The sequence below is a fragment of the Electrona antarctica genome (assembly GCF_951216825.1).
Source record: "Electrona antarctica genome assembly, chromosome: 2".
In the NCBI taxonomy this organism is placed as follows: domain Eukaryota; kingdom Metazoa; phylum Chordata; class Actinopteri; order Myctophiformes; family Myctophidae; genus Electrona; species Electrona antarctica.
The window spans coordinates 44,209,866-44,498,223 of NC_136807.1; the positions used below are offsets into that span (position 1 = coordinate 44,209,866).

General features: G+C 42.6%; 3 protein-coding genes across 6 annotated transcripts; 1 reads left to right on the forward strand and 2 right to left on the reverse strand.

Annotated features, from left to right (window-relative positions):
• Positions 1-40,059: 40,059 nt before the first annotated feature.
• Positions 40,060-152,898, forward strand: cntn3a.1 (contactin 3a, tandem duplicate 1; the record flags this gene model as incomplete). The annotated part of the gene is made up of 22 exons (XM_079515628.1): positions 40,060-40,115; positions 40,201-40,395; positions 44,298-44,473; positions 55,614-55,709; positions 74,851-75,054; positions 76,640-76,742; positions 77,584-77,768; positions 81,346-81,485; positions 100,221-100,350; positions 104,406-104,556; positions 128,011-128,138; positions 130,705-130,880; positions 136,728-136,845; positions 137,440-137,598; positions 138,646-138,795; positions 139,356-139,426; positions 140,370-140,604; positions 142,371-142,486; positions 143,227-143,413; positions 144,762-144,874; positions 150,257-150,425; positions 151,996-152,898. 22 exons carry the CDS (start codon positions 40,060-40,062, stop codon positions 152,085-152,087), a joined length of 3,150 nt encoding a protein of 1,049 aa, XP_079371754.1. The 3' UTR covers positions 152,088-152,898.
• A 1,988-nt stretch (positions 152,899-154,886) lies between these two features.
• On the reverse strand, positions 154,887-219,255 carry LOC306915690 (band 4.1-like protein 1). 3 transcript variants are annotated; one of them, XM_079493208.1, is made up of 21 exons: positions 218,922-219,252; positions 194,373-194,461; positions 192,927-193,082; positions 184,731-184,835; positions 183,791-183,833; positions 183,188-183,263; positions 182,271-182,489; positions 181,872-181,959; positions 180,351-180,503; positions 177,785-177,882; positions 176,874-177,049; positions 175,194-175,441; positions 170,087-170,242; positions 166,502-166,552; positions 165,600-166,022; positions 163,326-163,631; positions 162,812-162,871; positions 162,256-162,345; positions 160,737-160,817; positions 158,644-158,760; positions 154,887-157,938 (listed from the first exon to the last, which is right to left on the reverse strand). In XM_079493208.1, exons 2-21 carry the CDS (start codon positions 194,442-194,444, stop codon positions 157,933-157,935), a joined length of 2,724 nt encoding a protein of 907 aa, XP_079349334.1. In that variant the 5' UTR covers positions 194,445-194,461; positions 218,922-219,252; the 3' UTR covers positions 154,887-157,932. The 3 variants fall into 3 exon arrangements, with proteins under 3 accessions (XP_079349334.1, XP_079349333.1, XP_079349332.1); XM_079493207.1 differs by lacking the exon at positions 154,887-157,938 and adding an exon at positions 158,043-158,104 and having other exon boundaries at positions 177,785-177,873; positions 218,922-219,255; XM_079493206.1 differs by lacking the exon at positions 154,887-157,938 and adding an exon at positions 158,043-158,104 and having other exon boundaries at positions 218,922-219,254.
• Positions 219,256-235,781: 16,526 nt separating this feature from the next.
• LOC306938607 (uncharacterized protein) lies at positions 235,782-247,001 on the reverse strand. 2 transcript variants are annotated; one of them, XM_079522868.1, is made up of 6 exons: positions 242,226-242,311; positions 240,441-240,632; positions 239,637-239,744; positions 237,948-238,019; positions 236,619-236,679; positions 235,782-236,054 (listed from the first exon to the last, which is right to left on the reverse strand). In XM_079522868.1, the coding sequence occupies exons 1-6, from the start codon at positions 242,283-242,285 to the stop codon at positions 236,005-236,007; spliced, it is 543 nt and encodes a 180-aa protein (XP_079378994.1). In that variant the 5' UTR covers positions 242,286-242,311; the 3' UTR covers positions 235,782-236,004. The 2 variants fall into 2 exon arrangements, 1 of the variants encoding a protein (XP_079378994.1); XR_013791756.1 differs by lacking the exons at positions 239,637-239,744; positions 240,441-240,632; positions 242,226-242,311 and adding an exon at positions 246,876-247,001.
• Between the last annotated feature and the right edge of the window lie 41,357 nt (positions 247,002-288,358).

Below are 288,358 nucleotides of genomic sequence, written 5' to 3' on the forward strand. Positions count from 1 at the left end.
AATGCATACTAGTCCTTAACTCCACCCTAAACGTACTCTCCAATGCATACTAGTCCTTAACTCCGACCCTAAACGTACTCTCCAATGCATACTAGTCCTTAACTCCACCCTAAAACGTACTCTCCAATGCATACTAGTCCTTAACTCCACCCTAAACGTACTCTCCAATGCATACTAGTCCTTAACTCCACCCTAAACATACTCTCCAATGCATACTAGTCCTTAACTCCACCCTAAACATACTCTCCAATGCATACTAGTCCTTAACTCCACCCTAAACGTACTCTCCAATGCATACTAGTCCTTAACTCCACCCTAAACGTACTCTCCAATGCATACTAGTCCTTAACTCCACCCTAAACGTACTCTCCAATGCATACTAGTCCTTAACTCCACCCTAAACGTACTCTCCAATGCATACTAGTCCTTAACTCCACCCTAAACGTACTCTCCAATGCATACTAGTCCTTAACTCCACCCTAAACGTACTCTCCAATGCATACTAGTCCTTAACTCCACCCTAAACGTACTCTCCAATGCATACTAGTCCTTAACTCCACCCTAAACGTACTCTCCAATGCATAATAGTCCTTAACTCCACCCTAAACGTACTCTCCAATGCATACTAGTCCTTAACTCCGACCCTAAACGTACTCTCCAATGATGAAACTCCACCCTAAACGTACTCTCCAATGCATACTAGTCCTTAACTCCACCCTAAACATACTCTCCAATGCATACTAGTCCTTAACTCCGACCCTAAACGTACTCTCCAATGATGAAACTCCACCCTAAACGTACTCTCCAATGCATACTAGTCCTTAACTCCACCCTAAACGTACTCTCCAATGCATACTAGTCCTTAACTCCACCCTAAACATACTCTCCAATGCATACTAGTCCTTAACTCCGACCCTAAACATACTCTCCAATGCATACTAGTCCTTAACTCCGACCCTAAACGTACTCTCCAATGCATACTAGTCCTTAACTCCACCCTAAACGTACTCTCCAATGCATACTAGTCCTTAACTCCACCCTAAACGTACTCTCCAATGCATACTAGTCCTTAACTCCACCCTAAACGTACTCTCCAATGATGAAACTCCACCCTAAACGTACTCTCCAATGCATACTAGTCCTTAACTCCACCCTAAACGTACTCTCCAATGATGAAACTCCACCCTAAACGTACTCTCCAATGCATACTAGTCCTTAACTCCACCCTAAACGTACTCTCCAATGCATACTAGTCCTTAACTCCACCCTAAACGTACTCTCCAATGCATACTAGTCCTTAACTCCACCCTAAACGTACTCTCCAATGATGAAACTCCACCCTAAACGTACTCTCCAATGATGAAACTCCACCCTAAACGTACTCTCCAATGATGAAACTCCACCCTAAACGTACTCTCCAATGCATACTAGTCCTTAAAGCAATCAAGGATGAGGAGAAAATAGACAATTTCCAAGAGAGTATCTGAGTATTTGCTGATTTCACGACGCTTATGCAAATAGCCTTGCTCCTTATCAAATTGGATTGGTTTATTTGAATGGGAGTGAAGTCCCTTTTGGTCACTGCAGGTTTAATATTGATTTAATCTGAAATTGTTAAATATTGGAGAGATGGGCTGCAGCTTGTTGGAACTTGAATTTCGAAACAACAAACTATAATTATATACTGTGTATATAATTTATATACATATGCGTGCGCAGGCACACACGCACACACACTCTGCATACCGTATATATACAGTATGTATCTAACATATACAGTACACTATATACTGTATACATATACTCGTTCTTTGTTTCTGTGTATTGACAAAACGTACAGTTTTGTAGAGGGCTGAAGAAAATTACCATGACAGGCTTTTCAAGCCATTTGTACCCATTTGGTCTCACTGTATTACGTCTTTAGCTCCTGTGTTTGCTGCAACAGCACAACTTTGAAGATACCGGTAAACAAAAGTGTAAGAATTAATTTTAAGCTATTACCACAAGTGACAGCCACTGAAAATTAATTCAAATAATGGTTCAAAGTTTAAAAATAAAATGTATCCCCCAGGGGATAAGTCTGGTAATGTAACATTTGTTTGGAATTCATGTTTGAGTAAATAAAATGCTGTTTCTCATTTTACAAGGTGCTGATAACTGGCAAATTAATAAACCACAGCTGCACTCTCTAAAGTCAGTAATATGACGGGTCTATGATTAAAATAGATGTTGCATATAATTAATTCTCTTGGGTGAGTGATGTTACCGATTGTGATAAATGTGAATTGGTTTCATGTGTATAATAGAGGCTTGTTTTTGCCTATTTGTCTGCATCTTCAATAGAAAGGACTGTCTCTGTGCAGGGAGTTAATTACATACTGTATAGGGTACGGTCCAACCTTCTCTCTCAATTGAAATAAATAAAGCCCCGCCTGGGGCCGAATGTCAGTCAGTTACACAGCTCTTACACCTGGTGTTTTGAAGAACACCACAAAAAAGGTTACTTATTTGACATTAGAATTATTAATATTGCACACAAATCATGATGAAGTGCACTTCCCAGCTTTTCATCTCAGTGCTAGTTAGTAAAAGCAAGCCCACAAGTGCACTCCTAGGGTTGGTGCTTTTGCTTTAATGTTGTTGTTTTAAGATCCACCTAACCCCATAGAATAGATACAGTACAAGCAGCCTTTGAGCCTCTGCGGATGCTGGCGTGAGCCAGGAAATCAATGCACTCAAACAGGGATGAGAGCAGCTTGGTCTTGGATAACTCAGGGATGTCTTCATGTGCATTATTCATTAGACAGGAGAGACAGTGTCGCTATTGCTGCCGCTGTCGAGGTGTACTGGAGACAAGGGATATGAAAGCCTAACCTTATCTGTCCCCTAAATCTCAGAGCAGTAGTAATACAATTCCTAGACTTTAGCCCGCTCATGCTCTCTCTCTCTTTCTTCATGTATCAGGGCTGGGCAGTTAAAATACAACATCTGAAGACACTGAATCATTTGATGAAAACGGTATCAGTGTGTGTTCTCCACAGAAGAGAGACAAGTGGATTGTCCACTGCGAGAGAGAAGAGTTTCATAAATGGTGCATTTATATACAGTAGCGCGTTTATCCAAAGCACTGTACATATATATTGTGCATTACTTTCACCCATTCACAGACACACATTCATACACCGAAGGTGGAGGAAACCATGAAAGGCACCAACCTGCACATCCGGAGCAATTAGGGAATCAGTGTCTTGCTCAAGGACACTTAAACACTAACTCTGGGATCGAACTGGGAACCTCGCACAGTGCCGAATCAACCCCTCCGAGGGCCCTGGTGATACACCAAATCACTTTTTGCAAGAAACTGTTGGACAACCAAAACCACTAGCTGAGGTTCCTGTGTTGCGTTACATTGAAATCGGTGACCTATGAATACGGTTTTGACGGAAGCAACAGCTGTACCTATTTGAAATAGTCTCACACGCCCTGCAAGCTGTGGGCCCCTGGCGCATAAGCTCCAGTAAGTTCTATTGTTAATCCGGGCCTGACCTCGTAGTTGCCATCCGGCCGCTCTACCGGCCACTCTACCCCGGAGCCACTGCTGTGTTGTCTGGCTTGATGTTGCTCTCTAAGAGGAGTTAACCGCTAGAGTTCGGGCCGGCTGTCGCCGAGCTCCATTATGGAGCTGACTGTTGTTTGGGCGTATATCTACAATGCGAACGCCATTTATGGTTATGGTTAATTCATCCCGATTTTAATGTAGGATGAAAAATGTAAAATAGCTGGCTGATTTCCAAGTTGACACAAGTGAGAAGACTTTCGCGATTTTTGCTATCTAAAAAGAAGTAGAGGTTCAGGGCTTCAGGTTTACGCGGCTTTTGCAAATTGCATTCAACCACATCTGAGCTACACTGTGGAAGAAGGTTACCATGACATGAGGGTCTTCTTTCAACGTATTATCACCTTTATGGGTGGTGTAAATGTCCATCTTTATGTATTATAATATCATGACACCTTCAGTTGGAAACCGAACTGAACTTGGTTTACAGCTTGGTTTGTAAGCCGAGATGAGAGGGAAACATAATTAGAGGTACATATAACTGTTGCAAATTAAATACTGGTCATCATGACAGGAGTTGAAGAGTGTTGTGACATTTCATTTTCAAAGCCCATTACAGTACGTGCAGAATAAATATACATAGCAATCACCCTGCAGCACAAAGGTGTTCTCACAAGTGTGTGGTGATTCACGGCACGTGTACATAAGATGAGACAAAAATGTCTCTCACTATACAACATGTTCACAGCTGCATTGCATAATAAAGTTGATTCTGATTCTGATGAATGGTGTTGTTAGTTAGATGATTAACTAGTTAGTACATTTTGTCATTTTGTTTACAAAAACTACTGTACATAGAAATCAATCAAAGTTATTTTCCCAAAAGGTGAAACAGTAAAGAAAGAGTGTGTGTGTGCGTGCGTGCGTGCATGCTTACTTTATATTACTTGTATGTTCAGTGGATCATTCTCCCCCCCCCCAATTTTTGAGGGGCGCTAGTCCCTCTTATACACAGATTTACATATTTAATGTTTGTCTTTAGTTCATTGTTTGTCTTTAGTTCATATTGTCTCTTTATTGTTAATGGCATTTAATGTTTGTGTTTGCACCGTTTGTTTTACATCACCATTACATCACCTAATCAACATGAGTTAGAGTTTAATATATTAGCGCCCCTCACTTCACACAGGTGTGATTTTTCCATACTGTACACGTTTTTCCCCTTTTTGAGTGGTGCAGCCGGTCCAATGCACAGCTTTGTGCACGGAATGTTCGTAACATCATGTTGTTGACATCATCAGACATCATCATTATGATGAAAGGCACCGCTCACTTCACACAAGTGTGATTTTTGTAACTTTCTTTAACTGTAAATATGATTTCCTATGCATGTATGTCCGTTTGAACACGGAATGTGTTTGTATAGCACGGAATGTGATGATTTGATTGGCTGAGCAGGGAATGAGATGTATGATGATGTATGTTTATAAGTGTATATTTGTACGGCTTGAAGCACTGAGAAAACTGTTGCGCCTTTCTTCGTCCTTTTTTTCTTTCCACACTTGACTACGGTAGCGGTGGTCTCAAAAACATAAGGGAAACTTTGACAGGAAAAGACTCGCTCACCGTATGGAAAATAGAAGTAAAACTTTTCCATACGGTGAGCGAGTCTTTTCCTGTCAAAGTTCCCCTATTTGTACGGCTTTAAATGTTCTGATGAATTGAAAATGGAGGACCCTGATGTAAACAAGTCTTGCAGAGAATTGGATGTTACTCAACATTTGGAATGAATCACTTTGGATCAGGTTATGTTCTGAAATTATTTTAGCAATATGATTGACAGGGCGAAAAACGTCCACAGTGGGTCAAATGTCACCAAATGTTATGATTTTGTCTTCTAATTGTCTTCGTTAATTCAAAATCTGTGAATATAATTGCAATATGATGCTAATTGAGATAGCAAAGGTCTCAGAGTGATTCCAAGTCAGTGACTTCGTGACATTTGGAATGGCAATAATTGTTTAATCCTGAAAGACCCTGGGTTGTAACCTCCTTTTAAGAGGGACCGCTACCTCTATTTCATGGTTCAAGAACTCAGCTTTTTTTTAAAGAGAGAAGACAGATTGGCTCAAGGTTAAATGCTTCGGCAAGATGGGTCATTAGTGTGCAGCAAGTGAACGCTAGTCTGGTAAAACGGTGAACCTCTCCAGATTTCTTCTGAGATATTTCCCTCACAGACAATTGGGCCTGTGGGGGCCGATATCAAAAGCTTCATGTTGCAGGGCTTTACAGTACCACAATTAATTACATGCGACAAAAGTACGCTCCTCTGAGCGAAGATCCCCTCCAGGGTGGCTTGCCTACAAAACGTTATGCCAGTCGTGGGTTTCAGTCATCAGGACACAAAGAAGCTGCGGGGGGGGAAAGAGTGTGTGCAACTGTTTGTGTCTGTGGCGGAAGTGAAAGTGGTTTTGGAGTTGCGTTCTAGAGAGGCCTCTCAACATGCAATTCAAATTTGGCTATGATTTGATATTCATGATATGATATATGGTTTTCCTGTCAAAGGCGTTTTGTTCACACTATAATGTTTTCATCATTTTATAAATCAATACAGTAGCAGGTGGAGTAGAGCAAAATTGATCTACCATTTGGAATGTTTGGCTAAAAGAAAGCACGCGCACGCACGCACGCACGCACGCACGCACGCACGCACGCACGCACGCACGCACGCACACACGCACACACACACACACACACACACACACACGATCACAATGGGGGATTATTGGTTTTATATTGTAAAATTATACTTATTACAAAAATGCATGGGACGACGAAACCAGGGCTGACGGTGCTATAGCCCTGGATACATAGATAGGCTGGTCGGGAGATGAACTGGGGAAGGTATTTAGTGCCCAATATGCGCCCTAACCTTTCTGCTTGAAATAATAAAGATAATTTCACCCACCCTTTGTGAAAACATGTGATGTCACAATAAACTTCAGTTGAAGTCGTAAAGCCACCAGTGAGCAGGTTTAACGCTTGCATTTTACAGTTAAACCGAGAAATAACTGAAAAAATGGTGCCTAAATGCTACAGCTGTAGTGTGAAAGAGTTCAATGGCTAACTGTATAATTGTATAGCGTACTGAGTAAGCACAAAAGTGTGTTAACAAGGGTTATAGCTGTCAGTAGCACAGGCCATGTGTGAAATGACTTAATTGATCAATAAAAGATGAAGTACTGTACAGTACACATACCTACATTTTGTCCATGAAGAGCTGGACCCTCTTGTCTCATAATATTACAGGCCCAGTAACGATCATCCTCCCGGAAGAGCCCCATGGCAAAACTACCCTTGCTGTATGTCTCCTCCACAATCAGTGGGTGGATATCAGACTTCTTGGCAGATAGAAGGTAGTTTCCATGGTTTACAGGTTTAGACCTGTCATACTTGTCAGACCCTCTTGCTGTGAGCACATTTGCACCACAGGGATCGCTCTCTCTCTCACTATCCCTCTCCCCCAACTCTACTGAAATAACTGTGCCACTGTATACTTCGACGACTGCCTCTCGTTACACCAACAGTACATTATACTGGGCCTGTTCAACAACAATGTCCATGTATAGGAGAGAGGTGGACAGCCTCTTATCAGCTTCATACCAGCATGTGCCACAAGTGAACACACTCAGAACTGGGGAGAGTTGGACTGACATCCAAACAAACTCTTCTGGTTCAACTGTGGAGCTCGGCTGGCTTGTTGAAGTTTCAAATGGTCACCTAGGGGATGTTGCTGCTGCTGACTTTTAAATTGGCTCATATCAGATCAGCTGACCAGCTACTTAAAGCAATGCCAAAAAAACATACCTTTGTATAATGATCAACATGTAGAATTATGCGACAGGGGAATATGGTGGAGCATTCGCTTTATACCGCCCGACAGGAGGTGTCTGTCCTCTGCAGGGAGTCAGCTACACACAGTGAGCTAGAGTACTGGGTTTAAAACACCAAACAATTTGAGTGCCAACCAAATGCAATTATAGACAAATCCACAGAGGGGTGCCCTGGGTGTGGCCTCTTCTCCCTTCTGGCTCCAAAACTGTGGAATGCACTTCCTGTTGCAGTCAGAACTGCAGCATCACTCCCAATCTTCCGCCGCAGTCTGAAAACCCACCTTTTCAGACTCCATCATGGCCCATAGCACTTACCCTACCCCCTTAGATAGCATCTTTGTAGACTTAGATAGCATTTGATACAGACTTTTAGCATGTTATGTAGACAGCACTATAATTGCATTGTAGTCATAGCACGTCATAGTACATATGTATAGCTTAGTATAGCATATATATAGTTTATATGTATAGTTTCATTATATAGATATTCCACTGTTACGTTCTTAGCTTACGCATGTTTCATGATAAATGCTTTTTATATATGTGATGTATTCCCATGCTTTTTGTTCTTGCTTAATGTAAATCGCTCTGGATTAAGAGCGTCTGCTAAATGCCTAAATTGTAAATTGTAATTGTAAATTGCCATTACTGAGGTGCAGAGCCATAGAGTAAGACAGAGTTACACAAACTCCGTTCACTTCATGGGGCCAGTCCAATGGTGGCTCTCCTACATAGACTTCTATTGAGAATGGGGACAACAAATAGGGTCAAGTCCTGGACCGGAAGTAGGCAGAAATGCATTGGACCCAGGCAACAGCCCAGCTTTAATGATCTTAAATCCCTTTATTTTAGATTGTTTTGTAGTAATCATACAACAAAAACATTACAGAGACTTTAGTTGTTACTGTACAACACTTTAAAACAGTTTTAGGCATGTTACACACATGCCTAAAATTGCTCTTATTTGCGCCGCCCTCGTTGAAAACAATGTCCCAGTTCAGGCTGCATGAACAGCGCTCGAGTGCTCGGTTTCTGACCCCTCAATATCGTAACTCTTCTATTAGATGGCTCTGCTGAGGTGTAACATTAACTGATTAGCTACACCTGGCCTACAGGGCACTAATCCATGGAGCAGTGCCCTGTAGGCCAGGTGTAGCTATTCAGTTAATGGTACACTTCAGTAATGGCCGTGCCCATGCAGGACGCGTGATTATGAATCCCTCCAACGTTCTAGGGTAGACCCGCCTCACCATGTGTCTGATTGGCTCCCGGGAAGGCATCGTTTTACTGAGGTTAGGCCGTTCGGGTTAGGTTTAGGGGGGTGCATACTTAGTTTAGACTAGTCATTGGTTAGACATGGGTTAAGGTTAGGTTTAGGTGTGCTGCCCCGTGGGAGGTTAGGTTTAGGGTGAGGGTTTGAGATAGGTTGTAGTTGTAGGACTAGTGACTGGTCGCAAAAACGAGAACTGTCAATCACAACGACTACTGGCCAATCACAGCAGGGCTTTCCTAGAACTGCGGTGGGATAAATAATAACGCATGCAGGACACCCACCCCTCTGTGGATTCCTCTATAATCTATATGAACCAGGCCAAGGGAGTGGCGCTGGCCGTGGTGCTGAACCCTAGCCTCACTGTGGCTGCCTGCCCTATATAATAAGGACACACACATAACGGCGCACGCACACACACACACACACACACACACACACACACACACACACACACACACACACACACACACACACACACACACACACACACACACACACACACACACACACACACACACACACACACACACACACACACACAGCCTCTGTTGGATGATGGAAAAACACAGATGACACAAATTACCATACATATTTTAGCAGATTTATACATATTATTCCCAGCAATATGTAGATCCCTTTGCCCTTCGTGAGCATAATTATACCACAGAAGATTGAACTGAGGGATGGGGAAAACTACTCATATATTGGTTGTTTTTGACATTTTTGACATGTTGCCGATTGTGGCATCATCTTATATTTCAGGACATGCTATGCTTAAAAGTGACATCCTCAAAACAACAACACAATGATTAATGTGAGCCGCCAGAACACAGCATTTGTCTCTGTGGAAAGTTGAGGGAAATGAGTAACCTGTGTGAGATAAGTCAAAGAACGTGACAGAAACCATCATGACAAATGTGTCACGAGGACAGAAAAATGCCATCCAGCCTTGAACAATAAATTAGTCATGCAATATTCAGATGTGTTTTCAATGCCGTAATACATTACCAAGTGTCACATGCGTGCACACGCGCGCACACACAGAAACACACGCACACGCACACACACACACACACACACACACACACCACGCACACAGAAACACACGCACACAGAAACACACGCACACACACACACACACACAGAAACACACACACACACACACACACACACACACACACACACACACACACACACACACGCGCGACAATGACGGCAATGACGAGATGTTAAATGTTTAAATCTGTCTTGATGTTGTATATGTACAGGTATGCCGTGTATAATAAGTTAATAACACCCCAATTTGCCTACCGAACATATACCCACACTCACAGACAACACTGAAGATGTTCGGTACGGTATACCACAGACAGCATCCTGACCGGCTCCATCTGCACTGCTTTGTATAGGAAGGAACTTATACTGACCTCAACCGTAAAGCAATGCAGACACGGCATCACGAGATGAGAGCTTCCCTCTATCCTGGACATAGATATACGGCACTATACTAACCCCCCACATACGCACACTGCCTGTCTGGGTTCAGAAGCAGCCTGGGTTCTAAATGATGCAAGAGACACTGGCACTGACAGATGTTTTTAACTTAGCACCTTGCACACTCACAGCATCTTCAACCACTGTAGGACCAACACTTTTAATACTGCTATTTATTATCATTACTTTCTTATATGTACTAGTTGTTGTAAATGTGTGTTATTTGTATTGCTCCTACAATGTATGAGAAACCAAAATTAAATAATGTATAAAAATAAACAGAACCTTGGGGGGAAAAAACAAAACAAAAGAATCAAGGCTGTTGTGATCACCCAGTGCCAGACAATGTAAACCGCCATTGCTTTGATGTCTTATTATAGGCTGCTGCTTAGAATAATAGTAGAATAATTTAATAATGAAACAATAAACTATGTATTTGTTTTATCAACTCAAGTGATCGCCTCAACAGCTCACTCTGATCACCTTGTGGATCAAAAGGAGGCGGTTGCTCACCCATGCTCTAAGCCATAATGATGAAGAGATAATAGCCTAGTACAAGCTTGAGTGTTTGAACTTCACGCTTGGGCATACAGTGAGATCCCATGGAACCACCATCATGATGATCCTTCCCTTCACAAAATCACTAGCCCACAGGGGAGGTCCCTGGTGGGTATAGTAGTCGCATTCCCCTCAGAGGTAGGCTCATTATCTCCGCCAGGCTGGAAGGCCGGGAGGCAGAGAGCTTATGTTTGTTTGTGGGTGTGTGACTGTGTGTGACTGTGTGTGACTGTGCGTGTGTGACTGTGCGTCTGTGCGACTGTGTGACTGTGCGTGCGTGCGTGCGTGCGTGCGTGCGTGCGTGCGTGCGTGCGTGCGTGCGTGCGAAACCGCTATTAGCGAGCTTTTTTATATTCTGGACCATTTTGATTGGCTATAGGCTGTTTGCCTTCCAGAGTTTTGCGGGAGGGTCGTATATTTTACACAGAATGTCGACCCCAAACACATTGGGGTCATAGTGGGACATTAGTGGGAATTTCTTTAAAAGATATATAATAATAAAAAAACATCATGAACTCAACATCCAATCAACCCCAAATTGGAATAATTGGAGCACAAATACCTCCAAGCATTTTCACTTCTGCCTATAGCTACAATAGGAGATGACCGAACATGTGAAATGTTTCTCCATAATATGGAGAAAGTTTGGGAAGGAAATAGTATTTTAACAACACATTATGTCAAAACTATTTCCTTTGCAGCTTCCACAGGGTCCCAATGGCTATACAACCCCAAAGGCCTTCACATCTCTGGCTATAAGGGGTGTAACCATATACATTTTATCAGCGATACGATATGTATCACAATAGACGATACATGGTTGACAATACGATACATGGACGATATTGGTTCATTATGGTGATACGATATATACAATGATTTTAAATCGATAGTAACTATTTAGCAAAGAAATTTAATCTGTGTGAAGCATGTAGATAGTGCATGTAGACATATACTTTACACACATGGACAAACCCGTACTTTAATTGATTATGACATGACAGAATACACACATTTATCAATAGACCAAGTGTAGTGATATTGAATGGAAATGTCTAAATACAACGCACAAGTACAATCGATTATTTGTAGCCTACTGCAAAACGATTCAATACCGATTATTTGCATTGCAAAACGATATGATACAAAGTATGTTGCTGTTTTCATTTCGATATACTTCGATTCTTGAAATGAAAATGCAGTTGATGCAGTTGATGCAGTTACATCGTTACACCCCAGCCTATTCCTACCCCTGCCCCCCCGCACTCATGTTGATGATGTCTTGTAGGCTATCGTAGGCTATATTATTGTTTGTCTATGTCTTGATGAATTACACAGGACCACAATGGAAACAAGCCCTTAATTTGTGTTGTGAATTCGTCTCAGTATCCTATTTGCAAACTGTAAAGTAATCAATCAATCAATCAATCAATCAATCAATCAATCAAAACATTTTAACTTGCGCGAATACTGACATTGACAGTATTGACAGTATAGCTTATTAGCAATAACACCAGATTTGGAGGCTATACTTTTCTAGTCTGTTGTCTGAAGTTTTACAGACCCATTTCACACCATCAGTATACCAGCAACAGCTGACTACATTTCTGAGTGATGTTTCATGGTTTAATTTAGGCTACTTTTAATGCTGTTAAAATGCGCTGCCTTGCATAAAAAATGACAGGACAGGCTACGATCGAGGACCAGCATCAGGAAGATAAGATTATATAAACTACTTGAACTATTAACTAGGTACAGGAACACCATGGTGTGTCGACCTGTCGGTCTGTGTATAGGCTAGGCTAGCCTGGGGTTGAACAGTTGCATAGAGAATTCAGTCACTCTGCGAACCCGCAGCGTGGGGAAAACAGCCACTTTAATTTTGTCCCATGTGCCACTGCCGCCTTGCGCGCCAGCCAGATTCATTCTCTCCTCGATCGTATAGTATCTACTTGGACGCCCAGCCTCAGCCTGGATGGAGACGTTTGGTCGGGCGACCACTTAACGCGTTTATAAAATGATACGAAATTTGCTATGAAAATCAGAAAAGCCAAAGACAGGTTAATAAGCCACTTAGCCACCGCGGATTTGGAGTGGTTTGTCGAAGTCTCGCTGCATAGGCTATGTGGTGCGAACAGCGCTGCTTTTGCCCTAAATTGATTTGTCGAGGAGGCGAGTAGAGATAGACGAGTCGACCCGCATGCTTGCAAGCGCTCTGGAGAAGTGGGCAACTGCAGGGCATAACGAAAGAGTAGCGTATTTAGACTAACTAAGAAGGTTAAGTTATCAGTATAAAGATGATGTAGTTTGCTATATTCTTCGTGGACGACTTCTAGACTTCTTAGGAGACAGAGTCAACTATTGTAGCTAGACTCGATGTTGGATGCTGGTGTGACTGACGAGTGAGAGATGCGCGGAGTAACATGGACATCCGAGAAGGGATAAACACAAACATATTTTTTTACAGAGGATACACTGAGGTAAGTAACGCGTACATTTGACTGTAAGAGGATAATTCTGTAACCCCTTTGTTATAATTCCCCCATAATGTTATTCTTATTTGCCTGATTCACCATGCAGGCTTATGGGTTGAAATCTTTAGGTTGCCAATAGGCGGTCGTATATATGGACACTGTCGTGACTGTTTCGATGTTTTGCCCCTCCACTGTTTTGGTTAATAAATAAATAAATACTTAAATAAATAAATACATACATACATAAATACATAAATACATTAAAAAAATATATAGGCCTATATATATATATAGATATAGATATAGATATAGATATAGATATAGATATAGATATATAGATATAGATATATAGAGATGCACACATGCTACTGAAGGCAAAGTGTCCAGCTGCTCTGAATGCATGAACATAGCTCTATTGCTGCCTTTGACAGTGCATTTAAAGCCATGTGTCTTGTTTCCCATTGGGCTATATGGATTTTTGTTTTATGAATAAATAAAAACAGAGGCTTACTGTATGCTCGATATTTTCCATTTCCCAACTGATATGTAAAATAGGTACACAACACAACTCTACAGGTTCCCATTTTAATAGCCTGCACTTTGTCCTCCAATTACCCATGGGGCATTATTTCACCTCAACAGGGACTGGAATTCATCAAACAGCTCCTACAGCTTGATTGTGGTTCTGATTGTCTTAAGTCCCTTTGTGTGTGTGTGTGTGTGTGTGTGTGTGTGTGTGTGTGTGTGTGTGTGTGTGTGTGTGTGTGTGTGTGTGTGTGTGTGTGCGTGTGTGTGTGCGCACGTGGTGTGCACGTGTACTCTCTGGAGCTTGTTAGTCCTGTGAAATCAAGTGCCAGAGAGTATACTTGTACCCTGCAAAAGCTACATAGATTGGAAATGTTTCAATATTCTTCCAATTTAATGTATACCCTCCCAGGATGTTGAGAATCTCCTGTTGATACTCATTTCACGAGACACATTTCAGCACTACCTTTTGAGTTATTAAGCCATTATGTTCACAAATTGGTGCCTGCAAATCTAGGCATAAAGGGAATCGTTACTACCCAAAGCAAAGATGGAATTCCCGTTGCCGATTCCTGTGGAATGCAGCCACTCGGTGTAGCCAAATTGTAATGCTACTACTACTCTTCTCCTCTGGGAAGTACGCTTATGGCTAAGCACGCCTCTGATGATGTCACAGTTGATCCAGACCACATCAGACAGAGAAGAACACGCATGAACTTCATTCCACCTCATTGGGCAATGGCACGTCACGTGTCGTGCACACTGGTGCCCTGCATGGGTCTGGGAAAGTCACAACATGGTATGTAGATAGAGGCATGAATATGCAGCTTGACAAAGCATTACATCAAACAATTTGACTTTGTCGTAAGACAAATAGCGAACGTATCCAATCTTTAAGCTCCTAGTATGAGTTCTCTCTCTTGATTGGATAAAGTTGGTACCCAGACCTGAAAATGCATTTTCTAACTAACTAAAGATCTGGAGAGACAGAGGAGACAGCTGTTGCTGAACAAACACTATCAATGATTAATATCAGAACATAGATCTATTTAGGACTTATATACTAAACAATAGCATGAGCACACAGGACCACAATGGAAACAAGTCCACAGGACTTGAGATGAGTGTGTTGAACAGTAATGTTTGCCACCTACAGATCTCACGCCCTTAATTGGTATATATTGTGGGGAAAGAGTGACTCATACACTGCTGAGTAGAACTTTTCAAATAGTTCATCTGAATCTTTAAGATGCACCTGTCACTCACTCACTGCTGCTATAGTAGCCCCATGTGACCTGCTTTCCATCTTCAACAGCATACTCTCTCTGAGTAGAAACATCACTGATCAGTCAGAAAACAAGAAACAGACTAGCAACGTCTGTACTGGTTCCAGGCATGACTTTATCGACAGAATTCTAATTACACCAGTCAAAGTTTCTGACATGCGGTATCTTTATCATAAGCCTATACAGTACGTAGGCAGCGAGTGAGGAAGCTTTCAGCGTATTCAGATGACTTACTCCTGTCACAGGGGACCCGAGGACGAGTGCATTCAGAAAGTGCCCCTGGTGAGGTCTGGAAAAATGAAGAAGCTGGCGTGTGTTATGTCATGCCTGCGGCTTGTGTGCTTAGATCAAAACACCATTAGTCTCTTTGTCTTGTGGCACTATATATTTGAGGCGGCTTCATGGCAAGGGAATATTGTTGGCGCATCCTCTCTCCCCGAGTTGTGTCATTTGCGAGAAAAGTAAAAAATAAAATACACAGTACTGTCCCACATTGAAAATGAGGATATCTTTCAGCATCACCGCCGTGGTTTGTGAATGTCATTTCTCGAAGAGCAAGATTTCTCAGAATTCTCACCCCAATCTTAATCTAGTATTTAGGTAAAACATATTTATTACATTATCCTAATGAGTATTTTTTCAGGAATTTATAAAATAATTATTTCATAATGATAATCATAATGAACTTTTCATGGTCACACAAATGGACTAAAAGACACCAATCCTAGCTACACGAGATCATCGTACAATCATCAGCCTGCCTTACCATCAAATAGCAAAATATTTATTCCCTTCCTACTTTAGTCATCTCTGCATTTACATTAAGGTGAAGGACTGGGTCTTTAAATGAGACTGTACAATTCTATCATCTAATTAGGACCATACTGTCAATTTTGCTACCACCGTTGCAGAGAGCTGCTTCGTAAATGTTTCATTCCTCTGCGAGTTGAATCAACGTAAACGGGATTCGAGGGAAATTTCACATTCCGTACCACCAATAGTCTCAACTCAAGGCAAGCCCCACCAGAAAATGAATTTTAATGACTCGATGCACTTAGAGGAGGAAGATGAGCTATACATGCAGGAAAACACCATGATTGAGTTGGTGTCTGCAGATCAAGTGAAGTTAAGGCTTATGGGCGATTAAAGATGCAGCATGATTTTTTTCCCCTTTTTTTTCTTGTTCCTGTGCAGAGTGGGAGTTTGGTCTCATTCATGATTCAGAGCTGGGGTGGGGGTGGAGTTGAAGGTGGGGATGCTCACACATTTTTGTGTGAATTTCATCCCCGCAACAGAAAGGACATGACATACTCTTTCATTAATAGTTTTTTTTTGTGGCCTGAAAAATTGATGGTGCCAGAGAGATTGGATGGAACGGAGAGGGTCAAATCAACTGCCATCGCCTGTCGGCTTCTGTGTCAGACTCAGCTGCTATCTATGGTTTATCTATTCCAGCTGGTGCGCTGTCAGAAGGGAGAAGGCAGAGGAGAAGGTGTCTCTTAACACTGTACCTTGGAATTATTTTTTACCATTACTCCACCCGCCATAACATTTTATGCAAGGATGCCTAATAATTTCCCTCAAACGCTGCATCAGTGCTTAATCTAAGCTAATTTCCCACATTCTTCAAGAGACACTGAAAACCTTCAGTAATAAAACAGGAACAACTATGGCGTCATGTTAGGACCATTGTGTTGGCTAGAGTTATTATTTATTTGTATTTATTTGTTTGTTCAATCAGTCTGTGATGTAAGTACACTAACTACAAGAACCCCAACGTCCCTATTATGGGAATGTCATAATAGGCAAACAGCAAATATAGGTACATTCATTGAAAATAGGAGATCTACTGTACAAGCTCAACAACTTATATAGATCAGCTTTTCTCTGCAAAGAGATTTGTTGTACAGGGCGGAAAAGGAGAGGACCAAGTATAGATCCCTTCGAGTCTCTTCAAGTTGATATTCCTGGAAAATCTAACAGTATAGTATGAATATCGGTAGTATTCTTTACAAAAAGGTTGGCAGTAATGTGAGTTGTAGTCCGTGTGTGGACTAAACATGCCAGGCAGTCTGGACCTGTAATGCATGTGCCTACTGTATCTTTTCAATTAATCCAGGATAGGAGTCTGCCTGCTTATTCTAATTTACAGTTCACCACAGTAGGGCCAGTGTGTCATATAGTGCATGGGCTGGGCACTATTCAATTTATAGCTATCACTTAGCTCCCATATATAGCCATCATATTGCAGACTCGATTAACCTAAATACATCTTCATCACTAGGAGATATATACTGCACGTAAATTTGGGCATGGTTAAACTGTTGTTTTCATCAGCAGGCAATACGTTGGAAAACATTCCACATGGTTCATAGAATGTCAGGAGACAACTCAGTGACACGTACAGCTGAGCATTAGAGCTATGGCTTGACAATGTAAGGAACTAGAATCTTACAGGCACGCTTGAGTCTTTGCTTCTCCGTGAATATCATTTGTCCGAGTGAGACACAAAAACAAAGTGTACATTTTGAACGAAGGCAGACAGCTGAGCGATGTGTGTTTGGCCACTGACTGCTGTAGTCGTAGTCTGGCTGTAGTCTGAAAATTCACCTCTTCAGACTCCATCTTAACCCGTAGCACTTTCCGTAGCACTTGCACTAGTCCCGACGACCTTACATGCGTATGCAAAAGCTAATCTTCTGTCATTTAGATAGCACTCTAGTGTATACTCATAGTTTCATTGTACAGATATTCTACTGCTAGACAGATGTTAGGTTCTTAGCTTGCTTATGATCCTTGATGACCTTGATGTATTTTTGCTCACTGTAAATCGCTCTAAGAGCGTCTGCTAAATTGTAAATAGTTTCCGTGTTGTTCCATGGTGTTTTTGAGGGGTGCTAGCTCCTCCTATATACAGGTTTAATGTTTGTGTTTAGGTCAATGTTTGTTTTAAAAACGCCATTGACAATGAAGAGAAATTAAAGTTTATTTAGTCACTAACACAAACATTAAATCCCATTAACAATAAATATAATTTAATGTTTGTTTTGACACCGTTTGTTTTACATCATCATTACATCCCCTAATCATAGAACTCCCTCCTCAATGATAAGAGCGCCCCTCACTTCACACAGGTGTGATTTTTTTCTCTGTAAATAAGAGATACAGACAGAGAGTCGGTAACAATGGAAGTTGAAGATCCATGCCCCACCCAGCTATGCAATACCCGTTGTACCCGTGTCAGAGTACCTGTTCCACCCATCTGTCCGTGTCCCTTTTATGCCCATATATAGATTTCTGTATCTGTTATTCCTATGGAGTTCTGTGTCAGGCATGCCCAAATATGGAGTGTTGTGATGTCAGAACTGGTTCTGGACAACCGTGGGTCTGAGCGACTCGACACCAGGCTCTGCACTCCCAGCGGGGGTGTGGATTGTGGAACGCGTGTGTTGAATTTGAAGTCGGTGGGTTAGGGTCATAGCAAGCGTTAATGTTTAACAATTTTAAGGGTTCAGTTTTGCTGGCTTGTACAAACAGTGAGGACCCAATGTCAGCCAACGAGGACGCGCATTAGGCACAGAACACTCTGTTTGATGCAGGACATAAGGCACCTTCCCCGGGTAATAGGAATAAGCCCATTAGAGTACATTAGCTTGCTCTAAGCCACCAGCAACAGCTTTTTCATGTCCACAGGTAGCCAGATCAAAAGGACCATCAACAAATACTGAGGGACACAGTTACTGCTGCGCTGTACAGGGGAGTAGGGAGTAGGCACTAACAGACAGATGTTTGCTGTCATCAGGAGAAAAAAAAGGGAAAAAAAGATGGCATTTTCATTAGTATTCAAGTCCTATGTAAGGATTTGAGATACCTGACAAGGATAATTCATTCACCACAGGTGGCGAGTACTAGATAATATATGAAGATATTTCATATTGTTTCATTGTTAACTTTCCAAAGAAAGTTTGGAGAGATTTAGGAAGGAAAATAACCGATCAGTATCAAGTATTTCACCCTGTTTCTGAGAGAGGAAAGAGGACAGACCTTGAAAGGTAAAAATTCCAAAAGTCTCTCCTACTATATTATTAACTTAACTCACTTGCAGCTAACAAATAAGTGAGTTCGTTTAGCCTGAAAATAATTCATAGGTCTTGTCGTCGGCTCGTCGCCACTTAGGTCACAAGGGTAATTCATTTGTAATGCGGAGACGGTCGGGCTGTACCATGGACACGCCACAACTCTCAGAGCCATCATCGGAGCACTCAAGCTTCTTTGGATCAAAAGGCTGTCTTTTATCCTCCTCGCTAACCCCTCTGTCAGATGTCTCATGTCTCTGGGCTTGCTCAGTAATAGAGATCAAGATATCCTTGTCATAGGTCTACTGACACTTGCATTTTAAAACGGGGGCAGCAACTGAACAATTCCCACCTCCTGGTCATCTTCGTTTTATACACTGTCATCATGGGTAAATGCTAATTACCCGCACCAGGCCGGCAGGCCGGAGCGGCTGTAGACAGGGATTACATTTTCGCACCTGTCTGTCCGTGTGTCTGTCCATTCGTCACCAGCTAATCTCCGGCACTGTTGGACTTATCAGCATGACACATTGCAAGGAAGAACTTCTGCCCCATTTTTTAAATGGTGCTATAACAGGGCACAACAGGGCACTTCACGTTTTGGCCTGTAACTCTTGAACCGTAGATCGCACAATCCCCCCAAACAAATGAGGCCCATTTCTGTCCGACAAGATTTCTGTCCGACAAGCAGACTGTCAGCCTGCTTCACATTTAGGTTTTGAACCCTGGTTTTGCAATCAAAATCAGACAAGATTTACTGCCATTTCGTCATTTCTTCAAAACACATTTTTTGAGTGGTGCTGCCACTCCAATGCAAAGCGTGTCCCTATGTCTGTCTGTTTAGGGTACCAACAGGTGACAAAGTGGCGCTGTTGAGCTTCACACTGTGCACAGGTGATGCATGACGGGAAGCTGAGTTTTTAACAGCCATTACGTCACACACACACACACACACACACACACACACACACACACACACACACACACACACACACACACACACACACACACACACACACACACACACACACACACACACACACACACACATAGAGAGAGATGGGCCAGGGAGGAGGGCTTGTACAGTACAGTACAGTACAGTACAGTACAGTACAGTACAGTACAGTACAGTACAGTACAGTACAGTACAGTACAGTACAGTACAGTACAGTACCACTCAGTTCAGGCGGATCTGTTTTTTTTTATACTACTCCAACAAATGTTGTCCAAAACTCACACAGATCGATACACATTATCTCTTAAGCCATGTGATGAAGATGTATCAGTGAGATTTGGCAGATTCCCCGAGGCTGGTGGGGGTCTGCATTCAGAGGAGCGTACTTTTCTAGTTTTGTATGTTCTTGTGCAACAAATGCCGAAACACTTCCTGGAAACAGTTTTGTGGCTCTGCCAGTGGTACTGTGCAAAAAAATATTGAATATTGGAATATGTATTGGCGATGCCTGTATTGTATGGTACAGTGTAAATATGATAGGTCCATATTGCAATAGTTTGATTGTTTTGTGTTTGTTTGTTTATGATAAAATGTCTGAATTTGTATTGCACTGAGCCATACATACAAATCCCTCTGCAATGTAGAGGGAGAAATAAGTGAAAGGAGAGCAGAGAAGACATGCAAAATGACAGTAAAACTACATCTAGTCTCTATTAAAGATCTACGTATATCACATGTAGGCCTAAATATTTTATAATGTATTATAAGGTTTTGGGGGCTTCTTCATCTTTTATTTTTTTATTTTTTGGATAGTAATAGTGGAGAGTGAGAAGAAACAGGGAGAGAGAGACAGGGAGTGACAGCAAAGGTCACCAGGCTCGGGAATCGAACCTGTGACATGCCGGACCAGAGCCCATATGTGGTTGCGCCTCAACCGCTAGGCCATCAGTGCCCCTTGGGGGCTTTACCCTGTAGAGACAGGTATTATTGGCAATCATATTGTGACTCCTGTGAAACGACATACGTATCCTATCGTGAGTTACCTGCCGATACACACAGCCCTATATGTATACCAGAGTTGCAGTAGTGCAAATGTATTCATTGGGACTGGTAGGCTAAAACATGTTAAACTAATTTCACTGCCATTTGATTCAAGCTCCATCTTCTGTAACCAAACAAGTAATGATGTTTTCAAAGTTTTCACTATGAAAAAGGTAAAGTTAAAAAGGTAAAGTTATTTTGTTGTTGAATTTCCTCGGCTCCCCTTTTCCCTGTGTCAGAGGCATAATCTGATGTAATTTATTCCGCGCTTTTCTCACAATTATTCTCACAAAGGAGGAGCACTCCAAAAATATCTCGGTGAGAGGAACATGAGAAAGGATTCAAAGTCTTTCTGTTTTGTTATATAAAAAGCCAACATTTTCTCATGACATTAACATTAATAACTGCAAGATGAATTAGAACTAAGTTGACACTCCATGAGATTTACTGTGTGTGTGCGTGCGTGTGTGTGCGTGTGTGCGTGCGTACGTGCGTGCGTGCGTGCGTGCGTGCGTGCGTGCGTGCGTGCGTGCGTGCGTGCGTGCGTGCGTGCGTGATGTTTTTAGTACATGTATGCTGTGAGGCTGTGCGGGCGAGCATGTCAGGCAATGGAGCTGATGTATTTAAATAAGGATCAGTATGATTTGTCATGCCTTACAGTGGCACAGAGATAAAAGGCGTGTTGATAACTAAGAAACTGTGAAACCCATGTGTTGTGGCTGCCTTTTTGCCCCTTGTGTCATAAAGGTACTAATTCTTTCATATTCTCATTTATCTAAGCGTGCTGATTGTGTCCAGTCAAAGGAACGGGCTGACTATAAACAAGACTAATTTAATTCCTTCTTTTCGTCTGTCCACACTCCGAATCAAATTGCATGCCAGTCTAATTGATGTAGAAACTTTGATCTGTTGATTTGCCAGAAAAGATTGTATCGACATATTAGGTAGCGGGTGATATAGTATGCAAAAATAAATGTGTCTCATTATCATATCACAACTTTATTCGAGACTTCAAATGGAGTCTAAGCAAGGATGAATTACGCTTTGGTCCTTGAGAAAAATCAATTGTGTAGGCTAAGTCTCCCCTGGGGAACTGAAATGGTTTTCGCGCAGCATACTAGTATAGTCAGCTCTTTATGTCAGAAATGCAAAATCCTACCAGCTCTGAAGAATTTAAGGTGCCAGGACAGAGCTTTATTACATGCTAGGGTAGAGGCTGACAACCAGCCTGCCTTTTGTTTTGTCTCAGCATGTTTCACTACAATCCCTTTATGTTTCACTTGCAGCCATGATCCCTATTATGCAATGTTAAGCACACTTAAGCAAACTCTTCTTACAAGTCTTTAGTAAGAGCTTTGCTAGGACAAATCAGTGTCTGTTTGCACAAGGAGCCATGGTTTAGTGCGCCCTCTCTACTGTATGTTCATTCATATCAAATATCTGGTTTTATACAGTACCTGCACATAGATAAACCATTGTTGCTAGCACAGACACTGTGTACTAGTTAAAAGCTTGCCTAGTACTGTACATGTACATGCATGTTTTGTCAAAGAGTACTGTTGGGGTGCAACAGGTAATCAAACTAATCAATTTACTCCGTTATAAAAAAAATAATATTCAATTTTAATAAAATATAGATTTTCAAAAAATGATTTTCAAAAAACACATCGTTGTGCGATGCCTTGAGCTATTTTTACGCTACATTGTTGTACCACAAAGTACTGTATAAGATAGGGCTTAAGTGGTTTAATCTCAGAATATCGATTCAGTCGATTATAGAATTGATATTGTTATTATTGTTATGTGTATTGGAGCTAACTAATGTTAGTGACACGTGATCTCATGATTGTCCGTGTGAAATGGTGACTCATATAAGTGAAGAGCACCATCTAGCGTAAACACTGCGTGATCGTGAAATCTCACTCCCGATTAATTTCCTTTTTTATTCCATTTGAAAAAACTGGATTTCCTCTGCATTTTTAGCGAGATATGCTTTTTTCAACGGACCCTAACTAGGGAACGCATTTTGTTGCGATGACGTAATGTATTTCTTTCGCCAAAGCACATAGAAAGCCTCCGTCTTTAGCAACGGCCGCTGGCAGTGAGTGGGTGGATTATTTATGTATTTACTCTGGTAGTAAATGAGTTAATGGTTAATGATGGTTATCTAATTGTGCTGAGCAGGGAAAAAAATGGAGCAGAGCCTGAACGCCAAGATAAAATATATCCACACTTGTATTCACATTCTATAATAAAATATTGGTTCATTCTATTCGTGAGTTATCTGACTAAACTTAAACATACTGTTTTGTTACACGCCATTGGCGCTGTGGGCCTTGGAAAAAACATGACAGGTGTTACACGTCATTGGCAGTGTTTATGTTTATTCTTATGTTTATTAAAGGATCCCCACTATAGACACATGGAAGAGCCTCTAGTCTACCTGGGGTCCTGAACAAAGCAAATACAATACAGACTAAAAATCACACCCGTGTGAACTGAGTGGTGCAACTCCCCTCTCCCCCTGCCCCCCCCCCTCTCTCTCTCATTAGCAGGCAACAGTGCAGCACTCTCTCTCTCTGTTTCTGGCACAACAGCACCACTTTTGCCCCTACTGGTACTCATAGTCACATAGTCACATAGGTAGGTTAACACAGACATTGCTGTTCCTTGGAGTGGTTGCACCACTCAAAAATACAAATTAAAGTAAAAAACAACAATAAAACAAAATAACAAAATAATACAAAAAACTAATTGACATTATAAACTCTAAATTAGCAATCCAGACAAATTAAACAAAAACAAAAATCATTCCAGAGTATTATTGACCTATATATACCAGTGAGTAGTGAATGAGTTAAGAGCAGGGAGATAGAAATACAATAACAACCCCCCATGGGAAACAGAACTAAGAGCCCACAGCATATAACAACCAACCAGGACCAGGAGCGCATACGCAGAAGGAATGCAGAAAGAACACAGACTTAGGTGAGCTTAAATAACCCCCCCAATTGGTCAGCGCATGACGTATGGGACTTGCAGAACACTGTATACACCCACATGGTAATGCACAAGCATGTTAACCTCTCGAGTGTGTGCTGCCTGAACTAACTCAGGCTACGTACTGTATCATTAGTTGTAGGGCTATATGCTCCTTTAAGGGTTTTACCCGGCATGCATTGCGGCCGGTTGTGGTTATAACAGTCTGGGGACCAGTTGTTTTAGTGTGTGTTATTGTTATCAGCCGTCAGTTCAAGTGCTATAATATATAAGGAAAACCAGTGATGTGATTTTATCTGCTGCGAATAATACAAAGTAAGCCATTCTGTTCAAAAAGAGGAAGAATACAATAAAGCTGTTAACACAATCAGCGCCGGGATTTCTTTCAAAATAACAGCTCGGGGTGCCACGCAGATATGGCCGCTTTTACTTTGTAAGCCCTTCCGTTCCGGACAAAAAACGGGAGAAATATTTTTGCTTGCTTATACCTCGCTATATCATTACGATAAATCATCCCTTGCGTTCATATTTTGAACGAGAGGCATGTTGGAGTCAGAAATGCAGAGTTTAGTATATCCATCTGGTCAAAACCACGGAGAGCTCCCTAGATTAGGAGATACGAGGCATTCTTTCTGAGCCGTATACAGGGAAGTGAACGGCAACGCGCATGCGCGAAGAGCAAGGAGTATGGTGCAGAAGGAGAGGCCAACCCCCCCAAAAAAGATTAAAAAATCTGAATATTTTTCTCTCGTTTGATATCAATGAAAATGTGCCTAGAAATCCGTCGGTTGGATTAGTTATGACGTTTCCACACGTCCTATGGTCTAAATGGTATCTGTGCATAGTTCCCATCGTGATATTTTTTCCAAGAAACAAAAAAAGGGAAGAAGAGAGGGGGGCGGCGTTTGCGTGTGCACGCACACGCGCGCACACACACACACACACACACACAGGTTCACATAGGGTCTTTTAGCTAATTTACAAACGGCACAGCCGTAGGGTCCATCTTATCTTATTTGCAATACACGAATAAGTGGTTTCCAGATATATACATCTACATACATTATATATATATATATATATATATATATATATATATAATACAAAAGATTACGAGCTCGCAATGAGTTGCAAAGCGCTTGTAGACCGGCTATTTTCGCCGAATGGTTTCCTCCAGAATAATGGTGGGAATGTGGTTAAAAATCTAAATTACTTGTGGCTTTCAAGACAGGACATATTCTCATCATCCCCTGGACATTGCTTTTAGGGGGGTCAAAAAGTCAACAGTATGGATGATAGGTGCACCGTGCAAATGTAGCAAAAGGCCATGTGTAGAAGTGGGTTGCCTAGGAAACATGGACAATTACTATCCTTGTGATATAAAACAGTCAAACTGACTAGACCAGGGGTGGGCAACTTTGACGATGTAGAGGGCCACTATATTTCCACACTCACTCCAGAGGGCCACATTGCATATACTGTCTCAAAACGCGTCGTAACGTGACGCGTTTTGAGCTTGTAGATCAGCTATTTTTGCTATATTTGAATATATCCAGATTTTTTTTGTGCAATTTTTTAATTGGAATCCTGAAAAGTAACCTTTGTATTTAATTTCAAATGCATTTAGTTATAGTTATGTTAACTGTATTAACTAAATACAAATTACATTCGACATAAAAAAGACAATAACATTTTAATACTAATACTAATATAGACTGAAGCGGGAACATGTTTGCATGTTTGGAATTGTAACAGCTGAAATCAATAATATATCAGTATTCTGTGAAGGTGCATTAAGCATTAAGTGAAGGTGGGGGCCGCATGTGGCCCCCGGGCCGCCAGTTGCCCATGTATGGACTAGACCATGTGACCAATGACCACTGGTTCTGAATGCCTAATGGCCTATCTTCCTTCCCCTCTGCATGTCTCTCTCTTTCTTTATTTCTATTACACGCACTTACTCTGTTTTTCTTTTCCTTTGACAGAAGAACAGAAAAAGTGTCAGAAAGGACAAAGCCAAGATTCTGCACACCTGTGATTGGATGTGAGCTTGTATTGACCTGAGACCATTAAAATGGAGTTGCTATGGAAACTTATACCGCTACTATCATTGGTGGACTGCCTGGCAGGTAAGCTTCCTGACATTCACATTCTTTGGTCCGCTATTAAAATATTTAATTGAATTTATTGTATTAAATGGAGCATCACCTTTTGAACGGGCGTCAAGTGCAAGAAATTGGGATTTGCTTCAAGGGCTGAGGATTTACAGAAGTTTCTAAATCTCAAAATCTCCAAAACTTGTGTATAAATGGTATAAAGAATGCTCATGCTATATTCATTCTATTGGCAACTAAAGGCACCTATAACCAGCAGTCCTTCAAAAGATGAATAGGAACTATTCCCTTCATTACACTTTTGAATCATGTTTGGGAAGAATAAGTGAGGCTCTCACTCTTAAAGACAGCCGATATCTTATCGTAACGTACTATATGAATGTTGAAAAGCGTTCAGTTTAAAGTGCACCTCAATTGTTAACCTAATTGAAGTTCCATTCGTAGCACTAGAAATCTTGTCATTGATCTTGCTTTAAATGCAGGACCTAATTTCCTCCCCTTAACAAAATGTTCAGGGTCAAACGCAAAGCTGGGAGCGAGATGAATATACAGGACTTCATCATTACACGAGTATAAGGCATCCAGAGGAATCAGTAATCTTTCAGAGCCACCCCTTCTCTCAGCTGGGGACCTAAAATAATTGTGCGCGCGTGCGTTCGTGTGTAGATGTTTTTTTTGTTCATGCGGTGTCTCCATTTAAGAGCGAGACCGCACGTGACGCCGGTGCCTAAATTTGCCTACACGGCAATTAGCACCACTTATCACTAGATCCAGTACGCATCGGTGGTTGTCTAATGAGCCTTTCCTCGGGGAACTGTGATTCACTTTGGGATTAGTAATTTCAAGATTAAGTGTAGATCACATGTTATGCCCTATTATAGGCATCATTTTAAACACGCATGCGCGCGCACGCACGCGCACGCGCACGCGCACACGCACACGCACACACACACACACACGTCTGCCACATCAGTGGCAATCTTAGCATGAGCTTAGGCACAGATGCCACTGCCTGAAGGACCCCATCCAAGGTGTGTGAATAATGTACTACTGCTTAATTTATATCCCGTTGTATGATGGTGTTCTACTGTACACAACAAGTTCACAACACGCAATCTGTTATTTCAGGTGAGCGACGGCATTGTACATCGAATTAAAAATCTGCCTGTATTCCCCCGAGCCCTGCTTCGCAAACAGCTCTAGTTGTAATTAAGAGGCATGGGTACAACATTTAAAGTTACTCATTCAAAGCACATCAGTTCTTGACAAGGGGAGCAGGGGGCGAGACATTAAGATGAAGTGTATTGTGTTGCACAGCCCTTGCCTCACTTGCGGGGCTCACCCTCACAGTTGGGAGCTCAAGCTAACCAAGCATTAATATTCAGGACGGAGCTACATTACATATGCTCAGTTTCGAAGACAAGCATGGTGCAATAGCATAACGATAGACTTCCAAAGCCCCTCCGCGTTCTGAGAAAGACACGATAAGCATTTCAGTATGCAGGCGCATATGTGCCATAGCGGGTGGAGGGAAGCACAGCGTGAGGAAGGGAGATAGATAGGTAATATTATGTAGGTTATTTATCCCGACTCCGAGATTTTACTTCTGTGTGTGTGTGTGTGTGTGTGTGTGTGTGTGTGTGTGTGTGTGTGTGTGTGTGTGTGTGTGTGTGTGTGTGTGTGTGTGTGTGTGTGTGTGTGTGTGTGTGTGTGTGTGTGTGTGTGCGTGCGTGCGTGCGTGCGTGCGTGCGTGCGTGCGTGCGTGCGTGCGTGTGTCTGTGTGCGTGCGTGGGTGCGGGCGGGTGTGTGTGTTTGTTTGTTTTTACATTGCATGGAGTTGTGTGGGAGTGTGGACGGGCCAAGGGGAGGCATTCCCATTGTGAGTTCATCTGAAGTTAACCAGAGCTCCCCTAGCTCTCCCTCAGGGCTCGGAATGCCCAAGGCAAGGGTGTGTGTGTGTGTGTGTGTGTGGGTGTGTGTGTGTGTGTGTGTGTGTGTGTGTGTGAGAGTGAGAGTGAGAGTGTGAGTGTGTGTGTGTGTGTGTGTGTGTGTGTGTGTGTGTGTGTGTGTGTGTGTGTGTGTGTAGTATATGGTGGGGTAGTTAGAGAGAGAGAGAGAGAGAGAGAGAGAGAGAGACAGACAGGCAAATGATGGAAGTAGGAATCTTCATCCAGAAAGTACACATTCTACAATCTACACAGCTTACAAATTTGATTACAGAATTAGTATTGGATGTACTGTAGTGTTGTAAAAAAAAAAAAAGTAAAAAAAAAAGCACCTGCTATATTACATTCTCAGATGTGCACCGGCGTGTTCACTTTAGATACAGTAGTGTTGCCATGATGCAGTCCTGTTCTCTTTAGATACAGTAGTGTTGCCATGATGCAGTCCTGTTCTCTTTAGATACAGTAGTGTTGCCATGATGCAGTCCTGTTCTCTTTAGATACAGTAGTGTTGCCATGATGCAGTCCTGTTCTCTTTAGATACAGTAGTGTTGCCATGATGCAGTCCTGTTCTCTTTAGATACAGTAGTGTTGCCATGATGCAGTCCTGTTCTCTTTAGATACAGTAGTGTTGCCATGATGCAGTCCTGTTCTCTTTAGATACAGTAGTGTTGCCATGATGCAGTCCTGTTCTCTTTAGATACAGTAGTGTTGCCATGATGCAGTCCTGTTTTGTTATTCAATCTAACAAACACTCTTGGATTGTTATCACCATTGATTAATGGATGTGTTGAATGCTGGTGGTAGTAGATCTGTTCAGTACTGGGAAATCCTGAGTGTTAATTTAACTTTTGAGTCAAAGAATGGAGCTGTTAAGTGTCCACATAACACTCTGTATTTCAGTGTTCAGTTGTGTTCTTAGTGTGGGATACCTGTACTAATGTGAGTAATGTGTATTGTGTATGTAATGTGTATTGTATGACTGCATGGCCAGTCATACAATACTGCTCCTAAATCATACATGTTGTTTACCGACTCCACAATGAAACCGTACATGTTTATACCAACTACCCTATTAAAATAGCAGATCCACAAATCTTGCGATGCCAATGGAAAATTAAGGGCATATCTCTGGACTGCGCAGTATATCTTTTGCTAACTACCATGTAGCTGCTGGGTGAATTCTGGGGCACATTGCCTGCATAGTACAGTATGTACTGATTTAACTCATTGATTCATCAAAAAGTGGCAGTGACTGTATGACTCCTATTGCAAGGTTCTTCACTGTATCTTTGAAGTTTACTGAAGATGTACTGCAGAGTATTCTCCGGTGAAGGTTGCTCCTATAATTTATGTTACATTTGCTCCATCCAGCAATGAAAATAGCGTATATGCAAAAGTCTGAATTTACATACAGTACACAGCGAGATAACCTAGAAATGCTTCCAGTATGCAACATTGTCAAATGGATAGTTGCGTTATATCGTTTTGGTATGTCGTATGTTTGTTAACCTCTAATACAGTACCACATTTACCAGTCTATAAAATATATAAATGCAGTCATGTGAACATTCTACTAACTATACGTAAATTACTGATACTGTAATTATTATGCCATTTTAGGATTTCTTCTCACGAAGCAAAAAATATTAAAATAACACATCCACATCACACTAATCAGCTACTTACACATACAGTGCAAATACTGTAGGCAGTGATAAAGATGTTAAGCCTGCCATCAGTAAACATACAGCAATACGTAATGGTGTTTCGGACACTTAGGCCTACTGTTGACTTTGTCTCATACTGCATTGTTAGTATTTACCAAGCAAAAGGATCCATATAATCACACTCTGCCCACTGTCAACCAGCCATATCAAATCCCCAAATGGTCAAATCATGCATTCTGGAAGTTAGTATGTTTGGATTACATTACTTCACTGTTGTAAACCATGATGAATGTTCCCATTACTATAGACGACGGCAGCTGGTAAGTGACAAATAACCTACTGAGCAATGTTGGAGAGGAAAAGGTGGGGATATTACTCCAATTAGATGACAAATGGCATTCTCAACAGCAATATGTTCTTGGGTTTATGTAGCCATTCAATAGAGGGAACAGCCACAGAACAACCGCACAGGAAAAAAATCTTTAATTTGCTATTCCTTCACATGGAGTTGCGTTCAATCAATGCTCTTTGCCCAGTGAACATGATATTGAATGCGGGGAACACAGGGAATGGAACAGTGCTTGATATGTATACTAGTTTTGATTAAGTGTAAAAAAAAAAAAAAATTGGTATGACACAATTGGATGTACAGTATGCAGTACAATCCTCAGCTAACTCTGACAGTGAACAAATAGAACAATATAACCCTATAACCCTTACAACTGTAAATAATACCTTTATGAAAACCATTCAAGTTGGCCTCCTTTGTGCTGCTATTTATTATTCATATTTTTCCTTTCAATTACTTTGGTCCGAAACAACATACTGTAACTCGAAATCTACCATGGCTGGATTGATATGGAATTTGTTATGCACCTGCATTCTCCCTGGAGGATGGTCCCTAAGGATTCTACTGACCCCATGAACTATTCTCTGGGTCAAAATAGGCCAAAATGTCCACTTGCACATAGTTTTACTCTCAAACAAGGTGTCTTGTAAAATACTTGCTGGATTGCTAGAGAATTAGCTGTGCATCTTCATACTCCTTGGAGGATAAACCCTACTGCAGTTTGGTGACTATGGCATTTCCGCTAGTGTCACCCTTAGGGTCGATTCATACTCCTATTTTAGAGCCGAATAAAAGTCGACGCAGGAGGTCGTCAAAACGACTGGCTGACATCCTAAAAAAATCAAAGTGTCTCTCTTCGTCCATGTCCCGCATCTGCTGCACCAGCAGGTAGAACGTTCCTTCAGCCCGCCGAGACACGTTCAAAGGACGCACGTACCACCTACGTTGCGTTCTTTGCTGCTCCTCCTCGATTGCACTCTGCAAAAGTGCATCTTCCTCCTCCTCCTCCTCGACCATCGCTTTCTCCTCGACTTCCTCCTCCGCCATCAACTCCAAAACTGTCCGACTCCGACTACTACCACTACCACCCGCTGCCATTGTTGTTTGTTGTGTTGTTTCCAATCCACGTGCCTTCTCTCTCCCACAATGCGCCGCGTGCGCGCGCGTTAAAAATAGCCAGCTCAGACAGGTAGTGGGCGGAGATTCGCTTTGAGCCGACCCCCAGGACAGCAGGGACCAGGGTGTTTTACTGGCTGGAGGGCGCACCAGTCACCGAGGTTTACCAGTCAGATATTTACCCGCGATGTGAGGCTCATTTCCCGGCCAGAAACATATTCATGTCAACGACCTCCATTATTTACAAGCGAGTTCGGCGGTAGCCGTGAGGAGTATGATTTGACTTTGATAGAGCCTAACTAAATTCGGCCCTAACCGCTTCCCAGAACCGACTTCGTTTCGGATTTAAAATAGGAGTCTGAATCGGCCCTTAGGCTATTCACGATTGTGATTTAAGAATAAATAATGGTACTTTGATATTTTGCGAGAATTCCAGACTAGCCGTTTTCTTGCCTTAATCTGATGTTATTATATCCTAGAACTAGTGGTACAGGCAGTGTTGTCCATGAACACGTTCAATGAACGATCGTTCATATTTTGGGTGAACATGAGCTGAACATACTGTATTTCTGTTTGATGAACGTTATTGTGAACAAGTTCATTCTGGGCGTGTGTGAACGTCACTCTCTCGTAGTTAATTCACTTCGTTCAACAGTGTGTCAGATTTCCATAGAGCCTTCCAGGCGAAAACCCAGTTAAAATACACCCTAAACAGACCTTTATGTGTAGCGGAAAAAGCACCAATTTGGCAAAAAAGCATTATAAACCCACATCCAAATGAACATAATCTCTCTCTGGAGGGCGCAGCGCGCAGCATTAAGCATTCTCCTCGCGACGTGCTGATCCACCGTCCACGCAGACAGGCAGACAGAAACATGTCCCGACACAAACACTGAGGTAAACTTGTTGTGTTTGATTAAACATAATATGCCACTGAAAAATAGCTATTTTGCATCAAGTGGTGCTGTGAGCAGGCTACATATCGCCTCGGCCGACAGCCCGACACATCTCCCACAGTGAAGACCTGTGCCCCTCGGGGCCTCCTATATAATATATATAATAATATATAATAAGCCCATGTGAAAAGGGTGCCATTTCTTCTTACACCTTTGATGGCAATTGAATGATTTGAGATGAAAAATGTGTTTTACAAAAGTTGGCCTCCTGGTGGCGCTAAAAAAGGCTGTTCTGGAAAATGTTGGGCCGAGGTTCATCCTTGGCATCCAGGGAGTGTGTGTGCAAAATTTGACATTGACCGGATTAATGGTGCCGGAGATTAGCTGTACACAGACGGACGGACGCACACACAGACGCACGCACGCACGCACGCACGCACGCACGCACGCACGCACGCACGCACGCACGCACGCACGCACGCACGCACGCACACACGGACGGACGTACGGAGTACAAAACATACTCTGTCCCATGCCTTCGGCCTGGTGGAGACAATGAGACCTGCGTTTTGTTTCTGCACGCGTGAAGAAGTCGAAACCAAGCGTATTTACGTGAGCGCGGTCTTGTGAAATTGTCTCACGCATGCTCGTTTCGTGCACACGCCCGCGACTGACTAGACCTGGATTCTGTTGAGCTTTTTTTTTACGCTTGCGTTGTCGTGCCCCTCAAGAGCAGACCTGGATCAGACCTGTCGTTGATCCAGGCGACAACGTCTGCGTTAATCGATGTCTGTCTGAAAAGTACCTTTATTCTTCGCCGTACGACGTGTTGCGTGCTGAAAATAGTTTATCTACAAGCTCATAACGCGTCGCGTCCGTGACACGTTGTGAGCTTGTAGATCAGCTATTTTCAGCACGTGTAAATATGCAGGTTTTGCCTTCACAATAAAAGCATATCAGCTTTCACGAGTTGGGGCTTCATTTTCACATATAAAGACAGAAGAAGTGGAAAAGGGTTAAGGATTCGGTGGCATTTCACATTACTAATGTTACTAACCCTTTTAAATAAGGAATTCATTTGGATAATGTAATGGTAATGGACATATTGTAAAAGTTGTCATTTTATTAATCCCAATGTGATTTTTTAAAGGTCTGCAGGACTTTATTCCCAATAGGAATAAAGTCTGTGGTTCTACAGGTATATGGCTATGTGCTGTGGCAATCATTTTGACATAGCTCGCAGCAACGTACTGTCCAAAAAAAAATAAACTAGTTCATTTTTGGAACCATGAACTTTAGTTCAAATTTTTTAATGATGAACTGAACTAAATTTGTGAACTATGAACCCAACACTGGGTACAGGTGATCTTCCCAAAGTCTTTCATGAACTGTGTGTATGTATACTGTAATGTATAACGCTGTCTTTTGGTGCCCAAGACAAATTTCTCCTCGGAGACAATAAAGGCTAGTTGAATTGAATTGAATTTCAAAACGAGATTTCATCCAAAGTCCCATTTGGGACACAACACTGTGGAGAGTATTTAGTCATTATGATGAAAGACAGATATATACAAAAGCAATCAAAATAAGAGATTTACTGCAAAACCCCACCCTGCACGGAGTGCACGCTTAGTGCTGCGGTGGACTTGGGATGGAGTTATGACATTTTTCACCTGTACCACTCGTTCTAGGATATAATAACATTAGATGAAGGTAAGAATTCTGAATTCTCCTTGAAGCTTTTGCTGTTCCTTACAATAGTTAATCTTTTAGTGAATATACAGTATATACCTCCTTCAATTTTGGCATTATAATATCAGTCTTACAGTAAAATTTTGATGAGTGTCTGGCTCTAAGGATGACTGTCTCGGTCGTATCAAACCATTTTTTGTCCACTTGGGTACAGTTAGCTGTTTTTTAGGCACTTAGTTTAATTTCATTACATTTGCAACTGTTTTTTACAAGCCATTAGGACGGGCTATTGAGTATAGTATGAGACAATCTCACAGCGCTGACAGTCCTTATTGTTCTTCTTTCAAGACGTGTTTAACCCATTTTTACCTGAGATCAGATTCAAAAAATGTCTTCTACATCCTGACAGTTTCTATGTCAGTCGTTCTTCGATTTTTCAAAAATAGCAGACCTACAAGCTCGTAGTGCGCCACTCGGTGGCGCGCTATGAGCTTGTAGATCTGCTATTTTTCAATAGCTAAAGCATAACAATGCTAACACCAAAAGGGGTTCCCGCCCAAAATGAGTTAATACGGCATTTTCACAGTTCACTAACTTAATTTCATTACTTGACTGTTGAAGGCCCTTTAAATATTTCCCTATCGGTATTTGAAGCATTTAGACCAACCATGATCAAACCACGGTTCCACGATTCAGCTGCAGCCCTCCTTGAAGCCCCTGAATGAGAGACCTTTAAGGTGCACCTTATCAGCCTGGACAGAAGGAAAAGATGCTTTAAAAAGCAAGATTGGCTTTTTTTATTTGATGCATAAAACCCTGAGCTGGAGCGAATGGATTTGGGACCTCACAAACGACCGATACCTCCCCCACAGCTGGCTCCCCATGTGCCTGTTTATACATGCTGAGGTAAGCTGGAGGAATTCATTTGCTGTCAGCTAGTATTGAATTTGAGATTAGTTTTTATTTCAGCTTCCAAAACAGGCTCCTTTTGCGTTCCACTCCGCGCTGCGATGCTGAGTCCTGTGTTGTCTGAGAAGCCTTCGAAGCCAGCCACACACATATCACCATTTGGCAGCAGGTGACAGATATAAGTGGAGGTGGTCTCTCTTTTTTTCTCTTTTTCTTAAAAGAAAAAATTAAAATAAAGGCACTCTTATAATGACCTCCATCTCTGTCTGGCGGCATTGTGCAGTCAACTTCCCGTTAGCATTCTGAAGCAGTACCACCTCTCTCTGATAGAGAGCTTTTCCATTCAGCGTGCAGGCTGCCGGTCTGTTCCTATACAGTACACGGGATGCTCCGGTTTGAGGCTGTGTGGGGTTGTTATGTGGCCACGGCAGCAGAAACACCACTCTGAATCCAACATGACTTCTGACTCCTCGCTCATATCTCATTTCAGACACCAGCTATACTCTTTTAAGTGTCTGGAATTAGATATGAGCGAGGAGTCAGAAGTCATGTTGGATTCAGAGACCTTTAACCCATTTAGGTCTGACATCAAAATTAAAAAAAATGGTCTTCAAAATCCAGACACTGAAAAACCTTATGTTTCTGTATCTGTGGTGCTCAATATTTCACGTCAAGGAACCCAAAAATTATATGTAATATGCCTCCGCCCCCATCTGAAAATATGTAGTTCCAGGGACTTCCCCAAAAGCAAAGATTTGAGTTAAAATGTTCACTCTGTAATAATATATATTCAAAGATGTGAGGCACACGATTTTTCAAAAATAGTTTGTAGATCTGCTATTTTTCAATAGCTAAAGTATAACATAATGTTTTAAAACACCAAAAGGGGTTCCCGTCCAGAATGGGTTAAAGTCCGGAGTGCTGGCCTAGCGGTCCGGGCACCTATAGGCTCCAATGCGTTGCGGGTCCGAGTCCCGATCCCGACAGCTTTTGCTGCGTGTCACAAGTCCGCATATCTCTCCCTGTTTCCTGTCTACCTAAAAGGCATAAAAAAAGCCAAATTAAATATTTCTTTTTAAATAAAAGGAGCAAGACCCATTCTATTGACATTCAGTTGTAATGTTAATTTTTTTGTTTATTATGTTTGCTCAGAAGCATTTCCAACTCATAGAAGTTAAGCCTCAACTGTGGTTGGTTAAAAAAAAAAGTAATAATTCCAACAAAACAATACCGTTCCTCAAAATCCTCTCAAAGGCCTGGTGCATTTAAAACTGAATAATGCTGGAACCCTGTGTTGAATAGCAGAGAGTAGGCCTGTAAATTATTCCACCCCTTCCCTGCAACATGCTACAGAGTACATGCGTTCCCGTTTGGGCAACGGAGGAGTTTCACAGAGTTTGCATCAGTTTGAACTGATCCCTCAGGCACAGCCCCCAGAGCTCTCAATCCCTTCTCATTATTCTAACACTTATTCACCGTAATAACAACAGTTGCCATGGTGTTGCCAAAAGATCAGGTTGGTTCAGCCCTGCTGTAACTCGTGTGCTAGGGCCAAATATCAGTTACGCTGATTAATTCCCCATTAAATGAGTATTGAGTTAACTTTGCACTCCACAAGGCACTTTGAAATTCATTAAAAGCACAACAGCGCACGCACGCACGCACGCACGCACGCACGCACGCACGCACGCACGCACGCACGCACGCACGCACGCACACACGCACACACACACCGCCCCTGAGATTGGGAGGTCAGGGTTCAACCTATAGAGTTGAAAAGAACAAGAGTGCACGGTAACCGGAAAGCCCCGCCCATTCACTTCTATGGAATTGCACGCCCAGTGAGTAAACTCCATTTTCTCCCCCTACTTCCGCGCTTGGGACAATGACGTCACATGGCTATACTCCATGTCAGTCGAAAGACTCGAAACAGTTTAAATTGGTCGAAGCTCATTGATGTATTTGGGCCCTGGCTGCACTTCCAGAGCCTGCCACCAGGCCGCTCGAGCTTCACATTTACCTCTCTCTGTTCTGGGGGGGTTCAATCTCCTTGCCGGGTTACTAGCGTCATGTCCAGGGGGTGTACTTAAGCAATATTACACGAGAGGGGGTGGTTTAACTTCTGCGTTGCTTACGGAACTCGCCCTGCGGGCTCGTTCCTGCAGCATCGCAGGCGTGCATTAATGACGTTAAACCACCCCCTCTCGTGTAATATTGCAACTATACAACAGTTACCCTTAAAACTAAGAAAATCGCTGAAAAAACATATTTTTTTAATGACTAGCTAGCCTAGCCACCGAGTTTGCTGCGCTCTAGGAGAACAGAGCAGCTGAATTATTTGTTTTGATTAGGTGTGGAGTGGTGCTCGTTTGAACCACGGCTAGAAGGCTGTTTCAACCAATCAGATTGCTTCCTCGAAACGACCTGTTGTATAATTGTACATCATGTCCAGGGGGTGTACTTGTACATGTCCAGGGGGTGTACTTGTACATCATGTCCAGGGGGTGTACTTGTACATCATGTCCAGGGGGTGTACTTGTACATCATGTCCAGGGGGTGTACTTGTACATCATGTCCAGGGGGTGTACTTGTACTTAATCGCACCCCAGCCTCACGTTACATAAACAGGAGGATATAGGCTCCTGCCCTAGGTGCCACATAGCTCAGGCTACTTATAATGTGGTATAATTAGGTTTACACTAGTTATTTTATTTTCTATGTGTGGTAGTTAGGGTTCACATGGACGTAAAAAAAAAATCAGTACCATGACATTTTGTATTAACACGAGGCCTGCCAGGAACATAGACAATTAGACACGTAGAATAGCGTACGGTGCCACACCCGGAAAAGCCGTTTTAACAGCGATGTATTATTTAATGCATGTTTTAATGGTTTCATAGTAAAATGCGATTACGGATATTTGGCTCTTCAAAGTAAGTGTCACGCGCGATAAAACCCTGGCAGGACGTGGCGGAGGGATTGAATAATGGTAGCGGTCAAACGGTTAAAACGGTAGACTTCTCAAACAGTTTGGGACAATTACACAAGGCTTATTCTGACAAAAAGAAAGACACTTTTCTTACCAGAAACTTACAAGTGTAGTTATTAGAATTAATCCGAATTAAAGGGCTAATTCATAACTCAAGGGCCAGATTTGCAGTTGAGGCTGCCAAATGAATGAGCCATTTCAAAATATATTTGAATGTAGTCATGAGTCACTAATGCACACGTACTAAATGCACACGTATTGATTAGCGTCATTAATCAATGCACTCCAGGCTCACACTCATCTGTAGCGCAACATCAATTCATCACACATCATACCAGAGGCTTTACATGCTTGTAATGTTGGTGTACAGTGTGTGTGTATGTGTGTTTGTGTATAGCGACTACCCTACGAAAAGTGTCTTCTTCTGGTAATCATTCAACACTCACACACTGCTTCGAGGGACATGCTTCATCTAACAAAGACTATACTATAATTAGGCAGCCACTCATTTGTGTGTAACTTTCTGTGAGGTTTATCCTTGAGGAGAAGGGAACAATCAGTGAACAAGGTCCCTCGTCAAACAGCTCCACCCTTCTCACCAAGTTATTTCTGAGTCCTGAGGATAAACCTGTACTCTGAGAGAAAACTTGAATAGCATATCTCTCCTCCATACAAATGAGCTACCACACCTGTCTCCCTGCATCTCTGCCATTACAGGAGTGCAAAGGCATCCATTCCGGGAAGCTGAATGAATTCCCTGTTGGCTACCAAAATATGTTATTCAGAAGAAATGTCGACTACCCTGTGGGTCACTAGTTTCTTATTTGCTCAAATATTGCAGGCCATCTCTGTGCAACATGAATCTGCTATTTTATCTTTATAATTAACTGGAAAGGGAGTGTGACAGAAGATGTGCTGCTGCTCTCATTATTGTTTGAATTTTGTCTTATGTCTTAAGAGAGACAATCTATCAACAATTTGAATACCATAAAGTAAATATTTCGGTTCATTGTTGTAATTTATGCATTTATCATTAAAATACATTTCAGCATTGCAAATATGTGATGCAATACTTCATGTACATGTTATTTAGTGGTGGGGGGGGGAAAACAAATTACAATGAGCATTTTAGATTAATGTTTTAGTAATGTGTAAGCTTTGATTTCCCAACAACTCAGGGACTTTATTAAGAAACTAATTAATTGTATAAGGAGCACAATACTATGTTTGCTTCAGACTGATTTCAGAAAGGAAATATGCGAGAGGGAGGGAGAGAGAGAGAGAGAGAGAGAGAGAGAGAGAGAGATTGAATTATTTGGGTGCAGTACGTTAGTTAGACTAGTCATTGGTCCGACAAACGACAACCCACCTCAAACCCTAACCTAACCATAATCGCAAGCACGGGAGCAGGCACTAGTCTGACATGCGTCCGCATGTCGAACTAACACCAGGGCTCCACCGGGCACGTCAGCGTCGCGTCTCCGTCACCGTCAGGGAATGTTCCCTTTTTAATCAATGAAGGGTGGCTCCACTGCCCGCGTTGCGTTGACGGAGACGCGACGCGTGCATTAAAATTGAACCGGTGCGTTTTTTGACGCACGCGACGGAGACGCAACGCGTCCGGTGGAGCCCTGGCGTAATGCTCCACCGGGCACGTCAGCGTCGCGTCTCCGTCACCGTCAGGGAATGTTCCCTTTTTAATCAATGAAGGGTGGCTCCACTGCCCGCGTTGCGTTGACGGAGACGCGACGCGTGCATTAAAATTGAACCGGTGCGTTTTTTGACGCACGCGACGGAGACGCAACGCGTCCGGTGGAGCCCTGGCGTAATGCTCCGTCGGATTTACATGCGGTCCCCGAATTCTTTTCCCTTTTTTTGTTGTCCAACACCGAAAGGGCACCATTTTGACAACTGAAATGAGCCGGGGACCCATTACTGTTGATATGGTTTGCCACTTTTAAGACTTTTTATTGGGCGACATCCCATGGGAATGCAGTGATTAAAGACAGGCTTCCGATGAAAATGTGCAGAAAAAGATGATGGTGCTACTGCTGCTGTGCCTGTTGACAACTTTATACTTTCAGACAGTTTATATTAAAGTCTTATATAGGTTACCATCTGATTATGCAGAGACAAAATCAGGGATCTAAAAACTCTTATGAATAATACTCCTGCGCTATGTTACCATGCCCTATGGGTCCAAGCCAAACTGACACTTTAGACTGGTTCGCACTGCTTTTTGTGCCAGTCATGCTCCCTCTTCTTCTCTGCATCCTCCACACAGCTTTCAAGTCACCTAGCAGGCGGTGAATCATTTATTTTTTGTTTCCAGCCAAATGGAAACAAACATGTAGAAAACCTCACAAAGCCATATGCGTTCCTGGGTTGTAGGAGTGGAGTTGCGTCCTTATACCAGGACATCAAAGCTAACGTGTTGGTGTTTCTCCCCTCAGGAAGCGGAGTCTTACTGAAGCCCGTATTCACCAAACAGCCTGGCAGCGTGGTGTTTCCCCTCCACCCCAGCGAGAGCCGCAGGGAGGTGGTGTTCAGCTGCGAGGCCCAGGGACACCCACCACCTTTCTACAGGTACTGTGATCCCTGCTATAGCGTCGTTTCTATTCGTGTATTTATTTATTGTTTTGGTATCTTTGAACCCTAAGGGTAATATAACCCACAGCTGTCTAGTATAACATTTAGTATTATAGAAAGCAAGTGAGCCTTGATTTATTGCCATGGGAGAACTGGGGTGGGCCGGGGCCTTATTGCTCACTGCCCGCAGCACTTAGCTTCACTGTCAGGCGCAGTTAACTTGAGAATGATGAGTTAATTCTCCTCAATTGCCGTCCACTGTATATACGTTGGCAGGCGGACATTGATCTTCTGTTGGGTTCAGTGTGAGAGCTCTCTGTCACCATGCAGTGTCACTGACCAGTTGAAAGATCCAAAGAAACTCAACAACCACAATACACACACAAGAATCAGAGATCGAGTGACAAAACAGTAGTTCTTTTTTGGGACCAGTGCCAAACACAGTAGGCCACAGGGCTTTATGTCATAGTCGGTGACAATGCAATTGCACGCAAGGATGAGGTCACCTTTTTGGGTTGCATTTTGGATAGCAAACCTTCCCTTCGAAAACATTGCATCAAAAGTGATTGGGAAAGTCAACCAAAGAACAAAGCTATTTGGGCAGGATCTCCTCATTTGTCAACAAGGTTGCACTGAGGACGTACACTAGCCTCACTTTGCAAAGATGGAATTTCTCAAGGTGGAAGACTTGGTCTTTAAGATACTCGGAGGAACGGTGTCCATGTACCTAACTACTTCTCTAGAGTGAGAGATGCCCATGGGCACAACACTAGAGGGAGCTCCTGTGACCTAGTTCCCCCTACAGCTATTAAAGGTCTCGATTCCCTATCCTCACTGGGATAGGGAATCGAGACAAGCCTAACAAACTACCCTAAAAACACATCTGTCCTCAAATTACATCCCTTAGTTACCAGCTTGCTCACAGAGAGCCAAACAACACCCTCCCAGGGAAGGAGCCCCGTGGGAGTGGTATCCTCTGCCCCAACACCCTCCCATGGAAGGAGCCCCGTGGGAGTGGTATCCTCTGCCCCCAACCCCTTTTTTCTGGAAATATATATATAATATTTTGCTGCTATTGGTGTTGTACTGATTTGTTGTACTGAGCCGCCGAGGCTCTTTTGTGTTATCCTTTGTTGACCTTTTGGCATTCTTTTTTGACCTACAACCGTACTGATAACAAACTTGATAATAAAGTAATCAATCAATCAATCAATCAATCATTACCATGCCCTAAACAAGAAGCTTTCTTCTCTATCGCTGATCCAAGTCCAGTACAATAAACCTACTGTACACCTAGTGCTTCTGTTAAAGGCTGCACAGACATATCGCCGTACACAGGGCATATCGTTTATAGGGCTTATTGGCTTTTGATAAGCAAATCACTTGATGGATTGAGCTGAACTAAGGCATTTCCTGTTTGTTGATGTCCTTGTTTCGCGTTCAGGACCTCAACGTGAGTGTTCCCCTGGCGATCGCTTTGGAACCAAAGTGGTGCCCAGTAGTTCTGCTGCTTAAGTATTGACGAATGAAAACAAATGACAAACGATGATTTGCTTCAAAGCACATCGGGCGTCTCATCTATTAATTCACAATCTATCAAATGGGGCCACATAGCTGTTGTACTACTGTCAGTGTAATTAAATGCAAATTGCAAAGCCAAGCATTTAATGTGCAATAGGTTGAAACGATCCCTCATAACATCAGCATGTTCGAGTGTTAATGTAGCTTGAAGATCCTTGGTGTTATGCCTAATGGGCACAAATTGAAATGAATGTACAAGATCTTATCACTTGGATCGGCCAGAATACTTATTAAGCAATCAGTCGCTATTTCACTGGCTATATATGCCCCCAACCACACACGCGCACACACACACACACACACACACACACACACACGCACACACACACAGAACTTAAAATGAGAGGCTATTTATGAGTAAGAATCTGCAAGTATTCTGAGTTCAACTTCTGAGAGTGTACCCAGCTCCATATATAATAACATTTGGTTTTAATTAGCTCTTTAATTACAGCAAGTGCCGCCAACTGTGGCACTTACAGTACACACCATGCTACAAATGGTTTTCAGATTGATCGCAAGCTGTTACAATATCATATTTCCATGCATTGCTTATTAGTTCCTATAGTATTGCTTATTAGACATCATCGTGCTGCCAAAGCCAAACCAACATGTGCCACCTACTAAGGTCACCTGAACCAGTACCGGAAACAGGCTTGGAAAAGGTTTTGTGGTAATTTTGCAGCAGGGACAGACAGCAAGTGGCTCTTCTTCATTGCTGAGAGAGTGTGCAGCTCTATTTCAGGGGAGCCAAGGGCAAATTAATTTATCTAAGACTAGACTACCCAATGGCCGGCACCACAGAGAGCACTACAGAGAGCCCCCCCACCCCCCTCACCCCACCCCCGGAGTTGTCACTGTGGCCCCCTTGATTTGTCTCATCTGGAGTGCCTGGACCTGATCCAGCTGCAACAGCAAATCTCTAAATCAATCTAATCAGCCAATCTGCCGTTGAACACCGCTCCGCTGCATACTGTATGAACCCACCCACAACATGTTTCCTTCCCTCCCTCTCTCATTTTCTCTCCCTCCAAATATTCACCACTGATACCGTACTGTAGGAGGACAGAAATGGAAACCTCAAGCTTATGGTACTTTATCTCAAGCTGTTGTGAAAGTCCAATCAGTGCACAGGGGCTAATGTGTATTCATTCAACCAAATTGTACCTTTACCCTTGGTGCATGGAAAACTATTTCTCCTGTGCCATCCTCTCACAAATGTGTAATTTTTTTGTTTTTATACTAGTCTCTGTTCAGGGTTTCTTTCCCCTTTGATGATGAATAATGAGCCATTGGCACAATAACTTTGCCTATGCAGACATTTTCAAGGACGTATTGAAGTGATGACACGTACTGTATCTGAATTGAGAAAGTTTTTGAACTCAAGGATTTCGTGGTTCACAGCACATTGTAACTCAAGCGAGCAATGTTACAAAACAAACAAACAATCCTTTACGGTTGCGCTAGCTAGTATAAAGTCACTAGGTTCTGCCTGGATGCCTTAAAGAAGAGAGTAGAGTACACCACCCGAAAAGGCAGACAGACACATTGTGTTGTTGTAGTCATCCCTGATTGCTAGCACTTAAGTCCTTCTGGTCTCGCTCCGGATCCCATGTTCTCAAAAGCATGACCTTTAATCAAAACCACTGTTATTCCATGTCCTATGTGTAGCTATCTTGTTTGAGCAGACTGAGTGCCTGGTCCTTCTGTCTGATAATCACCATGATTGCGGGGAGGCTTATGATTCTTGTTGCAAGGGCCTCCCGCCACGCGGGATTTCGATTGAGCACGGCATGGATGGCTTCCTGCGAGGTGCTGCAGAATCGTCTTTGTTGAAAGCAACGGAGAGGACAGGGGATGAAAGATTTGACAAACACATAAGCACACATTCGTGCACAGTATATATATATTATATTCACTTATTTTGTCTCAACTTGTGTTTGAAATAAGAAATGAATGAAACATCATATGCAAGTGAACAATGCCTTGTTGATTATCTCCCTCTTAAATTATATTTGCTGTTTTGCTAGTACAAAGCACACGAGAATGCTTTAATTCTTTGGTCTGAATAATGTCCATGGGATTTCTATTGCAGTTTGATGTTGATGAAAGCCTGCTGTGACTATGCAGTCTGGCAGTACTCAGCAAAACCCTGAGTGTCAAATGAACTCGATGCATGCTCATATGCAGGTTTTTCCCCCAAACAAAAACCTTTTTACCTTGAAACATCTTATGCAGGCAACATCTTTTCAGACTGGCTGGCTTCTTGTGAAACCCCTCCTACACACTGGTTCAGCTGTGTCGTGTTCTTGCTTTCACAGGTGGAAGCTGAACGATTCTTTCATCGTGCCCAAACCAGGGTCACGCTATTCTCTCACCGGGGGCAACCTACACATCAGCCATCTGAACAAAGAGGAAGATGCCGGTATCTATCAGTGCCTGGCGTCCAATTCCTTTGGCACCATTGTCAGCAGAGAGGCCAGTCTGCACATTGCCCGTAAGTTCGGTTATTTAATATGAAGCTAGACATTGCTTGCTGTACACTATACTCACTTGAGAAGACATTTCTTCATGAAACATTTGTAAACCTTGTTTTGTATATTATATGCAAGGAAGCAAATGTGTTCTATTTTTATTTTACCTTACCTCAACTTTTTGCTTGTTAAAAGATTGATGATGAGCTCAATTTAGTTCCTTTCAGCATTGGTCTTTATAGTTTATGTCCAAGGGGAATTTCCCTAGAAAATTGGAAGATTTGATTCATTGAAAGTAAATTAACCGAGAAGGATTCTTTGGAAGTTGTTTGTTGACAGGGCTGATTTTCTGTAACGGAAAAGATTGAGGCAACGCAACGTTAAGTAACTGTTACAGTTAGCCGATACTGTTCGAGCCTTTAATGAGAAAACAGTAATTAACAGGCCATGCATATGTCACACCATGGATTTCATCCTTTTAAGCCATATCGAAGCTGCCAGTGTTGTTTACTCTGTGCGGTGATGCTGGAGCACTATCTCGCTGCATTCCTTCCTTATGATGAACACTGTGTGATTGCATGGGGGTGGGCCTTGACAGAGGCTGTGCAGCTGATGCTTTACAGCCTTCATCCATCACGTTTTATAAGACCCAAGTCTAAGGCATCCTCTGAAGCCAAGGTGAACTTGAGGCCTCCACTGTTGATGGGCAGCCCATCTCGAATGACAGTGCTGATATCTGTGAACAGATGGCGCCTCCAGATTGAATTCTGACGTCTGTTTCTCTGCCATGGCGGACCCAGAGATGATCCTTGGCGGGGTGAGTGCCAGGGGTATTCATCTGGCCACTATTTGGTGCTTCTGTGTCAAGAAGCGACAGTAAATCTTTGGCACATGGTACAAATCTCTGTCGGGAGCTGCCGGCAAGCACTGGATCATATTCACATTTGCTATCAATTTTCACGGCCCGACTTGAACTGTACGTCATTGTGATTGGTCTCATCTATTGCCCAGGCCTGACCCAGGGCCTACGGCTTTTGTCAACGGATGAGGACAAGCATCGGTGCCGATGTGTCATCCATCTTATTTATTGCTCTTGGTTTAACTTAATTAAGCGTGTTGCGTGATTGAGCGGGTCTTGGGTCAGGGGAATAATTCACAGTGGGGTTGTCTGTTATGAGAGTCTGTATCATGTCATTTGTAACAGACTGTGTGACCACTGTTGCTCAATATGGCTTCTCAGACATCACAAGGTTTAGCACCCTCTGAGGGTTGTAATAACGGCCAAAGACAAGATACTGTTCAGGCTATTAATGAAGAAGAGATCACAAGATTTCAAATTATGTGATCTTATCGAGTCAATGTGTATAAAGGATGTTGGCATAGCAGAAAATTACTACAGCACTTTGATCACAAATTCAATCAATATTGTCAATTCTGACAATTTCCAACTTCCTTTGAAAAAAACATCCATACTCAGTCTCTCTCAGTCTGTGTAACAAAGACCAAGGTGGTATACCCATGCTTATTAATGACAAGAACCCTAGCAAATAGTGAAAATAGGCAAACATTCGCAGACAATAGCAGATCTACAAGCGCTCAACACGTTGCGACCCGTTGAGCTTGTAGATCTGTTACATTCAATGAAGAGATTTGGTATAGAGAGGGAAGAAAGCAGGTACAGGCAAGTACAGAACCATGGGGGACCGCAGTCAACAAAAATATAATGTATAAGGTTTTTGACTTCCCAGTCAAAACTGATCATGACACTTCACAGGTAAAGCAACACTAGGAAATGATGTGGATCTCGGGATCACACTGATCATGACAGTGTGATGCTGCATACACAATTTCCCCACATTTCTTCATCCAAAACAATGCAGCCTGTAAAGATGTGTTGTTGAACAACTGATACCATGGCCATAAGCCTCTAAAGACACCCTGTCGACAATACAGATGACTGAAATGTTTAAATGGTCCCACTTGCCCGTTGCGAGCGCCGGACAAAATAATCTAGTCGTTATAGGGCCAGATTGAGTTGCCTAATCTCTAAGGATTTCTTTTATTATTTTTAATCTAAAGGCTTACCCATTGCAGGATATACCTGCAAGGGCTGCATTACAGGCTATATTGGTATATTTATATGCATATTATGAAAAATGTGCATGTCCCAACACAAATGCTGTGTTGTGTTTGGAGCCACAAGGGGAGCACGGTGTTCAATGAAGGGTGAAATAACTGTATTTATGAACGTAACACAGGATGCCACTCCCTTGCATTTTAGGTGCTTAGGATTCCTCCTTTCCAGTTTACTGCATGTACTTGAGCATAATTAGCATTTTATTTATTTATTATAATCCTGTCCCAACGTAACTGCCTTATTGAGGCAATTACTTTGCAAATATAGCCTATAGTTTTTTTGTTTTTGTTTTTTTATCTCATGGCTTGTTTGCCACAGGTGAACTGTCAACCTGGCATCTCTATCTTGTCATTATAGCTGAAACTTCTAAAATTTTAAATGATTAAAAAAGAAAAAAAAGAAAATCTACAAGATCACTTTGTAATTCGCTATTTTTGAAATAGAGCGTAAAGCAAAGTGACACTCTAGGTTTGGGTTGTGTGATATAGCCATGATATAATAACTCCAAATATTGGCCAGATATCTTTAATAGTTGCTCAACTTTCTTTTTTTATACATTATTTTTTTAATAAAAAATAAAAAAGCCAACTTCCTGTTGATTGTTCTATTGGAATTAGGAAAAAGATCTGGAAAGTATCTGCAGTTCTGGATTGGGATCTTTATTGGTAAAATAAACACAATGTTTTCTTTCTCTCATTGGCTTTGCGATGCTAAGTACCCAACCTAGATTTCACACTCTGGCAAAAGGAAACTGGCAGACGCTCTCTGAACGCAGCACTTTTACTGTACAACCGAGAATCATAATTGTCAGGAGGCACCATCAACAGCGCTCTGTGAGCATTAGCCTCCCTTTGATGTTTATCATACCTCAAATGCCATGTGTCACTCACTCTTACGGGCTTAATGCACAATGCCTCTCGTGTATAGGAATAGGGGAGAAGAGCGGAGGAGTCAAGAGACGAGATAACAACACAAGAGAAGAGTACACAGAGGACTGGTGAGAATGAGAGAAACGGAGAAATGCAAATAAGACGTAATGACGTATCCATGACATTATGGCTCCATATTTCGGCATGGTTTAACCACCACTGACTTACAGTACATCTAACTATAAATAACAGAAGCCCCTGCACGCGTGCGTGCATTTGAGTTAGTACCTGTCCTTCGCGTACCAAAATAAAATCACACCCGTGTGAACTGAGCGGTGCAGGCTGCTCAACAACACTGCTTGCTGGCTGCAGTTATAGTTATACTGCCCTTTAGGCTGCTCAACAGTGCCACTTTAGGTCACCCAGCGGTATAGACAGACAAACAGACAGACAGACAGATAGACATACAAACATACACACGCGGCCAGTCATTAGAGCTGTTAGGCACCTCTAAAAAACCGGACAGATCCATCTTGATCACATGACTATCATAGGCGGCGGGTGTGTAAGGCTAGGGAAGGCTTAGCCTTCCCAAAAATGTTGCTGGGTAGTTTTTTTAATATATATAATATATGTGCGCAGCATTATATAGAAGGCTATTGTGTGTGCGTGTGTTGTCGCTGCCCCCTGGTGATCGCTGATCGGGTCATATGATTGGCTACTTGGTAGCCTTTCTATTCTTTCTTGGTAGCCTTTCTTTTCTCTTCCTTCCAGTCGCTTTGTAGCAAACAGACTAGTAGCGCGCTGGTTTGTTTTGGAAAACAGCAAAACGCAAAATGGATATAGCCTACGCCCTACGGTCTTTTTCAAGGCAAAGATAAAGTAATTCAGAACTAAGAAGAAGCTGTGAGTCCGAGTCGGCTCGGCTGTCAGCACTCAGCAGCACCACCAGTGACCGCACGGTTCACAGTTCACAGTTCACACCACTGCAGCAACACTGACACGTTCAGCGGAGTGGCTGCTGTCTCTGTGCCGTCTGTGAAGAGCCATGCGCCGGGAGGGGCAGCAACACCGCCGGGTAATCTCCACACTGACTCGAAACTTAAGAATACCCATATCGGCCAAAATATCCCAAAACAATGCCCGGGGAACTTTAATTAAAAGCTAGATGCAGTGTCTATAATTGGGTCAAGGGTGTTGCTTTCGTGAGCAATGGTGTACGAGATTGGTAATAAATTGGTCAAAGTAACTAATTTTTAGACCATCTGGGGGAAATAAATAAATAAATTTGCGCGGCCTCGCTCCGCTCGGCCGCGAGAGTTGCCCCCCCCCCCATGCAATTCTAGCCTACCCAAAGGTAAAATCCACCCGCCGCCTATGATGACTATAGATAATGTGTACCGATTTGCATGATGTTTGGACAGAATTTGTAGAAGCAATAAGGTATTGCAGCTGTTCGTACTCTAAACAGACACACGCGGCCAGTCATTGGAGCGGTTAGGCACCGCTCAAATCACCTACTCTACCTTTAGTTAGTTAGTTGCTGCGAGAGTGAGGTCTAGCCAACACCAACTCGGGATTCCTGGATCGCTGCCCTCCACAAATTCCTATCCAACATCAGGTTCTTGAGCTCTGCAGTGTTGTCAGCCAAGCTGTCGCGCCGCAGCACGTCTACATATTGGTTCTTTCCCCTCCTGGCTTTGCCCTGGGTTGGCTCCCATAGGGTCAATTTACTTGCCTCAAGTTCTGGGTGCCTGACGCAGTGCCCTGTCAGCCTCATCCTTCTCTCTCTGACTTTGTCGGTGACGCGTGGTAGGTCCCCATAGAGGTCCACATTTCTGATGCAGACCGTCCATGTGACACCTAGTGCCATTCGTAGCATTCTTGTTTAGACTCCATCCAGGGCTTTTTCCTGTTGTACTGTGAGGGTCCATGTCTCGGCCCCATACAGCAGTATACTGACTCCACAGTAGCTATGAACAGCCTTCTCCCATGTTTGATTTCCACACTCTCCTCATCCCGTGCAAGGCTTTCCAGGCAAGTGCTCTCCGAACCTTCAGATCCTGTTCAGTTGAGGCAGTCCAGGCCCCGAGGTACTTGAAGTACTCTACCTTTAAAGTAATATAGTACAGTAACTAGTTACTTTTGTAATTAGTTACCCCCAACACTAGTAATACATCATAGACATCATAGAGTACACAGGCTGGTAACATGGTTTGTTATAAAATACACTTATTTTATCACATAATTCTATCAAAACGACATGAACAACCTGTCAACCACACAGCTGCAAATATTGAGTCTAAGCCAAAATAATCTTTTTTTTTCCTTCAAAAACCTCAAATGATGTTAGCTCAAGTAAGATTATACAGCTTACAGGCGCTGATCTGGTAGTTTTCAAGAGAGAATGAGATAGAACATGAAAATGTTAAATGTAACCACTTTGGAGCCAAGTCACGAGACTCACACTGGAGCCATGCCATTTCTGATTTCTATGTGGATCCCGAAATCCACATAATTTCCTAGTGTTGCTTTACCTGTGAAGTGTCAAGGCTGTGAAATATAATTTGCACCCATTCTTTTCATTATTCTGACCAAAACGCTCATTAACTAAAAAAGATCTAATTATGCTAAACAACACTCAATTTTGGAACTTCAAAGAAGAGCCCCGAAGTGATAGAAAATTACAAAAAAAAAAGTGTATTGTCTCATGGTTAGCTAATTCTGGGACCAGTGCCACCACGTCAAAATGTTCCTCTTGCTAACACTGCAACAGAATGGCTCCAATTTTCCTTCTCTATAATCTCCTCTCATTCATTGCAATGGGTCACACACTGGGGGTAGAAAGCCCAAAAATGCAAATTCACATCCAATTTCATGGATCTGAAAGCACACAGAATAGGCTGAACCCTGCCATGGAGAGGCACATGGACGTGCAGGACCGTGATAGGCTTGATAAGGGGATCCATGGGGTAGTAGAACAGCTTGCCTTGTCAGGCATTGCTGACTTTTAGTGCGTCTAGCTCGCTTACGCCCCACCATACACTAAAGGAATATTGATCACGGGAGATTCAGCCTCCAATGCGAGTTGAGCAAGTCTAAAATCTTCTACTGTGTTCATGTTAAGGCCTTTGGTACGCTAAGCCTGAACTGTGGTTATTATTCATGTTCCCATTACCCCCTGCACACTGGAGACCAAATGCAGTGTAAGGGAAACCTGCTTTGTTTTACTTGAGAGATCCTGTATGCAAAACTGTGGGTTCGTCCAATTATATTTATGCATATCAAAGAGGAAGACTGCCAGCAAAATGGCAAAGTCACTAATAAACCTTGTTGCCCCAGGGCGAGGTCGATGCATTACCACTACCAGTCACACACTTGTTCATGTTTGAGAATGAACCACAATAAAAAAAAATACACCAGGAATCCTAATTGAAGACATCACCTGCATTCCAAATACATCATTAGTAGTGTATGACTTTGCTTGTTATAATTGTACCAAATACACTTATTTTATCATATAATTCTATCAAAATGACATGGATAATGATGATGCAACCACACAGCTGCAAACATTGAGTCAAAGCTGAAATGATCGTTTGACCTTTTCTCAAAGACCACAAATAATTTTAACTCAATATTATAGCCTATAGCGTACAGGCGCTGATAGTTTACAAGAGAGAATGAGATAGAACATGAAAATGTTAAATGTAGCCAAATACCACATTAACTGCCAGGTATTCATTATTCCGGGACTTCCACTTTCTTTCGGTGAATACCCTTATTTTGAAGGCCCACGGGTCCCGAGGCGTGAACCAGAAGGAAACAAACGCTATGTATAGTAACGAACGATTGTCTTTTCTTTCACCCGGAAAATACATTTTGTAACCGCAATCATCGGTTCTTTAGTTATGGGCCGTTGAATAAAGTTGTTTTGACCATGAAACCTATTCTGGGAAAATAATCAGAGATAAATTGTAAATCTATTTACATTGAGGTGGATCATGGAGACACTTCCAGTTCATTTCCGGTTTTATCCGTCGCCTAGCAACCTATAACCATTCATACGTTGGCGAAGAGCACGACCTATCATAAGCTACTGAAAAGACCATTGGACGTCTTTGGTAGTGAAGCATTGGATTTGATAGGACGCTTATATAGACGTTAACATAAACAAAATCGGCCTAAGGGCCGATTCATACTCCTATTTTACCGCTGTTTCGGCGCTGTAGTGCCGAAATGATTTTGGCTCGTCAGAAATTTTCAGTAGCACCGAAGAGCCGACTTTAGGACGGTACCCGCCCCCCCGAACCTCAAATGACGTCACATTGTAGGCTCTACAGCGCCGAACCGACTTTTATTCGGCTCTAAAATAGGAGTATGAATCGGGCCTTAGGGTTTCATTCTCCTTTAAGCTGACAATTAAGACCATCAGAAAGCATTTCTATTAGGAAAAACAGTTCCCAGGCCTTGGAACAATCAAAGCCAATTCTTTTAAATAGAGTTAAAACTAATCGCCTAGAAGACCCTAGATAAGATATTCCCTGTATTTTCAATTTAAACAGCCTCCTGAAGCAGAACTAATCACATAGATATTAGACTGTGAAGAACTGATGCTCAGTCAGAGGAAGGTAACTTTTTCTTCCAAACACACTCGCATGAGCACACAAATATGCCCAGACATAAGCAGCACACACGTATGCAGACAGACGCACTCACTCCTAAATAAAACATTAAGGGTCCACAAAGTTTTGTGCAAATTGATGGGAGATGTCTGTTTCTTTGCAATGGGTTATGCCTGTAATCATGATGTTGAGAGGAGAAATGCGGATGAATTCAAAAGATTAGCATTGAGTGGCCCCGTCTGGGTCTTACAGAAATTGCATTGAAGCCTGTTGTATCAATGATGAATGTGTTCATAAAGTGTACGCCAAGTTCTGAAGCGAAGTAAGCCTAATTCTGACCTTTTAGGCGAACAGAAAACTTTTCCTTATTCACTCTAATTTCCCTGTTTTAACGCTGAAGCAAATAACTTGAACCATTATGACACTCATCTTTTAAATTGAGACAGAAAGCGCATTAAATAACTATCCTTGAATTAAAGGACATAAAGAACCTGTTGTGTTCTTATTTCCAGTATTTGGGTATGTGGATTTATTCATGTGCAGTATACCTTCCTGGATTCCATGCAAAGACTGGAAGAAAATACATTATTTCAGTGAAAATGGTACATCTATAATGCATCTTTGCTGAATAGAATAATTATTCACTTTCATGATACAGTCCAGGAAAATATAATAACAACAACAACAATAAGCATAGGATCTATTATAATGTCTTACATAACCTCTGGTAAAGTATTAGAAAAAGCTCATCTGGGGCCCCAAGTGTCTATTGAAATTGGATTAAAAAGAATTGTCACCCTCAACAGGGCTCTCTCTCTCTCTAATGGAAGCTATTTCTCCAGAGGAACAGTACACAATAAAACCCGGAGTGTTCATTCAACTCTGAGAGCGTACGAATGGAACCGAATGGTACCGGTATCTGTTCCCACTCCCGCAGAGAAAGATATTACCTGATAGTTTCCTGTGGATTAATCAACGGTTTAACAGAGGCCCCGGCAGCGTCCACACAAAACCTGAGTTAGTCAGATGTGGGAAGATGTTAATGATCTAGCTAATGAATGTTGTCGCTGTCTGACAAAAACCTTTTTATCTTCTCATTTCATCATTGTATGATTTTTTTTCTTTCTTTCATAAATTAATGCCCTATTTCATACTTCACCTTATGACAGTGTAATGCACAATTGAGTAAACTAGAGGTTCAGGCCTATATTGGCATGCCCATATGGGTAATATATTTTTTTAAAAGATTAAAAAAGATCAGTTGGATCACCAGTTCTGGACAACAGGATATCCATAAATGCCTAATTGCCTATGGACATATTGGTCTGTTCGTCGATTCCGGACACCCGTAATATCCGAACGACTCTACGACAGGTTCCATATATATGACCATATATGGGCATAGCGGTCGAATCTGTGGCCCTGGACAATCAGGTCTTCATACATGCCCAATATATGGGTGTATGGGGTCAGCCAATTTTAATATAGCCTACTAGAGTGGTGCTGGTTGGGCACTGGCCTAGTTGGAACGACGCAAGTTATGTCTGTGTCCCTTTTATGCCAATATATGGAGTTCTTTGTCAGGCATGCCCAAATATGGAGTCTATGCAGATGTCAGAACATAATTGTGATGTCAGAACAGGCCAACTCCATATATGGAGATTTAGGGGTGATCAGCTCCAATGGTTCTGGACAACCTGCACTCCCTGAGGGGGTGTGGAAGTTCTCGAGTTATGTGGATTACCAGACGTACACACGTACGTACAGAGACTAGATGCATTTATAGATAGATAAGGATTAGGCAATCTGTCCGCTTATACTGTAGATCTGCTATTTTTGCAACTTTTCTGAAATCTGAAACATTTAGAAATTGTTCGACTATAATGACATGACCAAAAGAAGGCTTATTACTGCCATCTCGGTGAGAAAAAAAAGAGAAAAAACGCCGGTGGGGGCTAACATTAATCTCTAACTAACATTAATCTCAGAAATTTCGGAGAAAAATGTCGCACATTTCTAATTTTATAATCTCACAGATTTTCCACATTAAACTCGGAAATTTCCGAGATTATTCTCAGAAATATCTGAGATTAATCTAGCAAATCTGTGCGCTTATAAAGTCAGAAAGGTGTGCGGTTAATGTCAGAAAATGTCCCCGCCTCCACCGGCGTTTTATTTTTCTCTCTCACCGAGATGGCAGTAATAAGCCTTCGTAGGGACACCAGGGAGAATGTGGTTAAGTCTGTCTGTGAGTTGTATAAATATTGAATCAATGAAAAGTATTAACAAGAGCTTATGACTAATAACTCAATTGGATCTGCTGGAACACAGGTTATCCCCCCCCCCCCCCCCCCCCCCCCATTTCCTGAAAAGTAACCAACCGTTTTGGGCATAAAAGGTTTCAGCTTGACAGCAACGAAATGATATGTGAAATCACACAGGGGCTCTCCAATGAATCATTTGGGAACAAAAAAAAGCTTTCAATTACGTTGTATGTAATTATGTATGGTCCTGCCGGACGCAATCTTACATTATCCCAGCAAAGGCGGCAAAGGAAGACGTATTTATCAAGCCGACACACACATCTCACCCAATTTGTACGCAGAGGATGTCAGTTTTGAAGCACCTTCTCCCTCCTCCCAATAGTCGAATTCGGTTGATTATGCTATTGTCTGACAGCCGCATATTCAGCCGCAGCCTCTCAGACAGCTCCCAGAGACACAGCAGGTGGGGGGCATAGTATTCAAGGATTGTTGCCTTGTTGTATTTTCTTTTTCCCAGCAGGTTGTCAACGAGTAATCGGCCTCCATACAAATGATGTTTCAATCTCAGAGTCATTTAACCCATTCAGGCCTGACGTCGAAATTTAAAAAAAAAAAGTTTTCTAAATCATGACAATTTTCGGAAAGATTTGAGGCACATTTTAACGATTTTTCAAAAATAGCAGACCTACAAGTTCATAGCGCGCCACTCGGTGGCGCGCTATGAGCTTGTAGATCTGCTATTTTTCAATAGCTAAATTATAACAATGTTTAAAACACCAAAAGGGGTTCCCGCCCCAAAATGGGTTAATGGTTAATGTGGTTAAACGCTAACGTGACATGGATGCGTTCCAGGTCTCAATGGATTAATTGTTGCCGGGCCGTGTGCAATGGATGAAACACAGAAAAGTGATAACAATACATAGCTCCAATTAAATTCACTCATGTGTGACTTATACTTCAGGAATTACTTTCTGCTCGCAGCCAGAGGTGCTCAGGATTTTACAGCATCACTACATTCATATATATGTGGACAGAAAATGATTGCTTTGTGAATTACAAAGGTGATGCATCACGTCCATTTCTTGAACTCACTACGTGATTCTATTCTTCACCTCAGATGTGAATTGACCAAGTAAGACGGAGACACTTTTCATAAATTATTTTAGCTCTGCTGTTAGACAAGTAGACAACATGACCGGCATGCTTATGACTTAGTGGAGCGTGAATTGACTGATTTGACTTTATTGCTTTTGTATTGCGGTAAACAGACCTGGATAACTTCAAGACACAGAGAAGGAGTCCAGTGAGGGTCCGTGAGGGTCAAGGAGTGGTCCTACTGTGTGGCCCACCGCCCCACTCTGGAGGTAAGAGCGTCTCTTATGAGCTTCTCTATTCATTTGCTTCTTGTCAAGCATGTAGGAACACAGAAGTACAATACATAAATAATGAGAAATAACACACTGATGAAGAGTGGGAACAGCTAGTGCTCTACCAAACGTGGTAAATTGAAACGTCGACACGGCACCCAATCATGCCTTTTCATTCTTCGCCTGCTCTGTATTTAGCTTCAACAAACAGGACACAACCTCAGCCCCCGTCCCCAGTCCTCCTCAGAACTCCTACAGCCACTTGTTTTTGTTTGTTAAGGTCAGTGGAGTGAGTCATTTTACATTGGGACGCCCGGGCCTGTCAGTCTGATTTTCAATCGGGGTACAAAGAGAGGCTTTGGCATGCAGACCGGAGAGCCTGGGGCCCTGCCAGGCTGAGTAATGGAGCCCCTCTCTGAAGGTGTATTGTTTGCTTTCACATCATCCCTCTGCATGCATGACATTATCGATGGAAGTTAGTGTCCGCTGCCATTAACTTCCTGCACAGGGGGTACGTCTGGAGATGGGTTTTTCACTCATCCATGCAGCAGCGCTGAATGTTGATTTTTAAATCTACTGTGGAAAGGGAACGAGTTTAAGTGAATGCACATATGCTTTATGAAATGGATTCACGTCAAATTGTTTTTTTTCCCCTGGATGCCTGGAAAGTAGGGGGTGATTAGTTTGCTATATTGAGTGATCAGATGTTGTAAACAGGAATAGACAATTTAGGCCTCTTAATCTAGAGCGATTTACAGTAAGCCAGGAAAATACGAGGTAATGCATCAAATGCATAGGGGCCAATAAACAGTGACTAACGTGGGCTAAATTTTAAATCGCCTGTTCATGTCTATTAATGAGAGGAAGGGAACATTGAGTTATATGTTCATTGCACATTAACCTTATAATAATAAGTAACCTTTATAACCTTATAAAATATAATGTAAAGGGTATTCATATTCATAGTGCTGCAGTACACGAGTTTACTAGGAGACATCTCACCTCATGCAGAAAAAATAAGTAGCTGGAATAATGGTCCTCATGCTTATCGTTGGCAGTTTAGTTTGGTATCATCCATCCCAGTGCAATGTCCAAATGCCAACACATACTCCAGCCAGTTAAAAATAAATGGCAGCAGTGTCACAATATGGAAGGAATGTCATGGCAGCAGTGAGCCCATCGTGCCCCCGAGTTCTGTCCAGATTCCTTCCTATTTCTGGATGCACTGCTCGGTTCTGGAACAGACCTGGGTGATGTGTATAATTTTTAGTTGGCTGGTAGGATTGCTTCCCTGGCTGAAGCAAGGGCACTTGACAAAGAGCAAGCCACCCTCCCTGGAGAGCAACTCTAGTTGTGCTACCCAGCACTGGAATATATGGGCACAGGAATGAGTCAGTATTGATTGGCTTCAACCTAGGATGGATTACATGTGCCACTCCCTCATTGGGCATCTTGCATCACTTCCCTCAAACGGACAATATGCAGCATGTTTGCCAGCCAGCCAGTCAGACAAGAATCCTCACTACAAGACTAGTATACATCATATTATATGTTGTAACGTACAACATTTCCTGAAAACATTTTGTGGTTCATATCACACCTTTGTGTAGTTTCTCTCCCCCTCTCTCTCCCTCTCTCTATCTCTCTCTCTCTCTCTCTCTCTCTCTCTCTGATGGACGCACACACGCCACATGGACGGACGCACACTCACTAGAGTTAACGTCCATAAGACACACACACACCTGTTCATTCTCAGACTCTCCTCTGTGGTCCACTTGCACGCCAAAAGTACATGAACTTGAGCCTAGGGAAGGGTATTCTGTATTGTACTGTACTTTGACGCACCAATGTCACTAGCGAAATAGTTTCTCAGACAAACGGGGGGAGGGTGATGCGTGAGTTTATATCGAGTTTAGGTGACTTAGGTTAGGTGTAGGCATAATATTGGTGAGGTTATGGTTAGGATTGGGCATATTGCAAAAGCATAAGGAAGAAGTTGAACACAAGGAAAAACAAGGAACAACTCTATCACAGTGACTACCAGTCAGCGGTCAAACACAATGACCTGTCAGAATGAGGGTGCAGAAAGGAATAACGCTTGCAAAAGGCCCCCCACTTTTTCTGTAGTGATGCCTTTTTGCCTCATACTGTATGTAGCAGTTAATCAGTATTCACTGTAACTTTGAAACTGTTTTGGTCCAAAACAAATCCATAATTTTGCGGGATTTCCTCAGTCAAGGTAACCGCAGCAAAAGGTGGCCAGTCTTGAAAAGTAAATGTGCACGATGTGCAGCTTCCCAGCATGCCTACTGAGATTCAACAGCAAGTGTCCTTACACAATTATACAGTATGCAGCGGTCCAATTCAAGCACCGTCTATAATAACATTCTTATGGCCTTGCATGCCAACATTAAGCACGTAATATAAGTGCTCTAAGCACTTAAGCATTTAAGTCATCAAACTGGCTTCCCTGGCTTCCCTTTCTCATTCATGAATTTGTCCAATTTCCGCACGTGGCCTAATTGAAAGAAAGGTTTTCTCCAGTACTCCAATGTTGATGGAGTAGGCCTCGGTTGGCCTTGGATTATATTATCAATTTGCCAATGGTCCAGTGCCTCTAATACAATTAACCATTGTGATTACAACACTGGCATTATCTATTTTCAAGCATAACGCCACGGCACCAGCTCTGCAAACTCCTCAATGACGATCAAAGATGAATCAACATCAGTCATGTCAGTAATAGATAAGGCAATAATATGACTTCATTTTGTTTGTGTTGTTGTAATTATCTCCTGCAGGCCCCAATGCAGTTTTAAGTGCATTGCTTACAGTACATGCAAGGGTGAGATGATGAAAATGGGGCTCTCGCACTACAGTAGGTGCTTATTAAGACACAGCAGGTGTTCACTTAATTGCCACCTTAATTGTTTTTGATGTACGGCAGTTTTCCGTGTTGTGTTGTGTTGTGTTGTGTAGTGGTGTCAGATTATATACATGTATACATGGGGGCATTACCTTTAATCATCCCGACACTAAAACATATCGTCCTTACGTCACCATTGAAAACCATCATTGAGAGCTAGTTATACCAGTTATACCCTGACGTCATATGCTGGCACGATACATACGCATCAAACGGGGCGCAAAGTAACCACAGTATACCGCTGATCAACTTACAAATTACATATACATATACATAGAGGCATTTCCTTGAATCCACCCGACACTGATCGACATATACGTCACCATCGAAAGCCGTCTCTTACCATACTTAACAGTTTGACTCCATAAAACATGCTACCCGCTATTTAATCAAATATTCTACGCTGCCGAAATTGTTTTATTACCTTTAGAGTATTTGCAGCTTTCAACGAAGAAAATCCGGCGAAAAATGGTCCGTCGGCATGTTTTGATCATCAGCAACAGCGGCCATTACAATGCGCTACAGGATCCGCCTCTATGAGGCATTGTAGTCAAACAAACCCCCCGTCCACTTACATTGAGCTCAATTTCCCAGAAGCCCTAGCAGCCTATGATGATGACTTAATTTCCGGTTTCGTCATCATAACGCGACGGCCTCGTCATCAGGTCCCGGATAAATCCGCTGTTTCTTTTTAATTATTTTAAAACGGCGAATTAAACGCATAAACAAATGTCGGGTATAGCGTTTTACGCACGGTGGAACACTGGATTAAACAATTAGCGCCCGTCAAACTGTTAACAATACTACTTTTTTACATGCAAAAACTAGGTACGTAGGTGACATTTAATCACATTGTCTCTGCTTTGTGTCTCCAGTATCATCAGATACTCTGCCTATCTTCTCTTTCCCCAAACCCAAATAATAGCCCAAGACAAGTCATGGGTGGAACTTCAAAATCAGAAAACATTGCCATGTGCAGGAAAACAGTAACAAAAGTAAGGTGAACACTGGCAAGGAATAGAGAGCGGTGTGCATGTGTGAGAGAGCTAGACAGAGGCAGACACAGACACAGAAACACAGCTTGGTATTGAGCTATGCTATTTGTATGGTACTACAACTAGGCCTACAAAGCCAGGAGAACCAGGAGATGATCAATCATATGATAGCATCAGATAGGGCAGATCAAAACTTTCCTCTTGCGTCAAAGTTTGCAGAGTGTTGCACCAGAGCTATAAGTGTCTATTTTGCTTCTGCTCCCTAAAAAAATGTGTCATCACGAAGCCTTTGAGAGTCACCTCACGTAATCATGTGAGTCAGAAATACATAGCACATCGCTGTCTTCCTCCCACTCGTGACATGTTTCTCTTACAATTGCACCATTGTCTTTTGTTCTTGCATGGGATGAGATGAGACATATATATTTTTAAATATATTGGCAGATGGGAAAAACAGCAGGGGTCTCTATTGTCTTTGTCTTCTGTCACGAAGTATTCAAATTTCAAATTTAGGATAAGGAATTAAGCATCTCTCTCTTTATACACTTTCAGGACATTTCCTTGATGTTGCTAAAGAGCTAAAGCTGTTTTTCTTGTGACTGAAAATTTATTCCTCAACCATTTTTGGCGTGTACAATGGATTGAATTATTGGGTATGTGATATCTCACGCTCAATGTACAGTATGTCTGTCTTCAGAGAGATGCAAAAAAGATCAATTGAAGAATTCATGTTCATCTGTACTTTGTTTATTTTGAGTCTCAGATCCCATTGTCATAATAGATCTCAGTGTGAGTGATCATTTGGGACAGTGCTACTGGAAGGATTGATGTCAGCAACTTAAAGAATTACAGTGCACCAAGCACTCATCTGTCAGATCAATTCTGAAACAAAAGAAGAGAAGTACCTCAGATTTAGTAATGAAAGGGAAAACACTGACTGGCTAAACCTGTGTTGTCAGATTCGTCATTGCCTGCAAATTATACTATCCTAAAAGGAATACATGGGAAATAATCAAATCTTAAACGTTTCTTCATCAGTTCCAGTGTTGATTTTGACAGCAACATTTATTTTTTTTTGTCTTTTGAATAGTTTTAATTTAGTTTTAGTCACATGTTAGTCACCTGGAATGTTGTCGACTAAATATCATAAGATTTTAGTCAACTAAATAATACAGTTGATTTAGTCGACTAAAACGTATTTTGGCGGGCCTTGATGCTGTAGTAATGGCTGATTTTACACATGCTGAAAATAGCTGATCTACAAGCTCACAACACGTTGCGATGCGCTTTGCACTCTGGATGTCTTGTCCACTGGTCCCATATCCTAACATTTTAGTCTAGTTTTTATTTGTTGACGAAATTGTCAATATATTTAGTCTTAGTTTTAGTCATCATAGCATAGTTTTTATTTAGTTTCCATTTGGTTTTCGTCAGTGAAAAAAAAGGTAGTCGACGAACATTTTTCGTCATAGTTTTAATCGACAAAATCAACACTGATCAGTTCCTGTGGAATAGCGGGGGCCGAACCAAACGTGGTACAGTTGGGTGCCACCGATATTGTCCCTTATCATTTGACCCATTTAGGCCTGACCTCAACATTTTTAAAAATCCTTCTAAATCCTCCAGTTTTCTGAAATAAATATTTTCACGATTTTTCAAAAATAGCAGACCTACAAGCTCGTAGCGCGCCACTCGGTGGCGCGCTATGAGCTTGTAGATCTGCTATTTTTCAATAGCTAAATTATAACATAATGTTTAAAACACCAAAAGGGGTTCCCGCCCAAAATGGGTTAACTGTCCTTTTGCGCAGATCACGCAAAACTCAGCAAAAAGAAAAGGACAATATCGATGGCCTCCAACTGTATGTGGAAGTAAAGCAATGTGGCTGAAATAAATGCCTTGAAATACTTTATAGAGCAACAAGCCAACAAAAAAAACTACAAAAATAAAAATAAATCCTGTGAAACGATGTTAAAGGGCTAACAAATATGTATTAGGATGATTTTGCAATGTCTTGGCAATGTCCAACTTAAAATACACTGTTTGACTGCTGTCCTTGATCATTTAAACAGACACGGTTTTCTTTCATGCCATTTTCCTCATATCAAAGCTATTACTACGGATGCAACCAGAGCCTATTTGTGTCGACCTCTAATGTACGGAATTGCTTTTATTTACCCAAACAGCCCATTCATCTCCATGTATTATTTACAATGGATCATTGCTGTTCTCTAGAGACTCTGCACAGGGCCTGTAATGATCCATTCTCTGGTCAGGTTTTCAGCAGCTGTCATCGTAGATTATGCCTATTGATGGGGATGCTGAGACGGCTCATATGTGCTAACGATGAATCATCTCCCATTTTCTGGAACCTTTGCTCAAAGGCAGGTCTGACCATGTCTGCCATGGTAATGATGCATCTCATTCCACTTTCAGTCACACATTCTCACACGTTTGCAATAGACACTACAACATACGTGCATGCATGCTACTACTCGGACATTGTGCACACACTACGCGCAAGCGCGCACGTGCGCACGCACGCACGCGCGCACACACACACACACACACACACACACACACACACACACACACACGCGCAGCAAATGTTTGTCTATTTTTGACAGAAGAGGGATGCTATAGTCTTTCATGTGTTACATCATATCGTTCAGGATATTACTGAACACTGAGTTGATATACCATGCTGGCCTGTTCAGAGACATATCCATCCACTGCACAGTGTGAAAATAACAATCTGAGGTACACCAAGGAGCCAGCGCAAGAGAAACGTCAGTAAAATCTTAAAATCAATTCCAAAACCTGTATAGCTAGTAGCCTCAGTGTGTGAAACAGGTAATATCATCCACTGATCCGGGTTTAGAATAAAAAAAAAAAACAGGATTCTGAGCGATGAGTTGCTGTGCTACGGCTTGTTGGGAAATAAGAACAGGGCATTAAAGGACAACACAACACTGATGTGATCTTAGAAATAAGTAGAAGAAGTGCACCTCGGGGCACAGGTCTCCACCAGGATTGATATTTGGATAAAATCTGAAGGACTAATGTAAAAAAGTGTTGCATATAAATGGGCCTCCTGGTGGCGCTCGAAGAGGCAGAATTGAAAAATGCAGTCCAGACGTTTTTCCTTGGGCTGTAGGGAGTGTGCAAACCAAGTTTTACACAGATCGGTGCAGTAAAGACGCGACTGAAAAAGGATTTGAAAAATGTCAAGTGGCATTTCTTCCTCAGCCTAGTGGGACAGTTTCACAGAATCGGACACTGCGTTGATGATCTGCGGCATTTTGTACAAAACGGGCCAATCCGGATTGAATATGAGAAATGAAACAAACCCGTCGTGATCACATGACCTTAGAGATCATATGTGTGAAATCAAGATTTGTGTGAAATTTGGATTAAAGCTGACGGAGTAATATAAAATAATGTGTTTTACACCAGCCTCCTGGTGGCGCTATAAAGAGCAGATGTGAAAAATTCGAGGCAAAGGTTTTTCCTTGGTCTCTAGGGAGTGTGCATACAAGGTTTTACACAGATCAGTGCAGTTATAGGTAATAGCTAATAGCGTGCGATCCTTTGGATCACTTTCAGAGCGATTTGTTGGATGATAGAAATATTGACAGCCAAGAAAAATCCATCTGAAGGACATCTGGAACACTTGCCCTCGGAAAGTTGACTTATTATTACGTATACGAGACGATTTAGCCATGGTTCACATGGCACTCGTCTGTCATGGCGGAACTTCAACCTGTTTTATGCACTTTTCCCATTTAGAACGTTAACGTCATTCAATTTCAAATATAAAGTGCTCGCCCCAGAGCCACGGATGTTACTCGGGTGGGTAAAAGTACATGTATCTTCCGCATTGTTCAATAAAAAGCATTTTAATCCGATCCGTGGTGGAGTTATATATTGCACCAACCGATAGGGGCGCATAGTTGAAAGCGCATGGCCAAAAACTGATTAAACATTGCTCTTTATTGAACAATACGGAATATACCGGTACTTATTCCCGCCCTAGCAGAATTGTAACATCCATGGCCCTGGGGTGAGCACTTTATATTTGTAATCTGAACATTTGTGTAGGCGTAAGCCGCCGTAAGGACTGTAAATGGAGAATGTGCGTAAAACAGCGCGTTGCAATGCGTTGTGAGTTTGTAGATTTTTGGTTTATGCTGGGGACCTGGGGTTCAAGTGGTTTATAGTCAGAGTATCCTTATCTCTTTATACTTTATTGCATGCGTCGTTGCACAAGCATAACCACCACTGAAATCGGACATGCCTCTCAATCTCCCCCTCCCCCCATGTTACAAAACATTGTGTTACTGCGGCGCAGTGTTTACTCGCCTGGTAGAGACACTCTATAGATATGATCAATTAAACTTAACGTCATATCAAAAACCAACAGCCATTAAGTCATCAATAATGTTTATAGAACACATTGTAGTGAATTTTAAGTAGTAGAGACAGTTGGAACTTGGCACGGAGCCATCGTTTGGCAAAGTGCGGTCGAAACGAATGGTGTCGGTAGCCTACTTGGAAATCACTAAAACATGTTCTATAAAATAAACATCATTGATGAATTAATGGAAAGTGTCTCTTACCATGCGAATATATCAGACCATTGTGTTGTGTTGGATCATGTTCATGCAGTCAAGGAAAACCAATCGGCCTCTAGCTTGTTTCATTTTCTAAAGTAGCGTTCCTTGTCGAGTGGCAACAAGGATCTGTGCCTGTGATCTGGCAAGCCATGACGCCTACTTTTAAATTAGTAGTATTTAAAGCATCTGCGTTTGAAAACCCACTGTTTATTCCGGTTGGGAGAACTCTGAACTTTCCCCCGGCTCCACCCCCCAGCTATATTGACGCCCCTGATGACAAAAGTCTGTGTGAATGTATGGCTAGAGAGATCAAGGCAACGGTGCCAGAGATTAGCTGTCCACGGACGGACGGACGGACGGACGGACGGATGGACATGGACGGAGGAACGGACAAAACATACTCTCTCCCCATGCCTTCGGCCTGGTGGAGACAAGAAATGCATTGAAGATAATTCATAACTTTTATATTTTAACGTAATTTTATTGAAGGAATGTCACAGGAAGCAGTATGAGAAAACAAAAACTCACAAGACAAACACAAACCCTCCCACCCAATGCCCTGATGTTATTTTATGTGAATATTATTCAGAGTTTTACTTTCTTGGCCTACTGGCAGTGTGCACAAGAAAGTTGGTGTTGATAGGCCCTGTAGTTCATGAGAATAACCGCGGACACAGACGGAGAACACACACATGCTCTTCTAGACGGCTCACCCCCTAGGTGCCACGCTGTAAAAATGCAATTAAAGACATGTTCTCTGACTCTTTCTGTCTTTCCACAAAGGACACAGAATCCCAAAAAACAAATACTCCACAACATTACATATTACTACTAGTGCCTGTTCAAAATGTGCCTGTTCGGAACGAGCCAATAGCTTGGCCTCTGATATTGCTGCTTGCAGCGTTCTTGAGAATTGCTCACTCGATCGACTTCACACTCAACACTGCGCTCCCTTGGGTCCTCAGCAAATATACAGACCAAGTCGATCGGATGAGCAGTTCTCGAGATATCTGATGGATAGACAGACGATATATACTGTACAGAAATTCCTTGAATTTAAAGATATACAACAACAACATGAAGTGTTTATGAATTAAAACATACGCGTATAGCTGGATTTTGATTTAAGCTAACTTACAGATTCAGCATAGCTGTGACCAGGCTGCAGTAAAAGCAGAATGCTCAAGAATGACAGGAAAAACGATCTTGAACAGCCTGTGCCCTGTACAGTAATGTATGCATTAGACCGCTGTGAGAAGGCTGTGAATATGGTGCTCAGACAAATTGCGACACACTCCACTATACTATGATGGTGTTTTTCCGCCCTTGTAAAGGTGAAAAAAATACCTGACTTACATTTGAATCGAGACTCACCTTGTGGGAATAGTGAGAAACATGGCATAATAAAATATGATAAGAGACGTGCATGGATTAAGAATAAACTGTGATGCAGCGTATGACATCACTCAGTCAACTACACAACACAACACAAGCACTACCTTACATAACATTACGCCTCGTCACCCCCTCAAAGGATGTCAATATCTAATACATAATGCAAGAGGCCATTATTTCATTTTAACGACGTCTCGCAGCCCTCAAGAAGGCAGCAGCAGGAAGTAGTTTGCTGTGGGGTAAAAATCGCAAACTTTCTAGAAGGATTCTTCATTATCAAGTATACAGAAGTTACAAAATAAAGCAGGATAATGAAACAAAATGAAATTGTGCAGACAAGATTATTTTCTTAAATGTTATACAAATATACTAAACATACCGAAGAAACGCAAGAGATAAGGTAAATGCATAAAAATACAAATGCAAATGCAATAAAATTAACTGCTCGTAACAATTTTGGCTTACGAACAATGTAATAAAACTAAAACTATTAAAGCTAAAATAAAGACAGCTGTGTGTGTGTGCTCGCAGATGACCGCAATGAGGTTGCAGATAACAGTATGACTTTTTTCTTTTTTTAAAGTCCATGAGGGAATCACAATGGCTTTCTTCCAGAGTGCTGTGCTGAATGTGCATTAGGTGCCTGTGTGTCATTCCTCACTCTGAGTGGGTCTCTATGACTATGTTCAGAACAGAATCTAATGCACATGACCTCTTTTGACTAATGGAAGCAGGCCTTTTAGATTTACTCAAGGCTGAAATCACTTGTTCTCTCTCCCTGAAGCAAATGCGGCCCAGACAGAGGCCGCACTAGCTCGCTGGTACGTAACTGCACACGTAGCTCGGAGGCCTATTCTCATTATTTTTGTAGAATGAACTTATATAGAATTTGCGGGTGCCTCCAGCACTCTCGAGTCTAACGCCACGCACTCTGTGTTGTTGCTGTTTCTCCGTCGTGTCATCGTCAGCCTATAAGCCGTGCAGGTGTTGTTGCTTTCCCTTGTTCGATGTGATGCAGAAAAGGACCTTGTTTCACTTTCAACACGGAGTTGATCTGCTGCTTGTAGTGAAGGCCCGCTGTGATTGGCCATGGCCCCACCATGGCCACATTTCTCTGTGTCCACAAAAATGTGCGCTCTACTGCCACAGAGGAATGTGGCATGGAATTCTCTCAATTGTCTATATACTGTAGATGAACACAGATACAAGGTAAGCCTGGTTAATGGCGATTATCTACCTACCAGCTCAGTGGCCTTGTGGTTAGAGTGTCTGCCCTGAAACTGGGAGGTCGGGGGTTCGATCCCCGGCCGGGTCATACCAAAGACTGTAAAAATGGGACCCAATGCCTCCCTGCTTGACACTCAGCATCAAAGGGTTGGATTGGGGGTCAAATCTACTAAACAAATGATTCCCGAGCGCGGCGCACGCTGCGGCTCACCGCTCCAAGAGATGGGTCAAATGCGGAGAACAAATTTCACTGCGGTAACGTGTGTGACAAAAATCGTATGACTTTGATGACTTTGAAGAAAGAAACTGCATCAACGATGCGGCCAGATTATATACTTTTCTCTGATACATACAGTGGTTCCCAAACATGCATATGCAAACTGATGTACCGTGTGACAATTAAGTCCAGGTGTTAACACTTTGATTGCTGGAAGATCTCAACAGGCCTATTTGGATGTTGCTGCCATTTAACATTGCACAAAGGCCTTGTTCGGGGGCCCACAGTAAAATGTTCTCTTATAGCGAGAATCACACGCCTACATCAAAAGAAAGCTGAACTTGTCCACTTCAATTAAAAAAATACATTTTGATTTTACCATGTTCCATTCTGGAGATATTGACCTTTTTGCAACACCTGCATTTGCCTGGAAGTGGTTATCTTGAACAGCGAGCAGAGTTATGGATGGTTTAAAGTCAGAGACATTGACAGGCAGATATAAAATTGAACCCAATAAATATCCTATACATCCTATACACCGAATGAAAGCCCTGAATGTGTACTTTTATGAGGAAAAGAGTAAACATTGATCCCATGTACAGTTAGACAGTAATTGGTTATTGAATGCAGCTTGTGCCCACCAGATAACTTCAGAGAAGACATGGACGTGAACTCCTCAATATTCACAAAATAAGGCCTATAGCGACATATAAATACTATATACCGTATGAAACAGAAGACTCTCTGCTTTCATAAGAAAAAAACTTCTACTGTAGTAATAATAAAAATCACACCCATGTGAAGATAGTGGTGCAACTCTGTCAGAGTTGCACCACTCACTTCACATGGGTGTGATTTTTATTATTACTACAGTAGAAGTTTTTTTCTTATGAAAGCAGAGAGTCTAATGTTTCATACGGTATATAGTATTTATATGTCGCTATAGGCCTTATTTTGTGAATATTGAGTTCGGGTCCATGTCTTCTCTGCAGTTATATCTGGTGGGCGCAATGTGCATCCACCCAGTATCCAATTTATGACAAACTGTACATGGGATCAATGTTTACTCTTTTCCTCGTAAAAGTACACATTCAGGGCTTTCATTCGATGTATAGGATGTATAGCATATTTATTGTGTTTATTGTTATATCTGCCTGTCAATGTCTGACTATAAACCTTCATAACTATGCTTTCTTTTTGATGATGATTGCCGCCTCGCCTAATCTATCTCACTGCTTTCATTGTTTTGATCGCAGTAACATTGGGGGGGGGGGGGGGGTCATGGGCACATTGGGCAGCAAAAGTCTTGATCCGTACGGCTATAAAAAGTCCCATTCCACCGTTCGGTTCAGAACTATAGTATAACGGTGAGACGCGTTGTCATCAGCTGATTTTGTTTTTCAAGCTAGTGTAGGGGAACATGCCTGGGCATGCTAGCCTGGCACGGCCAGACTCATAGCGAGGGTTCACTGATGTTTCCTCCGGGGAAGAATCTTCAGTGAATCCCCGCTATGAGGCTGGCCAAGCCAGGCTATGGGCATGCAGCTTGGGGGCGATGGAGGGGGAAAAAAGCGTCACCCGGCTGTGATGTCGACGAGAAGGAAAAAATGACTTCCACAGATGACAACACCACGGTTTAGGCCGCGGAAAAGTTCGTTATACATTACACCCGGGTCGATTACGTCCCCGACGCGTTCATTGCGGTCTTATCACTACAATTATAATGAATAAAAAAGCGTTACAATCACACGTCTGAGCGATCTCCGATTATGACGGCTCTGCATGGCGATACGTGATCCACCAACGGAACACTGTCTTGTCGTGGCGGCCCCTCGATACTGTGGTTAGTTCGTAGTATTGTAGGCTCGGGGATCGTTTGGTCGCTACAGTATGAAGAAGGAAACATGCATCTGTCCATGTGTGTTGCAGATGTTATGCATTTGCAATGCCGATCTGGCAGCGTTCCGTTCAGCGTTCATCATGTTTTTTTCCGAGAGACAGAGGAGAGCATGTACCCCCTCGCAAGATCCTCCTCCTGGAGAAACAGGAGGGGAGGGGGGAATCAAATGTCCGAGCCGAGGTGGAAAGCCTGGTGAGGCGAGGTTAGGTGAAATGTGATTCTTTTCACACATCGGCATGGGCGCCATTACACTGGCTTCTACACGTAAAGCGGCCCGCCCTCCTGTTTTCAGGAGGGGAGGGGGTTTTTTTTTTTTGGTTTTTTTTCTGATCACGTGAGCGGGACTAAGCAGCAATGATAGGCCGATGGTTCTTCATTGTCCGGGTGGGTAAAAAGATGAATGAAAGTATGCTATAAAAAAGTGATTGAAACGTATTGATACGTGATCCGCACCCGACGTTTGATTAATTGATAACGTATTGATACGCGATCCGCGTTGGGAGTGTTAAGTCCACTCCTTGAGATTTTGACTTACCCATTGGTGTACACAAAAAGACCACTGCATTACCCAATTGTATGAACTCACTTTTGGCTCAGTGTGTCCTTGGCCTGTTTGTCATGTTCTGTTTTTCCACCCTGCTCTCAAATCATTAGTGGGAAAATTGACGCTGCCTGTTCATTATGATGGCTAAGTGGAACCACAATGAAAACCTGCCAGTCACTGTCATTCCTGATTGCTTTATTCCATTATTATTCCGTCTGCAGAATGCTCTCGAGTCAAATCAACCAATCAAAGACCAGGCTAGGCCTTCCACTTCCTATTTCCTGCTTCCTGTTTTCGCACCATGAAACATTAACTAGTCAATTAGTAACCTCTTAGCTACTGTTGTTCCTGTGTGTCGTGCCCCTGCACCTTTGGAAGATATTGTTTCAAAAACAGACGTTAAATATTCATGGAGCTCGTCCGGATGAGATTCGGGATGTATTATTTATGGGACATGAAGATAATGCAGATGGTGTTTCTTCTCCCTCGCTCTGCATGGGATGGATGATGGCAATAACTTTAGGTTGATACCAAGTCAGACACCAGGATGGTAGCTCCTAGCAGGGGTACTAATAGAGCGTCGCAGTCCCGCCCCCTACCATGGCCCAGGAAATGAATCCCAATGCATTTTTCCCATAGACATTTCAAAAAGTATTTATTTAAAGACGGTTACACCGCGGACAAAGCCAACTCGAGTCGTGACAACTCATGACAACACAAACAATATTTTGGACCAAACAAATAATTACAAAGAAGAAAAACAACAAAAAAAGTGTTGTAACCTGCCGTTTTTTTCTTCTTTCTAATTATTTGTTCGGCCCAAAAAATTGTGTTTGTTGTCATGATTTGTCACGACTCGAGTTGGCTTTGTCCGCGGCGTAAACGTCTTTAAATAAATACTTTCTGAAATGTCTATGAGGAAAATGAACGGAGAATCATTTCCTGGGCCCTGGTAGGGGGCGGGACTGCGACGATCTAGCTATATGTATATAAGTATAGCTATGCATTTTGATTCACATGCACCTCCTCTGAGCCAGCCTATGAGTCATTAATACAGTCATCAACACACACTTCAATATCTGTCAATCTGTCAGTAGACATATGGAATCAACAGTGAGCCAGCAGTCGTTTTCGCAAGATTCAATGCATATTAATAGAGCTCTTGTTATGGCTGGTATATATACAGGTCCGTTCTACATTTTGTTGGAAAACAGTATACTGTAAAGTCAGTGAGACAGGAAACCAATAGGGATGGAGGGATGCGAGTGCCTGATTGTGTAGGCTACATTTCACATTTTAAAACCATGTGGCTAATCAAAACCCACTCAAACCACTTACCCATGGACTTGGAAACAATGAGTAGCCTATCCAATACAGTTTTTCAACATGCTCTTTCCCACTGTGATACTCAACCTCACTATCTGAGTCAAGATATAGATCCTCCTGGTCAAATATTACTCAAACTACAAGTTTCTCAGTCAAATTTGTACTTGAGTTAAAGTACTGAGGAGGCCAACTTGGTTTTAACTGTTACGCGGATGACACCCAGCTCTACATCTCCTCCAAACACTCTTCCACCTTCCCACCCTCCTCCCTCTGTACCTGTTTACAGGAAATCAAATCCTGGTTCACCTCAAATTTCCTCAAACTTAACAGTGACAAAACCGAGGTAGTCCTCATTGGTTCCAAATCCACACACCAAGCAACCCAGTTTCACTCTCACCAAGACAACTCCTCGGTTTCCCCCTCCCCTCAGGTTAAGAGTCTGGGTGTCGTCCTCGACAGTACCCTATCATTCCACACCCACATCAACAACACCATCCGGTCCGCCTACTTCCACCTCAGAAATATCAACCCAGAAATATCGCCCCTCACTCACCCCCCACAATGCCGCAATCCTGGTTCACTCTCTCGTCACCTCCCGCAATGGACTACTGTAATTCCCTTCTTTTTGGTCTCCCCCACAAACTTCTCCATAAACTCCAACTGGTCCAGAACGCTGCTGCCCGTATCATCACCAGAACCCCTGTCATCAGTCACATCACCCCTGTTTTACACCAACTCCACTGGCTCTCAATCAAATACCGTATCGACTACAAGATCCTCCTCCATACATTCAAGGCCATCCACAACCTCGCCCCCCATACCTGTCTGACCTTGTCCACGTCAACATTCACACCCGGTCTCTTAGGTCTGCCTCCTCCATCACTCTGAAAGTCCTCCCAGCCCGTCTGTCCACCATGGGGTCAAGAGCCTTCAGACGCTCTGCCCCTCACCTCTGGAACTCCCTCTCCCCTGATATTAGAAACATGGACTCTATCACCATATTCCAAACTCATCTCAAAACCCACCTGTTTAGGCAGGCATATGGCTGACCTCTGTTGTCTTCTGCTGCAAGCTGTACCTTAGTTATGATTTTGCTTTTAACTGTGTTTTGTATTAACTGTTTTTAACCTGTTGTACGGCGACCTTGAGTGCCCTGAAACGAAAGGCGCCTTATAAATAAAATGTATTATTATTATTATTAGTTAATGTACTTGCCTGCCAATGCCAATCATCGATGGAAAGTTACCATGCTTAAATTGAAGCCATTGCATTATTAAAACTCTTATGTTTTATTACCTGATATGTCACTGATAGGCAGGTTTCTGAACTGTCCCCAGCCCTCCACTGAGTACACAGAACGGGGCATACTGTATAACAGTAATTAAAGAAAGTTAAGTACAGATACTCAAAAATGTGTACAGTACTAGAAATGTAGCCTGGCTAATAAGCCAGACCGAAACAGCCGTTGGCAACAAAAGAAATTTGCCTGCCGGCGGATTACGGTCTGGAGAGGCTCAATTGTACGCCCATTTCCTACACCAGAGAACTGGTGTGGCCAATCGGGACACGGTATGCAATATGGGCGGGCTTTGGTACAGTGACGTTCAATGCTTGAGACCTTTGACTGACAGTAGCTCTGACCAATTGCGTCAAAGAGAAAATGTTTGAACCCGCCCCCCGGGAAACAAGATCCATACACAGCATCTCCAGACTCAAATACCACATAACAGTGTGATTTGAGTCTGGCTTATTAGCCAGGCTACTAGAAATGTAGGCCTACTTTGTTACTGTCCAGTGTGTCCACCGCTGGCAATACTGTATAGGTCAGAGCCCACACACATGCTTTTGCAAGACCAGGTTGTGAAGAACACTGACTCAGTAGACGAGTGTATGGCCCACGTCTCAATTATTCCCCATACTGTAGTGCAGAGTCATCGCTTAGACAACTTCTTACCCACGGCTAAGATTGCTTTTGGGACGGGGATGCAATACGGTCCAGAGCAATCTATCCTGTGTCAATGTGTCAAAACATCATCATTCCTTTTTATAATGCTGCAGATAGTTAGGGCAAATCCTCAGACTGCACTCCATTTGGGCTGATGCAGTGCTAGGAGTCTGTTTCCAGAAACTTGTTTTCGTGGATGATGAATAGTGTAGACTAGGTGGTACTGTACCCTACTGAATAGTGTGATGCTGTGAATACATTGATTTTATTGGGCATTACACTAGTTTTTCAGGCTACATCTGCAGTTTAGGGTTGATTTAAAGCCCTCCGCTACTGTGTGACAACCACAAACAGAGATGAACAGCACAATGTTGGTCCATATTTTTTATGTTCAACTGCTCTGCCTCTCCTTAACCCATTTTGGGCGGGGACCCCTTTTGGTGTTAGCATTATGCTTTAGCTATTGAAAATAGCAGATCTACAAGCTCATAGCGCGCCACCAAGTGGCGCGCTACGAGCTTGTAGGTCTGCTATTTTTGAAAAATCGAAGAACGACTGACATAGAAACATAGCTTTTTCAGAAAACTGTCAGGATGTAGAAGACATTTTTAGAATCTGATCTCAGGTCAAAATGAGTTAATAAATTCCAATAATAACCCCCTGGGGAAAGAAGAAAAAATAGACATGGGGGGAAAAAGGATGGGGAAACTAAACAATACCCAAAAACCTCCAAGGTTTCTGGGGTGAGACTGAACGCATCAAGCTTCATGACACCGTCATAAAACCCTCTGAGAATCACAGCCAGCTTTATCACTCCAATATAGTAAAGCTGCAGGACTTCAAAGCATCTTAATGACATTAATTTCAGCCCAGCAGCTACCAGGATAAATTACTTCAATTCATCAAGCATGTTTTCTTTTTTATATCTGGTACATTGATTGGGGGGGGGGGGGGGGGTCATAATGTAGGGACATGATGTAGGTACGATGTGATTCAAGGTATATGATGTGATTCTCTGTGAGAGGGATACCATCGACCATATGGGTCCCCCGACTTGTGTCCTTATTTCACCTGGCGTAGTGAAATAAAGAATACGTTTTTTCAATTCACTACGGTCATCACATACGGTCATCATATGGGCAATTGGGCATACCTAACAATGGATGCCAAAAAATGGGCAAAGTGTAGAGATACACATCGATAAAAGCCAATAAAAATGAAGCTCACCCGTTTAATTCCCCATATCTGCGCATCCGTCCAACACTGTCCAACACAGCTGCTACCGATTACAGAAACCCTCAGACAGTGTATTACTCCGTTTCAACTTAATCATCACACTAAAATATGTATCTGAAAACATTATAGGGTAGAAATAAGCCACGTACATAACAGTAAACTGGTACAGCTGGCCGACTATCTGACTTGTAAACAAACACACACCATGCCCTGCGTATAGCATAGCTACCGTCCCTAGCTACCGTCCCATCGCCTGAAGGGATGCGACTCTCTGATTGGTTCAGAAACTTCAGAGCAGTGTTTCAAGTTGAAACCGTCTGAAACTTCAAAATAAAATGCCCACCATTTCCGTTTCCCTACACCTTTAACCCAATCCAAGCCATCCATGAGATATCTCGAGGAAAGCTATTATTTCCATCTGGACCATCCACGAGATACACGAGATTTGATTAAAATATTTAAAAATATTATTGGTCCCTTTTTCGCTTCCATTAGCTTCCGTTGCTAGCCTCCACAGGCCAGAAACAGTTTACATGATAATCCACGGTACACGTGCACGCGCACAGGGTTATTAGTGTTTGTTCTGCTCAAAATGGGACAAAGTACCACGTTTGGAACCTTATAAAACAATAATCCGTGCTCACGCTGAGAAAATGAATCCACCGAGTTGGTACACAGCCTAGAGTGAGGCTAGAGTGGACTACTGGTATGGAGGGCTATCACTTCCGGGTCGGGCGGATGTGGTGCTTCTTCTTTGCTTACGTCGTGCATGGAATCGGTTAATCTATCTATTTGTGCATTTTGTTCACAGAACTCACCTTCACGTGGATCTTCAACACATACCCATCATTTGTGATTCAGGACACCCGTCGCTTCGTGTCTCAGAAGACCGGAAACCTGTACATCGCCATGGTGGAGCCGTCCGACGTGGGAAACTACACCTGTGTGGTCACCAACTCCGTCACCAAGACCAGCGTTCAAGGGCCCCCGACTCCTCTGGTCCTGCGGATTGACGGTACGATTGTGAATACTCCCAATACTCCCCCCACAGTGGTGGACTGTAATCCACGTAACTCGACACACACGTTCCACACCTCACACGGAGTGCAGTGCCCGATGTCGGACACATAGGCTACATAATAAACTGAGTGGTTAAAAAACTGTTGGACAACCAAAAACACTAGCTGAGGTTCCTGTGTTGCGTTACATTGAAATCGGTGACCTATGAATACGGTTTTGACGGAAGCAACAGCTGTACCTATTTGAAATAGTCTCACACACGTACGGCCCTGGAGTTTAAGCTCCACTAAATTCCATTGTTAATCCGGGCCTGCAAACATCTTACAACAACAACAAAAAATAAATGAACATGACATAGATGCAAAGGGACAAAATTAATTTGAATCTAATCTTGTCATGAATTTTATGCATAAATTGACAAGTAAAGGAAATAAATTGCAGATTGCTGATGCAGAAAATGAATGTAAATCTGTGCGCATTTCAGTCTATTGGTGCATGTGTATGCGAGTAATACAACTAGGATCCCTCTCTTTAACCATCAAGTACATGATCTAAATGTGTGTTTGTCTTTGGTGTCCAGTGACGGGAAAATCAAAGCTGGCACATTCAAATGTCAGGATTTGAGCGGAAAGATAGCTGATCAAACAACATTAGCATTAGTGATGTGTTTGACCCTGTAAGCCGATACATGATTGTATCTGATGATTCCGAGTATTTTGGTAGACTTTGTGATCACAAACAAAAATGTTTGTTTGTTTGATTGATTGATTGATTGATTGATTGATTGATTGATTGAAGTATTCATTAACAGTTTGCAGTACATTTCAAGTACAACTCAATACAAAAACTGTTAACTGTGAGTGGACGACACTATAAAGCATTACACTTGTTTACAATAGGGCCCACCATTTTCAATTCATCAAAACATTTAGAGACGTACGAATATACACTTCTATATAGCCAAAAACAGGAAATCATCATAGAGTAGGTAAAAAGGAAAAAAAAACATATACAGTGAGGGGGAAAAGGGGTGGGTGGGGGAGATTTCAGATTTTAGGGGGGCCAGTTTCGAATTGCAGCCGTCCATACTGTAGGTGCCCTTTGAGAGCAGTTTTGAAGGAGTCAAGGGATACGCATGTCTTAATGACTGTTGGTAGGGCGTTCCACATTTTGGTGGCATAGGAGCGAAATGAATTTAGTCCCTTGTTTGTGCCGAATCTGGGTTGCACATGGTTTGTTGAACTCCCTCTGGTGTTGTGGTGTGGACTTCGTTGACATTAAGGAAGTATTTAGACAGGTACATGGGTAATTGGGTATCTTGGTGGTGTATTTAATCTTGTGGACCAGACCCATTGCAAGATGCTGTACTATGTCGTCAACCCTAAGCCATTCCAGCCTGTCAAAGTGGGCAGGGGTGAGGTGGGTTCGGGGAGTGAGGCCAAGTAGTAGCCTGACCAGTTTGTTTACGCTTAAAATCCAATGATTTTCGCAACTAAGAACTTGAATTGTGTCAATCATTATTAATTGTGATATGACACGACTAATTACAAGCCTAAAGTAACTTTTAATTTAACTGCCAGGTGTGATGGGTGAATATGAGCCCAAGATTGAAGTGCAGCTCCCTGATGTTGTTCCTGTTGCGAAGGGCTCCACGGTCAAGCTGGAATGTTTTGCACTTGGAAAGTAAGTCCCTCCATGTATTATTACCCCTGCACTCTTAACCACATTCATCTTAGTGACCCTTTTTGGTCAAAATATGTCAACAATTTTCAAAATGTTTCCTTTTTTATTTTATTTTGTATTTATTTTTATTTTTTCACAATTACACAATGCGTAATAATGCACTATTAACCGCACCACCAGCTTTGAATTGTTGATTTAAGCTGCACAGTAACCCTTGAAGTCCTGGTGAAGTGATAACAAATCCACAAAGCTTCACACCATAATGAGCTCTCCTTGTACTGTACTGTAAATTAGCTTTAACCCATTCAGGACTGAGGCCAGATTCTACTAAATGTCTTCTAAATCATTCTAAATCATGACAGTTTTCAGAAAAACCTATGTTTCTATGTCAGTGTTTCTCAAGGTTTTTCATGTCAAGGACCCCAACAACTATATGTAATTGGCGGCCGATATCCTATTATAAAAATATGTTGTTCCAGGGACCCCCCAAGAAGCTTAGTTAAAAAGAATATATATTCAAATATTTGTGCCACATTTTCACGATTTTTCAAAAATAGCAGATCTGCGCGGCACCTAGTGCCACGCTATGAGCTTGTAGATCTGCTATTTTCCAATAGCTATAAAGTATAACATAATGCTTAAAACACCAAAAGGGGTTCCCGCCCATGGGTTAAATGCAACCTACTGTACAGTGACGACCGACGAGGCACTATTATTGAATGCTTTTCATTGAAACAAAAAATAATTGACTGGCCAAAATCGCTGACCATAAAACTGGTAGAGAAATTGTTATTCATATTGTACCGTGCAGTGAATGTGCATTATGTTTGCATTTCTTCAGCCCCGTGCCAAGCATCAGCTGGAGGAGAGCAGACGGAGCTACGTTTGGCAGGAAGGTGGACATGAACAAAGCCAGTGGAGTCCTAGAGATCCCATACTTTCAACAAGAGGACGCAGGGCTGTATGAATGTGTGGCTGAAAACTCTAGAGGAAGGAATTCCGTGAAAGGAAAGCTGTCTTTCTACGGTGGGTGGGAGGAGACTTTCAATGTGTTTGTTCTCCTGTGTAGAGCACATCACATCATCTGGCTGTATCTAGGGAGGAAAGGACCTGCCAGTCTTCTTGTTATCGTTCAGAAGGAAAACCACATCCTCCGCCCACTGCACTCATTTATTTCAGGAAATGAACCAAAAGACCTCAACGCTACCGCAGGCACACAGTGCAAACTTAAACTTCACCTTACTTGGACTAGTTGCCCCCCCCCCCACCCCCCCCCCCCCCCCCCGCCCCCACTGGCAGAAGTTATATTTGTTGTCATGCATTCTGTGGCTTTTATTTGGACCATATATAACTGCATCATACAGTTGAATGAGGTAGTGAATAAGGCCATTACCAATAGTTCATTCTTGACAAGCTCTTTATTGGGCCAGGGGCTAACCTGGGGCTGTACAATGTGAAGATTGATGCCCCCCTTCAGGGAGAGGTGATTTTTTTACCCCCACCAAGACTGGACTTATGGCCCATTTACTGAAAAAGCTTTTAATGGCCACCCGATGAAGGATTTTTACGGTTTCTCGGCCCCATTATTTGAATGTTTATGCATTGATGATGGCAGCCCATTGGGCCCTGTAGGGATGTGCCTGATTGAAATAGTCAAATCCACATTTTTCTTTCCTCCAAGGGAGATTCTTTGATATGATAATAAAGCCTTTTTTTCCCAGTACCTGTGGGTAGGATGAAACGCTCAAGATACCAGTAGGTAGGCTGATGATTAAGCATGCTCCATTTTAACGAGAAGCGCCCGTCCACAGGGAAATACGGCACTCACAGTAATGGGACTTCATGCCCTACAGGCCCCAAAACAAAACAAACGTGTGACATTTCTGGAGAACAAAATTATGCCTTATTAACTTTTCTTAAACTGCAACAAGCAATAACTATCACTGTCTTGTCACCCATTTGGCATGGCCTCAGTGCCTTCTCTTCCCCGTTGTCATGGGGAGTCGTGTCTGTCCTTGTACGCCTTAAGTCTCGTCTTTTCTCGAAGCCCAGCAGGCTGGCTGGACGCCAGGTGATAAAAATCTGTAATCTAATTTTAAACTCCCATAGACGAGAGGTTGTGGGACATCCATCATCTCCATAGAGGAATAGGGGAATCGATTTAGGGATCCAGTGTTCGCAACATATAACCAATGCTGGCACAAGAACAATAAGGTGGGCCTTCTCTTTCAATTTCCCACTTAATTGCCCTTTCCCTAGTTCCAAAGTGATTTATGAAATTTGATTGTGGCGCAGCAGTGCTTGAATGCATTTGAATAGGCCCACAGAAGATCGGATTGACTTGGAAAAAGTAGCCACTTGTGTCTCCATAATCTTATCTTTGGCGGTCTCATTCCTAATATCTTTGGCTGGGTGTCATATTGTATCCGTTTTTCTGTGGTAATGTATTTTCAATTCAGTATTGTTTACTCACTTCCTAGTACATTAATCGTACCATTTGTCAGCTAAAAGGGAATACAGAGAATTATACACAGATTTGTTTTATAGGGGATGGAGAACTTGTCTTTCTCTTGAAAGGCTTTTAATTGAACTAGAGCACGGCTAGGTCTCCGTCAGGCCGGATAAGCTGCTCACAGACACACGGCTAGGTCTCCGTCAGGCCGGATTAGCTGCTCACAGACACAATGATGGACACACTGAGAGACAGACATGTTGAAAACATCTCTCAGGTTGAAAACACGGACAGGTTGAATAAAATTAATATTTTATGTACTGTGTGGGCGTGCGTGCGTGCGTGCGTGCGTGTATATATGCACGCACGCACGCCCACACAGTACATACAATATTAATTTTCTGTTTTCAACCTGTCCGTGTTTTCAACCGGACGTTCATTTTTCAGGAAATTAAGAAAACCTTATATTTTTAAATCAAAGCAATACTGCCTCATCAAAATTGGTGTTGTGACTTTATATAATTTGTCAATTACTTGCATGAGAGGGGGAGAGGTGGTGGAGTTATTTGCTTTAGCAGACAGTTTGAGGGTCACACATAATGGGTGTTCAATAATAGGCTACTGATTTATGCAACAAAATAATAAAACTCAAAAATGGAGTTAGGTGGTTTCCTCCCGACAGCAACAATAGAGAGACGGAGAGAGCCTTCAGGAAGAGACAACACCAAAAATAATATCATTTCATAATGTTTAATAACATTTTCTACATTTTGGGATTCATGGTTCATTGTATCCAACCTAAACATGAAAGAATCCCTGTAAAGCCTAGCTACTATGGCTATTACATATTTTCTAATCACAGGCAACGCCAGACCCTCAGAACCACCCAGGTCTCCTTGACCCTGGGCAGGGCGGACGGTAGTTATATTGTGTCTCCAAAAGGCCATAAATCTCAGGCCCTTGTCGCCAGAGATAAGGCGCTAGTCATTTATGTGACGCCAGGACCACCATCATAAATACACAGGCATTTTCTCTCTGGGTTTTTTGGACTTTTTTTGAAAGACAAAAGGCCAGAATGTCCCTGCTATAAAATGTTGCATCAAGAAATACTACCCTTTGACACTAAATCGCCACCGGATGTATTTTATGCTCAAGTAAAACATGTTCCCATAAAATATGTGTCAATATGAATTTATCTGTCAGATATTAATTTTACAATAAAGAGAGATAAAGAGATGGCTTATTGAATCAAGCTCATTTTAAGCTTTACGGGCATTTGTGTGTATATTCTTTTATGCAGAGGTCAGGTTTCTGATGGAAGCAGACTGAGGAATGTTCTTCGTTAATGAACCAATTGCCTGCTTGGGTGGATCATTGATTTATTTGCAATAACTGCAACCTATTGATAATTCTTACCACTGGCCCAAACATCGGTATAATACTGAATTGTTGATTAATGGATATAGTCATTCTGCTCCTTAATGTGTGTTCGAATCGTTTGGTCCTTTCCCAAGAGGAATTGCTTAGAAAATCACGTTGTATTCATCTTTTCTTTCTTCTTTTCTTCCCTTCTTCATCTCCATCTGCCTAAAGTAGCAAGCAATGGTAACTAGTTGGCTGGCAATTCATTTTTCTTATTTTTCTTCTCGATAACAGCAGGTGGTTTTATGTAGGGCGGCTTATGAGGTACAAAGTCAGAGTATGTGCCAAGAACATTTATCAAACAACAAAGCCTAGAAAGTAGAAAGCCAAGAGAACATGGATATGCTACAAAGTAACTAGGGTAACAAGTAAGCGATATACTCGAGAATCTATCTTAACAGTCGACAAGAAGGATGTGCAGATGCAAATCAAGCATTGCAGGATAGTTCCATTATGGTCTACAAATCTTGGTGGTATTCCATAATGTACAAGTATTGCACACAGTGCTGATGTGGTATAGGGATGCATGATACTTGCAAGGAGCAGGTTATTTTAATCTTCATTTAACAAAATGGTTCGTTTATGGGGAACGATCGTGCCTGGGAGACGCCTCTCCCCATAAGCGAACCATTTTGCTCATTCGATTAAAGAACTGTAGTTATGGCTGTCACAATAACTGTGCTTATAATGGTACCACTTTAAGTGACTGCAGCCTTTTATACCCCACAGCTCCCCCACACCTGATGGAGAAGCCTCAGGATACCCAGAAGCCCATTGATGACACCTTAGTGTGGGAGTGCAAGGCCAGTGCCAAGCCCAAGTCTTCTTACCGCTGGCTGAAGAATGGAGAGCCCCTGGACCCCATGGAGGTGGGAAATGCTTTGAGATAAATAATAATAACTAGACAATGTTCGGAATTCTGTCATTATAAGTGAGTGGGATCTGTAGAAGTTGAGGGATTCATGTTGAAGTTATTGCCAAACAGGAGGAAATATTAAAGATCTGACAGATTTGTCTTGATCACATGACTATAGACATAATGTGTACCGATTTGCGTGGTGTTTGGACAAAATGTGTAAGAGGGAAAAAAAGGTTTCAGCCAAGGTGAAATGGGTAGCGCATTTCTTCCTCTGCATTTCACGGCAATTGGACACTGCCTTCATGATTTGAGGCATTTTGTTCAAAGCGACACATCCGTCTTGATCACATGACTATAGAGATGTGTAGCCTATACCGTTTAGCATGATGTTTGGACAAAATCTGTAGGAGTAATATAAATAATTCAGCCTGCTGGTGGCGCTATAATAGGGCAATTTGAAAAGGGTGGCAGTTCTTCCTCGGCCTACTGCTAGTGTGTGTAAAGATTCACAGCAATTGGATGTGTTCATGATTTGAGGCATTTTGTTCAAAGCGAACCACTCCGGCAAACTTGAGATGTCAATCTTAGCCAATCAGGATGGAATATGAAAAATCTGACATATCTCTTGTCTTGATCACATGACTATAGAGATACTGCTGTGTGTATTGAGTGATGTTTGGACAAAATCTGTAGATTAATATAAAAATCACACCCGTGTGAACTGAGTGGTGTAAGGTCTTATATAGACTGATCAGCTGTGGTCTGACGTAATGTCTGACGTAATGAAATCACACCCGTGTGAACTGGGTGACCATAGCAACCATGCTCATTTTTTGGTACGAACAGACAGACAGACAAACTAACAAAGCCAGTTGTAGGAGTGGTTTACACCACTCAAAAAATATATATTTTGCAAAAATTGGCCTCCTGGTGGACAACGGTGCCAGAGATTAGCTGTTCACAGACAGACGGACAAGAGGCAAACCATATAGTCTCGGTCACACCTTCGACCTGGCTGAGACAATAATAATCAAAATATTGACTCCTGTAGAGCCCTGTAGTAGGATGATCAATACTGACTACAGATGACATGCTTCCATATAAAATAAAATAGAATATATAAGTGAATACAATGGGGAAAGAAAACTGTTGAGGAGAGGCACATGTGATGCTGCTGGCTCACTTATAATACACAATAGCTTAGTTTTATTGCTTTTTGCTATTTTACAACAGCTCTGATATGGGCTCACCTATCTAGACCTTGCCTCAAAAAAATACAATATATGCACAGTGCAGGTTACTGTGAAACACATGCACCGGAGTCTGGTATAATACAGTACAATATTAAAGTTAAGTCAGTGTAGGTGAGACTCAAAAAAAAAAGAAGAAAAAAAAAACACACAAACATTTCCCATGATGAGTGGGTACTATAGCTGAACGGCTGGCTGCGTCGTTATTGTTATAGGGGGATTTGAAAAGGATTGCACGAAGAGCGTCTTTAAGCCTGATCTGATGAAGGCATGTCATGCTCAATCATGGATTGTTAGGCCTCTTCCTTTCCAATATAAAGAGCCCTGAGCTGGCTTTCGGCAGTGTACTGTATGTCTGGTCCTAGAGAGTAGCTGTGACTAAGGATTACATCCAAGATACAGTAGACGAGTAGAGCTTAACCCATTTAGGACTGAGACCAGATTCTATGTCTTCCGAATCCTGATAGTTTTCTGAAAAACCTATGTTTCTATATCAGTGGTTCTCAAACTATTTCATGTGAAGGACTCCAAAGATTATATGCAATTGGCCGCCGACCCCCATCTGAAAATATGTTTTTCCAGGGACCCCCCAGAAGCAAAGATTTTAGTTAAAAACGTTCGCTCTGAAAGAATATATATTCACAAGATTTTCACCACATTTTCAAGATTTTTCCAAAAATAGTAGATCTACTATCGCCATGAGCTTGTAGATCTGCTATTTCTCAATAGCTAAAGTATAAACATAATGCTTAAAACACCAAAAGCAAAAGGGGTTCCCGTTCTGAAGGGGTTAAAGAACGACCCATTTTCAACCTATCCTCGTATAATTGGTCCTCACTATTACTCAAGAAGTACAAAAACTGTACTCGGTCCGTCTCAGGAGGGCTGTGGACACTTCAGAAACCCGCCTACCAGTGACATCAACATTAGCCAGGTTTTCTTTTTCTCAAGCATTTTTTAGTAACGTTAGAACTAGTATAGTATATATGTGCTAACTTTACAGGAATATAAATCCTGCTGTTTCTATTAGCTTGGATTCCCAATCGATTATGTTACTGGTATGAGGAGTGAGCAGGCTGCTTCTTTTCTTATCACATGTAGCGTGTGGAAGGAACATGTTATTCCAACCAGTTCCTTTCCCCTCCATCAGACTGACCAGGGAGAGGCAGCATAATACTGCAGGTTTTTGTGAGGGTATACCTACCCTAGGGCAGGGGTTCTCAACGTTTTTGGCCGGGGACCCCGGAAATGCTTTGGCAATGTCTCGGGACCCCCGCCCCGCCCCCTCCCGACCCCCAATATAAATTGACTGCTACAATAACCTTAAACCATTTTGGGCGGGAACCCCTTTTGGTGTTTTAAGCATCGTTATAATTTAGCTATTGAAAAATAGCAGATCTACAAGCTCATAGCGCGCCACCGAGTGGCGCGCTACGAGCTTGTAGGTCTGCTATTTTAGAAAAATCGTGAAAATAAAATTTATTTTTATTTTTTATTTTTTTTAATAATTTGGGGACCCCCTAAAATAATTTGGCGACCCCCCGAGGGGTCGCGACCCACGGGTTGAGAACCCCTGCCCTAGGGGACATGGGGAGAGCATGCAAATTCCACACAGAAAGACCCTTTCGTCATAGCCACCTATAGGGTATTGGGCGCGCGCTGATGACGTGGAGGAGAGAACACGCCCCCAGCACACACAGCGTCCCCAACGGGAATAGAACCTGTGGCCGTGACATTCTAGCTGTGAGGTGACAGAGCTACCGACTGCGCCACGACGATAGGTTGTAATGGGCGACGTTGTATTTAACCACATAAGCACAACGAATAACTGAAATACATGTAGATGTGCGAGCGTTCAACACGTCGTATTGTGAGCTTGTAGATGGACGGAGCTGTGCTCACTGTCTCCAATGACCAGTTGTGAATGAACAGTATGTCTATATGTCCGAGTATGACCTATTGACCCCTGCAGCTGCTGCTGATTGGGGTCAGGTAAAACACACACACACACACACACACACACATACACACGGAAGGAGGGGTCATTACAACCCTCGCGCTAAAGTCAACAACTGTGCTTGACTTCTGTTTTTTTACATTTTAGATTTATTTTAAAGTGTTTACCTAAAATGACATTCCAGAAATAGGAATGCCGGGTTTAATGTGGTTAAACTTTAGTCTATCTGAATAGGAAATTGTGTAAAGTCCACCACAGACAGCATTTGTTGCACAGATTGAGCAGATTATGCAACACATATTGATACGAGTTTAATGAGATGCCCAACTTCTCATAATGCCCCAAACCTCTCATAATGCTGTCAGTCTCAAAATGCTGTCCAATTGGCCTGACTGTGATCTATGTGAGCAGATGGCATCTTGAAAACCAAGAGGTTGTTCCCAGTCATCATACTGTATTGACACGCAGAAAACATATTACATAGCTGGAGTCTATACATTTGGCTACACGGCTACTTGAGTGGTCATCCAAAAAATCCTAAAAACCATCTGCAGTGGGCTTACGAAGTGGCTTGGATTCAATGTACAAACATGCTGATTTCCTGAACTTTTACTTGAGATGTAGTGTTTGAGATTTATATCGCCCAGAGACGCCGTTATTCTCCCACTGTTAAAACGCCAGGATGCCAATTTTGGCCACAGGCAAGTGTAGCCAACTCAAAGTCCTATTTTCTTGCCAGAAGTATCTGAATTAGAACCACTGATTCTCGAAGCAAAATAAATCCAACAAACCGTGTGGTTAACACTTGCATGAAAATGTGACAGAAGCTTTGCTGTGCTTAAATTCATATTTAGAAAATGTTTCAGATGTCAAAAAAATCTGAGATGATGGAATGATGATGGAGGATGATGGTCATGGAAGGGGAACCTTCTGAAAGCTTCATGGGCAACGATAATCAACTTCAAAATCTAAAAAAAAAGGTCAAAATGACCTCTCAGTCAGACCAAAATTGGCATCCTGCGTTTTAACAGTGGGCGATAGACTCTGGGCGATAGAAATCTCCTAGTGGGCGTTCCTACTCTCATTACCCATGTCCTCGTATAGGTGGTATGGAGGGTAAACAAAGCAACACATGCATTTGATTGGCTATTGCCGGACGATGTTGTCCAAAGTTTATGTTTTCGGGCTCCGTTCCTCCTATCGCCGATAGTTGCCGGGTCCCATAGACAAATAACGCACTTCCGGAAAATACGCCAGGCTGTCGCCCGCTGTTAAAATGTACTGTGTGTGTGTGTGTGTGTGTGTGTGTGTGTGTGTGTGTGTGCGTGCGTGTGCGTGTGCAGGACTGGGAGTTGTTTTGCAAAAGAGCCAAAGCTATGACATTTTCTGCCAGCGATCATACAGGGGGTTGTATTGGTAATCTAGCGCTCGATCTATCCTATCTGCAGCTCTCAAATTTACCATTAAGTCTCTTCTCTCTGGGGGGGAAGGGGGAAACGTCTTATCATCCAAAATACATTTCACATCCATTCAATTTGCCTTGTTGTTGTGTTGTTATTCCACCGCTGGAGCCAGTGTGCTCTTAGCCCGAAGGAAATGGCTCTAGTGAATCATAGTCACTGATAGTGTCAGTGTTGGGATTGGGTAATGAGCCCTAAACTGGGCTTATGTTGCCGTTGTTGGTGTTGGACATGCCTTTAAACGGGGCAGGTTGTGTTGGTTTCCCCTAACTTGGATTGAGTGCTGAGATAATCCGCAATAATCTGGGGCACTGTGATTAAGAATGGGAACGAAACGCAGACCCCGAGCACAGAAGATAAACAAAAATGTGTCTCTCAAAATTGATGACACAAAATAACTGTTGATACACCAATACTGGCTATATTCGCAACGTTGTTGTGAACATTTTGATCAATTTCTCAGTTCTGAAGGATCGATTGACCACATTCACACCACGACCAATTTGCTATTATGTCATACTCCAGAGGGATGTAAAAACCCACCCACATCAGAGTGAATAATGGTCAATAGCCTCAATAGAGGTTACATCCTCAAGATGCCACTCATCCGTGACCACATGGAACCTTTATCCCTCCACCTGTGCATCGGCACCAATGGCTTGTAAATAACATTTTAAAAGGGATCCTTTGGTGGTGTGCCAAGGTAACATATTCTCTCTATATGTGGCTATATTAATGAGGCGGGGTGTTACCATTTTCAAAATGCCACCATCAACAGCGGCAACAGTAAATCAATTTCCAAACCCAAAGGTCAGCAGTGTAGCGAGAGAGAAGAGGGAAGAGAGTGAGGCCAAGGGTGCCATTTGTTATTCCTCATTAGAATGGATCAGTCCTCCTCCCTCTAGTTGCCTTTATTCCCATCCCTCTCTCTCCCTCTCTCTTTCTTCCTCTCTCTTTTATTCTCTTCCTCGTTTTGGGCCCCCTCCAAGGGAATTAAATGGCGTCGAGTAGGGCTGTCACTATAAAATGTCACCCTGGCGAAACAAGGACCCACTCGCACTTGTATTTTTCCAGTCCAGTGCCAAGACCCCCTTGTGTCTCACACACACACACACACACACACACACACACACACACACACACACACACACACACACACACACACACACACACACACACACACACACACACACACACACACACACACACACACACACACACACACACACACACACACACACACACACACACACACACACACACGCTTTTTTTCCCCCTTTTATTTTACAGGCGACCTTCTCCTCAGCCCCATGCTTGTGTCGACTCATTATTGTGTCAGGAGTTGGATGGTCACATAACCGGCATGCGACGGAAGCTGTAAAGCTAGGTGTCAATACTGTAGATGTAGTTTCATGGCAATCGGATGCTGCGTTCATGATGTTCAATCAGAATGAATCTGAATAATGTGACTGATACAGTACATCTTGATCACGTTACCACACAGAGATAATATATACCCATTTGTGTGAGTTTTGGACAAAATCTGTAGGAGTAGTAGTAATAAAAAGTGTGTTTTGTAGAGAACTGGATCAATATACCGGTATGGAATGTCAGAACAGGTCAGCTCCATATAAGGAGATCTAAGAGTTTGAGGTCAGGTGTAGTTGCTGGCCGGCTCCATATATGCAGATCTTATCATCATCATTTTTCGACCGCGGTCGAGATTGTGGATTTCACAATATCACGCCAGACTTCCCGGTCCTTCATTGCCACCCCCAGTTCCTGCTTACTGATGCCTGTGTCCCTATAGTGAGGCAGCTTAAGGCCATATTTTAGCAAAATGTGGACGCGGCGGACAAAAGCGCCAATTTTTTTCCACATGCTCTCCATAACCATACGTTTCATTTTGGAAGGGGGGCCACGTCATCAAGATGTCAGAAGGCGGCCATCTTGGCGTTCAAAGATGGCCACCATGTAATATCTATAAGTGCCACTATCTCGGCTTCTAAGCCACTTAGGTCAATCTTGGTGTCAAAATATACATTATCTAGGTCAAGGAATGCAATAAGGTCATTGAGAATATCAGTAGACGTTTATTTGTGCCAATATTGAATAAATACGGTCATTCTAGCAACATATTTACATCATCTTCAACTCTGTTAGCAGTCAGACACATTGAAAAAAGTGTGTGTGTGCGTGCAGTGAAAAGGGGAGGGGTCGGTGAATGTGGAAATTGTAATTGTAAATTGTAATTTGCGTCACAGCGAAATGTTGCGCAATAACAGTATGTCATACAAAAGCAATATTTGTACAGTAAATATGGCAGTTGAATGGATGCAATGTAGTGCAGATGGATTTCTGTGGCATGCATCCTTTTTTGTGCATAGAGAGATGTGTGCTAACGGAGTGATTTGGTAGGAGAAGTCGGACGGATAAACGGGCATATTGCTTTGCACCCCCTATAGTAGTAGGATGAGCATCAAAACTATATTTTAAATACTTTTCATTAGCACATGCATGCCTTTTACATTCCATAGGGCTGGACCACACATGAATCCCATTTGGTTGTTTTCTGCATCTTCCTCTGTGACCTGCCACCTTCATGTCATCTCTCACAGCATCCTTAAACCTCGTCTTTGGCCATCCTCTTACCTGGCAGCTACATCTTCAGCATCCTTCTCCCAATGTACCCTCATCCCTCCTTTTCACATGTCTAAACCATCTCAACCTCGATCACCTCTCTTGCTTTATCCCCAAACCTTCTAACCTGGGCTGATCCTCTAATTTAGTCATATCTAATAATGTCGTTCCTTTTCACTCCTAATGAGAACCATAGCACCCTTAATTTTGCCACATCCAGCGGTGCCTCCTTTTCATCAGTGCCACCAGCATGGCTGGTCTCACTACCATGTTATACATCTTCCCTCTCACTGGTAGCCTTTTGTCACAAATAACTTCTGAAAACATATGTCCCATTTTCTCAATACACTGGCTTCGCTTGCTAGAACATTTCCATCTCTATACTCACCTTAACCTGTTACACTACTGTCTAGCCAATTGGTACAAATCAATTTCTCCCTCCCTCACCATCTCTCTTTGCCTTACCTCTATACTTACTGTACCCTCTGAAACTCATGGCATTGCCCATTGACATATATATTAATTAATAATCTCTTTTAGAAGGGAGACCTGGGCTACAACAAGATGGCAACATCCTACTATAATGCACACAGTCTGTGTGTGTGTCTGTACATCTGTAATCCACGTAACTCGAGAACCGTTTGCCCCACCGACTTCAAATTCGACACACACGTTCCACACACCCACAGGGAGTGCAGTGCCCGGTGTCGAGTCGGTCGGACCCACGGTTGTCCAGAACCGCCCTTTTTCATTTGGCGGCCATCTTTGAACGCCAAGATGGCCGCCTTCTGACATCTTGATGACGTGGCCCCCCTTCCAAAATGAAACATATGGTTATGGAGAGCATGTGGAAAAATTTTGGCGCTTTTGTCCGCCGCGTCCACATCATTTCGCTAAGCTACCGGACTACTAGCGATGACATCAGGGAACGACAGTTTTCTACCTCTGGTCTGCTTTGAGGCAGGACTCCAGAGAATCCATGCAGATCTAGGTGATGATCCAGTCTTCTCCATGTATGTTTATCCAGGGTTAGATGAGGTCAGTGTCGTGATCTTCATATATGGAGATAGCCATAAAAATATGGTGGTGTCACGAGCTGTGCCCATATATGGAGGAGTGATGTCACGAGGGGTGACCATATATGGAGGCATGATGTCACGGTGATGTCACGAGGCATGACCAAATATGGAGGTGTGATGTCACGAGGGCCGAGGCGTGACCATATATGGAGGCGTAGGGTGACTGACGGACGGACGGACGGACTGACGGACGGGAGATGCAGGTTTTCATAGTAAATGTGACGTACAGTCGCAACAATTATAGCGGTATTTGGTCAAAAAGCATTGTGATATTTGATTTAGTCCATATCGCCTTGCCCTAAGAAGAAGAAGAGCCTGAAGTGTTTCTCCTTTCTCGACTTCAGATAATAATAATGCTGATGTCCTATGCGAGGCGAGCACAATTAATGAGCACCATAAAGCAGACGCATGCCGCCATTTGTCTCTGCTGCTGAAGAGATTATCACAGAGCTCCCACTGGGTCTCCGAGGCTAGCCGGCCACTGGGCACGGTGGAGCGTAGTGTGGGCACTAGCACTGCACTGCTCTCACATCACATCTCTTTTAACGTTTTCATCCCTCAGGGCCGTTGCACCGCGTAACCTAAGAAACGACCATCTATCATCTATTCAGTCGCTCTAATCCCCTCTCTCTCTCTCTCTCTCTGCATTTCTTCTGTGCTCTTGAGTTCTGTCCTTTTCTCAATTTCTGCCCGTCTCACCAATTCCTCTCTTCGTACAAAGACCTTCACTCATGCTGTCCTAGCCAAAACCCCGGGGACTTGCTCTTATTGAGCAAGTGTTTATTTTGATTTTATTTTAGCACATTTTGATTTTATGTTTAGTCGTCATAGTCTCTTGAATAGTTTTCATTTAGTTTGTCACATTTTAGTCACGTGGAATGTTTTAGTGTTATGCTAGTTTTAGTCTAGCCTAGGACTAAATATCATAAGATTTTAGTTGACTATATATACAGTTAATTTAGTCGACTAAAATGTATTTTGCCGGGCCTTGCTGCCGTTGTAATGCCTGATTTTACACTTGCTGAAAATAGCCAATCTACAGGCTCACACTAATCCCTTCATAATATTTTAGTCTTTATTACCAACTTTATTACCAACTCAAGGTACGGCCACGGAGCCGACTTGGGGACCCAACGCAGCTCCTCCAAGGACAACAAACAAATTAACGGAGCTGAACGTGAATCCCCCCCACCGCCCACCCCTTTTTTTTCCCCCTCACTGTATATGTTTCTTTTCCCTTTTTACCTCCTTTATGATGAATTCCTGTTCTGTCTATAGAAGTGTCTATTTGTACGTCTCTAAATGTTTTGATGATTTGAACATGGTGGACCCTATTGGAAACAAGTGTAATGCTTAATTGGGTCGTCCACTCACAGTTAACAGCCTTTGTATTGAGTTTGTGCTTGAAATGTACTGTAATTCTGCAAACTGTTAATAAATTCTTCAATCAATCAATCAATCAATCAATTTGTTGACGAAATTGTCAATATATTTAGTCATAGCTTAGTTTTCATTTAGTTTATCAGTGAAAAAAAGGTAGTCGACAAACATTATTTGTCATAGTATTAGTCGACGAAATCAACACTGCTTTGTGTGTCAGTTGCAAGATGCTGTATGCACACCAGCGTCCCCCTGACCCCCCCACCCCGTCCCCTCAGTGCCCTGGCTTTAGCGGTGGGTCAGCTGCTTGCCTGTCACATGACTGGCACTAAGAAAGGACCCCGTTTGAAGTGCCTGGACAGGGTCAATCAGTGATGTTAAGGGACAGTCGTTGTCTTTTCAAGAGGCAGTGCTGTAATGCTTTCAGACAACAGACAGGCTGGCGGCAGCACCCTCTGGACTACACTCTAGTCAATGACGTTAAAAGGACCAGCTGCACTGAATGGGGAAGGAGCAAGGGCAAGAACAATGAGCACTGCAGGCCCGCACTTTACATTGACACAACTATAAAAAGGGTACAGAAAGCAGTGCCATTCCACATGAATGCCAAATCCTGCAAAAAAAAGAGAGATGAAGATATTAGACGCAATTCAGTTTGTGCAATCGTTTTATGTGCATGTGTTCGAGACGAGACGTGCATTCTTTTCTCTTTTGAGACATCTGAAATGTTTTGTCCTCCATGGAGACTTCTGACAAGGTTGCAGTGCTTTGCTGAGCATAGGGGGAGTTACATCTAGTCACTACAGGCCTATTAAGACTCAGAAAATGTGGAGTGTTTCAATTATCAACAGCCACCCACCCCCACATGCGCACACACACACTCACACCATGTACTGTACACACACAAAAGCTTGAATTAGATTAGGCTCTTCATCAGAACCAGCACAGTTGACATATTTCTACTTAAAATGTCCACATGTAGCCCTAATTACCCATCTCAGAGGTGTTTTTAGCTTTAACCATTTGCCATTCGTACAAGGTGTTAATTGGGACGTCTGTAACCCTTCTATAACGGAAAAACATCAAAATGCTATCAGCATCTTATAAGATTTGAATCCAGTGGTCAGAGTTTCAGAAGGTTAGAGCAGGGGTTCTCAACCTGGGGGTCGCGACCCCTCGGGGTCACCAAATTATTTGGGGGGGGGGGGGGGGGGGGGTCCACAAAAAAAGCAATGCTTGATGCAGAGTTTGAATGAATATAGAAATTATGTCCAGGAGGAATTTTGCCTACAGATGTGAGGGAACATTGCCAATTGCCAATGTTTTTAAATATTTTATTTCAAAATAAAAATCCCTCTCTCTCATACTTATGCTAGTGCGCCAGTGATTACCCTCCCTTGTGCCAATGGTGGCACCCATGCCTAAGGTTGCCTACCCCCGGGTTAGAGGACGCACGCACGCACGCACGCACGCACGCACGCACGCACGCACGCACGCACGCGCACACGCACACGCACACACACACACACAATACCAATGGTTGTCAGTGACCCAGATTTTGGGTCACTGACCAGGGTTGTATTGGGTGTAAGTCCCTATGGCCTACTGTGACATACTAACAACATGTCCAGGGGGTGTACTTACAACACATACAATAAAGCAGCCTCACACTAGAGAAACAGGAGAGGCTCATGCCCTATGGGTCACATGGCTCAGCAAGGCTTACTTACGGTTTGGTTTCATAAAAGTACATTGCAATTTACAAAGCATTTAGCAGATACTCCTTATCCAGAGCAGAATAGTGGGAAGAGTGTATAGAGTAGTGGGAATAATGCCCTGACATTCTTGGCGCTGGCCTTTCAAAGGGTGCTAGGTTCATTACATCCTTGGTTGATAAAGCAGAATGAAAAATGACTCTTAACAATGGAAACTCCATGGGTACCGATATGCCACACGACAGCACGGTACCGGTCGAAAGAACAATATGGGGTCCAATAACGGCAGCGCTTCATGTTGGATCTCATACATCTTGTGGACAGTCTGTGACGTCAATTACCTATATCAGTGGTTTTCAACCAGTGGTCCGGGGACCACCAGTGGTCCTTGAGGGGGTTCCAGGTGGTCCCCGGCTAAATGGAGAGTTGGTAACCAAATGGACCCATATATATCTTTAACTCTTGAGCGTAAAATTAATCCAAATGGACCCTTACGGGTTCATTTGGTTTAATTTTACACTCTCAAGAGTTAAAGGTATATTCAGTCATTGTCATTTTGATCGTTTGCCTGTCATCTCCTACCTAGAGCATGGAATTGTGGACAAAATCATATCCAACGACAACAAAATATTCCCAATAAATTATCACAACCATGTGAAGTGAGGGGCGCTATATATCATCTTACGACATGATGATGTAAAACAAACATTGAGACAAAACAAAACATTAAATTCTCTTTATTGTCAATGGCGTTTTTAAAACAAACATTGAACTAAAAACAAACATTAAACCTGTATATAGGAGGCGCTAGCGCCCCTCAAAAACGACGCATACTATGGCATGTTTGAGCACGTTTTCGGGCCAATCTGATTGCCATTGACTTCCATCATAAAATTTAAATGTCTTTTGTTCCTCGCTCCCTGCGCTCCCCCTGTGGTTCGTCCGTTTGGCTGTCGGCGTGACTGTCGGCGTGACGCCCGTGCGGCCTCTGGCATCTCGCCACTACGCTCCGCCGTGTTTCGTCTGTTTAATTGTGGCTGTCCCTTGGAAGCCTCGTGTCCCTTACTGTCGTGGTTCATCCGGTTGACTGTCAGCATCCCTGCACAGACTCTAGTGTTTCTCAAAGCAGTGGTGGAAAGTACTTAAATATTGTACCATTTTGAGTTATTTTTTAGTTACTTTATTTGAGTATGTCCAATTCCTAATACTTATACCCGAGTACTCTTGTACTTGATTGTTATTACAAAACATACATTAACCACTTCAGCCCGATTATATACATTTTGGCCATTTGAAAATAGCCGATATACAAGCTCACAATGCGTTGCATCGCGACACATTGTGAGCTTGTATATCGGCTTGTATATCGTACTGTACTTGTAGATGGGCTATTTTCAAAATAACTTTATACATTTGAAAACTTGAAATGGGACATTCTGCATGATGAGTACTTTTACTTTTGGTACGTTAATTACATTTTGATACCAATACTTTTACCTGTAACAGAGTACTTCTACATTGCAGTATTGATACTTTTACTTAATAAGCAAAAATGTGAGTACTTTTCCCACCACTGTCTCAAATCCATATAGCTGAATGGCTAGGGAGGCCGACAGGGAATCAGAAGGTTCCTGGTTCCGCCCCTCGCTGGCCCCGCTGTGTCTTAGTGTTCCTGAGCACTTAACCCCTAACTGCTCCCCTGGCGCTGTAATAATAGCACCCACTGCGCTTAACTGTTAGGATGGGTTAAATGCAGAGGACGCATTTCACATACTGTATCTGCAAATGTACTACTGTGACAAGACCTTTCCGTACCTTTCACTCACTGACTGACTCGTGGTTTGACTGTTGCCATCTCTGTTGCTGGACAAGCTGTCCTGCTTTTCTACTTGTCATCTATAATATACGGACTAGATTAAGCTGTTTGTGGGCAGGCATGCATGCAGAGATTCCATGCATTTTCAGACCAATAAAGTTGAAGTCTGTCTGTATGTACTGTTTTTGCACACACCCGAAGTTGTGCTGAAATATTTACACATTTGCAATTGTTGCAGTGCTTAATTTTAAAGGGTTTTTTGTGTGGCTTTTCTGCCTTTATTGATAGTATCAAGTGAAGATGGACAGGAAAGAGGGAGAGAGAGAGAGGGGGAGAGACATGCAGCATAGGTCGTCATGAACGGGACTGGAACACACAACGTGCTGTCAGGCCAAAGCCTATATGTGGCATGCGCCTGGACCACTTGGCCAGCGGGTGCCCGCAGTGCTTAATTTGTATAGGGCAATACAGTTGCCATGTATATACCAGACAGCGATACAACTGACAGGATGCTCTAGGGTGCCTCAGTAGAAGACGGATTTAGGGACGCGTTGCTGTGCCTTCTTCACCACGTGGCCGGTGTGCTCATTCCAGGAGAGAGTAGTCCATGATCAGATCTTGGTCTTATCAACGCTGAGAGGCTATTCTCCTGGTTACGATTGTTGTCAGGTTTTCAACGTATTTCCTCATCCTCTAGGCTGTCTCGTCATTGTGTCATGACTACCACCAGGTTGGAGCTGTGTGTGGTCATGCAGTCATGAGCATAGAGGGAATAGTGGAGGGGGCTCAGTGTTGAGGGTCAGTGGGGCAAAGGTGTTGGAGCCCATGCTCACTACCGGCCAGTTGATCCATTGGTCATGCGCTGGAAGTATTTTGGTTATACTCTCCACACGCTCGGTTGAAATCCCCAACCACAATGAAAGCAGCCACTGGGTGTTTATTCTCTGCATTGCCAATAGCCTTGTGTAGCTCTTTGTTAGTCTGCTCGGTGTTTGCCTGTGGCAGAATATAAACAGTGAACAATGGTTGTGAACTCCCTTGGGAGCCGGAATGGCCTATACAGTAGTGAGATAACAGAAAGACTGGAGGGAATGCACATTTGTTTGATCACACCACGATTGTATAGATTATAACGCAAGCCACACACACACACACACATGACGTTGCAGTCCTTAGATTCCCGGCTCTCTGTTCTTGTCCAACGAATTCAAGGTTGGTCAATTTGATCTCCAACTTAATTGCACCAGTAACAATGGCTCTCCTTCTCCTTCAAGTCGTCTGTGGTTCATGCGAGTAGTGGATCCCAATCCAAATTCTGCAGGTTAGTGTTAAAGAAAGTAGGTCGGGAATGGCTTATTGTCGGTATCAGCCGGTAACACGCAGGAGTCTGTCCCCATTACAATGCGCTAGACCCCTGGGAGATGGAGTCTGTCCCCGTTACAATGCGCTAGACCCCTGGGAGATGGAGTCTGTCCCCGTTACAATGCGCTAGACCCCTGGGAGATGGAGTCTGTCCCCGTTACAATGCGCTAGACCCCTGGGAGATGGAGTCTGTCCCCGTTACAATGCGCTAGACCCCTGGGAGATGGAGTCTGTCCCCATTACAATGCGCTAGACCCCTGTGAGATGGATAGCTGAGGTGGAGCGCCACACCTACCATCAGCTCCCAGTACTCCCCGCACGATTTGCCGCACCACAGCCGTGCCGTGATCGAACCCATGCACTTATGGTCCAAAGGCGAGAGCTCTACCAACCGAGCTACCCGGACTACTGTAGGTGTACAAAATATACAAGAACAATCATAAGTAAAAAGCCATAATGACAGCGAGGAGATCAAAGTGAGACATGCACCTTATTGTGGTGTCATCTTGTTTTGGTGTGATAGTAAGAATATTATACAATGCACATTCTAACATTGTAACCTTAAACCTTGTGCATCAGTCACTGTGATTGATATACAACCCAATGTTATAATACAAACTATTTCTGCAATATCTGATTATACCTTGCATCGCCGGTCAATCGCGTGTAACAATTTAAAATGTGTTGTAGTTTCGGTGCCTACACTAGTGTGGTGCGACACTCGCTAGCAAGTCCATTAATTAATTAAGATCCTACACACGAGAGAGAGAGAGAACACGAGAGAGAGAGAGAGAGAGAGAGAGAGAACACGAGAGAGAGAGAGAGAGAGAGAGAGAGAGAGAGAGAGAAAGAGAGAGAGAGAGAGAGAGAGAGAGAACACGAGAGAGAGGGGGGACCAGGTGATTTATTGTTATTGCCCATCTTATTGAATTAAAATGTAATTTAATTAAATAGTACGGTAATTAATTAGGGGTTAAAACTGCAATATAAGAATTTAGCGACAGCGTTGCTGTCCGTGGTGCTGAAGGGCACATAGCTGTCTACTAGATCAAATGGTGCGTTCACACGGGCAGATGAAACCATGCAAAAATGCATCACAGCATATTTGCGTCAGCTTCACGCGTCATAGCTGCTTCGTAGCTTCACGTCGCTGGCTTCCATTGACAATGAATGGTAGACTGCATCTAGACGGACTGTTGAAAGAGGGTGCTGTTTTTCCTTTATTTGTTGACGATGTGTTCTCAGATTGACTAGATCTATACACTGCTATTTATTATAGTGTTTGTGGTCTGTGTCAAAAGAATGCATAGTGCTCCAAATGGCAAAGGCTGCCACTGTGTGTTTAGATAGATAGATAGATAGATAGATAGATAGATAGATAGATAGATAGATAGATAGATAGATAGATAGATAGATAGATAGATAGATAGATAGATAGATAGATAGATACCTTTATTATCCCACAGGGGAAATTAAGTCGTTTACAGTTTCAAGGTTCTTATTTTGCATTGAGCAATTTAGAAAATTCCATGTTGTGCACTTGTGCCGCCAAGTTGCATTGTGATCTGCCTTGCACATAATTATAGTTACAGTAAGTGAGAAAATACAAAGATTTATGTGGATACAAATATGCTATACGTAGAAGAGACCATCCCGGTATAGGATGCAAGACTTGGCCAGCATGGACATACCGGCAATAGAGCCCCGAAGTCCTGCATGGCGTCACTCGCTCATCCCCTGGTTCCAAGGGCTTCACGGAAGTTTTTCTCTATGGAGAATAACATGTGTCATCTAAAAATGGTCTCATATAAGGATTGTGGTCCAAAAATAAACAAACTGCCTCTGCGATATTGTCGGGGAGGTGTCTGTGTAGTTTACGACAGTCAGTCAGTCAGTGACAGTCATATTTGATTGATACAGTCTGTTTCTAGTGAAAATGTAACTTAATTCAGCAGCAGTAACATTTGCGTTTCCTCAGTCAGTTATCTTCATATCCACATGAAACGGCCGGGATGATTTGTTTATTTTTCAAACACAGTTCTTACTGTATGGGGATTACAATGCATATAAAAATGTACACAAACCCGTGGATTTATAGTCCTGTACCGATATTGACGTCAGACTTCGGTACTGTTTCAGCATCAAGGGTTGTTACTACTATATTTCATCTCGTAGTACTGTCAATTATATGTACTAGTAAAAAGCGTGTGTGCAGATTTTCTGTGTGGTTAACAGATGTCGTGTTTATTGGTCCAAAACAAAACGAGTAAGTCATTGTGTACATGTAGTGAACAATGAAGGTGCCGTTTTCAGTAGTGGGTATGATTGATGCGAGTTGAGCATTTGCTATATATGCAGAAGGGTATTTGGTGGATGGAAATGAGATAGCATTTGTTGTTAGATTAAACGGTTGATTACATGTTGTAATAGAGAACCGTAGAAGTACATTTGGCAGCAATCTGTAGCACGTAGCAGCATAGAAGCGGCGGTAAAAAGAGAAATGTTTGTAGCAACATATATACTAATTATAAGAAAGGTGTAAATAGTAAAATGAAATGGCTTACAGTATATGACGGTACTGTATATCTATTATGAACATTAACAGTGAAGTAGTCAGCAGCAGTAGGCCTAATTAGAAGCAATTCTATGTTGCATCAGGGGGACAATCTATTTCAAAGGCAATGATATGTTCAAGAATGAAGGTAATTTGTCACTATGCATCCAGGTACAGTATAGCAGCAAAAGCTAAAAAGTGTGTGAGGGAGGCAAAATACTGGCAACAATTAAAAAATAATATGTCTCAAGTGTTTCACATACACACTCACTGGTCGCACATGTGAAGATTTTATTCTGCTGTGGGCATAGAAGAAGTTTGTGCGCACGCATTGTCATTAAAATGCATTGAGCAGACGTCCCGCTGTGGCCACGTTTGGCAATAACAGTCGCACACACTAAAGTGCCTGTGCAAACGCTTATTTGGTGAGTGCGAAGCGAGACACGCACACACACACACCCTGCTTTATTACTGCCTGGCAGAACAGAGACATGGGGGAGGAGTAGTCACTTTGCAAGGCACACACACACACACACACACACACACACACACACACACACACACACACACACACACACACACACACACACACACACACACACACACACACACACACACACACACACACACACACACACACACACACACACACACACACACACACACACACACACACACACACACACACACACACACACACACACACACACACACACACACACACACACACACACACACTCCAAGCTGGAGTAATCAAATAAGCAGTGCAATTTCCAAATTAAATAATTTGCTGCTGCTGCTGCTTGAACCTAGTGCTGATTGATGTGATAATGATGAAGTGGTGTTTTTGTCCTTGGTCCCATGCCTTTATACAGTCCGTTTGGACAACAGACCATGGTCCCATGCCTTTACACAGTCCGTTTGGACAACAGACCATGGTCCCATGCCTTTATACAGTCCGTTTGGACAACAGACCATGGTCCCATGCCTTTATACAGTCCGTTTGGACAACAGACCATGGTCCCATACCTTTATACAGTCCGTTTGGACAACAGACCACGGTAAAAAAGTGAAGTTGTGTCTGTGACACCAGTATGTTTGCACAATAGAGCAAAAAGTTTTGTTTTTGCGGGGCTGTCTCCGCATATGCGCCGTGTATTTCAAAAAGTATAACGCTTATTGTATATGTGCACTTATGGCGCGCATGAGCAGCAGGGCGAACTACTGGTCAAAACTGTCACGCAGGAAAAAAAAACCTGTGGACAAATTTGAAAAATGGTTGTATAATATGATTGTGGATGTCCCTAAATAAAGAATAAAAAATAAATAAATAAACTGTCATGCCGTTTCATACAAACTGCACAACGTGTAACAATGTGTGTGTGTGTGTGTGTGTGTGTGTGTGTGTGTGTGTGTATATATATATATATATATTGTTTTTTTGTAGTGTGCACTATGTTGCTATATCTGTACTGTACCTTACTTTGGATATTATATCTTCATAACATATATTATTTGTGTGTTTTTTCCAGGACAGAGTTCAAGTAAATAATGGGGTGCTGACCATCAGTAGCCTAAAGCTGGCTGACATTGGTATGTACCAGTGTGTGGCGGAGAACAAGCATGGACGAGTCTTCACCAACACTGAGCTCAGAGTCATAGGTAAGACTGGCACTCATTTTTCCAAATAACTGAAACAGTTCTTAAATAATAACATTAACAATAATAATATATTAATATTAACAGTCTTGCGATAGTTGGCACGTTCAGAAACATACTTTTTGCTCTTTAGATACCTCTATAAAATTACACAGTGTACACATCGAAAAGCAACACATCAGACAATAATGCGTTACATGTCTTCTGTTATTTTCCAGACACGATTACTTTACAAAAGGTCTCAGTCATTCAGAAATAGTGTTTGTTTAGCGGATTCGACCGTTATCACCCGACAAGACCGCAGTTATCAGTTAGGATCAGCACGACTTTTTCGGACGAGTATGGGCATGCTCTGCCGACCCAACGGCTCAGTCGGTAGTTCTCCGTGAGTATTTCGCTTGATAATCACTGATGTCCTGGTCAAGGTTTCCCCCTGGTGGACATGTCATTTCCAACTATTGTCGGGGCATGGAAACTAGGAGCTACTAATATATACTATTCTCTGCCTATCGGGACGTAACTCGGACGGCGCTGAGTCGGGTCTGGTGGCCTTCGCAACGCTCGGCATGGCGACTCGCTCAGCTAGCGCCTCACGGAGAACTACCGACTGAGCCGTTGGGTCGGCAGAGCATGCCCATACTAGTCTGAAAAAGTCGTGCTGATCCTAACTGATAACTGCAGTCTTGTCCATTGATACCAGTCGAAACGGGTGGTTTGTTCATGAGCTGGTTACTGGGCTCTCATTGACTCCAATGCATTCCACCAAACTTCCGGCTGTAGTTTGGCTCCCATGGTGCGACAAATCTGCCGTCTGGAATTGCATGATAGCGAAAATGTAGTCTGTGACCTTACCTCCATTCCATCTACCTTGTGCCAAATGAGGCTTTTGTGATGGTTCTGGACAACCGGAAATGCAGAGGACCCGTTCCACCCATCTGTCTGTGTCCCTTTTATGCCCATATATGGAGATTTCTGTATGTGTCTCTCTGTGTCCCTTTATTCCTATATATGGAGTTCTGTGTCAGGCATGCTCAAATGTGGAGTGTTGTGATGTCAGAACAGGTCAGCGTGTGGAGTTCTGTGTCAGGCATGCCCAAATGGAGTGTTTTGATGTCAGAACAGGCCAGCTCCATATATGGACCCTGGGCAGGGGCCCTGTCCAGAGCCCTGGCAGAGGCCGTTTTGGGGCGGTTCTGGACAAACGTGGGTCCGACCGACTCGACACCGGGCACTGCACCCTGTGGAGGTGTGTCGAATTTGAAGTTGGTGGGGCAAACGGTTCCCCAGTTACGTGGAGTACAGGCGTACAGAGACTTGGTGCATTTATAGATAGATGTTGCAAGTTAGATGCTTAAGCCATTTTAAACAGTGTTTTGCATGAGCGCCTAGCCTACATGCAAGGATTTTGGGAGACGCGATGCCTGTGATTTCATGACATAGAGAGGCATTGGAGACTGCTGCAGCTTTAGTGAAGTCTCCCAACGTGGGTACTGTAATCTACAGTAGGCCAATGTCTTTCTGGAGTTATGTGCAATCTCCTCATCTTGTCTTCGTTTAAGGATAAACCCGACACAACACTCTTAATGTCAACTCTGCCGATCGGGAGACCGCAACGGGAGATATAGGTTACCAGCACACCAGTTTACTCATATAATACTCAGTCACTCCATAAACGTTCATATAATTGACAGCCATCATGCACTGGCTATCTATAATCTGTCTGTCATAAACCTTGTGTCACGGACAACAGTAACAGAGGACAGTGACAGAGGAGCTTGCAAAACAGCAGCTGTGCCAGGGCTGGGACAGGACAGGCAGCGAGGCGAGAGGTGTTTGGAAACTATTCTTATTGGCTTTCCATACGAACTTGGTCGTATTCCAGTTATTCATGTCGTAAAATCGAGGCGTTTCAAGGAATATTAAAGAGCGTGTTATTTAAATGATGGTCGATTTCAGCCATGACATTTATCAAAGCTCCGACCAAAAATACGCAAGGATCAGCTGTTTACGATCACTTCATAAATGCTGTGCCGACGGGAGCATACGCCAAAACCCACACTCAAATTTAAGGCAGACTTTACACTCCTAAGTGCTTGTTATCATGTGGGACACATGCTGTTGTTTTTACCAGCTTGCGCTAAGCTCAAGTCTGCAATGAGTCTGCAATGAGTCTGCAATGCCTTCCCATACAAGCGTAAGAGTTGTCACCCAGGGGCGTAACTAGCGTGGCGCAGACAACGCAATTGCGTTGGGGCCCAAAGGCATTTGGGGCCCACGGCCGCCCATCCGTACCGTCGGTAAAATAAAATTATAAATACATAAAATGACAGTTGACCAAAGTTTGGCGGAGCCCGGTGGTGGCTGCTGCTAACACACACGTGCCCGCCCCCCATCAGCTCTGGTGGAGTGTAGGGTAGGCTGATAACGTGGTTGTTCAAAAGACTAAGACTAAACCGGGCGGCTGTGGCTCAGAAGGTAGAGCAGGTCGTCCAATGATCCCTGGATCGGCGGTTCGTATCCCGGCTCCTCCTGTCCACATGTCGAAGTGTCCTTGGGCAAGACACTGAACCCTACATTGCCTCCAATGAGTTGGTCGGTGTGAGCACCATTGGTGTGTGAATGTGGGAAGTGAGGACGCTGGCGTTGACTGTTCGCCGCTTCACCTCCCAATGTATGAATGAATGAACCATTGTAAAGCGCTTTGAGCACTTGGAAAAGCGCTATAAAATGCAATTCATTATTAAACCAAAATCTGCTGAAAATGTAACACTGCTATGAGTATACTGTATGTACAGTTATGACAAAGCTACCCCCAGCAGACAGTGGTGAAACTGTACCACAATCCAGGAGTGGTGTTAGTAGGCCTATCCCTAGGCCTTTGATTGTTTAATGGAATACTTTATCAACATGTTTGTTAATAGAAACAGTAGAAACTAAATTATTCTTGGTTTGATTTTTGTAGCCAGGAGGATATCCCAGTCTGTCATCAATTTAAAACACCCTCTTATAAACTGCATGTTTTCATTACGCCACAAACAAAAACAACATCAATAGGTTCAGGGCATTGACAAGTAAGATTTTTTTTTCTCCGTCAATGATCGTAGTAAGAGTTTATTCCTCTGGTGGCCAGCTCGGGATGTTATGCCTGTACCTCAGGCTAGGGGTTTAAATGGCAATATCTGTTGTGCTGTTGGAATTAGAAAAAGATGTGGCACTTCACACTCTGTGTCAAGAAATAATTGTCAGGTGTGTGCGTGTGTTGTGTGTGCATGAGTGTGTGTCTGTGGCTATGGCTGTGCATAGAAAATGTGCATCTGCAGGTGCTCTGTGCTGTCACTAGCACCAGGGCGCCTCGTTGGCTTTGAAGAGTATTCTGCTGAGTCAATTCGCATACAAAACAGCTCCAGACGACGGTGTCTCAGTAATTAAGGCCTAAAGAAATGGCAACAAAGCCTCCCTTTTGTCTTACATCTACACAATGAAATCCTCAGTGTTAATTTAACTTATACGGGTCCATGTGCTACCAAATGTACAGTTAAAAACGGATAAATGAACACGGAGGACTCTACAGTGGGGTTTTTTTTTGCTGTGGAGAGCCCATCAAGGAAAATGGCAAGGAATTGGAAAAGTAACTCTGTGAATGAATGTTTTTAAAAGAAGATTGCTCTGTGTCTGCTGTCTCCAGCCATATGAATGTGCAATGTGAGTGTGTGTGGACATATGGATATATGACCTGACCTTCCTAATGGACAGTGAACTGCATGTCTTTCTGCATGTCTTTCTACTTTACTCCTGCGTGTGTTCTCTCTCTCTCTCTCTCTCTCTGTGTGCGCGTGTGCGCATGTGCGCACGTACGTGTGTGTGTGTGTGTGTGTGTGTGTGTGTGTGTGTGTGTGTGTGTGTGTGTGTGTGTGTGTGTGTGTGTGTGTGTGTGTGTGTGTGTCTCTCTCTCTCTCTCTCTCTCTCACTCTATGAGGAAATTGAGATTTATCTGTGCCCATCCCCCCCTGAATATAACACTGAATGCTTTGTATCCATCTTCTCTGCCTCTCTATTAGCCATTGCTCCAGATTTCTCCCAAAATCTGCTGAAGGCCCAAACTCTGGCCCGTCAGGGTGGTGATGTGCTGATCGAATGCAGGCCCAAGATGTCTCCTCGGGGCATGATTTCCTGGAGGAAGGGGAAGGAAGCCCTGAGAGAAAACCACAGGTATATGGTTTTACTTGCTTTGCAGGAAGCAGTGTGGAGCCATGGATTGCAGTTGAAAGTCACAGATTCCTGGCTCCATGATTGTTGAAGTCAGACTTTTTTTGTTTTACTGTGAGCTTGATGTACTACTGCTGTGCTTTCGTTCCATATCAAAGAGTTTTATGCCAAAGTTTTCCCTCAAACTGAAGCTCTGGAAACCGCAAAGAATGTTCTAGTAACTAACTGAGAGAAGACAATGTTGTGGCCTGGACCGCTGGCGTAGCACACTAGCGGTCCGGACACCTACAGGCTCCTGACAGCGCGTTGCAGGTTCGAGTCTCGTTCCTTTGGTGCGTGTCTCTCTCCGTCTCTTGAAGCTGACACAATGTGTAGCATCAAGAACTTGTACATCGGCTATTTTCAGCATAGGAGTCCTTCAAGCGAGAACGAATGAATATAGAAATGACGTGGTGGAACGCAGGAAAGAGGACTTCCACCATGGGTATAACTGTGAAAATGGATTTGGGCCTAACGCTTTATTTGCAGTTTGATATTTGACCAGCTTTTACCACTGTAAAAAACGGTTTAGGTCGAGTGCTTTATTTGCTTTATCTGCTATTTGAGCAGTTTGATATATTCCAGCATTCCACACTTGATATTCATAGTGACCCACTGTGAAGAACAGAACCACAGCACGACGCAATACAATTTGAATTGCATAATGCATTCGACACTCCACCACTCTTGCCCAGCCATGTACATTTCTCCCCCCGCTGCTATGCTGTTCCCTCCTCTCTCTTGGCTGCATGCAGAGCTGCTTTTCTCCACTGTTTACTTAACCCATTCTGGGCGGGAACCCCTTTTGGTGTTTTAAACATTGTTATAATTTAGCTATTGAAAAATAACAGATCGGTCTGCTATTTTAGAAAAATCATGAAAATATTTATTTCAGAAAACTGGAGGATTTAGAAGATTTTTGTTTAAATTTTGAGGTCAGTAAATGTCTTCTACATCCTGACAGTTTTCTGAAAAAGCTGTTTCTATGTCAATCGTTCTTCGAGTTTTCAAAATAGCTATTTTTCAATAGCTAAAGCATAACATAATGCTAACACCAAAAGGGGTTCCCGCCCAAAATGGGTTAAGGTAATTGGCCGTTCCTGGTCCAAGGCACATGGATCGATGCGCTGATCCGTCCGTTCATTAGCAGGGTGGTAAGGCCCAGAGGGTTGCTACAGCACTCTACAGGCTATGATCCAGGCTACCATTGAGACACGGAAGACACTGGCGAATACCTCCAAAAGCAAATAATCAATTCCTGGCTCCATGATTAGCATATCCTCCCCGAACCTCTTCTGCCTTAGTGGTGGTGGCAGTGCCACTAGGGAACCTAGACGAACATCGTGTTTCATTACAAACCAGGTTAATTGTGGAATAATACATTACTCTTTGTAACAGACTGAACAGGCAAAGGGACAGGGTCAGGCTGAACAAGAAAGGAGGAGGTGTAAAACCTTTTTAATGAAGCAGGGAAAATGCATTCTCCTGTGCAGGGGTGACGCTGGTCAAGACAGCAGTGGGTTTGTCATAGTTAAATGGTACAGTAAAAGGCCTAGACTACTGTTCTTAACTGTAGATGTGCTTTTAAGATATTCAGAAAAAAAAGAAAAATGGAAGCAATGTGTGATAAGAGATGACTCACACGCATCAAGTGTCGCACGCACGCGCACACACGCATCAAGTGACGCACACACGCACACACGCATCAAGTGACGCACGCACACACACACACGCATCAAGTGACGCGCACACACATCAAGTGACGCGCACACATCAAGTGACGCACACACACACATCAAGTGGCGCGCACACATCAAGTGACACGCACACACACACACACACATCAAGTGACACGCACACACATCAAGTGACACGCACACACACACACACACATCAAGTGACACGCACACACATCAAGTGACACACACACACACACACACACATCAAGTGACACACACACACACACACACACACACACACACACACACACACACACACACACACACACACACACACACACACACACACACACACACACACACACACACACACACACACACACACACACACACACACACACACACACACACACACACACACACACACACACACACACACACACTAATGATGCCAATTTTAGTCACAGGCAAGTGCAGCCATTTCAAAGTCCTATTTTCTTGCCAGACGCATCTGAACACACAATCAACTCAACTTCAGTTTATTGTCATCACACGTTTACAGATAAGTGGGTGAAATTATATTTTGTGCAAGCTAGCCACAGATTTTAAACAAAATGTGCAAAATCATCATTGAATTTTGTTTTCAAATCAGAAAAATGATTGCTTTTTTGAAAATGTTTTTTTTAATGTTTAAAAATAATAATGAAAAACAAAATGTAGGAAACAAAATATAAAGGGACCCACAAAAATTACTCTGTGACCCACAATTGGGTCCTGACCCACTGTTAGGGAGACCTTGCCTTAGTCTGTCCGATGGGCCTTGGATGCTGCTGCATTGGCTGCCTGATGGTAGCAGCATGAACAGATTGTGGCTGGGGTGGAAAGTGTCTTTGATGATGACGCCGTGCTGGGCCATCCACACCACCTCTGTAGTGCACTGCGGTCATTATAGGGCGGTGCTGTTCGCATACCAGGCAGGCAGCTTATCAGTTTCCAACAGTGGGTCGGGACCCATGTGTGGGTCGCGGATCCATTTCCGTGGGTCGCAAGTGAATGTATCCCCTTATTTTTTGGTTTCATAATATTGCCATTATTATTATGTAAAGAAATCGAAGGATTGTGCATGCGTGCGTGCGTGCGTGCACGTTTAACTCCAATGCGGCCCCAATTAGCTGACCCAGTGTGAATGACCCCAATGATCTGCAGGGGTCAATAGGTCAAAAGCCACTGCTCTAGAACTCTAGGTGCTACTGTAGAACGTATTGAAGATACGGTCGGGGGCTCACGCTAAACCTCTTCAGCCACCTGAAGCCGTACAGGCATTGTCGGGCTCTTTTCTCCACGTGCACGGTGTGCGCCCTTGGCCCATGTGATGTCCGACCTTGGAGATGTGTCTATGTACGCAGAGGAACTTGGAAGTCGCTGCATGGCCTCTCCACACTGTGACACCATTGATGGAGATGGGCAGAGCCACTGAGTTACGACAGAGTTACGACATCTCCGTTCACTTCATGGGGCCAGTCTAATGGTGGCCCCTGGCGGCTATGGGGAGCATAGACGGGGAGCCGAAGTGTGACAAAGCCCTGGACCGGAAATTGACGGAATGCATTGGAATCTATGGGAGTTGTGTTGACAAGGCATGAACAAACATCATTTTCTGATGACCGTTGTAAAAAAAGAATCTATGCAGATTATTATTTTCAGATACCTTGTTAATAGTTGTCATGTTGCATACATAGTACATACCTAATGGCTATTGCTCGATGAAAACTAGCGCTCGAGCATTCAGTTTCTGCCCCCTCAATGACGCAACTCTCTCATCTAAACGGCGCTGGAGATGGGCAGAGTGCGTGCGGTCTGCTCCGCATCCTGTGTAGTTGACGATCAGCTCCTGGGTCTTCTTGACATTCAGGGCAAGGTTGGGCAAGGTTGTTCTAATGATGCCACACTGTTTCAGCGCTCTGACCTTGTCCCTGCAGGCTGTCGTCTTCTTCTTCTGGTTGATGATTGGACCCATCACTATCTGTCATGCGGTCAGCACACTTGACTTGATGACGTCCTAACTGTGCATAACCACAAAGTCATGGTTGTGTTGGGGAGTGGAGGAGAGGGCTTGGCGTGCAGTCATTGGTTGTGTTGGGGAGTGGAGGAGAGGGCTTGGCGTGCAGTCATGGTTGTGTTGGGGAGTGGAGGAGAGGGCTTGGCGTGCAGTCATTGCAGTGGTGGAAAAAGTACTCACATTTGTTTGCTTGAGTAAAAGTATCAATACTGCAAAGTAGAAATACTCCGTTACAAGTAAAAGTCCTGAATTCAAATGTATTGGCATCAAAATGTTCTTGAAGTACCAAAAGTACCAAAAGTAAAATAAAATAGCCGGCTATTTTCAAATGGCCGAAATGTATATAGGACTTAAGTGGTTAAAGTATGTTTTGTAATAATAATCAAAATCTAAAAGTAACTAAAGTTTGCAGTTTGCACTTATACTTCAGTACAGTACATTATATTTCAGTAAGTAAATGTACTTTCAAGTTACTTTATTACCACCACTGTCGGCATGCAGCCCTGGGACTGCGAGGTTCCATGTGCTGAGGGTCCCCATTCCCATTCTCATCACCTGCCGACAGGTTCCATGTGCTGAGGGTCCCATTCCCATTCTCATCACCTGCCGACAGGTTCCATGTGCTGAGGGTCCCATTCCCATTCTCATCACCTGCCGACAGGTTCCATGTGCTGAGGGTCCCCATTCCCATTCTCATCACCTGCCGACAGGTTCCATGTGCTGAGGGTCCCCATTCCCATTCTCATCACCTGCCGACAGGTTCCATGTGCTGAGGGTCCCATTCCCATTCTCATCACCTGCCGACAGGTTCCATGTGCTGAGGGTCCCCATTCCCATTCTCATCACCTGCCGACAGGTTCCATGTGCTGAGGGTCCCCATTCCCATTCTCATCACCTGCCGACAGGTTCCATGTGCTGAGGGTCCCCATTCCCATTCTCATCACCTGCCGACAGGTTCCATGTGCTGAGGGTCCCCATTCCCATTCTCATCACCTGCCGACAGGTTCCATGTGCTGAGGGTCCCCATTCCCATTCTCATCACCTGCCGACAGGTTCCATGTGCTGAGGGTCCCCATTCCCATTCTCATCACCTGCCGACAGGTTCCATGTGCTGAGGGTCCCATTCCCATTCTCATCACCTGCCGACAGGTTCCATGTGCTGAGGGTCCCGTTCCCATTCTCATCACCTGCCGACAGGTTCCATGTGCTGAGGGTCCCGTTCCCATTCTCATCACCTGCCGACAGGTTCCATGTGCTGAGGGTCCCATTCCCATTCTCATCACCTGCCGACAGGTTCCATGTGCTGAGGGTCCCATTCCCATTCCCATCACCTGCCGACAGGCCAGGTGGTGGTGGAGGTCACTATCCAGCTGCATATGGGTCAGTTGTACATTGAATGCTGAGCCACAAACAGCATTCACACACACAGCAGTTAGGCTACTCCCCTCCCGGGGAGAAATAGGACCATGGCAATTGCAACACTCACTTACTTATCCCCATTACGCCGGCTGGCAGCAACAAAGTTCCTCCACTTGCCATCTTCTCTATGGTCCCCCAGCTCTGATGTTGTTGCTGGAGCTCTACGCCATGTCATTTTAGGCCTCCCTTTCTTCCTCTTGCCTTCTGGGGTCCAGTGTAAGGCCACTCTTGGGATCTTGTCCATTCTGAGGACATAGCCAATCCAGATCCACCTACGTTGATCGATTATACTGTGCATGTTTTCTTGTTGGGTGATGTTGAGGAGGTTATTGTTTGAGATGTCTTGGTCCAGAATATACCGTATGCAGGATTATGTGCAGGCATGATGTATGGAATTGGATGTCATTTTCTGTGGTTTTCCAGCATTCTGCACCGCATAGCAGTGTTAATCGTACGCAGCTTTGGTAGATCCGGAGTTTTGTTTTGGTGCTGTATTGATTTGATTTCCAGATTTGCTAAAGTCTTATGAAGGTTGTGTATGCTTTGTTGATCCGGTTTTGAATGTCATCACTAGAATTGTGAATTGCATCACTAGAGCTAAGATATGCGAATCGCCATGGGTCCAGCATGGCAGGTAAAATGGAACAAATTAAGTCCCAACTGTTAATTGAGGTGTAGGCGACAGGACTCTGTTTATATCTCGTTTTCTGGCGAGGTCGCTCATATGTCATAAGCCACCCACTGTTCAGGTTAAATGTTTTCTGTGATGCTATTTGCTATGGCACATTCCCATTTTTGTGTGTGGATGTTCAACAGACTCTTTGTCCAGCCTGCACTCATTCAAGTTGTCCCTGACATACTGTAACTAACACACTTGTAGTGTTGACGTGTGTCACTAACGCTCTGGAAGTCACAAGATAGCACAAGACAGCAGCACACAGAGAGACACGTGCAATACATGCCACCCTGGGGGAGTTGAAAAACAATCTTTAAGCCCACGGGAACAATACCCTGGGAGAGGCAGAGGTTGAAATGATCAGCAGCTCAGAACACTCCCACCAGCTGGTCTGGACATGCTCTGGGGACACGGCCCGCGATGCCATCATCAGGGCCTGCAGACTTATGGTCGTTCACGTGCTTAGGAAGCCTCTGTGCACGTCAGTCACTGAGAAAATGTAGTGGGCTGGCCTCCTCGGGCGGGGCCATCTCCGGCTGGTTGTGTCTGTTTACATCGAGCCGAGCAAAAAGGGTCGTCATCTAACAAGCGAGTGAGGTAGAGGGGCTTTCTATACACTGTTGGTTCTCCCTCTGAAGTCTGTTATTGTATTTAACCCCCAGCCACATACTGTGCACACCTTTCTTACGGTTCTCTGGAGGACATGCAGGGATATCAATACATCCATCTGCCATAATCCCAGAGCTGTAGGCAATATTGCGCACGTGAAGTGCTGCAACAAAAGTCACCGTTAATCCATGGTTTCTTTGGGATATATTAGAACTGACTTCATTCGAACAATGAAACCTATGTTCTTCCTGATAAATCCTGTGACTGTGTAGGCTACTTGTTGACATAACTCTCAGAGAACCATGTCATAACAGTTATTTGACCACAATGTCAGGCATCGAGTTAAAACCTAGAACTGCCGCTGAACAAAATAACATCTATACCTTTCTATAAAGCATGGTAGTGGTAGTATTAATATGGGTTCTGATTGCTCTACTGCTTCATAATCTGGTCATCTTGCTAGGAATCATCCATGAATTCTTCACTCCAACAGAGGATACTTGAGATAAATGTAGGGGCATTTGTCAAAACCCTGAAGCATACCTTGACCTTTCAATGTGACAATGCCCTAAACCTAAACCTTAACAAGAGAATCCACAAAGGATTGGCTGAAAAAGAAAGGAATGTAAGCTTATAGAATTGCCTGCAAGTAAAACCCTAGACCCTATAGGTTGAAGGAGTTCTGTACTGAAGAGTAAATCCCAACCAGTTGATATACAGTAAGAGACTTAATAATGTATAGGCTATCTGAGGCATTATAGGTGCGCTTTCATTTTCCATAATGTGTGGATACTGTATTTCTCTTCATTACATGATGGCAAAGTATAATAATATATTAATTTTTAACTTGAAATAGATGATGATTTATTTATTTTATTACAGTCAATAGTGTTGAAAATATAATTAGGTTACCCAAGTAACCCAACACACACACACACTAGGGCATTCACTAAAAAATCGATCGATTATCGATTTCATTAACACAAGTCGATTCAGGAGAAGTCGAAAGTTTCGAAAGTTATTTCCCTTTGCATATATGCACCGGAGCGCACTCGCCTATTAGTTTGCATTGCATTCAGAACACGCCCTTAATTAAAAACCAACTGCAGCTGTGTATGTGGCGCTCAGCGCTGTCCCACTATTGACTGGCTGAATTTGAAGTTTGAATTTGTGTCAGAGAAGTAACAGATAGAAGCGCGCAAACTTTATCCCCAAACGATATCCCCTCACCTCCGTGCTGGAAATAAAACGTCTGGGTTTCCGAGGCTACCTCCGTGCTAACGCAGTGACTGTCCTGTTTCTGGTTTAGCTTTACGCGTGGGGCACATGAACCTCTCCGTCTCCGGTCAGTGCGGGTTGTTGTTTATTTGCATTGCTCAGAAAATAAGTAACAAACTAACATGAGAACGTTATCGAGTTGTTGGAGGAGAAGGAGGAGGAGGTTCACGTGGAAGGTAATGCAGTGCCAAACTGCTGCTGGCTGCTGTGATGATAATACAGTATATATAGACCTATGTCTTCTATATTGTGTTCTGAAGGTCGGGCTGACTGCCACTAGTGTTAATGTTATATTTTGTATTGTGTTCTCGGGCCGCTGTGTGCCAATGATGCCCCCTCTCCTGTTGTGTTCTCTTTTCTGGTCTGTGTACCAGTGTGAGACGCACACACTGTTTAGTATTTACTATTATAGTTTTATGTTTTGATAATCAGCGCTTTGCCATATAGATGATACATACACTGTGCCATATTGGAGATGCCACTGTGCGCAGTGCTTTGTTTGACAGGCTCCGTATTTGAGCGGGCGCACCTCCACCCGCCCCTGTTAAGGCCCCCCCCCCCCCCCCTCATAAAACGATAAATCGACTGAACTTCGACTTTACTGTCTGACAAGTCGACTTGGAAAAATCTCAAGTCGTTAATGCCCTAACACACACACACACACACACACACATATATATATCACCATATCAGCTCTAATTGTAGCCAGAACTGTGCATAATAATGCTACACAGAAATTTACCTTATGCAACAGTTTCCACCATTCTGTTGGATAACATCTTTATTTGTGCAGGCGAAAATCTAAGCAGGAGGCAAGGCACACCTGCTGGTACATGCAGTGAGTTAGCGGGGTTCCAAATTCCTCATTTGATCTGGGATTAATTGTTCAACGTGCTCAGCAGCTTTTGCAGTGCCTTGCCTCACGGATATCCATCTTCACCACAGTGGGGGAGCAGGAGACTTAGACGACCCCCCCCCCACCGCACACGCACGCACACCTCCCTCCACCTATACATTAGAGAAGCTAAATAATAGTGAGGCCATGGTGGAGCAAAACTCATTCTTGATACAGCTGCACCAAGGCTGAGACATCATGGTTAACAGGAGGGGATATACATTCTGTGGTCCCAGCACAGAGAGTATTTGTTGCAAATGCAGGAGTAAATGTGAGATCTCGCTAGCAAATATAGGCTGAAACACTGGAAGAAAAATGCAATCCCACACCAATTTCACATGCTAAAATCATATAAATAAATAAAGTCTGGGAGTCGATCTCCAACCAAACAACCGTACAGTAATGTGCATCATCAATGGTACACGTGGGAGAGAGAGAGAGAGAAAAAAAAAGAAAAAAAACCTTGTTCGAGATTTGATTTAACAGCCCTGCCCCGAAGAGGCTGAGCTGAATATAAGATGTTGGGGGCTTAGCATTATTGCAGCATCTCTCACAAACCAATTCCCCTGTTCCTGGCTCTTTAGCATTACTTTTCCTCCTCATCGAGATGGGCGATGCTGCTACCCACTGCTATTACAGGAGTGGCACAGCACTAATCCATCCCACTGGTTCTACTGAAATACCCATAATTCCTTCTAATCTTCCTGGGATAATGTTTTCGAGGATCTGCAGGAGAGGAGAACAAATCAACTAAGTACAAGGCGGGATCTGATTACTTAATCAAATCATGTGGTGGTCCTAGTTACAGTGCAACAGTTCATATCCCAGGCATATATAACAGGCTAGCCATATAACAGGATTGCTGTGCACTTAAACTGGGAGTGGCAAGGTTAACAATAATATGCTTACCATAATTTAATTTTGGCACGGACCGCTGCCAGCTCCTAACAGATATAGGATGTGGCACAATATTGGCAATTACATTGAAATAGGAAGTGGCACAATGTTGGCAATTAGACTGAGATATAGTGACCAAGTTCAGTGTTGTACTCAAGTCCTTTGATACCAGGAGAAGACCAAGACTTTTGGTGGTTAAAGACAAAACAAAGAGCCTAACAAAATGGTATCCAGACTGAAAGGAGATCAGGACATATTTGTCTCAAGACCAGACCAGAACTACAACCCTGACTGTGTTTATTTATTTATGTATACATCTTCCATGTATACATGGGCGTAGCTTGAACTTGACCCCAGGGGGTGCGAAACATGCGTGCGCATTCTTTTTTTACCTTTATTTTATTATTTTTGCGTTTTTTACAATGCCCTAACCCCTAAAAATGAGTTATTTAGGTAGTACAGCAGCACACACACACACACACACATACACACACACACACACACACACACTACAGCCGTACAGCGAGTCATCATTTCATGATAAGAGAGATGATTACAAACTACAGTCAGAAGCCAGAAGTTACAACAACAACCGGCATTGACAGGACACTGCAATCCTGCAAGTTTGTTTATTTACCCGATTGCTGTCAGTGTTGCCTTATAGTTCACTTTAGAAAACTGCGGAAATAAGTAGGCTAGTTCATTGCAGAGGGGCGGGCTGGCGGGGGCATCTTTGTAATATGTCTCGAATGTCCACACAATGATTATAATCAAAATAGTAAAGTTTACTGAAAAGCTTCAGCAGGATAACAACACAGCGGCATGTACATAAGAGTCACAACAACTCACGTTAGTCACCCAGAGACGACCTGCTTTACGGCAGATTTGTAACCATAGTGATGCCGGTCTCTTAAAGCAGGGGTTCTCAACCCGTGGGGTACCACAATCAGTCAAATGTGGTATACATTCTTTTAACCGGTTCATTCAGAGAACATGCAACGCCAAACATGATCAGATGGATGAGCAATAAGACTGCATGCTTCAATCTGTATTCTTTTGAATATTGCAGTGCTTGTGAATATTTCCAAGTCTTTCTATTTTGCCTTTATTGCACAATCTATCCTCTTCATTTTACGGCCACTTAGTTCTTTGTTGTACCATGGAGAGACCAACCATGGTGTGAGATTACAGCCTGTAGCTCACTTTAACACCAGCCAATAAGGTCGGCAGGAAGGAAGTGCTTGTTTACTTTATCTCACTGCAAGGGTTTTATGTACCCCACAAATTTCTACCAACACCTTAATTGCCACAGAACACCCCCAGAGAGAGAGAGAGAGAGAGAGAGAGAGAGAGAGAGAGAGAGAGAGAGAGAGAGAGAGGGGAGAGAGAGAGAGAGAGAGAGAGAGAAAGAGAGAGAGAGAGAGAGAGAGAGAGAAAGAGAGAGAGAGAGAGAGAGATAGATAGAGAGAAAGAGAGAGATACAAGGCATTTCTAAAGAGGAAACAATCCCTCTATCTCCCTTCATCTCCCACCATTCCCTTCTACCTTTGATAAGGAGGAAGCCAGGCACTGGTGGCCGCATGGTTTAATGCCAAGTCTAATCCGTGTGACATCTCATATCCATAACTCTTTATTATGGTCCATTACAAAAGGAAGCCCTTGGCTCGGTTAGGAGAATATACTTCCTGCTCCCCTGGGGATGGCCGCTGTAGCAAAGGGCTAATGTATTTTAATTCTTTCAGCCTTGTAGGCTTTAGCAGACCATTCTGTTCGTCTTGGAAGGTCTAGGCTGCCTCCTAGGGATCTTTTTAGAGGAGGGGTGTTGTAAGATCTTTCTGAAAAGCGTGTTACTGTGTGTCTGAAACATTGGCTCAACCCCATCACACCCTCCTGAGCAGTTTAGATTAGAAGATGAGAGGGGAGCTTAGAGTCAGGATTTGCTGGTATATGCATTTTCAGTGGACTAATTAATTTCGAAGGATGTTAAGTAGAGTCAGGAAATTCTGATAAAAATACAGTTGATGGGCAATATCAGAGAATGAGGATATAATCGAGACATGCCCTTTGTAATTGGTGAATTTTACAGTGCATTCTTTCCCCGGGAGGAAAAAAACACTTGTGTGAAGTACTGTACGTTGTTATTACCGCCCTAAACAACCATTAAAGTCCATAGACTTGGATTGTGACCAGTAATTTGAATTAGGCTCCAAACAGTCATCACCGAACAGTTGCAGCAACAACTGTTCTCTACAAGATGCACACTCCCGGCTGTCCAGTGGCCCTCAAAGCACTCCAGAGGGTACTACCAAGCCACGCCCTGGAAACCCCCAAGTCAAACACCAAATGCCTTGATAGGAGCTTTCTCCACTCTGCTATAAGGATATGGAACAGCCTTCCCCCTGCGGTTGTTGGAGATATTACATCTAGCAGTGTTCACGCCTTCAAGAAAAGGCGTGAACACTGCGCACCAAACACTCCTCAGTATGTGACTGTAATCTCACAAAGCTCAAGGACTGTTATTCATCCAACATTCAGTTTACACATACGCCTGACTGAGTACTGTAGCTGCAGATCATTGATAGGCTCTTTGAATGTGTTTTTCTCATAGCCTGTATCTGCTTAAGCTTAATAAAACAAAAACAAAAAAACATTAAAAGTCCATAGAATTGTTTGCCACATGACGTAATTTCAGAAAGCCATGCATTGGAGGAGCTAGCGCCCCTCAAAAACCTGCTTCGGTTTTACCTCTGCTATTATTCAACATTTAGAGTCCATATTTTGAAAGTCTATCCTTTCCTTTCTTGAGGTAACCGTTAGTTCTTCGAGATGAAAGGAATCACAAGACATGTTCCCATGGCAACCATCATGAATACTGCATATAAATCTTCTTGTTTACACATACTGAATGCCAATGATTCTACGCCATTAGTATGCCTTTCTATCAATTATCTCACACCATCAATTGGTAAGGCACCATCTGTATTCATGAATAAGAAATGTTAGCGGTTATTGTTTGGCATGGGCCAAATTAATTAGTAGCACTTCAAATGTCCTAGTTAAGGGCTTGTAGGGTGGTTTATTGGCTGTTTTTAGGCAGTCACCCGAGTCAAACTAATTCAGAGCTGGGTGTGAATCAAGTTTTTGTGCGTTAGTTTTTTGTGAGTTAATTGATGCACGCATGATAAATCAGCCATCCCCAAACATACTCGAGGAGACCCTTGTTCCAGCTGCTCTGTCTTGTACCTCCTTATTTCTGGGGTGTTGTTGGTTTTATCCGATGCATGGCATGTTGTTGTTACTGTATCTTTATGCACTTATCATTATTATGGCTATAAACTGGTTTTACATCAGGAGGACCCGGATGTCGCTTTGGACAAATTCAGAATCAATATGATAATATTCCTCCATCATACTGCAATGTAAAACGTTTTTAAATGCTGAATCCTATTTGAGCGGGACAATTGAACATGTGTTGAGAGCTTGCTTCAAAGGCAATCTACACCAGCCTATGCAAAAAGACACATTTTGACACACAGAATCCATCGGGAAGTATTGTGTCAGATTCTATATCCTCCTCTGAATAATAGGATTCAGGGGGAGAAATCGGCAAAGTTTCACTATAGTTATTCTGTCTCTGTAGACTTTTTCCAGAATATGTCACATGTATCATCAAGATATATCCTCATCCCATATACAGCTCAGTGGCCTTGTGGTTAGAGTGTCCGCCCTGAGACTGGGAGGTCGGGGTTCAATCCCCGGCCGGGTCATACCAAAGACTCTAAAAATGGGACCCAGTGCCTCCCTGCTTGACACTCAGCATCAAGGTTTGGATTGGGGGTAAGTCCCTGCGACATACTAGCGTCATGTCCAGGGAGTGTACTTGTACATCAAGCTGCCTCACGCTACAGAAACAGGAGATAGGCTCCTGCCCTATATGGGCCTCATGGCTCGGCAAGGCTACTTACTACATATATGGTCATCAACTGAGTTCTAGTTTTATTTCTCCACTTTCATTGCATTTCGATAACTAACGTGCTCTGCACACAGAGCACGCTTTTCAGATTTTTAGCGGCGTTTCTCCATCGGTTTTCCGAAAAAACGCGCCCAGTAGTGAAGTACAGAAGTACAGAATTATAACATCAATTCATTGATTTGATCAAATCAAACAGATAACAGAAATTCTGTACCAAGCATGATCTTTAATGCTCCTTATATTATTCACCACACGAGACTACAAAGATTAAGGCAGATTGGAAATGGAAAATGTTTTCTGATGATAAGACATGAATACATGAGTGAATGGATCATATGAATCATATAGTTGCATGGCGTCTAGAGATGCCTGATGTTTTATCTATTAGACAGCATCTTTGAGCATTGCGTGTGCTCCATCAAACCATATAACATTAAACTAATTGCTTCAAACAACCTTCTGCAACAAGAGCCCAGATTTGTATCGTTACTGTACATCTCATCTCAAAATATATATATATTGTTTTTTAAAAACGAAATCTCCTTTTTTTCTTTTTCAACTTTCAACGTTTTTATTGTCATTGCCGGGGTAGACGATACTAATACATTTTATACACAAGCACAGCATAGCATCATTCGGTTCTCAGTACAAAATTCACATTGTCTCCCTAAGGAGACAGCAGCAACATTAAAAGTAACACATTTGAAAAATAATAATCATAAATAATAATACTAACAATAATAATAATAAAGTGAAGAAATGTAAACATGAAAGACAACATCTGATGGAGTAGTTCAGTCAACGGACATGAAAGAAAAAAAAGGAAAAAAAGGGAAAGGAAAGAGGGGAAGGGATATTCTATTTATCAACCAAAGAGAATGATAAATAGAATATGCGAGTTACAGAACGTACCATACATATTTCTATAAATACTGTCACATCTACCACGCATCTACCCAAATTATTGTACAATCATATCACATTAAACATTCATAATCTCTTTGTAGAAATACATCTTGGTAATGTTAAATCTCGATGCGTGCGAAGGGCGTCCATTTCTTAATAAATTGCTCATTTTGTAGCCTCACCAAATAAGTAATTTCTCTAATTTCTTTTACTTTATTCAGCCATTGTTCGTGGGTTGGAGGGTGTTTTCCTAGCCAATTTATTGTGATAGTCTATAGGCCGCTGTTAACAATATCTGGAGGAGGTACCGAAATCTCCTTTTGACGCCTGTTTTCCAAAGGCCCCGGGCACCGAGATCGCCTTTGGACGCCTATTTTAATATAAATTGATTACGGTGATCAACTGTGTCCTGTATGCACTCATAACACTCCGGTAGTGGTCCATTGAAACGGGAAAAAAATGGAAATTCCTGCTGGCTTATGCAGTCTATGGGGACGCAGTTTTTAGAACGCCAATATCTCGGATTCTTCTTTTTAGACCAAAAACAAGCTTTATTTGCGGCTCATTTCTCTAAACAATATGATCCTAGCTTATAAAAAGTATGTTTTGGGTGGATTAAATGACATTCGTGGCCATGGGACATGTCACATAGGAGATTTTTACTTCCCGACTCTCGGTTTCCGGCCAAATCGGCTTTCAGCGCTGTGGCGCCGAATGAGTTAACACTAGAGTGTCTGTGAGGTCTTTCTGACCCATTTTGAGATTTTGAAGTTGATTATCTTTGCCTGTGAAGCTCTCAGAAGGTTCCCCTTCCATGACTTTTCCTAAATATTCGATTCAAATCATCTCTTTTTTTCATCTGAAACATTTTCTAAATAGGATTTTAGGCATACTTTACTATCCCTGCCTACCGGTATTCGTTTTCGGTCATAATGACCCCTGCCACCCTTCCTCCCCCACTCCCGTGAGTGGACTTCACACCCACAGACAGCCCGTTGTTCAAGTTAAAAGACAATGGCTCTACCCCGGTGTGTGTGTGTGTGTGTAAACGTATGTTTTCTCATGCCAATAAAGCCCTTTGAATTGAATTGAATTGAATTGTGTGGCCTTTTTGACCTGAATTCAGCTTGTGTGGACTTAATTCAGTCATGCAAGTGTTAATAAAGAATAGTAAGAACTATTGCAAAGAATGTGCACACTCAGGTGCTTGAAGGTGCTGTGTGCATTGTTATGAGCATCGTGGCTGTCACAGACATGCGCAGAGATTGTACAGTCAGCGCTTGATCCGAGTACCTATAAAGCAGATCCAATTCATCGCCAAACCATAATAAATATATTGCTCATTTTATATTCAATAAATATATATTCCGTCCATTCTTGAGTTGTCTTGACTGAACCTACTTTGGAATATTCCCCATCTGTGTGTATACCATCTACTTTACATGTAGGCCTACATTAACACAGTGTGCACAATGTGTGTGTGTGTGTGTGTGTGTGTGTGGGGGGGGGGGGGGTCTTAACGTTTCCAAAGTTCTTTATTGTTATTCCTATTCTGGTCATTCATAAATCTTATTATCTGTTGGAAGTGGCCATGTCTCAGCCTACTGCCAGTGGCTTTGTGGCTGAGAAGCAATTTGACAACAAGCTGACTCTGAAAGAGGATCCGTGGTTGGGATACCCAGAGTCTTTGATAAGCCTGTCGGCTTTGTTGACATAATGTCTATACAGTACATCCTGGATGGATGGAAACTCACTTCCTCTTGATTGATTGAATACTATATTAGACAGTAATGCATCGTAAATTGAATTAAAGCTGCAAGCAGCGATGGTCGGGGGCCTTGCATCCCTGTCCACGTTAGGGGCAAATATCGACCAATCAGAGGAGAGAGCAGAGATAATTAATTCTAACGAGGGACGAGGGTTTTCAACCGAGTTCAGTGAGGCGACTCATGACTCTGTATGACAAACTGTTTTAGAAAAATCACACTTGTGTGAAGTGAGGGGCGCCTTTTGTTTGCTTTTGTATGTTACAGGGGGGGCTGCTTAACTCTTTGACTGGCAACATTGGACTCCGGCAAGCCGGAAGCAAAATCATCTAAAGATAATGTGGCGATCGTAACTTTAAGAGTCATCATATTTAATTATTGTAACCGCAAGGTAGCGACGATTTTTTAAATTTTAATGAGCTCTTAACAGCGATGTTCTGTTCTATGACCTCAATCTGAGCCTCAATTCCGAGAAAAATGTGGCCAAAGATCGCGCTTAAACATTTCATTGACAGACCAAAAAATAAAAACATAACACAGGGTTTAACTCCTTTAGCGCCATCTAGTGTTAGCATGCGCACACCTAAGGAATGCCGCCCGCATCCGTTCTCACTCTACGGAACTTGTTTCCCTTCCGGGTTATTCAAGAAGGTGGGGCCGGCCTTTGTTAGGATCACATCACCACTCGCATTAGCTCATAGCCCTTAGCATTACAACCAGTTACATTTGCTCAGCGATGCGGTACAAACTCACAAATGATTTACGATCGCCGGGTGCGCGGCGGCCCACCATACAGCGCTTTGAAAATCCTGTTATAATGGAGGCTCAACGGAGTTGGATTTAAAAATCCCATAGCCTGTGGGGGCGGAGGCTCTCCGGATACTAACCGGAGCAATGCTAAAAGGAAAACAGTCTGCGCTTTCATATATGGAGTATACGGTTGTCTACGAACATACGCATAGATAGCACCAGTAGGTACCGTTAGCCTCTGCGTACCGTTAGCCTCTGCGGGGGGCTGTGTCTGGGGGGAGGGGCTGCTCCAGTCGCCCCAGCACCCTTACTTCCCTCAGCCATGTCTCCACTGTGGTGCTGTCTGCGAAAATGGGGGTGTGCCCTCTATTTTATAGGTCCTCTTAAGTTGTAGTCCACGATCAGCTCTTTGGTCTTGTCGATGCTGAGAGACAGGACATTCTCGTGACACCATTGTGTGCGGTTCCTCATCTCTCCCCTGTAGTTGGTTTCATCGTCGTCAGTGATCAGTCGTGTCGTCTGGCAACTTGGCCCCTATGTAGGAGCTGTGCATGGGTGGTTTGGTCCAACGTACTAACAGTCATGAGTCCAACACCCTATACCCAAAACCCAACCCTAAACCTAACCTCACAGGAAGCCACGGGTTAGTTTTAACCTGCCAAGGGTTAGTTGTAACCTGCCATGCATGTCGGGAGCCACGGGTGAGTTTTAACCCGGCCATGGGTTAGTTGCGGGTCATACCAAAGAAAATGGGACCCAGTGCCTCCCTGCTTGACACTCAGCATCAAGGGTTGGATTGGGGGTAAGTCCCTGCGACATACTATAGCGTCATGTCCAGGGGGTGTACTTGTACATCAAGCTGCCTCACGCTACAGAAACAGGAGATAGGCTCCTGCCCTATGGGCCTCATGGCTCGGCAAGGCTACTACATACATACATGCATGTTGGGAGCCACGGGTGAGTTTTAACCTTCCACTGGTTAGTTTTAACCTACCGCGCATGTCGGGAGCCACGGGTGAGTTTTAACCCGGCCATAGGGTAGTTTTAACCTGCCGCGCATGTCGCGGCCATGGGGTAGTTGTAACTGTTAGTATGTCTAACAAACGTATGCACCCCCACTGTGCAAGTGTGCATGACCACACAGTTGCGGGTGTACAGAGGGTAGGAGATTTACTCAGAATTCAGGGGGGGGGGGGGGGGGGGGTACGTAAACATAGTGTCACTCCCTGTGAGAAAATCCGTAAACATTTCAACTCTGCCACTAGGCAGGAGTGTGCGTGAGACAAGCCCAATCTCCCCTGTGTATCACTACTAGGCCTCTGAGATTTCCTGCACCTCCTGCTTGCCTCTCATTGAAAATGAATTACTAGATGTGTCAGTCCCTTTCTGTGTAAGAAATCCCTTAATTGAAGCAACAATCTGTTGTTTAATCACTGTCTGATCAGCCTTTTAAGCTTGATGTTGATGTTGAAAGTACGTTGTGAAAAAGTGGTGGCAGATGCTTTACTTAAAGGACCACTTTCTTCACATAATTGGTCCTCACTAATGTGATAAAATACCACAATGTTTTCCTACTCTGTCTGCATGTCTCATAGGAGGGCTGTGGGCAGTTCAGAAACCTGTCCACCAGTGATTTGTTTTTAAATATATTTAGATTTGTATTATCGTGAGAACGATGCCTTCCATTTTTGCATTGCAACTTTTCAGGAATAGAAACCTTGCCATTTCTATTAACTTGGATTCAACATCGATGATCTCACTGATGGAGGCGTTTCTGAACTGCCCACAGCCCTCCTATGAGACACAGACAGACAGACATGATCATTAGTGAGGACCAATTACAGACAGGTTGAAAAGTGTTGAAGTGGTTCTTTAAGGAAAGGCGACCAGTAATAAAAATAGGCATGGTCTGTAAACTGTACTGAATTAGGCTAGATCACAATTATCTACATTTTATTCAATAATTAACTAATATTGGAATATAGAGCTATTTAACACTTATTTTAACAACAAATATCATACCACATCAGCTGGTTCTAATGAAACTCAGTTCTATAGAGTAGACTAAACGGGTCAAATGTAATCATTGGTTAATTCAATAACAGATATGTAACGGGGGGAGGCAATACAATTTCAATTTAGTATGGCATAATTTATGATTATTTCCCGTCAGTGTGTTGGGCACCATCAGTGTGTTGGTCGAGCACCTATGGTGCCCAGGTCTCGTGACATCATCAGGGATGGAGATGTGTAGACCCTGATGTCAGTAAATGCGACCTGCTGTCGCAGTTCAGCCCATATATGGAGATCCCTAATGTCATCAATATTGGCCGCAGCAACTCTACATCTGACTTCACACCATTAGATCTCCATATATATGTCAGAACCTGTTCTGACATTCCATATGTTGATCCTTCCCCATCCATCCTTCCTCTTCGATGTCTCCCTTTTGACTTAAACCTGTCCATTCAAATTTCAAACTCTAGACGGGCCTGCCCCAAAGTAAAAACTAGAGTTCTCAACAGGCCCGAAAATTAAGGCCCGGCCCTAATTCTCCATATGGGGCTGACCGGTTCTGACATTCCATATGTTGATCTGACCTCATCAAACCCTGTACACTCAAGACATGCTTCTTATATGGCCAGTACAGATTTCATTCCATGTTGATCTGACCCCCCCATGATAAAGCGCCATCGCTCGCCCAGCAGTCTGCCGTCAACGAGGCGGATGCGTGCACTTCTCGCTCTCAGGCGTCTTAATGTTTTATAATATTATAGTAAAGCAAAGTTAGACAAAGTATATTAAATTAGGCTATAACTCGCCCAAACTTTTTTAATTATTCTTATTTCACTTGTCAGGCTACTATAAAACGTGAACACCTGGTGACTATTAAAATCAAATTATATTGCGGTATAGCCTACTGTGCCTAAAATACAAATGTTTGGATGTTGAATAAAGAATAAAAATGGCAAATTAAATGAAGTGTACATTTTGTAGTGAGCATAGACTTTACAGTGTAACACATTGCACTGTAAATACCACGCACAGTATACAGTACATCAATCAGGTTGTTTTGGAAATGCAAGAAATTAGCATCTTGGCAATGTTGACATTATGGTACATATACTGCCACACAGCCAGGGTGGTGGAATTCATTTCAGTACAGAACTAGAAAAAGTGCCCTTTTGGGCACAGGTCTCCACCAGGAGGATAGGAGTGTGTGTGTGATGTTAGGCAAATTGTTTAGGAGTAATTTAAACATGTTTATTGGTTTGTTTGATTTTTCCAACAATTATCTTCATTTTGTTGAGGAAATGCAGAGCCAGATCACTCATAGCATCTCTGAGGATAAAATTCTGGATGAGCAGGACATGTGCAGAATTTTGTACAAAACGGGCCACTCCTGAAAACTTTGGAAGGCAAACTTAGCCAATCAGTGTAGAATCTGAGAAGTCTAACAGACTCGTCGTGATCACATGACTACAGAGAACATGTGTACCGATTTGCGTGAGATTTGGATGAAATCTGTACATACATAAACAATGTGTTTTGCAGAAATTGGCCTCATGGTGGCGCTATAACCGGCAGATGTGGAGGGATGCAGGGAAAATGTTTTTCCATGGCCTCTAGGGAGTGCGCATACATACGTTGTATACAAATCGATGCATTTATAGGTAAAAACAGGAATTGCCCTGTTATAGCGCCACCGTGAGGCTGATGTGGGAAAAAATGAGTGGCATGTCGTCCTCGGCCTAGTGGAAATGTGCGTGTATAATTTCACAGAAATTGCACACTGTGTTTGTGATTTGTGGCAATTTGTTCGAAACGGACCAATCATGTGAGCTTTGGAAGCCAATCTTAGCCAATCAGGATGGAAGATGGGAAATGGTGCAGATCCGTGTTGATCACATGACTATGGAGATAGTGTATACCGAATTGTGTGATGTATGGATAAAATGTGTACGAGTAATCTACAGAAATGTGTTTTGCCTAAATCGGCCTCATGGCGGCGCTATAACAGGCCGTTGAGGAATATTTGGGGTAGAGGTTCGTTGTTGGCATCCAGGGAGTGTGTGTGCAAAGTTTGGCATGGATTGGGCCAACGGTGCCGGAGATTAGCTGGTAACGGACGGACGGAAGGACGGAAGGAAGGGCACACGCGCACACACACACGGACGGAGTGCAACACATACTCTCTCCCCATGCCTTCGGCCTGGTGGAGACAATTACTCTGACATTGAAAATAGATAATTGTAACCACTTAGTGCACAGCACGTATTTGCCATGTTCAAATAAACTGAAGACCCCTGTCACATCATGCCTGCTCTTTGCCATAGCCGGTTCCCGTCATTTGACACATTAATAATAATGGTTTAAAAACAGAAATGCTTTTAAAAAATAAATTGTGAGCTCTATGCAGGGACCGTAATCAAAATGAATTGCCAAAGCCTGTTGTGCATGTGTGGTCTCCCTATGCAGTACTTAAGCAATAATGGCACTGTTAAGTCATAATGCATGAACATAATGCACTATAAATACAACAGTTTCAATATTGCCACATATTTATGAGTTCTCTCATTACGGTAAAGTATTCATACTTGTTACATTTCTACAGCTCTCAACAGCAGCATATAGGGATCTTATTCGAGGAATGAGATGTCAAAAACAACATACATTACTGCTTGCACTGAACTTTGAAGTGATCATATTAAAATGATTGTCTCTCTGTAGTCCATGCAGCTTAGCTTAGGAGACAGTCAACTCAGGCTAAATAATAAATAAATCATGTTCTTATTCCATTTTATCCTTCAATAGTTTCCATATTTCAACTCTAAAATTGGGACCCTATGAGGGAGTGCATAAGTCTCTTAAGAATACATTTTAGCAATAGCATCATCAAGTTCCAATCAAGGGGAAAAAACATTTTCAGTTTTAAATTTAACGCTTTACAGGCGTTGGACAGGCTTATAGTGAATTGAAAGAGGGAGAATATATCTTCCTACAGCCACATACATATACATCTGATCTGGATCCTCAAAGTATGGATACAGTGTTTATTGGTCAGGACCCAAAACTAGGATGTGAGATGGGTCACAGACAAAGAATCATTTCAGTGGCAGGGCTCAAAGGACAGCCGTCAGTCGGTCGGCCCATTCACCACTTTGAACCCAAACAATACTGTAGTACTGGATTGACTACTGGCGGGATTTAAATTGGCATTCTCTGTGCATCTTCGTGGATCCCAGGCGATGGCTTCTACTGATCTATAGTGCTACCATTATGCCATATGTTTGACATGCTCATGCTTTTTGAACAGAAAAAACGTTTTGAGCTATAAGCTGCTGTGCATACTTTTCCTGCTCCAGCGACAAATGGATGTGTAATTGTGTATAACTTTTTCTTTTACATTTTCAACTTGCACACAAATTATCTCAAAATCTAATGAAATGGGCAGATTATGAGGCTCACTGATTGCATCTGCATTCATGCCACCTGCCCTAGAAGATGGCCCCTACTGATTTGGTGACCCAATGGCAAGTTTTCCTAGTGCCACCCACAGGCCAACATTTCAAATTGCGTACATACACGATATCTCAAAATCTAAGCATCAGTTTACCATACAATTACACTTAATGCGGTCAGCAACCAGCAAGGATGCACCCTGCTGGTTTTGTGAACCTATGGGCCTTTCCACAGGCTAGCACCCTTTGGACAAAACTTTCCACCTGCACACGTTATCTCAAAATCTAAGGGTCAATTTGCCTTTTAACTTTTTGAGCACATTATTCTTGCTCCCAGGGAGATGGACCCTAAATATTTGAATGACTCTATCCTCTAGTGTTACCCTTAAGCAGATTCCATGTCCCTCTAGCACCATTTGGGTGTGAGCAGCACAGATTTTAGGGCCTAGGTAGGCTGCTTACAGGGTTTATTACTCATTGTATAGTTTAATTTATTGGTGCCTTGGCTAATGGTCAGGGTGGAACCACTTAGGAAGCACCAGTGGTAAATGGGCTGTGGTACAGTTTCTTGTGTCAGTGTGCTTTTATTAATATAAAAAATTCCCCCAACTTTCTGTGTAAAGGTGTGCATTCATTCCTATTGCTATATGCATCATTTAAACATGAGGTGCCCAAAAAGTGCTGAAGAAAGGAATCGGGAGAACACTCTCCCCCTCTGTAGCGTGATCTTGCAGTATAGCGCTATCAAGTGAAGTGCTGAGAAATCAAAATACAACTCTTCACACCAACACTCTACTCAAGTCTCACTGAAGCACAGGGAGCCACTGTTTTTCCACTGAGATAAACTTTGCGCTAAACTTTTTAATGCTTTAGCACATCAAGCTTGCTTTTTTAGTTATATGGGTGTCGATCCATTGGTAGCTGCTGGCCTTTATATGGTGGCTACCCTATATTGGGTTGTATTTTCCTTTCATTGTAATTCTTATGTGCACTGTCAACTAACTTAATATGGTGATACAGTACATTCATATTCTCTTTTTTAACTCCAGAGTTTCAGTCTTGGATAATGGAAGTCTACGGATTTCCAATGTTAGTAAAATGGATGCGGGCCTCTACACATGCGTGGCCAGAAACCAATTTGGAGTGGCGAGCAGTGCCGGCAGCCTGTTGGTTAAAGGTGAGCAGTTCTTCTGTTGGTTTATCTCCCAACTTAGGCACGGTTGCTTTCTATAGTATGTAGAAACTGCTTTTGATTCTGTATTATGGTTATTTCCGAAGGCTTTTCGTGTTAATCTGATGGATTAGTGATACCAGTGTAGGTTTAGCTATTCATTCTGCCTTTTTTTATAAACACAGAAATAACTGCTGCATTTTAAGTCAGACATAGAGCAGTATAAATGCTACTGTTCATTTACATGACATAGATACTACACACAATTAGTTGATTTGCCTTAGTTAACTATCTCTAACACTAGCTGTTAAACCCCAGTTCCCAGTGCCAGCATACACGTTCACTTTAAAAGACACACGCACGCACGCACGCACGCACGCACGCACGCACGCACGCACGCACGCACGCACGCACGCACGCACACGCACACGCACACGCGCACACGCACACGCACACACACACACACACACACACACACACACACACACACACACAACATTAGAACATTAGAACAAGCACACACTGTTTTCCTTTCGTCAGAGGCTTTTACATGGCGACAGCGTCGCGGTAACCTGACTCCGCCAGATGGGGCAGCAGAGAGTACACTGGGTTCCCCCCCCCTGCTCCCATCTGGGAACTCTCAGGCAGACTTGATGCCCGGCCACAAAACGGCCTGGCCAATCAGCAGCAGCTAGAGGCGGGATCAAGGCAGCACTGTGTATGTCTTGATCCCGCCTCTAGCTGCTGCTGATTGGCCAGGCCGTTTTGTGGCCGGGCATCAAGTCTGCCTGAGAGTTCCCAGAGGCACAAATTAAATCCGAAATGTGGATGGCAGAAAAGCCACCAAGGACAGCGATCCTGGAGTCGGACTTATGGAGGCTTGAAAATCCTCCTTTCAACTGGTTTGCACTATGATTATAATTGCAATCCCATAGTTGGAACGGTGGGGCGTTACGTTGCTATAGGAACCGGACCAATGTTAAAAGCTTCCGTAGGCCTCAACCATTATATAGACGGAGTATACGTTGGGGTACGTACGTATACGGACCTGGGATATGACGCCACCTAGCGTCGACGTCCGTATATATACGTACCTGGGAAAAAAAAGTTAAGAGTAGGCATGGCTTCAGACTCATTGCATTTATATGCGTTAATGTTTAATCCATACTTTTTGCCCATGTGGCTAAAAGTCATCCTCAGTTTGTTTAAGATTTGATTCCATTTAAATTACATGCTTCTGCAAGGTAATGAATTTCCAAGACCTTTCTAAAGAGCAGAGTCAACAACAGCGCTCTATTCATTAACAGAATGCCTTTTGCTAATTCCATCTCACAAATATTTTATTGCAAATTGGTTCGTATAGAAACCCATCTCCACTTTTTTCCCCAAGGCTCTTTTGCATGCAACAAGAGCCGTAGCTATACAGTACATAATGTGTACATTTATAGCCAATATTGGTCAACGATATTCAGGAAATTTCTCCAGTACCAAATCCAAGGTTCAAATACTGTATTAGCAGTCTGCAGTTCGACCCAGGGATGAAATACCAAGCATAACAGAAATACAAATGTAATCAATTTATTGAACAGTAGAAACCCAGAATTCTCATACATTGTCAACAATTCTTCTTCTTAAAAAAAGTCAAAACAGCAACATAATCTGACTTGTTATCACGCCACGAAAGAAAACACCATAGGGACCAAATTTGCTGTCAATCTTAACAATAAATTAGTGCAACAACTGTGAGATGAGATGGGCAAAACTTTAGCAAAAGCCCATCTCTTGTTTCACAGCATTGTGCCAAGCTTTCCTGTGGCTCACCTGAAATGTACCACTTCAACCACGTCAGTTCCCCTGAAGGGGGAAGCAGATATACAAGCCAGCTTGTTTTGACAGAGCCCAATATAGACCTTTACTCCCCCTGACATGCTGCGTTGGCTTGCCTGTCCATTAGATGCTTATGACATGCATGCATAATTCACAATGGGCCTGCCGTATGGGCTTCTCAGCCCATTCTATACTCTCTGCACCGTGCTGCTGCTAAATGAGACACCCAGTGGAGACAGACCAAAGATTATGTTGATGTTCTTTGTCTGGCCACACACGGAAGCAAATTATAGACTCTGCTCTGACCTGTGGAAATGGTAGATACCTCTTCTTTTTTTTCTTTTTGCTTCTCGCTTGCTCATTCTTATCTCTCTCCCTCTCTCTCTCTCTCTCTCTCTCTCTCTGTCTCTCCACCCCATGGGTCTTCAGTGACGCATCCAACCGTGCTTCAATTGATGAAAATTGCCTCGAGAGATGCAATTTAAATAACTGGCGGAAATGAAATTAATATATCCTGAGATCTGTCATTATGTTGTGCTTAGCATTCGGCACCAGACACTTTCACAAAAGCATGTTCATGGCAGTGGCGCTTTTTTTAAAGAAGTTGAAATAACAAGGAAACTATGTGTGGAACCATGGGCAGCCTGTGGAGGAACCTATATACAGTAATGCCTTCCTGGCCTGCTGTGTGCATTATGGCTGCCCTCCTCATAACCCTGTCCTGTTTATGACCATGTGTTCCTAGAGCCGACGGTGATCACCAGTCCAGCGGGGCACCTCGATGTCACAGTGGGCGAGAGCATCGTCCTGCCCTGCCAGGTGTCTCATGACCCCACGCTGGAGCTCAAGTTCACCTGGTTTTTCAACGAGCAGCTCATCCACTTCGGAGCTCACGGAGGCTATTTTGAGAAAGTCGGCGGCGTAAGTGCTTTACATGCAATCTCTGTAGTCGCTTTTTCTCTATGGTTATTCTCTCAGAGGGAATGAGAGGGGGATATATGTAACACAGCTCATGGATCATGATGACAGTGTCTGCGCCTACCTACAGTTGTAGTGCATCGATGCTTTAATATAATTGAAACGTCTCATCCAGTGCTCATTAGTTGACCATTTATTTTGTTGGCTGTTTAGACTATAGTAGAGCCTTATAAATGGATGGCCCTACCAGACCAGGTCTATCTTTGAATGTGTTCCAGATGAGCCATTTAAATGGTGATTAACACATGTGGCTTCCGTATCTTCCAGGAAGTACAGTATTGAATTGTTGTTCATTATGAATAATATCAAATTGGTTTTTATTTTAAGAATCAACAAGAGGGTCATTACGCTTGACAATACCTCCTCTATTGACAAAAGCACCAGCCAAGGGATCCATGATTCAATGCTCAGTCATGCGCTGGATTTGATCATCATAGCACCAAATACGTATATTTCTCTTTTAATTATGAAAGGCAATTATAAGGTCCTGGCTTCTCATCACCTCGGCTTGATTCTGCTTTCACTCAGGATCACGAGCAGCAGCAAGTGCTTCATAATTGTGTTTACCGCCACAGTTCAGTTGAGCACTTGACTAGTGCGCCATACACTTGACATGATGTTGACATGTTGTGGTTGGGAAGCTAGTTACTCATGACTTGTGATCAGAAAAACAGTTTAAATTGACTTTCATTATCTGTTTGGCAGAGGCTAAGACAGAGATAAAGAGCACCGTAATTATTTTGTTTGTGAGCAGTGACATTTTTCTTTTTAGTTTTTTGCCTCTTTCGTAGAGCAAACTTAGAGGAAGCTTTTCAGTGTACACCAATGAGCAGATGAATGCAGGGAATGCCGTTTCCAAGATACTGTAGTTAATTGTTACATGTCAAGATTGCAAAATCATTTTAATACGGTGGCACAGCACAGCCACAAGTCAAGTACTGCCCACACTCATATCAATTCTACACACTTGGGAATTTTAGTAATAACAAAACCTACTGTTAGATGCTTGCAATATTGCTAGCCCTTAATCTGCATGAGGGGTGGGTGGGCTTCACTCAGTCGAAAATCTTTGATGTATCAAAATAACACAGGCTTTAACAGCACCTGGAGAAGATAAGAAGTGACTGTATGATCTGGGTGGCCACGATGCTTAATATAGACAAGTATGTTCCTTGGGAGTATAACAAACAACACGCAATATAGGAAAAACTGAAACCGCGCCATTAATGTAAAGCTGCTGCGAATTACAGTAAGTCCCAGTTTGGTAGTATAAAGACAAGAGTCTTTCAGATCTGTCTTGCTAAATGAATCGTTCCCACTCTTACTTCCCACTTTGTTACAGTGAAATTAAAATTGCTGTGTTGGAGCCCCTTTATGAGAGTCACACTCTCATAGTGTGACAGTTTACATCTGGCTTCCTGAAGGACACAATGGCAAAGTCAAGTCCTTCACCCCACGTATTGATTAACTCTCTTAAACTGTCAATTTAGAATAAAAATAAACAAAATACAGATGTAAAAATGTGTAATTAATTTTCTATTTGTTGCCATTGTGTTGAGGTTCTCATAATAAATGTCATCGTAGTTTTGTGCAGCTGTACAATCTGATGGGGCCAAACCGTTATTTATAAAACCGGTATTTAAAAACTGATGTAGCATTTAAACATGTATTTTCGCCGAACAACAACATGAACAGCCCCTGCCCTCTGGAAATCTCTTCCCATGGAGATTGGACAGACGTCAAAACATTGGACTCTTTCATGTCCGCCCCGAAGACACACTTTCACAAACTAACCATTTGCTTTGGCAAATAGTTTTTTATTTTTGTCAATATAAAGCGTCCTTGGGTTTTTGAGCAAAAGCTTAAATGTCAGGTCATTGAAAATCATAACCTTGCATTTCGTCACTGTCGGGTGGAATGGATGTCCAATGGATCCACTGTAGTTATTATTTAGTTATTTAATCTCAAGCTCTTTAATTGGTGAAATATTTAAAAAATCCACACACACTTAAACACTAACTTTTTTCAAAAATAGCAAGCAAAAATCACAGATCTGGCCAACTAACAATGTGTGTCACATTGTCACTTTCGAGTGACGCTATACAGGATAGGATAAAGTAGGGCATTCATTTACTGAGGGGAAAAGATTGAGATAAAATGGTTTCTGCCTGATAGTAACGATATGCAGATACGGTACTGTACTTGAAGTGTTTTAGCCATCCACCCAGGGAGGCACCCATCCAGCCTTTCCCCCCATCACTTATCCACCTAAAGTTCCTTATTGATAAGACATCGTACTGCTTTGAGGGTCGACCCCACCTCCCTCTGCTGGTCCCCTGCGGTGGGTGGTTGGAGAATAAGAACTTGCTGAGGTGACAACCTCACCACTTATCATTCAGCGCTGCTCAATAACGTCATTTTGTAGTAATCCACCCACCGAGGTGGGTGGGTGGATAGCTAAAATTGGAGCATCGAGGGGCCTTTAGCGCTGAAAGGAAGTGCTTTAATGATTTATGGCTCTCGTCAGCTTTGGCCTCATCAGATACAGTAGTAGTACAGTATTTGATAGATGCATGAAGCCCTGATTCCAGCTTGTGAAACTTAACATTAAAGAGCCCTCCGACTGAGTCACTGAGTGATGGAACTACAGCAATTGCCTGAAACAACCTGAACCAACTTTAACCACATTTATATCTGGTATTGAGGAACATTCTCCCAGAGATACAGCTTAACACACAGAAAATAACTCCAACAATAAGACGTCTACTCTACATTGATCAAACACCTAAAACCAGTAAGACGCCTGAGGGCAAGAAGCGTGCACGCATCCGCCTGGGTGACAGCAGACTGCTGGGCGAGCTCTGGTGTTTTGGCATGGGGGGTAAGATCTTAATTTTCGGGACCGTTGAGAACTCTAGTTTTTGCCGGCTGCCGGGCGCGGCTGCACTAATAACTTTGGGGCGGGCCCGTTTAGAGTTTAAATGGACGAGTATCAGTCAAAAGGGAGACATCGAAGAGGAAGGATGGATGGGGAAGGATCAACATATGGAATGTCAGAACAGGTCAGCTCCATATATGGAGATCTAAGGGTTTGAGGTTTGAAATCAGATGTACAGTTGCTGGCCAATATTGGGATCTTCATAATGAGTACCACAGACGAAAAACAGTCTTAAGTCCAAATTTCATTCTGACCCCTCCACGAAAAGGCCTCGTTGTCCTGAACCCTTATCTATCATTTATACATTATGGATCAATAGTGTGGACTTACAGTAGACTGTTTTTCGTCTGTGGCATGGTCTTAATATTGATCTCCATCCCTGATGATGTCACATGATGTCACGTGCTCCATCCCTGATGTCACGTGAAGTCACGTGCCCGACCAACACACTGATGGAAAATGCATAAGTTGTGTGGAAATATAAGTGAAACTCCCCTCAATCATTTCTGAGGAGTATAGTTTATCATGTGTGGATGGAAATCACTAATGTCAAATCATTACAGTATTCTGGATGTTATCCTATGTCCGTCCACAGCTGGTTTTGCAACCATATCCGTTTAAGTTGCAGCTGGTTCATTGTGAGGTTTTGATACATTATATTTTCTTAGTCCATAATGGTATTGTTGCTTGTGGCATTTAAAGTTGTCAAAACGTAGTGCATTCCATTCATACAAAACTGTATCTACCAGGTGCTTGGTGCAATGCAGACAATATAGGCAAAGAAAAACATCTGCATCAGATGCCTGATGAAAACATGGCAAGTTAAATACAAGTGAAAATCTATCTACTGTGCCGGTATTTGGTAAATGGTAAATAAATATGTATATTATCAACACCTGATGTCTAGCATGTCAATATTTGAGAGAATTCATGTAACAGGTCAAAGCATTAGCTGATGGTCCAGGTGATTTGATTAATCCCTCTTATACCCTCCAGTGTCTTGATTTAGAATTAGAACACACACACGCGCACACAGTAAAATTTGTCTCAAATTGCTATAGGGTGAAAAAAAAAATCAGCATTGTAATAAAAAACGGCATAAGACCCAACTATGGGAAAAAAAAGTAGTTAAAAAAAGGCTGACAAGATGGAAACAATTAGGGACAATTAGCTCCCACGCTGGAAAAAAATCATCCTTTCTCAGTCCATTGTTTTTAAATTATACAATGCTCAAGGGGATATTTGCTACAATAGTGTCAATGTAGCCCATTCCTGTCAATCAGTCAAGTCAAAAAGTCAGCCAGTCAGTCCTGTCAAGCATTCCTCGCATTTTATCGCATGGATGCATTGCCGCACAGACTTTCACAGTGGTCTACACTACAGTATGCACAAACCTACTCTGTGCCTGTGCTGAACAGATAATGAAAACAGTATGTGCACTTGTAATGGAAAGGAAATTTTATTCTACATATCCAAGTGCCACACTCCTTATACTGCAAGGATGAGGATTTGTAAAACTTTTTCAGGTTGGTTTAAGAAACCATTAAATCTTTATGCCAGGAAATCATTCCATCCACCATTAAGACATTTTAAGGATGTCATACAATTCTGAAGATAATCTGTATCTCTCAAAAATCTCCCTGGCGTTACATCAAAGTAATTATTGAATCTTACAGCCTGTTTCACAGTAGCCAACTCCTCTAGATGAGACATATAAAATGTAACACCAGCTGTAGTCCAAGGATAATCATCACAATGGGATGAGATGGAATAAAAGGATCTGGCTGAAAGGAGCCTTTAAATTCTACACAAAGAAAGTCCTCGTAATTCAACCAGGAACACCTGCACTAAGTCATGTGTCGAGTCCTTGGGTCCTCTCGCCATAACCCTTTTCTTCGATTATTTAAATCAGACAAATGCCGAAAGAAATCACGATGTCATTGTGCTCATACTTGCTGTGTTTTTATTTCATTTGTGCAATTATTGAATAGCAATAGGTTGTGACAGGTTGTATATTTGAACCACCACACTATCCACCCTTATGTGGACTACTTTTCTTTTTTTTTATAATATTTATTTTATTTGGAAAAAGCAGTAGAATAACAGCATTTCTATGCATACATAGGACACAAGTGCAGTTCCCAGGATTTTTTTTTCACCCCTCTTCCCTCCCTCCCCCCTCCAAGTGACTCCATCTCCAGTGTCTCTGTGTCCTTGCTTTCTTCAGGACTACATATGGCATCAGGTCAACACTTAACAGGGGCAAAGGGCAATATCGCTTCAGAGTGTACATTTCAGAAGGAGAAAAAGTGGACTACTTTTCCTTTGTGGATCTACCATGTGGATTGTTGCCTCCGTTTTGGCCTTATGTGGACCTGCCGTTGTCTTGTTATGTTTTGCACCTTACTGTATGTCTAACCTCATGTCTGCCACTATGTGCACGACGTACCGATTCGTTGCCATTTTGACCTGAGATCAGATTCTAAAAATGTCTTCCACATCCTGACAGTTTTCTGAAAGAGCTATGTTTCTATGTCAGTCGTTCTTCGATTTTTCAAAAATAGCAGACCTACAAGCTCGTAGCGCGCCACTCGGTGGCGCGCTATGAGCTTGTAGATCTGCTATTTTTCAATAGCTAAAGCATGACATGATGCCAACACCAAAAGGGGTTCCCGCCCAAAATGGGTTAATATAAAACTTGTATTATGTCTAACCTAATGTATACCTGCTGCTTATTTATGCTACGCGCATACAGTATAATTATGTAGATATCTTAGATTGTCCTTTTCCACCCGTAAACATGTGATGTGACAATAAAACCGATTGGGATTCTTCTGATTCTGTGTTGACAGCGCTCAGCGGGTGACATCATGATCCGCAACATTCAGCTGAGGCATGCTGGGAAGTATACATGCGCCGTTCAGACCAAGGTGGACAGTGTCTCCATCGCTACTGATGTGGTGGTCAGAGGTATGTCAACTCGGCTAACTGAAGTAGACAGTAAACACCTTACAGATCTAATGTGTACATTAAGAGATGACATTGTTAATCAAATTAATCTGCACCGACTATGTGAAAAGTTGTCATTTAATTGATGTTTAATCTCACACACACACACACACACACACACACACACACACACACACACACACACACACACACACACACACACACACACACACACACACACACACACACACACACACACACACACACACACACACACACACACACACACACACACACACACACACACACACACAGTAGCAAACAGGTGGTGGTATTGTTTTCAATACAACAAAGTACCTTAAGAAAGTGTAGGCAGCTGTTACATCCTTGAGATATAGCCTAGCTAATCATTCTATTACAGCAGCTGTAAGCATGAGTAATTATACTCCCATTATGCGTCTCTTTATTACTCATCCGTGCATTTATACTGTATGTTGTGCATGCACCTTTTATCCTGAGGGATAAAACAATGAGGGCAAGAACAGTCACAGCAATATCGGTAATGTCAATTTAATTCTTAAAGTGTAAAAAAAAAACTGTTAATTATGGCCATAGGTCCCCCGGGCCCCCCTGTGGAGTTTCAGGTGACGGAGATGACAGAGTCCACTGCCTCTCTGTCCTGGGGACCTGGTCTGGACAACCACAGCCCCATCCTCAGTCACACTATCCAGGCCAGAACGCCATTCTCCCTGGGCTGGCAAGCTGTCACTACAGGTAAGAACTGCAGCCTTGAATGGTGTTTATCTACTGGACTACTGCAGTAGCCGACCAGCTCAGTGGCCTTGTGGTTAGAGTGGTGTCCGCCCTGGGACTGGGAGCTTGGGGTTTGATCCCCAGGCGGGTCATACCAAAGACTCTTGGGACCCAGTGCCTCCCTACTTGGCACTCAGCATAAAGGGTTCGATTGGGGGTAAGTCCCTGCGACATACTAGCGTCATGTCCAGGGGGTGTACTTGTACATCATGTCCAGGGAGTGTACCTGTACATCAAGCTGCCTCACGCTACAGAAACAGGAGATAGGCTCCTGCTTCATGGCTCGACAAGGCTTATTTACTTACTTACTGCAGTAGTGAAAATGCCATTGTGCACAGAGTACACACGCACGTGTATTCTACATCTATCTTGCAATACAACAGCAGAACAATATATTCTTGAAATCTAATTTGTGTATTGCAATTGTCTTCTAAATTATTGTGTAACTTTCAGCATCAGAATATAGTGAGGAAAAAGTTAATCCGGTCTATGCGGCAAAAACACATTAGCTCTTGAGGCATGTAGTGGGAAAAATGGGACTTCTTCAGTTGTTACAGGGGATGCCTGGGTGAGATGCCGCCGATGAAATAATATCCTGGCATATTTTTCATAACATAACATGAATTAGGTGAAAGAACACATCGCCTACTCGGTTGAATTACAGTGGCAGATCGAGCCATGCACAGTCAAATCCTCATTGTTCATTTATCCGCAGTTGCAACACTTGAGACTGTCCAAATAGATCAAATTTGATTCTGCTTGCACTCTTGAGTTAACCCATTTTGACCTGAGATCGATTTTTCAAAAATAGCAGATCTACAAGCTCGTAGCGCGCCACTCGGTGGCGCGCTATGAGCTTGTAGATCTGCTATTTTTCAATAGCTAAAGCATAACATAATGCTAACACCAAAAGGGGTTCCCGCCTAAAATGGGTTAAATGAATACACAGAGGATACTGTGCACTCTTTTGATGAGAGGTTATTTGTGTGTGGTGTGTGTGTGTCTCAGTGCCAGAGATGCTGGGGGGGAAGCAGCTGTCAGCCAGCGTCATTGACCTGAGTCCCTGGGTCGAGTACGAGTTCAGAGTCCTGGCCACCAACGCCATAGGGACAGGAGAGCCCAGCAAACCGTCCAAGAAAGCCAGAACCAAAGAAATGCGTACGTGTACAATTCTGCTTACATTTTTAGCCACTAAAGCCCTATTTTCAACGTATATAAGCCGATATACGGTCTCTCACAACACGTCCAAAACTAATACAAAATGCACATACTGGTACAATTTAACTTTGTATCATTTTTGAGTGGTGTAAACCACTCCTACAACTGGCTTTGTTAGTCTGTCTGCCTGTCTGTCTGTGCGTCAAAAAATGAGCATGGTGCATTGTGATTGGCCGGAATGAGACATTACGTCAGTGGCCACAGCTGATCAGGCTATATAAGACCTTTCACCACTCAGTTCACACGGGTGTGATTTTTTATTTGAGAATGACGATTGTGACGATATTGAGGCTGATTCTGATGATTTTGGTGATGATGGTATATACACAGGTATTGTGATTGACAATAACGAATGATAAATTAATTCATCACCATATCATCGTGATCGATATATCCATCAGAATCATACTCATAATCGGAATGATATGATTTTGATTATTGCGATTGTTATATTGATGAAGTAAAAACCATACCTCCCAAAACGATGCTTGATCTCTCAGCTCCAAGGGCGACTCCTGCCAGAGTGAATGGAGGTGGTGGAGGTCGATCTGAACTGGTCATCACTTGGGAGGTAAACTTGTCTTTCTGTGGAATAACAATAATAATGCATTTTATTTATAATGCACTTTATATTTGGACAAATGTCAAAGTGATACGATAAACATTTGCATAAAAACTAGCTCTGGTCCATAGCGTTCTCCTTAACGCGATTTGGCTTTTTCTATTAAATGGAATTGGAATGACATTTTTCTATTGACAAGATCTGCAGATGGAAGCACGGCAGTAACAATTATTATTTTCCGTCTGGTGCAATATTTCATTTTCTGTCCAAAAGGTGTATTTTAAAAGGTGGGGGTTGAGAGTCTTATTTTTTACTAAGTCGAGAAAAATATTCGGCGTAAAAATACCCAAAGAGTCGCATAGTGTTACGGAGAACTCCTAACACTAGGGACCAGAGCTACATAAAATTCACTACAACCCTGTAAAATGTAATATACATTTGCAAATATCGCCACACACAGCTGGGAGCTGAACTGGGAAGAATAGTGTGTTCCATGTGTTATGTCCTCCCGGTAAGGCTCCTCACTGTCAGGTGAGAAGAAGCGAACTGTTGGCGACACGTGAATCGGAGGAGACACATGCTTGCCTACACCCTCCCTAATGAACCAAATATGGGGCTGCTGTGAATCAGGCAGTAGAGCGGCCGTCTTGGAATCTCAGAAGGTTTCAGGTTCGATTCCCGGCTCCTCCTGACAAAGTGTTGAAATGTCCTTGAGTAAGACACAGCAAAACCCCTGAGCATTGTAATGTAAAGTGCTTTGGAGAAAAGCGCTATATAAATAGTCCATTTATTTACTATTTACCAACCCGTAACGGTCAGCAGCGACAAGGGACTACAGTGGGAATTGGCCTAATGACTACATTTGGATAGAAAAAAAATAAGAAAAAAAACTGTTTACACTAGATCCTAGGTCCTGAGTCATTGCTCTGAGTCATTTCACACCTTCCTATAGCCGGTTCCCGAGGAACAACAGAGTGGCCCTGGCTTTGGCTACGTGGTGGCCTTCCGCCCGCATGGAGCACAGGGCTGGATGCAGGCCGCCGTCACATCCCCGGAGGCATCCAGATACGTCTTCAAGAACGAGAGTATTCCTCCCTTCTCTCCGTACCAGGTCAAAGTAGGGGTGTACAACAACAAGGGAGAAGGTCCCTTTGGGCCCGTGACAACCATCTACTCAGCTGAGGAAGGTACAGTATCTCAGTATGCTTCAGTCAAAGTTTTTATTTTGCATAAGAAAATCTTCAAGGATTTTGCTGTGTGATGCTACTTCAATATTAGGTTAGTTGTGAATGAGTCATAAAATGTGTCGTGATTGTATTATAACCCCATTAAGCATATTATAGGCTGCACAGTTTCATCACAAATGCAATGCTTAAGGCTTTACAAAACATTACGAGTCCAGGATGACCATGAAGGCATTATAAGGACGCACTTCTACAGCATGCAGAGGGTTGGACGTTCCACTAGTTAAACTAATCTGTGTGACCCCCAGTGGTCCTTGAGAAAGTTCCAGGGGGTCCCCAGCTGAATGATAGATTAGGACCAAACGGGTCCATTTGGTTCCACTTGTACACACTCAAGAGTTAAATTAAGTTTGATTTTGCAATATACATTGGGGTCCCAGGGATAGGAATGCCATTACATGGGGGTCCATAGATGCATGTCAAACTGCAGGTCCTTGCAATTAAACGGGTTGAGCCGTAAAAATCTTCTTATGGGGGGTCCCTGGCATATCTTTTCAAATGGGGGTCCACGGGCTAATTAGTTTCATTTTGGGGGTCCTTGACATGAAAAGGTTTGAGAACCATTGATGTAGGCAATATGAAATATTGGTGCAATAACAGGTGCACGATAAAAAAATAACCTCAAAGTGAGGTTGAAATGTTGTACTGTACTATTAAATCATTTAGGCCCGACTTCGAAATAAAAAAAACGTTTGCTCTGAAAGAATATATATACCCATTCAAAGATTTGTGCCGCATTTTTATGATTTTTCAAAAATAGCAGACCTACAAGTTCATAGCGCGCCACTCGGTGGCGCGCTATGAGCTTGTAGATCTGCTATTTTTCAATAGCTAAAGTATAACAGAATGCTTGAAACACCAAAAGGGGTTCCCGCCCAAAATGGGTTAAATCATTTTGGGAGCAGAAAACAATTGCACAGATATAATAATCTCTTCTAGCTCGATATTCTAATTTGGTTCAAGTGTGAAACATTATGCAATTCTTCTAAACACATTTGCAGTGCAGTAAAATATCAAACACATTTTAAATTAGCAATCGCCTATTTGAGTTTGCCACTAGCTAAAACGATTTAAATGGTAAACCTGTGTCTATTGTAATTGTCTTAACTCAGTCATATTTAAATATTCAACTATGAAAATTAAAAAGCCAGATACAGTTCGTAGTGTACGAGTTTAACAGCATTCAGGCACATGCAGGTTTTACTAAAGTCATGCAAGTTGCAAACCCTTATCAGAGCCTTTAGCCATTACCAAAAAAATTAAACGTGTCACTTGTTATCAAAACATGGTAACTCAAACTCAAGTGTGCTTTTGGTCGGCATGCTAGCTTCAAGATATGATTAATTTACAATGTGATTTTCTGGTGTTGATGGCTAGTTATGTCTTGTGAAAATAAGACATAAGTATAAATTGTCTTAAAGTATTAAAGACATTTTATGATGCATGTGAAGCTTGCACTTATAACGCAGCCCTGAATCCTTGCCTTATGCACAGCTGTCGTTTTCCAAGTGTTTGATTTCTTGTTGTGTTCCTTGTATGTGTGGATGCACGTGGGCCAACAAACAGATTCAGAGAGTGTGAAACAAATGCTCTGCCAATATCCACACCTTCAGAATTAACTCAACACTGAAACCATTAGGCCAACAATCTGTGAAACCAACATAATTACACTGTACTCCGTTTCTACATCATTATCCTCTGCTTCTCAGAGCCCAGCAGAGCTCCAGTGCGACTGAAGGCGAAGAGTGTGTCAGCGTCCGAGGTGGAGGTCACCTGGAAGCCCCTCACCTGGAGCAACAACCGCAGACGTATCCTGGGATATGAGGTCAGGCCAGCATATGCCCACACACATGCCAACCGTTGTATTCACGCTACATGCAGCTTTAACTGAAGCAGGTCTAACGGTCCAAACGTTTCATCTCTAAATAAAGTGTATAATACGAGTTTGAGAACAGTGTGCGGGAGTTCTCTCTTTTTCGGCCTATCGATATTTCCTCCTACGCACCCGTCTATGCAGAACTGAAGGTGTGCATGAGCCTTTACAGTCAGGCAAAGGCAACATAGAAATGGACACAGCTAACATTTCTGCGATATTTAGACTTTTTCCTCCTCACTGCAATAGCAGTTGACCTTTTGAGACATTGTCTTCGTCTTGTATACGAGTATACATGGGAGCCACTAATCAATGCGAGCACTTTCAAGCCCCCACAGGACGCCCAATGCACAAGTCTAGAGTTGGTGTGATATGTGATAACAGTATGCTTCCAGTAATATTTACCGATGGAGCCAACCAGCCATTTCAGAATTACCATTTTATACTTGCCTCCAGGAGGCAAGCATCTCTCCCTTTTTAACTGCCAAAAGTCACAACATTGTTGTACTATTCGGCCATGACTCACTGGAGCTGCAATGCACTAATCTTGTAACGCTGCTGTATTACATTAAAGAAATAATTTTAAGTAGATATAGAGGCAGCATAAATGTTTAAAGGGTGGACATGTACAATGGCTGTCACTGTGTGCGTGCCAAGGAAGGATAATCTGTATTTTCGGTGCTGTATTACAGCTGCGGTACTCGAACGAAAGAGATAAGCAGGACACAGCCAGTGTGATCAGAACGGTGGGGAACAGGACGGTGGTGCTCGTCAGGGACCTGGAGGGGAGCACTACCTACTACTTGTCTCTGCGAGCCTATAACAGTGCCGGGGTGGGCCCACAGAGTGCCATCGTCAATGTCACAACCAAGAAACCACGTAAGCAGGGGTCACGTACCAACATGTCCATACACAGACAAATGTGTCCGTGGCTAAGACTTGGGGCTCCATCTTGCGCCACCCTTATCCCTTAACGTATTTCTCATTTTTTACTATTTTGAAAAACATTTTAAAACAGTTCAACTAGCCGATCTACATCGAGACATTGTGAGCTTGTAGATTGGCTATTTGAACTATTTTAAAAGGTTTTTTTAAATAGTAAAACATAGCAAATTAGTTCAGGGATAAGGGTTAAGGGCAAGATATAGCCCTTGGTCTTGTCCGTGGGAAATTTTTTGTTTTCTGTTTTACACACCATTTAAATTTTTCTCATAACACCCACTTACTGAATGTAGTCTCTCCAGGTTCTCCAGAATAAGTATGGCAATTTTTATTATTATGCCTCTATGGCACATTAGGAGTCCACTGGTACTAGTGGTTCTCAAATGTTTTATTTGCAAAGACCCTCTTTGTGTTCAAATGCTGTTGTTCCATTTGAACACAGAGTTCCAGATCTGTTATGGTCATTCAGGGCTATCAATTTGTGTTTCTGGTAATATTATTGTCCACTCATTTTGTATGTGCGTGGCAAAAATGTAATGTTGACAGAAATGTCCACCACAAGCCAACATGGTGATGGCCTCTGCACGTAAGGAAGGACTGCTGCTTAGACATTGTGATCACGAAGCAACGCGCACACACACTAGCCGTCTCCCTTATTTTGTACTTATTGAATAATAGAATAGATAGTCAGTCTTTGGATATAGTGGTTGCTGATGTATGAGAGGTGTCACAGGAGAGGCTGAAATGACATATCATGTCTCTTCCCGGTGAGCTATATGATTTTGCAGCACCACATAAATGAGTGCATGTTTTGCTTTTATACCATGATGCCCCTTACTTCGTGAAACAAAGAGACAGGGAAACGCACCATTAGTTCACCTGCAATTTGCACTTCTCACCACTCTAGTCTAAACATTCTGTGACATGAATATAATGGACTATATTGCCACTTTGCAGCCACTTTGCAGCCAATGAGGGCACCATTACGTGTATTATGACACCAAGGTAACTTTAGCTGTAAAAACAAATATGGACTATTAACAGGAATTGTTCCCCGTCTCGTCCTCTCCTGTACCCAGCACAAACAGAGTGCTAGGAACCCATCTCTTACGCCCACTCATTCAGTAACTTCAGACTGTTGCTGCCAACTCCCTACCGTGGGAATGATAAGCTGATAATGAGAAAGCTCCTTCACGCCGAGTCAGTTCTGGATGTTACTCCATATTGATCGTTGGTTGTTTTTCTGACTCGGCTCTATCCCCCCTCCCCCCCCCCCCCCCTGCAGCTCCCAGCCAGGCCCCAGTCAAGATCATGTGGAACACGTCCAATTCCAAGGTTATCCTGAAATGGGACCAAGTTCATGCCCTGGAGAATGAATCCGAGGTCACGGGATATAAGGTACAGTAAAGGAAGGGAGTTTTGCACAGCTTTAGAGGATTGCCTGCTGTGTGTGCTCCATTGAAGATATGGCTGCAGCTCTGTGACGAGTGAATGGGACTATGGATTAGACCGTAATGGGGAATGACCCATAAGAGCCTCGCAGCCATGGCAGCCTGTCAAGCGATCCACTGCCTTGACTGGGTCAAAACCTAGTATATGGTTAGACTGCTGGAGAGTTTTAACATGAAATGACATTGAACAAACGGTTGGCTAACTGGTAGCCCTCACCAACTTACTAGCAGTTGCCGGTAGTGTACGTCACGTGACTCGCCGGTCGGAGACAATGGAGGACGTCCTTGTGTTGTCATCATCATTTCATCATTTTTCGACCACGGTCGAGATCATGGATTTCACAATGCCACGCCAGACTTTCCGGTCCTTCATTGCCATCCCCAGTTCCTGCTTACTGATGCATGTGTCCCTAGCGATGACATCAGGGAACGACAAGTTTTCTTCCTCTGGTCTGCTTTGAGGCAGGATTCCAAAGAAGGGAAGCTATAACCTCATTGTCAGCTCTGTAGCAGTGGCCGGCATTTTTGTTTTGTAATGATGCAGGGTTTTTTTGCCCATAACTCTCAAAAAAGTGTTGTATGATCTCTGCAAGCAAAGAAAACCACCAATGAAAAATATGCACAGCAGTATAGCCAAAGGAAATAATCTCAGCAACAGTCAATGACTAATTATCACATGGATAAAAATAAATAAATAAAATAAAAACTTACTCCTGTTATCACACAGAGGCAAATAAACTAAATTATTATCATCTTCAAGCTATTACAATACCCCTCACTGGGGCAATGTGCTTGTAGGAAATGCTCAAGGCAATCAAACAATCACCTTGTTCTCTGTACAGCGCTACAGCACATTCCCAAATCAAATCAACCCAACACAGACACACAAACTTAGTAACACAAATTGAAATTGTTGCACAGGTTACTCACATTGTTATTCACGCTGCGCACAACACTTGAAATGACTCTGTTGGGTTGCAGGCCCTTTCGATCACAAAGGCACCAACTCATGCACCAGTGCCAATGAGCCGTTAGGCTGGCCAAGTTAGCTGCTGGAAAGGAGTACAAACATGGTACTGTGCAAACAAAAGGTGTGTTTAACTGTTTATTCACAAAGATGACAGAAAATGGTGCCAAAAAGACAGGCACTCCAAAACAAGTGACATGATTAGTGCTGTCCAACTCTTTTACCACTGGCAGCCTTTTATACTCAGCTGGAGGCAATGAGTCTGGACTCCACCATGTCAAGGGGTAGGCCCATATACACAAAAAACATACAATTACACAACACCTTTAACTCAAATAAGCCTATCTCACAGAATTTCCCCGCCCCCCTTAATACGCCCCCTTTCGGGGTTAGTGGTGATAGCGTGACGTCACTCCATAGACGATACATGTTAACAGAGGTAATTTAAGAAGTCTACAACTTTTGTTTTCTCAAGGTAAGGTTTGTTCTATCTGTTCGAGCTGATTTACCATCTTGTTTGCTTCATAATAATATTGGTCTGTCACATTTTTACATTAGAAAATGTACTTAGATTCTCCAGAGAAAAAAACGTGTAAATGCTAATGTTAAAGACACCACTATTTACCGGAAGTGGGCGTGGAAAGCGGGCTGTGAGATAGGCCTATTATATTGAACATCTCCATGAACTACACAGATATGGTATTCCTTCTTTAATGATTCCTTCTTCACACTAGTAAACAATAAACAACAACAACATACAACATAAACAATGAATGACAAAAGCACATTACGGTACATCAAAACCCCCCTCTGCCATTCTACTATGGTCCAGCCCAATCACACTGGAAGAGAGAGAGAGAGAGAGAGAGAGTGCAGGCACACTGTAGCGTCACAAAGATGCCAAAAGCCGTTTCTGGGAATCTGGCCAACGTGGCATTCTGCCGTGTGGGTGGAGCTTAATTTACATGTCTAAAAACCAGGAAGAGATGCCTGCCACGAGCGGCTTTTTGACGCGCCTTGACGCCCAAGTGTGCTTACACCCAGAGAGAGACTTGTTGTAACTAAGCTTTAGCACAGCTTAAAGCAGGGGTTCTAAACGTTTTTGGCTGGGGACCCCCGAAAATGCTTTGGCCATGTCTCGCGAAGCCCTCCCCGACCCCCTCCTCACCACCAATACAAATTGGCCGCTACAATAACCTTAATAATAGAGAAAATACATCATAAATAAATACTGAAACCAGATATAATCATTAAGGAAAGTGTATGCATGCACTGTGTACTATGACTAGGCACTTTGGATAATAACATCATATCCTGTGTTTGTAAAACTGTAAACTCTAAATTTCCATTTTCCAGCCATTCAGTTGCAAAAAAAACAAATAAAAACTTTTTTTTTTTTTTTTTTTTAATTTGGGGACCCCCCAAAATAATTTGGGGACCTCCCCCAAGGGGTCGCGACCCCCAGGTTGAGAACCCCTGGCTTAAAGGACCACTTCACCACTTTTCAACCTACCTTCATATAATCGGTCCTCCTCACTAATGTTCATGATAAATTTATCTACTCAGTCTGTGTCTTATGGAGGGCTGTGGGCAGTTCAGAAACCCGTCCACCAGTGACATCATCATTAGGCAGATTTTTGTTAAACAAGATTAGCTTGGATGGATGTTTGATGTTTGTTATGTATACTGTAACTTCATCACTCTCTAATTGAGTCTGGCATGGCCCTGCTGTTGCAGTCCACACTGGATGTGTTTGCCTGTTTTTGATTGATTGATTGATTGATTGATTGATTGATTGATTATAGAGGGTATGTATGTGTGTGACATCATCATCAAACCCGGAATTTATGCAGGAAGGCCTACTGAGTGACAAAAAATACTTTCTGGCCTTGACAGCCCATACAGTACATACAAACAAAAAATCTGATCTGATTGCATTAAACAACGTAAAACAATGTGCATACGCTCTATTCACAGTTTGTAGAATGGGTACAGTTCAACGAAAGTACAGGTTTATACAAAATCTGCTACGAGGATAAAACCAGAAAAAGCACAAAGACTTGTTTACATCAGGGTCCTCCATTTCAATTCATTAGAACATTTAAAGACATACAAATATACACTTCTGGGCAAAACAATAAATCATGGGTTGGGTTTTGGCTGCATTATCTTTGTATTGTAAATGCTATAAGACAGTGGAAGCAAGGGTTGATACCTTCACAACAATTGCATGTATAGTGTGCATCAATGTGGCTCTTGGCTTATACACACCAGACTACTACTAGTGTAATCTGGTGATGTCTCATGTATCATAATTGATGCAACAGTTCCCCTTTAGGTGTTTTACGTCACAAATTAGTGAGTCATGTATCATTAGTCATGTACTGTATGTAATTGGAAATTACATACATGAGTGAACACAGATGAAGCATTGGCAATACCCCATACCTTTGATCTACAGCATGATGAAACCACATCCAGTAATTCAAGTTACTACAAAAATTGACTACAGTACATACACAATGTAATCCTCAACTAACATTTTTGACTACTGGAGCAGTTATTTTCGCATTCTTCCAGTTGACTGTTTTTTTATCTGGGACTGAGTGACGTTCAGCAATCCCAGTAAATACAATTGCCGTCCCTTTCTAAGCAGATTATGTTAGATTGGACAAGACAGTGGATCAACAAAGTTGAATCACAAGACAGCCAAAAAGAAAAAAATTGGATTGATGCTAAATTGAATTGACATTTTCCTCCTCTGTCCTTCACCCTGTCCTCGGGAGATTTAACGCAATCATGTTAAAGCTGAGATTCAGCTTCGTCCGTTACAGAGAGCAGTACAGTACACGCAAGCCTCATCATGCATCACAGCCTTGTCTGAAGGTGACAGGACTTAGAGCTTTTCATGACGCATCAACAGGATCGCACTAGTTCTGCCCACACCACACAGACAGAGGCGTTATAGCAGTCACAGTGTTTACGATGTGCTTGCTGAATGAATGTTGGAGTGGAGCTGAGTATTATTAACCAGTGTTGCGGACTCCATTTCTTTCTCCCTGTATTACCGTTTGGCGTTTTACTCTGCCCCCAACTGGACTTTGTTTGGAGGATGGAGGATCATCTGAAATGACAAGTATTGTACTATTTGGTTAGAGTATTTGTGACCAGATTTGACTGAGAGACTGCCATCGCGCAAATTCCAGCTTTTCACCAGAGGAGAAAAACTTTTTTTTAATAGCACAGGCAGACTCTTCACATACTAGAGCATGTCTGAAATAAGTGTCAGAGCTGAAATCGACATGTAAATATGAAATAAATGCTTAAACATGTAGCTAGGTGTAATGTTAGAGACCACAGAAGTGAACCTTTCAAGCCTGTTTTCTCAACTCGCTGTTTTCTGCAAGACATTACTCTATAAGCCATATCTCCAAAACCGGTGGGTCAAACTTAACAACCAATATGTCAATTTGAATCTATGATTCCCTAAAAATCAAAAAAATCCAATGGCAGCCCCTCAGTCAAATTCGGTCACATTTGGTTAGAGTTATAAGATCTGGCACTGTTGGCGCCCGCTGGCCTAGTGGTCCAGGCGCATGCCAAATATAGACTCTGGCCTAACAGCGCGTCGAGTCCCGCGTTCAAGACCCGTTCATGACGACCTTTGCTGCATGTCTCCCGCATCTCTCTCTCCCTCTTTCCTGTCATTGTTCACTTGTATCTATCAATAAAGGCAGAAAAGCCAAAAACAAATCCAAAACAAATAAATAAGATCTGGCACTGTCAAAACATCTCGGAAATTACATCCAACCACATACTGTACACAGTACACACTGTACGTGTACACATTTTTTTTTAACCGTGTATGATGATTTATTTTTTGCATAGAAGTGTATATTTGTCTTTAAATGTTTTGATGAATTGACAATGAAGGACCCTTATTACTGTATGTAAACAAGTCTTAGTGCTTGTTCTGGTTTTATCCTCTTAGCAGATTTTGTACTGACCTGTACCTTCCTTGAACTGTACCCATTCTGCAAACTGCAAACTACAATCGATCAATCAATCAATCAATCAATCAGTCAGCAAGCATAGTGTTTGCTGTGTCTTCCTCCCACTGGTTCTCATAGTGTGTCTCTCTCTCTCTCTCTCTCTCTCTCTCTCTCTCTCTCTCTCTCTCTCTCTCTCTCTCTCTCTCTCTCTCTCTCTCTCTCTCTCTCTCTCTCTCCTCTCTCTCTCTCTCTCTCTCTCTCTCTCTCTCTCTCTCTCTCTCTCTCTCTCTCTCTCTCTCTCTCTCTCTCTCTCTCTCTCTCTCTCTCTCTCTCTCTCTCTCTCTCTCTCTCTCTCTCTCTCATACTGTAGGTGATGTACAGGAAAGACAAACACAGCCGTCCCAGCATAGTGGAGACCAACACCACCTCCCTGGAGTTGTCTCTGCCAGTCAACCAGGACTATGTAATCCAGATCAAGCCCTTCAGTGAGGGAGGGGAGGGCAGCAGCAGTCGCCAAATCACCATCCCTAGAGGTGCAGGTGGGTACTGGGTAGCACACCACGGAACATCGAAAGAAATAGTAATCTTGGGAGCTTAAATTGTTGTGAAACCCTGCAGGCACACTTCACCACACTGGCTTGGTCATTTTAGTGTCAAGAATAAGAAGCATTGAATTGTCAAGACAGCACAGTTGCTCTTTGTATTCCTATACAGCCTGAAAACGGTGCTCATTACAGAATACTCTCTCACTCTGAATGACTTCCAGTTTTCACATATTTTTGTCCTCTTCTTGCACTAATAATATCTGTTTAAAGTGCATAAAGTCTGTTTCTTGAAGTTTCTTGAAAGTTTTCTACTAGTCCACTATTCTATTTCTTGGCTTAACACATTTTTGTCGACCATGGTCAATTCATTGTCTATCAATTATTCAATATAATTTTACATAATTGTAAAAAATGATGTTCTTTAAAAAATGAACAAAAAACGAAATGAAAACAAACAAAACAGTGCAGGGTACTGTGTATTGCAGTAGCTTCAAGTTGAAATCCATGCAGGGTGAAAGTAGATTGCAGTAAGACAGTGCCACCTACTGATACATCTGTGTATCGCCAGATACCATTGTGAGCTTATTGGCCGAGCAATTTTTGACTCCCGATATGCATGGCCCCAAATAGGCCGGGCGCTGTCCTAATATTATTAACACAGCCCGTTTTCAACCTATTTTCACAAATTACAATCTTTAAAATGTACTTTAGGCAGAGGTGTACAATGTTCACTAGGTTGGTGGAAAGTAACTACCAAGTACCCATTTAAGTACGTTTAAGTACTGTACTTAAGTACAGTTTTGAGGTATCTTTACTTTACTTGAGTACTTCCAATTTCCAGTAGTTTTACTTCTACTCCACTACATCTCAGAGGCAAATATTTTGTAGATTTAATTACAAAACATACTGTACATTAACTACTTCAGCCCTATACATTTCGGCCATTTGAAAATAGGCAATTTACAGTACAAGCTCACAATGTGTCGCGATAGATCTGCTATTTTCAAAAGATGTCCTGTAAATGTCCCGTATCAAAATTTGAAATTTTGATACGGGACATTTTTGGTACTTTAATTACATTTCAATACCAATACATTTGTACTTTTACTCAAGTCAATTTTGAATAGTGGACTTTTACTTGTAAGGCCCGACTCACACCTTTACATCTAGCATACAACATTGATGCATGCTTGTTGTATGAGATGTATAGCTGATGCAAGCTCGCAATGCATTTCCAATGGGAGTCACATGGTTTGACACAACATTTGTGTTGTATGGCTTTCGGCTGTGTTTCGACTGCCCCCCTCCCCCTCATACAACACAAATGTTGTGTCAAACCATGTGACTCCCATTGGAAATGCATTGCGAGCTTGCATCAGCTATACATCTCATACAACAAGCATACATCAATCTGTTGTGCACGTGTGAGTCGCCCCTAACAAGTACAGTACTTCTACATTACCGTATTGATACTTTTACTTAAGTAAAAAAAAGATTCCACCATTGACATTCACACAGGGAAACTCTAATAAGTTGCGCTTCGATGTCTCAATGTCCATTCCAGGTGTCGTCGCCATAGCCGCAGCTGCAGGGCCGCCGGTCTCATCCCTGGTCCACCTTTTGCCCCTCATCCTCACAGCCAGGACTATACTATGACCGCCGCCTCTGGGGGCCAGTCAGTGCTAGAGCTGCACACGAAGAGGGAAAGACAAACTGTCCCACAAAGACAAGACCACCTGCTCCCTTCCTCTCTCTCCATCTCGCTCTCTCCCTCCTCTTCTGCCTACAAAAGCCTCTTTGTGTAGGAGATCTTTTCTTTTTCCCTTTATTTATAAAAAGGAAATATTGAAAAGAACCGCCTCTTTCAGAGGCTGCTTTTATGGAGCTGAAAAGACGTCGTGACTTGACTGCAGTCTCTTTGAAACAGCTCCCCCCCCACATACCACTACCACTCTCTTAGTACCAATGGATTTTCTTGCAAGGTTTTTTTTCCCCTCCCTTTGAGGCAAAGCGATGTTGTGACACAACAGGAGGTGTATGTTTCCTATCCTATGGGAGGATGTGTGAATTCTGTCAGATGGATATGTAACTATAATGACAATTCTTGGATGACTATCAACAGTGATGCTAACTGAGGAATAACGTTACATGGACTATAAACAGAGGACATACAGTACATACGAGTTAGATCACATTTCGATCTGAACTTCATTCCAGACGTCATTCCTTATTCTTCTTGGACATTGGGAGGCTTATACTGCACTGGGTTACTGTAGAAACCAGAGCTACCCTGACATGGGCCTCATCGCTGTATGACTAGAACATATTTTGGGACCTTCATACATTTACCTGGAATTCATCTCTTGCTTTTATGAGACACCCACAGGTCATATTAGAACGTCAACATTGTGGGGAAATGTGACTGGAACCAAATTACTTTCTTTTTTTCTTTGACATTATAAGAAACTCGCATCTAATGGCTTCCATCGAGAACAAAGAGTTGTGTTGATTGATTGATGTCTTTAATGTCTAATGATGTCTGACAAACCAATTGGAAGTCATGGTGGGTGACCAGTGCCACCTTACAGTATTAGTGTACACTGTATGTATGGAATCCTCAGGTCCCAAATGAGCCTTAAGTCTTTGATTATTTTCCATGTTATAATTTAATTTGCTTTTGTCTTCGAACATGTATTAAATATGGATCATTCTATAATTTAAGAATATATGGCCATGTGTTTGGATACATTTAGGGTTGGGGTTATTCATATTGGGGCCTTTTGGGCTCAGCAATGCCTTTTTCCTGTTCATCTCTCCCATGATCAGCATTGTATAACGGTACAGATGATGGATAGATTTTTGAGGTGGCGTTTTACTGTCAACTGCTGTTTGGCATGAGAATGGTCAATGTATCTACGTTGCTTAGGATGTCTGAATGGATCAACCTGCTTTTAATAAAACATAATGCCATTTTTCACATCTCCTTTGACGTGGACATAAGGCTGAGGCTTAATGCATTTCATAATGTCATAACTCTACACATGCCATAGCATAACGAAAGCTAACCATTTCCTTTTCCTTGTGAGCATTTTTGCTGGGATGTTCACCTGATTTTATGTGAATATCTGCTTTTAATCGGTAAATAAGTTGAACGTTCAAACCTGGTATAATTGAAATTGTCAGTGGTTTGTTTTCCCGCCAAAAGTTGATTTGTCATAATGGCATTTCTTTGGTTTGTCGATGAATGTTGCTTGAAAATACCATCATGCACATAGTTAGCCAACCCATTAAGACCTGGAACGCATCTGTGTTGCTTTAGCGTTTAACCACTTTAACCATTATTTTATACTTTAGCTATTGGAAAAATACAAGCTTGTAGATCTGCTATTTTTGAAAAATCGTGGAAATGTGTGCAAACCTTTGAATATACAGCTTTCACAGCAAACGTTTTTTAACTCATATCTTTGCTTCAGGGGGGTCCCTGGAACAACACATTTTCAGATGGCGGTCTGTGGCCAATTACATAGCATTTTGGGCGTCCTTGACATGAAAAGGTTTGAGCACCACTGACTGGTTTTTCAGAAAACTGTCATGATTTAGAAGACATTTGTAGAATCTGGTCTCAGGTCTTAATTAATCAATGGGGTAATTCAAGCAAAAGGTCAAGCTTCAAATAACCAATACAACAGATGATTCTGACCTTCAAGCTACTGACGGTACCGTTCCAGAAGTCCCTTTTGTCTTCTACTGTGACCTATGTTCTAAATTGGCATTGGTGGGAGACCAGTGACGATCAAGTCTTATGCTGCACCGTACACACCTGCAACAAAATGTATTCTACATTTTATCAAATATATTCCAGAAGCGTTCTGGTCCTGACTTCCTGTTACTCAGAGATCACCTTAAATAGACACTTTTACAGTTGCCATGTTGATCATGGGTAAAGATCTGCTCGATCTTACCCAAACACGGATTGGCAATTCCGTACATACACCTAGAAAAACCCCAAATCCGTAAAAATACAGCTGAAGCAGGTAATGATGTTAATTGTTTCATTTGGGTGTTTGTGTGCCAGTCGAGAAATTAATTCACAGTTAACATCTAAATGAAACCCACAACTAACATTACCTTCAGCCAGAGGTGTGGGATTGCTAATGTTTTTTAAATTAGGTATCTTGGCTGGTGTGAAAAGTGTCCATTAATATGCGAAACGAAAACCTTCACACTAGGTTTTGAAATCATTACCAACAAAATATTCAGTGTGAACTCACTGGAGTAAGAAAATAATAATAAAACAAATATCATCAGATATAAAAAACAAAACAGGCTTTGTTTGGGGATTCAGCCATTACAGGTTATCTATTTTACAAGGTACAACTATTCACTATACAGGGAGACAGGTGCACTGCCAAGGCAAAATGTTAGGCCTAGAGACAGTAGTAGGATACAGTTTTTTTTTTTTTAAGGAAGGAAGGAATTACAAGGCATCTTGAACTATCTAGGAATTTGTTCCTAATCCCTAACCCTAACCATGAAAAGGTAGCAGTGATTTCACATATTTTAACACAGTATGCCACTCCTTTCTTACGTTTAAGACAACGGTTAGTAGGGCCCGGGGATAGCAAAGAGGATTCCCCTCTCACCTCGTGTATTTTCACTTATTTATTCATGTAGAAGGAAGTACACTGTACAGCAAAGACACAGCACCAAGCAATGGGAGCATCGCACAGCTAAAGAGGAAGAGACTGCAGAGGAGAAAGCAGGTCTCTGTACAGACAAGAGCGGGCTAGGGGGTTCAGCTAGGTTCACGGGGGTCAGGCAGTGGTCATCCAAACAGGATTTGGCACCAAACATCTCTGCCACACAGCCAAGTGTCTATGATGTAATATCACAGTCTGGTTGATTAGTTGTCAGGCTTCTTCTGGCCAGACAACTGTAGATTTGCCCTTTAAATGTTGATCCAAGGTTAATTTTAGAATTCACCATTTCTTTTCCCTCCTCAGTGACAGATGGTAATGGAAGGAAGGACTTACACAGTTATGCATGTTGCTGAACACACTGGCTCTCTTCTCTTGGGTATCTGGCGCCCCCTAGTGTACATCAGTACCTTTGCCACTAATCGGAAACACATTATTCACAAGAATGCACCATACCATACAGCACCATTTTTGCACTCCAGTATGCTTGGCTACTGACCGGTTTCTGGTTGACACCCCAGTATCTTTTGAGTTAGTCACATTTGAAAGGATTTTAAAAAGAAAATATGGCTGTCCACACTCCACAGATAAGACAACATACACACACATCTGCACTTTGACTTTGAAAGGTTTGGTTAAGTGACTGAAAGCTAATGTTTTCATAAACCAGACAGCAGTTTCTTTAAACAGACACTTTTCTCCATAAATTAGCTGAAAATGAGAAAGGGTGGCAGATATTTGGCAAGTAATGTAATCCTAGGATCCTTGAATTAAAGGGTAACTTTACCATGTCATACTTATGCCAATAACTTAATAACCCATCAGTCATGAAAAGTATGTTCTTAATATAAAGTTGTTGGAAGGTTGATACAAAAAAACTGTACAATGTGACTGCTACTTACATTGGCACATTACAAAGTCTATGGCATCCTTCTAACAATCATGTACTGTACCAAAACACACCACAGTCTGAAGATAATGACATGTCCTGCTCCCAGATATTACTTGTAACAATTTTGGTTGGGGGAGAATTATTTAATGGGCTGTAATCATAATGTGCCAGACATGTTTAATTCATAGTGTGAAAGTTTTTGATATCAGAGCAAAGATGAATGAAAACAGGCACATAAGAGTCTAACCAATGTTATTTTATATATACTATGTGTGTGTTGTTTGGGAGGCTTAATTTCCTGAACACACTAGAGCTGAGTTTTCTCATTCTCCATGTTTTGTACCTTCTTCCCCTTTTTGTCATTTTTTTTTCATGTTTGCACTGGACGTTATCAGTCTACCATATTCATCCAAGAAGTTCCGATATCATTTCTTGTTCCACCATTGTTAGGAGTTAATATTAATATCACTCAAATCTAATAATGCAAGACATTATCATGCAAACATTATGTCAAATAGTAGTTTATGTGTGATGCAGAAGCACATTTGGCAACTTGAACAAGGGGCGTGAGCCTACTCTATGTGTTTGCTACACAAAGTTCCCATTATACAGTAGTACTGAATTCACCTGAATCTGAAAAGCATAACTTAATAATAGTAAGGGATAAGGGAGGAAACCTGGACTCATTCTGGAACAGCAACACGCACATAATGTAGAACTACATGGCCACCATTTGATTAAAGTGTATGAAGAACACAGCATGTGCCTGTATTGCCCTTTAACCACACACCATTTGTAGAAATACCTCAAAGTGGCATTCCCCACTCGCATCACATTAGATTTTCAAAAGGGAGGTGAAAGGGAAGTTTGGTCATAAATGGTAGACCTGGGCGTCATTCAGTTCACACTCACAGACGGTTGAACTGTTGTTCATGCTCCCCTCACTATAACATAACGTATAGTAATATCCCCAGGTAGTACTGCAATGGGTGAAACATGAAGCAAATGTATGGAGTTTGCTGGCTGCATAAGTATGAAAACTAAGGGTAGGTTTTGTTGTTCTACCATCACTAAAACCCTGCTTCACCGCATGCATTTCAACAGTACTGGAGCTAAAGTCTAACGGATACTAGTGTCTTTACAAAGAAAGGTCTTTATATGGAATCGAGCACAGACGGCTGCTGTGGTGTGAGGTGTTGGAGTTCTACGGTCGGGGCTGGCGGGGGTGAGTGAGGTCGACGTTACTCACAGCAGGACATGCTAGAGCCGTTGGATTTGAAGTTGCAGTTGAAGTAGTTTGGCCAATCGATTTTGTCTGACTGTTTGATCTTCCAGTTGGTATTGTCAACGTGGGACGGGTGCAAGCCGTAGTGTTTTACATTGACAAGAGCACAGATAATCTAAAAAAAAGAAAAAGAAAACCCAAAAAGGGTTCCCAACCATCTCCTCTCCAAGATAATTACACTGAGGCAAGTGGGTTTAAATAACGCCATACTGTATAGGTGTGGGGGAGTATTTAGTAGGCTTATCCCTTAAGCTGCTCCCGACATTAGGGATTCTTCTCGATCCACATTGTCAGCTAATCAAGGATCACGAAAGGTTGTTCAGGGTAATCCCTTCCACTGCAGCATGTCCATCATGCTGATCAGCATCCCATCATCTCTCGTCACTGGAGCGACGGGTAAATATAAATAAAGCACAATTTATATTGGTTTGACAATGGTGGTTTTGAAGGCGTCCAGTTACAGAGGTTGAGAGAAGACGAGGATTTTGAGGTGTGTGTGTGTGTGTGTGTGTGTGTGTGTGTGTGTGTGTGTGTGTGTGTGTGTGTGTGTGTGTGTGTGTGTGTGTGTCAGTCTCCATCACTTGGGCAGTTATCTGTTGATGCAATCTCACTCTTGACAGTAGAAAATCAGGACTGCAGAAAAAAAGGAAAAGAGAGAGAGAGAGAACATCAACCTTAATAATTATTTTGAAATTCAGTCAAGCTTCAACAATGGTTCTCAAACCTTTTCATGTCAAGGACCCCCATGAATTTAGTCACGGATCCCCATCTTTGTGGCAAGGACACCCATACAAGCATTCTATTGAAAAATTATTACAAATTATTCAATTTCTTTCAAGACTTTTTGAAAATAGAAGATCTACAAGCTAAGCTCACAATGCATTGCATCACGCACACTGTGAGCTTGTAGATATGGCTATTTTCAAATAGTCAATATTATATTTAAAGTGGTTAAACCGATTTTGACGCTGTATTAACCCATTTTGACCTGGGAACGATTCTATAAATGTCTTCTAAATCCTGACAGTTTTCTGAAAAAGCTATGTTTCTGTGTCAGTCGTTCTTCGATTTTTCAAAAATAGCAGACCTACAAGCTCATAGCGCGCCACTCGGTGGCGCGCTATGAGCTTGTAGATCTGCTATTTTTCAATAGCTAAAGCATAACATAATGCTTACACCAAAAGGGGTTCCCGCCCAAAATGGGTTAACACATTTTACCTGGAGACCCCCTGGAACCCTCTCAATGACCCCTGGGGGTCCCCCCGGAACCCACTTTGAGAACCACAGGGCTGCAACAGAGCCAGCTATTATTGTTTGAAGTTGAGCCAGCTCCTGTACCTCAGTTGTTCCATGTGGGTCCTCAGTGGATGATTCCGTTTCCCTGACAACCACAGCCTTGGTGACCAGCATGTCTGGATGCTGTTGCTTGGCTTCCTGTATTGCAATAGCCAGGGCCTGCAACGGAGTGAAATAGTTATTATTTTTTATGGTAGGAATCGATGTAGATTTTCTGTCGAATGACAAATGACATTTGCCTCCCTCTTGTGTTTCTGGAGAACATTTCTATTTCAATGTGTATATCTTCATCCAATTAGTCTTGCGTAGCTAGACGATCGGAGATCTATGCCTATGGATGCATCTTGTGACGTCTACATTCAATATAGTTGCTAAAACCGTGTGTAAACAATTTGGAGATTTAAACATAACACCCAGCGTGCAGTAAGCGGTGCCTTTGATCAGTTTACTCCATTGAGTTATAGTACAGTATATGAAGTAGAATTACAATGTTAAAGGACCACTTCACCACTTTTCAACCTATCTTCATATAAACTAATTTAAACAAGATTTCTTTGCAAAAATGTTTAGATTTTCATTATCGTGAGAACGATGGCTTCCATTTTCGCATTGCAACTTTTCAGGACTAGAAAGCCTGCAGTTTTTATTAGCTTGTATTCCCCATCGATGATGTCACTGGAAGATGGTTTCTGAACTGCCCACAGCCCTCCTATGACACAGACTGAGTAGAAAAAAAAATTGCGCCATTTTTTCATTTTTATTAGTGAGGACCTATTATATGAAGATAGGTTGAAAAGTGGTGAAGTGGTCCTTTAACATTGTAATTCTACTTCATATACTGTACTATAACTCAATGGAGTAAACTGATCAAAGGGGCAATTACTGCGCGCTGGGTGTGATGTTTAAATCTCCAAATTGTTGAGTAAATTGAGTAAAAATTGCGCCATTTTTTCATGATTATTAGTGAGGACCTATTATATGAAGATAGGTTGAAAAGTGGTGAAGTGGTCCTTTAAATGTCTATCTGTTCATTTCAATAGCACGACTTGAAGCAAATCACACCTTACTGCAGGTGTTGCAAATACTGCTAATTAAAGATCAACATGGCAGGTTATAGCATTAGACATAGAAGGGTAGACGCCTCCTTGGGCTCTGGGGCGTCTGTATCTCAGGTTATAGCATTAGACATAGAAGGGTAGACGCCTCCTTGGGCTCTGGGGCGTCTGTATCTCAGGTTATAGCATTAGACATAGAAGGGTAGACGCCTCCTTGGGCTCTGGGGCGTCTGTATCTCAGGTTATAGCATTAGACATAGAAGGGTAGACGCCTCCTTGGGCTCTGGGGCGTCTGTATCTCAGGTGCCATTTCAGGGAAGGCAAGCGTCTGCGTGCGTCACAGAAGGGTCAAGGGGACGTTTGATATAGGCCAATCAGAGGCAGGCTTTAACTCCAAACTCCTGGTACCGAATCCTGCTGCCACCACCATCTTTTCCAACATTATTATTTTTTTTTGACCGTGTCGGAGGCACGCCGTCTCAAGCGAACTTGAGCCACGAGAGGCACCTGGCGAGCGACCAAAAGGGAGCGAGTCGCCATGCCGAACGTCGAGAAGTTCGCTCTAGCCGACTCGAGTTATGTACCGATAGGCACAGTCGTAAATTATGTTTATGGGGAGTGACACGCAGCAAAGTTGGTCGGGATCGGGAGTCGAGGAGCCGCGACACACTGTCAGGCTTAAGGATAAGCAGCCTAGGTGCCCGGACTGCTAGGCCAGCCCGGGCCATAAATCATGTTTTGGGGTGAGCGTTTGCCCCAACTGTCACTCAAAGTGCACGTAACTACTGGCCAATCACAGCGTGTCTCTTCCGGGACTTCAGAAACCCGTTGTAGAATCACGCATCTCTCTGCGTGCCAGGTTTATTTCATATGGAAGTTGATCTCCTGTGACTACAGGTGTTCTGACGTAGGGTATGATCACACCAATGACATTTTACTCTGCAACATTCTACATCGGTTTGATCTCACCACGAATCCGTCATCTGAATCTGAACTGGCCTTTACAGAATGAAACAATTGATGGATATCATCTTGCAGCTGTCTTTATACTGTAGCAATCCCTCCTCCATCTGAACCCACCTGTTCCTGGTCCACGTCATCATCTCCTGTGATTATGATCCTCTTCTCAATCCTGGTTTCTGAATACCCCCCTTTCACCGTCTGCAACACACAACAGCATTTAGACTTAAAGGGACATTTCACCGCTGGAAGAAACTGCAGTCACTCAATGTGAATAGTATTTGTAGTAGATGTAGAACAGTTGAAATTTGCACCTTATGGCCAGAAAAATAATGAAGTCTGTGTGTTTGACTAGAGTTTGACTGGATTGCTGAATTCCTACAATGACCATAATGCTTTGGTGCACGCCCCCTCCTTGTGGAGAAGGGGGAGGCTGCATGGAGGTGTGACTTGTAGTCCAGGAAGGAAGTGAGACCACATTTTCATGACAAATCTTTGTCATGAACATGGCGCCATGACTAAAATATATTTAAAAAAATACATAACACATATAAAAACCCCATGTTTCCTAAACATCATTAAAATAATGCACCAGTCCTTCATTTAACAATGCACCAGTCCATTTAACACCAAATCTCCTCGCCAAAAATAGCAGCACTACTACGAGCTCACAATGCGTCGCGCCAGGACACTGAGCTTGCAGATTATTTTTTTTGGCGAATCAGATTATGCATTCAGGGGTGGTAAATGTACATTAGACATACTGAGGTTAATCAAAGCAACAGCAAATGCATCGCCTCTGTCGGGTGGAAACCTCATCAGTCCAAAACTGTTAACTTTCAGAAAACAGCAAAAGTAGCAGATCTATAAACTTGTTTATAGATCTGCTACTTTTGATGGTTTTGTGTGACGATGTAGTTATTGTAGTATGATCAAGTAGGGTGTTATAATACGAAAAAACTACAACAAAAATATGGACATAAGAGGTTTCTGCCCAACAGAGACGACAAACATAGTATCAATGTAGCTATATTATTTAGTGTAATTCTAGAATCCTTGAATTAATCTCTCTCTAGGTCGTCCTCAGACGAGCCCTCCATCGTTGCTACTCCATGGTTGGCTTTACTATGCTAATTAAGGACTGTGGGGCACAACTCCTCGCAGTCCTGGTTTTAGTTCGGAGTGTCCTTCTCCTAGATGGGTTGCCTTCTACGGCTATGAGCCCAATCTGCCCATGCTATTTGCCCATAACTGGGACAGTGGTTGGCAGGCGCCAGGGCGTGTCCACACACCGGTGGGCCTGCGCGCCTTGCCTCTGGGGCCCACTGCTGCTCCGAGATCCCCTACAGTTTGGCCTGGAACCAAGAGGTACGCAGTTACCGTGTGTGGCCACGAGGAGGCACTGCAGAAGTCTTTAATTAATAGCATAACTTTACCTCTTTATAATAGTTCATTATTAAAATATTTATATAACCTAAGGAAAGTGAAACAAGCTTACAACACGTAGCATTGCGATGCATTGTGAGCTTGTAGATTGTAGACTGGCTTGTAGCCAGTTTCACTACATAATTGTGTGACACACTGACACTCTACATGGTTTCTGCCCGACGATATGCAGTTTTTAATGAGGGGTTCCTACCTTTGTGACCTGAGTGGTTGCCGAGGTGACGTTTTCAGTGAGGAGAATAGGCGACCTGGTTGACTCTCTTCCCAGACTACCCATATGAATCTGAGCAGTTAAGACAAGTACATTAGATACAACACACATGCACGCACACTTGTATGCTAGTTATACTAGTACACTATATGGAGAAACACCACAGGAATACAAGTATTGTTTTAATGATGCAGGCAAATAAAATACCGGTATTTATTTGACAAAAGATCTTTAGAGACCGATTCCTAGTCTAATTGTTGCAACATTCAGTCAATCACTTTTGACTTCCAATGGCAATATTTTCGATAGCAGTGAAAATTACTTCTACAGATTTTTCACAATGTAAAAAGATAATACCCTGTTTTCCTGTTCCTTTGAAATGTTGCTATCTATCTACAACGAGGGGTGCCCCGTCAGCCATTCAGGTCTTTGGATAAGAGTCTTATATTATAACAATGCGGGAGAACAACTCTCCAGAACTAAAGAGTTAGTAACAGCTATACCGGGTCATTTTAAAGGTCAAGCAGTTTTCACTCACAGGAGAGACACTCTCTCTTGTAGAATAAGAAACTTCTCCTAAGCCACCGATTCCATGATCCTGAAACATACAGATTGTCATCAAGTGCCTTGTCCCATACAGTATAGTGGTTGTTCCAATCCGTATCAATGAACTTTGTATTCAAATATGAATTTATAAATAAATTATAATTATAAAGTTAAATATTTCATATTAACATTTTTGTACTACCTAGTAAGCAAAGCAAAGCAAAGTTCTTTGTTTACCCAGGGAAGTGGACTAAGCTCGAGATGCTTGTTTACAGCCACACCCTGCTCATAGAACATTTCATGGTAGGGGTTCAATGCCTTGCTCAAGGGCACTTCAGCGGTGGTAATTTTAACGTGCCGGTCCGGGGATTCAAACTGGCGACCTTCCGGTATCAAGACCGCTCCGCAAACCGTTCGGCCACCGCTGCTACCCTTTGTCCAGCGCATGTTATCCAACATCAAGATCAATAGTGTGATTTTTGAACACGATTGCGTTTTTCCATTACCTGATTTGTGAACTCCACGATGGTAGTGGTGACCTCGGAGCCATTGGGCTGCGTCTCGGTCCTCACGTCAGTCTTCCTCACCATTGGTACGGCCATGACATCGCCATCGGTCCTCCTGGCGGCTGGTGGGGCCATGACATCGCCATCGGTCCTCCTGGCGGCTGGCGGGGCCATGACATCGCTGGCCTCTCTGCTCAGTGCCGTGTAGGAGGTGACACGACTCGGTGTGTCTCTGTGTGACTGCTGATCTCTGTCCACCGACGACGACACGGGCACTGACCTCTTTGGTTTTTTCGGCACAACAGGCTTGAGGGAAGGAAGCAGAGCAAGCCATGTTTTAATGATTGCATCGAGGACTTTTGATAAGCACTTCCCTTTGAAATCGGCCGTTCAATTATTCACCTTCAACATCTAAGGGAAAGAGAGGGTGATTCAAGATCAGAAATGACCGGTAGACAGAACATTGACCATGATATATACGTGCCTGACTGTAAAAAGCAATAATCAGACACAACGGAAATGTGTAATAGAAAAATAGACGATATCCGAAGACAATGGGATTTGAATCCTCCGCCGGTACATCTGGCTTGGCCTAACTAAGGAACACAAGTGGCGATGTTCGAGAGTGGGAAGCTCAGTGGGACTGAACTAACAGTGTGTTCCTCCATATACATGTCACGTCAGTCATACCGGTATAACTTTGCGTGTGACATCTTCGTACCGGGAAGTTATGCGGGAACGCCTACTGAGTGGCCTTGACAGCCCATACATCCGGACAGAAATGTTGAATCTGGCGTTAAACTCACCAACGTTGCAGGTTTATGGAAAGCTTTAAATATATCCTCTTTCTATGTGCAAATTCCATGCAAGTGATTATTTTTGTCTCTCCCCATGCTTTTTGAAGGCATGGGGAGAGAGTATGTTTTGCACTCCGTCCGTCCGTCCGTCTATGAACAGCTAATCTCCGGCACCGTTAACCCGGCCGATGCCAAATTTTGCTCATACACTCCCTGGATGCCAACGATGAACCTCTGCCCCAAAATTTCCAGAACGGCCTGTTATAGCGCCACCAGGAGGCCGACCTTTGAAAAACATTTTTTTTTTATATTACTCCTCCAGATTCTGTCCAAAAATCGCGCAAATCGTTACACACTATCTCTATAGTCATGTGTTCAAGACGGATTTGTAAGCTAGTTCATATTCCATCCTAATTGGCTAACATAGGCTTTCAAAGTTTGCAGGATTGGCCCTTTTGAAACAAATGCCTCAAATTATGAATGCAGCGAGCAATTTACGTTTCACAGACTTTCCTACTAGGCTGAGGAATATATCCCACCCTTTTCACATTGGCCTGTTATAGCGCCACCAACAGGTGGATTTTTGCAAAACACATTTTTGGAACAAAATGCCTCAAATCATCCAATTGCCATTAATGGTGTATAAGAACAAATTGCACCCTTTTCACATTGACCTATTATAGCGCCACCAGGAGGCCACAACCTGACCTGGCCTGGTGGAGACCTGTGCCCCGAGGGCACTTTTTCTAGTTCAAATGTCAGTTTGGAAGCGGTCTTCTTCAATAACGCAACGTCCTGCTACCTCCTGCATTACGTGACATTTAGAAACAGGTGGTACACAGGACCGTTGCGTGATTTCCAACAAGCGTTTCCAAACTCCAATGCTCCATGCTGCTCAATGTTTTACCACTCAGTCTAGATGAGGGGGGGGGGGGGGGGGGGGGGCATTATGTGCAAATTCAAAACATGTGGTATGCAGGGCCGTTAGTGATATCCACTGAGCACTTCCAAACTCAAACACTTTGCAGATAGAAAGAGGATAATTCACGCTTTTCGTACACCTGCCATGTTGGTGAGTTTGACGACGACGTTGTTTAAACCATTCTAGACGGGAACCCCTTTTGGTGTTTTAACTAAGCATTATGTTATACTTTAGCTATTGAAAAATAGCAGATCTACAAGCTCATAGCGCGCCACCAAGTGGCACGCTACGAGCTTGTAGGTCTGCTATTTTTGAAAAATCGTGAAAATACAGCACAAATCTTTGAATATATATTCTTTCAGAAGACTTTTTTTTTTATTTCGACGTCAGGCCTAAATGGGTTAATACAATCAGATAGGACTTTTCTGTTTGGATGAATGGGCTGTCAATGGGAAATGGCACCTAGTTACCACCTTGCTGGCAAGATGGACGGCGCGGCCTGCATATGGTCAATAGACTAAAGAAAGAAAAGAAGACAATGTCGGTGTACAGTACCTGACCATCGTGCCGTTTGGCCTCTGGCCTCTGGCCCTCATCTGCGTGGACGAGCTTGGCTGGAGGGCTGCTACTTGCTCCTCTGGCGAGAGGTGCTGACACTAGGGGAGGCGGCAGCTCAGTGGGCAGCACCAGCTGCTGCTGCTGGTGCTGCTGGAGCAGGTCAATGCTGAAGCGAAGACCCCCGTCTGGTGACACATCCCTCCCGCCGAGCTCCGTCATGCCCTTGGAGAACTCCTCCATGCCCGTGTGGAGGTCCATGAGGACGGTGAAGTCCACCTCGGCCTCCAGGCTGGACGTGGAGCTGACCGTGATGCTGGAGCACTTGCGCTCGATGCCCAGGTGGGTCTCCTTCAGGTACAGCAGGTCGTGGTCCTGGTCGTCCTCCGAAACAGACCCCAAGCGTCTCTCCCACGGTTCCCTCTGCATGACAGATAATTAGGAGAAGGTTGTGCAATGAATGAGTCTTTTCCCACAATGCGCTGCTTTAAACAAAATAAATGCTTTGGACGTTTGAGAAAATTATAGGACTGATTTGGTCAGTCCTATAATGCAGAGTCAGGACAATGACAAAAATGTAAAAATGTCCATCCGACGAGTGGCTGCAATGGTGTGCTTCTCCCCACAAACCAGTTATGCAGTTGCCTCAAAACGGTTTTCAATCAAACCCAGGTCAATTCCTGTGTTTTTTAATACATTGAGAACAATATTTACTGTACAAGCTCAAGCTCACACCGTGTAAATCGTCTATTTCCACTATTTTAAATGTCTTTCAAAAGTATAAAAAAATGCCAAAAAAGATTATGCATAAGGCATTATGGCACTGCGGCCCAGAGTTTGCAAGGGCCTAAATCATCATACTAATAAGTAGAAAAAAATAGATGATATGAGAGCTGACTCACTGAGGCTTCGCTGAGAGACTCCTCGTGAATGGCAGGTGTAGAGGGTGTCTCCTATAGACAGCATAGAGAGAAAATAACAGTCTGCAATAAATCCATAATCAACCCGAGAGCCATTTTCGGCTTACTTTGCAGTGATAGACTGCTATAAACCATAATTCCTGTCTTTTTAGGAGTTCAAGAACAAGAGAATGAAATGGTTATCTCCGTCACTGTATTGACAAATACATTATGGTATGCTGTTTGCAGCACAACACAGGGTTGAAGAGTGCATTCATTTTATATTGCGTGAAAGCTCATTCATCTTGTGTGTGCGTGTGTGTGTGCGTGCGTGCGTGCGTGCGTGCGTGCGTGCGTGCGTGTGTGTGTGTGTGTGTGTGTGCGTGTGTGTGTGTGCATAAAGCTTTTAAGCTAATTGCATTTGCTAATGCGTACAGTACCTAACTTTACTGCATTGTCATTAATTTAAAAAAAATGAAAATACCTGACACGTCTGACAACTGCTGCGCTTATGCCAAACTTGAGATATGACCCGCCCACCTCCCCCCAGAGATTCTAAAAGCTTCAGGCTATTTTCAGTAGCATGCACATCGGATGTATTCTCAAGCTTGAATTGACATCATTAAAATGGCTGGAAGTGCAATGGTGATGCCATGCACAGTTGAGGTTATAAGTTCTAAAATATCCCAGGATTCAGATCATAATTACAGATACGGCACAGAGATATGTAGCCATTGTAAAAGTCTCACTTTTTTGGCAGCATTGTTGCTGGAAAAATCAAGTTCTGCTCTTTGTAGGTACTGAAACTAATTGGTTTTGAATTGTTAGACAGTCAAATAATGCTTTAAAATATATACAAATGAAGTGTTACTGTTTAGTACAGGGGTTCTCAACGTTTTTGGCCGGGGACCCCCGGAAATGCTTTGGCAATGTCTCGGGAGCCCCGCCCCGCCCCCTCCCGACCCCCAATATAAATTGACTGCTACAATAACCTTAAACCATTTTGGGCGGGAACCCCTTTTGGTGTTTTAAGCATTGTTATAATTTAGCTATTGAAAAATAGCAGATCTACAAGCTCATAGCGCGCCACCGAGTGGCGCGCTACGAGCTTGTAGGTCTGCTATTTTTTTTAAATCGTGAAAATATATATATATTTCTTTTTTCTTTTTTGAAAATAATTTGGGGACCCCCTAAAATAATTTGGCGACCCCCCGAGGGGTCGCGACCCACGGGTTGAGAACCCCTGGTTTAGTATACAGAAACAGGTGTTCTGTGGTGTGGGACTGAGGGAAGATGAACACAACGAAGAGGGACTTTTACAGTGGCAGCTGCTGTATGCGTGTGGATGCCGAAGCCCTGAAGCTTTTTGGCATCTCTGCAGCCCAACGGTTCCACCTAATCGGTTTTCCATTGATCACGACCGCTACAGAGGTGCCAAGTCTGAACATCTGACATAAATGTCCATCTCAGCCAGAAAAAAAGAACATTTACATTTAAGGAAAAAGCTTCAGACAAAGATGGTCGGAAGGTCTTGCGCTCCTTGCAACAGCAACCACCTTTAGTCGGGGAGGGAAAAGGGTGATGTTGGAAGGAGAGACCACCGGAGTGTTAACGTGACAAGTTAAGGCGGGGCTATACGAGGGCCATCAACTGTTTAAGCAATGAAGGCTTTGCTTAAAAGGCCTGTAGGGTTCTAGGATGGCCAAGCAGATGTTAAGCTTTGCGGAGGGAAACCAGAGAGAGTTTAATAAGCTCCTGGGGCCATGGACGTGAATTAAGTCGGGCAATGATGCGATGCGAGGGCCCCGTGAGCGTTTTTTACCCTCTCATACACAGCCACATGGTGTTCTGAAGTATGTGTACATTTTGTAAATGGTTAAAACAAGGTTTGAACGATATCGCCTGAAGCTGCATGCAATGTTTTAGTTTCCGATGATGGGCAAGCACGGGTAGCGGGACAGATGGTTTACCGCTTGCTTCCTCTTGGTTGCTTCTTGGCCGGAGTTCCTGTAGTGGATGTGGCTGGTGTCCACGTTGCTGTGCCTGTTGCGTATGCCAGTCTCTCTGGACCACTGGGTTTTCAGAGGGAGTGTTCGTGGGGGAGTTCCCGGAGTTGTGTGGCTGCCCGAAAACATGGTGCTACAGAGGAGGCTGTCTCTGAAGTCTGGGTAGTTTTGAAGATGTTCTTCGTGTATGAGCATGCCTCCACCTGCCCACTGACTCAGTCCTGTGATATCCCTCACGTCCATCAGGTCCAGCTGAGCTAGCAAGTCAATATTCTGCAATTGAAGAGGTTGGAACTGCTGCTGAAGTGACACTGCTGTGCCAGTTGTGTCCTGTTTGGTAGCTGGTGTGTCTTGCCTCACACTGTACGTGGTAGACTGCGCGGCAGTCGTTTCAGAAGGTCCCTCAATTGATTTCATCATTTGTGTATCACCAACTATGTTGGTTTGGGTTTGAGTCCGAGAGTTGTCAGCATCTTTGTTCCCCTTATTCAAAGACTTTTTTGATCTCCGTGGCTTGAGAGGAACTATTCTGGGCACCTCGGAGTGCGAGTCTTTTGCTCTCTCAGGATTTGGGTCTTTTGTTTTCCAAGTTTCGGATTGCTTGCTGTCAGTTTCAAGCGCGCCGCCGCCGCCGCCGCCGCCGCCGCCCTTTGGTATAGAATCCGCTGCTACCGGAACATCAAAGTGCTTTGGTCTGTCTTGAAAGTCGCACTGATACTGAGGCTTCCGCAACTCTGTGTTTTTCCCTTCAGTTCTTTGTTCGCTGCACATGTTTCCTGGAATGGCATATCCATTCTCTTGAACCCCGTTCTTTGTGTGAAGGCTGTCATGGCCATTAGTTGCTACAGCTACACTTTCCACGCAGCTTATATCCTTCAGTCTCGTGGCAGTCAGATCGGTTTCATAGTTTGGGGACACCGATCCACCTGTTCTGGATCTCATAGATTGCCAAGGTGCTAAATTGGCATTCACATCTGTTACTTTTCCATTCACAGCATCCACAGACTCCTTATGACTCCAAGGGCTGACCACAAACATGTCTCTACTAACGGTAGAGTGCTGAGGGTAAGGAGAAGTCTTATTTCTTTCCACCTTAGAGAAAACATCCATGGCTCCTTCATAAACATCTTGTTTGTCAATCAATTTGGCATCATCAGTGGCCTATGTTGACATAGAGTACAGTAACAGTTGCATTAGCCTAGCCTCAAACATTACGCTGCTCCTGCTACTACTACTACTACTATAATACCACACAAATCATTCATTCACAAGGTAACTCAAAAAGACAGTCTATAACCAATATCTGAAGGACAAATTGGCATGCAAACTTGCCAAAACCTTACATTTAGGGAATGTGTAAATAAAATAAAGTGACCGAGATCCAATCCAATATAACAATTACACAACATTTTGGTATGTAAATAGGAAAATAATAGGGTAATACGGTATTCACTATCAGCACTGAAGCACACCTAGACATAAATACTTTGCCAAAAATGCAACAAACGTTACAAACATGACTGGTTAGCTTCCTAGAGATGTGCTGTATATGTTACATGGTTTCTATGTCTCAAACTCTTACCGATTTCTTCTCGGGGGTGCCTCCAGGAGGGGTGGTGGAAGAAAGCCGTTTCTCCCTCTGGGCCAGTTTGCTGTTGGGCTGCCTTAGAGCCCTCTTCAGCTCATTGATGCTGGCCTGGTGCTTTTGCAGGACGTCGTCTGGCTTGTCCAAGAACTGCTACTCGTGTGGAGTGAGCAGAGCACAAATGTGGACACAGATAGATGCATAGAGTCAGTCTATATAAATGCAGACCATACGTAGATGCAGCCACTTTCGGTGGCATTGCACAGGACATATCCAGAATTAAACAACACAGGGATTCAACTAGAAAAAAAGGAACGTGTCTTTGTGGGTGAGTTTTTAAGAGGTTGTTTCATCATTTCATTTTGACCTGAGATCAGATTCTAAAAAATGTCTTCTACATCCTGACAGTTTTCTGAAAAAGCTATGATTCTATGTCAGTCGTTCTTTGATTTTTCAAAAATAGCAGACCTACAAGCTCGTAGCGCGCCACTCGGTGGCGCGCTATGAGCTTGTAGATCTGCTGTTTTTCAATAGCTAAAGCATAACATAATGCTAACACCAAAAGGGGTTCCCGCCCAAAATGTCAAATTACATTCTGGTATGGTGTGGTGGTGCATGTTACAAAACAAAATGTCCAAGCCTGTTTCTGTAGAACGAGACAAATAACTGCACTTCACACTGCACAGATGGAGGACGGAGGACTGGATGATGACCAGCTCCAGAGAGAAACCTCATTATGCTCCACTGAACATGTGAGCACTTTCAACTTTTCCTTCTGCCCTTGGCCCGAGATGTCTCTAATGAAAAGCAATCCAGACGAGGACCTCTCCGGCTGACGAAAGCCCATTGGCTATATAAGACAACGTCCACTTTAAACTGATGCTATCGTTGAAGATGAAAGATCCCACGATCATCACAGTGACAAAATGTTAATGGGGTCTTAATATTTTCCCCCTAAGAGCTTTGATGTCCCTACACGCTGTTTTACTTAACCCATTTAGGCCTGACCCTCAAACATTTAAAAAATTATTCTAAATCCTCCAGTTTTCTGAAATAAATATTTTCACGATTTTAAAAAAATAGCAGACCTACAAGCTCGTAGCGCGCCACTCGGTGGCGCGCTACGAGCTTGTAGATCTGATATTTTTCAATAGCTAAATTACAACAATGTTTAAAACACCAAAAGGGGTTCCCGCCCAAAATGTGTTAAGTGCTGTACAGCAGCCTGGCATTGTGATAAATTAGCTTTACACACTGCCATGGTTGTACGTGTCACAGCAGTCTGCTAATCTTTGCTGTTATGAAGACAGAACTCGATGCTCTATATTCTCATTTGCATTTGGCATTGTGTGCCGAGACAGAAGCCAACCTTAATCCCATTGATTCCAGAGATTTAAATATTCAGATAAAATGGCAGAGGGTGTGCATGCATGCACGCACAGCACACTACTACAGTCCCAGCTTTGCTTCAACGTGAATAATGTTCACAGTGATTTGTCCAAGTTGGAATAAGAAGACAACCTGAATGATTGAACGCGAGCTGTGGCAAGCAATCACTCTACGGGCCGTTTCTATTTATTCTAACAATACATCAGGGTCACAATGATAGATAGGACGACGGGACATGACGACACACACTGGTGGTGAGGGTCACATAAAGTACAGCACACGGCGAAGAGAGAGAGAGAGCAGGGGCGAGTAGTACCTCCTGTTTGGGCCGAGGGGTGGCTACTAGATCCTGGTCCGACAGATGGGGGAGGAGACCAAGGCGGGGTGGTTAAGATGAGGCGGGACGGGGAGGGTGGGGGGGGTGATGTGTAGTAAGCAAAGCAGGAAGTTGAGGATTGCAGTTAGGATTGGGGGGGGGGAGGGGGGGGGGGGTGCAGAGACAAAGAGGCAAAAGTGCTGCAGGTGAGTGGAGAAGGCAAGGCAGCCGGATGGACAGACAAACAAACAGACCAAACAGTTTACTGCATTGGAAACTTCATGTACGGTCCCTATACATACTGTAGTCGCTAGATTTTTCCAGTAATGCTGAGACAATGGCTGGACATACACGTTTGCTGGAGAAGATAATGACTTCTACATCCAAACCTTCCACGTGGAGCGATTACGAAGCCGTGAGTGATCAACCCTCTCAGTGACCTCAACAAAACACCCTCTGTAGTTCAATACTTCAGTCGATCAGTAGATAACACTCTGCCAGGTACTGTGGTAATAGTAGTACCAGGGCTTAAAGCCAAAAACAATCCCAAGACTGAAAATGTTTTTTTTTGCAAATCTGCACTGATCTCATTAAACGACCCCTATCCTCAGGACTGAAATCAGTCCCCAGGACTGAGAACTTTAAGCCCTGTAATAGTACACTGATGACAGCAATATACTGTACTGTACACTAGTAGTAGTAGTACATTGATGAACAATATATTTGTAGAATTTATGATATAATAATCAAATGATTGTTTAAGGTGTCTGATCTAGTGTGCTATAATATTCATCAGTGTGAAAACATTTCACTATTAATCAGCGTTTAAGCACAACGCACCTGCTTATCTCACTAATAACAGTTAATCCCCCTGATTACAACGTACAAACGGCACTGCTGTAATACATACAAGCTATTAAACAAGTGCTGACATTTCAGAAGGCGTATTCTACTCTTCCTGTTGTTCAGAGCCGAACGCCAGAATATAACCTTGAGAGAATGATTTCACGTTAGCTCCCGAAATACCACGACGATCAGAAAAGGCCCAAAAAGACTATTATTATGTACAAACAAAGGGAGTCTACCAACGCGCCTCAAGCCTGAACCGGCTGATCCGGTGCTTCACAGGTACAAGGACATGTTGCAGGAGGAGGAGGAGAGGACACTGGAGCAGCACGGGCATTTAGAGCCTTTTATTAGATGCTAAGTATACAGAACGACTAACGTTTCCACCTTGCAGTCTTCATCAGAGTCTGATGAAAATAGCAGACCTACAAGCTCGTAGCGCGCCACTCGGTGGCGCGCTATGAGCTTGTAGATCTGCTATTTTTCAATAGCTAAAGCATAACATAATGCTTACACCAAAAGGGGTTCCCGCCCAAAATGGGTTAATATGAAAAGGGTTGAAAACCACTGAACTAAGATGAGATCCATTAAAAAATGCTGGTGTGCTGTTCATCAAATAGAAATTCCCATAACCCATCATCCCATCATCAGAGTCTGATGAAGACCGCAAGGTCGAAACGTTAGTCGTGTATACTTGTATACTTAGTGACTATTATTATGTGTTTCATCGTTTATCCAACTACAGTAAGACAGTGGTTTTCAACAAGTGGTCCTTGAGGGGGTTCCAGGTGGTCCCCAGCTAAATGATGGAGAGTTGGAAACCAAATGGACCCTTATAGATCTTTAACTCTTCAGAGTGTAAAATGAAACCAAATGGACCCGTAAGGGTCCATATGGTTTGGATTTGGATTTTACGCTCTCAAGAGTTAAATTATTGTTAAACATCTGCATTACTTCATTTGTTTTCTAGAATTGTTATTTTGAGAAACATATGCCCGTTATCTCTCCTATGGTACCACCCGATACAGCTTGGAATTTTCTAGATTTGGGTCAAAGAGGCTAAATCTCATCAAATGGTGGACCGTGGCTCAAATGCCTAATAATGAATGGGCCTTAATATGAAAAGGGTTGAAAACCACTGAACTAAGATGAGATCCATTAAAAAATGCTGGTGTGCTGTTCATCAAATAGACATTCCCATAACCCTGCATACAATTGAATCTAACAGAACATGGCATACACGATGGCGGTTAACATTCCCTGAAGAGGCAAACTAATCAACCAAAAAACAGCGACAGGCCATGCTGAACAAATACAGTGTACCGTGCATGACCGACAGAGACACACACACACACACACACACACACACACACATACAGTTGAGTGCCACCGATATTGTCCCTTATCATTTGACCCATGTAGGCCTGACCTCAAAATTTTAAAAAAAATCCTTCTAAATCCTCCAGTTTTCTGAAATAAATATTTTCACGATTTTTCAAAAATAGCAGACCTACAAGCTCGTAGCGCGCCGCTCGTAGCGCGCCACTCGGTGGCGCGCTATGAGCTTGTAGATCTGCTATTTTTCAATAGCTAAATTATAACATAATGTTTAAAACACCAAAAGGGGTTCCCGCCCAAAATGGGTTAACTGTCCTTTTGCGCAGATCACGCAAACCTCAGCAAAAAGAAAAGGACAATATCGATGGCCTCCAACTGTACTAGCGTCCATAACTAAAATACCTCTGGCTTTGAGTCAACAGGTGAGCCTGCCTCCTCCCCCTGCAACACAGGAGGAGGTTGGTGAGGGAGATGGTGAAAACGGCAAGAGGGAGAGAGAGCGAGAGAGAGAGAGAGAGGAAAGGGAGAGAAGCAGAATTAGCCAGGCTTGTTAACGTCACAGCGGGGATAAGGAGAGAAGGACCGTTAAGAGGAGAGAACTACGCTTGTTAAAAAAACAAAAGGAGAAAAAGCAAGTCAGGAGGAAAGAGGTCATGTTAGATTTGAGCAGCAGATTAAAGGAACGGCGAGGAAAGGAGAGGGAGCCTTGAATTCCATACAGAGCCGTCTTACAGAGAGAGGGAGGAGACGACGACTGGGGGAGGACAGAAATCAGGCCGAGGAATGAGGAAGAGATAGTGGGGGGGATAGGGATTAGGTTAAAAAATTAAAAAATAAAGGACTGGAGAGAGGGATGTGGACTTGTGTTAGTTGGTTGTAGCAGTTTGTGAGGGACTCTGTGTGCCGCAGGGAAAAGCTAGCGCAAATGTTGGTTGCAGAATTGTTTACATTCAGCTCAGTATTGTGTTTTACAGTTGGTGGACATTTATTTTACTGTAAAGTGTGCAAGCTCAATAACTGCTCACGGATTGGCTCGGCTAGACACATGGTGTTATCTTGACTGACTTCATGTACAGTAGGCATTGCATGGACACATAACTATACACCTTTGAGGGCTCTTTCAGCCATGACAAATTAAGGAGATGCGAAAAGAGAAAGTGAGTACTTGTTGTGTGTGTTGACCTGGCTAATATCCTATAACCATCCGTCTTGTACCTTAATCTCCATGGTCCTGGTGGGAGTTGCCCTCTCTGTCTGGTCCTGGTCTTGATCCAGATCGTGACCGTAGTGACGATCCAGCTCCTGGTCTTCGTACTGGTCCTGGTCTTGGTCCTGGAAGTTGTACTGGTCGTGGTCCAGGTCCAGGCTGCCCTCTTGGTCCAGGTCTTCCCTGGACATGAACTGGGTGCGCGAGCTGGAGCTTCGCTGGGACAGTTGGTCTGTGCTGTCTCCTAAAGCCGAGGCTGCGGGAGGAGAACAGAGCAGTGCACCAGTCAACCATCAGAGTTCTAATGTCTACTCCTGCTGGCATACCTCCTTGATCTGATTCTGAAGCATGCAAGAACGTTGAGAGAGAGAGAGAGAGAGAGAGAGAGAGAGAGAGAGAGAATAATGGGAGGCACAACTCATCCTCACAAAACAAAAGTATACAGATTATACAGAAAACTCATCAAATGACAAGAAAAACAAAAACAAGGTGCACAAAACACAAAGTGGTCGTAATGGAAGTGGAGAGTCCGTTTGTTACAGCAGTGGTTCTCAAACATTTGTATGTCTAGGACCCCATGTATTTAGCGGTGGGATAAGATTCATACAAATGTGTTTCAGATGTTATCTCCGCATTTAATGTCCGTAATCAGCCGTTCCACATACTGACGTTGTTGCCAGCCATTGTCTGACTATTACTAACCGTAACGGTTTAAATCTAACCCTAATGCTAACCCTAACCCTAACCTCAGTCTTTTTTTTGTCAAATATATAAATTGTAGATAAAACATTTATTTTTCTTTCAAAAAAATGAAAGAAATAATACAAGGACAAAAAAGAGAAAGAAAACCCTCAACCCTCCCACCCATACTGCTCAGTGACACCGCATACTATAGAATAAAATAGTAATTTGAAAAATGGAAAACATCGGAAAGAAAATGTCGTACAGTCAACCACATCAGTGGTATCCCGTCTATGAATTGTTTCTACTCAAGTAATGGACACGGGGCAGCCAAACCTTATCAAATTGTTTCTCCCTGTTCCTCAGGAAATACCTTATTCTCTCAAGATGAAGCGTACTAGTCATTTCATTTAGCCAATGCTTAAATGCAGGAGCCTCCTCCTTTTTCCAGTGCGTCAAAATTAGTTTTTTTGCTGTAATCAGACCATATGAGAAGAGTTGTTTCTGTGCTCTCGTCAACCTAGGCACGGAGTCTGACAAACCCAGAATAATTAGTACAGGATCGGGGTCAATATGAATACTCAAAATATCAGAGAGTGTCTCAAATATCTTAATCCAATATCTTTGTATCCGAGAGCAAAGGGCGAAGCTGTGAAGATTTGCATCTATTGCATTATATTTGTCACAGTGCGAAGAAATATCTGGGAATATGTTATGTAATTTAAATTTGGAATAATGGAGTCTATGTATGACTCGAAACTGGATAAGGCAATGTCTGGAGTTGATAGAGCATGCATTAATTTACCCTAACCTCAGTCTTAACCAGCCACGTAATTCCCTTAACCTCATATCAGTCTTAATGCCACTCTGTCAGACGGATGCATGCACGTCTTACTGGTGATTATAGGTTGATAACATTCAAAGCGGGTGCAAATGGGTCAGACCAGTGTTTGGGAAACGGTGCGGCTTGGACCACACCTGTGAGAAGCAGTTCTCAGCGCACTCACCTCCATCCACACTGCGGGGCAGCAGGTACCTCTTGCTGACAGAGCGTTCAAACTGCGGGGCAGGCCTGTCGATCAGGGCACTGGCCTGTCGGGTCTGGGCCTGGGTCCGCCCACTGTAGCGGAACTTGGAGCCAATAACCAGGAAGCCCTTGGGAGGTGGTTCTGGGGAAACCAACCTATAGGGGATCATTCAGTTTGAGGTCAAATACAATAAAAGAACAGAGGTCAAATGTATATATTCGATATAATTGGCCTACAATAACTGATGAGGAATTTCAATTGGGGGGAGATTATTGATTCATCCCCATGGGACCGTTGCTTCATTGACAAATCTACTGTACCAAACAAGGTTTGCTGTGCAATGGAGCTGGAGCATGCAGTGTGCAAAACAAATCACCCTATGCATGAGTGTGTGCGTGTTTGTTTTTGTCAACATGTGTAGTGTGAATGCATAAAAAAAAAACACACACACACACACACACAACATTGGAGGATCTACTAATTCACAATCGAAACCAAAATTAAACTTTCTCTTTTCATATTCAGTCGAACACAGCAGAGGTAGAGGTGTGCATCGTCACTGCCCTCACAATTCAATTTGATTACGATTCACCAGGAAACAATTTGATTCGATTAAATTCTATGCGATGCATTGCAATGCATGATCACACTTTTCTATATTACTGCACAACAACATGGCAGTATTATTTATTTAGAATTATATATATATATATATATATATATATATATATATATACATACATACATACATACATACATACATACATACATACATACACTGCATATACACACTGCATTGCTGAATTTTTTAATACCACTACAAGTATGTGCGTACATGCGTGTGTGTGCACGTGTGTACGACTTCCATGTGCATGCCATGTCCTACGTACCTGAAGAAGGTGTGATGTTCAATGCAGACCTTCCACAGGCGCTTAGAGGCCCGGTGGTTGGGGAGCTTGAAGCCTATGGTGCTCTCAAACTGTTCATACTAGCAGGGGAGGTGCGTGGGGGGGGGGGGGGGGGCATGGTGGAGAGGAGTGCAGGTGATGAAGAGGGAGAAGAAGTGGGTGACGGAAAAAAAAGGAGAGTGAGAGGAGGTAGTGCGGACGGGGGGGGGGGGGGGGGGGGGACCAGTGGGGTGAATCGTGTTTACTCTCAGATGACGGGAAAAATCAATTTAGTTTTTCCCGCTCCCTGGCAGAAATACAGTATATTCTCGTGTTCCCCGCGGCCGTTTTATTGCCATGTCAGGTACATTTTAATTCCTGAGTGACCCTAAAAACGAACAATTCATGCTCTCAGGATTTCACTGTTCTGAATGGATTAGAGAAGGTTTCTCTAATCAATACGTTATTATCAAAGTGGTAAGTCTAGCAGTTTTCAAAGAGAAAAGTTTAAACTTTTGCCTCGTATGAAAATACAATTTCTTCGAAACACTACTTCCGGGCTGTTTAAAACTTACCACTGGCCTATGAAGACAAATACATCTTTGGTGGTCTCATGGCGGACACTCTAACCACAAGGCCACGAGCTGGCCTTGCAGTGGTGGATAGTAAGTACATTTACTTGAATACTGTACTAAATCTTTTGTTTAGTTTTTTGCAAGCACATTACTTTCACTCTGATGTTACAAACTACTAGAAATAAATGCCTATAGGGCATATATGTCAAACTCAAGGCCCGGGGGCCAAATCAGGCCTGTGAATGAATTATCTTTGGCCCACGGAATGATATTTAATTAGTATTAGAACTGGCCCACTGGTATATTGCACGGACCACCATAATACTATACAAGTCCGACAATGCACTGTGAGTGCATTGGCACATATCACATACTGTACTATGAAAGCAGTGCTTGGTGAGGATCATAGAACAGGAAACTGAGCTTAATAATAATGCATTTTCAGTTTTAAATGCATTGACTTTTTTGCTGTTTGCCTGGGACGTCCTCATGACCGCGGTGCCCGTGTGTTGAAACACAGTCCGGCCCTCGACTTGTACCAATTTCTTTATTTTGGCCCACTGTGTATTTGAGTTTGACATCCCTGCTATAGGGGGAGGGCATAGTGACGCGTTCAGTAGAATTTTGGCTTGTTTGGGCGCCATCTTTCTGCCTACATGTAGGCTAGTAGGATGCTAGGCTACTTGGCTGCCAGTCTGTAGTTCGTAAGTTTGCTTGTCAGTGACGCTGGAATGCACACTGTCACTGCAGTACACCATCTTTCATCTCTCTACTGTCACAACTCTTCTACTCTATGGCTCTGGATCGACGGTAATATTATTATTATTCGCGAAAATGTTCGGGTGTTCTGATCTGATAGCCGCCTCCCCTCCCCTCACGTCAAAACAGTTCTCAATGTTTACATCTTACTTGACGAGAAGACAAGTGGACGTATCCTTACGGAACCAGGGAGAGGGGGAAAAACACCACGAGAGTGACGAGTGATAAGTCAAACGTGTTCTCTCCGCAGTAAATAAATAATCTGTCTGTATGCGATCTGAGTCTGACCATTAATATTTTGATTACACTGTCATGCTCATTTGAGGACAGGTAGAGAGCAGAGCATACATGTGTTTGGGAATGTTGCTGAAGGATATGTTATTTTGTCAGCCGACACCCAAATCAAAGAAACCATACAGCGTGTATTTCATTATTTGATATCGCCGACAGTCAACGTACTGCAAGGCTACAATGGAAATCCCAGTGAGACTACAAATGTTATTTTCTCGTCTTTCTGAATAAATACGGCTATGGGTATGTGATAAAATAAAAAAGATCACTCAGCATTTGTAATTTCCCTTGTTACAGTATCAAACCTTGGGCACAAGCACAACTGCACAAGTTGGCTCGGTTGGATAATAAAGGCAATGACGGATGCCCGGGTGATAAACTATACTTAATCACTGCAGGAATAGAAACCCAGAGTGAGCATAATGAATACAAAACTACACACCTGCCCATGCTTTGAAGTTTACACAAAGGGAGACGGCCTATTTTCTCCAGAAGCACAAAAACACACTAAACTTTAAGAATAGTACAGCATGATCTCCAAAAGCCATATAAATCATGCTTGGGAAGACACTCTTGGATATTCTCTTATCTGTTAATATTCCGACTAGGCTTGTCTTACTCTTACCGTTTGCTACAGTTAAAGTAGACCAAGATGAAGCTCAGACATATTACTTTCATCTAACCATGAAATGAATCGTCATTGCTGCTTGGAACGGGTCATGACAGCCAATCGTCTAATGTGTATTCATGAAATCACGGAAACGTGAAGTTGGCTCTTATTAATAATGTCATGCTTTATTCCACCTCTCTCTGCTTTGTTGGGAAGGCTGTCGTGAGTAGTGTAGAAGTGCCACTGTGCTTACAAGAGATCTAAAGTGAGAGGTAAAGTGCTGCAGTACTAATTCCAGCACGACAACACTGAGACAGCGTACGGTAGCTCATACCTCTCCCGGTCGGATCTTGATGTAAAAGTTGCTCCTCTTGTAGGAGATCTTCAGGATCTTTGGCCAGGCAAATCGGTTGATCCTCAGCCGGTCTCGATAGATGAGAAGCCCATTGGCACTCACCCCCAGCATGATGTCAATGCCCTCTGAATCCTGACAAGGAAGACACAGAAAGACATAGAAAGAATAAAGGCTTGGTGGCGGGCTGGAGGTCACCGGAGCTTCTGTCTCCTCGGGGTGCGAGCAAGGGCTGGATGCAGGCCGGGCTTGTGACAATTAATGTTGGATATCTGCTGTATATTATGAGTCATGTCTCCTGCTGTTCCCTGCCTTCCCTTGTACTGTCTGAAAAATGCTGTATTTTTGAAGTTTGTCAAGCTGTTTTTCTGTTTTTCTTTGGATTTATTTTATTGTCTCTGTTTTTGTTTTCTTGCATTCACATTTATGTTTGATTTCTGTTTCATTGTTCATGTTTAATTTTTGGAAATAAAAACAAAGTTCAAAAAAAAAAAAGAAAGAATAAAGGCGCTCTAGAGTGCCAAGCATGAGGGAGATTTTACTCTGAAAACCCCCGTCTTTCATTTCCCCCCAAAACCGGGAGGTGAAATCTTCCTTTACTACATCGCCGTCGTAAAACGGATCTCTCTTTACAAATGTTAATATTCTAAACGAGATGCATGATGAAGTCAGAAATTAGGACAGAACATTGGCGACCAGTAAATAAATAAGGTAGATTGTCGGCCTGTAAACCAGGAAGTGAATGGCTGCGCGTGCAGCAGAACAGGTGGAGGAGCAAGGTGTTGCCTAGCAATGGTCGCTGTCAAAAAAATTATTTTAGCTATCCCGTTTTATATTGATGAAAAAGACCCTAAGACGTGTCCACACATCCGAAGCATAATATAATAATACAAATAATATTATATATATAGTATATTATTAATACATTAAATCTCTTCATCAAAAATAGCCGATCTACAAGCTTACAATACAACACGCTGCGATGAGTTGTGAGCTTGTAGATTAGCTATATATGTTCCCCCCAGAATAGGGATGCTATAGGGTTCTATAGGGTTCAAGCGGTTCAACAGGGTGACGGAGGGAATAATAGAGCGTCGCAGTCCCGCCCCCTACCAGGGCCCAGGAAATGATTCTCCGTTCATTTTCCGTTCAGACATTTCAAAAGGTATTTATTTAAAGACGTTTACGCCGCGGACAAAGCCAACTCGAGTCGTGACAACTCATGACAACAAACACCATTTTTTGGGCCGAACAAATAATTAGAAAGAAGAAAAAAACGGCAGGTTTTTTTTGTTGTTTTTCTTCTTTGTAATTATTTGTTTGGTCAAAAATATTGTGTTTGTTGTCATGAGTTGTCACGACTCGAGTTGGCTTTGTCCGCGGCGTAACCGTCTTTAAATAAATACTAATAGAGGGAATCATTTCCTGGGCCTGGCGTCGTCATGAAAGGGACTGCGACGCTCTATTGCAATGCACATTATCGTTAATTCCATTTCTACGCACCTTGGCATGATGCAGGTCCACGCCATACATGGAGAGCTTCTTGGCATTTTCTAGAAAGTTCACCTCTGCCTCCGCTGGAGTCATGCCCCTATATGGCACAAATGTCAGACCTCAGAATAGTCCCCACTCCTTTGGGGTATTTTTCTGTCACATTAAATATGCACATAGGTGAAATTCATCCTCTGCTTTTTACCCATCCTATAACAACTAGGAGCAGTGAGCAGGCATTCCGGCGCTCGGGGAGCAATTCCGGGTTAAGAGTCTGACACATTGATGACCTGGCCTGGAATCGTATCGTCCTCTTTGTCTGGCCCCAAAGACATTCAATTCAATTCAATTAATCGCCTCATTATTTTGAATGACATCAACAATCCTTCCAGTTAGCTCTGCACTGCTGACCTGTAGTTGTGGTGCAGTTCCATCACCCTCTCCTCCAGCTCACGGGTCTGGTTGGGAGAAAAGCGGAAGTCGGAGACGTAGTCAGGGCCGTGTTCCTCAGCCTCGTAGTCTCCCAGCTCCGCTTGGACAGTGTAAGAGCCCAGGAGAGCGTGGGTGACGAAGGAGCAGGGCAGACGGCCTGACAGCATGTCGTCCCTCAGCTGGAGGCACAAGTAGTATCTGGGAAAGGATTGGAGTCAGGGGTCATCAACATACACAGACAAATGTGTCCGACTGTCCGTGGCAAAGACTTGGTCTTGTCTGTGGCAAATTTGAGATTTTCTGCTTTAAACACCATTATAAAGTTTTTATTTTGGTCATAAGACCCAATTACTGAATGCCAAGACTCCAGGTTTTCTTCAGAATATACTGTACTGTATGACACTGATTTACTACAACACTATGGCACATTATGAGTCCAACTAGTACAAGTGGTTATTTGTAAGGACCCCCTTAACTCTGAGAGGGTACAAATGGAACCAAAAGATAGATAGCCTACTTTATTGATCTCCAAGGGGAAATTCAGATGATCCCACAGCTCATACAGGCATACATAGGACTTTGGCTTTGATATATGGCCCAAATACAGCACTTCCACTTGGGTCTTTTTTTTAAAAAAAAAGCAGATCTACAAGCTTGTAAAGTGCTGTGAGCTTTTATATCTGCTACCTTTGAATAGACAGCCAATGTAATTCTTAGAACTGCTTGCAATGGTGAGGGAAAATAAATACAAAATTGTACAGAAGTAAGTTGGCCTCGTATCGTATGTGAACAATTGGAATCCAACTGATGTGTGTGAAGTGCGAGTTAACGTTAAAAAGGAGGAGCATTGTATTCCCGGTAGGTGAACAACAGTATGTTGTTGATGAAAGGTTTACCTAGTGATGTCTTCGATGAGTATAGAGGGGTCTGGGGGATAGAACTTGACAGAAAATCCAAAGCTCCAGGAACCAACTGTGGAAAAATAACAAAAACTTTAATGGTGGTAATGCTTTGATGTGCCTTTGTTTATGGGACAGTTTATGAACGGCCTGGCTGCGTGTGTGTGTGTGTGCATGCACATGTGTGAGCCTTAAAGAGACAGAGAGAGAGACAGACAGACAGACAGACAAAGAGAGAGAGAGAGAGAGGGTATGTACTGTATTTTGCATACAGTATTTGTATGCAAAAATGTGTGTATTTGTATACACTACAGTATATTGGTGTAAATGGTAAATGGTGCATTTATATAGCGCCTTTACATAGATTGTGCATTACATTCACCCATTCATACACCGATGGCGGCGGAAACCATGCAAGGTACCAAACAGCACATCGGGAGCAATTAGGGGTTCAGTGTCTTGCTCAAGGACACTTCGACACCAACTCTGGGGGAGCCCGGGTTCGAACTGGCGACCTTGCGGTTTCCATCCGGAGGCTCTACCCCTGAGCCACCGCCGCCCCACGTGGTGTGTGCATATGGCTGCTATACACGCACTTACCTCGGATTTGCTTCTTAATCTCCTTGGAAGGATCCAACCAATTCTGATAAGAAGAAGAGAAAATCCCGCTTGAGAAAATATTCCCCATAAAAACCATCCCTTAGTCTCTTTCTCAAGCACCCCGGTCTAACCACACACACCCCGGTCTAACCACACACACCCCGGTCTAACCACACACAAAGTCAAATGTATTCACTGCAAAAATGCAATGCAAAGTAAATTCCTCTGCTAATTGACCCATTTGTTACTCAAAGGCTTTACAGAGAATGTTACAGTGACTGAAGATCATTCTATAAATGAGGATATAAATGTCAGTTAGAGGCAGATGGTCTGATGCCACAGAGGCCCTCTGAGGGGCACCGTCATGGTGCTCTGTACAATCCGCAATGCATGCCACTTTGAAAAGGACATCTAATGCTTGCCTGCTTCTTCTAATCACGCTGAAGGGGTAAAGGTCAACTCATGTTGTTACCCTGGGTCACACCACACAAGACTGTGAAAAGGTCAACCAGGGTCATAAAGCCTGATCGATTCTCACAGTAGCCTACAGGTTCTTAAACTAGCCTAATCTTATGTCTTAAATATGAGATACATTATTGTAAGCTATTGTTGCAATGTCAGTGATTTACTACTACTACTACTATTAGAGATTTTGTCTTTTTAGTCAAACTGAATAAATCAGTATGATAACAGTTTGACCTTGGAGTTTTGCACCTACATATAGTTGCAGAAACCTTTTACCTCCATATTCTAACTTGTTTTTCCTAAATGAACGCCATACTTGATCATACTACAGCGTCACACAAAAGCATCAAGAGCAGCGGATCTGCAAGCTCGAAACGTGGCGCGAACCAACTGGGTTGTAATAATATGTGTGACGTCTGTCTGTCTGTCTGTCTGTCTGTGTGTGTGTGTGTGTGTGTGTGTGTGTGTGTGTGACCTTGGTGTTGTCCGTGTCGTGGAAAGACAGGCCAAAGTAATCCCTCTCCAGCAGGTTCAGATGGCCGCACACCATGTCCAGAAGAGTTTGGCCCCTGGCAAATTTCTGTTTGCACACGCGTGCACACACACACACACACACACACACACACACACACACACAAACACACACGCACACACACACACACACACAATTACAATAGGCAGGTACACATGCACAGACACACCGTATGTGAATCTAGACAGTGCCAGTAAACAGAAAAGACCAAATATTGTACCAGTACCTTATGAGGAACATTGCATACGCATCTACTCCACAGTCATTGATTTCTCACTAAATATGGAATTGGGTGTTTGTTTGGTGATGAACTGATATGTCGACTCGTTATGTATGTTTCTCCTAATTAAAATTCCTGATTGTTTCCATTATGAAATGGAGAGGAAGGGATCTAAAAAGGGAGAAAGATACCAGCAACATTAGAGCCCAGTCCTGTTAGGATGAAAACCCTTTAGGGCTCAATGACTATCCACTCCTGTTGAGTGGGAGGAACCATGGGCTAGATTATGCCCATATAAGGGGAGGAATCGCATTTCACAGCCCCGGTGCTCCATAAGGCCACACCTATTTCCTATCTGGACCTGCAGGGCAGAAAACCAGGGCTCTGTGGGTTCCACATGCGGCCTTGGCAAATGTGTGTGTCTCTCCATGTGCGCGCGGACGCGCACGCACGTGCACGCACGCACGCACGCACACACACACACACACTCTCTCTCTCTCTCTCTCTCTCTCTCTCCTGGGGAAACCGGCTCCTATGGCGACAAAGCAACCAAGCAGCTGTTACCATGGAAACAGAAGTAATAGGTCCCTTCTGTCTTTGCATGCCCTCTCCGTCTCCCTCTCTTCTGCTCATTCTTACATCTCTCCCCCTTGCTGACTCTGTCGCTCTCTTTATCGCCCCCTCTCTCTGATGACAACCAACGAGGCCACATTATCTTTGTTCCTCCTCTGGAATAGAAATCCAGCCGTTTAATTGCCACAGATTTTAAACATTCATGAAAGGCTAATTATTTAACCATTAAAGCACAACCCATGCCCTAATCAAATAGATAGCAGTCTAGACACCACTGTCTTGTCTTGATGTTTCTCTGGGCGGGAGCACAATGCTGATTAATAAGCAGAGACAGCTGCCTGGGACATCTTGAGTAGGGTCGTCGAGAACATATATTCGATTTTCTAACAAAATTGCGACGCGCCGTTCAGGTGGTCCCCCAAGCGTGCCCGACCGAATCAGGGTGCTGTCGATGTGAGTCTGCCGTCACTCCAATTGGCCCCAATCACATTTCTACCCACTTGTTCTACGGGCTGATTTTATTAGCAGCCATTTGCCGTAATCCTACAGTAGAAATCCATTTTGCTGATTGCCCCTCAGCCATGCAAACCAGATGGAGAGACACAGCACTTGTGTGGACAGGTTGAAAGACAGACCAAGGAGGAAACAGATCTATCAACCAGAGCTACTTTAAGTAATGTAAGAGAGAGTGAGTACTGTACAGCAGCATGGAATCCAGCAGTTGGAACATTAGAGACACTAATGTAATGCAGCAGTGGTTCCCAAACGTTTTAACCCATTTTAACCTGGGAACGATTCTATAAATGTCTTCTAAATCAGTTTTCTGAAAAAGCTATGTTTCTATGTCAGTGGTTCTTTGATTTTTCAAAAATAGCAGACCTACAAGCTCGTAGCGCGCCAGTGGCACGCTATGAGCTTGTAGATCTGCTATTTTTCAATAGCTAAAGCATAACAAAATGCTAACACCAAAAGGGGTTCCCGCCCCAAAATGCGTTAACTCGTGACCCAAAGGAGAAAATGTCTCCCCGGGACCCAAACTAGTGACAATAGCAGATCTACAAGCTCACAAGCTTGTAGATCAAGTTCACAAGCTTGTGAGTGTGTAGATCAGCTATTTTCACTACTTCTTCATTATTGTTTTTATGTTATTTATGGAATTTCTTAGATCTGTTTGTTTGTTTTAAAATGTATACAATTACTTTACATTTATGTATTAAAAACTAATATATATATAAATGTATATAGATATATATAGATAACAAAAAAAAAACATTGCTAGGATGCAACTGGGACGTATCCTCAGTGATGTATCCCAAGGTCATCAGGGTTTCGGGTCTTCCAACATCATACACCTCACTCGGGTGACCCAGCCGGGGTGATCAAGTCCCGACTTACGTCCCAGTAGCTACCCTCAATCAGTCCCATTAGGGAAAAACCAGGGACACACAATCCGCTCCTCCTGAACTACTCTGCCGGTACTGGGCGGGCCATCCGGGCGGGTACCGGGCGGGCCATCCGGCGCGTGGAGGGACTAGGCACTGTGGGTTGACTCCTGGCCGAGCACCTCCTACGTCTCACCAGGTCCTCTCCTGCTCTCTGTGCGTTATATATATTGTGTATTATATATATATATATATATATATATATATATATATATATATATATATGCGTGCGTGCGTGCGTGCGTGCGTGCGTGCGTGCGTGCGTGCGCGTGCGTGCGTGCGTGCGTGCGTGCGCGTTAATGTAGGAAAAGACAATGTGATTTTTACTCGAGTCGTGACCCAAAAAAATTGGTCCGTGACCCACAAATGGGTCCCGACTTACTGTTTGGGAAACTGTGCTATATACAGTACACAGCACGTATGCCTGCAGGGGTCTGTAGGTGCTTCGATACAATTAAAATTGTGCAGGTTATCTAGTGCAGAATCTAGTGTACAGCAGTCAATTTTAAATGAAAGCAGATATACAGTAGCTCACACAGACATCAGAACAAGCCATGGTGGTGTAGCTACCAGGGAAATGTGAATGATAAAACGCCCCAGCATTGACTTGCACAGCAATCAAGACTTGGAGCAGCTCAAACTAATGAGAACCTGAAGTATGATTCAGAACAGAGACAAAGATGGTTTGATTATCTTTGCTTAAGAGGAGATAATATAGCTCGGTTCCGTTTCTGTGACATTACTTACAGTAATGACTATTTACTGTACGGCACGATGTGTTGACTACTTATCTTTAATGTTTTATCTCCAGTTTATTTTTATTGGTCAGGTATTAGGTGAGGATTGAAATTAGCATGGTGAACAATTATTTTGCTCAAAAAAGTATTAGTCTAATCTCTAATGAACCCGGAAATTAACCGTGAAACAAAATGTTTATTAGATCATGTGACTGAACCCAGGCTAAGACAATCGTGTAGACCAGGGGTGCGTGAGTGCGTCTACCTTAGACAGGCCCGAGTGCATGTCAAATATGAACACAAAAATTGGGGTCCCCAAGTTTTTATGCTTAGGGTTAGGTTTAACATTAGACATCTATCCATTAGGGCTTAGGTTAGATCAGTTATAGTGTGTGTGCGTGAGTGTGTGCATGCATGCATTAATTGCATTATGCACCCTCTTTGAATATGCCACTCACTTTGAATAAAGATTTGAATAACATATACGTTTGCAAGACTGGAATGCTGTGTTATTCTGAATGGTGCAGACAACACGACACCCATGTATTGAAATATTAATATTTGCATAGTTGGACTTCATGTGTCCTTCATTCCCTTCAATGCCGGTTTCTTGTTCTTCCATTTTGGATGACTGGCTTCCAACCACTTAAACCATGCATAATAGTGAAAATAGGTAGATGAATGTTGTTTTTTGCCGAATGTTCCCCTATTTTTAAAACATGCTGACAATAAAGATGCAAGGCTGCTGCAGTTAAACTAACAATCCAGATGTTGTGGTGGTGGTCAGGTGTACACTCAATTTCAGCACATGGCGTTCGTAATTTTCGTCGAAAACAAAGTATTGCATTGTGGGTTTGAGGCAGGCCCCTTTTGATGTAAATCAATCAAGTCACCTTAATTCAAGTGGCATATGCCAAAAATAATTTAAATTTAATTTAAATTTAATTTAAATTATTTATATTTTAGGCCAGGGGCATGTCATGTGGTCTACCTGCACAGCCTTTGTGATCTACTGGTAGATCACGATCTACCTTTTGGGCACCCCTGGCGTAGACGATATAGTAACTATCGAAATGTAAACAGTATCGTATCGTATCGTTTGACTTTGTATTGTATCGTGTCGTCAATGGAAATAATCAGTATCGAATCGTTTTGCAATTTAAATAATCAATTTAATCAATACTAAGTACTTGTGCATTGTATTTAGCAATTATAAGAAGAAAAAAGAAAAAGACGGGTTTAATCACTTTTCCATTCCATATAGCTATAATTGGTCAATTGAAACATGCGTGTGTTTTCTGTGTTCATGTCAAGGCGTGGCTTTGTCCAGGTGTTCAAATACAATGTCCATATTTGCCAGAGAATCACTGTGTTTACTTATTTATATCCACAATAATGAATCTTTCCCTTAAAAAGCCTGCACTATCCACAAGTTTCACACATATTTAATGTATTTGCTAAATAGTTACTGTATCCATTTCAAATCATTGAATAGTATCATATTGCCATAATGAACCAATATCGTCCATGTATCGTATCGTCAACCATGTATCGTGATACGTATCGCAACATTACATCATTTATATTTTAATTAATTCATTAATAAATACAATCTGTTATTTTTCTTGCAATGCCATTGGTATTTTTATATACAGTAAATACCCCCCAGAGGCAGAAATTCAGACAACTTCAAAATCTCTGGACAATTTTTAACCTTTAACCTTTAACCCTGAAAAAAAGTAAGTAAAATGCCTACAGGTAATATATATTTTTGTGATCATTAGAATGTCTAGAACACGTACATTTATTATTGTGAAAGATATCCCCCAAATGTAAATTATTAATTTATTATTATTTTAATAATTATTATAAATGTGCATAACATTTGCATAAAACTTTTTTTTAAACATATATTCCTCTGCAAAGTCCTAGTAAGGTTACTACAAAGTAGTAGTAAAGTAGAAATATATCCGGGTCTTAAAGGGTTAAAATGCATCGTTACACCCCTACATTAAAGGCATGTATGAAATAAATAATAGCCATGCGCTCTCTCTATTTCAGACAGCTTTCTTTTCAAAGATAATTACGTAATTAATTATGGATAAAAAACAATCAATATTCATAGTCTCTTAAAGCAAAGAGTCTTTGCTTTAACTTGACAGAGTGGCTCTCTCGATCTCTTAGGCTAGGGCATCGAATGAATAAGCTTCATGAGTGGTATTATCAATTTAACAACGCAATGTGTAATGTGTGTGTATGTGTGTGTGTGTGTGTGTGCGTGCGTGCGTGCGTGCGTGCGTGCGTGCGTGCGTGCGTGCGTGCGTGCATGCATGCAGGGGTGGTGGTGGCGCAGGGGTGGTGGTGGCTCAGGGGTAGAGTGCCTGGATGGGAACCGCAAGGTTGCCAGTTCGAACCCGGGCTCCCCCAGAGTTACTGTCGAAGTGTCCTTGAGCAAGACACTGAACCCCTAATTGCTCCCGATGTACTAGTTGGTGCCTTGCATGGTTTCCGCTGCCATCGGTGTATGAATGTGTGTGTGTGAATGGGTGAATGTAATGCACAATCTATGTAAAGCGCCTTGGATAAAGGCGCTATATAAATGCACCATTTACCATTTACCTTGCGTGCGCATGTGCTTGCGCGACTGTGTGTGTGCGTGTGTGTATATAATATATGCGTATGGGAGTGTACGTGACTGACCGTGTGCATGCATGCATGTGCGTGGTGAATGACAGAGCGCATGGACACGTAGCCTCAGGGTGAAGCAATGAGGTGAGCACGTGTGGGAGTTGTTCCATTAACGCCCATGCTGGAGGTTAAGGAGTGGGCCACCATGTAAATGCACTGTGCTCCGTCAATATCCAGAGCACTGTGTGTGAGCCACAGATCAATGTGGGAGAGGCTTCCCTCTGTTTAGATCATCACCGCTGGCCCAAGATGTTGTTCATCAACATCAGTGCTGTAATCACTATAATAGACGCTGGCTGGATTTCACCGTATTCATCAACGTGCCTATTTTCCACAGGACCATAATATGCTGAATGCACATACATACATACACAAATACATATACACACGCACACACAAACCCTCTGCCCCGCTGCTACTCCACTCTCTGCTAACGGTATACCTTCCTCTTCTCCATCTTTCTCCCATTCCCTCCCCCACTCACTCCATCTCTCTCTCTCTCTCTCTTCCTTCTGCTCTTTCCCTCTCTCATTCTATTTTCTCCCTGGACGCACATAAGAGCAGCCATACGTCAACCATATGGATTTCCCATCAAAGGCCAATACCTCTGAAGTCACTGCCTAGGTTGAAGGAGTTACTATGCGCGCTGTGTGTGTGTGTGTGTGTGTGTGTGTGTGTGTGTGTGTGTGTGTGTGTGTGTGTGTGTGTGTGCCAGCCAGCAACAACAAATACGATTGAGGGTTAGGTTAGAGGTGGTAGGTGATTGTAAACGTTGGCTGTGGGGGCGGCGGGGCGGCCCATGTATGCGTGGGGTTGCCTGGGTGACAGTCAGACCATAAAGAGCGTGCGGCTGACATGAATACGGCCCAGGCAGCCAACAACAAGAGCATTGACATCACACATCACACTCCATCATCAGCGGCAGCCAGTGGCGGTTACTGCGCTGACATAACGCCATGATCCACTACCGTGCCCGGAAGACCCGCCCGGCATCACCGTGGTGGAACTGTGGTCCACCTCAACATCCGCCCCGGAAATAACATCTGACCGAGAGGCTCGCGCCAATGGTCTGCAAACTGTTTGAGAAGGTGGTTGCTGTAAAAAATCCAAGTGACAAAGTATGGCTGTTGGTCCTCAAAAAGGCAGGGTGCACACATTGCGCTGTATTGTGACATGCGCTGCCGAATACAACTAATCCGTGGGCGGGTTAAAACTCACCCGTGGCTCCCGACATGCGTGGCATGTGGTAGGTTACAACTAACCTGTGGCTTCCTGTGAGGTTAGGTTTAGGGTTGGGTTTTGGGTAGGGTGTCGGACTCATGACTGTAGGACTGTTAGTACATCAGACTAAAGACATGCACCCCAAAAAAGGCAAAACGTTCAAAGGCTCGATCCACCCACCCTCACCCCAAAAAAATATTGTTGCTGATTCACAGATTCACAGTTACTGAGTGCTGTGCTGAGTCAAGGACTCTGTGGGAAGGATCTATAACACATGCTTCTGAAAATGGTTTCTCTCTTGTGAACAAGCATGCGTTTCTCCAAGGAAAAGAGAAAGCAGTCAAGATTTGATGACAGTGCAAAAGACAAAAGAAACACCTTTCTGCTTTCCACCCCAAATCAATTCCATCACCATTTTGCACATATCACTAATGAAGAAGAACACTTCCCATATAACCTTTCAGAAAGGGAACATTGTGCAGAATCTGACACTAATTGAATGCTTGCTAGACGATAATTGGCTCTTGAATTGACTGTCTGTAGATACAGACATAGGTCCATTAGTGTAGCATGGTTTAACCCATTTTGGGCGGGAACCCCTTTTGGTGTTAGCATTATGTTATGCTTTGGCCATTGAAAAATAGCAGATCTACAAGCTCATAGCGCGCCACCGAGTGGCGCGCTATGAACTTGTAGGTCTGCTATTTTTGAAAAATCGAAGAACGACGGACATAGAAACATAGCTTTTTCAGAAAACTGTCAGGATGTAGAAGACATTTTTAGAATCTGATCTCAGGTCAGAATGGTTTAATTGGTGGACCGCCGGTGAGGCACTTTCCTCCCATGTTCATGTCCAACGAATAAATGTGAGAATTAAATAACATACTGTACTGTACTGCAGTGGTTCCCAAACCTTTCAGCCCGTGACCAAAAACAGAAATTAGATATTCCCTTTCCGATATACCTGTATACCCAAAACTAGTGAAAATAGCAGATCAGTCATTTCACTACTTCTTAAATATTGGTTCTAATTTATGGGACTTCTTAGATTTCTCTTTCATTTCTTCATGACATTACTGAGAAAAAAAAAACATTGGTTTTGCTTTTTTGGGACTGTTTTTTGAAGATGTTCAAAGATGAAACAATAATAATTAAAAACTAAATGTAGGAAACAAAAACTAAGGGCACCCATAACAATGTGTCTGCGACCCACAAATGGGTTCCGACCCAGTGTCTGGGAAACGGTGCTATACTGTACCTCCACTCCGGTGTCATAGTCAGAGCCGTCCAGCAGAGTGACTTTGACAGGGACAGTCTTGGGCCGCTTGGAGCCGCTTTTCTGTGGGGACTTGGAGGCCTTACTGGGAGTCTTCTCCGAGCTATCATCCATGTCTCCTCCATTGTCCTCTGGCACCTGCAAGACGATAATACTAAACATAAGGCTAAAGGCTTTGTTTAGACGGCACTGTCAACAGCAGCAGTGGTGGAAAAAGTAAATAAAAGTCAGAAATAAAGAAATGACTCAAGTAAAAGTACCAAAGCATTGGCATCAAAATGTACTTGAAGTACCACAAGTAAAAGTAGTCATTGTGCAGAACATCTCAGAAGAAAGTTCAAAATGTATAAAAAAATCTTTTGAAAATATCTACAAGCTCACAGATCTGCTATTTTCAAATAGCCGAAATATATATTGTGCTGAAGTGGTTAGTGTGTTTTGTAATACCAATCAGAATCTACAAAATAACTAGTAACTATAGTCTACAAATAATTGTAGTGGAGTAAAAGTACAATATTTGCCTCTGAGATGTAGTGAAGTAGAAGTAAAATAATTGAAAATTGTAAATAGGCCTACTCAAGTAAAGTATAAATACCTCAAAATCATACTTAAGTACAGTACTTAAGTAAATGTACTTAGTTACTTCACAGTTCACACCACTGCCTGCAAGACAATAATACTAAATATAAGGCTAAAGGCAAATTTGTTTCTCAAATGTGATCTTCAGGACAGACCGTCTACACTGTAATTTTCAGGTAATCAGATGGCATCTGTGTAATCAGGCATCACTGACAATAGCAGATCTACAACCACGTTGTGAGCTTGTAGATCGGACTCTCTGCAGAATGACACTGTATGCACGGCAAAGTATATACTGTACATCAGGCCTACAGTAAGTGTCCAGACTGAGACGCAGCTCCAGAAATCAGAAAATCGAAACGCATTCAGACTGTCTGATTCCAATCTGGATAGGCTAAAAGTCCTAATTTGGGATGCAAGCCTGAACATAGCCTAAGGCAGCAGCTGCCCCTGTCTCTCCTCTGTCTTCAATGGAAATTGATTATTATTATTTTTTTATACCGAGCCTCAAGTGACATGTGTAATTGTGTCGGGCCATGAATTGAAAGCCAAAAATGATGTCTCTAATCATCTCATAGCGCCTATCAAAGGCACACACAGTGTGCGTGCGTGCGTGCGTGCGTGCGTGCGTGCGTGCGTGCGTGCGTGCGTGCGTGCGTGCGTGCGTGCGTGCGTGCGTGCGTGCGAGTGAGATGTGTTAAGATGTTAAGTTACTGGCATGGCCGGTGAGGTTTGCAGTCTTGCATATCAAACAGCGAAGCGGAAGGAACACCCCCACCCCCCCTCGAGTGATTGAGGGAGGCGGTGCAAAATGATCTACAGCTGCTGCCGGTTCGACATCGCTCCCACCTGATTGGTCTTCCTGGCGTCACCCTCCATCGCGCTCTTCATTTCCCCAGCCGGAGCCGCCTCCGTTGTCATAGAGATAGCTTGTGATCCTGCAACCGTACACAAACACACACAGTCAGTCGCAGTGTTGATTTTGACCACACATCATCCAAGTCAATTTTAGTCATCTGAAATATTTTAGTTTTCGTCTAGTTTTAGTCGACTATATGTCATAACATTTTAGTCGACTAAATCTACAGTTGATTTTGTCGACTAAAATGTGTTTTGGCAGGCCTTGATGGCGTCTAACTCTTAATGTAAATCTGAATTTACACTTGTTTGCACTCTGGAAATAGCAGATCTACAGGCTCACAACGCGCCTCAGCGCAATGCGTTGTGAGCTTGTAGATCGGCTATTTTCAGAGTGCAACCAAACATAAAATGTTCTCTTGTCCACTAGTCCCTCCCTAACATTTTACTCTAGTTTTTATTTGTTGACAAACATTTTTTGTCATAGTTTTAGTCGATGAAATCAACACTAGTCAGTCGCCATCGAAACATTCTCGAAATTCTGAACGCCACATCCTGTCCACCTTTTCTACCGACAGGCATGACGTGGTGCTTTCAGGTCGTTTATAGCTTCATTTACAGCAGTGATTCTCAAACCTTTTTTAATTCCAACGAACCCCAGTTTGATATGCCACAGGGACCCCCATTTCATACACATTTTCATCTTTGTGACCCCAATCTACACTGTAAAATCCTCCCTCTGTGTTAATTCAACTCAGAGTTATACAGTCCTGCAAGGGTCCTTTTGGACCCCTGGTGGACACCGAGTGAAACAGTGATTTACGCTATGGGCTATAATATATTTTATATTTGGCCGGGGTATTGTGCATATGGGACAAAGATAAAGTGAGGAGAGAGAGAGAGAGAGAGAGAGAGAGAGAGAGAGAGAGAGAGAGAGAGAGAGAGAGAGAGAGAGAGAGAGAATAAGCGAGGGAGAGACAGCCAGTCAGTTCTGGCTCACAGCCTCCCACAGGAGCACTCTGCATGAAGAGCGTTGGCTTCAGGAGCCTCTCTCACACTAGCAGAGGAGATAGCATGAATTACATCAGCCAGCGAGCCCTGCAGCAAAACACAACACAGCAGACACAGGGACAGAGAGAGAAAGAAAGACAGATGGGGAGACAGGGAAAAGGAGGAAAGATGGTGGACGAGGTTTTTTGGGGGGAAAAGAGAGGGCAGAGGGAAACAATATTCTGGATCAGACCGGAGCGAAGAGAGAGTGCCACATGGTTAGAGAGACAGAGGTCAGTGTGGGAAGTGACACGAGGATTGGGAGGAGAGGAGTCACGCAGGGGAGAGTGAGACAAAGGGCGATAGATACAGTACCACGCCTAGCTAAGACGAGCAAGCAAAGCGATGGAGACAGATGAGGCTTGTCGTTTGAAGGTGACCACAGCTCAGATAAGAGCCTAAGCTAACATTGTGGACTCTTGCGCAATGCGTTCTTCCGCTGGCGATAAACCGTAAAATATATCAGATATTCCGATTAGGCTGTACAGTCAAGAACTCCGTTTGTCCAAGATGATATGTTTATCATCAATAAAACAGAACATAAGAACAAAGGTGCAAGCTTCTCCCAGCAGCTTCTACTAATGCTGCATTTCCCAAGATAACTCTGAGAACTTGTTTTCTCGTGGTCCACAGGTGTATCAAGTCTTACATTATTCCTTTGAGCTGGCAAAATGCTGAAAATGGAATTATCAAAACTGATGCCACACATTCAACAAGACTATTATAAATACAAACCGTGAACGCAAACCACAAAGCAGAATGGCCTGTGGTCCACAACCTGTTCTTCAACCCGGCCTAATTCTAACATCTGTTAGCGCATACACACACACACAGTCACACACTCCACTCCCAATTCTGCAACAATACACTGTAGTAACTGCCTCACAGCAAGTATATCAGGTTCACACATTCATATAGTGGCACCTTTCAGAGTGTTCTCGACTATCTCTGGAGGAATCTGTGATGTGCTAAGTGCTATCATCACCATTTCCTCTCAGGACACAAACCATTCAACCAGAAGCATTCTCTGAAAACGGTTTCCTCTGTGTGAGATGGTTTTGTGTTTAAGCAAGGCTAAATGGAATTCCGACTACATTCAATCTTTTTTTCCTGCCTATAGTCTGTATGTCTGCACTATACAGCAGTATGTGTCTGCTTTTTTCCAGTTCATTAAACTGCCATCATAATAGTTAGCTGTCGAATGGAAACTTAAAAGCCTCTAATACTACATAAACATCACAAAATAAGGTATGCCGCTAATGAGAAGAAAGGGATTAGTACAAAAAACGGCTACGGGAAATGCAGAAAGAAAAGAGAAAAACTTTCACAGAAAGCCTTCATTAGGGAAGAGTGAAGCATTGCATTAATTTGGCCTAATGAATGGCAGGCTGTGCATTTATAAATAAGCGATGTGGATATTGTGGTATTAGACACCAAAGAAGAAGCCCTCATGATTCGCATGTTCTCCTCAGCGCACGCACGCACGCACGCGCGCACGCGCACACGCACACGCACACGCACACGCACACGCACACGCACACGCACACGCACACGCACACGCACACGCACACACACACACACACACACACACACACACACACACACACACACACACACACACACACACACACCTTTATTTATTTATTCCGTATAAACTTTTAAAGGTGTGACGTCATGTGGGTCAATACGGCATCATCATACTGTACTTTGCAATTTTCCCAGAATTGCATCTTTCTAGTTTACAATTCCTCATAATACAGCACAACTGTGATCTTCACTGAAAGTGACTAATAATTGTCAACCAAAAATGGTGACATTTATTTAACAGGAGAGTCGCTGTCACATGCATTCCACCAGGCATCATTCATTTTGTAATCACACATACAATAGTCAAAAAGAGAGACTTTACCACACCAGACTGAGCACGGTGTCTAAAATCCAACTTTTTGCCTAATTTAACTCATGTTTTATGCAATGACAAAATGTCAAACTCTGACAAGCGAAGCAGACCATTTACATGAACGCATACACAGACGGTTAAAAAAAAAAGAAGCTTTTACTGTCAAACATACTCAAAATGTGTGTTCTACCCGTGTAGGATGTATGCATACTGATAAGGCTGCCTATTTTGGTGCATAAATACCTCCTTAATAGCAGCTTCAACCCAGTCCTCCAAGGAACCCTCATAGAGACGCTCCTAGGAGCTCAAGTGATTTAGTATAGTGACAATCAAAGTTAATGTGCTCCCTGTTCAAGAACACAGGAGAGACCAATCATACCAAATCAGTTTTTGTAATCTTCTAATCAACCCCAATCTTGACTCATCCTGCTGATAAATAGCAAGCTTACTTGTTAATTGCTCTATAATGTGGCATAATTCCCTAAGAAAGCCTACTTTCTTTAGGGACATTTTTCTATTTGACATAATAATAACTGTTGAAATAGGATTCCTCCCCCCCCCCCCGTATATATCTTTCTTCCTTGCATACACACACATACCATCCTAAAGGTGGCCTTACACTAGCCGATAATCGGGCATTGTTGACGCTCGGGGGGTGCCCGACCGCTCAAAACGCGATCGGGATCGGCCCGATCCACATCAAGAATGTTTGATATTTGCTCTGCCCCGCTCCGATTATCCTGTAGTGTGTGGTGCTATCAGATTTCAGATTGAAAAAAATCGGCTAGTGTAAGGCCACCTTTAGAATATGCATGTATTCAAAGAGTTAAGATGATGAAGAATGACCTTTGGTGTAGCCCAACCACTTACCTTACCACAGCTCTTTTCTCACTCAGTTTGTTTCCTTGCTCAAAGTCACGTCTTTCCATGGCAGGATTTCACTCTACTGTGGAGTGTAGACGCAAAAAATATGTTTGAGTGGTGCAACCACTCCAAGGAACAGCAATGTCCGTGTTCACCCATGTGTTCACCCACCCACCCACCTATGTGACTACTATGTCACTATGAGCACGAGTACCAATGACTACCAAAAGTGGCGCTGTTCTGCCAGAAACAGAGAGAGAGAGATAGTGCTGCACTGCTGCCTGCTAATGAGAGACAGAGAGAGAGAGAGAGGGGAGGGGGGGAGTTGCACCACTCAGTTCACACGGGTGTGATTTTTTATAATCGATTAAATCTATTAAATCTAGTTTGATTAGCTGTTGCACCCCTCCCTCCAGGCCAACCTCTCACCTGTGAATGTCAAGCCCGAGCAGCTGTCATGATTACTATAGGAGCTTTAATGTTTTCATGTTATTTGATACACTGGATCTTGTCGCTTTTTCTTTTTACTCCCTTTTTCTCTCCAATTTTAGTAGTTACAGTATGTCAACTGATTCCTCCCCACGCACATTTCTGTGTCATCTCTGCTGTTGTATCCTACTGACTCACCTGCCAGTGAGTCAGTAGCCCCCCCCCCCCCCCCCCCCCCACACACACCAGGAGAACGTAGAAGAGCCTTCATCCTACGCCCTACGCCCCAACACTCCCTGCTGACTGGTTCCGGCCCAGCCCATAGGAACCCCGAGCAGTGACAAATATCACCCTCCCCGCCCAGCTTCCCTTCCCCGACCCGAACACGGGCCAATTGTGTTTGTGTGCAGACACTCGACCAAGCCGGCCGGATGCACCATGGTGGATTCTAACCCACAACCCCCACGGTGGTGGGCAGGCACTTTAACACTGCATGCGCCACATCGAGCACATCTTGTTGCTTTGAATGTTTGTTTTTAAAGTTATTTGAATTCTTTTGAAACTTTTTGTATTGCTGTGTTTGGGACAGGGTTCACTCTAAAAGTATACGATATAATACTTTATTGTGAAATTGGTCTTGTGACCCAGCACTGCAGCCCTATGCAAACACATACACACATTTGACATAACGCATACAGATAGGATTTGCCTGCATATAAATAACGGTCTAATAATAAATTAAATCTCTCCCTCCATGCCATCCTACATGTGAATATCAACCCTGAGCAGCTGCCATCAGAGAGTGCAGCAGTATATCCCCAGGCAACCTGAAGAAAATCCTAATATTAGGGTGTCAGATTCTTACATCATATACATCAAGACTGCCAGGAAATCAATTCTTTAACTCAGGTGCACGACTTCTCCAATCACTCCCATTTAACTTGTGTTCTGGTCACTGCCCACGAAATCATCTGTCTGCGAGATGAGGAGGAGTGAGGAGTGTGAGGTTCAGGACAGGTCTCCTCTGAGAGATGAGGAGGAGTGAGGTACAGATCTCCTCTGAGAGAATAAAGGTGTTGTTTACTGTCTCCTCTTCTCCTCTCCATCTTTTAAACCACTAGAGCAGGGGTGCTCAAAAGGTAGATTGCGATCTACCAGTAGATCACAACGGCTGTGCAGGTAGATCACATGACATGCCCCTAAAGAGTATTTCATTTAAATATATTGAAGGAAAAAAAAGCGATTAAAAAAAAAACATTTCTCCCCCTCTATTTCCCATTCCAAGTGCATTTGTCATATACTGTACAGAATGTAACACGAACTCTACTATTCCGAAGCCCCCTCAGGTACATATTTAAACTATTTTCAGCAATGGTATAATCATTGATTTGGTGGGTAGATCTTGCCGAGCTGGTCATTTTGAAAGTAGCTCTCAAGTCAAAAAGTGTGGGCACCCCTGCACTAGAGTGTACCCCTGGTACTTTACTTCAACAGGCAAATGTGTATCACTAGGAAGAAATATGGCTTTACCACGGTTAACGTTCGTTTATATGATTTGTACTTTTATTACATTTCATTAATCATTAGTATTAATGTCATCACCTGGGAGGATGAGCGGTGTGCTTTCCCTGACGGTTGACGTTAAGCTGTGTGCGTGCGTGCGTGCGTGCGTGCGTGCGTGCGTGGTGCGTGCGTGCGTGCAAATGACAACACAGCCACAGCCTGCATTTGTCAGTGCAATTTTGAGTTGGGTAAAGTAATGAACAATGCCCCCTCCAACCGCCCTGGACACCTGGAACCACTGTTGCAGGTCCACCAGCAGCAATGTTTCATAATAGTGTTCACTTCACATTGACTTCTGTTCTGTGCTATTAATGGGAGCATTGTCCGAGAGACTATGCTGAATCACAACGTTTGCCAAGCTCAAATTGGACAATCGCTATTGGGGGTGGGGCTTAGTGAACTGTCCATTATTCAATCAGCAGACTGACAGCTGATTAGAGCCAGGGTGTGGGACTCCTGTCCTGCATGAACTAACGCAATGCTTCATTTCTTCACAAGATTAAGACCCTTTTGGTGAGCATACACCAAGGAACATTAAGTGTGACACACACACAGTGAAAGCATGTGTGTGTGTGTGCGTGCGCGGATGGGTTGGTGGGTGTGGGAGGAGTTAGTGTTATGTCCCACAACAACTGAATCAATATACTGAATCTGATCCAGTCAGTGAAAAAGATTTCATCTCATTGTACCATTAACTGCCAGCCTGCCACTCTTTCATGGCAGAGTAATGTTTTCCAGTTGGAGAGGTGTTTGGGTGATGTGGAGCTAAAACACCGCTGCTGAAGCCAGGCTTTGCATCCCAGCAGCCGTGCTTCTGGCTGCGACAGGAGCTCCAACGAACACATTTGGCAGTGTTCATTTGGCAGGGGATTGTGTCCTTGTCGCTGCACTAAGCGACCGGTTGGGCAGGGTGCCTGTTCAGTGGGGAGGGAAACTGGGAGAGACAGACTGAACCTCTGCATGTGTTATGCTAGAGCCCACTGTCAGGTGGAAAGAAGCGGCCGAAGCATGCGGTGGTCTGCTCTACTCTATCCACAGACCAGCTGTAGGTGTTGGCAGCAACAGGGAACTGGGGGTAAAAATAGGAAAGAATAATAAAGATAAAAAGTTGGGGGCACCCCGGTGACTCACCGAGTAAGAGTGCATACCATATAAATATGAGGCTATCTCGCAGAATCTTAAAAAAATACGCACACCGCACACCGCACACACACACACACACACACACACACACACACACACACACACACACACACACACACACACACACACACACACACACACACACACACACACACACACACACACACACACACACACACACACACTTTGATAGCATAAGGGGCATACATAGCCTGTTCCATATATAATTAATTAATTCTTTCAGAGCAGAAACAGCTATTGAGGACTAATAAAACCATAGTTTGCAGCACAATAATTATGAAAGATTGATTTCAAACACTTTCAAACACATGTCTATATTATTCATTAAGAGCTCTAGAGAAAATAATTGTTTATAGATACGGAACATGCATCTAATTAAAATCAGACACTGACTGGTATGATACAACTTCTGATTTGGCAACTTCTCCATAATTCATAGCCAACCTGCCTGCAGGCAGCCTGGCAGTCTATGAATGGGTGGATTGTTCGGCATTTTATGATTATGAGTTTAAAATGAAAGCAGTTCATGTACAAAATCTTACCCAGACCCAAAAGATAGATATGTTTATGGAGATTTATATTGAACAACAGATATAGTTCCACTTCCACCCTTAAAGCCTATAGATGTTGTACACCACCCTACCACAGTGAATTTCAAATCACCAGTGATAGTATGACCCGTCTTCTTGGCGCTCTCTGATAATGAGAGGTGGTCTACATTGGTTCTGTATCAGTATACATTCTGGTACCTTCATAAAGCTAAAGCTAGCTCTGACCTGGGGTGTGCCTTTGCTATTGTGCATCACATGCAAGGCCATGTAATGAACTGCACACAACACTTACACATTGATTGTTGCTGAAGCACTTCACTTTAACAAATGTGTCTTCTGAATGCGTTTCTCTGGCCTGGTGACAGCGCGGTAAACAACTAAAAGGTGGCATTGAGCCCAAAGTCTATCAAATGACTAATTGTATTAGACAACAGAGACGGGGGTCAATGCAATATCGATGGATAAACTTCGGAGGCTCTGCAGAGCTCAGAGCTGCTCTCATTGTTTACACGTCCCCCGTTTAGTCTACTGATTGAATAGAATTTGAGTCAAGCTGCATTAAGTGAGCAACTGGTCCTGCACTGCAGCTTTTATATGCATGCACCAACACCAAGACATTCTAAATGCTCAATAATATTAGGAACTCTATACATCGGTGCATTCTCTACTCTTTATAATATACCTACCTACCTCATACACTCAAAGCTGGTGTAGGCTATTTAAACTCACTTTTAATTATAGAAGATTGCTTGTGAGAAAAAGATTTATGCCATATCACATTTGAGTAAAAAGATAATATTGCAAAGCCCATACTGTATTTATCCATAATTGCGTTGTGCCAGCAGGACCAGTTCTTTAAGGATGGATGGGAAAGGGCAGTGACTTTATGTTAGCGTCTGAACTGAGAGCAGGGCAGAGAGGACTGTTATTGAAAACTGAAAATCTAAAAATGTGTCCTTCACCCATGTTATTGCGACCGAAGGTTGCAGTTAACTATGGAATTGTGCATTTCCCGTCAGTGTGTTGGTCGGGCACGTGACATCACATGACATCAGGGATGGAGCACGTGACATCATCAGGGATGGAGATCCCTGATGTCATCAATATTAAGCCCATATATGGAGATCCCTGATGTCATCAAAATTGGCCAGCAACTCTACATCTGACCTCAAACCATTAGATCTCCATATGGAGCTGACCTGTTCTGACATTCCAATTATGTTGATCCTTCCTCTTCAATGTCTCCCTTTTGACTGATACCTGTCCATTTAAACTCTAGACAGGCCTGCCCCAAAGTTATTAGTGCAGCCACGACCAACAGGCCTCAAAAATAAGATCTTACGCTCCATGCCAAAGCACCAGTGCTCGCCCAGCAGTCTGCTGTCACCCAGGCGGATATGTTGATCTGACCCTCCATTCCAAAGTGCCAGCGCTCGCCCAGCTGTCCGCTGTCACAAGGGCAAGGTCGCTTCTCACCCTCGGGCGTCTTACTGGTAAGTGGAACAAAGTCAGACTGCAGAACATCAACTCATTCCCAAGCAAAACAGAGAGGGAAGAGGCAAACAGTACGCGTAACGCGTTGCACTTTGAAAAGCCTCATAAACAGCAGCAGCATGGGCTGCTTATAAGATATATTGCCAGATTACAACAGGAATGATGGGGAATCATTTTGAGGCAGAATGATGACTATGACGGACCATTTGTCTTCGTGCCATCCGTCCAAACATCAGACTCTGCCATTTTAAGGGGACAAAAAATGGCAGGCCAACATGTTGTTGGGGTGGCTCTCACTTGCCAACAGACCTATCCTTCATCAGCTGGACAGAGAGGCTGGAGGAATTCATCAAACGTGATTCATCTCCAAATCACGCCATAGTAGAGCAGAGCAGATGAAAGGACAACCGCCAGCATCTAATTCTGGACCCAGGTTGTCAGATTAGGTGCTAAACATCACATGCTTTAATATATTTTTGTTTTATCAGTATTTGATAAATACGGGAGCAGTATGGGTTGGCGCCCCAGCCTGTGTCTTCCGTGAGGAAGAAGCCCAACAAACCCATGGTGAGGCCTTTAGGAGGGCCATTCAAGCCTCAAGCGGAGCCTGCGGCACCACCAAGGGCAAGGTGGAGCCTGCGGAACTGTTGCGGCTCGAGAATCCACCATTCCTGAATAAAGTGCCTGGTGCTGGGAGTCTGGTGCAACGCACAGGGCCTGACCTGGTGAGAGCAGGAGTGGACCTGGTGAGACGTAGGAGGGGCCCGGACAGGAGTCAACCCACAGAGCCTAGTCCTTCCACGCGCCAGAATGGTACCTCCCAGTCCCGGCAGAGTAGTTCAGGGAGAACGGATTGTGTGGCCCTGGTTTTTCCCTAATGGGACTGATCGAGGGTAGCTACTGGGACGTAAGTCGGGACTTGATCACCCCGGCTGGGTCACCTGAGTGAGGGGTATGATGTTGCGAGACCCGAAACCCCGATGACCTTAGGATACATCACTGAGGATACGTCCCAGGTGCATCCATGTATGTATGTATTTTGTTTAGAAAGGTCCACAAAGTTTGTTATGTATTACTGCAATAAAACACATTGTATTAATAATATTATCTACATCTCTATGAGTAATCTCAGGTTTTAGCGATATTCACAGCTCTGAGTCTGGCCTCCACTTGAACCGTAGCATCCCTATTTTAGGAACATTAGTCAAAAACATCGATCTACAAGCTCAGGTACAATGCTATTTTCAGCAAAGAAATTGTGTAAAGAGCAGAACAAGTTGTTTGCTCCAGACTGTATGATGGAAGCATTTGCAAATTGGGAGAGACAACAGTCTGGCAACGCAGGACTACATTCTCCCCAACGTATCTATGCAGCTGGCCCTCCTATTTTCAACCTAACTTGATATCCATTCCCACATTCACCATTAAATCCATTGATACAGTCCGTCTGAAAAGAGAAGAATTCAAAGTTTATGAAAAAGGATCACAAGACCCAAGTTTAATTTAATCTCCCCCATCACTAGTTTGAGAGGCCAAAACTTGAGTGTGTGTGTGTGTGCGCACGTGCGTGCATACTGTATCGATTATGTAATCGATAACATGCCGCGCTGCTCCTCTTTTACGCCAAGGGTAAAACTATGAGAAAGTGTAAAAATGCGATACCTGTATGAGTCCATTTGGGTTGTACTTTAGGAGTTGAATCAATACTAAGGCTTTTTGGTGTGCTCTTATTTCACGCTATACACAAATCAATTCACCAAAAATAGCAGATCTACAAGATCAGTGTTGTGAGTGAACTTATCGCGATAATATCTTTAATCGCAATTATATTTGCCACAATTATCGCGACATTATGTCATTATCATATCGTCCTACTTATGACTAGCAGAAACAGAACTGGGTTCCCCACAGTATAGGGAAACTACAGAGATTTTCATGGCAACGTGCCAGCCTCTGATGACAGAAGCAATGTGGAGCAAATAGTGAAACTTTCATTTCACATTCTGTGCCCTTGGAAGTCAAATGTAATTATTAAAATTAGAAAACGCCAACGGAACAATGTTATGGCAGGTACAGTACTATAGGGTAATAAGTTAGAAAATTAGGTTTTGCTTCAACAGTGACATTTTCAGTGCTAAGTGGGCTCAGTGCTAAACGCAAAATCCAGTAAACTTACAGTAGGCCTATTTTATAACAGTGGTTCCCAAACTTTTTCATGTCAAGGACCCCCAAATTGACACTAATTAGCTCGCGGACCTCCATAAGAGAAGATTTTTACGGCTCTAGCAGTGATTCTCAACCCATTTAATTTCAAGGACCCCCAGTTTGACATGCATTAGTCTACGGAACCCTATTTAATGGCATTTTTATCTCTGGGACCCCCCAATTTATATTGTAAAATCAATGTTAATTTAACTAACCTATAAGGGTCCATTTGGTTCCAAACTATCATTTAGCTGGGGACCTCCTGGAACTCCATCAAGGACCCCTGGGGGTCCCTGGACCCCACTTTGGGAACCACTGTTTTATTATACTATAATAAAGGAATCACATCTCGAACTGCAAGTCAAAGAGGACAAAATACTCACATTTCCACAGACGTATTTGGCTCACAGCACAAAAACCGCTTAAGGGCAGAGTTAACATCAAGCTGAGATCAGGACCTAATCACCAGGGACCAATCCATTTTTGTATTACATGATATCACAACCACAGATATAATTAGATTAACGCCCCCATTACAAACTATATTAGGTTGCACACTCTGCATCACTGTTGACTACACATCCAAATGATACAGTAACAGTATACTGCACATCACGGACAGTCTTAAAAAGCATTTTGAAGTTCTAGCCATCAGTCTGTCCTTGTAGTGTGTGTACCTCAAATTCCTGGGTCAGTTTCTAGAACATTTCCTTTAATAAGAATCATGAATTTCACAATCCCACAGAATCTTAGTGAAGACTCAAGAGGGTCAAACATGATTTGCTTCACATCATCTATATTACCTGTGTGAATGACTGTGAGCCAAAAATAAGTGAAAATGTAAGTATTTTGTCCCCTTAAACTTGAAGTTTAAGAGGGGCTACCTCTTTCATAAGTATGATATAAATGACTTAGCAGTGTCTTCACATCTCCAGGGTCTATCCTGTTGGTATATTAGCCAGTCATTGAACATGCCTCGATGACCCTAAGCCTTATATAATATCATATCGCTCCATCCACGTCAGGGCAACTGTATATTAACTTTTATTCTAATCGAGTTAATAGCCAGTCCATCAATCTATGCCGCGGCAAGCCTGGCTCTCACCTCATTACTAACTGGTAGGACGGGGTGGGGGTTGGACGGGGTGGGGGTTGGGGGGGTAGGACGGGGTGGGGGTTGGGGGCTTGGCGGGCTGGAGAGAGAGCAGGGGGTGGGGTGGGGTTGTCTGTGAAGAAGCGGGCACGGCGGGATGTCCTTGTCGAGGGAAAACCGCATACATATATCCTGCAAACCTTTGGCACTCAGCAGTCTTGGACGCAGAGCCCCGTAGCACAACTGCTACGTCTGCTGCAGCGGGTGTCACGACACAACAGAGATAAATGATGTGACGGCCTAGCCAATGAGCCTGCAAGCTCATCCCCCTCCAGTGAGGGAGAGCAGGCCCGAAGGGGGATGCTGCACTAGGTTACATGGGCCCACTGAGTACAAGCGTGCTCCCATGGGATGGGTTTACACTGTAGAGGAGGGAAATGACAATGCTTACGTACAGTTGGAGCCTGACCGATGCCAGATTTCTGGACCTTGACCTATGCCGATCCCCGACTTTGCAGAGTCATAGGCCAAAGGTTAACGGGTTTTGACCGATTGCAAAACCTTGATCGATTTGAAAAATCACACCCATGTGAAGTGAGGGGCGCTAATATATAACTCATGTTGATTAGGTGATGTAATGGCGATGTAAAACAAACGGTGCCAACACAAACATTAAACGCCATTAACAATAAAGAGACAATATGACGTAATGAGGCACATTATGCCGTAAATTTTCATTTCATTGTCAATGGCGTTTACAAAACAAACAAGCATTAAACCTGTTTATAGGAGGGGCTAGCGCCCCTCAAAAACATTTGATTTGATTACATTTTCTATTTTCTATTACTTTATTTATTGATAGTGCAACATCACCCCACGGGGTCTCTGTCCACTTCACAACAAATCATATACGAGGGAAAACACAATGAGTAAAGAATAAACAGTGTACACTATATGTGCCTGCACATATGATCTAACAATCAATATGTGGCAGTGCACAAGCGTAAATAAATAAAATATACAAATCACAAAAGATTTACAACAAGGTAAGAAGAGATGGACACATTAAAATCAATAAAACTAGGGGGCCGTAGTGCGAGGAAAAAAGATGGGTTTTAACTAGGCCTATATTTAAAAATAAACACCTGTGAGGGGCGCTCTTATCATCATACATCATCATCTCATTCTGGCCAATCACAATTTGTGTCCTCACTTTTCTGTCTTCGCATTTCTGCCCTGTATATTATGCAAATAATTATAATAATATATTATAATATGCAAATATGTCTTCCTGGTGTATTCCCGGCTTCTTCCTGAAAGCTGAAAGCATTGGAGTCAAAAAGCCAAAATCAACCAATCCTCTTATTGAATGGCGCTAGCCCTCCTACAGTATATACAGGTTTAATGTTTGTTTTTAGTTCAATGTTTGTTTTAAAAACGCCATTGACAATGAAGGGATAATTTACGTCATATTGTCCCTCATTACGTCATATTGTCTCTTTATTGTTAATGGCATTTAATGTTTGGGTTGGCACTGTTTGTTTTACTGTACATCACCATTACATCGTCTAATCAACATGAGTTACACTTTAATATATTAGCGCCCCTCACTTCACAGAGGTGTGATTTTTATCATACAACAGCAGCCACGGACATAGCTTAAGAGGTCCAAGTATTGGATCTCTCGAGTATTGCACAATGTCTGACATCTCTCTACCAGCCACATAAACGGGTGCCCCCCTTGGCACAATCTTTATGCGATGCTCAACCACATCTCCCACCCAATCACGCCGGCCAGTCACAATTTGTGCCCTCACTTTTGTCTTCAATGTTTGTGTTTTACACAAACCCGGAAAGCTGAGCATAGGAGGGGCAATAGCGCTCCTCAAAAATCGGTTTCTATAACAGTTGAAAAGAAATGAGCATTCCAGAGACGGAGCACTGGCACGATACGTGCCCCGCGGCTCTGCACCCAACAGGGTTTTTTTCTTAACCCATTCTGGACTGAGGTCGATTCCAAAAAAGGCTTCTAAATCCTATTTTTTTTCTGAAAAACCCATGTTTCTATGTCAGTGGTGCTCAACCTTTTTCATGTCAAGGACCCCCAGAATTATCTCTATTGGGCCACGGACCCCCATCTCAAAATATGTAGTTCCAGGGATCCCCCAGAAGCAAATATTTTAGTTCAAAATGTTCGCTCTGAAATATACATTCAATGATTTGAGTCACATTTTAATGATTTATCAAAAATAGCAGACCTACAAGCTTGTAGCGCGCCACTCGGTGGCGCGCTATGAGCTTGTAGATCTGCTATTTTTCAATAGCTAAATTATAACATAATGTTTAAAACACCAAAAGGGGTTCCCGCCGAAAATGGTTTAAACCATGTAACTGTGAGGTAACCAGCACCTTGGGAGCGTACTGACCGTCCAGGAATGTATGTAATCTAATGTTATTAGAGACAGCGGGATGCTGCAAGTCCGTTCAAGGCTCTATAGGTCAGAAGCAGCACCTTGAAATTGCCTCTGGCCTGTATGGGCAGCCAGTGAAATGGGTGTGATGTGGTTAGTACTAAGCAACCATAACATGAATAAAATGCTAGATATATTTTATAATTATGTAGTTAAGTTTAGTTCATAATCACTTTATTTGTCATTTTCCTATGTACTTGCATACAAAAGAACATGAAATACCGTTTCCCCTCAGTTATTGGCAGTGCAACATAAAACATAGAGCCTATTAAAAAACACAAGCTAAAAACTAAAACAAAACATGGACAAACATTTAAAAAGAGCCCCAGTATGTATGATGACGTGCAATTCATATGGAAAAGTTAAGAGTTACCAACACCACGCACAACCTATAAATAAATAAAGTGGCATGGTGCCATCCTTAAAAACAAAACGTTACCAGCACCGTTTTTTAGTTTAGTTTAGTTAAGTATTATGTGATGGCAGACGGCGGACTGCTGGGCGAGTGCTGGCCCTTTGGGTAGATCATTATGGAATGAATTCTGTACTGGCCATATATGGAGCGTGTCTTGAGTGTACAAGGTTTGATGAGGTCAGAACAAGAGAGTTGCTGGCCGGCTCCATATATGCAGATCTAGGATCATCCAGTCTTCTCCATGTATGGTTATCCAGGGTTAGATGAGGTCAGTGTCGTGATCTTTATATATGAAGATGGCCATATAATATATGGCCATCTTCATATATAAAGATCACAGCACTGACCTCATGGTCACGCCTCATGACATCACGCCTCGTGACACCATTATATATGGCATATATGATGGCGTGACGTGTCACGAGGCGTGATGTCACTCATGAGGCGTGACCATATATGGAGGCGTTAAGGGTCTCCATGATGTCACATGATGTCATGAGGTCAGATACATATATGGAGATCTAAGGGTCTCCATGACGTCACGTGATGTCACAAGGCATGATGGATTGGCAACCATACTGTATATGGTGGTGCGACGGATGCAGGATTTCATAGTAAATGCAACCTTCGGTTGCAACACGCTTATAGACGCCTTATCAGACGACGTCACACTGATAAGAAACAGCATGCGCTCGCATAAAGGCAGCAGAAGAACACCACCTCTCATAAGATGCAATGGAAAAGTTCTAACTGCACTCACGTGTAAAAAATGCCCCATCAAACTTTCAGATGCTGTTATTCTCCCAGTCTGGAGGAAGAATGATTAGGATTTTTATTGTGATCTCTCGCCCTTGAAATATATAATCCTTGGTTTCTGTTGTGTTTGAACAATAATAGCAATTCAAAACAGTTGTCCTCAAAACCACACCTCCAGTCGCTGTCATAAGAACGGGAGGTGCGCTCATGATAACGGAAGCAGAGCCTATTTGTGCACGGCTGCACGTGCACCTGCAGTCCATCAAGTATAATTTATGCTTCGTCCCGCGATGGTGTCGCGCACGCAGATCCCTACGCTCACAACAGTCGCATCTGCGATGCGATGTGAGCTTGTATATCAGCTGTTCTCTGTGCGCAATACTGTTGGGCTTTGAAGTATAAATGTCTCCTAGGGTGCACCTAACTAGCCAACTCACAAGAGGAGGTTGAATGGACTGAAATCCAGCGCTCCCCAAAACAATAGGTTTGGAGATCTGTTGGGAATTGATTACATGAAACAGTCACCCGTGCACCCAGTCCCAATGTTTGTAAACAAATAATTGGCCTATAGATCAGCCTTTTTTTTAATATTCCAAAAATTGGGACAAATGGGTTCATACTGTGTGTATGTATGTATGTATATATATATATATATATATATATATATATATATATATATATATATACACATATATACATACACACATATACACACACACACACACACACACATACTGTAGCCTAGCTGATTGGTGCGTTTCCTAGCGGTTCTGTTTTGCTCTACATATTGTTTTCTGTTTTTATAAGCCACACTGTTGTTGTCAGTCGGTTTAGTCCAAAAGCTTCAATTGCAAACTGAGACCTGTTTGCAACTCATCACATTATGTGCTTTTCTTCTTTAGCTTAAAAGCACAAGGCGTACAAGCGTACACAGTTTCATGCAGTCCAGTGTCTGGCCCGTTATCACTTCTGGTCCACAAAGTTACCGTAGGAAATGTGCGTGTGCCAGACTGATAAGGGCATTGCCAGTGTCAAGCAAATCTGCAATCTGATCAAACAACCCAGATAATGGAATCTCCCAAAATGTGCAGTGAGTGTATCCGTGGTTTGATTTACGAGCTGAATCTCTAGATCATTCATCATTTTAACTAATGGTGGAATTAACCTTTGCCGTTTTACCCTGCCATATAACTTTCAATTTCCATCTAGCGAGGCAGTGACGTTAGGATGTGTAACTAAGCATTTGATTATGAAACTGAGGACAGTAGCCGCTCCAAGCTGGGAATTAGCTGAATTCAAGGACAAAATACAGAGGACAAGCCTACGCATTAAGTCTTTGCAACAAGTTCCGAATTACTTCAAAGTACTAGCCTGGTATCCAGCCTGCTTCGCTACGTTCGGCGGATTTTTTTTTCTCTCTTCGCTTATCAGTCTGGAAAGCCTCCCATTGGGAGGTTTTGCAGAACTACACTAGAACTACATATGTTACGTAGTCAACGTCGTTGCTGATTGGATGTTGTTCCAACGAATGAGAGTAGCGTTAGGCAACCTACGTCATCAGCCAGCGCCACCCTCCATGCTTTTCTGTCTGCAGTAGCTGCGCTTTGCTATGACGTCTCACTGGTGCTTTGTCCCGCCCCGCACCACAGACCAATCAGAAGCCACGTTAGGTTTCGAAGCTTTTGGCATGTCCCGCCTCCCTTGGAGATAGGAGGCTTTCCAGACTGATAAGCGAAGAGAGAAAAAAAAATCCGCCGAACGTAGCGAAGCAGGCTGGATACCAGGCTATCAAAGTACATCCTTTCTGAACCAATGTCGTTATGTGACATTGGTTCAGAAACACATTGACAATTGAAATTACATTCATACAGTACACCTTGTCCTCATACAGGCCTATATAGTGCATTGGCCGCAAAGAATAACATTGCGTTGTGCATTCAAGCAGTGTACAGTAGCATACAGAATGCTCACAGCTGTGCCAGGGTGAAGTGTAGTGGGTGAGCAATGCATTAGCCTGACACATTGGTCCAGTCAGTGTAGCACGATGAAATTAACTGAATACAATGAGATGTATTCCACCACAGTTCACCTTAACATTTACAGTAGGAATATTGATGTACTTTCTATGTGATAACTGATCATTAATGTGCCAATTTGTTAGATTAATTTGAAAAATAAATAAATTGAACAATTTGTACAGATCCATTTGGTTACATTTACTCTCTCAAGAGTTAAATTAACGCTGAAGATTTTACTGTGTAGGCCATACGATGGCATTACCACAGATGCCATCGCATTTAATTAACCCATTTTGGGCGGGAACCCCTTTTGGTGTTTGGTGTTTGGTGTTAGCTATTGAAAAATAGCAGATCTACAAGCTCGGTGGCGCGCTACGAGCTTGTAGGTCTGCTATTTAAAAAAAATGGTGAACATATTTATTTCAGAAAATTGGAGGATTTAGAAGATTTTTTTTTTATTTCGAGGTCAGGCCTAAATAGATTAAGCTGATGACAGGCTAACACCCTGCAACTGCAATACAGTCCATCCACTGTCATTCCCTTGATAAACAGATTCAACATGGAAAACGGCGTGGCTCCATTGTGGATTGTGGACTTCATGTGGTGCAGGCTAGTCAGCCTGTGATGTGATGTCAGTGGTCTATGATATATGCCTTCACATTTGGGCAAGGTTTCAGCTGATTAGAATAATGATGAAAGTTAAATAATTCAAAAAGCTGTTGTGGCACACTGGCCACATTAGGCGGTTTGCGATATTAGCTCTGGCCACACAGACAGGTGACACAAACACAAAGAGAGTTACCAGGCCTTCACTAGCCATAGTAGACACATGTTACAAACTAAACCAACCCAACTAAATTAAAAGGCATACATTTATACAGTACTCTTACAATAGTAACAAGAAAATGACAGACACTGCAATGGAACTTCAGAACAGTTCCTTTTGGGCCAATGGCGGAGGCGTCACCCAAAAAACGATAGTTAACACAAAGCCATCAGGCATGCCTTTTTAAGATACAGTTACTATGGGAACCACAGTACATCATCTGTCGAGTGCATTAAAAAATACCAAGCTTCTTGACAACTTGTCAGTGTGTCACCGTAGCCTCAAGTGTACTCTTCGATCAAACTTTCCATGTTGCCTTGCCAATTTGTAGCACTTAAAGGGACACTTCACCCCTTTTGCAACCAGATCTTATTTTAACCCTTGGACTGCCACCCCTAATAGCAGCTTCTCAGTGCCTTCTGCCAGCTCTATTCATGATTTTAATTCATCATTTGAATGCCAATAGAAAAATCTGTGATATACACAACATCTCTCATTTTAAGGCGGCAAGTATATAGTATTAGACACCCAGTCCTGATGGTGGCGGTAACTTCACCATTATGCCGGTTTTGACCAAATTCCGAATCTGACCGTCAATAATTTCCGGTTCAACGGGTGTCAACATCCGCTAGCTTTCTTCACTGTGTGTTAACAGTGATCTGTCCCTGATTCCGTGCGAATGTTGTTTTTGTCATATCTACAGTAAGTCAAATTAAGCTCTAATCAAGCCCTGAATATCGCATTTTGAGCAGCTATGCACATATAAGACATAAGAAGTGCTTTGCTGCGTGTCTCTCCCCCCCCCCCCCCCCCCCCCCCCCATCTCTCTTCTCATTTCCTGTCAATGTCAACCTACTGTACAGCTATCAATAAAGGCAAAAAGCCCCAAAAATATCTTAAAAACTTTGGTCCCAATTAACAAGATATCTCAAAAAGTATTAGATGATTTGTCATGGTATTTTCTGTGCATCGTCATGCTTCCCAGGGAATGAACCCAAGTGATTTTGGTGACCCCATGGCCTTTCCTCTAGCTAGCACAACCCAGAGAGTAGGCTACACTTCCTCCATGGTGTGGTGACCCACTGAGGCATGGTGTGGTGACCCACTGAGGTGATGCATCATTTCTTTGTTTGCCAAATCTGTCAAAGAAGAAAACAGCGGGGTCTACTACTGTATTTATGGAGCCTTCCACATTTGCTTTATACAGAAACATGACAGTACTATGATCAAGCGTCATAACCAAATTTGATTAATTAAAACACCGTCCTCACACTGATTTATCTGAGACTAGTGGTGTGCAGGAGGACGCACAATGCTTTTGATCATTTCATGAAATGAAATATAATTATAAAGAATGTGTGACCCTGGTGGTTGTGTGCCAGATGAGGAATGAGAATGCAATAGTCAGTACAAAAATAATGATGATAGAGTCTGCACAACGTTTTTAGCTCTCACTGTTTACTGTAGAGGTCAGATCAATGTTTCGATCAGGATCAATAGATGGCGCCTCGAGGATTTTATCATCAAGTATGCGGCCGACAGCCATAGCTTAATAGTGGGTAGAGAGGCAGTCTTGTAGTCAGAAGGTCAACAGTTTGCCTCCTTTCCCCTGTCTATGTGTCTGTATCCCTGAGCAACAATAGAATGCACTCATCATAACCATCTGAGTAGTCATCAACTGGGTGAAGCGGGATTATATGGTAGAAAGAAAGAAAGAAAGAAAGAATTAGGCTAGTACAAATTCTGTAATATGCACAATATACATTATTTCCCCACAAAAGGTCTGGCAAATGGATTTGAAGACGTCCTGAAACCCTGCCCACTTTCACATATACAGTAGCAAATCACTGTGGAATGAATTTCAGCTCAAACATTTTAGCGAAAAAAAAGTAAACCGCTCTGATTTGGCTATGTGAAAGAGAAAATTACTACAATTTACTAACACCTGTTTGGAGGAAGCATGCCTTGGCCTTCAGGCCAAACTATTTTTATCTTAATTTTACTGTATCTAAAAATCTAGATTGCCAAGCCATGAAACTTGCTCAGAGCCTTCATGTTCCCTGGAGAATGAACCTTAACCTTAAGTGGCATGGGAGTTATGGTACTTTATTTTCATTAACCTAGAGCTTTTAATGTTGTTTAATATGTGTTAGTATCCTTCAGTGTATACTGTGGGGCTCCAAGGATGGCGATGTCAGCATAGGGTTGTGCATACTTAGTTTAGACTAGTCATTGGTCACTTTGGTCCAGCTGGGTGTCTTGCTTATGCATGTTCTGACTTGTTTGGCAGTATTGGAGTGCATAAACTATAGGTCCAAACTGTATACTATAGATTTACCAATGTTGGCCATAAGTACAGTATCGTGTTGTTTAATATATCATGATTCATGACTGATTGAAAGTGTAACAGAAAAGATCACGACATTATGCAGATTATAAAGAGAAATACAATGTCAACACAAGTCTGATTTACTTACAGAAATTACTCGAAATAACGAATATCTTGCACTTGTGAATGGTACATTTTTCCAAAGCGGTGCATTTATCCAAAGCACTTTACATATTAGATTGTGAATTCTCACACACACACACACACACACACACACACACACACACACACACACACACACACACACACACACACACACACACACACACACACACACACACACACACACACACACACACACACACACACACACACACACACACACACACACACACACACACACACACACACACACACACACACACACACACACACACACACACACACACAAGGGGTTCAGTGCCTTGCTCCAACGACACTTCGACACTAACTCTGGGGGAGCCCAAAATCGAACTGGGAACCTCAGGGTTCCAATCTGGCATCTTTACCGGCCACTCTACCCCTCAGCTACAGCTGCCAAGCGTTTGCCAGAGAATGCAATGTCTTGCTGAGTTAGAAAGAAAGAAAGAAATTCTGTTGATAATGCAAAAACTGACTATTATATTCCCTGCCTTTCATAATGTAACTTTGAATGGCCTTACTTAAAAGTGTGTGAAGTTATATGGAAGAGAATCCAATTTGGCTGTGAACAGGCAACTGGCCAAAGTTCAATGAAGTATTACAAATCGATCATACTGTAGGATGACTTGGAATAGGACTCTAGCGGACTCTAGCATTAGGTGCATTACCCAGAGAGACATGGACGCAAATGTAGATGCATGTGTACTCACTTAGGTATTCACACGCATAAGGCAGAGGTACTAACATAACTATAACGTTCTACTGTAGTGTTTTTACAGTGTCACAGATACATACTGTAAGTAAGACACAAAGATACATTCAAGCACCCATATTCACAAGCAAGCAAGCATGCACGCACGCACGCAGACACACACAGACTATCAACAGTGAGTCTTGCGGTTGCACATGTGACCATTACCTTTACCCTTAGGTCAAGTCCTGTCTAGTGACAGATTGCACAGAGGTTACACATCGGCTGAAAGCTAATGGAGTTCGCTCTGGAAACACCACTTCAATGTCCACCATAACCCTTGCTAAGCCCTCTCCATTTTTAACAAAAGCACAGGTTGGATGTCTGAAACACCAACTGTCACCGATAAGGGGACATTGCTCTGTAGGAAATGTGGCATGTAATTCCATTATATTCAGTCTCACGGAGGAAAACCTTGAATCACCTTGAGAAGAGCCTATAGCCAATAACAGTAGATATTGCATAATAACCCTGTAGATGTTGCATTCACAACTTCAAGATGCAAAGAACGCAAACCGTATAGTTGCCCTTTAATGATAAAAGTGAGTGGGTGTAACAGAGGAGAGCAGACAGCTTTTGAGTGCAGTAATAGAACACTATTACAATGCACACACTAGGGAGTCTGAAATGGGAGCATAAGAAAGTGAGGAGAATAAGACAGGGATTGACTGAGTGATGGATGGATGGATGGATGGATGGATGGATGGATGGCAGGCTCGGCGGCTCCAGGATGAAATGACTGAGGGTGAAGTTGAAAATGGCGAGGCGACACACATCATTTTATATAGTAAAACAATATGTACATGAAACTTAAACTGAGGGGGCAGTTTTGCAACTGGAGGATGCCAGGCCCCCACTGGCACCCCCGTGGCGCCGGGCCAGATGGATGGACATCAGTTTAATTTGGAGATGTCACCTCTCCACCTTCATCCACACATTTAAGAACACATGCAAAAATACATATGCACACACTAATGCACACACTAATACACACACACTAATACACACACACACACACACACACACACACACACACACACACACACACACACACACACACACACACACACACACACACACACACACACACACACACACACACACACACACAGTGTAATGCCTATCTTTGGGTTATTGGCTCAGCTGGACTGGGTCTACCATGAGTGAAGGTGTGTGTGGATAGGAAGAAAGCTACTACAACAGATGGATGTATTACTGATGATAATGGAGAGATTTACAAATTGAAATTCACACATTCGGTCTGGGTGAGATTAAATTGATATGACAATTTGGCACATTTTCTGCAAGCACATTAGCATGGGATGGGAATCAAATAATATTCGTATGGCAGATGATCATAAAGTAGACGCAATTAACAACCCAACCATAACCTCCTCTTCCTAAACCCATAGCATTTCAAAATTGCAATAAACAATTCTAGCAATATCTTATCCTGTCTCTGAAACTGAGTTTTAGGTGGCTGTTGTGGTGGTAATTCCAATGTTCACTTCCATTTATCCATCATGGTTTTGAGTTAGGAGGATTCAAGGTTATGAAAAATGCTTAGACTAGGCTACTTTCTTGTAGACCTATTACATAAACATTTAGATTAGAATACTGTAAGTCAAAATGTAGGCTAGGTAAGCCTACAGGAAACTTATTTTAATCCACATGTCTATAGCTAGCCTACCGTAACTTAAAACTCATTGAACAAGAAGAGTCACTTTCGAAGTATGGCTGTCTATTCTATCAATGACCCTTGAAGTTAAATTCCATGAAATGTCAGTTAAAATATTTCACTTGACACAGCATGACACACACACACACACACACTTGGCGACTCTCCCCTTTGCCACACCCGCGACTTCAATTAGCTTTATTCTCCATCTGGTCTAGCCCTTGGTGTTGCCGCTGGGGAACATTCCTTACAGATCCTTATAATTATTATGTTCGACCAAACATGTAAACTGTTTCACAAGGTTTCTTCTTGGTCAGAATGAACAGAACGGAAATTGCTACTAGAAGACAGTCCTGTTCTCCCACATAGCCAAATAAGAGAATGCTGTGCACCTGCTCACTGTAACTGCCTACTGGGCCTAGACATGCATGAAAAAAACAGGATGCCCTGATTCCATGTAGTTTATTAAAACGGCTTATCGACCATATTGCTTGGATTAAAAAGCAAAAGGCAACACCCTCTCCGTCCGTCCATGACACTCGAGGCACAAAGCGGTATATGGGTATCGTCGCAGAGCAATGACGGTTTTGTTTATACAAATCATAATGGCAGCATTAAGATGCTTAAATAGTTCCTCGTCGGCTACAATGTCATTGTGTCGTACTGGGTTCTGCAAGAGCATTGTACTGTAGCCTACAGCAGCGACCGCCCGGCAAACACAGTTTACACCTGTGCCACTGACTGTCATTCACTAGACTAGACTATCGAGTGTCAAAATACAGGACGAATTGTTTGCGCCTTACCTGCTCTGACTGTCAGGTCCGGGTGTCAAGCTTTAAATCCGGATTCTGACCATTGAGATCACGGGCATTTACACACGGACGCCGCCACCGCCCCGGATCGAGCGCCGCTTCTCTCTCAGTCACGGGAGATAAAGCCAGATAAAGCCGGAGCATCAGAGAGCCACAACACCGGCAAGGATGGCTGTCCTGTCTGGAAGGGCGAGGATCGAGGAGGAGGAGAGTGGAGGGGCGTTTTCGCGGTGCAAGGGAACTCCTAAACGCCGTGCGTGATGCGTAGACAGCTCCCCTGCACATGACGCCCCAGCATGCCATGCACACTATAGTACTCGCTGAACGACATTTTTGTCATCTTTCTTTGGGGTATATAGGCCTACAGCAGCGGTAGCCCTGGTCCACGAGCGTCAGCGAGTCTAGCTGACGCACTGGACCAGAGCTACAGCAGTGGGTCACTAACTTTTTCATGATTTAGAGGACCCCCCCAAATATGTATTTGGCCGTGGACCCATCTGAAACTTTAGCGCTCTAAAAGTTTTAAAAAAAAAATATATATATATATATAACTTTAAACCTATATAATAGAGTTAAAGACAAAACGTGGTTAAACTGCAGTGATATGACTATTATGAGTTTATCATTATTACCAATACAGAATTCATTCCATATGTTGTTCATCAAACCCTGTACACTCAAGACACGCTCCATATATGGCCAGTACAGAATTCATTCTGTATGTTGATCTGACCTCATCAAACCATATATATGGAGCTGACCTGTTCTGACATTCCATATGTTGATCTATGATCTGACCTCATCAAACCCTGTACACTCAAGACACAAGCTCACAACACTGATCTCATCAAACCCTGGATGGATACATGGAGAAGACTGGATCACCTAGATCTGCATATATGGAGCCGGCCAGCAACTCTACATCTGACCTCACGGACACCAGATTAAAAGTTCAACTCCTGCTTCTTAACTGTGCCGTATTAATTAAGAAGCTCTGTTGTTTCAGCGTGACCTCGCCCTCAGCGCGTCTTACTGGTAGGCTAGTATAGAATAGATTATTGTCAACTATCCAAACTAATCGGGAGTAGCCTGGGATCAATACCATTTCCGGGTTTCTGATCCGGTCTGGAGCGGAAGTCTGGTGGTGACGCAAAAGGTTAAATGGGAATGTGGAATACAGGTGAAGAGGAGAGTGCAGATAGGGTGGAACGGATGGGGGAAAGTGTCACAAAGAGTTATTTGTGACAGAATCATAAAAGAGAGAGGGAAGATGTAATGATATTCACTGTACGATATAGTGAAAACCAGCCATTCTGTATATGGCTTAGAAACGGTGACACCAACGGAAAGACAGAAGGCGTAGATGGATGTGACAGAATTATGGTTGCTATGATTCTCCTTAGGAGTGACAAGGCAGGACATGATCAGAAATGACTACTGTACATTAGAGGATCAGCCCAGGCTAGAAGAAGGTTTAAGGATAAAGCGAGAGACATGTGAAAAGGAGGGAGACATTGGGAGAAGAATGCTGAAGATGGAACTGCCAGGAAAGAGGAGAAGAGGAGGGTCAAATAGGAGGTTTATGGATGAGGTGAAAGACGACATACAGGTGGCAGGAGTGCTTTTCACCTGATGTTGCCAAAATAGAGATGAAAGTGGTTAACAAACCATCAAACCAATCATGCACAATTCCTCCACTGTGCTGAGTGTGGGCCACCTAATGACTCGCTCTGCCTTAGTGGTTTATAAGCTTGGCCCGGGCATTCAATCAAGGCTGTATAAAGAACAATACTGTGGTCTACCATGTCAATGCCCTGTCCCTTTGTCAGTTATTGCAAATTCACATGCAGTTTTTATTTTATTTTTTATATAACTTTGTTTATTGGTTTTTTCACAGAAGCATTATTGAAATACTGGAGTTTGAAAAATAATAAATGGTGGCATTAACAGCTTCTCTTAATAAACCCCACAAGTATAACGTACAAGAATAAATACATTGAATTTTCACCCCAAAGAAAAAGGACAACAGAAAACAAGACAAACAAACCTTAAATACAGGATCAATAAAAATTGAAAAATAAAAGGCAGACAAAAACAGACAAAACAGTACACAACATCCTATAAACAATCATAAGTACACGATACATCCATAATCCCCATTACATCACAGCAATCCAATCACAGTATAGGCTACTTTTAAATCAAAAGTCCAGCAGACCTCACACATCCTCAAGCAGAGACGGATTCAAATTCTGAATGAATTGAAAGAATGGACCCCTCCCAAACTTATCAGAAGAACCATTTAAGGAGTGTCTAATCTTCTCCAGTTTTACACAGTACAAGGTGTCCCTAATCCAGTGAGTGTGCAGGGGAAGTGGGCTTCACATGCAGTTTTGATGCATGCATAGGCACCTGGCATCATTAATGGCAAATCGATATTCACTTGCTTTGCATAAATCTAATAGTTACTCTTTACTGACACTCGCTGAGGCTTGGATAGATTTGTTCTGCCAATAAGAAATGTGATGGATCAGGATGGAAGGTTTAAGGTTTTACAAGCTGCATATACTGTAGCCTAAGATTTAGACTCTCGTAGATGTATTTATCGATTCTGACGACATCCACTCTGTCTTGGAAGTTAGAAATCTGTCATCCATCTTGGATCTGTCCTCCATTGTAACTGCGCAACAGCGACCGTGGCGGGCAGGGTTGCGCAGCCAGTTGCACTCATTGGGGGAGACGAGGAGAGATCCAAGATGGATGACCGATTCCGAGACAGAGTGGATCAAAACACTTTTTTTTTATTGAAAACAACGCATCTACAGATTTTAAATGCAGATCGGAAGTCAACCTGAGAAGTGGGGCAGCAATGTAAGCACCTTAGATTTTGCATTTGTACATGTTAAGAGTAATTCTCTAGGTCCGCGGGCAAAAAATTGAACACCCATGGGTAATGAAGGCTTAGACTCTCGTAGATTGAAAATGTCAGAATCTGTCAATGGGGAAATAAATACATGGTAGAAAAGATTCTATTGCCATGTACAATTGAAGGTTATTCAACTCTTACATGATAGTACTTCATCCTGCTATGGAAATAAAATACATTACTGCCACAGTGCCACTATACAACCTATAATGACCTTGGACATTAAACATTTATGATCTTGATGATGATCATCTATGAATATGATTTACGACATATTCAGTACTGTATACTTAGTTTCATTTAATTACATGCCCTCCTGGACCTTTGCACTTTGTCTGAAATCAGCCATAATCATACCAGTGCCCAAACATTCAACCTCAGCTGTCTGACTCTGAATGACTATAGGCCAGTGGTGCTCACACCCATCATACTGTAGCAAAGACTGCTTTTAAATCACAATTCACTCTCCTCCACCAGCAACAGTATGCCAACAGAGCAAATACTGTAGATCCATGGATGCCATTGCCACAGCCCTCCACACAGCCTTGACCCACATTGAACAGAAGGGGACATGTGAAGATGTTTCTTATAGACTAACCCTAGCAGGTTAGTCGCTAAATGTCTTGACCTGGGTTTCAGGTCCTCCCTGTGCATGTGCATCAAGGGCTTCTGATCCAGTCATGCACAGACAGTCAGAAACAGTCACCTCTCCAAGCTTTACCTTCAGCACTGGGGAAACACAAGCCTGCAGTGCTTGCTGAGTTCTCTCTTCTGTTCTCTTTAAATGACTGTCCCCACACACCTCTCAAACATAACAATTCAATTTGCAGATGACACAACAGTGGTGGGGAATTATGTCAAACAGTGACAGCTTAGAGAGAGGAAGCAAGGATGATGTACAGAAAACAATTATCATTGGAAAATCCAGACTGGGTCAAACCGAGAGTTGCTTCCACATGGATCTCTGACATGAAGATATTGATTTTTGAATAACATTGTTGTTATAGACAGTGCTTAAATTGCACTGGTACTCACTGGTATCAGTTCCGCTGACTTTTGAGCTGACTTCTCTATATCTATCAATTTCTGTATACAGTATCTATTATTTCACAAAACCTGCGACACTCACCCGAAAGGCCTCAAACCTTGGGTGTGTGTTCTTATATTGCCTTAGTCATGTATTGCAATCTTGATTAATGTCAATCATATTTAGCATATATTAATCGAGGGCCATACTTTGGAGTTCTAGGGGCATTTTGTTTTTAGATATTAATCTAATGTGTTGTGTGCTGATTGCTGAATGTGCGTGTGCGTCCTCGCACATATGTGAGACTTCTTCAATACACAGTGGGACTAATAGGTCTTCTTCGTTTCAATAATATAGCCTAGAGAATTACAGACTTCAAAGTAGATTGTATTACAAATGAAATCAGATGCTACTCACCTGGTAGCACGACCAATTCATAATTCCTGTAATACAACCCTCAATCCACTTGTTTGTTTTTGTTTGTTCTCCATATCGGATGAACACCGATATGGGAATTATTACGTTGAAATTAATCCTCTCTCTCTCTCTCTCTCTCTCTCTCTCTCTCTCTCTCTAACAATCCTGTGACTCCTAATCCCATCGCAAACCCTGTCCATTGCAACTTCGGACAGAAACGGACACAACCTGTCCGTGGAGCTGCATGCTCATGTCCTTTGATCACTGACTCCATAGAGAGTGTATACTGACACTGCTGTACAGCATGGCATGTTAACTGCAATAGCACAGCAGACATAGGAGAGCATGCCAGAGATCAGTCATAAACACAGCCCAGAAAATAATTGGATTCTGCCCTCACTGTCTGGAACACACCTTCAGATATCATGCTACAGTGCCAGAAATATTCCGAAGGATGCAACTCACCCCTGTCATCATCTCTTTTCTCTGCTGCCATCTGGAAGGCCCTACGGGGCCAAGTATGTCCCAAACAAACATTTAGTGTCAGACCCTACTCAACAGGTCCCTGGCACCAACCTCCAAAAGAGACAGACACTGGTAAACACCCAATAGATTCAGGACCGGCCACGGCCCCTGCTTGGCCAGCCTCCACAACTGGGGCTGCAGCCCAAACCCACTGTGTGTTTGTAAAGAGGAGAAAACAATGAAACACATCACTGAACTTACCCTCACTCCATACATCTCACCATTATGTAACCGCTTTAGCTTGACTTTGCATTTGCTAGATGATGGCCTTAAATACTAGCACTACCACCAGGCTCACAATCAGCCCATGCAGAGCCAGCACTGAAATTGGTCTCTATAGAGACATTTATTGTACTACTTGCGGATGCATTACTTAAGGACTGCACCTGCTTTGTGTAGCCTTACACCCTCTTATGAGTTTAAAAAACTATATTGGCCTGGGCCGTGGCTCAGCGGTCCAGGCACCTTGGCTGGTAATCCAGTCTGGCAGTGTGCCGCGGGCTCGACTCCCGATCCCGACGGCCCTTACTGCATGTCTCTCCCCATTTCCTGTCAGCCTACTGTCTGTCCCTCCATAAAAAATATAAAATAAAGGCGAAAGCCTTTATAGTTATAGTTTTTTGTATGTTATGATCATGTACCCAGGATGTTCTTGAAAAAGAAAGCTTGCTGTCAATGGTCTTCCCTGAATAAAAAAGGGTCATTATAAGAATAGGAAAAACTGAACTCCATAAACCACTGCCGCCACCACCATCACCCAACATCATCATAATAACACTTCACACCACAAAACTAACAACTGGAATAGTATTGTTCCATACAATGACAGAATGAGCATAATATGCAATAATGGTGTGTGTGTGTATGTGTGTGTGTATGTGTGTGTGTGCGTGCGTGCGTGCGTGCGTGCGTGCGTGCGTGTGGAATGCTGGAAGAACCATTCTAGGGGCTGAACAGCAAATGTTGTACAATGATATGCATTTACAATAAAACAAATTGAATTGAATTGCAGAGGCAGCAATGTAATGAGTGGAATAAAGTGGGTGATGTATTAGGCTGGTGTATACAATTTTTTTACAAATGTAAATAGGGAAATTATTTCCATGCTTACCTCAGTGGCTTATAGAACCCGCAAAGCTGAGAGCTGCATCATCACTTAATTACCATATAGAGATAATAGCTTGCAGACTGCATGGCTGGTTTGAAATGATGTTGTGTGCAATATAAATCTCACAAATAACCGATGAAAGACTACAGTTACGTGGATACGATCTGCCATTATCCACTTCTCCTGTCAAATTGAGCTTGAGCAAGGCACAATGTCAGATGTAGATTAACCATTTATTGCAACAAATGGCATACAGTTAAACTTGGCTTTAAAGGAGGGAGATGATCCCTACATTTTGTCGAAGCAGGCATGCTAAGCAAAATCAATCAGGTAGCAAAACCACCATAGGCTGGGGTGGAGGAGGTGGAGGCTGGGGTGGAGGAGGTGGAGGCTGGGGTGGAGGAGGCGCTAAGCATCAGCAGATGCTGCGGATGCGAGGCGGCAGCAAGACAATTAAGCAGGTGTGAAGTGAATGCAAGCCGTATTTAACCTATTCTGGGCGGGAACCCCTTTTGGTGTTTTTTATGTTTTTTTTTTTTGTGGCTTTCGCCTTTATTTTATATTTTTTTATGGAGGGACAGACAGTAGGCTGACAGGAAATGGGGAGAGAGATGGGGGGAAGAGATGCAGTAAAGGCTGTCGGGATCGGGAGTCGAGCCCACGGCACACTGCCAGGCTGGATTACCAGCCAAGGTGCCTGGACCACTGAGCCATGGCTCAGGCCCCCTTTTGGTGTTTTAATGTTATACTTTAGCTATTGAAAAATAGAAGATCTACAAGCTCATAGCACGGCATCGACGTCAGGCCTAAATGGTTTAAAGGGACCGCTATGCTTGAGCGTTAATTCTGATGGGAGTATGAATGAGTGATGTAATGATCAGCTGAGATGTGAATGAAAATAGGAATGACTGATGATTACAGCTTAGTCATGCAACTCACGTGTCCCAGTATGAACTAACGCTGTGCTTCATTTGGAGCCCTATAGTGCACCTTAGCTCTCGAAGCACAAGGACACAAAGCTTTGTGTCTATTGTTCAACGTATCAGTCCTGAATGATGTTGAAGAGAAAGAAAGGACCACTTCACCACTTTTCAACCTATCTTCATATAATTGGTCCTCACTAATGTTCATGATAAAATGCCACCATTTCTTTCTACTCGGTCTCATAGGAGGGCTGTGGGCAGTTCAGAAACCCATCCACCAGTGACATCACTGTTAGGCAGATTTTCTTTTAACAAGATTATTTTAAATAGGCCTAGTATTATAATTATCGTGAGAACAATGCATGGCTTCCATTATTGCATTGCAACTTTTCAGGAATAGAAAGCCTGCAGATTCTATTAGCTTGGATTCCCCATCGATGATGTCACTGGTGGACAGGTTTCTGAACTGCCCACAGTCCTCACATGAGACACAGACTGAGTAGGAAAACATTATCATGAACATGATAGGACCAATTCTATGAAGGTAGGTTGAAATGTGGTGAAGTGGTCCTTTTTTAAGGCAGTGGTTAGCACCCTTATAGGTCTTTAACTCTTGAGAGCGTAAAATGAAACGGGTCCATTTGGTTTCATTTTACACTCTCAAGAGTTAGATTATTGTTAAAAATCTGCATTACTTAATTTACATGAAGTCTACACATTCAGAGAGAATCTAGAAGAATTGTTATTTTGATCAATATTTGCCTGTTATCTCTCCTATGGAATTCCAGCATGGAATTGTGGACAAAATCTTATCCAACTATAAGAAAATAGTCTTTATTTTTGGGTCTGAGAGGCTAAATATCATCAAATGGTGGTCTGTGGCTCAAATGGTGTGTGTGTGTGCGCGTGTGCGCGTGCGTGCGTGCGTGCGTGCGTGCGTGCGTGCGTGCGTGCGCGCGTGCGTGTGTGTGTGTGTACATGGGCCTACATGTGCACCTGCATCAACTTCAGTGTTAAGGTGTAACAGTCCAATCTTCATATGACCACCGCGCTCTGACTATAGGTGCGCCACCCGTTCAAAACATATCAAAACTAGAAAAAGTGCCCTTCCGGGCACAGGTCTCCACCAGTGTGTGTGATGTTTGGCAAAATGTGTAGGAGTAATATATAAACGTGTGTGTGTGTGTGTGTGTGTGTGTGTGTGTGTGTGTGTGTGTGTGTGTGAGACGCGGCTTGGCCTGTTGTAGCGCCACCATGAGGCTGATTCGAAAACTGTCAAGTGGCATTTCTTCCTCAGCCTAGTGGGAATATGCATGCACAGTTTCACCGCAATCGGACGCTGCGTTGAGTAGTTGTGGCGATTTGTACAAAACGGGTACAAAGCAGGCTACTCCTGAAAAGTTTAGAAGCCAATCGTAGCCACTGAGGGTGGATTATGATAAATCAAACAAACCCGTCTTGATCACATGACTATGGAGAACATGTGTACTGATTTGCGTGAAATTTGGATAAAATCTGAAGGAGTAATATTAGAAAATGTGTTTTACATATGTCGGCCTCCTGGTGGCGCTATAAAGAGCAGATGTGAAAAATTCCAGGCAAATGTTTTTCCTTGGCCTCTAGGGAGTTGGCATACAAAGTTATCCACAGATCCATGCAGTTAGAGGTAAAAACACTTTTCGGCCAGTTATAGCGCCACCATGAGGCTGAGTTGAAAATGTTCATGTGGCATTTCTTCCTCGGCCTAGTGGGAATGTGCGTGCACAATTTCACGGAAATCACATGATGTGTTCATGATTTGCAGCATTTTGTTTGAAACTGAGCACTCCTGCGAACTTTGGAAGCCAATCTTAGCCAATCAGGATGGAGTCTGAGAAATCTGAAAGACCTGTTTCGTTGAATGGCTCTAGAGAGACTGTGTACCAATTTGTGTGATGTTTGGACAAAATCTGTAGGTGTACTGTCCAAAAACTTGTTTTGCACAAAGCGGCCTCCTGGTGGCGCTATAACAGGCCGTTCTGGAAAATGTGGGGCAGAGGTTCATCGTTGGCATCCAGGGAGTGTGTGTGCAAAGTTTGGCATCGACCGGGTTAACGGTGCCGGAGATTAGCTGGTAACAGACGGACGGAAGGACACACACACGGACACACGGACACACACACACACACACACACGGACGGAGTGCAAAACATACTCTCTCCCCATGCCTTCGGCCTGGTGGAGACAACTAGGAAAAGTGCCCTTCTGGGCACAGGTCTCCACCAGGAGGATAGGACTGTGTGAGATGTTTGGCAAAATGTTTAGGAGTAATATAAACATGTTTTTTTGTTTGTTATTTTTTTGCAACAATTTTCTTCATTTTGTTGAGGAAATGCAGAGCCAGATCACTCATAGCATGAGGATAGAATTCTGGATGAGCAGGACATGTGCAGCATTTCGTACAAAACGGGCCACTCCTGAAAACTTTGGAAGGCAATGTTAGCCAATCAGTGTAGAATCTGAGAAATCCAACAGACTCGTCTTGATCACATGACTACAGAGATCATGTGTACCGATTTGCGTGACATTTGGATGAAATCTGTGCGACTAACATAAGCAATGTGTTTTGCAGAAATCGGCCTCATGGTGGCGCTATAACCGGCAGATGTGGAGGGAAGCAGGGAAAATGTGTACGAGTAATCTACAGAAATGTGTTTTGCCTAAATGGGCCTCATGGTGGCGCTATAACAGGCCGTTGAGGAATATTTGGGGCAGAGGTTCGTCGTTGGCATCCAGGGAGTGTGTGTGCAAAGTTTGGCATGGATCGGGCCAACGGTGGCAGAGATTAGCTGGTAACAGACGGACGGAAGGAAGGACGGAAGGAAGGACGGACGCACACACACACACACACACACACACGGACGGAGTGCAAAACATACTCTCTCCCCATGCCTTCGGCCTGGTGGAGACAATCAAGGAGATGGGTCGCACACACCAAGACTGTGGTTCAAAAGTTTTATTTCAAACCAAGGACAAACGTTTCGGCTATCCAGCCTTCATCAGTGTGGAGTCTAACTGAATGTACTGTACGTTCCTTTTAAAGGAGTGGTGACATGGTGCAGGTGCACGAAATCACCGCTGATCACCTCATATCACACCCGGTGGATAAACACAGGTGTAACAGTCCAAACTTCCAAAGTATGACCCCGGCCAAACTACACATGGGGTGAATGTGGGCTAGCCCCCTGTGTATTTAATTAATTACGTTTACATCATCATTATTTTAGTAAAGCATCATTAAGTAACCAAAAATTTCAAATTCCAGAAAGAGGTGCAGGTAGGGCAGGCACATATAAATGATATAAAAGCAGAATCTGAGGCTGGTTTGTGTAACTTGAATCAAGTACTACAGGCTAACATCATAACAAAGAGTAATTTCTTCCCCAAGGTGCTGTGGGAGTCCACAGGCATGCAGTAACAGTTCAAGTCAATAAAATAATTGGTTGTTTGGCCAATGTTTTGCATTAGTGAACATGTTGCACTCTGCCTATATAGGTCCCGCCTCCCTCTCTGGCTTTCTTCACCACATTCTACTCTGTCTTGTCTACCACAGAGCCCTTATCTTGGGTTTTTTCCTATGGTTTTTCAGACTTTTTCCCCCCATTATGTAGTCACTGGTTTTTGAGGTAGTCAGGGTTTTCCCCCCATTATGTAGTCACTGGTTTTTGAGGTAGTCACTGTCCATGGTGCTGATTGAGTAATTGTAAACTTTTCCGAGACATGAGACTAACTTCTACAGTATATGGACCTGGAAAAGCAGAATGGTTCTCGTGTTTTCCACAGATCCGGAGGAGTAGTGAGTGTTTGCTTTATATGACAGAAATAACTGCTGTAATCCACAGGAAACGGATGGTTCCCATGCATCCATGCTCAAACAATATGGAGTCCCGGAGTCCCTTTTGCTCTTATGCCATCCCCAGGAGTTTAATTCCTTTCAGCCCAAATGCTGAATGTATAGATTAATGCAAAATGTATTTCTGATAAAACATTACCCCCCCATTATAAGAATGACATTCCTCACTGCTGCTAAGGTTTCCTTTAGTTTTCTTGCTGAAAGTTTATTTTACTGAAGGATTAGCGTGTGTTTTTTCCCTGTGCTTTTTAACCTTTTCTTTCTAGCTTGTCGACCATTTTGCACTTAGGTGTGGAAAGGGCTTGTCCCTATGTCTACGTACGTACGTGTCTGTCTCTGTCTCTGTCTCTGTCTGTGTCTGTGTCTGTGTCTGTGTCTGTCTCTGTCTCTGTCTGTGTCTGTGTCTGTGTCTGTCTCTGTCTCTGTCTCTGTCTCTGTCTGTGTCTGTGTCTGTGTCTGTGTCTGTGTCTGTGTCTGTGTCTGTCTCTGTCTCTGTGTCAGTACAGTACAGTACAGTACAGTACAGTACAGTACAGTACAGTACAGTACAGTACAGTACAGTACAGTACAGTACACCACCAGCATCAGTTCAGACGTGTCTGATTTGTATTTCAACAAAATCCAGTATAATTTTGTTCATACTGTATTACGAACCAGTAAGACGCCCTGAGGGCGAGAAGCGTGGTCGCTGCACGAGGCTGCATGAGGTCGTGCACACATCCGCCTGGGTGACGGCAGACGGCAGACTGCTGCGTGAGCGCTGGCGCTTTGGCATGGAGGATAGATCAACATATGGAATGAATTCTGTACTGGCCATATATGGAGAATGTCTTGAGTGTACAGGGTTTGATGAGGTCAGATCAACATATGGAATGTCAGAACAGGAGGACGGGTGGGGAAGGATCAACATATGGAATGTCAGAACAGGTCAGCTCGATATACTGTATGGAGATCTAAGGGTTTGAGGTCAGATGTAGAGTTGCTGGCCGGCTCCATATATGCAGATCTAGGTGATGATCTAGTCTTCTCCATGTATGAGTAACCAGGGTTAGATGAGGGCAGTGTCGTGATCTTCATATATGGAGATGGCCATATATGGTTGTGTGACGTGTCACAAGGCGTGACCATATATAGAGAAATTATGTCACGAGGCGTGACCATATATGGAGGTGTGATGTCACAAGGCGTGACCATATATGGAGGTGTGATGTCACAAGGCGTGACCATAGAGGCGTGGGGTGACTGGTAACTGATGGTAACTGACGGATGGGAGAGGCAGGTTTCCATAGTAATACTGCACCAACATTTTGCTGCAAGTGACTGTATGATGAAATAAATCCCTCTTGATTCTCTTGATTACTGATTACTGATTCTTGATGCAGAATGGGGAGGGGAGGGTCCTTAGCACCAGAGCCATAGAGTATAGACATTTGCGACTCCAATGCATTCTGTAAACATCCGGTGTCCCTATTCGCCAATAGAAGTCTATGTAGAAGAGCCGCCATTGGACTGGCCCCATGAAGTGAACGGAGTTGTCGTAACGTTGTCTTACTCTATGGCGCTGCTTAGCACCAAATGATGCCCTGTACTCCACATTAGTCCTGTTTAAACCTGGCTACAATTACAAGAAACAATATGATACCAATGTTTCTGTCAATACTGTTTAATCACTCACACAGATCAAAAAGGTATTATGTTTTTGTTTTTATTATTATCAGCCTCACAGCTATATAGTTTCATGATAGTGAAGTAACCATAATACATGTGTACATGCAAGACTAATGTTTTTTATTATCAATGACAATAAGTTTTGCATTGATTGAGAATTAATGTAGTATTGTAGCCTTTATAAGGTACAGGTTAACTGTATTGTCCCATATAGATTTGTCTTGTCGCAGGGCTGCATGCAAGTTGCTTCACATAAAAAATATCATGAAAACGAAAACAAGTGTGTTTGAGACGGAGCTAGACAGCTAGACATGTTACATAAAAACACATTTGACTGTAGATTTAACATTAACATGGCAGCTTAAAAAGACACAGAATGAAAGTGTTATGTGCTTATTTATTGGACTCTCTATCCTATTACCTTCACAGTTGTACCTTTTCAATTGCAATGTTAGGTTGCCAAACCATGTTGTAATTCAGTATCTAACTAGAAGAAGTGCCCTTCTGGGCACAGGTCTCCACCAGGAGGATAGGAGTGTGTGTGATGTTTGGCAAAATGTTTAGGAGTAATATAATTGTGTGTGTGTGTGTGTGTGTGTGTGTGTGTGTGTGTGTGTGTGTGTGTGTGTGTGTGTGTGTGTGTGTGTGTGTGTGTGAGACACAGCTTGGCCTGTTGTAGCGCCACCATGAGGCTGATTTGAAAACTGTCAAGTGGCATTTCTTCCTCAGCCTAGTGGGAATATGCATGCACAGTTTCACCGCAATCGGACGCTGCGTTGAGTAGTTGCGGCGATTTGTACAAAACGGGTACAAAGCGGGCTACTCCTGAAAAGTTTAGAAGCCAATCGTAGGCAATGAAGGTGGATTATGAGAAATCAAACAAACCCGTCTTGATCACATGACTATGGAGAGCATGTGTACCGATTTGCGTGAAATTTGGATAACATCTGAAGGAGTAATATTAGACAATGTGTTTTACATATGTCGGCCTCCTGGTGGCGCTATAAAGAGCAGATGTGAAAAATTGCAGGCAAAGGTTTTTCCTTGGCCTCTAGGGAGTTGGCAAAAAAAGTTATCCACAAATCCGTGCAGTTGGAGGTAAAAACACTTTTTGGCCGGTTATAGCGCCACCATGAGGCTGAGTTGAAAATGTTCACGTGGCATTTCTTCCTCGGCCTAGTGGGAATGTACGTGCGCAATTTCACGGAAATCACATCATGTGTTCATGATTTGCAGCATTTTGTTTGAAACTGAGCACTCGTGCGAACTTTGGAAGCCAATCTTAGCCAATCAGGATGGAGTCTGAGAAATCTGAAAGACCCGTTTCGTTGAATGGCTCTAGAGAGACTGTGTACTAATTTGCTTGATGTTTGGACAAAATCTGTAGGTGTACTGTCCAAAAACTTGTTTTGCACAAAGCGGCCTCCTGGTGGCGCTATAACAGGCCGTTCTGGAAATTTTGGGGCAGAGGTTCATCGTTGGCATCCAGGGAGTGTGTGTGCACAATTTGGCATCGACCGGGTTAACGGTGCCGGAGATTAGCTGTTCACAGACGGACGGACGGACGGACACACGGACACACGGACACACACACGGACGGACGGACGGAGTGCAAAACATACTCTCTCCCCATGCCTTCGGCCTGGTGGAGACAATAACGACTGTATGTCTTATGTCTTTTAATCAGTTTTCGCTCATATGATTCAAAGAGGGTGCCTCTTACAGCCAAAGAAGACAACATAGTTGCTCCTGGACTGGTGAAAATATACAGTATGTACAGTACAATAATCCAGTAATGTTTTCCTTTCCCTTTCTTTTTTTAAGCACATACAGTTCAGATCTTTAGACACTATTGCATATTTCCATTCTCACATTTGGTCCATAGGGGCATGCATGTTTTCAAATACAAATTTCAATGCTCAATGATCAAGACATGCATCTCAAAAGCCTTGACCCAATTAGTCCTATGAACAAGGAGAACGTTTAATTTGAAAGTCATATTAGATATGATATATTTGCTTGTTTTGTGACTCTTAGAAAGCTGCTAAATACATGTAGCCTGTCTTGGTGGCTATACTCGTCGTCACAAAGGCACTTCCTGTGATGACACTGAGTGATCCATACACATGGCTGACACCGCTGGATCTCACTGCTGATCCTCGGCAGGGCCACTTTATGCCCTCTTCTAAGCCATTGCACCTTGCAACAGGCTCAATTAAATGGTCCAATGGATATAGGAGCTTAGAACAAGGTTCTTTATTCCACTCCCCCTTGCGTGATGGCTGATATCCATCACTCTGTTATCCTGTGTGCATCAATTGCACAACAAGTGTGTGTAGTGACTGTAGTCACACCCAGGCCAGGTGTGACTGATTTGGGTGGCGCTACAGGGGTAAAGCACCTGCCCCCCACTGCAAAGTCTGGGTTCAAATCCATTGCGGTACATTCGGTTTGGGCGAACATCTAAACACAATTCCCTCCCCCGTGTTCTGGGGAGGGAAGCCGGCCGGGCAGAGAGGGTGATCGACTTTGTCGCTGCAATGCCAAGCTGTCATTCTCTTGTGCTTGTATTATTTCCCACCACGGAGTAACCTCGCGTCTCGGAGGACAGTCTGGGGAGACCATGGGGGCAAGACGGGCAGTGTCGGTAGGCCAATCAGAGGCAGGCGGGGCTTTACCATGTCTGTCTATGCTCGGACGTAGAATAGATTTACGCTTGGCATAACCCTGTTATTACGAATAATCAGGTACCAGCTAATCTCCGGCACCGTTAACCCGGTCGATGCCAAACTTTGCACACACACTCCCTGGATGCCAACGATGAACCTCTGCCCCGCATTTTCCAGAACGGCCTGTTATAGCGCCACCATGAGGCAGCTTTTCACATGTTTTACCTAAAACTGCACCGATCTGTGTGAAACGTTGCATGCACACTCCCTAGAGGCCAAGGACAAACCTTTGACCTGCATTTTCCGCATCTGCCTTTTATAGCGCCACCAGGAGGCCGACTTTTGTAAAACACATTTTTTGATATTACTCCTCCAGATTCTGTCCAAAAATCTCACAAATCGTTACACAGTATCTCTATGGTCATGTGCTCAAGTCGGATCTGTCCGATATTTCATATTCCATCCTAATTGGCTATAATTGGCTTTCACAGTTTGCAAGATTGCCCCGTTTTGAACAAAAGCCTCAAATCATGAATGCAGCATGCAATTTACGTGAAATCTTTCACACATTTTCTTACTAGGCTGAGGAATATATCCCACCCTTTTCACATTGGCCTGTTATAGCGCCACCAACAGGTTGATTTTTGCAAAACAAATTTTTGGAACAAAATGCCTCAAATCATCCAATTGCCATCAAAGGCAAACATGTTTATATTACTCCTAAACATTTTGCCAAACATCTCACACAGTCCTATCCTCCTGGTGGAGACCTGTGCCCAGAAGGGCACTTTTTCTAGTTTCCTCTGTTATGTGACTCAAGATTCTTTCTCTTCCTCTGGTGAGCTACTGTAAATAGTGTTAAACACATGTTGTGGAACACAATTTCAATGCATATTTACTATTATCTTTGTAAATTGTAAATTGTCGAAATTAAAAAAAAAACATCTTCTGAAAGAATATATATTCAAAGATTTGTGCCGCATTTTCACGATTTTTCAAAAATAGCAGACCTACAAGCTCGTAGCACGCCACCGGCGTGCTATGAGCTTGTAGATCTGCTATTTTTCAATAGCTAAAGTATTACATAATGCTTAGTTAAAACACCAAAATGGGGTTCCCGCCCAGAATGGGTTAAAAAAAAATCTAATAATTCTATTAATGATTACAAAAGACATCAACAAATGAATACAACATTTTCTTTTTTAAATAATGGTCGTCAAGACGGTAGTACAAGAGAAGAATGTCTGGGGAGCTCTGTGATATTTCTTTTTACAAATATCTTGGAAGATGTTTTCTACTATAGATCAAGATAAACTTATATTGTGCATTAAATTTACATAAAATGGAAATTTGTCTTTTACATTTTGTCTCAGAACAAGTATAATTTATACACAACAAGTGCATGATTTAGTATTTTATTATTTGACATTTCAGGGGGGGAACAGTAAGTTCTTGGAATGACTCATGCATGGATGTGTGAGTCCACCAGGTCAAACAGCTCTCAGTTCAGTTCAACTATGGAATGACTCATGCATTGATGTGTGAGTCCACCAGGTCAAACAGCTCTCAGTTCAGTTCAACTATGGAATGACTCATGCATTGATGTGTGAGTCCACCAGGTCAAACAGCTCTCAGTTCAGTTCAACTATGGAATGACTCATGCATTGATGTGTGAGTCCACCAGGTCAAACAGCTCTCCGTTCAGTTCAGTTTTATTTTCAGAATGTTGGACATACAGTACAAACATAACAAACATCATTTTTAAAAAAAAATCTTTGTTTTTTTCCCTTATTTTGAGTGTCTGTTGCTTGTATCCTGTCCAAATATCCGAAAAGGAGCTGAGGAGAAGCCATAGGCTTGTCGGGCCCTACCCCTGGAGTCCATTTGCATATTTAGGTGCACATGTGTGGAGGGGAAGGCTAGTATTCTGGACGTGACCCGTTGCCTGGATGATCTGACGACACGTAGCCTGGAAGTAATCAAAATAGTAAAGTTTACTGAAAAGCTTCGGCAGGATAACAACACAGCAGCATACATAAGAGTCACAACTAACGTTAGTCACCCAGAGACGACCTGCTTTACGGCAGATTTGTAACCATAGTGATGCCGGTCTCTTAAAGCAGGGGTTCTCCCCTGCACCCCCATTAACTCCGCCCATGTCCGGGTTCACCTTTCTCTCTGGATTGACCTTTCGGTCCTGAATACTTTAGGGATGTCCCGATCACGTCTTTTTGCTCCCGATCCGTTTCCGATCATTTGATTTTGAGCGTCTGCCGATACAGATTTTTCCCGATCCGATATTTATATTTTATAGAAGTTTATGCCATATATCACAACAGTACAATATCCCAAATCACAGACAATTTCCAGTCTAATAACATGATATAATATTGATACTAGGGATGTCCCGATCACGTTTTTTGGCTCCCGATCCGATTCCGATCATTTGAAAATGACGTGATCGGGACAACCCTAGTCATAAATGTAAACAGAGGTACAGTCAGACATCAAGGCTAAAGCTCTGCCATCTCACCTGGACATGTTGGCGGTCCAGGAGGTGCAGGCTTACACATTTCATTCCACCGATCAAAACGCTGAAACACAACCAGATGACAACGTGTTATAGAGCAATACGCTGAAACACAATGCAGATGACAACGTGTTATAGAGCAAAACGCTGAAACACAACCAGATGACAACGTGTTATAGAGCAAAACGCTGAAACACAACCAGATGACAACGTGTTATAGAGAAAAACGCTGAAACACAACCAGATGACAACGTGTTATAGAGCAAAACGCTGAAACACAACCAGATGACAGCGTGTGGTTGCCGCAGTCGCTTACATAGGCCCCTCCCACTAATATTTGCTACAACCTCTGTCCAATTTTCCTTGACTCCTTGACTCTCTTGAAAAGTAATTTGAAATTTTCCATAACGCTTGAATAGTTTGGTCTTCTGCCCCTGCAAGGGAATTTATGTCTTTATAAACGATTCCGTCAGTCAGTCAGTCAGTCAGTCAGTCAGTCAGTCAGTCAGTCAGTCAGTCAGCCATTCAGTCAGTCAGTCAGCCAGTCAGTCAGTGTATCACTCAAAATCCCCATACAAGGGGAAAGCCCCCATGTATGGTGCCCAGGCCTGCAGGTCACGTGACATCAGGGATGATAGTAAATCAGGGATCATAGTAAATGTGACCTGTTGTCGCAATTAAGCCCATATATGGAGATCCCTGATGTCATCAATATTAGTATATGGAACCTGGCTGTTAACATATACAGAACCTGTTCTGACATTCCATATGTTGATCCTTCCCATCCATCCTTCCTCTTCGATGTCTCCCTTTTGACTGTTACCTGTTCATTTAAACTCTAGACGGGCCCGCCCCAAAGTTATTCGTGCAGCCGCGCCTGAAAATCAAACCCTGTACACTTACTGTAAGACACCAAGCCACCCTTAGATCTCCATATATGGAGCTGACCTGTTCTGACATTCCATATTATATGTTGATCTGATCTCATCAAACCCTGTACACTCAAGACACGCTCCATATATGGCCAGACCTCATCAAACCCTGTACACTCAAGACACGCTCCATATATGGCCAGTACACGCAACCTCGCCCTTTAGGCGTCTTACTGGTAATATCACACACACACACACACACACACACACACACACACACACACACACACACACACACACACACACACACACACACACACACACACACACACACACACACACACACACACACACACACACACACACACACACACACACACACACACACACACACACACACACACACACACACACACACACACACACACACACACACACAGTAATGTGAAAAGGTATTTACCCCATCCTCGGCTGATCTGTTAACACAGTCGATGGAAGGGCGGTCTGGACAGCCACACACCATGCACCGTACCTGGAGCAGACAGACAGACAGACAGACAGACAGACAGACAGACAGACAGACAGACAGACAGACAGACAGACAGACAGACAGACAGACAGACAGACAGACAGACAGACAGACAGACAGACAGACAGACAGACAGACAGACAGACAGACAGACCATCGTTTATTTTACAATTTTTCATGTACAAACTTCTCTTCAACTGGGATTTCAGATAATGGTCTATAGATGTAGATGTAGAACGTTTTACGCAAATTGCAAAAAAATCAAAAAAATCAAACTGCTTCACTGCAAAACAAACTAGTTTAATTTGATTGGTTCATTCATGACCGACACAACAACAGCACGTTCTCACGGTAAGCAACACAGCTATAGCAACCCATCCCTTTTTTGGCTTGTGTGCCTTCATTGATAGTTACAGTGAAGACGGACAGGAGAGACGGAGGGAAAGACATGCAGCAAAGGTCGTCTGGAACGCGTGACGCGCTGTCAGGCCAGAGCCCATATGTGGTATGCGCTGTCAGGCCAGAGCCTATATGTGGTATGGACCACTAGGCCAGAGTGACGCGCTGTCAGGCCAGAGCCTATGTGGTATGCGCTGTCAGGCCAGAGCCTATGGGCAATATTATGCGTGTCTTAAGTACCAGGTCTTATTACTTAACTTAAGACCTGGAGGCGTGGTCAATGCTGTTTGGCCACTCAGAATAGCCAAATGGCATTGATCACGCCTCCAGGTCTTAAGTTAAGTAACAAGACCTGGTACTTAGGACACGTATAATACTGCCCTCTATGTGGTATGTGCCTGGACCACTAGGCCAGAGTGACGCGCTGTCAGGCCAGAGCCTATATGTGGTATGGACCACTAGGCCAGAGTGACGCGCTGTCAGCAGAGCCTATATGTGGTATGTGCCTGGACCACTAGGCCAGCGGGTGCCCTACACACAGATTCAATTTGATGTACTATTTCAATTCAATTCAATTCAAAGGAGCTTTATTGGCATGAGAAAACAAACGTTTACATTGCCAAAGCAAGTACAATACAATAAAAACAGTTTAAAATGGGGAAAGTATATACAGTTGGAGGAGGTACAGCATTTTGTAAACAGAGCTATGTCACATTGCATCGTTATACACATGTTATAACAGGGTATAAAGGTTTTTTTTAAACAAATTCTTTGCAGTCACTTTGGGACAAATGGCAGCATTTCTTTTCTCAGGACTATTTCAATAGTATACAGGAAAAACTCAGATTTAAGATCTGTTTGAAGGTAGCAGCTCTGTTTACATGTGCAAGGTCCAGCGGTCTGCTTGGTACAGATAGTCAGAGATTAAAATAGGGTGCATTCTTTGCATCCCAAAACGCAGTTTATAGTTAAGGGACGCAATAAAACAACGACCTCTGCATCCACGGGATGCACTACTGTACTACTGAACTGTTTGTTTTAGTTATTTTGCTAGCTTTAGTTATAATAATAATTTCTTCTGTTTTCTACATGAATATAACCACATTATAACCATATAAAATGAAATGGGAGTTAAATGCTGCAATTTGTAAAAATGGCACAAAAAAAAGACTCTTAACGTCGTTGAAGTGGGACTCATAAAAATATATTTCACACACATACCCTTGTCCTTTTGAACGGACACTCAGAGCGATGTGTCTCAGATCCGCTAGCCTTGCCACAGGTCGTTGCCCGTAGACGCACGTCTATCCTCACTTGGTTGTACAAGATCTGCAAGAGAACAAGAAATGAACCAAAAAGCATCAATTTATCTTCTCAGGATGGACATGACATGAACAATGTATATGTGCTACAATGATGTCTAGAGACCATGAGCAGTTGAGACGAATAACGTCCATAGTAATTATAAATGATGGTCTGGACGAAAAGGCCTTTCCGGGGAGGGGTCAGAAAGAATACATTATGGACTTAGACCATGATGGATTCATCGAAAACACCTAAGCTTTTTTCTGTTGAATGATATCGTCCTTCTAAGTGAGGGGGCGTGGTTTGTCATTTACTGTTTTCATTTATTTTTAATTATTATTTTTGATTTTGTGGGGAGGAGGAGGAGAAGCTGGAGGAGGTTATTTTCCAAAAGAATTATTAAAAATAAATGAAAACAGTAAATGACAAACCACGCCCCTCACGTATTAGAATGACAATATCAGTCAACAGAAAAAAGCTTAGGTGTTTTCGATGAATCCGTCATGGTTAAAATGGAGTTTGAAGTTATGATGGGTTTGTATAGGAAGGGGGCGGGGCAGCTAAAATGAATATCAAATATCTAATTACTGAATCAAGCAACTTAAGAACTGCCCGGGGTGTTCACATAAGAACTGCCCGGGGTTTTTTTTTAAAAAGTGAAATACCCCTTTAAATTCAAGTCACTTCAATACAATATTATAGGACATAATGCAACATCACCTCCTTCATTGGACCCATTTTGTCGAAGTTCAGATGGCCGTAGTTCAGTTGGTCGTTCCCTGTCCTGATGGCCCGGTCCACATACGTCTTGAGTTCAGCGGATAGTTCATGATAGTTTGCTGTGTCTGTGACGCAGACCACAGCGCTCAGCAGGAACAACGTGGTCGCAACAAGTCTCCTCGTCATCCTCGTCTTCTCCCAACAAACACACACACACACACCTTCAGATGGAGGACGGTGGAGTGCATCTGGTCAGACCTTCTTAAAGGGCAGCAGGTCTCGCGGCGTCAGAACGTCAAACTGCAAAGAGCAGCGGATGTTTGGCGTGTTGTTTGGTCATCGCTTTCTCCACCAGCGTCTGGTCGTCACAGTCCAAACTCTGATGATTGATCTGTCACTGATTGATTGATTGATTTATCATCAATCACTCTATGAAGACATGTAGTAGGCCTACAGGCCGGGGGGTGGGGGGGGGGGGGGTGCTCAAACGTTGCGTTGTGATCTATCAGTAGATCACAAAGGCTGTGCAGGTAGACAATATATCATTTAAATAAAATATATATATAGGGGATGGATCTAGAAACTGTTGAAATGTATACGTTTAAAAATAACCTGCCGCGCTACGAGGTCTGCTATTTTTGAAAAATCGTGAAAATGTGGCGCAAAAAGAGAGAAGGTTTTTAACTCAAATCTTTGCTTCTGGGGGGGGGGGGGGGGGGTCCCTGGAACAACATATTTTCAGATGGGAGTCGGTGACCAATTACATATAATCTTGGGGGTCCTTGACATGAAAATGTTTGAGAACTACTGACATAGAAACATGGGGTTTTTCAGAAAACTGTGTGACTGAGCTTGCCACCATTGGTGCACGCTGGGCAAGACCGAAGCTGTAGAGGCTATCATTTGTTTTGGGCGGAAGTTGTGGGATTTTGGCGGAAGTACAGCTCACGGAAATGACGTTGATGCTTTACAAATCACTTGAATGAAACAAGTGTTGTGATTGGTCGGAATAATACCGTATCCGGGGGAAAATACATTTGTCGGATGTTCCGGACCGACACTTCCACCGATAGCGTCTCTGCCTTCGGTTGTAACCAGGCTTTTCTCTTCACAGATGAGTAAGCCTGGGACCCAGGCTACCATTGGTGTGGGAAGTGAGGATGCTGGTGTTGACTGTTCGCCGCTTCCTTCACCTCCCAATGTATGAATACATGAACCATTGTAAAGCGCTTTTTGAGTAGCCTATACTTTTAAGAATGCAATTCATTATGTTCTACTATGATAGTTAGTTGTCATTTCATTCTGTTCTAAAGCTGCTGCTCAATGCTATTTTGTGTGACATTCTATACTTCCTCAACATTAAAAACACCACGGAACACAGCTCTATTTTCGTCCGTGCTAAACCCCTTCTCCCTATACTTAATCCTTTTTTTTACTATTTTGAAAAACATTTTTGAATAGTTCAAATCGTGTCGACGATGTAGATCGGCTATTTTATTTTTGTAATTTATAATTGTATTGATTTTTTACATTTTGACAGCATACAGTACGTTGTACATTAATCATGTGTCTTCTATCCCAACATTGGGTCGTAGTACGCCAAAACAAATCTAGACAATATTTAAATCAGCGTCAGAAGGATAACTAAAAACATTAAAAATGAAATAATAAACAAACAGAAAAGAAAAGAAAATTGAAGAAGAAAAGTAAAAATAAAATAAAAAATAAAATAAAGGGGGGGGGGGGGTGAAAATGGAAATGAAATGAAATGATTACTATATTTACCCAGGGTATCTGGGCTAAGCTCAAGAACTTGTTTCCAGCCTGGCCCTGCTCATAGAACATTTCATCGTAGTGGTTCAATGCCTTGTTCAAGGGCACTTCAGCGGTGGTAGTTTTAACGTGTCGGACCGCTGATTCGAACTGGCGACCTTCCGGTATCAAGACCGCTCCGCAATCCGTTCGGCCACCGCTGCCACTCCTTCTGGACCTTCTTCCAGTATTGCTGAATTAGATCACACTTCCAGAAGACATGCATAATAGTACCTACTTCCTTATGACACTTGAAGCAAAGTTCTGAGGCGTTGGGAAACATATTATGAAGACGGAGAGGTGTGTAATACGTTTATATTTATAGAGGTACATTTAGGAAATATCTTGTTACAGATGAAGATCCATTCTTCTGGGTCAAACGTCACCCCAATATCCTCCTCCCATACTCGTCTCAGTGAGTCATAGGAGGAGGTACCAATATTAGTCAGTATATGATATATATCTGAAATATGACCCTTCCTGACATCAGGGCTAATAATTGTATTTATTTATAACTTTTCAATTTCTGTCATTTCAAAACGTAGTTTCCACTCTCTCCTCTGACTTTCCAAAAACTGTCTGATTTGGAGATACTTGAAGAAGTCCCTATTTGTAAGATTAAATTCTTCTTTTAGTTGTTGAAACGATTTCATAATACTCTGGGTATATAAGTGTGCAATGTGGGCAATGCCCTTTACGTTCCAATCAGAGAATCCAATGTTTTGCAATTGGGCGGGAAAGTCTGGATTGAGTCTGAGTGATGAGTAGATTGACATGAATTTGGGAATCTTCAAGTATTTCCTCACATCCTTCCAAACCATAAGTGTATTATAGGGAGCGTAGTAGTCAGCAAGATCTTGTATGTTATCTACATTGTGAGTAAACAGTAAGGAGTCTAATGTTCTTGGGTGACACAACATTGCCTCTGTCTCAATCCACATTGAGTTTTGTCTTTTTGAACACCAACTTATCAAGATCTTGTATGTTATCTACATTGTGAGTAAACAGTAAGGAGTCTAATGTTCTTGGGTGACACAACATTGCCTCTGTCTCATCCACATTGAGTTTTGTCTTTTTGAACACCAACTTATCATGTGTTTTATCTGTGCAGCCCAGTAATAAATCTGTAAATTTGGTAAAGAAATGCCTCCCATGTTTTTTGTCTTCATCAATTTGGAAAGTTTTAGTCTGGGCTTTTTCCTGTTCCACACGTATTTGGATATAAAAGAGTTAATCTTTTGGAAAAAATGTGTGTGGTAAATAGCAGGGAAGATTTTGGAATATAGATAGTTTAAACGAGGTAAAATGTTCATACGGATTACATCAATCCTGCCGAGCAGGGTATATTCGGGAGGGTTGACCAGTTAGTTAAATCTTGTTTAATCTTAGAAACCAGGGGTGTGTAATTTGAGTCAATCAGATCTTTCAGATTAGAGGTAATGTAGTGTTCTCATAACCTGACTCCGCCAGATGGGGCAGCAGAGAGTACACTGGGTTCCTCTGCTGCCCCATCTGGCGGAGTCAGGTTAGTGTTCTCAAGCAGTGTATGGAACTGTAAATTAACACCAAGCTAAACCATAGCCAATGAAGACAGAATCAAGGTTGGAATTGACCGTTTACTTGCATACTTCTTCGGTGACATGATGGTAAAAACTGTAAAATAATAAAACAATACAAACATTCAGTGTCTGTTGTAAATTGACAGCATTGCATACCCAGGCAATTAGCAAAATCACACTGTGGCTAAACCACATACACACATGCAGTGTAATTAGCAAGATGACATACACCTGCAGTCCTGCACTGCTCTGCAGACAGCAGCAAACATTGTTTAGAATTCCAAACTTCCAAATAAACATTCACAAAACATATCACAGAAAGTTACAATAACTGGATTCACCGGCACAACTTACGACTTGCGTCTAAAATGCTCCCAAGTGGGTAAGATGTGTTTCAAGCTCTGAGCAGGTCTACTTCTCTATGCTATGCTGCATGCAAAATGGTACTAACAGGAAGTGACTTATTAAATAGAGTTTCCACACCTTCACAATAAAGTATTCAAACTTTTCTACTGTAAACAGAAATACAACATGTTGAATAGAATTGCCTTAAAGGCAAGACAGGTAATGTTGATCCAAGTATTTAAAACCTGTCTTTGTCACCTGAAAGTGTGAGGATAACTCCAGATCAATTTCTTCAGGAACGTTTAGGGGCAGGGCCATTGATTTTAATTCCTAAATTAACCTTATATCCTGATAACTGGCCAAATTCTGATAGAGTGTTCAACACTGCATTAATTGATTGGCTATTTTAACTATTCAAAAATGTTTTTCAAAATAGTAAAAAAAAAAGTCAAAGAAGTTTATATGGATAAGGGGTTTAGCATGGACGGAAATATAGAGCCATTACAGCTCCGCCGACATTCTTAAAATGTTTTTTTTGTGGCTTTTGCCTTTATTTTCTTATATTTCTTTATGGAGGGACAGACAGTAGGCTGACAGGAAATGGGGAGAGAGATGGGGGGAAGACATGCCGTAAAGGCCATGGGGATCGGGAGTCGAACCCGCGGCACACTGGACACTAGACTGGATTATCAGCCAAGGTGTCTGGACCACTGAGCCATGGCCCAGGCCTCCGCCGACATTCTTTACCTTAATAAACCTTGAGAATATTGCTGGCTGGGAGCATTTTGAACGAAACAATCAGAGACACAGGCATGGGGATGGTATACCTATTATAATATGGGACATGTCATCTCCTGTCATCCAACGCAGGCACACATATAGACATCAAAGGGGGCTTCAGCCACTGCCCTTGTACCTGTATGTAAAACAACTGTCCTCTCCAGACCACAAATGCAGCATTTATTATGGTGAAAGAAATGCAAATGGCCCTCCTCTCCTTTCCATGCCATGCCGGAAGTCAGCATTCAGGAGAATTATTTTTCCCGAAGTCTCCTGAACACAGTATTTTGCGTTCAACAAATTTGTTTAGAAATCCAGGTCGTTACACCGCATCTCTATAGCTAAAGAGTGCTGGGTTGCGCCCTTAAAATAGCTGATCTACAAGCTCTCAACACGTCGCAGCGCGACGCGTTGTGAGCTTGTAGATCTGCTATTTTTGTCCAAAAGTGCCCTCTTACAGGATTTCAGCCCCTGCCTCTCTACCACTCTCTGCATGTCCCTGGTCCAACGTGCCTCGGTCATTCTCAATCGGTCAATTCTTTTACTTGTTTATGAAGCTCTCAATGTCCCAAACCGCCCCTCAGGTCCTCCACTGCTGGCCTGCTCGCTGTGCCTAAAAAAATGGCAACTAAAAAACACGGTGAAGCAGCTTTCTGCTTATACGGGCCGACGGCGTGGAACAAACTCCCACTGTACCTTCGACAGGCAGCCTCGACTATAGACATTTTTTCTTTGTTTTTATTTCAGTTTAGGCAACTTCACAGAATTATAAGCATACATATTTCTTACAACTGCTTTTTTTTCTCCACACAACCTCAGCTATTTCATACTTTCACAGAATATATACACTCATACACAAACAACTTCACATACATTTACAATTATTCACAATAAAACAAGGAAATAAAATACTACAATTATTCACCATAAAACAAGGAAATAAAATACAAGTAGCGAGACAAAAACAACAGAGCGTCGACAACAATGGGAAGTGAACAATATTGAGAACAGACATGACTGGAGACAGAGGAAAGCATATGAGCGCCAGAAGGTCTGGGGAGAAGTGTGTTTACACTCTTGCTTTTAATTGATCTTTTAATGTTTTATGCCTTGCTTTTCTTTTCTTTTTTTCTCCATTGTTCTGTAAATCACTTTGAGCTGCATTTCATGTCACGAAAGGTGCTATACAAATAAAGTTTTATTATTATTATCATTATTATTATTATTATTATTATCAGCCTTTACATCACCCTTGACCTTGATGTGGCCTATCAAGTAACATAAGACTATAGGAGTGCATGTATACTACTCCTACAGGCTGGGGTGATGACGCCTGTCTATGGGAAAGGTTGAACAGGAGCAATAGGGTGGAGGAGGCGCAACATCCTATATTGATTGATTGATTGAATGCAGAATGGGTACATTTCAAACGAAAGCCCAATACAAAGACTGTGGACGACACCATTTTCAATTAATCAGAACATTTAGAGACGTACAAATATATACATTTCTATAAAGACAGGAGATCATCATATAAACAAAGTAAAAAAAATAAAAGAAAGAAGGGAAAAACAAGTACAGTATGGCAAGAGCAGTGGCAACACAGAAATGTCTGGAATTCATTGCCATTAATGACAAAAATGAGGGTGGTGGTGGGGGGGGGGGGGGGGGAGATGGAGGAAACAATTTAGCCAATCTAAATTTAAAGAAAAGAAAAAAAACGTTCAAATCAGAAAATCAGCCACTGCTATATGGACAGTGTACTGGGTTACAGTATAACAGCATGGTATCATTTTATCCCTGCTCTACAGTGTACTGACATACTGTATACTGTGTACGTCATGGTATGCGGATGTTTGATACATTTGTAGAGCTTGTAGATATAGATATTTTCGGTAGGCAACACAGTTCATACGACGAAATATAAATCATGCTTAACTGTTCAGCAGCAGACAGGGTAGCTCTCCAGAGTGATAAACACAGCCCAGAAAATAATTGGATTCTCACTGGAAGACACCTTCAGATCTGCCTCTGCAGAGCTCACTCCTGTCACCATCACTTTCTCTCGTCTGGATTGGAAGGAAGTACAGGGCCTTAAACCACTGCATCGTGCTGCAGTGAGATGTCGTGAGCTTGTAGATCAGCTTCTTTTTTTTTTTGTCATACGACAAAATCAACTCAGTCAATTTTATTTATTATATAATTATATTATTCATGACATGTTGAGATATATGCTGTAAACATGGAAAACAGAAAATAGCATATAGCCTATACTGTACATGAGACCATGGTTCATGCTCATGCCTGTTTTCTTATAGTGCAATACCATTTGTTACATTGGGTATAACAGCCAATAATGTTTATAGGGTACAATTGCATTGGTTCGGTGTAGAATAATGGATTTTGATATGCCACTATTTGAGATGCCATGGCACTATTTTCATGTTTTAAAGTGTGTGTGTGTGTGTGTGTGTGTGTGTGTGTGTGTGTGTGTGTGTGTGTGTGTGTGTGTGTGTGTGTGTGTGTGTGTGTGTGTGTGTGTGTGTGTGTGTGTGTGTGCAAAAAAAGTGGGTGACGTATTGGGCTGGTGTATGTACAGTAACTATACTACTATATGCTTATGGAGTGCTTATGCTCTATCTATGGGTTGTAGAATCCACAGAACTGAGCTGCACGTTCATTTTATCACCATATGGAGATGATGGCTTGCAGACTGCAAGCCTAACGGCATAAGGATCTGTTTGAAATTATGTTGTGTGCAATATAAATCTGACTTAGAGCACAAATGACCAATGAAAGATTATAGGGTTGATCCTTACAACGGTTAAGTGTGTCTGTCATCAACCAATTGTCCTGTCAAGTTGATCTTGAGCAACAAATTTCAGATTAAATCAACTAAAAGCCAACAAAGTGCCTCGGAGTGCACAGTAAACAGCCTGTCTTTGCCTCTTAGCCCCCAAGGACACAAAGCTTGTCGTAAACTTTGTCTAGTGGTCAATTTATCAATTCTGATCCAAATTATGTTGAAGAGAGAAGGTTGTCCACATGATGGCAGTATCATCACAAGCCTGTGTCTGTCGATCAACTACACCTTATCCCTGCATGCGCCATCCACTCCACTCATAATGGTACATTGTCAGTGTTATAGAAGCAGGGAAGATTTCCCCATTTGGCTTTGTAGAGTCAGTTACTCTGAAAGTCACTAATTTGCTCTGAAGATGCATGTTAACTGTGTAATTACGTGATATTACTTAGTTATGCTGCAATTACACAAAAATTGCAATGTTTATTCTAAGGACAAATCACTGAGGAACAAGAGTGACCACAGCTTTACTGCTTGAAATGCTCTGATGAAAGCTGCAGTCTTACATAAATAAAATGTTACTTGGTACAGTTAATATTTCCATGTTTTGGGAGAGGGCTGTATATACATCTCTGCACTGTACTGTTAACAGGACTTATTTTTCCTTATTTAACATATACTCCCACGACACACAGACATATCCCCTGGAGGCAGGCAGAGAGCACAATGTTTCCCTGAGAATGAGAGGAATGTAATTACAGAGGAAACCGTGTTATCATCAGGTCCCTTTACAATTGATTTATGCTTGCAGCATTCTGTGAGAAAATGTGACACTAATGTTGAGGCTTTTTGGGTCTGGGCAAATTAGTAAACCTAAAAAATGTATGAACTTTTTTTTTCCCCCATGGGTGTATGACTACTCCAGAGAACTCGAAATGCCAATTTATACTTCATCGTCCATCGGTGTTGCGCGCAGAGGCATGCTTGACTGTTTTCCCTCTATCACGGCATACAGGGAGGGCACAAGAGGGGGGGATTTCCCCTCAGATATACGTATGGTATCCCCCCAACTTCTCTCTGATCTCAGGTTAATTTCTACTATTAATCATGATTCATGATATAATTGCATAATACATTTTGATGTTTCATCATGTGTTTACGTCTTTCATAAAGTAGCATAGAAATATGTTTGTGTGATATACAGTAAGTGTGGCAGCAAGGTTCAATTTGACCAAAAGGTGCTTCTTTTTACTACTTGTCAGGCTTGTCAGGCTTCAAAATTCAAATTAATTTTCAGATTAATTTTACCATCATGGGAGATAAGTGATTAGTGTTTGGGATCCAGTATGTCTGGGAGGATGTGTGCCTCTATGGGTTGGGGATTGACTCTCATGGGACCCCTCGCTTTTGTTAGAAAAGTAGAGCATGCATGTCCACTCTGGCAGTGGCATTGAAACTACAGTAGAACACCCCTAGCGGCGGAGGCTATGAGTATTATTTTAGATGCCCAAGCAATGCCAAAAATAAATAAAACAAATGTAGATACACAGTAAAGACATCAAGATGAAGATTTGACCAAAAGGGCCTCCCACTCTCATTTGCTGCCCAGACCATATTGTTCAGACATATCCGGGTTGTAGAGCTTGCATGCTTACTGTATCTGGTCATTTCTACGGCCACACACATGGATGCACATAGCATTTCTGTATCCGCTCTAGACTGGAATATGCAAACTGCAGAGCGAAATACTTGTGGCCTGATGGAGTGAACAGAGATGGCACAACAAGGGCTAGATTGCCAAAGGCATGGAACCACCTAAGCCACCTCTGGATAATAGTCGGCTAAATGCCTAAATTGTGACTCTCTCAATGTTGCAGCGAGCCAATGTTGTAAATTAGCAGGAGTGGGCGAAGTGTGGGGGGCGGGGACTCCGGGGAGCCCTATAGTGGCCAAAAAACGAATATTAATGTAAACAATTTAAAATAAAGGTTGTTTGGCAAAGGGCAGATGCCAAGGCCAAAGAGTTTAAGGGGTACCAGTTACTTTCTACCACTGGGTAGAGGCTGTCATCACTTACCGTACATCTTTCACTGGGTCAAATTGCTCACAGTGGTGAGGTTGAGTTATTCTAACCTTTGGCAATTCTTTGACCAGTGCCTGTTTTTCTACCTCTTCCAAGTCAGGGTGACACAGCAGGATGGGGGATATGGGATGGTAAGGACTCAGTGGACCATGAAACCTAAGACACAACACCTCTTCTACGAAATGCTTCATCTCACACGACCACATGAGAAACTCAAGGAGATGTATTACTTGAAGGGGTCAAGAATCACAATGGGTTGAGAATGTGACAGTTACTGATCAGGTTGAGGGTCGGAGGCCAACAGAGGTGGGGCATCTCATCTCCCTATAGGGTGGAGGTGATGAGTCTTGACAGGGTAAGTTAGGATTTCCTTAAATGCAAGTGACCACAATTCACAGCAATCGTTTGAGAAATAAGTAGAGGGTGTTGGCAAAATAGTGGCCATGTCGCAATGTATTGTGTTGTGATCTTGTAGATCTGCTATTTTGGCTCCTTTTGAATAATAAAAATACTAATAATGATTTGAACAATTAGGCCAAAATAGCATGCCAGGTTGAAAGTGGATAATGACGGTGTCTATATGTCTTATATCAAAGCATGGATTGAAAGCGAATAGCGCCAGTCTAAAATCAGATTCATCTGCAAAGTAAAACACACACACTAAAAAAACACCACAGTTGGGGAATATACAGTATGAACAAAAGACAATTAATTTGAGGTTAAATGCGAACACTAGGGTTTGCAATTTCCATCCCCTGGGACTCCAAATGATGCCCCTAAAGTGAAGCTGCAAGTGAAGCCGCATCAGTTCAGTGGAAACATAGCCGCAACATTTTTCACTGAAGCAGACAGGTAATTCAGCTGAAGGTAATCATGTTAATTGTGGGTGGAAGTGTTTGTGTGCCAGCATAAAGTTCACTGTACAGGAGCTTTCCATGCTGTCACAGTAACACCTACTGTATATGAAACGCCCCAAAATTATCACCAGCTATGTCAGTGTTTACCCCTCAAAATATATGCTGTCTTCAAAAAGGCTCTCTTGTCTATTCCCTCCAAACGATCTGTAGTGTTGCATGTCAGCCTTCCTCTCACTGTCCTGTGTTCCTCAATTTTACATAATAAAGAATGTCCACAGTCCACATAACTTCAAAATAATTAAATTATATTAAAAAGAACCGGTCCAGCGAAAGTATCGGGGATTTGGGTCTGTGAACAGCCTTAGCCTTAGGCAATGTTCCTGATGACAACTGAATTATTTTCTGTTTAGTCGCTGCAAGTTGATCTCTGTGAGTCTAAAAATCTGTGTTTTTAGTTTTGGATAAATGGATGTTTGAGTAAAAATGTCTGACAGAAATGGAAGGAATGCAAGTTTTATGAAATGTGACTGATCATCAGCTTCCATTAATTGTCTCCACCAGGCCAGGCATGGGGAGAGAGTATGTTTTGCACTCCGTCCGTGTGTCCGTGTGTGTGTGTGTGTCCGTCCGTGAACAGCTAATCTCCGGCACCGTTAACCCGGTCGATGCCAAATTTTGCACACACACTCCCTGGATGCCAACGATGAACCTCTGCCCCAAAATTTCCAGAAGGGCCTGTTATAGCACCACCAGGAGGCCACTTTGTGCAAAACAAGTTTTTGGACAGTACACCTACAGATTTTGTCCAAACATCATGCAAATTGGTACACAGTCTCTCTAGAGCCAGTCAACAAAACGTGTCTTTCAAATTTCTCAGACTCCATCCTGATTGGCTAAGATTGGCTTCCAAAGTTCGCAGGAGTGCTCAGTTTCAAACAAAATGCTGCAAATCATGAACACATTGTGTGATTTCCGTGAAATTGTGCACGCACATTCCCACTAGGCCGAGGAAGAAATGCCACACGAACATTTTCAACTCAGCCTCATGGTGGCGCTATAACTGGCCAAAAAGTGTTTTTACCTCTAACTGCACGGATCTGTGGATAACTCAATCTGTGGCATTGATTTAGGTGGATTCCGACTAGTTGAACTCAAACTAAACTTGCTTGTGGGTCATATACTGTGACCCCATTGTCTTTTTTCTTCTTTTTTCTTGCTTTTCACAAACAGTTAAGACAACAAATGGAGAAAAAAAAACTAGACAAGAAAAATAAAATATAATACATGACTACACTACCAAACCTTTACAGAAAAGATAATACAATACAGACAATACAATACAATACAATACAATACAATACAATACAATACAATACAATACAATACAATACAATACAATACAATACAAAATAAATAAATTAATAAAATAAAAAACATAAAAAAGGGAAAGAAAGAGAAAAAGAAATGAAGACAATGCCATTGAACCTGGGTAACATTCATTTACACTGTATCCAAGGAAAAATAAAAGGATGTTGCGCTCACACCACAATGGGATCTCTGACAGCAATATGCATTATGTATCCTCCCCATTTATCAATCAATGCCGTGAATTACCAATCATGATAGCCGTGAGGATGAAATCTACATAATCACAGTGAGCAACCTGCTTTGGGTCACCCAGTATATAAAGCCTAGGGCAGAAGGGAAAATCAACCTTTGTCATTTCTAAGATACAATTATGAATTTGCTTCCAATAACTCTCAATTACAGGACAGTCCCACAGAGCGTGAACCAGGGTGCCCACCGATGATGGATCCTTGCACTTCCAGCACTGTCCTTAAGACCCAGTGCAACCGAGAGGGTGTCCAATAGAAGCGGCTGAGAATTTTAAATTGAATCAATTTGATTCTGGTATCTTTAGACATTTTTGTTGAATTTCTGCAGATTTCATCCGACTCCTCCTCTTCAATATCTATATTCAAATCTCTCTCCCATAAAGTTTTTGACACACCAGGTACCCCGGCGTTTTCAATGAAGATGTTAGAATAGTAGAATGAGGCCTCGTGTCCTGGTGATGCCATGCAACAACTCAGAATGCTGAGGCGGAGTTCTGGGTGAACCAAATGTTCCACATATTAAGTGCCTTAATTGCAAGTATTGCCAGAATGTAGATCTGGGAAGGCCAAATTCTATAACAAGGTCGACCTTGCCTGATTTGACTAAAGATAGTCACAGCATCCAGTTAATTCCTGCTCTGTCCAGCCTATGGAAAATGCAGATATATTCATTATACCTTTTGTAATGCCTCCATTGAACTTGTGATTTCCAAATAAAGTAGGTGATGTTTTTAGCCTTTGAATCTCAAGCAGGTCTGCTGTCCCTCAATCTTTCCCTAAATACCATAGGTAGTGGAACATAATGGACCCTAAATCTACTGCTCCAAAATGCAATGAAGAGATGCAGCAACACAAAGGGAGGAAATCAATTTGTTTACCTAAATCTGCAGCAGGGGTCTGTCCTCAAACTAAAGCAAAATTGAGTGATCTCCATTGAGCAGATGGATTACAATCTGGCAAGGTGTGCTGAAGCAGTAATTCTCTGGAACATGATTTATTATCTTAATCATTGAAGAGGTTGCCAAACCTCTGACATACCCCAAGGCTGAGACGTATGTGTGATAGGATTATTTTGTGCTCATTATGGATTAAACAGTGTAATAATGTGGTTTGTTAGCTTAACTTCAGTCTATATATTTTCTCAAATATAGGCTATAATTTGTATGTGTCAGTATAATTATACTGTATGTATCTTTTCCCCACATCTATCACAAGCCTTGACAACATCTGAGTTTTGACAAGCTATTCAATAATTAAGAGAATTAATTAATCATGTTGTATACAGTGGAAGAAAAGCATGTGTCACGTTGCAATGTGGATGTTTTGTGATCTTGTAGGTTGGCTATTTTTGCCAAATGTTTGCCTCGGAATTGGAATGCCTGCGTTCAAGTGGTTAACTAAGTTACCTAAACTGACTCTCTGCTATTCAACTAGTTGCCCAATAGTCCAGCACGTCTAGCCTCTGATATTCAGAAGATCTAGTCCCGAAGTGTAATCATTACCCAATGAATAACTATTGCAATTAGTAATACAACTAATACTAATCCTAACATCCTATATATGCGCAACTTATAGTTGGATGTGTCCACTGTGGTTTTGGGTGTAGCACAGTAAAGCGTTCCAGGTATTATCTGAGGTATTATCTGAGCAGCATGCTTGTCAACTACCTGTCAAGTTTTTCCTTCAGGCATTTCAGACTGGAGGATTGACAATGAAGCATTCGCAACCATAACACCATGCAGAAGCAGTCTTCTAGGGCAAACAGAAGTTAAATTCACTTGGAATGCATGATGAAAAAATCTAATCAAGACTGCTATCCTGTTGCTTAGCAGAGATTGGCAATAACACAGGGCTCTAGTCTGTTCATGCCTTAACAGTGGCACACAATATTGCGTAAACCAGAATGTTTCCTCTTTCTCTCTTTCAAAATAAATAAGAAAGCATTCAACCGTGTATAGTTCCACATCCACAACTGTAGTATACTCATTTTGTATTTGTATTCATTTATTTATATTATTGTTTCATCTATAATTCAAAATACATTCTTTACAAACTAATAATGCATGTCAAGGCACTGATGGGATTTGATTTCCTCTACATGAAGTTGTTGACATTCAATCACAGCTCAAATGTAATGTCTTATCATGGAAGAGCAGTAGATGTCTGGATTCACAAAGTAATGGTACTCTTCAGAGTTGAACATCAGTTCAAATCATCACCAGGAGTTCCAGAACCCAATCAGTGTCCCTCACATACAGCAAAAACTCCTGGCCCACAACAATCTCACTAAAAGGTCACAGTACTCTAGGCTTCTATTACAGATGATAGCAAAACAAGATGTATTTTTCTCTCGAGGACATGCTACGTTCATCTGCTACATTTAACAGGATCCAAATATTTTTGGGACTTAAAGGGGCATTCCACTCATTTTCAACATTTTACTATGTCATTAATATACCTTAGAGCTGTTGTGTGGAAATAATAAAAAAAGTCCCCCCATTCTGTGTTTCCTAGAACTAGAGGTCTGAAAAAAATCATTAACATGGTGAAACACATCTTGATGACATCATCAAGATGTGTTTCACCATTTTAATGTTTTTTTTCATAATTACAGTTCTAGGAAACACAGAATGGGGGGACTTTTTATTATTTCCACACAACAGCTCTAAGGTATATTAATTACATAGTAAAATGTTGAAAATGGGTGGTTTTCCCCTTTAATTAAAGTAAGATGAAATTGTGGACTTAAAAATAATGAATGGTTCTGATTCAGAAATTAAAATGTATGAGTACTTTCTCAATGTGTACTCAAATATTGAGAAATTGTAATTATAATTGCACTGTCATAGCCAGGCAAGACTGTATTAAAGCCCAAAGGTTGAGTTATCTATATATACATTTCCTGAAGTGTGCTCAGTATCTCCACAAAATCATTCATCTCAGGCAAATTGTCACAAACTACAGTTCCAGCAAGCATCATGGTAGGGGCCTGGCAGGCTTATTCTGGACCAGGCTTTAACTGTCTCTGCTTTTGCTGACAGTAGAGAACGTCATCATTCACAGAAGCATATGAGTATTGTACATTTAGTAGGCAGCCTACCCATAGACCTTTGATTTGATTTGATTTGATTATCTTTATTTTGAACCTTCAGGTAAAACAGTAAAATAAAACAACATTTATTGTTTGAATGAAATAAGAAAATTATGACAACAATGTGATCATCTTCCACCTGAAGTTCAAAAATGAGTAGGAAGAAGTAAAGATTTTTTTACTCCTACCCCCTTCTTAAATATTCACCATCTCTATAAGTAATTACAATAATCATATAATCCAAGTGTTACTGCATCCATATACTCAATATACATATACTATATATACACCTACATACAGTACATACATATATACATGCATATATGAGAACAAGAATTAAGCAACAAATTAAATAAGCAAGTAATACATAGCCAGAGACAATCAATGTGCCTCATCCTCCACTCTGTAATAGTTAAGTATGTCATTTTTATACATCCTCTTAAACTGTACAATATTGGTGCTTTGTTTGAGTTCCAAAGCCAGACCATTCCACAAATTGACCCCACAGATTGTTATACATTGACTTTTCATGGTAGTGTTGACAAGAAGTTTCCTCAAATTTAGCTCACCTCTTAAATTATAAATTATAGACACCTCTTAAATTATAGACAAGAGACTCCTGAGGTCCATTGTCCACGGTTGATGTGCATTCTTCCCCCGTTCCGGAAAGAATGTCTGGGTTCATTCTTCGGAAGTGAATAAAGGCTGAAGTCTGTTGACACAATAATGATAGAAACCCAAATAAGAGTACAGATTACACTGACAGGAAGAGGAAATCGTTGGCGACCGCATGATCCAGGTCTGTCGGAATCATTACTGTGTGGTCACGAAAAACATGTTACAAAAAGTGATACTGACAGGTGTGAACTTTGTACCACTGCACTATATTCGCACAGCGGCCATTTTGCTCTCACGTCATATTTGCGGGTTGGAAAGAAACTTCTCCCAAACGCACAAAGATTTGTTGCATCCCCATACACAGACCCACGGCCAGACACATACAGATACAGATATGGTTTTTCGGTTCTCGGTATAAGCATTGATCCAATCGAATTGCAAGTTTTGCACACCCCAGCTCATATGGGACACACACCAGGTTTGAGGCCGTTCGCTGGGACGGAGCCTGAGTTATGCCCAGGACATACATACACATACTGTACACATACCTCCAGTAGTAACAGTACTACAGACAGAGTACATACACGTGCACGCACGCACGTACGTACACACGCACGCGCGCGCGCACGCACGCACGCACACACACACACACACACACACACACACACACACACACACACACACACACACACACACACACACACACACTGTGTGTTTCCCTTCAAATGTTTATGTCCTGTAGCCTATCTGACAGACAAACATAAAATAGGCTACACATTGAATTTCCTCACACCAGTTAGATTTCTATAAGATTATTATTTTTTCTTTTCTGTTTTACAATGTCCACACAATCTTAGCAATACAAGTTTCACTTTCAATGTGATTTGAGACGTCATTGCTGTCAAAGCTTACCTGCCTTATCTGTTGACCTCTACCTCACCCAATGTTGCTCATCTTTGGAAGGAAGCAGATGTCAGAGGTGCTTCAACTGATGCAAAGTATGGTTCACTGACTGACTGCAAATGAGACCTCATGCTGCATGGTATGGTAAGCAGTGATGATAGGGCAATGTGGAGTCAAAGGATACATCATCAGCCAACAACTGTCAATTAAAATACAGATGATGAACAAACAAACAAAAAACACTTAATGAGTTTGAGTGTTTCAATATTCATGTGAAAACATTTCATTTTGTGGTTCCTTCCCTATTTACTGTATATTAAGTAGCCTATGTAGTGTGTACTGTATAATATGTATATTATAATATAATACTGTATAATTCAATATATTTGAATACATCTCTTTGAATTCTTTGAACACAATTCCCTGCCTTCAAAGACTATAGGAGGCATGAGAAACCTTAGAATCAGATATACTCCGTGGACTCAGCCTATAATCCCTTTCACATTCCAAATGCCCCCACAACGTGGTGCCAATTTGTTCCAAAGCGCAAGTCTCGGTTTTCATTACAGTCCTCCCCAGTCCTCAAACGTGAGCACCAGCATGATAATAAAAAAGAAAGACAACGCACACATGTAAGATATTGAGCTGCATGCGCTGGCATCTCTGTGCCGGCCGCACAATTCAACATGCTGAACAGGTGGAGGATTTCCCTCACAAAGCATGCATGTGAAAGGTACTGTACAGTGATGTCCTGGAAAAAAACGGGGAAAAAAACATTCTCTGGATGTTGACTAATGTCCTGAGGTGATAACAAACTGTGAGCATCACTGGATTTGAGCTGGAATGCTGGCAGTGAAAGGGCAATATTCTCTGACAGGACAAATTCCAGCAATGACCTGGTAATACATTTACCCATAACCCACCATGTTTGAGAAGATGGCTTCATATTATTATTGTTCATTATTAAGTCATTCACAGTCCCTGAGGCCTGTATATCCCCACATGTGTCCTTGAGCAGGACGCTGAACGCCTAACTGACCTGACAGGTGCCTTGTATGGTTTCCTCTGCTGTCGGTGTGTGAATGGGTGAAGGCACATTGTTGTTGCTTTGTAGGGCAGAATACACAATATAGATATCTAGGTATTTGGTCAAAAATATTGTGACATAACATGGTCTATATTGCCCAGCCCTAATCCTACCACATCCTGGTTATTTAGAAGAACAAGAAAGGAATACTATCCCATATATGAACCTGTGTGGACGCAAATGAACGTGGGCCACAGCAATTATGTCTCTTCTTCAATCGCCAATAATACCTTCAAGGGTCGTTCACAGAGCACACAAAAGGCCACGAACATAATGGGCTTTCTGGTTGTGAACCTGAGAATAAACAACAAACTGTAAGCCCCAGTGGGGGACCTGAACCTACATACTCATCAGCTGGGAGGTCCACGGCAGATTTCTTTCCCAGGGCACACTGTGGGAATGGGGCCCTGTTTACTGAGCAACTTTATTGGTGCTTCAATTGAAAAAGTTCATACAGGGGCCCCGGGGAGCATTTAGCAGACTTAAGAGGACATTCCAAGATGATAGGTGGTATTAGTATGGGGTTTCTGAGTTTCATACTCTGTCCGAGGAAGTACGCTATGTGTACTGTATGTAGTGAGAGATTCAACTTAAAACCTCACTCAAGTCCCGATTGACAAAAGTGCATATTGTATATTTCGCTTTAAGCTTCATCAGGGTCGTTGATGAAATGTCTGTTATTCATGTTAATAGAAAAGAAAAGCAGCAATGAAAGAAAACAAAGCAGAAAATGAATGGAGGATATGGTGCAACAATGATAACAGACAGATGTGTATACTAGGTGGTTTGCAGATAAATAAATGCAGATATAATAAACTAAATTATATTAGATACACGTGAATATATTTAAGCCCACCAACGCCACATAAATAATAATTAAAATTGAGAGGCCAGAGGTTGTTAGAAGAAAACTAAATGAACCATGTTACTCAAAGGTCACTATTTTAAAACCAAAGAAAACCAGCAAGTGAATTTGAGATGTGCACAATATAGCTGTAAGGATCACTAATGCCACTCACTGTCCAAAGTGCCAATCTTTTGCAAGTTATTTATGTGACAAACTGCAGTAATTGCAGTAATTTAGTATTTGAGTTTTATCTGCTAGCTCCCAAATGACATGAAGTACAGTATTACCCCAGGATGCTGCTACAAATGATGTTTTAAGAGTATATAATGAGCGTTAAAATAAGGATTAAACACAGCAGTTGAACATTTAACCTTCAGAAATTTAGCCCCTGGCTACTCTACTCAGCTCTGCATTTTACTAGCAGAAAATGTACACACTGAAAATGTAAATAATCAAACGACATGACTGCAGGGATTTAGTCGGACTCAATGGTATATTGCTATTGCTGACGCTGTTGCTTTTGACCAGCAGGTTGTACATTATAAGCTCCTCAATTGTCATGAAACAGAAGGATAGAAGTAATATACAGTTTTTATTATTATTTTTTGCCATTTTGAGCAGATTAACCACCAATTGTAATCAGTTGGAGAATAAAAACCTGAAAGTCTGTTGAACATATAATGGTGTATGTTAATGTTATGCATGCAGTCTTGAGTCTCTCGAGTGTACAATTATGTCTCTACTGTACTGGTCAGTCAAATGAGATACAGAGATACAAGTGATCTTAAACTAATTGTAAATATGTTCTTGAGGTAATTGTTTATCCCCCAAAATCACAATTTGACCTTTGGGATATACAAATAAGTCTTTTCCACAAACCATGCACACGCACGCACGCACGCACGCACGCACGCACGCACGCACGCACGCACGCACGCACGCACGCACGCACGCACGCACGCACGCACACACACACACACACACACACACACACACAGACCAAACAGAATTTTCCCCAGTGCTGTGGACATGCTGTTCAGCAGCTCCATACACCTTCATGTGACCCATAGACACTTGAAAATAACAGTAATACATGTAGTAACACTGGTGGTACTGTCTAGGGACACATTGGAGGCTAAAAACGCCGGGACAACGCTCCACATGTCCCAAACTCTTCTCCCTTCTGGCTCCAAAACTGTGGAATGCACTCCCCGTTGCAGTCAGAACTGCAGCATCACTCCCAATCTTCCGCCGTAGTCTGAAAACCCACCTTTTCAGACTCCACCATGGCCCATAGCACTTACCCTACCCCCTTAGACAGCACTTTTTAGACTTAGATAGCATTTGATAGACTTATAGCATGTTATGTAGACAGCACAATAATTGCATTGTATGTAGTCATAGCCCTTCATAGTATATATGTACAGCATAGTATAGTATATATGTATAGTTTATATGTACAGTGTCATTATATAGATATGTTCTAGCTACGTTCTTAGCTTACGCATGTTTCTTGATAAATGCTTTTTATATATGTGATGTATTCCCATGCTTTTGTTCTTGCTAAATGTAAATCGCTCTGGATTAAGAGCGTCTGCTAAATGCCTAAATTGTAAATTGTAAATTGTATTAGTATTACTTCCTCACTTTATTATTACACGTCATCACGCCGTTAGCCTACTGTAGTAATGTGACTGTGTGGTGTAGTTTTACTAGTTTATAGCCAAAAGTATTTATTATTATTATAATTATTATTAGTAATATTATTATTATATATTTTACTTCTGGTTAGTGCATTATTTACATTTCAATAATCATAACAGTAGTCTTCATTTGTGAAGATTAACTTTATAAGTATATTTTATTTGCCACATGCAAACATATGAACCAGGAAGATGCAAATTTCTTTCATGTTGACCGTACCCTTCGAATTCTTTAACTACATCAGTGGTTCTAACTTCTCACACTTAATAATATTTCAAGAACCAATAAATAGCAAGGCCTGTAGGTTTTGCACACCTGCAGGCGACAGGTACGTACTGTAGTAGTAGAAGGCCAACTGAGGGCCCGACGTACTGAACTGGCTATGTTTAAGGTAAAGATAGCCTGATGAAGGTTGCATAGAACGAAATGTCGTGTTTTCCTATTAATAAACTTTTCAACTGCATTCGAAGACAGTGTGCGGGAGGTTTTTTTTCTAAAGGAATCCTGAGGGTCCCTACAGGGAGCTACATGGACATTTTCTTCCTTGTGGAGACACCCTAACCTGACTCCGCCAGATGGGGCAGCAGAGAGTACACTGGGTTCCCCCTCCAGTGTACTCTCTGCTGCCCCATCTGGCGGAGTCAGGTTAGAGACACCCACCCTGTCACTTTCCCCAACTTTCAATGATATAATTACGCATGTACATATATACACACACATATACTGTACATATACAGTATGTACGGTATATTGTATATGTATAGCAATACATAGTCTAGTAACATTTGCTATTAATATATAAACTGATATACAAGATGCACATCCACAGACGAGGGAGAGCGAGTGCGTTTCCCGGTAGCGACATCAGCCAACTGCCGACAACACAACGACACTAGTGTTTCCACTGCCACGGCAATGCTTCCCAATCCGCCACAGGCCGGCAGGTCCACCGCACTGACTGGCAATGGACCTGCTTCGGCCACTGTTGTGTCACTCGTGATAATGCATAAGCACGCATTCATATTCCTATATTATTTCTGATGTTGTTTTGTAAGCATGCATTATTATAAGTGACACAACAGCGGCCGAATTAGGTTCAGTGCCAGTCAGTGCGGTGGCCTCCGGTCTGTGGCAGATTAGGAAGCATTGCTGTGGCAGTGGAAACACTGCCGTGGGTCTTGGCGGCAGTTGGCGGCGACGCTGCGACTGATGCCGCTGCCGGAAAATGCACTCGCCACAGAGCATTTTCAACATTGGAATGGTGTACAGAGAAAAACTTACAACAAACAGGATTTCCAATTGGGCTCCTATACTTAACGTAATCTCAAATTGAGAACCAGTCAAATTGAAAGAGTATTTGTACAATAAAAGGCAATGTATGAATTGAAAGGTGCTACAGCTACAGTATATACATTTAAATTACATTTATTAAAGGATAGTTACTTATTTACGTATTTTTGGTAGATACTGTAGGTCTATACTGTGCTACTGTATGTACAGCATTGACACGTCGGAAGATACTGCATAAAACTCCCAGCGAAATCAAGGAATCCTGTGAAAGAACTACTGTACATTCATTGAGACACACAATATGGGTATTTTTTGGGGGGTGACCAAATCTGCCATTGTCTTGGAGGTGCAAACAAACACAGGACTCTAACCCTAACCCTGTGCCGCCCAGGTTGCGCCGAAACCCGAACATTTAACTTAAGCCTAACCCTAACCTCAACAAACCTTATAACCTTATGGCCGAACGGATTGCGGAGCGGTCTTGATACCGGAAGGTCACCAGTTCGAATCAGCGGTCCGACACGTTAAAATTACCACCGCTGAAGTGCCCTTGAGCAAGGCATTGAACCACTACCATGAAATGTTCTATGAGCAGGGTCTGGCTGGAAACAAGTTCTTGAGCTTAGCCCAGATACCCTGGGTAAATATAGTAACTTTGCTTTGCTTTTCTTTTGCCTAAATGTAACCTCAAACCCCTGTCCACCTGGGAGAAACACAGGGAAAAGAGACTCTCCACAAACAACACAACCACCATCTCTGCAAAACATGAAGATGGGATGGGACATTTTTCATTCATTCAGTTACCAAGCCACATAAAAGGAGTGTACATAAGCACCTTTGTTTGCACCTCCAACATATACATACGTCACTGTAGCTACAAGATTTGCTGGGACCAGGTGTAGTAATATACGTACACTACAAGACGCTACTGGAATGTTTGGACTCCTTTCAGGCCTGGAAATGTTTAACCATCACCATAGTTTCACATTTTGTGAATACTCCTTTGAGGGTGAATACTTTTCACATTTTGTGAATTGATAATCTCATATTACAATATATCTCATATTACAATACAAACTCACAGCACATGTTGTGCACATGTTGTGAGCCCGGTCTTATTCTTTTGAGCTCCTTTGACCATTGATGAGTAATGGCGTTTGCATTTCGTATCTGTCAGTGTTAGTTGTGTGGGTAGTCACCAGTCAGGGTGCCTGGTGGCTCAGCCAGTCGGTGCACAGACCAGACTCCTTGTGATTAGCTCCTGTTACGTCTTGTATGTCTCTCTGGCTCTGTACACACTATCCATAGCATGTCATGCCAAAAAGAAGTAGGTAGGTAGTCAATATCCAATGCAGATATGGAAAAACACCAGGTTTATGACTGGAAGGAAGGATATGGAATGTGCAAACGGCAAAAGAAATCATATTATACAGTAACACACACTCACACACACAGTATATATTCCTCTGATAAAATGTCTATCCCCACCGCCCCCATCAAAGATGTCAGTGAAGATAGGAAAAATACACAAAATGTCTTTTACAATTTGAAGAAATCATTTGAAATCTTTAAGGCACAACAAAAATGGGTAAAAACGTGATGGGGCAGAATGCTTTCCACAGGGCGAGAAAATCATTTCACAAAGTCACGGATAAATAATCCAGTCCATGGAACCATTAAGCTTACTGTACTGTAGTGAGAACAGAAAAGATGTTCAGAGAATTATGATACCATACCAATTCTGATATGATACTGTATTGTCACACTCCCAAGTTCCTTTCCCTTGTGTGTACCTGTGGTACACCACCCCCCATCCCCCTCCGTCATCCGAGAAGGCGCTTTGGGTTTGTCCTCCTTGGCACGGTCCACATAGGCCTGGGCAAAGACATTAGAGAGATATTTGGAATTTCTTCACACTACTCAGTGTATACAGTACAGTACATTGGAAATGCTATGATAGACTCTGTGCATACAGTAACTGTAGTCCCAGGTGTCTGATTTACTGTTCTGTTCCCAATAGCTTGGTTTGATTGGGTAAGCTGCAGATTTGAACCAGAGCCAAACAAACAAAGCTATGGGGAAATGAAACAAACAGGAGACAGGTATGCCACCTTCTGGAAGCCTTGGAGTACAGTTAGGCACAGAGCTTATCAGTAGTCTTCCCAGAATGTGACAGAGTAGCTGAGAGAATTTCACTGCAGTGATTGAACTGGCGTGCAGGGGTGGCTTACCTTGACTGACAGAAATCATGGCACTTAGAGTCTCCCACAAGCGTAGCACAAGTGCAGCGAAGAGTTGGATTTGCCCCCTCAAGTTCAAGGGGCATCCTTCCAGTCGCACGCCTGGTTCGCTGATGTCCACCATAGCTGGACATTCCATAGGGAACTGTGCGTCTAGAAGGTGGAACACAAAACAGTCTATCAATACCCAGTTTCCAGGGCTAACATGAAAGCAAATGAGGCCCACTTGAAAGCAGACGAATCACAGTGTGGGCTTCAAGTATAATGACATTGCTTTAAAGGAGCATTCAGTGATTTGGGTGATTTGGAAAACCACCCAGTCCGCCCCGGTAACAAAATGTGCACATGCACGCTCTACAGTGGGGGGAAGTGCAACAGGCCAACAGCATGTGCACCAAGGCTCGATCATGATTGGAGGAAGGCTTTGCCACCCGCCACCAAAACTGAAACTAGGGTTTTTTGACCCCAGGGGCTCACTGGGGACAGGGAGGAACTCCTTATATGGTCAGCACACTCTATAGCAGGGAGGATTATCCCAAAAAAAAAGGAAAAAAAAGTGGTATTTGAATGAAGTGAAATCACTGAATATACCTTTAAATCCACAACAACATCTCTATTAGTGCACTGATTCTCAAAGTGAGGTGCAGGGACCCCAAGGGTCCCCGGATAATCTTGACAAATGTTCTCCTATGGGGGTCCCTGACTCCCTGGCTTTCTTTTCAAATGGGAATACATATCATTTGGAGGTCCTTCGTTGACATGAAAACGTTTGAGAACCAGTGTGAGGTGCATCTAATGATGTCCCTCCAGCACGAGTGCATCTAATGAGCTCCCCTCTTCATTAGTAAGCATCCAGGGGTTGTAAGGAGAAAATGGGAAGCTGGAGATGGTTTTCAGCTGCCCTCAACAGGACACCATGCGGGATCTCTTGGCTATCCTATTCCATACTGTATAGAAGGGGAGGTTTTGTGACCACTGACCAGTAACATCTGTTACCGTTTCAGATTTCAAAAGCATGAGTGTGTAGTTTGATTTGTATCCAACATATGAATGAAAGCAGAACAGTAGTGTAAGAAAGGCCCTGGACAGCACACACACACACACACACACACACACACACACACACAGAACCAGAAATCGACCTATAACTGGCTTGCAAGGGCTTCTGGGAAACTGATTCAAGCTGCTTCACAATAGGATGACCATCACGGTTAGGCCAGGTTTGATGAAACAATCGTGTGCAAATCTACACATGTCTGCGTGGACGCTTTTGTGGTGGTTTCGGTGCATAAGTGTTATGACCTTATATGGCATCTAGAGGTTAAGGAGTAACACATAAACAGGTAACCTAGACCTTTCCCGCGTGTCTTCCGCGCATCTCTCTCCCCATTTCCTGTCAGACTACTTTCATCCTATCAATAAAGGCAGTAAAAACCCAAAAAATATCTTTAAAAAAAGAGAAATGCCACTAGGGAAAGCATACATCGTCGGGGAGGCCAAGGCCAAACGCAACAAACAAAACCCGACCCTATCTGAAAAGGAAAAAAGTTAAGCTACAGCAATCCAAACAAAAATGACAATCTGACCTCCCTAACTAAATTTAAACAAAGTTAAAAAATGATTAAATGAAATGGCAGCACACAAGCTTCTCAGTATTAAAGTTACCTTATTAAGCACTCAGCATAATAGGTAGGCGACCGGGCATTAGCTATCCGTGCACCGTCTCTCTGGAATGCCCTGCCCCTAGAGATCAGGCTTGCCGAGTCTGTGCCCCGTTTCAAATCACTCCTTAAAACTCATTTCTACAAAGCTGCATTCGACCCCCTACCCTTGTGATTTGTGATTTTTATTTATTATTATTATTAATTTTTGTATTGTATTGATTTCTTCTGTTGTTGTTGTGATTTTGTGCATTATTAACAATGTATTTTATTCTATAGTCTGCCTCCTTGCTATGTCTTTATATATGTTTCTCTGTTAAAGCACTTTGTGACTGGTTCTTAAAAGGTGCTATACAAATAAAGCTTTATTATTATTATTATTATTATAATGCATGGCACACAGCCTACAGACTCAGAAAACAGGAATAATGGTTGGGGGTTTTTTTGTCTCGTTTTAACTAGTGCTACGTATTGTTTTACACTGGAACTCTTTCAATTGCATATGAGGCAATTGTATTTCATCAATCCTAGGGATTAGCTTTAAACTGTATAGCCTTTTCTGTTTTTAATGCATTTAGAAAAAAGAAAATATGTGTAACTAACTTGAGAAGGCTTCAGCAGTGGATCTGTGTTTATATCTGATCACCATGGGATTTAACATTTGTGTAGCTTGATATGGATTTAATTGAACATTACACTGTGAATCTAATTACATTTGCATTGAGAAAAGGCAACATGTTCAATTTTGAACCGTGAAACCTGCAGTTATGTGTTATTGCCAAAGAACCCAAATGAGGACTGCATTGTTTAAAGGTTCACTGCCAACCCCAGGGAATCATTTTGGTTAAAGTTGTCTTTTTTCCAGTTTTCTAGCTGCTGCACACTTGGCAAGGGATTCTTAAATTTGAGGTGGAACCACAACCCCAAAGTTACGAAAAGTGTGACCGTACTATAAACAGCATGCAGTCTTGGGTTGTTGAACGAGACTGCTTCCCAGTTGTACGAGCTGACAGGGATAAACAAAGTGGTAAGACCGAAGGGTGGAGCACTTGCTGTCCTTTTCAACTACAGAACAAGGTGTACCACCGTCACATCACTGTTAAGGACCAGTGGCGTGCACAGACATTTAGAGGGGCAGGTGCTCAAGTGAAAAAAAGGGCACCTTGTGCAGCGCGTGGAACGTACCGGCCGGTTGCCTTAATAGTGTGAGATTTATAGATTTTGGGGCCTAAATAATATATTAGAAGCCAAGAATTGATCAATGTCACCATGGTCCACATACTGTACTGTACAAACAAAAAATAAAAAAATAAAAAAGGCACATTGCTGTCCAGAGAGAAAAGGGCAGGGGTGCTCTAGCACCCCCTAGTGTCTATCTGTGCACGCCACTGTTAAGGACTGTATTCCCCAGGCTGTATTACTTGCATGAGAATTCACTCATGCCATTATAGTGTTTGTATCCTGGCCGGTGCTATGGCGGCGCATGCGGTGTCAGTCACATCATTACCTGCGCTGTCGCAGGATTACAGACAAAGCACCCCAACCAGATCATGGTCAATGAAGATTTTAAAGTCTCCAAAACCCTGACCCTGAAAGGAAGAAAAAAGGAAAGAAAGAAAGAAAGAAAGAAAGAAAGAAAGAAAGAAAGAAAGAAAGAAAGAGCAAGGGATTACCAGAAATGTATGGGAGTATAACAATGACATGTGTGTATGCGCTCGCATGTGCATACGTGTGAGCATGGGGAAGTGAGGGTATATCAACAATGAAATGTGTGTGTGCTGGCGTGAGCGTGCAAGCGCACGTGCATATGTGCATTCATATCTGTAACTGAATCTAATTTGTCTCCTGCCAAGCAAAACCACAGCCGGAAAGAGATCAACTTCTCTATTGCACTATATCAATTTATCTAGGCTTAGTTCACAACAAATAACTGATTATGTGCAAAACATTATTCTTTAACCACTTGGATTGGTTTATTTAGTCTCTTTTCATTTGGGACGGGAAAAAAGAGTCTTGGACTAATACATATGATATGATTAAGATTGAATCCTTAGCTGTGGTTTGGCAATAATTATTTGTAGGCCTAATGCCCACAGGTGAGGATGAACTGCAAATGAACATCTGATAATGACTTTTTACATTAACTCTATATGAGTCTCCTCTCAAACAAAATGATGCTCTGGACTGGAAATAAGTGAGTGACTGCATAAAGACAGCAAAATGATGCTTATGGCCACTGAAGAATGCAACATTTGAAAAGAAGGAGCATTCTGCTTGAGGATTACACTTGTAAAGGGAGAGAGAACTTCTTCTAGCAAACTGAATTTACAAACAGTTTATTACAGTCACCTTCCAAGTGCCGATTTGGTGCCAGTTGCTTTTGCACAACAGCACTTGGAACACGTATCTACAACCATACAATGCAACAGGCATAGAGATTTTCTTTTCTTTTCTTTTTTGCAGCTCAGCCATGCGGTTTCAAGGGTTTCAAGTTGGCGTGAAACAATTGTTGTATAAACACAAGCATGGAATAATGGAATAAGTGTGCTTGTAACCCAATAGACAGGGCCGATACTCCAGAGGGGAATGAAGGGTCACACAAACATACACCTCGAAGCTGCTTCCTATAACCACAGTTTGCTGCATGAGTAGCAACTCCAGTGAAGCAGCTGGAGACAAGATTACTATACATTATACTTACTGGACTTCCTGATTCATGAAAATAACAGATTTCTAACTGAAATAATAAATTGTACAATGGGGTATACAGGTATATCAGGCAGGTAGAAACATGTGCAGTGTTCAGAAGAGCCAACTGCGGTTCTGGCTCAAAAATGAAGTGAAAGGAATCCTTTGGTATGAGATGGTGTAACAAAAGCAGTAACACAATAATGTGTGGCACAGGGACGGATTAACCCCCACGAGGGCCCCTGGGCCGGTAATATTTGCAGGGCCCCCATAGGGCGCGTGCGTGCGACACTTTCGCGTTTTTCTGTTTTTTTATCGTCTTTTTAACCTAAATTTTACAAAATCAACAGCCAATGGAGGGTCCCAGGAGCCCTTTTCAGGGCGTCAAACCTAGTACCTCACGGTCCAATTTCCCTGAGGGGCCCCTGAATGCCAAGGGCCCCTGGGCCACAGCCCCACTGGCCCAATGGCTAATTTGTCCCTGGTGTGGCATGTCCAGGATTTCCCCCGTGGGACCAATAAAGTTCTGTCTGTCTGTCTGTCTGTCTGTCTGTCTGTCTGTCTGTCTGTCTGTCTGTCTGTCTGTCTGTCTGTCTGTCTGTCTGTCTGTCTGTCTGTCTGTCTGTCTGTCTGTCTGCCTGCCTGCCTGCCTGCCTGCCTGCCTGCCTGCCTGCCTGCCTGCCTGCCTGCCTGCCTGCCTGCCTGCCTGCCTGCCTGCCTGCCTGCCTGCCTGCCTGTCTGTCTGTCTGTACTGCAATACATTTACAACAAAATCATCTGTAAGTCCAATTGTCTAGATTGGGAAGAAGAAGTTAATAAAAAGGGGAACTTCTGAAAAAACAAGCATGCACCCTGGGAGCAATGAAAAGACCTTTGCTGTGAATGTCTGGTCAACTACACTGAAAGCAAGGCAATCTTATTTGTGTAGCAAATCTCATATATAAAAGCAATTCAAAGTGCATCATATAAGCCATAGCAAAGCATGTACTGTATACTAGGCATAAAAGGGCATTTAAGGATAAACAAATAATAAAATGAACCAGAAGGGGGTGCTCAGCAGAGCAGATATCCAGACTAAAAGCACAATATTTGGATCTGAGATGTACTGTAGAAGCAAAAGTACTGGCAATTGGAAATGCTCAAGTATAAAGTACAAATAACTCACAAATACTTACTTGGTGTACTTCAGCACACCAAGGCCCGACTCACACCTTTCGATCTAGCATACAACATTGATGCATGCTAGATGTAAGCAAGATGTAATGGAAATGCATTGGGGCGGCCATGACACTTACATCTTGCTTACATCTAGCATGCATCAATGTTGTATGCTAGATGCGAAGGTGTGAGTCGGGCCCAAGTCTTCTTCCTGCATGGCAGAGGTTCATATTCAGAGCCAGGGATGTTGAGAGTCTGCAATTATCGTTGTTGCTTGTTTCATGACTATGCCTGACTGCCTGTTCATACAGGCTCTGTGGCTCATGGGCACTCTATACCCATACCTTCATAGCGGTTTTGTTTATATTGGCAAGACTAATTATTTTCAGCGGCACATCAATGATGTAGAATTATTTAATCTGTCCTGGCATACAGCAGAGAACATTTTCCTGAACAGTATACAGAGGTCGACCAAACTTTTTATTTTAAAGCAACACTTCACCACTTTTCAACCTATCTTCATATAATTGGTCCTCACTATAATGTGCATGATAAAATACCACAATATTTTTCTACTCAGTCTGTGTCTCATAGGAGGGCTGTGGGAAGTTCAGAAACCATCCACCAGTGACATCATCGTTTGGCAGATTTATTTTTTAAACAAGATTTAAAATATATATATATTTAGATTGTTGTTATCGTGAGAACGATGGCTTCTATTATCGTATTGCAACTTTTCAGGAATAGAAAGTTCTGCAGTTTTTATTAGCTTGGATTCCCCATCGATGATGTCACTGGTGGACGGGTTTCTGAACTGCCCACAGCCCTCCCATGAGACATAGACAGAGTAGAAAGAAATGGTGGCATTTTATCATGAACATTCGTGAGGACCAATTATATGAAGGTAAGTTGAAAAGTGGTGAAGTGGTCCTTTAATGTCTTTTAATGGCTTTGCACAATTCCTTGTCACGTCTTACACTGCGAATGTAAGTTTGTCCTGGGCATGGTGCAAGCATGCAGTGGTAGTCCAGTAAACTGTAAATAGCTGTAATGTGGGACTTCTGTAATATATTCACATACCAGAGACAATATGCTCCCGTGAGTACAATATGACATGACAAACACAGATTTGTTCAATGATCAAAGAACAAAATCAAAATCTCAAAAACCTGGACCCAACTTAATAATGCTTAAAGCGAGGAGCCTTTAAATGATTGATTGACAACACGCATACATGTAACATGTACATTGTTTGTCAAAAGGATCACACAAGAAAACCCAGAGGCTAATTTCCATTGTGGTCCCACAATACAATAAAAAACAACAATATAATTCTAACATCATGACCATGTGGTACTTAAAAGACTGAGGACTTAAAAGTAGGGGTAGACCCAATCAGTTTTGTGACTGTGGGGAAACCATTTCATGCAACAGCTGCAGAATACAAAAAAGATGCCTTTCCAATACAGCTAGTTAGTTGTATTAGCTTTGCATGGAACAAAATGTGTGACGCTACCGCTTGTGGAGTATATCTATGCACATCACAAACCCTGACTAAATACTTGGGTGCCTTATTTTTAACAGTTCTGTGCACCATACACATTTTTATAAACAACACTCTGTTTCACTGTCTAAGCCAATACCAAAATGAGTCTGAAGGAGCTGATTGGAGGGGGGGGGGGGGGGGGGGGGGGGGGTCTGCAATTTATTTTAAATTTATATTCCTTTTGTATATTGGAGCTTGTTTGGTGCATGAAAGTTGCTAAGTTGCCTTCTACTGCCTTGTCAAAGGGCCTGGCAGGCAAGTAAGATGTAATAATTCCACTACCTTGATGTAAAGAGGCTGAGGCTATGAGGTTTGATGGACAGAGTTAAGACTTCAGAGAGAACTCACCAGGTCTGTCATGCAGATATTGGTAATAGTATACAGATGTAACAGAACAACGTGATGGGAGTAGGCTACCAATTCATTATATTAAGGCTTTGATCCTATACCCTTAATATGGTTTGAGTGCACTATAGTATTATAGAGATTGGTGCCTACTGTATACTGAATAATGGTGACAGAGGTATGTGTGCCTTTGCTCTGTAGTCAAGATCAGTTTGTGTAAAGCAAACCATATGTGCAAACCATGTACCTGCCTGGCCATTTTGTTTTACTCAGAAGTTTGTTCCTACTTAACATGTTTTTTGGAGTGGCATTAAACGGTAGTGTGGTAAACCATCACAGTTATCATGCGTCTGACACATGATAATGTGATTTCACTTTTCACATGACCAGAATGGTTTACCAGGCTAAAAAGTTGGTGCCTACCGTCAATAACGTTAACCCTTACCTTTAAAAGTGAGGGTGGTATACTAAACAAATCAACGTTTTGGTCCATAACTCCACACTATGGATGATGACTTAACAGGACTACGGGGTACAGTCAGAGCATATGATTTGGGCTTGGTTTTAAGTGCCCTCCCTGTATCAGCACCATGGACAGTGACTAGTAGTCATTTTAATGGATTTAAAACAAAAAACATTAAAGATAATACACACATCAAAGGCCCCAGAGCAACAGCAGGAGGGAAGTAGACAGGCTACTTGGCATGGTATACATCATAACTACATGCATTTTTTTTTAAACTTACTCGGGTGTGTTGATCCAGATGATATCTAAGTGACAGTAGTAGACACACTCCTTGTCTCTGTAGGAATAACATGTGCAGCGCTTGGATCTTGACTTGGTCTCCGCCAACCCAGACACGTCGTTTGACTCCCGCTTCAGAGAGACTTGATTATTACCCCTTGGTGGTGTGTCGGCTTCGGGTTTGATCAAGACACCCGCGCCCGAGGCCAAGATACCTTTATGTATACAAATGTTAAAATGCCGTTTCACGTTATAGATTAGGGATATATAACATGCAATAATATACGATTAGCATGTAGACCAACAGCGTAGGAAGAGTGGGCACTTCGTGTTAAATTGGCTATTTTATCCGAAATGTAAAAGATGTATAAAAAAAGACTTTTCATTTATTTTATTTTAATTTTTATTTAACATTTTGGACAAAACTAAATAGCCAACTTTACACATAGGTACCCAGTTGTCCTATAGCCTATAAAGTGTCCACCTCCTGGTATCCGACAAAGACAATCAATGCCAAAGATCAATAGTTCAATGGTAAAAATGTAACTGATTTGAATTGTTCTTGTGCTTTTATTTTTCACAGTGATATTATCGGCACTATTAATTGTAAACGGTCACCCAAGAATCTTAAACAAAAGTTGAATTAATTATATATGCTGTGTATTCAGGGTTCAGGCTATACTTACCCTGCAAAAGAAGCAACGCCAGACCCGTGAAAAGCATGCTCATGTCGATTATCCTTGCCATGCTATAATCCCCAAATCAGTCGTTATACAAAGATGTAGCACACATGTTTAAAATTAATCTCCAATGATTTATAATCCATAGCCTACACGATTGGAGGAGGAATGTGTTGCAATCATCTCAAACAGTCCAGACATATAGTTTTTAGCTATTTTAGCTCCTCGAGTGACAGATTCTTTTTCCCCAACTGTCCCTTTCATATTTGGTGAAACTCTATGCAGTTTGCAAAGGTGCAAAATGATGTTCGGCCAACCTAGCTCACTCCATAGTCCGCCTCCAAGAAGCGTGTCAAAGGAGGTGCGCCTCCTTGGTAACATGCTATAGGCCTACGCCCTCTCTGGTAGACACAATAAGGAAAATTTCATGGTCTACAGATAGGCGTGTAATTGTATATCCTTTAACCAATTAAAGGGCCCCTGACACACAGTTGAAGGTAGTGTATTTTGATATTTTTTGTGTGAAAATGTTTTCAATATTAATCATTAATTTGGATGTGCATAGGGTTCTCCCTACCTCATCAAACCCTGTACACTCAAGACATGCTCCATGGCCAGTACAGAATTAATTCCATGTTGATCTGGCCCCCCATGCCAAAGCGCCAGCGCTCGCCTGCAGTAGTCTGCTGTCCCCCAGGCGGTTATGTTGATCTGAACCCCCATTCCAAAGCGCCAGCGCTCGCCCAGCAGTCTGCTTTCACCCAGAATGCGTGCTTCTCGCGCGTGCTTCTCGCCCTCAGGCGTCTTACTGGTATATTGCCCCTTGAGTGGAATTTTGTGATACATTTTTATTTTGTACCTTTTTGACTAGTGGTGACACTAGCTTGTATAGTTTGATTGTTTGGTTATTTTGTTATTTAAAACGATTTTGTTTTCCTGCTTTATAGGCTATACTTGCGTACCTGTGATTTCATTTGCAATTTCAATTCATTTATAATATGCAATTTTACAAACTTTGATGGATTCTGAGTCCTCGTCTGTAGTAAGAAGTGTTGACTGTCTCGTGTTAATTTAAACATTAAGGAGGGAGGGAGAGTGAAACAGAGGGGGATGGGGAAAGGTATAGAGACAGAGACAGAGGCAGAGGCTATCCATCCAGCCATCCATCCATCCATCCATCATCCATCCGTCCATCGAGCAAGATAAAGCTCCATTTGTCCTTTTGAACCAAGTCAACCCTATATCTTTGTTATGCATACATAGTTTCAAATTGTTTTTCATATTGATTTCCACCACACAATTTCATCTCGCCCAGATAGGCACTTGTTACTGCATGCATTTCTGTTTGAAAGAGCCCCCTCTATTGGTGATAAACTGGTTTACAATTACCTCCACAGGGAGAAAGAAATCTATTCTACATGGAATTAAAGAATATGTGGTAAAATGTCTGGAGTGACCATACAGTGTGTGTGTGTGTGTGTGTGTGTGTGTGTGTGTGTGTGTGTGTGTGTGTGTGTGTGTGTGTGTGTGTGTGTGTGTGTGTGTGTGTGTGTGTGTGTGTGTGTGAGAGCGTGTGTTGGTTTTCAGCTTTTATCTGAATAACTTTGTACAACCGATAATGAATTGATCAATTCAAAAACATTAGACTAGACTAGAATGTAAGTAACGTTAAATGCCACTAAATTCAAACCATATTAAAATTAAATAGATTCACTTATGTGAAGAATGACATGAGAAGTGTGCCATTGGTCACACCTATATAGCACAGTAGTGATTGTAAACTGACATACAGTATGCCGAGAATCCTTGGAATAATTCCAGGTGAAGTACAAGATAAGCCAGCACTCATAGCCTAATGTTTTTTATTAGTTCAAGATTAGGTCATAACGTTCATGAATCTACTGAATGCTTACCATTCAAAATTGACCTATACCAAGACACCCTGGCATAAATCCTAGTGAAGTACTACATAAGTAAGCACTTTGCTCATGCAGGCAGATGGTGACTGCTGATATATCTTGCAATTTGCTTATCTTGTTGGTTTGGCTTGCATTACTCTAAAAGTACATCCACTCCCTAAAGGTATGGAGCCCTATGTATGCACAACTTGGTTATGAACTTATGACTGCATATGTTTGTTCCTCAGTGTTCCTGCATTTTGGACACTACTGTACCAATGTTAAAAAATAAAGGGAGGCTCCGCACTCTCAAATCTGTGCACAATCGGGTATTTTTTATTGACATCTATTGACATCCTTGGCAATGCCTGAAGAAGGTCAATAGACCGGATGCATGCAATAAAAAATAGCCTCTCCGATTGTGCACAGATTTGAATGTGCAAGCCTCCCTTTATTTTAAACTTTTGTGACTCCAGCACCTCACCTAAGTCTAAGTCTTAGCGGTGGCTTTAAACTTTTTTGGACACTGCCAATGTGAAAGAAATAGTGCCCCTCAGGTGTGATCATATTTCTTTACTTACCTACGTACTTACTTACTTAGCCAACTTACTGCGCATATTTCTTTTCTCAAAAAAAAGAAGAAAAAAACATAAATGAAAAAAGGAATTGAAAAAACACGACCCCTCACGTATTAGAGTTTGAAGTTACAATGGGTTTGTATAGGAAGGGGGCGGGGCACTTACAATTAATATCAAATATCTAAATACTGAATCAAGCAACTTAAAAACCGTTTCGGGTGTTCACAATAGCTTGCGTAGATGATAAAAGACCACAAATATCTTTTAAAGTGAAATATCCCTTTAAATATAGCCATGGTGATGTTCCAATCATGTCTGTTATTATATTATCATATGTCATTTGAATACATATTCAAGTCTAGCCTGGCTAATAAGCCAGACTCAAATCACACGTAATCCGCCGGCAGGCAATTTTTTTTTGCCAACGGCTGATTCAGTCTGGCTTATTAGCCAGGCTAATTCAAGTCAGCACAAATGCCCAAATAAATCCAAAAAGGAAATTAGGCAACACATTCCTGTCCTTTTGTGTCAGTATATTTTCACTTGACATCTGTTTTCTGTTGTTATGCAGATCAAGTCTAGCAAAGCTTTTTTTGCCCCTGTCTGTCAAAGCTAATATTGTTTTGAGGCGATGATGTAGAGTGCAGACATGGATAGCCATACCACCAGATTTCTGAACAATCTCCACCAATCTCAGACTGTTGAACTAGAGCTGAGCACCGCCTGTCCTGATGGTGCCATGTCATTATTCCGACAACCCCCGAACTGGCCCTAACCAGCATTCAACACCATTGTCCCAGCGAAACTTGACACAAAGCTCATCCAAGACACAAAGCTCATCCAAGTGTTAGCCAGACTTTTTAGACTTAGATAGCATTTGAAACTTATAGCATGTCATGTAGACAGCACAATAATTGCATTGTATGTAGTCATAGCACATCATAGAACATATGTATAGCATAGTATAGTATATATGTATAGTTAATATGTATAGCGTCATTATATAGATATGTTCTAGTTACGTTCTTAGCTTACGCATGTTCCTTGATAAATGCTTTTTATATATGTGATGTATTCCCATACTTTTGTTTGTTGCCTAATGTAAATCGCTCTGGATTAAGAGCGTCTGCTAAATGCCTAAATTGTACATCCAAGCATGTGCGACTTCCTGTCAAGCCGACACCAGGTGGTGAGAATGGGCAGCATCACATCTGACCCCTTGTCTGACCCTCAACACTGGAGCACCCCAGGGATGCATGCTGAGCCCTCTCCTCTACTCCCTGAGTCCCTGTACACGTATGACTGCACAGCCACACAACACATGACTCCAACACCATCATAAAGTACACGGACGACACGACAGTGATAGGCCAGAATCGGAAAAGCTGCGGGAGTGTTCCAACGGCTCCGCAACATTTGGTCGTCTAAAGCCATCACACGGCCTCTACATGACAGTGGTCATCCCAACAGCGACCTACGCCTGTGAGACGTGGATGAAGACAGGCAGCATCACCAACAAGTTGGATGTCTTCCACCGACGATGCCTCAGACCCATCTTGAGGATCTCATGGAGAGACCACATCACCAACGAGGAGGTGATGAGAAGGGCAGGGGTAGCACCACTGTCTGTCATCGTCTCTGAAAGGAGAAGGAGAATGGCTGCAGGCACATACTCCGACTGCCAAGAGAGAGACCGGCAATTGTGGCAATGGACTGGATGCCAGAGGGTGGAAAGAGGAAGAGAGGGAGACCGCAAAGAAGACATGGAGACAGACGGCCAAGGAAGACCTAAGCGAGATGGGTGTCAATTGGCACGGAGCAGGAAGGGTCACCAGAGACCGGAACAAATGGAGGGGACTCGTCGCCCAATGTTCCAATCGGGAGGAACTAAGTCTAAGTCTAAGAATAGTCCTTAATATATACGTAATGTAGCATCACAATCTGTTTAAGCACTATACCCTATACGTTGGCTATACATATAGGCAAGCTCACAATGCATCTCAATTTTGTTTTATTTTTCCTGACTCAGATTAATGACAGACCTAAATAGACTGTAGCCTATGCTTTTTCAGTTAAAACATGATATATCAGAGTACCGGTAATAGTATTTTCTTCTTCTAAGAGATAATTTTAGGCCCACCATTCCTATATGTTTTAACTCATTTTAAAGATTGCAAAGCCTTTTGTAGACAAAGTAATTCATACAAAGGATTATGGTTATCTTGGTAGATGGTGACTTTGTTTTGATAGTTTGATATATGTACGAACGAACACCTCTCAGGGCAGCTGAAAGGAAGTGGCACAAGACAAAGCTACCAGATGATCTCTCCCACTTTCACTCACTCCTCTCTGCCTTCTCCCTCTCACTAACCACTGCTAAAACCTCCTTCTACCACACCAAAATCCAATCCTGCACTTCTAACCCAAGGAAACTCTTCTCCACCTTCTCCTCCCTCCTTAAACCCCCTCCCCCCACTCAACCCTCATCCCTCACCGCGGAGGCCTTTGCCACCTACTTCGAAAAGAAGGTTGATGATATCAGTAGCTCCTTTACCCCCCTCCCCCATAAAGAAGCACTCGACTCAACCAATGCTAACCATAACATACCATGCATGTCCTCCTTCTCTCCTCTATCCCCAGACGAGGTCCTGAAACTAGTCACATCCACTAGACCTACCACCTGTCCTCTCGACCCCGCCCCGTCTCCAATCTTCCAGACCATCGCACCTGACCTGCTCCCCTTCATCACCTCCATTATCAACACCTCATTAACCTCAGGCTGTGTCCCATCTGCCTTCAAGTCAGCCAGGGTATCACCACTCCTCAAAAAACCAACTCTTGACCCCTCAGATGTCAAGAACTACAGACCGGTATCACTCCTTTCCTTTCTTTCCAAAACCCTTGAACGTGTTGTCCCTAACCAGCTTTCTCTCCATCTCTCACAGAACAACCTGCTGGATCCCAACCAGTCAGGATTCAAGAAGGCACACTCCACGGAAACTGCACTCCTCGCAGTCACAGAAGCACTACATGCTGCCCAGGCTGCTTCCCACTCTGCAGTCCTGATTCTCCTAGACCTATCGGCGGCATTTGACACAGTGAACCACCAGCTGCTCCTAGACACCCTAGCTGATCTAGGCATCGGCGGGACGGCGCTGAAGTGGTTCTCCTCCTACCTCTCTGACCGGACTTACCAGGTTTCTTGGAAAGGTTTGCTATCATTCCCCCGCACCCTCCAAACTGGGGTCCCACAGGGATCTGTACTTGGTCCCCTCCTCTTCTCACTGTACACTAAATCCCTCGGCACCATCATCTCTGCTCACAATATATCCTATCACTGCTATGCCGATGACACACAACTGTTTCTATCCTTCCCCCCCTCTGCCACCCAGGTAGAAGAACGCATCACTGCATGCCTGGCTGACATCTCACAGTGGATGTCTTCCAACCACCTCAAGCTGAACCCAGACAAGACTGAGCTTCTGTTCTTCCCAGCTAAGTCCTGCCCTATGCGGGAGCTAACTATCTCCGTAGACAACGCCCTGGTAAAGTCTGTCCCGACAGCCAGGAACCTTGGTGTTGTCCTGGACAGTCAGCTCTCGTTCAAAACACACATCACAGCTGTCACTAGATCCTGTAGGTTTACACTCTACAACATACGACGAATTAGACCGTTCCTCACCCAGGAGTCAGCCCAGCTCCTAATCCAGACAACAGTCTTGTCAAAACTTGACTATTGTAACTCCCTCCTTACTGGCCTACCGGCATGTGCACTTAAGCCCCTCCAACTGATCCAAAATGCCGCAGCCCGCTTGGTCTTCAACCAGCCAAAATTCTCACACGTCACCCCCCTTCTCCGCTCCCTCCATTGGCTCCCGGTCGCTGCCCGCACAGAATACAAAACTCTGATGCTGGCATTCAAAGCAACCAAAGGCATGGCCCCCCCATATCTCACAAGTATGATCGTACCCTACAAACCCTCCCGCACACTCAGATCGGCCAACGCAGGGAAGCTGGAGGTACCTTCACTAAAAACGCCGGGACAACGCTCCACACGTCCCAAACTCTTCTCCCTTCTGGCTCCAAAACTATGGAATGCACTTCCCATCACAGTCAGAACTGCAGCCTCACTCCCAATCTTCCGCCGTAGTCTGAAAACCCACCTCTTCAGACTCCACCATGGCCCGTAGCACTTGCCCTAGCCTAGCCCCTTAGATAGCACATTATGTAGACTTAGATAGTATTTTAAACAGACTTATAGCTTGTTACGTAGACAGCTCTAGAATTGCACTTTATGTAGTCATAGCACTTTATAGTACACATGTATAATATATTATATAGTATAGTATGTATAGTTTACATAGATACTCCACTGTTACGTTCTTAGTCTACGCATGATTCATGATAACTACTTTTTATATATGTGATGTATGCCATGCTTTTGTTATTGCTTAATGTAAGTCGCTCTGGATTAAGAGCGTCTGCTAAATGCCTAAATTGTAAATTGTAAATTGTAAATTGTATGTAGTTCTGGTGGATTTTTGTGACCTTCTAAAAGTGTGTGTGTGTGTGTGTGTGTGTGTGTGTGTGTGTGTGTGTGTGTGTGTGTGTGTGTGTGTGTGTGTGTGTGTGTGTGTGTGTGTGTGTGTGTGCGCGTGCGTGTGTGTGTGTGCGTGCGTTGACTCCATATGATGTGTAGGCTACAACAGAACAAAGTAAGAAATATTGCTTACTTAATATTGGCTACTGAAAGTCACTTTACTTTCACTGAGCCAAAGCATGGGAGTTTCAGGAACACCTCTGTGAACATATATACTCCTAAATCCTATAGTGAGACGTCATGTGTGAAAAGCAAGGAGGCTTTTGAATATAAATAGTGCCGTTATTGTATGAAATGCCTCCCAGAGAAAGCAGTATTGCCAGTGGAGGATTTTGAAAGAGTTTAGCTAAAGCTCATCTTGGATCAATATTTTGAAGATATAGGCCTACCTCATTTACACAGAGCCCCTAACCCCAATTTCCTCTCAATTGTGATGGCTCCAGGGTTGAGGTGTGTCAAATATCATGTTATAACAAATTGACTTGAATGTAGCTGTGTATGTTAGATAGATTTTGAAGAAACTTTATTCCAATGTTCTGTCCTTGCGTCTTCTCGAATTTAAATTGCTGAAAGGTAAAGCAATAACTGTTAAAAACAAATCCAGATCCAAGGACTTGAAATAAAGTATTGAGGGTTTCCAGAGACACAAATACATATACAGGTATAAAAACACAGACATGAGAATCACGCATGTGGATGCGCACACTCATTCACTCACTCACTCACTCACTCACTCACTCACTCACTCACTCACTCACTCACTCACTCACTCACTCACTCTCTCTCTCTCTCTCTCTCTCTCTCTCTCTCTCTCTCTCTCTCTCTCTCTCTCTCTCTCTCTCTCTCTCTCTCTCTCTCTCTCTCTCTCTCCTCTCTCCTCTCTCTCTCTCTCTCTCTCTCAGGTATGTGCAGTTTTGTGCACACATGCAGCATAATCCCCGAGCAGTGAGAAGTGCCATAGGGGGGTGGTGTCCAGCCTCTACAAAAAAGATACCTTTATAATGCTTCAAAGTCCATTTAACACCTTCTGATCTCTCTGAGGGTTAAGTGTCCTCAGCATGTATTTTCCTGGAGGGATATCCAGTGAACCTTATTTGGTCTCGAGTTATGATCACCCATTGAAACCTTCCCATGCTCCCCTGGGCCATGGTTTTCTGCCATACCCCAAGTCTTTAGCACATTCCCCATGCTGGGAAAGCCAGAGAATTCCACACAAATTAAGACCATATTCTGTTTTCACTCTCCTGACCATAGTTGTTGAGGCAGAGTGTTGTCTGGGAGTTGACTGTGTGTGGTTTGGTTTCTATGGTTAAGTGACGTGCATGCATTCAAAATATAATTTATGTATTTTTCAGTTATTCATTCTATAAGAGACTTCAGCCTAAAATGTCAAAAGTGTCATTATTGTCTGCTTGTGTCTGAATAGTTGGTTTATACTAGGAATCAGGCCTTCTAGCAAGGCTTTGTGTGTGTGTGCTCATTTTACTGTTATTGCAGCTGCCTGTTGTATTAAACCTGTTGACACTCATGTACTATTGTTTATCTTGTTAGGTTAGTCGTCTTTCTTATAGTTTCAATCCGCACGCTCCTACTACATTACCTAAGAGGAAACGTCAGCAGTATTACATTAGCGGAATTGTATTTTCTTAACTGCTAGAAAGACACAAAAGCACACAAAAAAAACGCAAATTATTCAAGTTACCGGTAATTGAATTCTACTGTAGCTATACCTTCCACACTTGTGAAAGGTATTACACCTGAGCATGATCTAGCTTGCAGAGTGAAACCGGTTATGGGCCCAGTAATGAATGAAGTGTAATCCATTTTTCTTTCTTTCTTTCTTTCTTTCTTTCTTTCTTTCTTTCTTTCTTTCTTTCTTTCTTTCTTTCTTTCTTTCTTTCTTTCTATTTTGTTTAATACCAAGCATGGGGGTTTCAGGAACACGTCTGAGAATTGATATTGTATAACACAAAAAAGTGAGGTATATCTTCACACCCCTGGAGTGTAATCCATTTCACATTGGCTTCCACTTTGTGCTGTTTAATTTGACCTCTCCTACTGTTTTGTGAGAAAACATTCTAGGAGTGCAAAGCCTGGGGTTATGCAAGCAGTTTGCCATCGCCAGGTGAGTGGCGCTGCAGTGTTCAGGGTGGGAGGGCGCTGCTGCAGGAGCAGTGGTGGAAAATGTACTCAAATGTTTAAAGTAAAAAGTAAAAGTATCAATACTGCAATGTAGAAATACTAATAATAATATATTGTTACAAGTAAAAGTCTGGAATTCAAAATGTACTTGAGTAAAAGTACAAACGTATTGGCATCAAAATTTACTCAAAGCACCAAAATAAAAAGTACTAAAATAGCAGATCTACAAGCTCACGCGACGCATCGTGAGCTTACATCTGCTATCAAATGGCCAAAATGTATATTAGGTATACTATAAATCAGTGGTTCCCAAACTTTTTCATGTCATGGACCCCCAAATTGACACTAATTAGCCCGTGGACCACCATTTGAAAAGATATTCCAGGGACCCCAATAAGAGATTTTTTTTACGGCTCTAGCAGTGATTCTCAACTCCTTTATTTCAAGGACCCCCAGTTTGACAATTTTACTCTGAGAGCGTACATTTGTACACTCTTTGAGTTACAGACCCATAAGTGTTCATTTGGTTCCAAACTATCATTTAGCTGGGTCTCCCCTGGAACCCCCTCAAGTACCCCTGGGGGTCCCCGGACCCCACTTTGGGAACCACTATAAATGGTTACTCACGCACGCACGCACGCACGCACGCACGCACGCACGCAAACACACCAAAATGTGGGATCTTCCTTGGCTGCCAGTACAAAATATTTGATGCTGACTGGTCCAGCGGTGTGCGAGATTAGCTCCTCAGACTCACATACAGAGAGGGGTGAAAACATAATCTCCCTCCCTGGCTTCGGCCTTCGGCCCAGCAGAGACAAAAAGCCACCCGATTTTCCTGGTTCTTATCTGAGGTCAGTACTGGAGTGTGTCTTTATTGTCAGGATAAAGCAACGTTCCCCTCTTGAACTTGACCGGGGTATAACCCTGAATTTTCACTATGGTATGCGCTGCATTGAGCAGCGCAGAAGACGCGGCAGGGCGCAGCTACAGTGTGTCAATCAAAGAGGGCTTGTCAGAGAAAGAAATACTGGATTAAAGATGACAATCTTGCATACTGAATAAATATAATATGCAGTAGAATCTGGATGCATTAAGTTGCTGTTCTGAAGGAGATGCAGTACATTCATCTTGAAAAGAAACTGATTCCAAGAGGTAGTCTATTTCTGTTCATTTGGCCAGTTGTGTTTATAATAATAATAATAAGCCTAATAATAAGCCTAGTAATAATAATAATAATAATAATAATAGGCCTAATAATAATAATAATCATCATCTATAAATGCACAATGTCTCTGTCTGTCTGTCTGTCTGTACGTGCACGGAACTCGAGAACCGTTCGGCCCGCCGACCCCCGCAGGGGGTGCAGTGCCCGGTATCGAGTCGGTCGGACCCACAGTTGTCCAGAACCGCCCCCAAAAAGGCCTCTCTCTGCCTGGGCTCTGGACAGGGCCCCTGCCCATGGTCCATACAGTATATGGAGCTGGCCTGTTCTGACATCACACCACTCCATATTTGGGCATGCCTGACACAGAACTCCATAAGCCGGCCTGTTCTGACATCACAACACTCCAATTTGGGCATGTCTGACACAGGCTTAAGTTTATTTATTTAGCACATAGTTATAAAAAATTACACCTGTGTGAAGTGAGGGGCGCTAATATATTAAAGTCTAACTCATGTTGCTATGGTTAGGTGATGTAATAATGATGTAAAACAAACGGTATAAAAACAAACATTAAATTCTCTTTATTGTTAATGGGATTTAATGTTTGTGTTAGGGACAAAACAAACAGTTTCTCTTCATTGTCAATGGCGTTTTTAAAACAAACATCGAACAAAACACAAACATTAAACCTGTATATAGGAGCGCCCCTCAAAAATAGACAATACATATCAAAGAACAAAAATACTGTGCAGGGAAAGGAAGAAGCCAGCTGGCTTATCCTTTCCTGTATGGAAGAGGTCATTGATTAAACAGATTCAAAGTTCAGTAGAACGATACAAAAGACTACAATTTGTCAAAGGGAGCAGCTGTGCAATAAAGAAATAGAAGGCCTGGGCCATGGCTCAGTGGTCCAGGCACCTTGGCTGGTAATCCAGTCTGTTAGTGTTACCGCGGGTTCGACTCCCGATCCCGACAGCCTTTACTGCATGTCTTCCCCCTATCTCTCTCCCCATTTCCTGTCAGCCTACTGTCTGTCCCTCCATAAAATATATAAAATAAAGGCGAAAGCCACAAAAAAAAACATTTAAAAAAAATAAAGAAATAGACAGAGACTGCACAAAAAGGGGAATAAACAATAAAACAAAAACACAAAAGAAAATATAACACATCAAACTTAATCATGTAAACTACAGTGAGGAAGAAATAAGATATTTCTTTAGATGTTTCTTGAATTTTGGCAATATTTTGCTCAGAGACATTTCGACTGAGCTGGGCAGGGGGCAAACCGGGAGGTCCGATTCCCAGACGGGCTCTCTAGCCATTCAGTTATTTCCGCCCTATAAACATTTATTTTAGCAGATGAGGGTTTTCGACCCATCGATTTCTGGTTTATGAGCTCAGTACTCTTCCACTGCGCCAATCTGCTCGATAAATCATGTTATCGTGTTGCATAAAAACACATGGGCGGTTAACCAACAGCATAAACATACTAGTGAAATAGTCTATTGGAGACTCTTAAAGCTTGACTGCCAAACCAAAAGAGTTTTTGGCAGCTAAATGAGCTTAGGCTCCTGACATGTTTTCTCTATAATCTTTTTTACAGTTTTTAATCCAGTGTGCTACTTGATTCGTCGTGCTACTTATGACAAGCAGCCAAACGCTGTGGATGTTTTTGTTTACTCTGTAGCCTACCTTTGCCTATACTCTCTTTGCTGTGCTTGAATCAGCCTAAGCAAGTGACAAAGCTGCTTTGGATCAACAAGGCCCCGGGTGATCTCTTCAGTGTTGAAAATCCATCCATTACAATTTAAACAGCGGGAACAAACAAAAGAAAGCATCATTTATGATGAGGATTAAGTCTCTGAGTAGACCATGAGAAGATAATGGAACAGCATAAGTTATTCTTTTGGAAATGCTTAACAGATTAACAGACAAACTTCATGTCCTTCACCAAAATGATCCTATAGCCCTAAACCTGTAGTTAAAAACATGAGAACTTATTACATAGGAAGTTACAGAATATGCTGAATTACCTACAACAGGTTACAGGCCACGAAAGCCTCAGCAGATTGTGAAAATCATACGTGTGTGTGTGTGCGCGCGCGCGTGATGTGTGTGCGTGCGTTTGTGTGTGTTTTATGACTAAGTAGTGTATTAGAGATTATTGCTGTAATATGATGCTGAGAATGTCACTTTTCAAGCCCCTGTGTGGGTTTTAGGCAATTATCCTTCACATTCACTTGCAAATTATATATTGTATATTTTATTTTATTTTAGATGCCTAAATGAAGAAAATAAATGAAATAAAAAGCTGTTGCCTGGACACAAATTGAATACATCTGCAAAAATAATTATCAGGTGGGCTGAGAGAAGAGGCTTAGAGTAGAGAAAATAAACTAATATCTCTCAAAATAAATCCTCACTACACATGCACATGTGGTGGAATTTGTAATCGCTGAACAGCAAACTGAATACCAGGAAGGCTTACAGTCTTACACCATTCTCTCTCCCTCTCTCCCTCCCTCCCTCTCTTTGTCTCTTTTACACGGTTGTGTAATAGCACAACCGTGCAACACACTCTCTCTCTCTGTTCTTAGCTCAGCAGTGCTACTTTTGCACCTGTTGGTACCCTAAACATACATACATACATACATACATACATACATACATACATACATACATACATACATACATACATACATACATACATACATACATACATACATACATACATACATAGGGACGGACACTGCTAAACAATATAATACAATATAGTTATAGTGTTCAGTGTGAATATACGTATTAGATTATTGGACTTTTGTGCAATAATAGGAGAATGCACCCATGTATTAACTGTGTTTCACTGTTCACTTCATCCATCATCACGAGGGGTCCTATAATATTAGAACTTTTTCAACTGAACTCCCTGGATTTGCACCACAGTTTATTTTCAATAGGCATCACTTGATATCTGTAAAAATGTATGATTTTGTGTAACCTAATGCATTGATTCTCAATTCTTAATTACTAGATTTTCAGGCCTTGTAAATGAGTCCGTTTGATGAGGGCTAGGTGAACAGAAATGACACTCCAGAGATTTAGACTTACACTGGTTTGACTTGTTAACAAAGAATGAGACACTTGAGAACTGAGCGGTGCAACTATACTTTTATTGTTATAGTTACTGTGTGTTATAGTTACATATAGTTACTGTGTGTTATACTGTGTTATAGTGTGTGTAGTGCCTTGGAGCCAAGCACAGTTGCTGACTTAAGCAGATGCAGGCCCAGGGGTCCTACTCTCACAGACAGGGGTCAATGGTCCTACTCAGACACACACACACACACACACACACACACACACACACACACACACACACACACACACACACACACACACACACACACACACACACACACACACACACACACACACACACACACACACACACACACACACACACACACACACACACCTATTCATTGGAGCCGGTGTGCACCGCTAAAAAAGACAGGGTCAAATAATACATTTCTTCTCATAACCAGACAGTTGCCTTGTGGTTAGACAGAGTGTCCACCCAGAAACTAGGGGGTCGGGGTTCGATCCCCGGCCGGGTCATACCAAAGAATACCAAAGACTGCGTGCATGTGTTTGGTCCGACAAACTAACAGTCAACAGGCATTAAATAGTCCGACACATGCACTACCCAAAACCTAAACCTAACCTCACAGGATGCCATGGGTTAGCTTTAACCTGCCATGGTTAGTTTTAACCTGCCACATATGTCGGGAGCCACGGGTGAGTTGTAACCTGCCACAGGTTAGTTGTAACCGGCCACACATGTCGGGAGCGACTGTGTTATCGGACTAATGCCTGTCGGACTATGTCTAACAAACGTATGCACCCCTCCAATGCCTCCCTGCTTGGCACTAAGCATCAGCTCTACGCTCCAAGAGATAGGTCAAATGCGGAGAGCAAATTTCACGGTGGTAACGTGTGTGACAAATAGTAGGACATTGACATTGATAAGCCTGTCCAGACTGCTGATGATGTTAATGTCCTTAGAGAGGGAAAATAAAGCCCTTTATCCAGTGGCTTTGCTTGAAGATATATGGCTATGCCATAATTGCTATTTAATACAGGACATTGCCACAAAATGTTAATTTATCTCTAATTCATTTAGATTCTGATAGCATTGTAGGATATTAAATTATTATAGTGGAAAATAATGGAGCAAAACGTGCAAAAATGCAATTCTGAGGACCCCTCAAGGTCACCAGAGGTCAGTCTGAAAGTGGTTCCACGTCTGAAATCAAACCTTGGGGTGTGTAGATGATATGCTGAAAGTTTCATGCTTTAGTCATAAAATGCACAATACCTTCCATATATGAGCTTAACCGCCGCACTAATTACATCAAGAATATATCAAGCTATTAATCAAACCTTGTAATCTGTTATTGCAATGTAGTAATATAAAATAACCAGTAAGACGAGGACGAGAAGCGACCTCGCCTTAATGGGCGAGGTCATGCGTGCACGCATCCGCCTGGGTGACGGCAGACTGCTGGGCGAGCGCTGGCGCTTTGGCATGGGGGTTAGATCAACATATGGAATAAATTCTGTACTGGCCATATATGGAGCGTGTCTTGAGTGTACAGGGTTTGATAAATGGTGCATTTATATAGCGCCTTTATCCAAGGCCTTTGTCTTTGTCTTTTTTTCTACATTTAATCCCATGTTTTGCAACCCATTTTTTCACCCAGTGTCAATTATCTAATGTGATCCTGGGCTCTACACACCCTCCGCCAACCTAGTCCCCATATATGGGGGACATGGGGAGATCAACAGACTTGAACTCATGCCTCCTCCTATGCATGAGGAGTCCAAGCTGCTTCTTTTCACCTGACAGGGAGAGTTTCCCTGGTTGGACGTAGCGCGTGGAAAGGAACACGTTATTCCAACCAGTTCCTTTCCCCTCCATCAGGCGCCCCGGCTGGCCAGGGGGAGGCAGTTTAGAGACCAGGATTACTGCATGTTTTTTGTGAGGGTACCTACCCTAGGGGACACGGGGAGA

Excerpts from the sequence above, each read along its gene's own strand:
- LOC306915690 (XM_079493206.1), bottom strand. The coding sequence starts at position 194,444 with ATGACAACGGAGGCGGCTCCGGCTGGGGAAATGAAGAGCGCGATGGAG. Across the intron at positions 184,836-192,926 it reads ACTATGACACCGGAGTGGAG|AAATTTGCCAGGGGCCAAAC; the intron begins GTACAGTATAGC and ends GTGTGCAAACAG. Across the intron at positions 166,553-170,086 it reads GCACCCCCGAGAAGAAATCG|GAGACACCCTCTACACCTGC; the intron begins GTAAGAGTTTGA and ends TGCTGTCTATAG.
- LOC306938607 (XM_079522868.1), bottom strand. The coding sequence starts at position 242,285 with ATGTTCTATGAGCAGGGCCAGGCTGGAAACAAGTTCTTGAGCTTAGCC. Across the intron at positions 239,745-240,440 it reads AAATGGGTCCAATGAAGGAG|ATCTTGTACAACCAAGTGAG; the intron begins GTGATGTTGCAT and ends GTTCTCTTGCAG. Across the intron at positions 238,020-239,636 it reads GTCCGTTCAAAAGGACAAGG|GTACGGTGCATGGTGTGTGG; the intron begins GTATGTGTGTGA and ends TGTCTGCTCCAG.